The sequence below is a fragment of the Mirounga angustirostris genome, unplaced genomic scaffold (assembly GCF_029215605.1).
Source record: "Mirounga angustirostris isolate CCGP_5_RB_7025 unplaced genomic scaffold, mMirAng1.0.hap1 SCAF_4, whole genome shotgun sequence".
In the NCBI taxonomy this organism is placed as follows: Eukaryota; Metazoa; Chordata; class Mammalia; order Carnivora; family Phocidae; genus Mirounga; species Mirounga angustirostris.
In genome coordinates, this window is record NW_026991712.1 from 75,852,273 (window position 1) to 76,088,481 (window position 236,209).

Here is a 236,209-nt window from a genome sequence, read left to right on the forward strand (position 1 = left end):
GGAGAGGGAGAAGCAGGCTTCCCGCCGAGCAGGGAGCTCAATGTGGGGCTCGATCCCAGGACCCTGAGATCATGACCTGAGCCGAAGGCAGACGCTTAACGACTGAGCCACCCAGGCGCCCCTCTGGTACAGGTCTTATCATCATTCACCTGGACTATTGGATTATCCTCCTAGCTGGTATTTCTACTTCCCTTTTGCCTCATTTTCCCTTAATATTGAAGCTAGGATATTTCTTTAAAATGTAGGTCAGGCTATGTCACTCTGAAACCCCAAACTTTCTATTGGCTTCTTGTTTCAGAGTAAAATCCAAAGTCCTTACATTAGCCCTCAAGGCACAACATGAATGGTCCGATCCTACCGCGAAGATCTCTTCCTATACAGCTATTCTTGCAATACTGGTTTTGCATAGCACTTTTTACTACTTGGCATGCTATGTATTTACTTCTTTGTTTGTATGATGAAAGTGGTAACTTTTTCTCTTTTGTTCATTGCTATGTCAGTAGTGTCTAGAACACTGCTTGGCCCTTAACAATGTGCTCGATAAATATTTGTGGGACAAATGAATGCAAAATCAAGCTCAAATATTAATCATTCATAAAAAGGAATAGAATTCTGGTACATGCTACAACATGGATGAACCTTGAAAACATGTTAAGTGAAAGAAGCTGGACGCAAAAGGTCAAATATTATGTGATTCCACTTACATGAGGTACCTAAAATAGGCAAATTCATGCAGATAGAAAGTAGAATAGTGGTTACCAGGGGCTGGTGGGAGAAAAGAATGGAATTTACTATTTAATGGATGCAGAGTGTATGGGTTGATGGAAGAGTTCAGGAAATAGACAGTGGTGATGGTTCTACAACCTTATGAATGTATTTATTGTCACTGAATGATACACTTAAAAATGGTTAAAATGATAATTTATTTTGTGTTATTTATATTTTCCCACAGTTTAAAAAAACATTAAAAACTCTTCAAGGTGTGAGCTCAGAAGAGCCTGAGAATGTCCACCCAGTGGGGAAAAACAGCTGAGTAAATCACTCCTAATTCTGCCAGAATCTCTTGGGGTTCCCTCAGTTTGATTTTTGCTGCCACCAGCTAAAAGTGTTTGCAAGATAGACATTGTCAAATCCCATTCTATTCTAGAACGTAGTAGGACATACATTGTGGTATGTAGAAGTAGAAAGAGAAGAGCTGAAGCGGGATCCAAGAAAGGTCTTGTAGGTCACTCATTTCTTCATTCTTTCAACAAACATTTATTGCATGTCTCTTAAGTATCAGGCACTGCTCTAGATGCTCTGGATTCAAAGTGAGTGAGGAAGAAAATGATCTGCTTTTATGGTGTGGTGAAGGAGGAGGTAGTAAGACTCTATGTAGACTGAATAGGGCAAGTAAGTCATGGCAAGGATTTTGTATTTTATTTTGAAAGCAATCAGAAGTCACTGGAAGGTTTTAAGCAAGAAAGTGACATGATCTGATTTATATTTTTAAAAGACTACTTTGGTGCTTTGTATTGGAGTGAATTGGAAGGGGGCACGCATGGGAATAGTGAAAACAAGAGGCTTTGTAATGGTCCAAGTGAGAGAAGATGATGACTTGGACAGTAATGGGCATAAAATATAGAGAAATGGATAGACTGAGATATGTTTTAGAGAGAATTAATGGCACTTCAGGTGGATTGGATGTGCAGGCTGAGAAAAAGGGAATCAAAGATAATACCCAGGTGTTCTGAGATGAGCACTTGGGTGGCTTGCTGAAATGAAGAAGATGAAGAGGGAAATCAAGAATCCTGGTAAACACATTTCGCAGATGCCTATGAGTCATTCAAATGGAGCTCCTAAGTAGGCTGTTGTAAAAGAGCCTTGAACTTAAGGTAGAGGTCTGGGTGGGAGTCTAGGAGATGTACATTTAGGAGTTATTAGCATAAAATGGTATTTAAAGCTATTGGAATTGGGTAAGATTCCTAGAAAGAGATGAAAAGATAGAAATAGATTGAATCAATTTAAGGAGTTTGAACCACATCCAGATGGAAATGGGAACCACTGACAAAACTTAATCAGGGAATTAACAGGATCAGGTTTGTCCTTTAGAAAGATCTCTCTGTCCTCTGGTGTTACTTAAAGGCAGGCATGACTGGAAAGAGGGACCAGGGAATAGGCTGTTGCAATAATTTTTGGGGAGATGACTTGATCTAGAAAAGTATTAAATGGAATGGCAATAACTAAATGAACAGATCAAGAAATATTTTTGAAGAGTGTGAACAAAATGTGGGGATTGATTAGAGGTGTGAAATGAGGACAAGAGCAAGGTCAAGGGTTATGCCTCCCAAATTGCTAGTTCAAAACCGGGTGGATGATGGTACCCATTTTTAGTGAGATAGAGAACTTAGGAGAAGAAGAGTGGGCAAAGGTAAAGACAATTGCTGATTTTGAAGTGCCTGTTAGACACATAAATCTAGATGGTCAGTAGACTTTTGTAAATTCATGTGTGGACTGCAGGAGACGGAGCCTGAGTGGAGTCATCAATCCATAAGCTGTCTCAGAGCCCTTGACACTGCCCAGATTAGCCAGGGAGAATGAGTCCAGTGAGAAGAGAAAAGGACCAAGGATGAAAACTTAGAGAACTTCCAGTATTTCAGAGTCAGTAAAGGGAGAGGAATTTTTAAATGAGGCTGAAAGGGAGCAGCCAGAGAAGTAGAAGCAAATAAGGCAAAAGGGACATCATCTGTTATGTTCCAGACTCTGATTAGACGTTATGTCATTTATTTCTTTTTGCAATCCTGCAAGCAGATATTGACCTCTCCATTTTACAGAAGACTGTATTGAGACTCAAGTGAAATAATTTGGCCAAAGACACTTATCCAGAAAATAACAGAACAAGTCTGAAGGAATTTAAAAAAACTTGGGACTATAAAGTTTCTACCCTTGGATTTTTAGCAAAAGGAATGGATTGTGTGTGTGTGTGCGGGCAGGCCTGTGTACATATATTTGTATATACATAGACTATCTCTAAGGAGGATACAAAGAAGCTGGTAAGACTGAAGAGTGGTTGCCTTGGGTGGATCAGGGAGTAGAGATTGGCAACTGGCCAGATGGAGACTTACTATATTGTATACACTGTTATGCTCTGTATTACTGTAATAGAGTCTGTAATAAAGAGTTGGCTCCTTTATTTTTTTTTAATGCTTGACTGCTGACAGCTTTCGGTCCCCACTAGTCTCCTTTCCCTTCTGCCCCACATCCGGGCAAACTGATAGGACAGCCTAGATGCTTTCTCCTTTGGCACCTGCAGGAAGTTCAAGCCATGCAAGTCTTGGCTCTTGCAGAGGAGAACCCTCAATTCCAGCCCCACCATAAAATCCCAAACCACTCTCCTTCTTCTGTTCTCTCCAGCCATTTTTGGACCTGTTAGCAAGCATCTTGCCTTGCTCTCCTCAGAGGGCCTCATTATGGGAGTGATACACCTCTCTATGCTCTCTTGGTATTTGTGTGGCCTCATTGGTCTGGACAACTGAACCAAACTGGGGTGTGTGTGGGAAGGTCTATTCTGCCTTTGTAAGGGTGACCACAAGAATTGTATTAGGTCACAACTGTAAGGCTGGACTAATCTAATTTTGAATATTCCAATTCAAAAATAAAATAAACTAGAACATTTTTAAATGGTAAGAATAAAAAAAAGGTCCACGTACCAAAATCCTAAGATTTCAAGATCCGTATGGGCCTTCTCCTCCATATTTCTTATCTGCTAGCTCATTAAAAAGGCTGAAAACACAAGGCTAAACTAAAATGAACTAAAATCTGTTCTCTTTCTTCCATACTATTCTATATCTCCAGAGATTAGGAAGGGACTTATTATTACGTAAAATATCAGAAAATTGAAAAGGAAATTTCAAAATGAATTTTTGAAGCCTTATTGATGTTTTTCTGGAATCTCCAGCTCTATAAAAATTGCATTTGTCCAGACTACCATATTTTTAAAAATCATGGATTCTTACAATTAAAAAATATTTATGTATTTGTGTGTGTGTGTGTGTGTGTATATATATATATATATATATATATATATATATATATATATATATATATACATCTCCAAGCAAGCTATTCTTGGGTTATGGTAAGCAGTACTCTAACAAAATCCCCACTATATTTTGCATACTTATTTTTATCATATTTTTGACATTGTTTTACCCTGATGTGTAAACACAAAATGTTCTTGTACATGGATCTCACTACTCACCACTCCCTTCCTTACCACTATTTGGTGAGGAAGCTATGGACCAGTGAGCTCAGATAATTTTTGTTAGTCTGGCAAGGAGCAGAACCGGGCCACTGACCAGTGCTTCCTGACTGTGGTGCTTCTTGACCCACATCCAGGGGATGTGGTCATTATTTACTGATATCAGTAATGAGGATTGACAGTGACAGTAATCAAGGACAACGATATTGTTGATCCATATCTCTGAATGCCTCTGATGGCTGCTAAATGTAGTTAAGTGCATTAGACCACATTATTTCTCTTAGACCAAAATTCCAATTTCCCTTCCTTCTTACACACAGCAAGTAATGAGAATTCCATGACTAGCTTGCTTCCAAACTGCCACTGGAGATTGAATTTCTGACTTCAACTCTGTAGGCGCTGGGTCAGTTAATCACATGGCTGCTCATTCTCTACTTTCCTTGGTAATACAGTTACTTCTCTGAGGTCCTAAAAGGACAATACAGCTTTTATAATAGCCTGATTTACCTAAAACTAAAGAACAGTATTTTAAGCACTAACAGAGAAGCCCCTAACATTTTAGATAGTAAAGAATACACACCAAAGTGAAGGCTCTAGGAGAATCTACCTCACATGGTGTCAGACACCATGTTAAATCCATGGAGTGCAGAATATTATTATTCTAAATGAAATACAATATAGTGGAAACTCTGTATAATTTATAAAGTTCCTATTTAATTAATTATTTTTTTTCAAGAAAGCTTCTAGTCTTAGCACAGCCAAGCTTTGCACAGTGACTGACAGGGTCTAATATAATTGTAAATCATATATTTATTTTTCAGTTCATATGCAGCTTCTCTTAAGAAGATAGGGAACAGGTCAACAAGGGTTCATATCATAATGTTTCATCCTAAGGCTTTTCAAGGATTGATGATTGCTGAGAAATGAAAAACGCTGTCATCAAAATCCTAAGGGCCAGTGAAAGCAAACAGAAGCTTGAACAATGCAAGTGTGAGAAATGCAGGGGACAGGGCTGCTCACATAATCAGAAGCCTTCTTTTTCTTAAGTTGGCTGTCTATAAAAGTTTCTAGCACTGCTGTCATTTGAATCCCAACATTTTCCGGGGACTCTTGCTCCCCTGGGGTGCCTAGCGGGAAGAAGGGAGAAGGTTGGCAAAAGCACAGAGCAGTGGAAAAGCCGCAGATGGAGGAAGGGGTGGCAGAGTCAGGAGGTGGAGGCCCTACCAGCCACATTCCTTGTGACTTTGGGTAAGCGTGTACTCACCTGGGCTGCAGTTTCCTTTTCTGCACAGAGGGATTTAGTGAAGATGGTCTCTAGGGCTTCCAAAGAGCTGATTTCTGGGTTCATTGTGGGGCCCATTCTCTGATACATAATCACTTTCCATTGTCCTCTCTTGGGACTCCCTCCCCAACACATGGAAACGTGTGCGCGCGCACACACACACACACACACACACACACACGCTAACCCTGTACCTTAGAGCAGAGAAGCAGAGCAGAATCCAGAGGGAGTTGTGCGGCCCAGCATGCCTCCCCAGGCAAGCACTTATCAACAGCCCCACTGTGACTTCCCCAGCTCTTCCCCAGCTCGCTTAATTAAATTACAGCATCCTCCTAAACAATTTCCACCTTGGAGCTTGCACAGCGTGTCAGTCCACTCTAACCTGTTCCTCACCCTGCAGAAGGAGGGATCTTTCCAAAAGGCAAATGTGATCATGTTACCCACCTTCCTCTAACCATTCACTGGCTCTTCATTCCTCTATGGGCCCTAATATAGCATGTAGATCTTTTTGCGATTTGATCTGTATTCTTACTCACTTTTCTTTCTAACTATTACTTTGTACTTAAAGCTCTAATCATTGGGACGCCTGGGTGGCTCAGTCAGTTGAGCGTCTGCCTTCAGCTCAGGTCATGATCCCAGGGTCCTGGGGTCGAGTCCCACACTGGGCTCTTTGCTCAGCAAGGAGCCTGCTTCTCCCTCTGCCTGACTCTCTCTCTCTCTGACAAATAAATAAATAAAATCTTTAAAAAAAAAGCTCCAATCATATTAAGGTTCCTCAGTTCCTAAAATCCCCTTGTTCATGTTCATTCCTGGCTCTTTGTATAAATTCTCCTGCTGAATCATTATCCATTCCCAATCTGCTTCTCCTCTTCTCTCCTAGGGCAGTCTCTTACTTAGCCTTCAAGTCTCAGCTTAGGTGCCATTTCCTCCAGGAAGCTCTCCCAGGTTGGGTTAGCTGCCCGTATATTTTCTCTTGTCACAGCATTTCCTGCACTGAATTGTGATAGTTTGTGAGGATCAGGACTTTGCCCTTATACAGACCCGTGTCTCAGAAAACCTAAAGCAGTAACAGAGGCATAATGCGTGTTCAATCAATATTTGTTAAATGAATGAACTTATACATCACGTGATCTGGAGTTGATAATTGTTGAAGCTGGGTACTGTGTACATCGGGTTCTGTTATGCTATTATTTACTATGCTATTTTATCTGCTTTTATGTATATTTGACATTTGTTGTAATAAAAAGATTTTTTTAAAAGATTTTATTTATTTGACAGAGAGAGACACAGAGAGAGAGGGAACACAAGCAGGGGGAGTGTGAGAGGGAGAGGCAGGCTCCCCACAGAGCAGGGAGCCCGATGTGGGGCTCAATCCCAGGACCCTGGGATCATGAACTGAGCCGAAGGCAGATGCTGAATGACTGAGCCACCCGGGCGCCCCTAGAAAGATTTTTTTAAAAAGATCTTATTTATTTATTTGGGAGGGGGAGAGAGAGAGAGACAGAGAGAGCACAAGCGGGGAGAGGGACAGAGGAAGAAGCAGGCTCCCCGGGATCATGACCTGACCTGAAGGCAGACGCTCAACTGACTGAGCCACCCAGGCGCCCCATAATAAAAAGATTTTTTTAAAGACATGATTTTTAACTTCTAAACAGCATATCTCAAATCTTCTTAAATTGCAACAGACAAGAGAGACAGCAGGGTAGAACCTGCCACAATTCCATGCACAAGCCTCCTGGGCATGAGGTTTATCAAAATGGCTGTTCAGAGAAGGTGTGATGTGAAAGGGAACACAGGCAGGTCTTCCTAGAGGAGCCTGCCCTCCATTTGGCCCCATGGTCCCAGCCAGATCCACCAATTTCACACTGGTGGAGCTCAAAAATCAACAAGCAAGATGGCAAGAACAAGGGAAGACGTTGTTCCATCCAAAGTGGAAATTTGTGACAGGGCTCAGGAAGGCTGTATGAGCTTTGTAGCTTTTCCAGTTGTTCCTAATAAGCCAGGCTTTGTGTGAGTCTCACTCAGACTGCACAGGGCCCTGGCCCAAGGCTTTCTCTCTCTTCTGGCTTCGCTGCCAGGAGAACTTGTTAGCCCTCATTGGTTTCTTTGAGTTGGACTCCACTGAATTGGATTGTTTCTTTGCATTTTAAAAGGGGTATTTTTCTTGAGGAAGCTGGAATTTGGCACGGACTTGAAATTTCATATTTTGAGACCATTCAGGATCCATAACTATCATTAATGTCCTTCATGGCACTTGGGACATTTGGCTGAAGAAAGACTCTAACAACGGCCTTAGCTTGAAGAGGTAGAGAAAACTCAGTATTTCACCCAAGTGGTAGGAACAAAGTAGGAAAATAATACATTTCTATCTACTAATCAATTGGCAAATCAGTATTGACTGGGCTCTTGGCATGTGCCCGATACATGTAAGGTTCTACCTGTAGATGGGAATAATTAGATTAACTGTTGTGGGGGGCGGGAAACTGGGTACAAATCACGCAGGGGTTCCCCAGGATAGCGGCGCAGGACCAATGGGAAGCCTGCACCTATGGGTGCAGATTGTTTTTTAAAAGTCAAAGTATCTGATTAAAAAAAAACCTAATAAAATTACATGCGCGAGGTATGATTGTCTTGATTTTATAGATGATAAAACCAAGACAAAGAGAATTAAACCCGACTTAGACCTGAATTCAAAAACCAGTTCTTGCCAGTACAAAGACATTGCTTTTATGCCATCCTATTGCCTGGTTTGTACACCAAAAAGATTCACATAACTGAACTTCTTCAGCTGGGATAAAGGATGTCTTCAAGGAATCAGACTTCCATCAGTTACAACTGAGCCTCAAGTTTTACTAGTTTGAGATCCTGCAATGCTGTGATGTCCACCAGATGTCAGCATTTACCTGTTCTTTCACTCCCTTGGGTCTTGTTACAAAGTTAAAAAGTATTAGGACCGAAGAGCCCGTCTTGCTATTGGGTTCTTCAAAATGGTCTTTGCATCTGGGCATGAGGTGAAGGGCTGTGTGCCCTGAGGTGAGGGTGCTGCTGATCACTGAATCTTGACTCAGTGAGAAGGAATTTGAAAATGTCACGAGCTCTTTTTTCTCCTCTCCTTTGTGGTTTCCTCTATCTAAAAACCAGCTCATTTGTGATGGATGAGCCAAGCAAAGTTATAACCTGGCCTTTGGCCAAGACTGCACAGAAAAAGAGGAGGTTTTGAAAGTGCCAGCAGGACGCCCGGAATGCCACGGCTTCTCTGTAATCAGCAGCAGAAATCAGTGCCAGATGCGTCTGGGATTTGGACCAGGCTGGAGTGTGGCTTCTGAGAAGGGGCCAGAAATAGCCCCAAACACCAGGTCTCTCTTCTGCTCAGCTTCTACATGCCTCAGATTACACTACTGCAAGTTCATCCTTGTGGATCTAATATTACCATTCCCCGTAGATTTCGTGACTACGAACAATCTGAGAATTCATTCACATCTAAGTGCAAATGAATTTGAACTTTGTTTTTTTCTAATGGGAGAGACCAGGCCAGAACGAGACAGTGAGGTGCCTCAGGGATGCCTGGAAATGTGGGGGAAGGGTCTAAGGTGAGGGGTAGGGGAAGAGTGAGGGTGGCAAACTTCTGTGATCTCCCCGGGCTGGCCCAGGTTAATGGACATGGTGCCTGGGAGACCTTCTTCTGCTTTCTGTCCCTCATATCCTCCACATCTTCACCTTGCCCATCTCAAAGGTTGCAAAGAATGCACAGAAGACAATGATTGGTCCCCCAAAGCCTGGGACCCCTTAGGGGCCAACAAATGATGGAAGATGCCTGCCTTTCTTTTCCCAAATTGCCACTTTGGCAAAGGGAAAGCTTACTGACCTTAATGACACCAGCAAGTTGTTAAAAATAGTTAGTTTGCAGCTATTTTTAAAGAGAAGACAAACATGGAAAAAAAGAAGCGATAGTAGCTGGCTTTTATTTGCTAATCATATGCTTATTTTTCAATCTAGCAAACTTGTTCTGTAACAGAAGTGTCTCTATAATTAAGTACATGTCCTCCTTAGATGATGCTGATGGTAGTAAAGCTCTCTCCTCAAGCAAAAACTTCAAAAAATATACCCTTCAGAACATGTGACATTTTGGGCAAATGGTCACAGATGAAAGTCTTAAATTAATGGGGCTCAGTCAAACTTGCAGAAGCAGAGAGAGCAGATTTATTACAGAATGCAGAAATGTGCAAAATTGGTAATATCAAATGCTTTGATCATTTCTTTCTAGTAATGTTTTATTCATTCCATTTGGTCATTTCTGCTCAACTATTCTTACACAACCTCGGGCAACCACTAATGATAGTTCATAGGTAAAAATATTCATGTAGCAGTGTGTCTGGGTTACTGGATGACCCACACTGACTCGAGGGAGCACAGAGGATCACACGAAAACCTCACAGTCCCTCATGTCTGGTGAAGGCGGGGGTTTGTCTGGTGACTCTAGACTTCAGTTGCTGTGGGGCCTGCCCACAGATCTTTGCTAAATTGGGGATAAATGGAGGAGATGTGTGGATTTTATAAAGCCTGCAAGTGATAGATACAAAAATGCCAGATCTCAAACGTCTAAATTAGCACAGTCTCCTTCGAGTGTCAAGGTTACTTTGGGAGGCCATACGCTGGTTCAAAGTTGCAGTCACTCAAAACGTGCTGGTCAGCTCCTCTAAGATTGTCTCTCAGCCTATGGAAGGGCCAGAACAAACTCATCCAGGGGTAGATACCAGACCCATCCTGGGCCAGATTCTCTCTTGGGAATTGGAAATGAGAACATGGAGATGCAATGATGGGAATCTGCTTTTTGGTGCTGAGCTGTCTTTCTAGCACCTTCCAAAGACTCCTAGGCTCAGGTGCCTGAGCTGCCAGGCTCCTGCCTTCCTGCTGTTTCCTTTTATCTTCTGGTCATACACAGTTTGAACAGGCAGTTACCAAAATGTGTTGAGATTATGCTTATGATATTTTACTCTTATTTCAAAGAAAAGTCCTTAGAATGCTCTATCACTGGAAAATGAATCCTTAGAATTTTTAGTGCTGACAATTCAAAATTATGCAAGCACAATATATTCTTATGGAAAAACATACTTGGTTCCATCATTGATGTCAAATTTAATTACTTATGTAGTCTGCAATTTGGGTTTAATTCTTGACTATTTGAAATATATTCTAATAGACACTGCAGGGTTTAAACTAAATATTATCTGTCAGCGTATGTGCTTCATTTTAAAATTTAGTTTTTCAGTCATTTTATATGCAATAATTATGAAACCAGTCTATGGACATTTCTAAAATAAACTCCCACATGACACAAGCCTAATCTGAATTGCTTTTACCCACAGAATGGAAGTACATGTTTCATACAGAACCTATGACAACAAGTTTACTATAAGAGGTTCCCAGTAAAATTCATCTACATCTTTGCCTTCCAAGAAGGCAAAACTTTAATGTAAATTTCTAAGATATTTGCAGTGATTTTATGGTTTTGTGAAGGCTGGCTTGATTTCTTTTTTAAGTTTATTTATTTTTTTAGTAATCTCTACACCTAATGTGGGGCTCAAACTCACAACCCTGAGATCCAGAGTGGCATGCTCTTTTGACTGAGCCAGCCAGGAGCCCCAAGGCTGGCTTGATTTTGACAGGAAAGCCGAATAACATGGTTCTGTGAGATCTTTTGAGTGGGGAAATGAGACTTAGATATATTTTTTCCTAACCATTAATTTAAAATCTGAGCATTATAAGATTTATGAAAAAAAGCCCAAACCGTATAATGAGGCCAACCAGGACTTTTACAGTATGTTTTTAATACTTCCAGACAGGATCTTTTGCCATTTTTATTTTTATTTTATTTTTAACTTTTATTTATTTATTATTATTATCTTTTAGGATCTTTTGCCCTTTTTAAAGGTTTTTCTGAAAGGTCAAGATCAGTTGTGCTATCCAGTGAATGTGTGAAGTGCGTGTTAACAGCTCCCACTGTGGCCTAGATATATGGGAAGTTGCATTTATGTATTTATGTGTCTATTTATTGTTTAATTTCAAAAGGTAAATTCTAAGCTCCAGTCTTTGAGATTAAAAAAAAAATCTTTTCAAATAAAAAAAACCCCAGAGCAAATATACTCATGAACTCTCATATCCATCACTCAGTATCAACATATTGCCAATTCTGCTTCATCTCTTACTCCTCCTTACTCCCCACTTCCCCTGTTATTTTAAAGGAAGTTGAAGGTCATATGTCATTTCTTCTGAAAACATTTCCGCTTGCCTCTTTGGGACTTAAAAAAAAAAAAAAAGCATAACCACAGTCTCTTCTGACTTCCTTTTACCGGACATGAGGAGTAGGACCGTTGTTTCTTTTCTTCTCCCTTCCTCTCTTTGTATCTGCGAATTTAATTTGGAGTTGTAAGCCTCTTCCCTCATTCATTTCTCCTTTCTTTTTATAATATAACCAAACTTTTAAAGAATAATCACATTTTGCAGTTACTTTTTACGTCTAATATCTCCATCTGAGCGGCTGTTTCAATAATTACCATCAATCCTTCCCAACTGTGACTTCCATATTTTTCATGGTTCTGAAACATATTTTCACGTGACTTATACAGGAAGTATGGCTGTGTCATAATCTGTATATTTCCATATCTTAAAATGTCTTTCTCTTGAGTTAGGGCATGAATGATACTTGCTTATGAATAATTCTTGGGACGTAAAGTTTTTTTCTTCAAAGCTCTCTTGCTATAATTCAGTTGTCTTCAGTTGTTTAGTCAGAGAATTATAAGGTGAAGGTCCTTCTTGTTTCCTTATAGGCGATCTTATTTTTTTCCCCTCTGGATATATACTGGAATGTTGTCTTAATTTTGAAATTTGAACATTCTATGAGGATAGTTCTAGGGTTAGTTCTATTTTCATTAAATTTGTTTGTAAGACAGTATGTCTTCTTAGATTATTGTCTGAAATCTTTATTACATCAGGAATATAAAATTATGTTTAAAGAAAACTTGATTATTGCTGTTTCATCTACTGAGATCCCACTTTTATCTGTTCCCTTTATCTGTCCTTAAAGTGAATTTCCAAGATATGACCTCCCTATCTATTATGTCTTCATAATTTTAATTTCTTCATCTTTCTCCTCTGTGTTGTGACCGACTTTCTCAAATATATTTTCCTATTTTGATGATCTTAATTTTTGTGGTATCCAGTCGGCTGTTAAATCTCCCTCCCTTTTTAATTAATGACTGAATGTCTTATCTCCATTAAAACTTACTTTTCTTTTTTTGTGACGCCTCAGTAGCTTCAGAAATGCAACATCTGCTTGAATATTATAATGAATATAACACAGGTATATATTATTAAAATACTTTCTCTGTTTTCTACAGGAGTATGCCATGGTGATGCAGTCAACACCAGCCTACAGCCAAAGCCACCACTAGCAGCAGAAAACATGCTGGCTCAGGAGGCAGACTCTCCTGGCAATGATACAGACATGGGGCTGCAGTGACGCTTGGCTATGAATAATTCTTGGGACATAACGTTCTTTTTCTTCAAAGCTCTCTTGCTATAAATCAATTGTCTTCAGTTATTTAGTGCTTCAGAAAATTGTAAGGTAAGAAGAGAAGCACTATGTGGGTTTTCCACTGAAGTGGTAGCATTCTGCCCTTGCATAATTAGGACTCTCTGTGGCCACACCACAGTACCCGGGAAGTTAAGAAGTATAATGCTAAGCGAAATAAGTCAGTCAGAGAAAGTCAGAGAAAGAAAGATACCGTATGATTTCACTCATAGGTGGAACTTAAGAAAGAACAACAAAAAAATGAACAACAATAATAATATTAATAATAATAAAAAATAGCTATACTCCTTTTGCGTCATCTAGAACACCCTACAGCAGGTACTGGAGGATTGCCAATTAACATTTGCATGCTAACTGTGGAAGATATAATCACAATGAACTTCCAAATGAACCTTTTTCTGAAGAGGTTTTTGAGCATCTCAGGTGTTAAACTAATTACTACAGAATTCTTTTCAGAGGGCCTTCAAAAAAAAATAAGAACCAATTTTTTTTTAAAGATTTTATTTATTTATTTGAGAAAGAGAATGAGAGACAGAGAGCACGAGAGGGAAGCGGGTCAGAGGGAGAAGCAGACCCCCCACTGAGCAGGGAGCCCGATGCGGGACTCGATCCAGGGACTCGATCCAGGGACTCGATCCAGGGACTCCAGGATCATGACCTGAGCCGAAAGCAGTCGCTTAACCAACTGAGCCACCCAGGCGCCCCAATAAGAACAAATTTTATCCTTCTTATTGAACTTACTCTTTCACAGATAGAGGCAGGACAAACTAATTTTCTCTTCTGAATACATTAATGTTAAGGTATTGGATAGCAGAGGCATAATTCCTTTTTACTAAGATTTTTTTTCTTCTTTTCTGTATTCTTTTCATCCACAAGCGCCATTGTCTTTGTAGCTACCTTTTGGGTGGGGTCTTGACATTTATTTTTCTCCTTTTAGTGCATAACATCTCAAAATAAGTGCTTTGATCAGCTGCTCAAGAGATCACACGTCTGGAATGGTGGGCACTTAGAAGCCTGTGTTCTTAGAGGTGCATTGATGTTGGAATGATATGTAAAATAATGTTGTGGAGGGGCGCCTGCCTGGCTTAGTCCATAAAGCATGAGACTCTTAATCTCTGGGTTAAAAAAAATGATTCTGTGGAAACAACTTTCTTGCCTAAGCTCTGACCATGTTTATTACTGAAGAAGAATGCATTGACACATATACATATAAATCTATATCGGTAGTTAGATTTGACTCCTTGCCAGTGTGGCTTTAATGCTTTCTTTCTTTCTCATGTCTGTTACTTAGGAAGAGTGATTGGCCCAGGAGATACCCTGCCTCCCACTTGCACTCCTTGCCCTAAAAGAAAGGAAGCAAAACTCCTGATGGAGAAAAAAAATTCTGCTGGAGACAGGTGTGTGATTATGTGGGAGGGGGTATGAATTTATTTTGTAGTAAATTAGTGGCCCATGTTGGGGTACTTTGGGCTGAATGCACAGAGAAAACACTATTAAGAAGTCTGGCTTCAAGCCTATGAAATTATAGTCTACTTTCTAAATCACTATCAAAAGTTATTGAATTAGTAATAAAATCAGTGCTACCCCCCCCCCCAGGTTCAAATCACCACTTAGATGACTTCACACATGTGACCAACGGTATTTTCAAACTTGTTTTCTCATCTCTGAAACAGATCTAATGACAGCAGTGCTCCTGACCCAGTGAAATTGGCTAAGGATCCAAATGAAAGAACTAGGAGAACCACAACGATAAATGTAGGCAGTAGTGTGTTGGTATCATCAGTCTAACTACCCTTGTTTTCTTTTAACTTTTTATTTTGAGGTGATTAGAGACTCATAGTAAATTCCAAAAGAGAATGTGCAAAGTGGTCCCAGGCACTTTTGGCTCAGTTTTCCTAATGGAACCTGCATGACTCTTATACAGTGTCAGAGCCAGGAAACTGACATGGGTGCAATTCATAGAGCTTGTTTAGATTTCCTAAGTTTACAAGCACTCGTGTGTGCGTGTGCGTGTGTGTGTGTGTAGTTCTAAGGACTTTTATCACATCTGTAGGTTTGTGTAGCCACCACTGAAATCAAGATTAAGAACTGTCCCAGCACCACAAAGTTCCCCCATTCTACCCCTTTGCATTTACATCCACCACCTTCTCTGCATCTTGATCTTTGGCAACCACAAATCTGTTCTCGATCTCTATAATTTTATCTCAAGAATGTTATATAAATGGAATCACACAGTATTTGACTTTCTGGGATTATTATTTTTTCACTTGGCATCATTCCCCTGAGATTTATCCAAGGGACATGTGTCAATAGTTCATTCCTTTTGTATATCAACAATTGATTCTTTTTTGTTACTTCGTAGTATTCCATAGTATGGATGTACCACAGTCCTTCATTCATCCCTTGAAGGACTTTGGGTTGTTTCTGTTTTTGGTTGTTGTGAATGAAGCTGCTGTGGACATTGGTGTACAGATTTTGTGTGAATGTGGGTTTTCATTTCTATTTTTTTAAAGATTTTATTTATTTATTTGACAGAGAGAGAGAGACAGTGAGAGAGGGAACACAAGCAGGGGGAGTGTGAGAGGGAGAAGCTGGCTTCCCGCTGAGCAGGGAGCCCGATGGGATCATGACCTGAGCCGAAGTCACATGCTTAATGACTGAGCCACTCAGGAGCCCCATGAACGTGGGTTTTCATTCCTCTGGGATAAATGCCCAATGGTTAAATAGCTGGGCCATAGGATCCTTGCATGTTTGATTTTGTAAGACACTGCCAAATTGTTTTCCTGACAGGTTGTACCATTGTGCATTCTTACTAGGAACGTATGGGTGATCTAATTTCTCTATAGACTTGCCAGCACAAGGTTTTTGTCAAAATTTTTTTAAGTGGAGCCCAGTGCAGGGTTCAAACTCATGACCCTGAGATCAAGACCTGAGCTGGGATCAAGAGTTTGACACTTAACCGAATGAGTCACCCAGACACCCCTCACTGTTTTTCATTATAGCCATTCTGATAGGTGTGTAGTGATATTTTATTGTTTTTAGTTTGCGTTTTCCTAATGGCTTTGATGTTGATGATCTTTCATGTATTTATTTGCCATCTGTGTATGCTCTTTGATAGAAGGCTTGTTCATTTTCTTTGCCCATATTCTAGTTGGATTGTTTGTTATTTTATTCTTGAGTCTTGTGACTTCTTGATATATTCTAATACAAGGTCTTTGTCAGATACAGGGTTTGCAAATATTTTCTCAAACTCTGTAGTTTGTCTTTTTAGCCTCTTAATAGGGTTTTGGCAAAGCAAAAGTTTATTTTTGATATTCTGAGGTTCAAATTATTAATTTTTCCTTTATGGACTATACTTTTGGTGTCTAAGAACTCTGCTTAGCCTTGTCACAAAGATTTAAAATTTTTTTTCCTAAAAGTTTTATAGTTTTACTTACAGTTGTACATTTTATAAGTCCATGATGCATTTTGAGTAAATTTCTGTATAATGTGTGAAGCTCAGGTTGAGGATTTTTGAAGGTTTTTATAACTGGCCTCTGGACATGCTCTCCCTGTCCACTTTTCTATATTTCTAGACATTATTTCATGTCTACCTTAAATTTCATCTCTTTCACTCTTTCATTAGGCCATTTTTAGGTGTTTTACTCCATAGCAGTCATATACCACCCCTAACTTCTTACCACCTTCCTGATCAAAGAATGTAATTACATAGATATCCTCTACTATTGACATAAGTCATGCTGATAATATGATAATTTGATAATATGTTGATAGGTTTGTCTTTCCCAGTATATTGTAAGTCTGCAAAGAGGAAGGAGCATATCTTTCTCTTTCTCAAAACTTAGCCCAGATTTTGCAGATAGTAAGGATGCTGTGCTATTTGTAGAATTAAAACGAGTTGAGTTCTACCATCCTTACATATGTTCGCAGAGGGACATGTTCACCTATATGTGTATCTACATTCAGATGCGACATAAAAAGATTTTTTTGAGGGCGCCTGGGTGGCTCAGTTGGTTAAGCGACTGCCTTCGGCCCAGGTCATGGTCCCGGAGTCCTGGGATCAAGTCCCACATCGGGCTCCCGGCTCAGCAGGGAGCCTGCTTCTCCCTCTGACCCTATCCCCTCTCATGCTGTTTCTCTCTCTCTGTCAAATAAATAAATAAATATTTAAAAAAAAAAAAGATTTTTTTGAGGAGGCACAACTGAGTGGAGAGGCCAGTAGCAACCCAGCTGGATCACTCCTGACTGCTAGAACCTGACTGCACCGGCTGGAGCTTGTTTACTTGGGTGAATGAGGTCAGGATCGCAGGTAGGATTGCCCAGTGCTGGCTGTGCATTTGATTCCAGGATGCTGTGGGAAGACGTACTGCTGTTTCATAAATACCTTTCCAATGGATTTGCCCATGATTCTGCTTAAAGCATACCCCTCGATACAGTTAGAACTTTGAAATTACATGTGTGTGCACATAATATATATATGCACACATAAAACATACCTATGTTGTTGTTGCTGTCTGTTTCCCCAGAGTAGCCTCCAAATTCTACCTTTCAGAAATCTCTTTTGCATGGGTTCCCTACATTTAGGTTTAGATGCCTGTTAATTAAGGACTTCCGGCCTGTATATCCATTTCATTTTAGTTTCCCAAAGACCTAGTGCTCAGGTGATAATAGGAGCTGTGGAATAACCCTTATTATTTGTTCACATCTGTCTCAAAAGTGAAGGTCAGTACATTCCTACATTTTTCCTCTTCCTGTGCCAATTAGTTAAAATAAGATGTCTGACAATAAATCATGATTATTATCAGGATATGAGCCATGGCACAAGGATAGATCAGTCTTTTGGTGTTAAAGTATTTGGATAGGTTTGCTGCAATATGATTGCAACGTTTAATTCTGAGCTCTAATTATTGGTAGGAATTAACACAAGCCCATCCCCCTCCACTCCAAATAACCTTTTAAGAGATGATTCTATTCATAGTTAAGAGGATTTACAGACTTAAACTGCAAAGATACAACACTGAGCAGGGACACTGTCACTCTTCAGGGAAATAATGTTATCTACTGGTAGAAATTCATGCTTAGAAAATTCACCATAGGAAACTATGAATTTAGGAAAAATATCCCTTAGCTTCTTAATGTTCTTATGTTCCTGTATTATTTTATCAGTTTTTTTCTTGAGCAATTTTTGTAGAAAACAGTCTATAATTTTTCTTTCATTACTATATGGGATATAATTTTTATTTCAGAGAAAAATATCCAAGCCACAACAGCTACAAAACATCAAAGTCAGAAAAATCTATGGCTATGTTTCCTGCTTTTTAAAGCATTACCTCCTGAAACAAACAAACGATAAGTAAATAAGCATTTGCCTTGGCAAGGGGAAGCTGTTTAGATTGGAGAAAACTGGACAGATCTGGTAATTATTATCAAGGTTCTAATTTTTCTCTTGGGGTTGGCTTGAAAATATTTTGATAAATCCTCAATAAGATAAAGTTAACAATACTATGAAAGCTTGCTAAGGTTTTATATTCTTTCCAGACAAACCTTTTCTTTGTCAAGAAAGGATCATGGATTGTGGAGATCATCTTACCTTGACATCATGCACAGCCTTGCTGCTGCCTTCATTTTCCATGGTTTGATGAATGTTTGCTTTATATCCCTGAGCCCTGGGCAGGGGCAGAAATTGCTTCCACATAGATGGCCTGGAGAAATGTTTCTGGAGGCATTCTTGGTTGTCTTGAGAAGGACTGGGCATGTTTTTACAATAAAGTTCCAAATGAGTCCTGCAGCTTGATTTTAACAATACTAGCCCAGGATCCACTCTATTTCTCTTTGTTTGGCCGATGCTGGGCCATCTGTCAGTCAGCTGGGGACCTCCCTGGAAAGTTATGCTATCTGAAGCAAAAGGATTATTTGTTTTGTGGATCAGCAGCTTATCCACTAGTGTTCTATTCCAGGGAGAGCCTCCTGTTTTGAATGTTTAGGTATGTTATGACTGCCCCCTACAGGCAGCAATGAGCTCCTAATTCAAATTTAATCCTAAATCAAAATCGAAAGAAATGGTGTAAGTGATATTCCTTAGGATATAATGACGAAGGGAATAGATTGTTTTGCAAGATTCTGCATTAGTCGTGTGCGACAGGGACTAGTACTTTATAAGGTTACGCAATCCAGAGGCAGGTGGTCTGCTTAATCTATGTAGGTTTCTTAGAAGGTCATTTTAGCAGCAGTCAGGTTTGTGGCTAGAAATGTGTGCTGAACTCATACCCAAACTTAAACCCAAGGATTGTTACACCTAAATTGATATCATGTAGGATTAAATTGATTTTTCTTATGAAGTAATTAGTCATCTAATGATTAAACCAAGAGTTGGGTTCTAACATTGTGCTTCACATTTGTAAATGCCTTATAAATAAAGATTACTAAACAGAATGCAAAAAAGTAGAACATAATACCTTTCTCTCAAGGGATACCTAATGCTCAAGTAACCTTGCTGGGTCTGGTGGTGCACAGAGGTAAAAACGTCAGGCATGTATTACTGGGGATTATGAACTGGAGAAGTTTCCTTTTGTAAAATGACCCCAGGCCTCCACAATTGGTATACAAAACAGACACAATTCCTATCAACATCTCAGCTTCCTTTTTTCTTTTCTTTCAGCTTCTTTTTTTTTTTTTGCAGAAATTGATAGGTTGATTCTAAAATTCATATAAGATTGTAAGGGACCCAGAATATCCAAAACAGTCTCATAAAAGGAAGAACAAAGTTGGAAGATTCACATTTCTCAATTTTAAAACTTATTATAAAGCCACAGTAATTAATATTGTGGTATTGGCATAAGGATAGACATATAGATCAACAGGCTAGAATTGAGAGTCCATAAATAAATCCATACATTTATGGTCAGTTGATTTTTGACAAGGTGCCAGAATAATTCAACAGAGGAAAGAATTGTCTTTTCAACAAATGGTGCTGGAACAACTGGATAACTACAGGCAGAAAAATTAAGCTGAACTTCTACCTCACACCATGTAAAAAAATTAACTAAAAATGAATGATAGACTTATATGTAAGAGCTGAAACTATAAAAATGTTATAAGACAATGTAGGGGTAAATCTTTGTGACCTTGGATTAGGCAAAGCCTTCTTACATACAACACCAAAAGCACAAGGGACAATAGAAAAAACAGGTAAACTGGACTTCAGCAAAATGAAAAACTTTGATTTTCAAAAAACCTCATCAAGAAAGTGAAAAGATAACCCACAAAATAGGAGAAAATATTGTAAATCATATATACACAGTAAGAGAATTGTATCCAGAATACATAAAAAGTTCTTACAACTAACAAAACAAAGCAAAATTTAACTGAAAATGAGTGATGTGTCTAAATAGACATTTCTCCAAAGAAGATATACAAATAGCCAATAAGCCCATGAAAATGTGCTCAACATCATTAGCCATTAGGGGAAAGCAAGTCAAAATCACAGTGATTTTACACTCAATAGGTTGGCTTTAATCAAAAAGACAGACAATGAAAAATATTAGTGAGTATGTGGAGAAACTGGGACTCTCATTCATTGCCGGTGGAAATATAAAATGTTGCAACCACTTGGAAAACAGTTTGGCAGTTCCTCAAAATGTTCAACATAGTTACTGTAAGATCCAGCAATTTCCTCCTAGATATCTACTGAAGCAAGAGAAGTGAAATATGTGTTCACATCTAAAGGCTTGCACACAAATGTCCATAACTGGAACCAACCCACATGCCCATCAACTGGTAAACAAAGTGAAGTGTATTTGTACAATGGAATATTATTCAGCCATAAAAAGGAATGAAGTGCTGATACATACAACAACATGGATGAACCTTAAAAACATGCTGAGAGAAGCCAGTCACAAAAGACCACATACTGTGTGTTTCCATTTATAAGAAAATGTCCAGAATAGGCAAATCTTGAGATACAGAAAGTAGATTAGTGGTTGCCTAGGGCAGGAGGGTTTGAGAAGAGATGGGGAGCAACTACCAATGAATAAGAGATTTCTTTTTGGGGTGACGAAAATGTTATAAAACTGATTGCAGTGATGGTTTCAGAACCTGGTGAATATACTAAAAACCATTAAGTTGTGTATGTTAAGTGGGTGGATTGTATGGCATGTGAATTATATCTCAATAATGCTGTTGAACTTTCTATAAAAAAGAGGCGACTTCTTCAAGTGACCAAATGTTTTAGGGCGGGGCCATAAATAAATCCCTTGACAGTTAAAAATGTTCCTTGGGGTCAGCTGAGTGAAGATATGGTTGAACTATCATTGGTCTGAGGGTCCCAGGACCTGGTTCTGGACTCTGAGAATGAAAATGGAATAGGTGGTATTGGTATTCTCAAATTGGCCTGTGCAATCTTTGGAGCTGGAAGATTATTTTGTCCTCCTGCCCACTTTGTCTCTGTGCATTTTGTGAATGGGGAAACTTGCATGAGATATTAGGTGATATGTTCAAAGGCTGTATATAATAGTACAGTTGAGACCAGCCTCTGTGACTTCATATCCCAGGGTCAGAGCACACTGTTCTGAGCCACTCTACAAACCAAATCATTCGTGTTTCTTTTTTTATTTAATGATGTCGTTTAGGTCCACCAGCCTCTTGCTTTCATTTTTGCGCCCTCTCTTGTGGTGTCAAACCGTGGAGGAAACATTTCATTCAAACATTTGTTAAGTTCTCTCTAGCACTTTCCCCATGCTTGCAAAAATTCTCGTGTTTGGAAACTTCTTTCTAGTTAACAATCATTTCTAGATGAAAATTCTTTCATCATCTTAAATTTAATTTGTTGATAACTTTATCTAGATCTGCTAATAAAACATGGCACACTCAGTTCTTGAGAGATCCTAGTAAAAATTATTTTTTTTTGTATTTGAAGGGTGTATGTGCATAGTGGCACAGTAGCATTGATTGGCCTTCCCTGGCATCCTGTGTAAACCAAGTTTTCTAGAGATTACAGTACGAGGAATCTGCATGAAAAAAGAATTTTACAATCTGTCAAAGTTGAGTAAAGTACTTATTGGCAAACATGTGCTTGTTTTGCATTATATCAAGTAAAAGGACATCTCCTAAAGGGTCAGTGTAACAGGCAAGACTGAGGGACTTGTGTCTAGGAAGCATAAACAGCTCAGAGTGTGGTGGGAGGAGGGAGGTTAGTGGACTATTAATCTATAAAACCCTGACTTGTTTGCTACTTCTGAGAGTGGCAGAAAGCTGGTGGATTGACAGCCAATTGAGTAAGTGTTAATGGAGATGAACAGACAAACCCTAAGCCTGGAGGATCCCAGCCAACACTCTTCCCTCATGCAAATGAGGCTGATGGTATGCAGATCCAGGGAGGGAAATCCTTACAGGGGCCCATCTCCGACAGTCATGGAAGAGCAAGACAAGGGAGCTCTCCAAGACTGCCCAACTGGTCATGGCTCACATTGTAGATCACCACATTTGCTCTCCTGGTAGGATAGGCAGTCTTTGCTGTATGTCATGTCATGGATCCAAACAGTTACCTTGTTTTTCCTTCATCACTGTGTGTTGAAAGTGTTTGTGGTAGAAGCATCACTTAACCATAGATTGATAGCTTTGAGGACCCATGCATGGACCAGACTGAAAGGAATGCAAATCACCAAATGACCCTTGACTTTCAGCTGGATGCATTAACTAGAAAAGATTCTGGGTTATTTTCCTTTGGAATGAGTCAATACATTTTTTAAAAAGATTTTATTTGTTTATTTGAGAAAGAGAGCACTAGAGAGAGAGAGAGAATGGGAACACAAGCAGGGGGAGCAGCAGAGGCAGAGGGAGAAGCAGGCTCCCTGCTGAGCAGGGAGCCCGACGTGGGACTCGATCCCAGGATGCTGGGATCATGACCTGAGCCGAAGGCAGATGCTTAACTGATTGAGCCACCCAGGTGCCCTGAGTGAATACATTTTAAATGTCATTTAGAATATGTTCAGTGGGAACGTTTCTGCAAGTGTATATATGGAAAAAAGGGAATTGTGTATGCGTGCGTGTATATGTGTGTGAATGCTGGGCCGACAAGAGGCAGCATGGAGTGGACTTCTGTTTTTTGTTTTTTGTTTTTTTTCTTGTCCACCTTTTATGTCCTTATTTCTAATAATACAACTCCAGTTTTCTTTGGGAAAATACATCTATCCCATCCTCAATCCCTGCGATTTGCAAAGGGCTCACTCTGCATCTAGCTCCAGGTCTGTGAACAGCCTGGCCAGTTAGTGAATTCCATCCTTCTGCCCACACACAGTAACTGCTCAAGGTCAAGTGTGTGACTAGTTCAATTAGGGTCCGCCCTAGGACTTTTGCTAAAACTATCAGAAAAGCAGTACGGCTTGTTTTCCACTGGGGTTACTAACTAGTAGAATATAAGTCTGGTGCTGTTGGTGTATATCTTTGCCAATACTTGCACAGAACCGGCTGAAGAATGAAATCAGCTCACTGAGAACCAGAATAGAGAGGCAGGCAGAGAGAAAGACGGATTCCTGACATCATTTGAGCAATTCACTGTCCCTGAAGATCTAATCCTAGACCCTTCACTTACATGATTCAATAACTTCCTTAGAAGTAAAAAAAGTTATTTTGATAATATTATTACTATTTGCTTAAGTTAGCTTGATCTGTTTCCTTTTACCTGCAGAATAGATGAAGGGCTTATTGGAGTGCTCAATACAGAATAAACTCTTGCTACATGCTAGCTATTATTATTATTATTTTGGCTTCTGTGACTGTATTAGTTATTTATTGTTGCATAACAAGTGTTCCACAACTTAGCGGTTTAAGGTAATATTTATTGTCTGAAGGTAACAGGAGTTGGCTGCAGTTTTGCTACATCCTCTGGCTCAAGGTCTCTGCTGAGTCAAGGTGTCTGCTGGGGCTGCAGTCATCTCAAGGCTCCACTGGGGAAGGCTCCACTTCTAGGCTCACTCACAGGGCTGTTGCCAGGATTTAGTTCCTCCAATGCAGGTGGACTAAGAGCCCCAGTTCCTTGCTGGTTGCTGACTGGAGTTCGCCCTCAGTTTCTGCCACATCAGGCTCTGCATGTGTCAGTTTAACACCTGGTAGCTTGATTCCCCGGTGTGAAGAAGTGAGAACAACCCAAGAGAATGCAAGCAAGATGGAAGTCAGAGTCTTTCTTTTTTTTTTTAAAGATTTTATTTATTTATTTGACAGAGAGGGAACACAAGCGGGGGGAGTGGAAGAGGGAGAAGCAGGCTTCTGGCCGAGCAGGGAGCCCAATGTGGGACTTGACCCCAGGACCCTGGGATCATGACCTGAGCGGAAGGCAGATGCTTAACAACTGAGTCACCCAGGCGCTCCATGAAGTCACAGTCTTTTGTAACCTGATGTCAGAAGTGATATCCCCTTCCCTTTGCCATATTATTTTCCTTCGAAGAAAGTCAGTAAGTCTAGCCTGTACTCAAGGAGAGAGGATCGAAGAATGGGGGGGGGGGTATCGTTGGGAGGCGGGATTACTTGAGTCACTTTAGAAGCTATTTTTAAAATTTTTCCAGTTATGGGAGATTGGAATTATGGGGCCAATAGAGCAGTATAATAAAATTGACATACCTGGAAAATCCTGAAGCTCAGTTGTTGTAAGAATTTAGGTACTGGTATCACAAATAAGTGAAATCCTGTGTGATTGACATTAGATTTGCTTTGGTAATACCAATGCAGAGGCTTTTGGGATAGTTAGGTAGAGGACTTTGTAAAGGTGTCGTGGTGTCAACACTCAGAGTTACTGTTAGGCCAAAGTAGGTCAGCTCCTTGCAAATGCCTATTGTATGAAAGACAATGGAAAAACCAGTCTTCCATTAAACTAATAGTTTATTCACTGAGCTGAAAAAAAAAAATCATGAGGGCGTTCCTGCTTCTTCTCTCGTCCCTAATGCGGGATAGATCCCTGGTGATGTTTGGAGAAGACCAGGTGACCGGAGTACCAGCCTCTCTCCTCTCAGCGCCTTGTTCCTGATCTTTTTTCACACCTTTGTGCCTCTCCGAAAAGAGGAGTGCTCATGGAACCTGCTTCAACCTGCTGCGTCATGATGGGTCTGGGGTAGTGCAGGGAAGATGCTGCGCAGAGCAGACCTGCTCACCAGCTTTGCTCCGTGATGCAGAGAAACATGCTCTGCATCTTGCCAGGAAGTGAACAGCTTCATCTTAAAAATGACATTTTCAATTGGGTCAAGACTAGAAAGAAGGAAAGGGATTCATTCAGAATCTATGAATCATTCTTTCTCTTTTGCCTCGAATGCCCTATGCCTGTTTCTTAATGTGCCTGCCTTGCTTAGGACCGGCGCCAAGCGTCGTGACGTTCTAAGTCGGAGCTCCCGGACCTCTCTCTCTCCTCTCTGTGAGCGGCAGCATCAGCTTCCTCTTCTAGGTGCCTGGGGCAGTTTGAGATGTACCTTTGTTATTGCACTGATTGAAATCATCTGACTGTATCTGTGCTCCTCAACTTGACTCTGAGCAACTCCGAAGAACACACCCCCGCCCCCCAAAATTGGAGTGCCTGGCAAACTGGGGACACTAAGTAAATGTGTCTCCAAGAGAACAAGGGAGAGAGGAATTAAACATGCTTGCCCTTGTGTTTTGTCTGTTCACAGGAATTTTAGTCTCTGTTGTCAATGATGTTTAATCATATTTTGTTTTGGCGGTGGGATTAAGCGGCTTCATTTGTATTGTGTGTTAGTCAGCTTGGGCTCCCATAACAAAATACCATAGACTGTGTGGCTTAACCAACAGAAATTTATTTTCTCACCCTTCTGGAGGCTAGATGTCTGAGAACAGGGTGCCACCATGGTCGGGTTCTGAGGAGAGCCCTCTCTCTGGCTTGTAGACAGCCACCTTCTTGCTGTGTCCTCAGATGACTTTCCTTGGTGTCTGGTGTCTCTTCTTATGGAGACACTAATCCCATGATGAGGGCATCCCGATGACCTCATCTAACCCTAATTACCTCCTGAAGGCCCCATTTCCAAATACCATCACATTGAGGTTCACGACTTCAACACATAGATTTTGAGGGAAACACAAACTTTCAGTTCATAATGTTCAAAGATAAACTGAGGCACATTAACCTTTTCAAGAGTTTACTTGAGTTACTATTGCTTTCAACCAGGCAGCACCAAACTGAAAGTGCTTGACAGGAGCTTGGGGAAAGGCTTGTATAGAACAGATGTGGAAGCAGAGCAAGGAAATGATTTGATTGGCTACAGCTTAGGTGGTTGACTAATTTGGGGAAGTCGAGGTGGCTGTTTGTGATTGTTTGGTGTCATTGTGGTGCAAGTGCATTTACAGGAACTGACTCTGGGTTACACGGACTACCAAGGCATTAGAAGCAGCTCAGTCCAATGGCCTCCTAGGTTAATTACTTTAACAATTTCCCCCTTTGGCCATCTTCTTGTACATGGTGGATTGACCAAAAAATTGGTATTAGCACCACCCTCAGTTACTATCAGGGTTAAGTTGTTTCGCTGTACAACTCGTAGGTTATGATGTCAGTTTGTGAAACGTTTTTGCTATTCATCTCCTTGTTCATCTTGTTTCTCTTTTTCCCAGCTCAGGTGAGACCATCTGATGTACAAGCATGTATTTAAGACTTTATTTATTCACTTATTTATTTGACAGAGAGAGAGAGAGAGAGCACATAAGTAGGCAGAGTGGCAGGCAGAGGGAGAGGGAGAAGCAGGCTCCCTGCTGAGCAGAGAGCCCAATGTGGGACTCGATCCCAGAACAGTGGGATCATGACCTGAGCCGAAGGCGGACACTTAACCAACTGAGCCACCCAGGGCCCCTTGTATTTAAGACTCTTGAGAGATACTACCTTTAAGTAGATGTAACATAAAACATAATTATTGTTGAAAAGTCCATTTATAAACTTTTACTTACATCTATTCAGTGCACTTGTTCTTAACCATGATGTTGAGATTACTCCTGAAAATTTCACAAGATATTAAACAGCTATCCATCATCTCAAGTTATTTTTCTTGCTGAAATATTTTGTAACAGCCATAATACCAGCTTATTTGACTAATAAACCTAGGTAGAATTGAAGTTGTATGTATGCATTATATTTACTGTTGATAACTCTGAAGACATGAATGTTTTAATTAAACCAACCAAATTTAGACTAGCTTTTATGCAGCCATCAAAAGGAATGAGATCTTGCCATTTGCAATGACGTGGATGGAACTGGAGGGTATTATGTTGAGCGAAATAAGTCAATCAGAGAAAAACATGTATCATATGATCTCACTGATACGAGGAACTCTTAATCGCAGGAAACAAACTGAGGGTGGTGGGTATTGAGGAGGGCACATTCTGCATGGAGCACTGGGTTATGTACAAACAACGAATCATGGAACACTACATCTAAAACTAATGATGTAATGTATGGGGATTAACATAAGAATAAAAAAATTTCTATCTTCTCTCAGCTTTACAATGAAGAAAACCAGTGTTTTCAACTATTTGTAAAAATGACAGCTTAGTATATCCTTTGTTTATATGTGTTAACCAAAGATATTTTATTATAATCAAAATACTTGAAATTGAATTACTTGATTTTTATCAAGTTTAATTTTTGGTTAATTCATTGAAATATGAAAATTACTGTGGTGAGAGTTCTGTTTATTATTTTCTCTACTCTGACCAAAAATATATATACAGTATATGCTGCAGTTTGAATAATTCCTAGGTCTACCAATGACGTTCAACTCCTTTTTGTAAAATGGCATTAAGCATTCATTTTTGTGATATCTTGAAGTATGATATTTAAAAAGTATTTTGAAGACGAAGACATACATTTGGCCTTGAGCCCTGGACCCCTTTCCACCATCAGAGCTAACAGGATAATGAGGAGACGTGTGTTAGGGTGGGTGAATGCAAACCCTGTTTATCTGAGTGCCTCAGGAAAAAAATTCTGCATGAATAAAATGAAAACTTTCTTGATTTCTCCACTTGGTTTACTTTGAAACCTGTCCTGTGAATAAGTAAGTTTTTTTTTATTATGTTTAGTTAGCCACTGTATAGTACATCATTAGTTTTTGATGTAGTGTTCAATGATTCATTAGTTGCGTATAACACCCAGGGCTCATCACAACACATGCCCTCCTTAATACAGATCACCCTGTTACCCCATCCCCTCCCCCGCTCCCCTCTGAAACCCTCCGTTTGTTTCCCTGGGGTCCATAGTCTCTCATGGTTCATCTTCCCCTCTGATTCCCCCCCTTCAGATTTCCCTCTCTTCCCTGATGGTCCTTCATGCTATTGCTTATGTTCCACATATGAGTGAAACCATATGATAATTGTCTTTCTTGATAAGAAATAATAATTTCTTGATAATTGACTTACTTCACTTAGCATAATCCCCTCCAGTTCCATCAATGTGAATAAGTTAAGTTTAATTTGTAGTAGTGAGAAGTCATCTTCATAAAATTTTAGGGAGATAATAGTCCAGATAGCTCCTTGAAATATAAAAGAGAAGTTAAAAGATTGGTTATTGGAATTTAATCATACCAGACAAGTTAAATGAGTGGCTCTTTGATCATGTTAACTTCAACTTTTATTTATTTTTTTAAAGATTTTATTTATTTATTTTAGAGAGAGAGAGAGTGAGAAAGAGCATGAGAGGGGAGAGGGTCCGAGGGTGAAGCAGATTCCCCGTTGACCAGGGAGCCCAGTGCGGGACTTGATCCCGGGACTCCAGGATCATGACCTGAGTCGAAGGCAGTCGCTTAACCAACTGAGCCACCCAGGCGCTCAACATCAACTTTTTAAAAAGTTCTATAAAACTTGGGGCGCCTGGGTGGCTCAGTCAGTTAAGCATCCTGGGATCAAGCCCGGTATCCTGCTCCCTGCTCCGTGGGGAGCCTGCTTCTCTCCTCCTCCTCCCCCTGCTCTCTCTCTCTCTCAAATGAATGAAATCTTAAAAAAGAAAGTTCTATAAAACTGTAATCATCCTTAAGTCTGCCCTGAAACTTCTGTCACCAATGCCAGGAGTCACCTCCTAGTAACGGAATATTTTGGTCCCTTTTCTGTCCTCCTTCATGTGACCTGCCTATAGCATCTGACACAGTAAGCCAGTTCCTCTGCTTTGAAACTTTCTCTCCCCTTAATATTGTCAGTCTTCCGTAGATTTTTTTCCCCTACCTATCTGGAAACTTCTTTTCATTTCTTTTCTCTTCCTGATCCGTAAATCCTGTCCTCAGGATTCTGTCCTTAGCCTCCTTCACTTCCTACTCTTGGCTGACTGCATCCATTCTTGAGACTGGAACTTTGTCTTCCACACTGATGATACATACCTACATCGTAACTCCAGTCCAGACTCTATCCTGAACTCTAGAAAGATTGGTTTAACTGATCCCTTGTCATTTCCACCTGGGTATTCCGTATGAATTTCAAATTTAACATGTCCATGTGCCCGGCACCAACAGGTCTATTGTATCTAGACTTGCAGGATTGCCTTCAGAAAATAGAGATCCGTTTTGCTCAAATATATTTTGCTGTAGGCATTAAGAGGGAATAGGTGAATAGGTTATGTCCTGCTTTCAAACTGACTTACCAAAAGAAACTTTACCTGGATATCATATATGAAACTCTGGGCATAGTATAAAATACATTCCAATTTTATCCTAGTTCATCTTTATTCACATAGCAATCCATATCCCATAACTAAGTTATTAACAAAAGTGATAAGAAGGGAGGATTTTGATATTTGTTTTTTTCAGATGTATAGTTCAAATCCTTGTTTTTCTCAGAAATTCTTGACATCTTATGACTTATAATATTACATTGCTTAAATTCCAGAATTCCACATCCAATCTTTGTCCTTTAGGCACCCACCATGACATGAATTGCAAGAAGATTTCTTCCAATATCAGAGGCACTGAGATCTATATTTTATATCTCAATAGCGGAAACTAGTTCCCCTATAAGTGAGGAATAAAGATAATGATGACATGAGAAAACTGAGGATATTGGGAGACCAAAGGAGGGACATATATTTATTGGTATTTAGCTATTTAAAATTTTTATCTATCTATCTATCATCTATCTATCTATCTATCTATCTATCTATCTATCTATCTATCTATCTATCATTATCTATCTTCATCTATCTATCTAAATTCCAGTATAGCTAACATACAGTGTTATATTAGTTTCAGGTGTAAAATATAGTGATGCAACACTTCCATACATCACCCAGTGCTCATTAGACAAGTGCACTCCTTAATCCCCATCACGTATTTCACACACCCCCTGCCCACCTCCCCTCTGGCAACCATCAGTTTATCCTCTAGAGTTAAGAGCCTGCTTCTCGGTTTGTCTCTCTCTCACTCTTTTTTCTTTTCTACCTTTGCTCATTTGTTTTGTTTCTTAAATTCCACATATGAGGAAAATCATATGGTATTTATCTTTCTCTGACTTAACTTTGTTTAGCATTATACTTTCTGGCTCCACGAATGCTGTTGTAAATGGCAAGATTTCATTTTTTATGGCTGAATAATATTCCTCTGTGTGTGTGTGTGTGTGTGTGTATCTCACATCATCTTTATCCATTCATCTATGGATGGACACTTGGGTTCCTTCCATCTCTTGGGCATTGTAAATAATGCTGCTATAAACATTCAGGTGCATGTATCCCTTTGAATTCGTGTTTTTGTATTTTTGGGTAAATATCCAGTAGTATGATTGCTGGAGGGTAGTTCTATTTTTAACTTTTTGAGGAAACTCCATATTGTTTTCCACAGTGGCTGCACCAGTTTGCATTCCCACCAACAGTGTAAGAGGGTTCCCGTTTCTCCACATCCTCACCAACACCTGTTATCTCTTGTGTTGTTGATTTTAGCAATTCTGACAGATATGAAGTGATATCTCATTGTAGTTTTGATTTTCATTTCCCTGATGATGAGTGATGTTGAGCATCTTTTCATGTGTCTGTTGGCCATCTGAATGTCTTCTTTGGAGAAATATCTGTTCAACTTTTAATTGGATTATTTGTTTTTTGGGTGTTGAGTTTGAGGAGTTCTTTATAGATTTTGGATACTAACCCTTTATTGGATATGTCATTTGCAAATATCTTCTCCTGTTCCATGGGTTGCCTTTTAGTTTTGTTTATTTCCTTTGCTGTGCAGAAGGTTTTTATTTTGAGGTAGTCCCAATAGTTTATTTTTGCTTTTATTTCCCTTGCCTCGGGAGACATATCTAGAATATTGTTATTACAGCTGATGTCAAAGGAATTACTGTTTGTGTTCTCTTCTACGATTTTTATGGTTTAAGGTCTTTAATCTGTTTTGAGGTTATTTTTGTGTGCAGGGTAAGAAAGTGGTCTAGTTTCATTCTTTTGCTTGTTACTGTCCAGTTTTTCCAACACGATTTGGTGAAAAGATTGTCTTTTTTCCCATTGGATTGTCTTTCCTGCTTTGTTGAAGATTAATTGACCATATGATTGTGGGTTTATTTCTGGGTTTTCTATTTTGTTCCATGGATCTGTGTGTCTGTTTTTGTGCCAGTACCATATTGTTTCGATTACTACAGCTTTATAATATAACTTGAAGTCTGGAATTGTGATGCCTCTAGCTTTGCTTTACTTTTTCAAGACTTCTTTGGTTATTTGGGGTCTTTTGTGGTTCCATACAAATTTTAGGATTGTTCATTTTAGCTCTGTGAAAAATGCTGTTGGTATTTTAATACGGATTTCATTAAATGTGTAGATTGCTTTGGGAGTATGGACATTTTAACAATATTTGTTCTTCCAATTCATGAATGTTTCCTTGTGTCATCTTCAATTTCTTTTATCAGTGTTTTATAATTTTCAGAGTACAGGTCTTTCACCTCTTTGGTTGGGTTTATTTCTAGATATCTTATTATTTTTGGTACAATTGTAAATGGGATTGTTTTCTTAATTTCTCTTTCTGCTGCTTCATTATTAGCATATAGAAATGTAACAGATTTCTGTACATTGATTTTGAATCTTGCAACTTTAGGAACTTATCACTTCTAGCAGTTTTTTGGTGGAGTCTTTTGGGTGTTCTACATAGAGTATCATGTCATCTGTAAATAGTGAAAGTTTGACTTCTTCCTTACTGATTTGGATGCCTTTTATTTCTTTTTGTTGTCTGACTGCTATGGCCAGGACTTCCAGTACTATGTTGAATGAAAGTGGTGAGAGTGGACATCCTTGTCTTATTCCTGACCTTAGGGGAGAAAGTTCTCAGTTTTTCCCCATTGTGAGTATGATGTTTACTGTGAATTTTTCATATATGGCCTTTATTATTTTGAGATATGTTCTGTCTAGGCTTACTGTGTTGAGGGATTTTATTATGAATGGATGTTGTACTTTGTCAAATGCTTTTCAAAGGAGGGACATTTTAAGAAGAAAGAAACAATACATTTTGATGAAAGCTTAATTTATCATTTACCTCTTGGGCTGGAAATAAAGCAGGAAATATTTTGCTGATTTAAAAAAATAGCATTATCTCTGTTTCAGCTTTTGGGAATTTATTAGTACATGATTACTTTATGCTTCTCCTCTCTCTAGGAAAGCTTTTTCTCCTATATTTGCTTTCAAAAGAAAACACCCAGACTTTTGCTTCTGGCCAAGGCAGAATGACTGGATGAATTTACCCTTTCAATTAAAGCAACTAAAAAACTTGACTAAGTATATGAAAACAACAACAACAACAACAACCCAGTACTCAAGACATTGGATGTCAGCAATGAAGGGCACCAATCCCCAAAAGACAGGAAACAAATGAAGTGAGCCTTATGGATGCCCTGGCTTACTGCTTTGAGAAAGTTTTCAGGCTCCAGCTTGGGGACGAGGACCCAAGTATGGAATGGTGGTCTCCCTGAAGTGAGGAGAGGAAGCAGGGGGTTTGGAGAGGCCCTGGTAGGTAGAGTTCCTAGGGCAGAGTACTGGTGAGGAAGAGCTGCATAGAGTGAGACTTTGGGGAATCTTCACAGGGTCCCTCTTGATTTTTCAGCTGACTACTGATCGTTGTACTTGTGTAAGGAGACTAGTCACGGCTGGGGAAAGAACCACCCAAAGGATAGAAGAAACAATCCTTGTAGCTTATAAAAGGCTGGGCTTGGCACCTGTTCTCAAAGTGGGAACACTTAAAACTCACAAGGTGTTAGGTATTCAGAACTCAGAGGATTTTGCTTCAGTATTGGGGGAAATTAATCCTAGATGACACATTGCTTTAGTTCTGCCTAACAAAGCTTAAAAGCAAGACCCCAAGCGATTAAGTATGTTCTGAAACAAAGCCCAAGAATATTTATAGGAATAAAAAAATTATCCCTGCACCCAAGAAGGTAAAGTTCACAGTTCTGGCATTTAATAAAAAAATAACCAATACCTTGTGAATTATAAGTGTGTGTACTCTTTCTCTCTCTCTCTCCCTCCACCATGTGAGGACACAGTGAGAAGGTGGCTATCTACAAGCCAGGAGGAGACCTCATCACTAACTAAAATGGCCAGTACCTTGATCTTGGACTTCCAACCTCTAGAACTGAGAGAAATAAAGTCCTGTTGTTTAAGCCACTCAATCTGTGGCATTTTGTTATGGCAACCTGACCTGACAAATAAAGTTTTCTTTTTTTTCCCTTTTTTCTTATTTTTTAAAAGATTTTATTTATTTGACAGAAAGAGACACAGCGAGAGAGGGAACACAGCAGGGGGGAGTGGGGGAGGGAGAAGTAGGCCTCCCGCGGAGCAGGGAGCCTGACTCGGGTCTCAATCCCAAGGACTCCAGGATCATGACCTGAGCTGAAGGCAGACGCTTAATGATTGAGCCATCCAGGCACCCTCTATTTTTTTTCTATTATAATAAAATTTTGCACTGAAAATCCTTGTATAGTTATCTTTACACACTCTTGCTGAGAGTTGCCTAGCAGAGATTCCTGAAAGTTTGATTGCTTGGTTATGGTGTGTGCACATGTAACATTTGAGTAGATGCTTATGCTGTTCTTTCTGGCAGTGCCTCTTAGTGTTCAGATGTGCCACAATGATGTCACTCTGTAATGGTAAGGGCGTGTATTCCCACCACAGCCTAGAATATGCCTTCATATTTTGAATGACAGATTGATCAGATAGAGGTAATCATCATCCTGCTTTCTCCATAGGAGCACTACTGACATTTTTGGCCAGAAAATGCTTTGTGTGTGGTACTGTGATGGTATCCCTCCCCAACACTTATCATCCCCAGTCCCTATGCACCAAATGCCAGCAACACTCCATCGCTAGTCATTGCTGTAAGCCCAAAGTCCCACTCCTGAGGGGGTTACTTTTCCACTCCCCAAAACGCTGAAACACAGATCAAGTTTAAAATATTATAGTTAAAAGAAACAGTTTTGTGACCTATAACTTTGTTAACAATGAATTTTTTTTACTAGCTATTATTGTGGTTAGTATTTGCGATCTTTTTTTGGTTCTAATTCCACAATTTTCTTAGTTAAGCAAGTCCTACGTTAATTTAGGCTACAATTTCACATGTAAATGTACTCAATCCACAGCATCAAATTTATTAAAAGAAAATTTCAAATAAAAAGAACAACATAAAGAATATCCATGTACATTATTTAGATTTAAAAAGGTTAACATTTTGAGATGCCTGGGGGGTTCAGTTGGTAAGGTGTCTGCCTTCAGCTCAGGTCATGATCCCAGGGTCCTGGGATGGAGCCCAGCATTGGGCTCCTTGCTCAGTGGGGAGCCTGCTTTTCCCTCTGCCTGCCGCTCCCCCACTTGTGCTCTCTCTGACAAATAATTAAATAAAATCTTAAAAAAAAAAGGTTAACATTTTGCAGTATTAGGTCAAGTTTTTAAAAAATTTTACTTTAGAAATACAATGTAGATATCATGTAGGGCCCCTCTGTATGTTTCCTCAACCAGTTACACTAGTGTGGATCCTTCCCTCTATATTTGTGATAGGCAGAATAATGTTCCCCTAAAGATGTCTATGTTCTAACCTCTGGAACCTGTGTATATGTTAACTTACATGGCAAAAGGGAAACAAGGTTATGTATGTGGTTAAGGTTAAGGACCTTGAGATGGGGAGAGTTGCTTGCATTATCCAGGTGGACCCAATCTAATCACATGAGCTCATAAAATCAGAGAACCCTTCTGTGTCCAGAGAGACGGAAAGAAAGAAAGAAAAAGGGAAAGGGAAAGGGAAAGGGTGTGTACTCTCACTGTGATGTTGCTGACTTTGAAGATGGAGGAAGGGGGGACATGAGCCAAGGAATGCAGGCAGCTTCTAGAAACTGGAAAATATAGGGAAATGGATTGAGACCCATGTCAGGCTTCTGACCCAAAGAACTGTAAAAAAATTAATTTGTGTTGGTTTAAGCCAATAAATTTGTGGTAATTTGTTAAAACAGCAATAGGAGAAAAATTATATACTATGTGTTTACTCATAGTCTTTAAAACTTGACTGAAATGTAGCATTTTTAGTAGAAATGTGTTGGTTCTACTTATAAATCCCTTTCAGTGCTGATTAACAAAAATATGCTATTACATATACCTGACATATAGTTGTAATATGGAGTAGTATTACTCATTATTATCTTAAGACAAGGAGGATAGCTGAGGCCTGGACTGGGGCATTCTTGGGCTCAAGTCAGGGTTGCAAATTTGCATTTTCGGTAAACACGAAAACTTTTAAAAATGTAATGCAAATACTACATGAAACATAATTTGCTAAACCTGCAACCGAGGGCAAGCTAACTTTTGTAGTCTACGTTTCAGGATCAATTTCATACTTAAAATCCGAGGAAGAACGCCTATTTCATTGAGGTGTTAAATCCACGTGGAAGTCAATCTATTTAAAAACATGAAATCAAACATTTCAAAAGAATGACGGTTAAGAGAAACAAATTTTGGCCTGACTCGGCCTTGCGCTGGGGACGTCGGCTGCCCCCAAGCGGGGCTCTGGGTTTCGGGGTGGTGGTCCCCACGTGCCCATCCTGCTCCCCTCCTTCCCGACGGGCCAGCCTGGGCTTAATTTCTGCGTGCCTCCGGGGTCTCTGTCGGGGTCACCTGAACTCCAGCTCCCGGCTGTGCGCAAGGCCCTTCTAAGGGCAAGGGGGCTCCGCGAGCGGTTTTGGATCTTCCCGGCTTCCGGCTTCCGGGATGTCACGTGCCTCTGGTCACGTGACCGACACTGCTGGCCTCCTACTGCGGCCGCTCGGGCTTCCTTCTGCCTGTGCCGCCCTCAACGTCTCCTGCGTGCGGGAATCTCTGCACTTCCCGGGATCTGTGGCTCACTCCGCCTCTCAGGCCTCTGTACCGGGTAGGAGACGCCGACTCGACGCTGACTCGGCGCCCCAGCCGGTCTGCGGCCCCGACAGCCTGGACCGCTGCATCCTCCCTGCCGCCTTTGGGTGAGTTGTGGGGTCCCCAGGGTTCGCGAAGTAAGGCCGCACTCGCGTTGTTTTGTCCCCTACCCCAGCCCGAGGGAGGCGACCCCTGCGGCTTCCCCAGCTTCCCTGGTGCGTGCTCGTTTCTCCCCGCGCAGGCCCCTCCAGCCCTCCTCCCGCCCGGGTCTCCAGCTCTCTTTTCCTTCCAGGCCTCAAGTAGGTTTACGGAACTGGAGCTCCTCCCCAGCAGGAGCAGGGAAGGTGAGGGGTGGGCAGGGGAGAGGGGGACACTTTCCCCAGGATTGGGCCACGGCCCTGGCCTGCTGAAGATTCGAGTTGTTCAGGGATTTAGATGACGGTGAGGAGGCACCTTCACCTACCCCAGGAGAGGCCGCTGGGCCTGAGTCCGCTCGGTGTACCAGGGTTCCAGCCTGACCCGGACAGAGCCAGTTTTATCTCTGCCATACCTGTGTGTATTGCTTTTGCTTGTTTAGGCAGCAAACCCTCAGATGTAGAGATTAAGTTCCAAACTGACTAAGGTCATTGGGATTGCAGAACAGAACTTTGGGTATGGTTTTAGTTTCTTTGTGGCTCTGGCAGTGAACTTATATTTTGTGAACCAGAACCTATATATTTTGTATTGAGATAAAATCAGGCTTAAGCGTTTTACCGGTAAATTTAGAAGTGAGAATTTCATAAAAGCTCATTATTGTAGGTTCTTGTCATTACACTAGACTCCCGTTGTCGGTTGTACCTAAATTGTAATTGATATTTGTTCCGAAACTTTCTCCCAAAATTCATTATGAAAATACTGTGAACTTTGGTTGAAAAAAGAAAGCTCTTTCTTTGAAGAAATGCCATTCCCACTTTAGGATTTTTAATTTGAATGAGTCATTTTAAAAGGCCCTTGTAGGTTTTTTGTATATGTCACTTGAAAATGATGCTTAGTAAATGTAAGTAAAATAATTGGTCTTATCTTTACTCTACAAGTTATTTTTTTCTGTCAGAAGAAAGTTGGTCCCAGTTGTATACGTTTAAACTGTATGCCTATTTTATTAAAGCATGACTTCTGATGTCAGTATCTTAAAGAGTTACTTTAAAAATCTTGCTGCAAGATTAGTGCCAATAATTAAAAAGCTTTTCCTGGAAATGAAAAAACCTTTAGGGAACACTTTTATGGGGTGGTGTGTAATTGGGCAAGATCTGAAAAATAATATTAATATTTAATATCTAGAATATTCAATATTTGAATGTCTGGGGAGAGTAAGGAGATGATGATATTAATTATAACAGCAATGATAGTAGTAGTTGTTAAAAAAAATGATAACATCTGGTATTCTGGTTTCACCTTGCATCAGAATTGAAGATCTGTTGAAAAACATCCAAGATCATAAAATTTAGATGACCAAAATGGATATCCGAGGTGCTGTAGATGCTGCTGTTCCAACGAACATCATTGCTGCCAAGGCTGCAGAGGTTCGTGCAAACAAAGTGAACTGGCAGTCCTATCTTCAGTAAGTACCACTTTGCTGTGAATCATGGATAATCATGTGCTTTTGCATCAGACTTTTTCATGATCATGCTTCTATGAGAGAAATACTGGAAAAATACTAATAAATGTGGAAGAAAACAGTTCCTCCTTAGAATGCTTACCTGACATAGGAACTGCTGGAAACATCCTGAGGCTCTAGCAGGGGAGCAGAGCCGCTCAGAGCAGTTTTGATCTTTTCTGTCTGGAAAGTTGTACTTTTTGAATGAGTGGGAAATGTTCATGGGATCTGTAGCAAGGGAAGGGGATAATGGGCAAAGCCTTCCAAGACTGGCTCGTTGTGCCTTGGTGATCAGTGGGGGGACAGAGGTGTTGCAGAATGGCTCATACAACTAGTAAAAAGTGTAAATGTTTGAATTTCAGGATCTGGGTTTGAATTCCAGGTCTTCTGTCTACTTGAGTGGTAATTTTAAGTGAATCTGTTAACTTCTCTGAGGTTCATTGAAGTAAATGTGAAATGGGATAGATAATCTCAGAGTTGGTGCTCAAATAGTGTACTAAGTATTAACACAGTTGAATACAAGCATTAGTATGTTGAATACACTCTTAAATTTTGGTTCTTTCCCCTTCTTTCTTGTATGCATTAAGATTTAGCATGCTGGTGTTCTGTATTTATCTGTAAAATAAGGGTTTATTTATTTTTGACCGTATTTTATCATATTGACTTTACTTCATATCTGTTTATTTTGGTATATTTATGAGTGACTTATTAAGGAAAGTCAGTTGATATTTGCATATACATTTTGAAAAGCAAATCGAGGAATCTTTAGTTTTATATTTAGCAGTTTGCTTTGCTGTAAGAAGGTCATGCAGTGTACAAAAATGATGGATTTATTTCTGTTAATTTAGTCACTCATCAGACATTTATTGCCTGCCTTTCAAGTGTGAGGCATTTTTCTAGGCTTTGAGGCTTCGAAAGATAAACTTATGATTTGGTAGGAAGTCAAATATATAAACAGATCATTTAAATTTAGTATGCTAACGGAGATAGTAGAAAGGTGCACAGGGAATGATGGGTGGATAGAAAAATGACAGTTAATCCTGCCTCCTGGAGGTTTTCCTGGAGGGGATGTTCAAAGGTAGGGAATTAAAAACAGCATGTTGGGTGGGGAATAATACATGTTTTGGAGGCAGGCAGTGGGGAGGGCTGAGGCTGGGGAGGCAGCCAGGAGCCAGTTGTGAAGACTCCTCCAGGGAACACAGTTTTAAAATTGCTGTTGTAGGTATTGGGAACAACCAGTATTTGTAAGTGTGGGTTACATGTCAGATTGCCTTTTGGTTGGATTGTTCTACTGACAATGTAGAGGGTGGATTTGTGGAAACAAACCTAGAGCTAGGGTTGAGACTGTAGCAGTATTCAGATTGTTGGAATGGATAGAACTGGATAGATTTGAGAAAGTCTTAGTGATCGATTTAATGTATGAGGGTGAGAAAGAATCTAGGATGACTCTGGATTCCTTCTTTAAGGGACTGGATTGTTATGGGGCCATGGACTCAAGGGCAAGAGGAGGAGGGAATTTCTGATGTTTTCTCTGTTCATCTATGTCTCTGTATTTGTTTAAAGCCCCTGTGAAATTAGGATTTTGAGCTTTATTTCCTAATTTTAGTCCAGAGTGTGTTTAGACTAGAGGATAAGGAGTTTCAAGTTTATAAAGCTTGACTCTGTTTATAACCTAAATAGAATGATACTGTTATTGATCATAAGGCATTGGCCGACTGCAGAAGTTCCCTAGCATGGGCATTTGGAACATTTTTCATTCCATGGAGATTTTTAATTGCTTTCTCTTCTGTTCCTCCTTTTATAAGGCCTCTGTACTACTAAGCTGTAGTCTCATTCCTATTTCTGTCCTTTAATTTGCTGTCCATCTCATGCATTTCTTTATAAAACCTTTCTACTCTATATCTGGACACAAATGTTCACCAGATGTTAGTGTGTGCCTGCTGTTGAGCCAACTGTGTGGGGACACTGGTGGGTGTGAAATGTACTTGCCCTAAAAGAGCTTACAAATCTTTGGGGCCGGCCATGACACATGAATTCTCAGGGAATCTTGTATCACATCTTATTCTGATAAAAATAAAACCCTTGGAAAAGTCCTCCAATGTCAAAAGGCCAATATGCTCTATCCCTTACAAACTAACATGTTACAAAATAATACAGTGTTTTAAAAATGTATGTGTGTTTGATTAAACTTTTTCTTGGTAATTGAACTAGACAGTACATAAATGAATGGGCGTGGCTATATTTCAGTCAAGCTGGAATCTATTAAAACTCTACAAGAATCTTCCTCTCGAGTTTAAGGTCTAATGAGGAAACAGATCTTTAAATAAAAATTTCAATAATAAAATGTGGGAAGCATTAAAGTGGAGATATATGTGACGTTTTCTCAAATAACAAAAGCAGGGAACAAATAATTATTTGGGAGCATTGGGAATGCCTTCACAGAATACATGAGAGATACTCGTGGGAGTTGTCCAAGCAGAGGAGATGTGGGCTGTGGTGAAGGAAACTGCAGGGGTGGGGTTGGGGGAGCTGGGATGTGGAAGAAAATGCAGCGCTGGGGGAGCTTCAGGTAGTTGGGTGGGGCTCCCTCCGGGCTGCTGCAGGCCACTCTGTGGCACCTTCTTTCACTGGCTTTGGAGGCCCAAACCTAGCAGCCATTTAAAAAAAATTTTTTATTGTTATGTTAATCACCATACATTACATCATTAGTTTTTGATGTAGTGTTCCATGATTCATTGTTTGCATATAACACCCAGTGCTCCACGCAGAACGTGCCCTCTTTAATACCCATCACCAGGCTAACCCATCCTCCCACCCCCCTCCCCTCTAGAACCCTCAGTTTGTTTTTCAGAGTCCATCATCTCAGTTTGTCTCCTCCTCCGATTCCCCCCCCCCGTCATTCTTCCCCTCCTGCTATCTTCTTTTTTTTTTTCTTAACATATATTGCATTATTTGTTTCAGAGGTACAGATCTGTGGTTCAACAGTCTTGCACAATTCATAGCACTCACCATAGCACATACCCTCCCAAGTGTCTATCACCCAGCCACCCCTACCCTCCCACCCGCCCCCCACTCCATCAACCCTCAGTTTGTTTCCTGAGATTAAGAATTCCTCATATCAGTGAGGTCATATGATACATGTCTTTCTCTGATTGACTTATTTCGCTCAGCATAACACCCTTCAGTTCCATCCACGTCGCTGCAAATGGCAAGATCTCATTCCTTTTGATGGCTGCATAATATGCCATTGTCACATCTTTATCCATTCATCTGTCGATGGACATCTTGGCTCTTTCCACAGTTTGGCTGTTGTGGACATTGCTGCTATAAACATTGGGGTGCACGTACCCCTTCGGATCCCTACATTTGTATCTTTGGGGTAAATACCCAGTAGTGCAATTGCTGGGTCGTAGGGTAGCTCTATTTTCAACTTTTTGAGGAACCTCCTTACTGTTTTCCAGAGTGGTTGCACCAGCTTGCATTCCCACCAACAGTGTAGGAGGGTTCCCCTTTCTCCGCATCCCTGCCAACATCTGTCGTTTCCTGACTTTGTTAATTTTAGCCATTCTGATTGGTGTGAGGTGGTATCTCATTGAGGTTTTGATTTGGATTTCCCTGATGCCGAGTGATGTTGAGCACTTTTTCATGTGTCTGTTGGCCATCTGGATGTCTTCTTTGGAAAAATGTCTGTTCATGTCTTCTGCACCTTCTTGATTGGATCATTTGTTCTTCGGGCGTTGAGTTTGATAAGTTCTTTATAGATTTTGGATACTAGCCCTTTATCTGATATGTCATTTGCAAATATCTTCTCCCATTCTGTCGGTTGTCTTTTGGTTTTGTTGACTGTTTCCTTTGCTTTGCAAAAGCTTCTTATCTTGATGAAGTCCCAATAGTTCATTTTTGCCCTTGCTTCCCTTGCCTTTGGTGATGTTTCTAGGAAGAAGTTGCTGCGGCTGAGGTCAAAGAGGTTGCTGCCTGTGTTCTCCTTTAGGATTTTGATGGACTCCTGTCTCACATTGAGGTCTTTCAACCATTTGGAGTCTATTTTTGTGTGTGGTGTAAGGAAATGGTCCAGTTTCATTCTTCTGCATGTGGCTGTCCAATTTTCCCAACACCATTTGTTGAAGAGACTGTCTTTTTTCCACCGGACATTCTTTCCTGCTTTGTCAAAGATTAGTTGACCACAGAGTTGAGGGTCCATTTCTGGGCTCTCTATTCTGTTCCATTGATCCATGTGTCTGTTTTTGTGCCAGTACCATACTGTCTTGATGATGACAGCTTTGTAATAGAGCTGGAAGTCCAGAATTGTGATGCCGCCAGCTTTGCTTTTCTTTTTCAACATTCCTCTGGCTATGCGGGATCTTTTCTGGTTCCATACAAATTTTAGGATGATTTGTTCCATTTCTTTGAAAAAAGTGGATGGTATTTTGATGGGGATTGCATTGAATGTGTAGATTGCTCAAGGTAGCATGGACATCTTCACAATATTTGTTCTTCCAGTCCATGAGCATGGAACGTTTTTCCATTTCTTTGTGTCTTCCTCAATTTCTTTCATGAGTAGTTTATAGTTTTCTGAGAACAGATTCTTTACCTCTTTGGTTAGATTTATTCCTAGGTATCTTATGGTTTTGGGTGCAATTGTAAAGGGGATCGACTCCTTAATTTCTCTTTCTTCTGTCTTGTTGGTGTATAGGGATGCCACTGATTTCTGTGCATTGATTTTATATCCTGCCACTTTACTGAATTCCTGTATGAGTCCTAGCAGTTTTGGGGTGGGGTCTTTTGGGTTTTCCATATAAAATATCATATCATCTGCAAAGAGTGAGAGTTTGACTTCTTCTTTGCCAATTTGGATGCCTTTGATTTCTTTTTGTTGTCTGATTGCTGTGGCTAGGACTTCTAATACTATGTTGAATAGCAATGGTGATAGTGGACATCCCTGCCGCATTCCTGACCTTAGGGGGAAAGCTCTCAATTTTTCCCAATTGAGAATGATATTCGCTGTGGGTTTTTCATAGATGGCTTTTATGATATTGAGGTATGTATCCTCTATCCCTGTACTCTAAAGAGTTTTGATCAAAAAGGGTTCTGTACTTTGTCAAATGCTTTTTCTGCATCTGTTGAGAGGATCATATGATTCTTGTTCTTTCTTTTGTTAATGTATCACGTTGATCGATTTGCAGATGTTGAACCAACCTTGCAGCCCAGGGATAAATCCCACTTGGTCGTGGTGAATAATCCTTTTAATGTACTGTTGGATCCTATTGGCTAGTATTTTAGTGACAATTTTTGCATCCATATTCATCAAGGATATTGGTTTGTAATTCTCCTTTTTGATGGGGTCTTTGTGTGGTTTTGGGATCAAGGTAATGGTGGCCTCATAAAACGAGTTTGAAAGTTTTCCTTCCATTTCTATTTTTTGGAACAGTTTCAGAAGAATAGGTATTAATTCTTCTTGAAATGTTTGGTAGAATTCCCCTGGGAAGCCATCTGGCCCTGGGGTTTTTGTTTTTTGGGAGATTTTTGATGACTGCTTCAATTTCCTTAGTGGTTATAGGTCTCTTCAGGTTTTCTATTTCTTCCTGGTTCAGTTTTCGTAGTTGATACATCTCTAGGAATGCATCCATTTCTTCCAGGTTCTTCTCTAATTTGCTGGCTCATAATAGCTTCACATTTTCACTTATGTGGGGAATTGAAAAAACAAAAACAAAACAGAAACACATTCACAGATACAGAGAACAAGTGGTGATTATGAGAAGGGAGGGCTGTGTGGGGAAGGGCAAAAGAGGTGAAGGGGATTAAGAGCAACAGAAAGTTGCTCATAATATGTTCTTATAATTGTTTGTATTTCTTTGGTGTTGTGATCTTGCCTCTTTCATTCATGATTTTGTTGATTTGGGTCATTTCTCTTTTCTTTTTGATAAGTCTGGCCAGGGGTTTATCAATCTTGTTAATTCTTTCAAAGAACCAGCTCCTAGTTTCGTTGATCTGTTCTACTGTTCTTTTAGTTTGTATTTCATTGATTTCTGCTCTGATCTTTATTATTTCTCTTCTCCTGCTGGGTTTAGGCTTTATTTGCTGTTTTTTCTCTAGTTCCTTTCCTAGTAGCCATTGTGACACTTCTCTTCCCTTACTAACCATATCCAGACAAACTCTTTTAGCCCTGCATCAGAACCCATCTCACATCTGACCTCTTGTACTCTAGCTCCACTGTCACTGCCCTCTGTAAGCGCTCATTATCTCCCACATGCTCTCTTCTTAACAGCCCCTTGCCTGCTGTCCCGGCTTTCACTATCCCCCGTAGGAGCAACTCTCGTTTTTTTTTTTTTTAATTAAAAAATTGATTTAATTGACTACACTGTTATGTTAGTTTCTCAGGTGTACAACATAGTGATTGGATATTTTTATACATTATGGAATGATCTTCTTGGTGGATCTAGCTACCATCTGTCACCACACAAAATTAGTACGATATGATTGACTGTATTCCCTATGCTGTACTTTTCATCCCCATGACTTATTTATTTTGTAACTGGAGGTTTGTACCTCTTAATCCCCTTCACCTCTTTTGCCCTTCCCCACACAGCCCTCCCTTCTCATAATCACCACTTGTTCTCTGTATCTGTGAATGTGTTTCTGTTTTTTCAATTCCCCACATAAGTGAAAATGTGAAGTATTTTGTCTCTCTGTCTGACTTATTTCCCTTAGCATATTACTCTGTAGGTCCATCCATGTTGTCCCAAATGGCAAGATGTTATCCTTTTTTATGGCTGCATGATATTCCATTGTGTATATACCACATTTTCCTTATCCATTTGTCTGTTGGTGGACACTTAAGTTGCTTCCATATCTTGGCTATTGTAAATCATGCAGCAGTAAACATTGGGGTGCACATATCTTTTTGAATTAGTGTTTGTTTTCCTGAGATAAATATCCAGAAGTGGAATTGAAGAGCAATTCTTTACAGTGCTGTGACAGTCATTTTGAAAATACAGATCAGATTATGCCATCCTGCTCACAAACATCCAGCAACTCTGCTTTTCTTGCTCTTTCAAGCTACTGCTGCACCAATGTCCTTGGACTTACACTTCCGTCTGGAAGTTCCTCCCTAGATCACTTGGCTCATTAACTCACTTCATGCAGGTGTCTGCACAGGTGGCTTCGAAAGGCCTTCACTGTGGGGCACCTGGGTGGCTCAGTTGGTTAAGCCTCTCTTGGTTTTGGCTCAGGTCATGACCTCAGGGTCTTGAGATCAAGCCCTGCATTGGGCTCCCTGCTCAGCGGGGAGACTGCTTCCCCTCCGCCCCTCCCCCTGCCCATGCACCCTCTGTCTCTAAAATAAAGAAATAAATCTTAATTAAAAAAAAAAAAAGAAGAAAAAGGCCGTCATTGTAATCCACCTAGAATATATGCTTTCCTCTGTTGGCACCTTCTAGCTCCTTACCCAGCTTCAGTTTTTTTCAAGCATTTAGTGTCCTGGCATTATGATGTGCATGTGTGTGTTTAGACAATTATTTATTTTTGTGTTTGTATGTTGTTTTCCCCACTGCATTGCAAGCTCAAAGAGGGATGTTTAACTCACTGCTGTGTCACCTGTTCTTAAAGGTGCCTGACACACAAGCTGACAGTTAATCTTGGCTGACAAGATCGTGAATGGGTAGAGTGGATGTTGGGTAGTGGTGGAGACAGTGTTTGGGAAAGGAGTAATGTACTTGGTAAGTCATGTACTGTTTCATGTTACTTTCATGGCAACACTATGATCTATTTTTCTATCCTTATTTTAAAGAAGAGTAAATAGCTGTGCAGATAGATTAAGTAACACGTAGAGGCTGATAAATAGGTTTTAATTAGTCAGTTGATTAAAAAGATTTTTTCTGAATGCCTCTACCTAGGTGTTAGGTAGAACTGCCATTCAAATTCACAGTCTGACTGATGTAAAAGGAGTAATGCGGCCAGATGTGTGCTTGAGAAAGCTGGTTGGTAGTAGGTAAGAGGGATGTGGAAGAGGGGTGGATCGGAAGCAGGGAAACCCTTTGATGGATTGTTACCTTAGGCCTGAGCTACTCCAGAGGCAGGGAAGTCAGGAGGAGACTGATGCTAGTGGAAGGATTGTTAGGACTGGTGCCCGAGTGTTTGTAGATCATTAGAAAAGAGACCAGAGTCCCTAACTTGCTAAGTTATGGAACTGTCAAAGGAACGTTCAGAGACAAAAGAATTTAAGCAAGAAAAGAAAAAGGTTACTTACAACAAATGCAAGAAAGTCAGACTTCAGGACTGACTTAACAAATAAAAACCAGTTATTTAAATGGGAAAGAAAGCTGTAAAATGCAAAAGTTACAGGTTTAACCTTCATTGTACACTTTAGTCATGGTAGAAAAACCAGCTTTTTCACATGATTATTCTATCTACAAAGGTTATGATATGCTTTTATATATCAGCATAGCAAAATTTGGAACTGAAATTGTTTTAGCTAGAAGTTCAGGTTTATGAAAAAGACTGTATTTATTTTGGGGCCAGAGCTGGACAGGATGACCTTGTTGGTCTATCCCAGGGTACAGAGTGCATTTTTTCCCAAGAAAACAGGGCAAAGTGTCTTTTTTTTTTTTTTTTTTGCTTTCATTATTCCATTAGCCAGGCTGCGGTGGAGTGTGTATAGGGATATATGTTAGTGATCTCAGTTCTGCCCCTGGTGGGTCTGGAGTGCCTGTGTGCTTGCTCTGTAGGAGGAGAGGTCCCCATGTGTGAGTGGGGACTGCAAGAGGGCAGCCTGGGTTGGAGCTCAGACTGTGAGCTACCTATGCAGAGACTAGTGGGGAGCACTCAGGGAGGATTCAGGGAGTGCAAATGGAGAGAGCCTTCCACAGAACCTGAGGCACAGGGTAGGAGATAAGGAGTCTGTGAAGAGCACTAATGAGTGGCCTGAGGAGGACAAGAGGAATCTGGAAGTTTAGGAAGAGAGTGTCAAGAAATGGTCATGTTGTCACTTGCCTTAGAGTTCTAGAAAGATAAGGACTCGAAATTCCCCTTTGGGTTGGTAAGGAAAGGATTGTTGAAAAAATCCAATGCATGAGAATAGTTAAAAAAAAAAAAAAGCCATGTTAAAAAAAAAAGGAGCATATGTGAAAACAAAGTTACAGTGCTTAAAACTGTAGAACTGATATAAGAATGACCCCAGTAGATTACAAAATCCAGAAGCATGTTAACAGGATGTAAAATAGTTTAGTATGTAGTAATAGTATATAGAAAACTCAGAAGGGATAAAGTAAAACACTGAGATGTTGAATACCTGAAAGTCAAGATCTTTGGAGGAAGGTGGGGTTGTGGGAGGAGTGTCAGGAAGTATGGACGTCTTGGGGAGGGCACAGCTCTGAGGACCTCACTTTCCCAGACTCTCCTGTGTGCTCAGGAACCTTTTCTCTTCAGGACTTTGCCTGACTCCAGGCTGGGCTCTTTACCTTCCATGTCCTGTGTTCCCCACTCCATCCCTGGTCTCTCCTGGGAGCACTGCCTACGTAGATCGCCCATACACCAATCTCCATGTCAAGGCCTGCCTCCAGGAACCCAATCCAACACAGATCTGGAAAAGGACTACATTTCTGTAACTATGCATATGGGGAAACCTGCTTCAAATTCATTGTTTCCACGGTTGGGCTTTTGTGGAATGCTAGTCTCTCAACATACTTGGGGGTAAGGGGTGGGGAAGGGCAGTTTTTAAAACTACTGAGTTAAAAAAAATATATTGATGCTATTTGAATGACAAAGCATATTATAAGACATTTTTGATTTAATTTAATTTTTTAAAAAGATTTATTTATTTATTTGACAGAGAGATAGCGAGAGCAGGAACCCAAGCAGGGGGAGAGGGAGAAGCAGGCTTCCTTTGAGCAGGGAGCCTGATGCGGGGCTCGATCCCAGGACCCTGGGATCATGACCTGAGCCGAAGGCAAACTCCTAACGACTGAGCCACCCAGGCGCCCCAAGACATTTTTAATTTTAAACTTGTATTTACTTCATGCTTATATCCATCGAGTGCTTTTTCTTGTATTTTTTTCACAAATGCTCAGTGGAGTAGGGCAGGTAGTATTGTAATTGCCATTTTACTGGTGTCACAAACATTGCTCAGAGGGGTAGGGACTTACCAAAGTTTCACATCTGGAGTTGGAACTCTTCCTCAGATTGATGCAAATTCTATACTTTCCCCACTATTCTGATAATCTGAAAAGATTGGTGTATGTCCCGAAGTGTCCAGTGTCACAGAGACTAGCAAGGCTGTTTTGCTGACAGGTCTTTTTATAAGGAAGCGTCAGACAGGGTTTGAATTGTTGATGAGTGGAGCCAAGTCAGTTGTGAGGTCAAGCTGGGTTGGAAAGGAAGGTGATGATGGTTCAGTTGTGATGATGCTGAATTTGTGAAAATGGTAAGGGGTGGAAGATAGTCGGAGATGGTTTGGCAGAGAGAGAAGACTAGACTCTCTTGGTTTGAATCTCACTGAAGGAAAGAATTTGGGAGAGAAAAGTAAGGTAACAAGGATTGAGCTCGGAGAGAAGCCTTGAGGAGCAAAGAACCATGGAGGAAGGGACCCCTGAAAGAAGTAAGAGGAAAACAGGATAGTGTGGGATGATTGGTGGGAGGACAGGGGTCAGGATGGAAAGGTTATTTTTTCAGACAGGAGGAGGATCACATTTTTCTGAGTCTGGAGAGAATATGAGAATACGCTGGAGGTAATGATTGTAGAAGTTCATATGAATTGGCTTTGGTCTTGATGGAGTAGAAAACCAAGTGAATTGTTTGGCTGGGAGGGGGATACGGTGAGACTTTGGACAGTGCTAAGAGGTGTCAGTTAATGAGTGCTTCCTCTGGGCTAGGCACTGCCCTAGCCACCTTATATGAATTATTTAATGTCATCGTGAAGTCAGCTCCTAATGGCAATGTGGATATTATTCCCATCTTGCAGATAAATTAACTCAGGTCCAGAGAGGTTGCATGATTAGTACATGGTGGAGCTAAGCTTGCACTCAGGTCTGTCTGATGCCAGGGTCTGTGTGCCCACCCTAGTGGTTAACTACTGGGGAGAGAGGAGAAAGATGGGGAATTCCTGTAGCCGTGGCTCACAGTGGTGCTTCAACTCTTATTGAAAAAACCCAACTTCCTCTTACTTTCTAGGGGGCAGATGATTTCTGCTGAAGATTGTGAATTCATTCAAAGGTTTGAAATGAAAAGAAGTCCTGAAGAGAAGCAAGAGATGCTCCAAACTGAAGGCAGTCAGGTGATGGCTATAAACATTATGTCACCAACACCTCCTTGTGTCATTAAAAATTCTAGAAAAAATTTTTAATGACTGTGATATTCCATTGTAGGTATGCATCATAATTTAGCTAAAAATCCTTTTTTATTAGAAGACATTTGAAGGATTTCCAGTTCTCTTTGTTCATTTTGGAAAAATGTTATGTTGGGTATGTTTATTCCTCTATCCTTTTCTGCATTTCTGAAAATCTTCCTAGAATAGATTGCTAGAAGGGAAATTAAGTTTCAAAGTATATGTTGTTTTTAAAGTTGCTTAACTTTTTTTTTTTTTTTTTTTTAGAAATTTTTCCCACTTTGTATTTTCACTAGAATATGATGCAATCCTACTGTCCATCAGATTTTCTGGTGTGGGGTCCTGATGGCCTGAAAGAGCCTGTATGCAACTCACTCTGATTCTCACAGCAATCCTGGGAAATCTGTGAGGAAACATACTATTGGCTCCAGTTTTTACTGAATTCCAGAGATTATCACACAGTTGATACCTTGTAGGATGGAGACAGGTCATGGCCTTCTGATTCTAATTCCTAGTCCCTTTGTTGCTGTAGTGTTCTTCCCAGCAAATGCAAAAACAAAACAAAACAAAGCCAAAAAACCAAAAAAACCAAAATAAAACCCTAAATCAAAATCAATGATAATTTTTGGTTGTCTATGTAACTTAATCTTTCTGTTATCGTGGGCAGTCAAGAGTTATAGTTACTAGGTCTATTTAAAAGTAGTAAACACTTTGAAATTTATCACTAAAAATGATCAAAAATTGAATGCAAATCATAGTACATTCCTCCCATACTTCATCACGGTATTTGTAAAAGGTATACATTTTTTGTAATTGAGATCTGTTGGCAATAGCATTTGTATTAGAATTTGTGCAAGAGAAATAATATTTTACTGAAATTCCATTAAATAAATGTTGTTTGTAGTTGAAAAGTTAACATTACTTTCATTCTTTTCTAGTGTGCTAAAACGTTTATAAATTTGATGACTCATATCTCCAAAGAACAGACAGTTCAGTATATACTAACTATGGTGGATGATATGCTGCAGGTAGGTATACTCTTTACTTAATACATTTGCTGATGTCATTGTTTTGTATTCTGCACAGTAACAGTATTTTTGTATGGTTTCACTTATACCATGGGTTCTTTTAGAGTTGTAATTGCTAATAGTGTTAAAGATGGGAATGCCCACACACAGGCTTCTTTTGTTTTTCAGAATGTCTAGTAATCAATCTGTATTTTTTTTTCCATAATACCTCAAGAGTTCTGTGTCGAATACTGGGGATGTTGGGGGAATCACTTGAGGCTTTCTGGATACTCTTTGTACTTACAGGCAATGTGGCTTTTTCTCTTTCAGTCATTCAACAGATTTCAATGCCCCTGCTATGTTCCAGGCCAGTGCCAAGCACTGGGGCTTCAGAGTTGAATGTAGGCAAGGTGCTTGCTCTCAAAAGTCTTGTCTCTTTGGAGAACATTTTGCTTATCATCTGAGACTTTTCCAGTTGCATAAAGTTTCTATTTACTGTTTTACTGTCCCTGAACACAGAGGGGCTTCCCTTACTCACAGTTTTTATTTTACACCAGAGTATAATCTCTGTTTAAATTGTTGGTGTACAGAGCGGTTCTCTTTGAGACAGGGCACCTGGTGCTAATCCAGTACCCGACTGCATGTCTCAGGACTTGAAGAACAGTGTCAGTCTGGTTGCTTATGTGGAGTATTGTTCTGTTAGTTTACAAGGAAAAACATTTATTGATGGCCTACTATGTGCCAGTTATTGTACTGATTGTTATTGAAGGTACAGAGGTTAAGTAAGAAGTATGGTGCGGTCTACCTAGGGGCCCTCATGTCATTTATAGGAATGTAGTGATTTTATAATATGAATAAGGATCAGTATCCAGCCTGGGCTGATACAGGCCTGTCTGAGAATGACCGTGGTATCTCTCAGCATTTTTTTCTTTAGTAAAGTTAAGAAAAATGGGGAATGTTGTGGTCTGCCATGGTTATCCTGATTACTGTATAGGATTGCACCTAGAATGAGCAGGCTTGAATTGGCATGCAGACTTTGGTTTTATTTATATGTATGTACATACACACAACACACACATGCATGCACACACAATTATCCTCATTTTTTTTTTTTTTAAGATTTTATTTATTTGAGAGACAGATAGTGAGAGAGAGCAGGAGCGGGGAGGAGAGGGAGAAGCAGGCTCCCCTCTGAGCAAGGAGCCTGATGAGGGACTTGATCCCAGGGTGGGATCATGACCTGAGCCGAAGGCAGATGCTTAACTGACTGAGCCACCCAGGCGCCCCACAAATACCCTCACTTTTTATACGTATATCTGTAAGTTAGAAACCACGAGTTCACACTATCTCGTTTCATTTCAGCTCAACACCAGAGTTCATTCTACTCTCCCTTTTCCATATCTGTAACTCTTCTGTGATAGTGAGATCGTGAGTTCCTCTTATCCTTTGTATATTTACTTGTCTGCTCCACCCTATAGCACAAGGAAAGGAGTTTCAGAATGGCTGACCCATACATCTGTGAAAAATGAGCCCTTTACCTAGAGTTCAGGATTTGTTTGCGGTACTTTTTCTTTAAGCTGAGAGTATGTAGTCAGTGTATTGTGTTCAAGTTTCTTACAGAGTGGTTATATTATTTTTCTTGAAATACAGTTGTATTCATTTGTGATTTTTTTGGTATTCTATTTTTTTCTCATTCTTATAGATTTTATTTTATTATTTTTGATTATGTAAAACACGAACATGCTTCCAGAAGTCAAAACTATACAGAAAGATATACTCAGAGAAATGTCACCAAACCCTCACCCCCATTCCTTGCATTCCCACCTAACTCTTGTTAGGTAACCAGTATCACCGATTTCTGGTTTATCCTTCCTGGTTTTTTTTCCTGCATAAATAGGGAGATACGTAGTAAGAAAATATATATATTTTCTTATTTCCTTCTCTTTCTTATAAAAAACATGTACTAAATATAATCTCTTATATTTTGCTCATCTCACCTAACAAAATATGCCAGAAATCATTCCATATCCATTCGGAGAGAACTCCCATATTCTTTTTGATAGCAACAAAGTACTTTTTTTTTTTTTTAGATTCTATTTTTAAGTAATCTCTACACCCAACGTGGGGCTCGAACTTCCTGCCCTAAGGTCAGGAATTGCACACTCCACTGACTGAGCCAGCCAGGCTCCTCACAACAAAGTACTCTTTTAGTGGATGTATTATAGTTTACTTAACCAGTCTCTGATGTGATGGACATTGAGGTTGGCTCATATACATATTTATTTTGGTTTAATAAAGTTTTCTTTTTCTTTTCTTTTTTTTTTTTAAGATTTTATTTATTTATTTGACAGAGAGAGACACAGTGAGAGAGGGAACACAAGCAGGGGGAGAGGGAAAGGGAGAAGCACGCTTCTTGCGGAGCAGGGAGCCCGATGTGGGGCTCGTTCCCAGGACCCTGGGATCATGACCTGAGCCGAAGGCAGGCACTTAATGACTCAGCCACCCAGGCGCCCCTAAAGTTTTATTTTTCAAAATGTTCATTGGGTTGGGCCTGATCATGCATCTTCACCAGCAGCTGGAACATCTCCACCTTTGGTGCTTCTAATGTAAATTACTTGAGCTCTCTTTTGAAACCAGTTCATAAGTCCTTTATATAAGGAGCTCCTGAAGGACTTCCCTGGCCAGGGAACCACGAATTTCAGTCTCAGGCAACAATTGGGGTTATAACCTTTATAGTTGGGAACATCTTTACAGAGTTCATCATATGTGGCTTTGTCAGACAAGACAAGCATATTGAGCATGTGCTAAACTTTGCCTTTGGACCACTTTTTCTTTCTGGCTTTGCCTTCACATTTGCTCACTGGGTCTTTGCCTTTCTTGGCCGATTCTGGCATCTTTTCTTCTTCTCATTGTCCTTGGGTGGTTCTGATATTTTGTAATTAGAAATAACGAAGCCAAGAATAACCTTGTGCAAACGTATTTTCATATGGCCGGGAGTGTACTTCATGGTAAATGCCTAGAAATAGGATTGCTGGGTAAAGGAGAACTACATACATAGTTTTGTTAAGATACTGCCATATAATCCCATTTTGCAGTCCCACCAGCATATGAGAATGCCTGTCTCTGCAGCCTTGCCAACAGAGGGCATGATCAGACTTTCACATTTTTGCCAGTCAGGATGGATCTAAAGTTGAACATGTTCAAATATAGTTTTATTTCTTCTCCTTGTTGACCTATTTTTTATGCAGGATCTGTGGAGGGATTCAGATTTAGGTAGCTGACATTATCCTCAGCTATTGATTAAATACATTTTAACAATTGATTTTATTGGTAAAATTTTAGTTACACTGAGAAATTTGCACATACCCTTACCATATGATTTCTTGTTTAAAAAATACCGTAATTACTCAGTCATTTCATTCTTTTTTTTTTTTTTAAGATTTTATTTATTTATTTGAGACAGAATGAGAGAGAGAGAGAGCTCATGAGAGGGGGGAGGGCCAGAGGGAGAAGCAGGCTCCCCGCTGAGCAGGGAGCCCGATGCGGGACTCGATCCTGGGACTCCAGGATCATAACCTGAGCCGAAGGCAGTCGCTTAACCGACTGAGCCACCCAGGCGCCCCCAGTCATTTCATTCTTAACACTTCTGGATAGAATAGTTTTGGACATAATTGCTTGTTTTTTCTCACCTGTTCAGGTTTGGGTACATAGTTTTGAAGATTGAGATTTTTTTGGTGCTCAGATATCAACAGCAATAGTTAAATGCCTTTGAGAAGAAGGGCTTTTTATCCTTACTCTCTTAAAGGTTTGTAACTTGAGTACCTGAACAGTGATGGGTGGAAGATAAGTTTTTTTTTTTGTTTGTTTCTTTGTTTTATTCAAGTTAACATATAGTGTAGCATTGGTTTCAGGAGTAGGACTTAGTAACTCATTATATAACATATATGCTCATACATAAAACATCCAGTGCTCATCCCAACAAGTGCCCTCCTTAATGCCCATCACCCATCTAGCCCATCTCCCTATCCACCTCCCCGCCAGCAACCCTCAGTTTGTTCTCTATAGTTAAGAGTCTCTTATGGTTTGTCTCCTTCTCTCTTTTTATCTTACTTTTCCTTCCCTTTCCCCAAGTTCATCTGTTTTGTTTCTTAAATTCCACATATGAGTGAAGTCATGTGATATTTGTCTTTCTCTGACGTATTTCACTTAGCATAATACAATCTAATTCCATCCACACTGTTGCAAATGGCAAGATTTCATTCTTTTCGATGGCTGAGTAATAGTCCGTTACATGTATTTATCACATCTTCTTTATCCATTCATCAGTTGATAGACAGTTGGGCTCTCTCCATAATTTGGCTATTGTTACTAACGCTGCTATAAATATTGGGGTGCATGTGCCCTTTCGAGTCAGCATTTTTGTATCCTGTGGATAAAAACCTGGTAGTGCAATTGCTGGGTTATAAGGTAGTTCTATTTTTAACTTTTTGAGCAAACTTCATACTGTTTTCCAGAGTGGCTGCACCAGTTTGTATCCCCACCAACAGTGCAAAAGGGTTCCCCTTTCTCCACATCCTCACCAACATCTGTTGTTACCTGAGTTGTTAATTTTAGCGGTTCTGACAGATGTGAGATGGTATCTCATTGTGGTTTTGATTCGTGTTTCCCTGATGATGAGTGATGTTGAGCACTTTTTTTTTTTAATGTGTCTGTTAGCCATTTGTATGTCTTCTTTGGAGAAATGCCTGGTTCATGTCGTCTGTCCATTTCTTAATTGGATTATTTGTTTTCTTGGGTGTTGATTTTGATGAGTTTTATAGATGCTGGATACTGGCCCTTTAACTGATATGTCATTTGCAAATATCTTTTCCCATTCTGTAGGTTGTCTTTTAGTTTTGTTGACTGTTTCCTTTGCTGTGCAGAAGTTTTTTATCTTGACGAGGTCCCAATAGTTCATTTTTGCTTTTGCTTCCTTTGCCTTTGGAGACGTGTCTAGTAAGAAGTTGCTGCAGCCAAGGTCAAAGAGGTTTCTGCCTGTTTTCTTCTCTAGGATGTTGATGGTTTCCTGTCTCACATTTAGGTCTTTCATCCATTTTGAATTTATTTTTGTGTATGGTGTAAGAAAGTGGTCCAGATTCATTCTTCTGCAGGTCACTGTCCAGTTTTCCTAACACCATTTATTGAAGAGACTGTCTTTTTTCCATTGGATATTCTTTCCTCTTTTTCAAGATTAGTTGACCATATAGTTGTGGGTCCATTTCTGGGCTCTCTGTTCTGTTCCATTGATCTATGTGTCTGTTTTTGTGCCAGTGCCATACTGTCTTGATGGTTACAGCTTTGTAATACAGCTTGAAGTCTGGGATTGTGATGTCTCCTGCTTTGCTTTTATTTTTCAACATTACTTTGGCTATTTGGGGTCTTCTGTGGTTCCACACAAATTTTAGGGTTATTCTAGTTCTGTGAAAAATGGTGGTGTTATTTTGATCAGGATTGCATTGAATTGGTAGATTGTTTGGGTAGTATGGACATTTTAATGGTATTTGTTCTTCTAATCCATAAGCATGGAATGTTTTTCCATTTCTTTGTATCTTCTTCAGTTTCTTTCATAAGTATCCTATAGTTTTCAGCATACAGATCTTTAACCTCTTTGGTTAGGTTTATTTCTAGGTATATTATGGTTTTTGGTGCAATTGTAAATGGGATTGATTCCTTGATTTCTCTTTCTTCTGCTTCATTATTGGTGTATAGAAATGTAACAGATTTCTGTATGTTGATTTTATATCCTGCAACTTTGCTGAAATCATGCATCAGTTCTATCAGTTTTTTGGTGGAGTCTTTTTGGTTGTCTGTGAAGAGTGACACTGATTTGGATGCCTTTTATTTCTTTTTGTTGTCTGATTGCTGTGGCTAGGACTTCAGTACTATGTTGAACAACAGTGATGAGAGTGGACATCCCTGTCGTGTTCCTGACCTTAGGGGAAAACTCTCAGATTTTCCCCATTGAGGATGATATTCACTGTGGGTCTTTTGTATATGGCCTTTATGATGTTGAGGTATGCTCCTTCTATCTCTACTTTCTTGAGGGTTTGTTTTTAAGAAAGGATGTTGTAGTTTGTCAGATGCTTTTTCTGTATCTATTGAGGGTGTCATATGGTTCTTATCCTTTCTTTTATTAATGTGGTGTATCACGTTGATTGATTTGCAAATACTGAACCACCCTGCAGCCTAGGAATAAATCCCACTTGATCCTTGTGAGTAATTCTTTCAATGTACTGTTGGAGTCAATTAACTAGTCTCTTGTTGAGAATTTTTGCATCCATGTTCATCAGGGATATTGGTCTGTAATTCTCTTTCTTAGTGGGGTCTTTGGTTTTGGAATCAAGGTAATGATGGCCTCATAGAAGGAGTTTGGAAGTTTTCCTTCCGTTTCTATTTTTTGGAATAGCTTAAGAAGAATAGGTATTAATTCTTCTTTAATTGTTTGATAGAATTTCCTTGGGAAGCCGTACGGTCCTGGACTCTTGTTGTTTGGGAGAATTTTGATTACCGATTCAATTTCTTTGTTGGGTATGGGTCTGTTCAAGTTTTCTATTTCTTCCTGTTTCAGTTTTGGTAGTTTATATGTTTCTAGGAATTTATCCATTTTTTTCCAGATTGCCTAATTTGTTGGCATATAATTGCTCATAAGATTCTCTTATAATTGTTTGCATTTCTGTTCTGTTGGTTGTGATCTCTCCTCTCTCATTTGTGATTTTATTTATTTGGGTCCTTTCTCTTTTCTTTTGGGTAAGTCTGGCTTAGGGGTTTATCAATATTGTTAATTTTTTCAAAGAACCAGCTCCTGGTTTCATTGATCTGTTCTACTGTTTTTTTGATTTCTATATCATTGATTTCTGCTTTCATCTTAATTATTTCCCTTCATCTGCTGGTTTTAGGCTTTATTTCCTGTTCTTTTTCCAGCTCCTTTAGGTGTAAGGTTAGGTTGTATATTTGAGACTTTTCTTGCTTCTTGAGGAAGGCCTATATTGCTATATACTTTCCTCTTAGGACTGCCTTTGCTGCGTCCCAAAGGTTTTGGACTGTTGTGTTTTCATTTTCATTTGCTTCCATGTGTTTTTTTTTTTTTTTTTTTTAATTTCTTCTTTAATTTTCTGGCTAACCCATTCATTCTTTAGTAGGTTATTCTTTAACCTCCATGTATTTGTACTCTTTCTAAATTTTTTCTTGTGGTTGACTTCAAGTTTCACAGTGTTGTGGTCTGAAAATATGCATGGGATGATCTCAGTCTTTTTTTTTGATCTCATTCTTTTTGTACTTGTTGAGGCCTGATATGAGACCCAGTATGTAATCTGTCCTGGAGAATGTTCCATGTGCACTCAAGAGGTATGTATTCTGCTGCTTTAGAATGAAATGCCCTGAATATATCTGTTAAGTCTATCTGGTCCAGTGTGTCATTGAAAGCCATTGATTCCTTGTTGATTTTCTGCTTAGATGATCTGTCCATTGCTGTGAGTGGTGTTAAAGTCCCCTACTATTATTACATTGTTATCAATGAGTTTATGTTTGTTATTAATTGATTTATATACTTGGCTGCTCCCAAGTTGGGGGCAGAAATATTTACAGTTGTTAGATCTTGATGGATAGAACCCTTTATTATGATATAGTGCTCTTCTTCATCTCTTGGTATAGTCTTTGATTTAAAATCTAGTTTGTTACAAGTATGGCTAGCCCAGCTTTCTCTTGATGTCCATTAGCATGATAGATTGTTCTTCACCCTCTCACTTTCACCTAGAGGTGTCTTTGGGTCTAAAATGAGTCTCTTGTAAGCAGCATTTCGATGGGTCTTTTTTTTTTATCCATTCTGATACCCTGTGTGTCTTTTTTTTTTTTTTTTTAAGGATTTTATTTATTTATTTGTGAGAGAGAGAATGAGAGAGAGCACATGAGAGGGGTTAGGGTCAGAGGGAGAAGCAGACTCCCTGCCGAGCAGGGAGCCCGATGCAGGACTCGATCCAGGGACTCCAGGATCTTGACCTGAGCCGAAGGCAGTTGCTTAACCAACTGAGCCACCGAGGCGCCCCACTGTGTGTCTTTTGATTGGAGCATTGAGTCAGTTTACATTCAGAGTAGCTATTGATAGATATGAATTTAGTGCCACCTGTAAAGTTGCTATTCCTGTGGATTGTCTCTGTTCCTTTCTAGTCTTTGTTGCTTTTGGTCTCTCTTGCTCACTCAAAGGGCCCCCTTTAATATTTCTTGCAGAGCCGGTTTAGTGTTCATGAACTCCTTAGTTTTTGCTTGTCTTGGAAACTCTTTATCTCTCCTATTCTGAATGACGACCTTGCTGGATAAAATATTCTTGGCTGCATACTTTTCCCATTTAGTACATTGAATATATCATGCCACTGCTTTCTGGCCTGCCAGATTTCTGTAGATAGGTCTCTGCTAACCTTGTGTGTCTAACCTTGTAGGTTAAGGACCTTTTGTCCCTAACTGCTTTCAGAATTCTCTCTTTATCTTTGTATTTTGCAAGTTTCACTATGATATGTCTTGGTGTTGACCTGTTTTTGTTGATTTTGAGGGGAGTTCTCTGTGCCTCTTGGACTTGCATGCCTGTTTCCTTCCCCAGATTAGGGAAGTTCTCAGCCATAATTTGTTCAAATAAACCTTTGTCCCTTTTTCCTGCTCTTCTTCTGGGACTCCTGTGATACAGATATTATTGTGCTTTGAGGAATCTCTGAGTTTCCTAAGTCTGTATTTGTGATCTAATAGTTTTCTTTCCCTCTTCTTTTCAGTTTCATTATTTTCTGTAATTTTATCTTCTGTATTACCTGTTCGATCCTCTGCTTCTTCCATCCTCATTGTGATTACATCCAGTTGGTTTTGCATCTCAGTTCTAGCATTTTTTATTTCTGCCTACTTGTTTTTAGGTCTTTTATCTCTGCAGCCAGGGTTTCTCTGGTGTTTTCTGTGCTTCTTTCAAACCCTCTTAGTATCCTTATGACTGTTGTTCTAAATTCTTGTTCGGGTATATTGCTTATATCTGTTTTGAGCAAATCCCTGGCTGTTATTTCTTCTTGATCTTTCTTCTAGGGAGAATTCCTCCATCTTGTCATTATGTCTAGGTTTCTGTCTTTTGCATATTATGAAAGCTTGTTATGTTTCCTGCTCCTGAGAATAATACTATATTAAAAAGGGGTCATACACTGCCTAGGGCCTGGCACTTCAGGAGGTGATTCTGGTATATTCTGTGTGTACTCTGCTGTTGTGTTTTGGCAGCTCTGTACCACAGGTTGGTACTCTGTAGAGTTCCTCCTTGCTTGGGGAGTGTTTGGACCTTTAACTGTGTGTGCTTTGATTTGTTTGTTAAGATAAGCCTGATTAAAAAAAAAAAGGGATCCTGATCCAAGAAAAGAGAAAAGGAAAAGGAACAAAAAAACAGACAATAAAAACTATAAGCCTGATTCCAAAGAATAAGAACGAAAGAAGGAAAAAAGAAAAGAAAAAGAAAAAAAAAGAAGCCTGATCCAAAAAATGAGAAGGAAAGAAACCAACAAATGAAAAAAAACTAAACCTGATATCAAAGAAAAAAGAAAAAAAAGAAGTAAAATAAGTAAAAATTAATAATAATAAAAAAGAAAGCCTCATCCTATTTCCACCAGAACTGAAGCTGATGCTTTGGAGCACTCTGATTGGTAGACTTGGCACACACGGAGGCCTGTGTTGGTCTTCTGAGGGAGAGGCCTGCTGGGCCGGCTCATAGTCAGACTTGCCCTTGTAAGGATGCCTTTGGTGGGCGCAGGGAGGTGGGGTTTGGTGTAGGGGACTCAAGCCTCCACTGGAGGCACTGTGTTTCTCTCTGAAGTCCTATGGTGCTGGTGGGCGGTGTGTGCCTGTGTGTGTTTGTGTGTGTGTTTGTGTGTATATATGTGTACACGTGGAAGATGGTGCTACCCTGCCCTCTTGTCCCCCAAAAGGGGTACTCGCAGCTACCATTGTTCAGGAAGTCCTCACAGTATAGTGAACAATCTCCCCTCTTGTGTCCCAGGCTTTCATCAGACCCCTGCCTTCCTGGCATCACAGTTCTCCTGTGTTTTATCTCTGGCAAGGGGCTGGGATTCAAAACTCCAAATCTTAAAGGGCTGGGTAGGGCTCGGACCCTCTGCCTTCCCCCCGGTGGAGAGCCTCCTGGTGCCTTGTTCCGTTCTGTCCCAGAAAAGCAGTTACATGGCTTATGCAAGATGGCTGGAGTCTGTTGTGCACCAGGAAAAGCTGCAGACCAGGTTATCTGTCCTCTGTGTACACGTCTGTCCCTGGCTATTGAACGACTGCTGAGTGGTGCCCGGTGGGCCTTTTCTTCTTGGAGAGGCAATGCATTCCCCTTTCCAAGTGTACTCCAGGAAGGGGAGTGTTCTCTCCTGGTGCAACCCAGGGGATCCCCACACTGAAGCATCTTGTGTGAACCCTGCACAGTGCTCTCTCCCCTGCTCTCTCCTTCTCCCTGACTTGCCTCCACTAAAAGGGCTCCCTCCCCTTCAGGGCACCGTGGCTTTTCTTTCCCCCATTCATGTCTCTGAACTTCGCATCTGTCACGTTCTGTCCCTTCAGTTGTGCAGATTGTTTTCTTAATCCTCAGATCAAAATGATTTGGTTGACCCAGCTGTGTTTGAGCTATGAGGCTAGCTCAGGGTCCCCCTGTTACTCCACCATCTTAATTCCTCCTCTGGAAGATACGTTTTTAAGCAGGAATTGAAACCACAAAGGACTAGTCAAGGAAGATGAATTTTTTTTTTTTTTAAGATTTTATTTAGTTATTTGAGAATGAGAGAGTGAGCAAGAGAGAGCGGGGGAAGGGGCAGAGGGAGAGGGAGAGAGAGAATCTCAAGCAGACACCCTGCTGAGCGGGGAGCCCCATGTGGGGCTGGATCTCATGACCCTGAAATCATGACCTGAGCCAAAATAAAGAGTCAGAGACTTAACTGACTGAGCCACTCAGGCACTCCAAGGAAGATGAATTTTAAACTTATGTAAAATGTGAAAATATTTTCTGTTCTTTCTGTATTTAGTGTACTTTGTTCCGAAATAAAGAGTCAGAGACTTAACTGACTGAGCCACCCAGGCACCCCAAGGAAGATGAATTTTAAACTTACATAAAATGTAAAAATATTTTCTGTTCTTTCTGTATTTAGTGTACTTTGTTCATTTATGTGCAATGATAATTACAGTTTTAACTTGGGAAATAACCCACCAATGGAGTAAATGATGACTTATCCAAATTTTGAGTCCTTTGATAAAATCATCATAACTTGCAGTTGTTATTCTGAACTATAATGATTCATTACTTAAGGAGATGTTAGTCTCTTCCTCAAATAGGTAACTGTTAGCAAAGACCAAGATTAAAAACAATATATTTAAAAAGAATTAAATGTTGATCTGAAAATTATTGTTTATGTTTTTTTTGTGTTTTACCAAGTACTGCTACTTAGAATTATACTCATTTAATTAATCAGAAAGTGTATTTTGAGCCAGTGAAATGCAGGTAAAATTTAGGTGAGAGGTAGAGTATGCATGTTTTGAGCTAAGAATTGTTCCTCAAATCCTGTGTCTTTCTGCTACTGTTATATGCTGTTTTTTGCTATCTTTTTCTGCCCTGATTTTTCTGTCACAATATTCTAGGAGTAACCTGATTTTGTGTGGAAAAAACATTGGGAAGGGCAGGTCAGAGGTGCAGGCTCAGATGAAATGTAACAGATTGCTACTCCCTGCAGGGTTGGGATCTGCTAGCTTGGCTCATAAAGCTAATCATAATAATTAAAGGTGATTTTATTTTACATTTTAAAATATTTATTTATTTATTTATTTGAGAGAGAGCATGCTCCTGTGCATGTGTGTGTGCTGGGGGAGGGGAGAGGGGCAAAGGGAGAGGGAGAGAGAATCTCAAGCAGACTCCCCACTGAGTGTGGAGCCCAATGCAGGGCTCAGTCTCACAACCCTGAGATCATGACCTGAGCCGAAATCAAGAGTCGGGTGTTTAACCGCTTTACTGACTGAGCCACCTAGGCACCTCCCAAAAGTGATTTTATTTTTAAAGTATCTATGCCTGCCCCCCTTACCACCCCTGACCCATAATAACAACTGGAGGAAGAAAACACACTGACTGATGGGACACAGAATAAAGGTTGAGAAGCAGTACACAGTAGTAAAAAGCAGTGATATAATTTCTTTTCTTTTTTAGGAAAATCACCAGCGGGTTAGCATTTTCTTTGACTATGCTAAACGCAGCAAGAACACTGCCTGGTCCTACTTTCTACCAATGTTGAATCGCCAGGATCTCTTTACTGTTCATATGGTAAATTTTGAATTGATCAAATTTCTGATTTGGGGAAGAAACACACTTGGGCTATTTATGATTTGGTAACCTTCCAGTTCCCAGAGGAGCAAAGGCTGTGATGTTAAAATTTCCAATTTTCCTTATTAATGGTTAGTAATGTGGGGATATTGGGAAGACAAAGGAGATGGAGTTGCTTTGATACAGTTAAAGTTTTGTAGAGTATTTGTTGAGTTCATTAGCATAAAAGCCTTTGCTAGATTGCATTCCAAAAGAGCTTTAGATTGTCTGTGACAGGATTAACCACATTTTACTACAGAAATTAAATTTTATTTAGAAGTAGCTGTGGTGCTTAATTTTTATTTTATTTTAGTAATCACTTGTTTTTTAATGTCTTAAACACACTCCTGTTTTAAACTTACCCTGAAAGGCTATCTTTGGAAGCCTTAACACTGAATAGTCTTTTATGGAGTATAGAGAAGGTATGAGATGAGAGTTGAGAGAATAAATCTTTGTACAAGCCTTTTCTATTCCCAGCATGGAGTGGGCTGCAGTGGGGAGCTCCTGAGACTATTCATTTCAGTAGATGTCTTTCAACTTTTCAAATCAAGAACTACTGTTAGTAGTTTTTTTTTTTTTTTTTTTTGAGCATGTCTTCTTTCTTTCTCTCCATATATATCTATATTCATTTATGTATGAGTTTATTCATATATTGTACATATTATAAAATCTTAAGAGAAATCAAGGAGGACTCATGAAATAAACTATATTTTATTTTATTTTTTTTTTAAGATTTTTTATTTATTTATTTGACAGAGAGAGACACACTGAGAGAGGGAACACAAGCAGAGGGAGTGGGAGAGGGAGAAGCAGGCTTCCCGCTGAGCAGGGAGCCTGATGTGGGGCTCAATCCCAGGACCCTGGGATCACGACCTGAGCCGAAGGCAGATGCCCAATGACTGAGCCACCCAGGCGCCCCTGAAATAAACTATATTTTAAAGAATACTTTTTAAAAAACCAATAATACGGGCGCCTGGGTGGCTCAGTCGGTTAAGCGACTGCCTTCAGCTTGGGTCATGATCCCGGGGTCCTGGGATCGAGTCCCGCATCGGGCTCCCTGCTCTGCGGGGAGCCTGCTTCTCCCTCTCCCACTCCCCCTGCTTGTGTTCCCTCTCTCGCTGTGTCTCTCTCTGTCAAATAAATAAATAAAATCTTTAAAAAAAAAAAAAAACAATAATACATTTTCTTCTTTTTAAATTGTAGAGACTTGTTTTTATTGTCTGGATACATGGCTTAAATGACTTCCTAATTTTGATGGTGACTTTCTTTCAGAAAGTACTGGAAGAATATTAAATTGGGTTTGTGTGTGGAGAAGTTAGTGTTTTATACTGCCTGTATTTTTGTGTGTGTGTGTGTATGTATTTCCCAGGTTTATTGAGGTATAATTGACACATTGTAAGGTATTTAAAATGTACATGATGATTTGTTATATGTATTCTTATACTGCCTATTTAATAAAGAATTCATGGTTTTATAGCTTAAAGAAACCTGAGAAATCTTTAGATGAGGAGAAACGGTTTATAGCGAGGAGAGATGGCTATTTAATATGCAGGATGTATTTTATACTAAGATAGAGATTTTTTTTAACATTTTTAAATAAGATTTTATTTATTTATTTGACAGAGAGAGACACAGTGCGAAAGGGAACACAAGCAGGGGGAGTGGGAGAGGGAGAAGCAGGCCTCCTGCTGAGCAGGGAGCCCGATGTGGGGCTCGATTCCAGGACTCTGGGATCATGACCTGAGCCGAAGGCAGACGCCTAACAACTGAGCCACCCAGGCGCCCCACTAAGATAGGGATTTTTAAGCGTGAGGACTCACGGGGATTTGGAATGAATGAAGGCCACAGCTGGCAATTTGTTGTAGACATTGCTCTGAACTCTGGCAAGCAATTTGATGGAAGTCTGCAGATTTTTGAATATCAGCATCTACAAATTCATTAAAAATACTTATTATTGTCTCCAAAAAAAAGATTCTTTTGATTTTTGCTGGCCTTATAATGAATCCCAATCTTACTTTTGGAACTCAGAATAATATAAGGAATGTCATGAAATTCTTAAAATATAACTAATTTTGTTTCACCTGAAAGGAGCTTTTTTTTTTTTTTTTAAAGATTTTATTTATTTATTTGAGACAGAGAGAATGAGAGAGAGAGAGCACATGAGAGGGGGGAGGGTCAGAGGCAGAAGCAGGCTCCCTGCCGAGCAGGGAGCCCGATGCGGGACTCGATCCTGGGATTCCAGGATCATGCATGACCTGAGCCGAAGGCAGTGGCTTAACCAACTGAGCCACCCAGGCGCCCCTGAAAGGAGCTTTTTTTTTTTTTTAAAGATTTTATTTATTTATTCATGAGAGACAGAGAGAGAGAGAGAGACAGAGGCAGAGGGAGAAGCAGGCTCCCCGCGGAGCAGGGAGCCCGATGCGGGACTCGATCCCAGGACCCTGGGATCATGACCTGAGCCGAAGGCAGACGCTTAACCGACTGAGCCACCCAGGCGTCCCTGAAAGGAGCTTTTTAAAAATACATTTTGACTATATTGCAAGATGTATTTTAAAAAATGAAATAATACAAACTTATTTTGGAGGAGTTGAGGATTGAAAAAAATCACAGCAAAGTGGTTGTGAGTCCTGCTTTTTAAGGTATATGATGTGATTTTAGAATCAACATAATATTCAAATACGTTTTTTTTTTCAGGCAGCAAGAATTATTGCGAAGTTAGCAGCTTGGGGGAAAGAACTAATGGAAGGCAGTGACTTAAATTACTATTTCAATTGGATAAAAACTCAGCTGAGTTCACAGGTAAAAGACACTTTTTTTTTTAGTATCTTTGAAAGGAATGTGACACCCATATTAACCTATTAGTGAAATTACAAAAAAAGTTACATTAAAATAATGCCACTTTGAGCTTGATAAGGAAGTCAAACTACTCTTAGGTATGGTAGTATGCTTTACTTTTTCTTTCTTTGACTAGCTTCAACTCAAACCTTTCTGTCTTTGCCACTTGGGATTTTCCATTCATGCTTTTTAGTGGGCAGGGAGTCTCTTCCTTCTGGGTGGCTACCAAGATCACACAGGTGGGAGAACTGAGAGGAGTTGCACAATTCCAGACAGCATACTCATGTAAGGCTTGTAAGAAGGGAAAAGGAACGGTATAGCAGGAGACAGAGTGCAGGCAAGCTTCAGGCTGAGAGACTTCAACTGCAGCTCCCATGCCTTGGGGACCTTGATTCTCCAAGATTTGTGCAGGAAGTTTTGGGTTTGGGGAGAGCTCTTCGTAAGTTTCTAGCAGGATCGTTTATGTCCTTCTGGTCACAGAACGAGGCCAAGCTGTCTGACTCATTACACCAATAAACAAACTGGCTCTGGGTGCTACCAGGGGAGTTTTAAACTACAGACAGCACATTACAGATCATTGGTCAATCCAGTTATTCTGGTCTTGCTCAAGAGTCCATACAAGGCTTCCGGGTGCCCCCGGGTAGGCCTGGAGCTGCTGGGCCCAGCTGCAAGGTAACCATTGCACAATGGCACCTTCCCAGGATTTACTGTGTCACTGTGGGATAGAACATTTGGGCCTAGGGTTAGTGAAGGCAGCTTAATGGTCATCTTGGTTGCTTTCAGACCTCTCTAGCTCTACTTCATGAAGGAAATAGCTTGCTGGTTAAATGATGGGGAAAATGACAGGTTTTCTGTTTTTGTCTTCATGGTTCTCTAGAACAGGCAAAAGATAGGACACTTACGGTGGCTCAGTGGTTCTTTCCTTTCGACTTCCAGTGACTAACATTAGTGGTAAGGGGGAGACTGGGAATGATCCTTAGGAAAGGAGTGAAATGAAGGTGGGTGGGGAAGGAGTAGTCTGGGGAAGAAAGGGTAGAAGAGAATGAGACTTTGGTGTGGGGATGGCTTACATGAGGAATGGGACCAGTAAAATAATATTGGTAGTTAGTGTGTTGTCAGTGTTAGATTACAAATAAATGTCTATTTGAAATAAATTTTTAGAAAGTTGTAATTCAGATTTCAGTGACATTTTAATAGATTTTAATTTGAGGCATAAGAGAGACACCATGACATTTACTTGGGTTTACTTTTTGTCTTACCATTGCTTGCCTTTTTGGGGAAGTCTCATTGTCTTTTATATTTGGATAGGGATATTTTGGAGTGTATTGAACATAATTAAGTGTTTTTTATATCAGTAGCATAAATTTTTATATATCTGTTTGGCTTAGTTTTTTTTTTTTTTTTAAGATTTATTTATTTTAGAGAAAGAGAAAGAGAGAACTTGCGAGCAGGGGAAGCGGCAGAGGGAGAGGGAGAAGGAGAGGAGAAGCAGACTCTCTTTTGAGCGTGGAGCCCAACACGGGGTTCGATCCCACAACCTGAGCTGAAACCAAGAGTTGGACGCGTAACTGACTGAGACACCCAGGCGCCCCTGGCTTAGTTTTTAAAAGTATTTTTACTAGAGCCACAAATTTGCAGATTTTACAGAAATTGTGAGGTATTTAAAAAACATAATATTTAGAACATGAAAAATAGGTGTATGAAGATGAGATTTTAAATTTCTAGGTGTGTATCATTTAGGATCAGAATGCTTAACCTTCCCCTCACCCCTCCTTTTCTTTTTTCTTTTTTGAAATTAGTTCTTCCTTTGAACAAACTTCAGTTTGCTTTAGCATTAGCTTTATGGTAATGGTAGTGAGACTCTATCGTAACTAGATTCATAAAATGAAAATTGGTAGGATAGAATATATACTGTAGTTTGCCACTAACATTTTGGGTTGTTTTCTCACAAGAATAACATTTGTATTGTGCCTTGCAGATGATTTGTTACTTTTGAAATGATTAACTGTGGTTATAACTGTGTCCAAGAATTGGGGGAAATATCTTTATCATCACTAGTGGAAGCAAAATATTCAGTGTCTAGAACAATTTTCATTAGAACTGAGCTCCTTGGTATTAGATAAATGCTTTAAAAGACCTTTTCTTTATCTTTCTGGTGTGTTCTTTTTATCACAAAGTCTTTGGCTTTCTGTAGTTATGATACGGTGTTTCTGCTTTGTAAGTCCTGCTACAAAGTGACTCTTCAGGGTGCCCAGGCCCCTTCTGGCTTTGCTCCTCAGAGTCTGGTCTCTGCTTCTGCTAGGTTCTGAACTGCACTGTCTCTCTTGCTGTGGGCAGACACTTCTTGCAAAGCTTTCTCTCAGGATCAAATTATAGACTTCTTGTTTAAAGAATGAAACATAGGATTATTTGGGATTTTCTTTGCTACTTTGCTTAAATGTCATGTGATGGTGCTGTATCTGGAAGTTCTCTTTCTCTATTGTTAGTGTTTTCTCCCTCATAAAAGGACCACAACTTCATAATTTTAATAGAAATAAACTTTCAGAAGTCCAAATTAGTTGCAAGTCTGGATATTTTGTTGACTTTATATAAGTGACATTTAGGAGCTTTTTCCTTTTTGGTAGTTTAAGCACTGTATATGGGTTGCGGGGGGCCTCATGCCTGGCACTTAGTAGATAATAAAAAAAATTAGTTTGAATAAAACGAAATAAAAATTTCCTTTCAGAAATTCATTACTACTTTTCTCTTGCACATTCAACCTTTGACTTTCTACCTTAACTTTTTTTAGTCATTTCTATGTCATTTAGACATTATATAACATGTGAAATTCTGATTGTCATTATAACTTGCTAGCATTGCTGTCAATAATCTAATTTTAAGTTCTGTGTAGAATCTTCCCATTACTAGGCACCTATTTTGAAAGCTTTGCCACAGAATATAATGTAGATAGTTCAGCTTAAGATAGTCATCTTACTTGAAAAACAATTCAGTAAGTAAATTCTGAGACTTGGAGATTTGCACCAGCATCATTTATGAAATTTAGCTGGAGCTTAGTATTGAGTTTATTATTGTTCCATTTTTAATTAAGTTATCTGAAAAAGTGTAATATTTAGAATATTTTGTGTCATCCCCATGCTTTTTATTAGTTGATGATACTCCATTAAGTAGGATTAGGAAAAAAATTTATAAAATTGGCTTAGCTCCCTTTCATTAGCTGATAAATTAGGATAAAAATTAAAAACAAAACTAAGTAATAAGTTATTTATTTTGTAATAGAAACTGCGTGGTAGCGGTGTCGCTGTTGAAACAGGAACAGTCTCTTCAAGTGATGTAAGTATATTCCTTCTTAATTCACTGGCCTCCTAACACCATGAATATAATTTATTTTGAGTCATTTAAAATTTTAAAGATGTTTACTAGTTCCCCAAATGTAAATCCATATTAATCTTCAGTTAGGTTAAATAGCATTGTAAAAACTATATATTTATGTATATATAAATATTTATGGTCTATTGGTAGATAGGAGACTTGCTCTTCCCTGTTGCTCTTCTTTTCAGGTCCTTTATCTTAGACCTGAGAATCAAGGCAAGAGTCTGAATTCAGATGTACAGCTGGAGTGAATAATCACGAAGTTACTCTCTTTCAGGCTTCAGTTATATGATAACCTATGCAAGACCTGTTTAACAGATACGTGAATAGTGTGTCAAGGAGTTGAAAACAGTTCAGGTACCTGATGGCATTAAAACTCATTACTTGCATTGTGTTGCTCAAGGCTTTACGTGGGGCTGTATGCTGGCCAGAACCTCCACCTGCCCGTTTTTTTTTTGGCCATACTCTCCCCACATTTTTTAGAGCCAGAAGGGTAAAGGTTAAAATTAATCACGTCTCCCCAAGTTCCCTTCTTGGTTGGACTTATCTTCCCCATTTGGGAACAGTTTATCTTTGTTATATTCTGAATACTTCAAGAACTGGCAGTAAGTTTGGACAAGAAAGGGTTGGCGTGCTCGCTTCGGCAGCACATATACTAAAATTGGACAAGTAAGGGTTGGCATGATTAGAGCCAATTGAGAATAAGATAGGGAAAAAGAAAGTTAGAAATGTAGGTGAGGTGCATCTATCTTCATTAGTGGGAAATATCTCTGGGAAACTGGAAGGCATCTTCAGAGGGCAGTGTCTACCACCTGCCGGTAGTAGACCTAAATGAAGCTGTGTAGGAGTCATGTAATATCCGTATTAATTACCAGTACTTCCATAATCAGCTTGGAATATATCTGTTTGTGTGCTCTGAGACTGTAGATGGCAGCAGCACCCATTTTCACAGCCAAGAGCAAGGCTTCTTTTGGGGCAGGGGTTGAAGGATTTGACAAATAGTGTGTTAGGTCAGAATATGGCTATTAACCTTCCGAAGAGGAACCAGAACAAGGTGCAGAACTAGAAGAGCGATCTTGGGGTCAGAGTGGGGTAAGGCGGTGATAGGTTGGAAGTCTAGATATTCAGTCATAAGCACGTGTTTAAGTTGAGAATCTTTATTTTTGTGACTTGAATTTTTACGGGTTTGAAATTTTGAAAAATTATTTAATTCATGTATTAGACTTATTGATAAATTTTTAAAAAGGTATTTTCAGAATTATATATCTTATAAACTTATTTGAGTGATTGTTAATGTGTTTGTAAGTTAATAAAGCTTACATAATGAGTTGCAAGCTCTGGTGACATGACGTTCTTATCTTGTTCTTTTCTGTTCAGTGTATTGGAAAAACAAAACTAACTAATTGAATTGGCAGTACATTAGTCAGAGTGGTTTACTTGGTAGACTCCTACACATACCTCCCAAACAGAATTAGCATCAGAGGTAATTGTGAGTAAGGAAAAGATGGCCTTTGATTTTTGACCTTCCCTCTCATACCCTTCAAACTTAAACATACTTGCTGTCTCTTCCTGAAGGTTCTTACTTTTTCTACTGGCTATCAACTTGGAATGCAGACTTTAATAAGTTGAGCATAAGGTGGTAGCTTCTCTGATATGATTTAAGAGGGGAATCTGAATTGGTAACTAATACTTATTGAGCTCTTACTATGTGCCCAGCACTTCTTTCTTCAGTTTACATTTACATCTCCTTGAATATTCACACTCCCTCTTTGACTTAGGTCTTACTTACTGTAAGCCACATTGTATAGATGTGAGCAGTGAGGCTGCACAGAATTGCAACACCAGTTTGCCTAAAGTCATTCAGGTAATGAGTGGCAAAAACCCCAAAGAAAGGAATTGCTTGCCAAGAGAATTCCTTTTGAGGCAACAGAAATGCAGTTGGGTCTTTTTTTTTTTTTTTAAAGATTTTATTTATTTGACAGAGAGAGACACAGTGAGAGAGGGAACACAAGCAGGGGGAGTGAGAGAGAGAGAAGCAGGCTTCCCACTGAGCAGGGAGCCCGATGCGGGGCTCGATCCCAGGACTCCGGGATCATGACCTGAGCCGAAGGCAGACGCTTAACGACTGAGCCACCCAGGTGTCCCTGCAGTTGGGTCTTTAGGCATTCCCCAAGTCGCAGAGCCTGCTCAGCCTTGTACAGATATTGGTATTACATCTTAAAGTCCCTTTAGGTTTTCCCAGAGCATGGAAAAGCAGTTTGGGAAATTGCATTACACAATATTGCCACTTGATGTCAGTAGAAAACACACAAGTTTTATACCACAAAATGTGAATTAAGAATGATTCAACAGTCTTTAAAATGGTCACAGAAGCATCATTGTAAGTTATGAGTGGATCATTACAAACATTTTTATTTAAATGTCCTTACATAAGTAGACTTTCCTTAACATGCATTCTGTTGTCTTTGCCTGAAGATGAAAATAATACATGACACCAAATCTAATGCACTTACCATAAACTGTTCAGTTCTTTACTGGGTCTCGAATGTGAGTACTCAAGTCTTCTGTTCTGAGGAAGCTGCACAGCTGTGGACATTGATTAGTGCTGATGCCCTGATAAAAAGATGAATACTGTGATCTCTCACAGGCTTTGCAGGATTTAGAAAGAATCTGGGAATTTCTTGTTTGTTTGTTTTCTTTTTCTTCTGTCCAGCTTCACTTATACTTGTATAGGAGGGAGCAAGGTGACTCCCCATCTGACTATGTCTTGATCTCTGGCTATTTTGTTGCTGATCCAGTTTGGCATTAGTTACTGCAAGATAAACATTGTTTCATTGATAGTAAGTAACTTGATGAAGTTGCTGGGTTCTCCTTATTATTTCATCTTGTCTTTTAATGTTCTGGAGCAGTTCTGTCCATCAGAACTTCCCATGATGTTGGAACTGTCCATTATGGTAGCCCCTTGTGGCTATTAAGGACTTGGAAAGGTGGTAAATGCAAGTGAGGAAATAAATTTTCAATTTTATTTAGTTTTTAAAATTTTTAAGTTTTTTAAAATCAAAATATATGTCACACACCATAAAATCCATCCATTTGCAGTTCAGTAGGTTTTAGTATATTTACAGAGTTGTACAGCCATTACCACATCTAGTTTTATAACATTTTTAACACCTCAGAAAGAAAACCCTGTACACATTAACAGTCCTTCCTCATTCCTACTCCCCACTCCCAACCTCTGGCAACCATTTATCTACTGTCTCTCTTTCTGTCTCTTCTGGCCATTTCATAAAAATAAAGCACATAGCATGTGGCTAGTTGTCTATAACTGGCTTCTTTCACTTAGCATAATGTTTTTAAGATTCATGCATGTTTTAGCACATAGTAACAGCATTTTAGAATGAGAGAAATGAAACTTTTCTTAAATTGTTTTCTGTGGCAGTTCTAATATCCTTGTTAATATGAAGATAGTTTTACTGTTTTGGCTTTGTTTTTAATTTAATGCTGTGCTGATGTGGCACTTTTCAGTCTTCCAGAAGAGGTAGAAAAAAAAAGAAGAGGTAGAGTATTTTAATGATTTAATTCTTTTCCACTTGGTTGTTAAGTGCACCCAAAAGTGCTGCCCAAGTAGCAGAAATAAGTGGCTGTGTCAGGAATTCATACAGTTCAGGCCTGTTATTTAACTGTAGTCTTCTCTGGCTGGTGAACTGTGAAGTCTGTGAGGACTCAAAGGAATTCACAATCAGTTATGTGACTGTGTAAGTTTCAAGAGTATTGTTATTTACTTAAAGCAATTCTTGGAGGATTTTCATTATTTAATTGCCTTTTATCTTCTTGCCACAAAATTAATACATTTTAAACATTGGGGATCATTAAAATACATGCACGGAATGAACATTAAGGAGGGAAGATAAGAATCTGTGAGTTTTGTTTTTCTGATCAGATTTTTGGAAGGACTGTCTGGAAGTATATTCTGGCAATACAAAAGAAAGTAAAGTGATAAGGTATTTCAGTATAAGATTTTCTTTTACAAATCATTGTCAAAGCATAGCACTGATAATAATAATAATAAGTAATCTAATATGGTACATTAGATGTGTTCTTGGAAGTTGTATATAAAGCAATAATTTATAAAGTAAATAATATTTTCTCAAGTTCACAATTTTTCTATATAGTAAAGAATCTCATTACATGACTGAGCCAATTAGGTTGAAAGCAATGCTTTAAGAAGAGTTAGAAATTTGTAAATTAATAATGAAATTACGGGTTTTTTTGGTAAAAGTCTAAGACTAAATTATCTTAATTTAGGCATTAATTTAATCTTGGTATTTTATGAGTATTGACTAGACGATCTCTTTGAGTAAGCCAAACTTCAAGAGAATTCTTGAGCTTATATATATTTTAGTTCCTGCATATGAGGTAATACACCTTATGGTTGTTTTGTGCTTTGTAGAACTGATTTGAGTTCAGATTTGAGGAGGTTTTTTCCCTTTAATTTGTTAGGGCTGGTATTTCCCTTTATTGATGATAGAACAGTTGAAGATTTTAATTGATTTGCCAAAGATAATTTGGCAAAACTCCTGATAGGCAGAGCCTCTCCTCTTTTCCCTTCCTTCCTTTGTCTTTTTTCTTTTTCTTTTCTTTATTGTTTTTTAAATTTTTTTAATTTAGTTTAATTTTTTATGTTCATTAGCCACTGTATAGTGTTTTTTTTTTTCTTTTTTTATTATGTCTTAACCCACACAAAGTAAAATGCACAGATTTTAAATGTTCAGCTAAATAAATTTATATATCCTGTGTCCTCCTGCTCAATACCTTCCTTTGGCTAAACTCTCAGCAAGTTTATTGTTTTCATGGTATCTGTTACTAGTGATTAGTTTTGCCTACTCTTGAGCTCCATTGTAGTGGAATCATATATATGAACTCTTACGTGTCTGAATTCTCTTGCCAGTATTGTGCCAGTGAGATTCATTCATGTTGCATTTAACAGAAATTCATTCTTTTTATTGCCATGTAGTAATCCATTGAACGAATATTTTCTATTATCTTATTAATGGATATTTTGGGTTACTTCTAGTTTTTGGCTATTGTGAATAAGCTTGCTATGAGCATTCTTGTACCTGGCTTTTGTAGATGTGATCACTGTAATCACTTACGTCTGGAGCACTTAATTCTAGAATGGAGTTGCTGCGTTGTAAGGTATATGTAAATTTAGTAGATACTGCAAATCAGTGTTCTAAATCAATTTATGTGTCCCTCAACAAAATGTGAGAATTCCAGTTGTTTCAGTCCTTACTGACACTTAAATTTGTCTTGTGTTATTTTTTATGTCTTGTGTTATTTTTTAAAGCGAATGTCTGTTATAGAATTAAAAATGACATACATATATGCATACACTCACTTTTTAGTTCTACAAGAAAAGATTCATATAATTGTCATGAAACAAATACTTTGGGGTCTATTCAAATCAGCAGTCCTCCATTTCATGTAAAACTGGCTTCTGGAATCTATTTTTTTAGTCACTTATGTGTTTGAAAAGTTTGACTTGGTGCTTCACCAATTCCACTGTACTGTGCGTTTTTACTGTCTGGGGGAGCGGTGCTTTTTACTGCAATGCAGACATGTTATTTCAAGTGCGCACGATTCCAAAATTTTAGTGAATATTATTTTTGCTCTTTCTCATTTAGTTTGTACTTAAACCCCAGCATTATGAGGAGAATATTGAAAATATGTCTATAAATGTTTTTATAACAGTTTTACTTTGGTACAGTATCACTAGTTTTTATCTTTATCTTTTGCCTGCTTGTTTTCTAATCCCTTAGTTCTTGAATTACTTTGTAATTCTGCAGAATATAGATTTCTGAGATCATATTTGCCACGAAGGTAAATTTTACCAGTTGCTATTTTCCCTATGGTCTGATTATTCCACCATAACATAACGAGAGTTTGCATTTCAGCAACACTGGAAAATTTCTTTTAAATGTGTTGAGAAGTAAAAATAGTTTAGCAGTGAGGTTTGCTGCAGTGAGAGGGCATGTTGTGGCCAATTCTCAGCCCAGGATGTCTGGTGCAGCACAGACAACTGTAGTTCAACCACGAAGAGAGTGGATTCCTAGGGCCAATCCAAGATTAACTCACTATTTTAATTTCAACAAATTATATCTCCTTTTTAAGACTCATCTGAAAAATTGGGTATCATAATATTTCCCTTTTATTTTTAATTTTAATTTTTTAAAAGTGCTTTGAAAAATATGTGTTAGTAAATTATTTTTATAAAACATTTTTAATTTCTTTTTTGACAGTTTTTTGATTAGTTGTGAAGGTTAGAAGATAACATTTTGATTCCTGAAAAAACAAAACCTTTACCTTAAGGAAGAACTCTGGTTGGATGACATTTAAACAAATAGTATTTAGGAAACAATGCATTGAGTATCTAAAATATCTTTATTGTATGTATGTATTTTGTTGTTGTTATTAAGTCAGTCCAAATACAGGTGATTTTTTGTTAATGGAGAAGTGAATTGCTTAAGCAATTTATTTATTTATTTATTTATTTATTTATTTATAAAAAAGATTTTATTTATTTCACAGAGAGAGAGGGAGAGCACGAGTACGGGGGTGGGGAGTTGGGAGGAGCAGAGAGAGAGGGAGAAGCAGACTCCCTGCTGAGCAGGGAACCTGATGCAGGGCTCTACCCCAGGATCTCAGGATCATGACCTGAGCCGAAGGCAGATGCTCAACCGACTGAGCCACCCAGGGACCCCTACTTTAGTAATTTAAATGAAAATTATCATCTGGCGTAAGTGAGCTCTTTTAACATAAATATTTTCTAGTAAAATAGGATGATATAAGTAAGGTACAGCCAGAATTGACTAGCAATTTATATTAGTTTTCAAATTGAGATTAATTAAAAGAAAATACTAGACAATCAGATAAGATCCATACTACCAAACAGATTTAATTTTGGCTCCTAAAAGAAATAGGATAATGGTGCTATGTTGTATATATTTCTGCAGTATGGATTGTTATTAGGATAAAGATTTTGGCCAAACTTTTAATTATGGAACCGTATCTGTTAGAGCCCCATTCATTTGGAATTTGTGTAAGATAAGAAGTTTGTCTTTATTTTGTTTGTTCATTCAATCAAGAAATATGTATTGAGTACTAACCAGGTACAGTTCATGGTGGTGAAAGCGTAGCACTGAACGGGATGGGCAGGACTCCTGCCTACATAGGGCTTCGTCTAAGGGAGGACAGCATTAGACAAGTAATTACACGCTGTGATTATTTTAGTACCCTTCTGGCAATGCTTGTAAGAGAGAAGCACAGGTTCTTTTAGAGTGTGCAGTGAGGGGTCTCATCTGGGGTCAGTTTGCTTAGGCTTCCTGAGGAAGCGGAGGGATGAGGACTGTGCCTGCATTGGAGGGAAGTGTGTGGAGAACCTGGGCGGACAAGGGAGAGACAGTGGTGCTGTAGGGGTGCAGGCGTAGGGAGAATGGGGAGGTAAGGCAGGCCGGCCCAGGAGGGTTTTAGGACTTTTCCTCGGCAGGGGGAAGCCATTGAAGAATATTAAGATAGGGAGTCCCATGGCATAGGGCAGCCCCGGGAAGGAGGGCCGCATTTGTCAGTGCATGGCGCCGGATCTGCCATCCTGCAGCGTTAACGCTGTTCCCCTTGATTGCTGTATGGCTTACTTTTTTCCTTTCCTGGCATTCTGTCACTTGTCTCCTCAGCAGTGAGTCCCTCTCCAGGGAGCCTACTTAAACGAGCACCCATGTCTCCCTCTCTGCATTTCCTATTTCCCTTTCTTAATGGCATTTTTGTTGTATTGAACTTGTAACTCCAGTATGCTCTGTAATTTAGCTGTTTTTGTGTGCTTTTCCTCTTTCTCCATTAGACTGTAAGCTCCCTGATGGAAGGGATTGAGGTCTGTTTGTTCATGGTTGTGTGTCCAGTGCAAGAACAGCGTCTTACACATAGCAGTCACTCAGTAAACATTTGTTGAATGAATATTGAATACAGACTTGTAGAACCTTTCTGGGACCAGTTGAGAACTTAAAATGATGGAGGCCTTATGTCCCTTACTAGTTTCTGACAGTCCAGGCAGTCTGGAGTTGTAGTTGTCAAACAGTGTACTAGAACTGGAGGGGCAAATGGGCTTCTTCATCTTTGGTTGGATTCTAGCTACAGATATATTTGAAAATAAAGTGAAGTCCCTTCTGCATACCAGATAATATAAGCAACCCAATAAATGTTGAATGGAGTATAAGATTTCTTAAATGGAAAAAGAAAATTGCAAATGAAAGTTACAGTATAATCTTATTTGTATTTTTTTAAAAAAGATATACATATAACGTATAGAATCTGCAGTTTCCACAGATCTACTAATAGCGATTGTATCTTAGCAGTGGTACTGAGGGGTGATAAGGAGGTTTTATTTTATGCCATTCTATATTGATTGGCTATTTTTTAAAAAGATTTTTATTTTTACTTATTTTAAAATATTTATTTATTAGAGAGAGAAAGCGGGAGGAGGGGCAGAGGGAGAGGGAGAGAAAATCTCAAGCAGACTCCCTGCTGAGCGCGGAGCCTGACATGGGGCTTGATCTCACAACCCTGAGATCATGACCTGAGCCGAAAGCAAGAGTCAGATGCTTAACTGACTGTGCCACCCAGGTGCCCGTTGATTGGATATTTTATCATAAATACGTACAAAGAATTTCATGTAAAATTAAGGTCAATAAACGTCATGTATACAAATATTAATGAGGTTCCATACTACTTGTCAAGTCTAGGACCCAGAAGTTGGATCATATAGGCAATGTCCTTCAGAGTTCTGAGCATAGGAGTCAGGGAGAGGTCAGCTGGAAAAGGTGAGGCTCCGGTATACAGCTTCAAGGGAAGGCACAGAGATGTTCTTCCTTATTTTATTCTTTCTTGTGACATTTCTGTTTGAAAGGAGCAATGTTTGATTACCTCAAATACTACTTCATCAGTTTGTCAGTTTTTGATATTGTCATGTAAGATAGACTATTTCTCTGTCAGTCTCTTGTTCAGTTTGTCTTAGAAATCTTGTGAGATTTCAGGATTTTCTATTAGCAATTACAGCTATTTCAAGAATAATTTCCTATTTCAAGAATAGGACATTCTAGCAAAAAGAGAAATATTTACAGCAGGAAAAGATCAAGATTGTGTTTACATTGAACAGTGTGGAGGATAGTAGTACATTTTTATATTATTCTCATGGAAGTGGAAATGAGCTTAAGGGAAAGGATAAGGGGGCTTCTATATTTTGTCTTTTTTTTTTTAAATAGTATCTTATTAGGCAGAAAACAAAAATCACTTCACTTGGACAAAATATATCTTAAAACTTTAGGTTTTACTTTTTTCCTCATAAAGCCAAATGGCATGATAAAAAAAATCCAAGTGGAGCAAATAAATAAATAAAATCTTAAAAAAAAAAAATCCAAGTGGAATGAATATTTATTCATTTAGCAAACAAACATTTTTAAAGTCCTGGGTTGTTGTTTTTTTTTTTTTTTCTTTTTTCAGGGACTATGCGCAAATAGTCCTGAGCATCTGACTCTTGCTTTCGGCTCAGGTCATGATCTCAGGGTTGTGAGATCAAGCCCCATGTCAGGCTCCGCGCTCAGCAGGGAGTCTGCTTGAGATTTTCTCTCCCTCTCCCTCTGCCCCTCCTCCCGCTTTCTCTCTCTAATAAATAAATATTTTAAAATAAGTAAAAATAACATACTTTTCTTTTTTCAGGGACTATGCTCAAATGCTGAGATTAAGAAAGACTCCTCTTTTGCTCTCTGGTCGAATGGGGATGACTGAGACACAAACACACACACACACACACACACACAAAGGGATTTACAAATAGAGATTTATATGTGGCACATGGAAATGATTAATTCCATCTGGGGAAATCAGAATACAGTAGTAGTTGCAGCAGCAAACATTTCTTGACTATTGTATGACAGGTACCTTTAAAACTCTTTCATACATTAACTGATGAAATTATACCGACATTCCATGGGATTTGTCCTGTTATCCCCATTTTATAGATAGGAAGCTCATTCAAGGTCACATAGTTTGTAAGTGCCTGAGTGTGGCAGGCTGGTTCCAGAACCTTTGTTCCTAATGGTTATATACTATGTACTACTATACTACTACCATACTATATACAGCTGCCTTTCTTTCATGGTGGAGGAGTTAACAATTGATCTAACAATTTACCTAACAATTGATCTAGGTTAACCTGGCAGCAGGTGAGTCAATTCAGATGGCAAAGAGAATCAGGGGAGAGCTGTTCAGTTAGTAGTTGGAGGTACAGGTCTGGTTCTCAGGTGAAAGTAACTGTTGGAACTGGCATTTTAAAGTCAGTGGTGATCCTAGAATTTGCCATACTAATGGCGTGATAAGATACAAAAGAGGTAAAAGTTTGGTGATAATTCCTTCAAGAAACCTTCATGTATTGGGAGGAAGAAAGATGCAGAGATTGGTACAGGGCTTAGGGTCAGCTTTAAGGTGGGAAAGGATTGAATATATATAGAGGCTGTGGAGAGGAAGCCTATCAAACAGAGACTGCGGATGTAGAGAGGGGTCTGGTAGACGGTACATCATGCGGGAGGAATGGGATGTAGACTTTGCTGGAGCTGAGGGTTGTGGACGGGAATAAGTCTGCTGGTCTCCTAGGTGAGAGAGAGGCAAGAATGGCTACAAGCGTAGATCAATTTTGGGTGGGGGGGTGAGATGTTTGCAGCTGGCCAATCTCTGACTAGTGGTATGTATATTTTCTCATACTGCTGAGAGTGAGGGAAGAGAGTAGGACAGGAGGGTAGTGGTGAGTGTGGGTGACTGGGGAATGGCAGAGAGGACAGACCAGAGTTGCTTGATGGCTTTGCAGGATTGTATGATTTTCTCCAGCAGTACTGAATTACCTTTCTCTGGGAGTAGAGATGGTGACTTGTTGGCTTGATTGAAGACTGTGTATTTAGAAAAAAAATTGTTGAATAATTTCACATATGAGAGTAATAGGACACATGTGAGTGAAAGATAATAAAGTGATATAATTTACTTTGTTTAATTGAAGGCAGTAATTCAATCATTTGCCAGTGTTGCTGTCACTATATACTTTGAAAGTGATTTCTGGAATGGTGTTTGGACTGCTTCATTATGTATTGTATAATAGGTGCAAGTGCAATTTTAGAACCAGGATCTTTAATAAGCACATTTATAATGTGAATCCAGAAGCTCTATGACCGTGAAGAATCCATATTTGGAATGTATCCAGTATTTCAACATAGTATAGTAAAATGGACACAGAAAAGAAAGGCTTCCAGTGAACCAAGACATTTTTGCGTTGAGAGGAAATTGATGATAAATGGAAGAGGAGAGAGTGCCCTAGGTTGCATTTTTATTCATTATATGTAGAAATCTTGCTTAAGCTTTCTCTCTAAACAAGAAAAATGAAATTCATCTTTCACAAAGGATTACTACCTGCTGACTTAATTGGAAAAAATAACATACTTTTTTTTTCCATTATGGAAGATTGTTTTAGAGCTGAAAATTCACTTTTTTCTTTTTTCCTTTGGTCATTTCTGCTAATGTTTTGAGTTTCCAGGCAAATTTTATTACTGGATACATAGCGCTTTTGGGAAACTATGTTTACTACTTTCTAGGTAAAATCTAAGATAACCTTTTCTTGATAACTTTTGATAATTCCACCAAATGTACTTATATCATTGTGTTTTTGTAGTTGAAAGCCTAGAATTTCCTTGAAGTGTTAGGTTTTAACGAACTTTGAGTTAAAACACAGAGCCTAGTAGCATCGTATATATTAGGTGTTGTGAATTTTTATAACATTCTTGATTCTCTCTCTCTCTCTTTCTTTCTTTCCTTCTTTTTATTTTATTTTATTTTATTTTATTAGCATGTTCTTTAAGGCTAGAGTCTGAAAATCCCTCTTGTCTCTCTGTTCTTATAGATCTTAGGCTCATGGTAAATATTTAGAGAAGAGCCCAGGTTAGGTGTTGCTATTAGCTTTGCTAAAATGGAGGTGCCTGCATTATTCCTGGGGATATTATTCCTGTTTATTTCAGGTTCCAGATTTAACCACAGTTTCCCTAGAACGGTACTATTGAACTGATAGTTGTTAAAAATTATAGAGCAAAGGTCTTTTTCAAATGTTTAGACTTCTTGTACACTATATATATATATATATATTTATGTACACATTTCTAAATTCCCATTTATTGAATTTCTACAAAATGGCTAGCTGTATGCTAAATGAATTACTTTACTTAATCCTAACAGTACCCCTTTGGGATGCTTGGAGGCGTCATCCATCTTAAGGACAAAGAAATTGAGTATTGGAAAGGTTCAGTGACTCACCTCAGACCATTTAAATATAGGCTCGTCTCAAAGCATACAGTTTTATCTTTTTAATTTTATTGTCATTCTTTGATATTTCTGCAGTTATGAAGAGCAGTATTATCTCTGTAGTGCCTGTCTTCAGGACTAAATGAAACATTGCAAGATAACATTTATCAAGCCATTATCAAAGATATAGTTACTTTGTTCCTTGATTTCCCTGTGTGTTAAGTAGTCTTCAACTATGTAGGTTTAATTTGGCAGAGAAAATCAACTGCATTTCTAAAAGGTAGAGAGAAAAATAAAAATGGAGATTGATTTTGAAAAAATAGTAGGGACTTTTGGATGTTCTGATGATAAGAAACTCAGTAAAAAAATCCAGACTTTTTGTATGTGCATGATCTCATGTCTTTAAATGCTTTACAGTTTTAAAACCTTGTACTTCTTCTTGCATAGAGTTCTCAGTATGTGCAGTGTGTTGCTGGGTGTCTGCAGCTGATGCTTCGGGTCAATGAGTACCGCTTTGCCTGGGTAGAAGCAGATGGGGTAAACTGGTGAGTGCCCTTTTGCTTTTAATGTAGAATAACATTTGAAAGCATCTCTCCTTGACATTTTCAAAGAAATTAATACCTTTAATCATCTAAAAGAAATTTTTTTTTTCATGTCTAGATTATGCTAACCTTCATGGAAATCAGTAACTACTAAATGGAATGTTTCTCCTCTCCCTCACTTGGCCTGTGCTACTTAAGAGGTTAAGAACTCCGAAAAGCCTAATACTTGATAGAACAAATTTTAGGTATTCAGAATAGAAGAACAATTATAAAAGTATCTTGTGGTAAATGTAGACAAAAATCAACAGGAAAAGATCTTTTTTTTTTATTATGTTACGTTAATCACCATATATTACATCATTAGTTTTTGATGTAGTGTTCCATGATTCATTGTTTGCGTATAATACCCAGTGCTGCTCCATGCAGAACATGCCCTCTTTAATACCCATCACCAGGCTAACCCATCCCCCAACCCCCGTCCCCTCTAGAACCCTCAGTTTGTTTCTCTGAGTCCATAGTCTCATGGTTCGTCTCCCCCTCCGATTCCCCCCCTTCATTTTTCCCTTCCTGCTATCTTCTTTTTTTTTTTTAACCTATAATGCATTACTTGTTTCAGAGGTACAGGTCTGTGATTCATCAGTCTTACACAATTCACAGCGCTCACCATAGCACATACCGTCCCCAATGTCTATCACTCAGCCACCCCATCCCTCCCACCCCTGCACCACTCCAGCAACCCTCAGTTTGTTTCCTGAGATTAAGAATTCCTCATATCAGTGAGGTCATATGATACATGTCTTTCTCTGATTGACTTATTTTGCTCAGCATAATACCCTCCAGTTCCATCCACGTTGTTGCAAATGGCAAGATTTCATTCCTTTTGATGGCTGCATAATATTCCATTGTATATATATACCACATCTTCTTTATCCATTCATCTGTTGATGGACATCTTGGCTCTTTCCACAGTTTGGCTATTGTGGACATTGCTGCTATAAACATCGGGGTGCAGGTGCCCCTTCAGATCACTACATTTGTATCTTTGGGGTAAATACCCAGTAGTGCAATTGCTGGGTCATAGGGTAGCTCTATTTTCAACTTTTTCAGGAACCTCCATACAGTTTTCCAGAGTGGCTGCACCAGCTTGCATTCCCACCAACAGTGTAGGAGGGTTCCCCTTTCTCCGCATCCCCGCCAACATCTGTTGTTTCCTGACTTGTTAATTTTCGCCATTCTGCATGGTGTGAGGTGGTATCTCAATGAGGTTTTGATTTGGATTTCCCTGATGCCGAGGGATGTTGAGCACTTTTTCATGTGTCTGTTGGCCATTTGGATGTCTTCTTTGGAAAAATGTCTGTTCATGTCTTCTGCCCATTTCTTGATTGGATCATTTTTTCTTTGGGTGTTGAGTTTGATAAGTTCTTTATAGATTTTGGATACTAGCCCTTTATCTGATACGTCATTTGCAAATATCTTCTCCCATTCTGTCAGTTGTCTTTTGGTTTTGTTGACTGTTTCTTTTGCTGTGCAAAAGCTTCTTATCTTGATGAAGTCCCAGTAGTTCATTTTTGCCCTTGCTTCCCTTGCCTTTGGTGATGTTTCTAGGAAGAAGTTGCTGTGGCTGAGGTCAAAGAGGTTGCTGCCTGTGTTCTCCTTTAGGATTTTGATGGACTCCTGTCTCACATTTAGATCTTCCAACCATTTTGAGTCTATTTTTGTGTGTAGTGTAAGGAAATGGTCCAGTTTCATTCTTCTGCATGTGGCTGTCCAATTTTCCCAACACCGTTTGTTGAAGAGTCTTTTATCCACTGGACATTCTTTCCTGCTTTGTCGAAGATTAGTTGACCATAGAATTGAGGGTCCATTTCTGGGCTATTTTGTTCCATTGATCTATGTTTCTGTTATTGTGCCAGTACCATACTGTCTTCATGATTAATTACAGTTTTGTAATAGAGCTTGAAGTCCAGAATTGTGATGCCACCAGCTTTGCTTTTCTTTTTCAACATTCCTCTGGCTATGCGGGGTCTTTTCTGGTTCCATACAAATTTTAGGATTATTTGTTCCATTTCTTTGAAAAAAGTGGATGGTATTTTGATGGGGATTGCATTGAATGTGTAGATTGCTCTAGGTAGCATAGACATTTTCACAATATTTGTTCTTCCAATCCATGAGCATGGAACGTTTTTCCATTTCTTTGTGTCTTCCTTAGTTTCTTTCATGAGTATTTTATAGTTTTCTGAGTACAGATCCTTTGTCTCTTTGGTTAGATTTATTCCTAGGTATCTTATGGTTTTGGGTGCAGTTGTAAATGGGATCGACTCCTTAATTTCTCTTTCTTCTGTCTTGTTGTTGGTGTATAGGAATGCCACTGATTTCTGTGCATTGATTTTATATCCTGCCACTTTACTGAATTCCTGTATGAGTCTTAGCAGTTTTGGGGTGGAGTCTTTTGGGTTTTCCACATAAAGTATCATATCATCTGCAAAGAGTGAGAGTTTGACTTCTTCTTTGCCGATTTGGATGCCTTTGATTTCTTTTTGTTGTCTGATTGCTGTGGCTAGGACTTCTAATACTATGTTAATAGCAGTGGTGGTAGTGGACATCCCTGCCGCGTTCCTGACCTTAGGGGAAAAGCTCTCAGTTTTCCCCAATTGAGAATGATATTTGCTGTAGGTTTTTCCTAGATGGCTTTTATGATATTGAGGTATGTACCCTCTATCCCTCTACTCTGAAGAGTTTTGATCAAGAAAGGATGCTGTACTTTGTCAAATTTTTTTTCTGCATCGATTGAGAGGGTCATATGGTTCTTGTTCTTTCTTTTATTAATGTATTGTATCACATTGATTGATTTGCAGATGTTGAACCAAAAAGCCAACTTATTTATTCATAATGAGAGATATCACTGCTCTTAAACCAAATACTCTTTTTGTTTAGTGAAGACATTGTTTATCTGTTGGAGAACCTATACAGAAACTAGCAAGAAGAGTCGATTGAAGACTCCTGATGCAATGTCATTGGACTCTGCTGGACTGATGTCTCCATCTCCAGTGTAGGGATACACCTGCCAGAGGGATCTCCTCAGCCAGTATTTGCATGCAACTGCCTCAGCTGGGTTGCTTCTGCAAATGGCTCTTCTTAGGACTTGCATAGAATTGTAATGAAATACTCAATTACTGTTGACTCAGTAAATTAGTAGTCTTATATGTTTTATGCAAAATTTCGATCTTTTTATACTTATTTAACCTTCAGTATGTCAGGAAAAATAGCCATGACAGTTTGCCACATGGACCTTTTGGAAAACATACATTTGGCCCTTTTATGTATAATTAATAGAATTATGAATAAAGAAATAGTGAAAAACAACCATTAGAAATCCTAATAAGAATTTTTTCATGGTTAGAGCGCCTGGGTGGCTCAGCTGGTTAAGCGTCTGACTCTTGATTTCGGCTCAGGTCATTATTTCAGGGTCGTGAGATTGAGCCCTGTGTCAGGCTCCGTGTTCAGCAGGGAGTCTGCTTGAGATTCTCTCCCACTCCCTCTGCCTCTCCCCCGCTCGCGTGCTCCCTCTCTCCCAAAGAAAAAAAAATTTTTTTTCATGGTAAATCTTTCTGTAGTAAGTGAATTTTGATGCACAAACTTCATGAAAGATGAAAGAAAACCATCACATGTCCTTTTGGCAAAATGGAATGGTCTGGGTTCTTGTTACAAAATACTGTGTTTAAGGCTTTCGTGTTGAACAACTAAATAAGTGAAAAGACTGTATTTCCTTTTTTTTGTCCTTAGAGATATATTTTCACTTACTGATTCTTGAGTTTGACAAAATGCAATTATGATAGTCATCTGAAGACCCACAGTTTGAGATTTCACTTACATGACCAATTTCATCATCATTGTTAGAGAACAGAATGCTGTCTCTGCTTTCAGCTTCTGATTCATCTCATAATTATGAAATGCCTTCCTCAAGTAATTGCCATTATGGATGGAAAATAAAAAGTTCTGAATTCTTTGAATTTCAGTGTTCACACAGTGTCAGGAGACTCAGCAGAAGGACTCAAGGGACTCAGCATGTAGTCATTCTCATGGCTGGGATTTATTTCAGAGACACAATAGATCTGGAGGAATCCATGTTAGGCTTCCTATGTTCTATCCCTCCTGTGGGGGTCACACAGCATACTTTTTCCCCAGCAGCAAAAATGTGGCAACATTTGTGTGATTTTTCTGCTCAGGCATCCCCCTAGAGACTCTGCACCCATGGTTTTTATTGGAAATTTGTCAGGTAGGCACCCTTTGCCTAGCATGCAGGAAAATTCCAGACTCCAGAAGGACAGCACATGTTCAGTATAAACAGAAGCATATTGTTTGAGCATACAATATAGGAAGAGTGAGCCACCTTTATCATTTACGGAAAGTTTTGTATCAGTGTAGGGAACTGTTTACCACTCAGGTACCCAGAAGCCAGCCAAAGGTCACTTTGTAGGCAGACTTTTCTATGAATAGCGGTTTCAGGATTGACTATGATGTTAATTTTTTATTGCACAGAAATCTAAAGGTAGACTACAGAGATGGTGTTTCCAGCCTTTTTACCTTCGCTTCAGCAGCACATATTCTACAAATGGAACAATACAGAGAAAAATAGCATGGCCCCTGAGCAAAGATGACATGCAAGTTTGTAAAAATGATGCAATATTTTGGGCAATACAATAAGAAAGGATAATTATTTATTTCATTATTATATCGTCTTCCTAGGCAATTTCATCATTCTCCAGTTTTCTTATAATTTTAGTCTTTCATTTTTTTAACATAGTTGGGAATAATGAATGTATAATGATGAAATAATATCTCAGATAATAAAATGGTATAATTCTTCAAATTATGGGTAATATAAAATCACTGAAATTCCATAATATATCTTAGGTTTATGAGCAGATCCAATAGACCTGTATAGTACTTGCAAAATAAATTGAATTTCATTCTATTACACACACAAAAAAATTTCCTTTTTGTTCTTTGGAAGATCTGGAAAAGAGAATAAAAGTCATGAATCAGCAATTTCTACAAATAGAATTGCTCAAAAAATAAACTCAAATACTAAAATTTGGTCCAGTGGACCCTAAGGTATACTGAAGTTAACCAAATGCGGCTCTTCTAGTTACTGGCACTTAGTATTTTGGAGGACAGGAAGCAGTATTAACTGTTCAATTTAGCAACAAGAGCAGGGACAAATATAGTTTAGAATACTCCGTGTTTGGGCGCCTGGGTGGCTCAGTCAGTTAAGCGACTGCCTTCGGCTCAGGTCATGATCCTGGAGTCCCGGGATCGAGTCTCACATCGGGCTCCCTGCTCTGCGGGGAGCCTGCTTCCCCCTCTCCCCCTCCTCCTGCTTGTGTTCCCTCTCTCGCTGTGTCTCTCTCTGTCAAATAAATAAATAAAATCTTAAAAAAAAAAAAAAATAGAATACTCCGTGTTCAACCTATATGTTTCGATATACTAATGACTGCTAATTAGATTAACAGTAATAAAAAAATAGAGACCTTTAGATTGAGAGCAGGTATAAATAAAGGTATAGTATGTTAACTTGTTGATAGTATCACAATCAAAAAACTCATTTAATCTTTTCATTTTTGAAGAAACAAAACGTGTACATTTCTTTTGTTTAGGATTGAAAATATCCTTTGTTTCTTTCTTTTTGGTATTCCTCAACTCACAAGCAGGAATTATGTGAGGAGGAAGAAACTCAAGTATAGCCTTTTTGAAGGGAATAAAACTGCTATTTTAAAAACTTGAGAACATTTTTAGCTATATAATTTTTTTTTTGTTAAAAAGTCTGTTATGTGGGGGCACCTAGGTGGCTCAGTCGGATGAGCGTCTGACTCTTGATTTCAGCCTAGGTCGTGATCTCAGGGTCCTGGGATCGAGCGGGGAGTCTGCTTGAGATCCTCTCTCTTCTTCTCCCTCTTCCCCTCCCCTCCCACTTGTGCTTTCTCTCTCTCTCTTTCTTTCTAAATAATAAAATCTTAAGAAAAGGCCTTTTATGTGAATGATACAATACTATTTCTAAATGTTTATATCCTATGTAAGACCAAAAATATACTTCACATTGTCTTGCATATTGACTTCACTAGAAAGTCTGATAGCATTGATTCATTAAATACTGAAGCAAAGGAAGCTTTTCTGGGATAATTGCCTCCACAGATTCAATTGGCATTGAAGTCTTTTGAAGGTATGAAGTAGTATATAATGAAAGTAGTATGTAAATGAAAGGTAAGATTTATCTTAAGCATCAAAACATTACATTATTGGGTGACATTGTGTGATGAGGTGCAAGGTGCTCATGGGTTTGAAGAGCAGCAGTTAGCTAGAAGTGTGTCAATCAGCCAGTAAATCAGCTGTTTTGTCTCCCTGTGCCCTTCATTGGCTTGATTTTTTTTAAAACCTTAATTAAAAACAAAATAGAACACTAAATAATTATTTTGGCTCATGAACCTTAGCCTTCTAATTTTGGATTTGACCATTTGTATTTTTTGAGCTCTCTGCATAATGTTGTACTATATATTATAGGGAATACATGAAGCGTATGGTCCTTTTCCTTTAAAAAAATTATAATCTAGTTGGAAAGTATTAAATAGCTAACAAAGGTAGCACTCAGGATTCTATAGCATCATTTAGTAACTTTTTCAATGATTAAAAATAACACTAAACTCATCAGTTTGAGAAGGACACTTAAATGGGGCTCGATACTGACTCATTCTTCAGGTCTCAGCTCAAGGGTCACTTCCTTTGAGAATCCTTCCCTCCCACTGCGCTGCATTCTGAGTTCCTTGAGAACATGGGCAGTGTCTGTTTTTGCCCACCATTTGCCCCCCGCAATCCCCCGGGCCTTGCAGTGTACCTGCCATATAGATCTTCAATAAATATTTGTTAAATTGCTGTATTTAGGTTTATCTTGGGCCTTTGTGTCCTTTGTAACCCCTTAGCATGTTTTCATGCTCCACTCTCTTCAGAGTTAGGGTTCCTGCCTCTAGGGGAAACCCTTCCTTTTTCTGTTAAATAGGAACTTTATTAGAGTTTTTCTTGTAGTTAATATTTGGATATAGAAGACTTCGTTATTTTTTCAACAGAATCATATATATTGTAGACAGATTTTGAACGCTCTGAGATTTCTCTGCAGTGTTCATCATTGTTGACTGCTACTTCCTTTGAAATCTTTCTATCTTGGTTTCGGCAATAGCATATTGGTCCAGCGCTCTGTATAACCCCTCTGGACATTTACAGATTTGTTAACAGAGATCATTTAATATAAAGAACTGTTAACTGGATTTCTGAAAACAAAACTCCCAAGTGTCAAGAGAGGTAGCAGGTGGAGACGCTTCCCCTGAAGTTGGGGAGCAAAGGTAAGAGATTGGAATTACGAACGTTTACATGCTTCAAGGAATGTGTATTCAACTGAGATTTAATCCAGGGCTTGTGTTCCTGAGCTCAGAGGAAGGGCCTCGTAGGTCAAGGACCCAGATAGCTGGTGCTGCTCTCTCCGAACGTGTGCAGGGAGGCTGCTCGGCCAGCACGTTGCAGACTGAATTCAGCCGCTGCCACGGCAAAGCCCAGTCGCTGCTGTGGAGGTGAAGGAAGGTTGCTGGAGTGATACTCATGGGGCAGGAAGCCGACAGGACAAAGCCTCTTCTTCCTTCATCTTGGCAGTCAGCCTTTGGCTGCTCCTGTTGGCAGAGCTGGCTGGCAGAGCAGAACTGTGGCTTAAAGTCTCAGCCACGGCGTCACAAAGCAGAGTGTAGAAGGCTTACCTTAATAAGTGGAGCAATCAGAGAGCAAAAGGAAACCAGGTACTAGGGTATTAATAGCATAGAATGACTTGATTTTACAGTTTTTGAAACACTGACAAAAGCAAGTCTTAAATAACAACCCCAAGTAGAAAAGAGGTAAGGGAGAAATCAAGCATGAGAAAATGAAGGGCAGTTCAGCAAATTTATAACTGTATACAAATCACAAAAATGGAGAAATGGCACAAATATAAGCCTTCCACTAAATTAGTAGTTGTAGATTATAAAATTGGATTTAAAAATCTTATTTATTTTTATTAATAGACTTTTTATTATTTTTAAAAATTGTTTTTTTTTTTTAAAGATTTTATTTATTTGACAGAGACCGCGAAAGAGAGAACACAAGCCAGGGGGAGCGGGAGAGGGAGAAGCAGGCTTCCCACTGAGCAGGGAGCCCGATGCGGGGCTCGATCCCAGGAGCCTGGGATCATGAGCTGAGCCGAAGGCAGACGTTTAATGACTGAGCCACCCAGGTGCCCCTAAAAATTAGTTTTATTGACATATAATGTATTACTTGTTTCAGGGTTACAGGTCTGTGATTCATCAGTCTTACACAATACACAGCGCTCACCATGGCACATACCCTCCCCGATGTCCATCACCCAGTTACCCCATCCCCCCACCCCCCTCCCCTGCAGCAACCTTCAGTTTGTTTTCTAAGATTAAGAGTCTCTTATGGTTTGTATCCCTCTCTGGTTTCATGTTGTTTCATTTTTTCCTTTCTTCCCCTATGATCCTCTGCCTTGTTTCTTAAATTCCACATCTCGGTAAGATCGTATAGTAATTGTCTTTCTCTGATTGACTTATTTTGCGTAGCATAATACCCTCTAGTTCCATCCATGTTGTTGCAAATGGCAAGATTTCAGTTTTTGATGGCTGTATAATATTCTATTGTGTGTGTGTGTGTGTGTGTGTGTGTATATATATATATACACACACCACATCTTCTTTATCCATTCATCTGTTGTTGGACATGTGGGCTCTTTTCATAATTTAGCTATTGTGGACATTGCTGCTATAAACATTGGGGTGCAGGTGCCCCTTTGGATCACTACATTTGTATCTTTGGGGTTAATACCCAGTAGTGCAATTGCTGGGTTGTAGGGTAGCTCTATTAATAGACTTTTTAAAGAGCAGTTTTATGTTTACAGAAAAATCAGAAGTCAGAATTCCCATATATACTTGTCCCATAGTTTTCCCGTATTAACGTCTTACATTAGTATGGTACCTTTCTTTCACTGGATGAACCAATATTGATATATTCTTATTAACTAAGGTCCATATTTACATTACGGTTCACTCTTTGTGTTGTGTTTTGAGTTACCCATAATGCCTCTGGTCATTTTTTATCTTCTTTTTTGTTTGAATGTAGGCATTCCCCAGGGATATTTCCTTAGTCTTCTTAGTTGACGTAACCTCTTTCATTTCCATATGGCTTTCCCAGTTTCCATATCAGTAAAGTGGGAGGTTCACCTAGAAGCTTCTGAGGTTTTAACCCCCAAAGTTAAAGATTGGCTGTGTCCAATTCAGACTCATGATGGGTTTTTTCCAAATTCATCCCCTTCTCTCTGTGTGAGGTTCCTAAATATCTTTAAAGGTATAAATGATCCTCTTGGTTATCCAGACTCAAAAATCTTGATATACCTTCTGACTTCATCAAGCTGTACATCTATTTGTGTTACCAAGTCCTTTTGATTTTAGCTTCTTTATGTCTGTCTTACCATTTCTTCTGCCGTATTGCAAGTCTGTGTTTCCTTTCTCATTGCTTTTCGGCAGCAGGTGCTGCTGAATGCTGAAGTCCTGTGACTTTTGGAGAGAGACTTAAGTAAGGCTGTGCTGGAAATGGCCCTCTATAAGTAGGGGCCTACCTTGTTATTTCTGGCAGAAAAGAAACTGAGGACATAATTCAGAGAGACTTGTTCCATTAGTGCAAAAAGAGAATAAGTAATTATTTTTTCTTATTGCACTGTTTAGTAAATGTTTTCTTAATGTGTGTTCCTTTTCAGCATCATGGGAGTTTTGAGTAACAAGTGTGGCTTTCAACTCCAGTATCAAATGATTTTTTCAATATGGCTCCTGGCATTCAGTCCTCAAATGTGTGAACACCTGCGACGCTATAATATCATTCCTGTCCTGTCCGATATCCTTCAAGAATCTGTCAAAGAGAAAGTGACAAGAATCATTCTTGCAGCATTCCGTGTAAGTGTTTTGTGGTGTTTTTTTAATGGTGTATGTGCGTGCATGCGCGCGCGTGTGTGTGTGAGGCATTTTCCCTGTGAAGTATATTTGGGAGCTTTTAGCAGGTGGGAAAAAATTGCTTGTTCTCCATGTAGATATGAAACTACTGAGCTTTGGTGAACATAGAGTAAAATCTCACTAATTTGTATTGTGGCATGGGGGAGTGGGTTTGGGGAAAAACCATTTAAGTGGGTAAAATATATGAGTTATAGACTTACAGGAGATGTAATTGTATGATGTTCATGTAGAGGAAATCCCTTTTTGTTGCATTGTGTTCCAAGACACTTTTAGGGAAGTTTTTCTCTTAAGGGGCCCTTGTTTTAGTATAGAGTTGTATTTCAGATTCTGGATCTGCTGATGAGCAGTGTATTTCTGGGGCAACTCCAAAGATCTATAATCATTGTTTAGTAAAGTTGTCCTATTAGGATATTAGAATTTGGGTGATATTTAAGTCAGCTTCCTCCCTTGAACAGATGAGGGAGTTGAGGACAAGAGTTAGAATCAGAATCCTAGGTCTTCTGGCTGCCAGGCAGCTGTAACACAGCTGTACCAGGCAGCTGGTAGAAATAAAGTATTGTTAATCGGTTGCCCAGACCCAGTGTATTTGCTGTAGCAGTTGTGTGTTGATCATTTTGTTGGTTACCTTAGGATTTAATTGGGCTTCTGAGGGATGACTTGGCTGACCTAGTGTCTTTTTTTTTTTTTTTTGTCTTTTCACTTTTTTAAAAAAAAATTTTATGATGTTATGTTAATCACCGTTAGTTTTTGATGTAGTGTTCCATGATTCATTGTTTGCGTATAACACCCATTGCTCCATTCAGTACATGCTCTCTTTTAATACCTATCACCAGGCTAACCCATTCCCTCAAGCCCCTCCCCTCTAGAACTCTCAGTTTGTTTCTCAGAGTCCATAGTCTCTCATGGTTCATCTCCCCCTCTGGTTTCCACCCCCTTCATTTTTCCCTTCCTGCTATCTTCTTCTTTTTTTCTTTAACATATAATGTATTATTTGTTTCAGAGGTACAGGTCTGTGATTCAACATCTTACACAATTCACAGCTCTCACCATAGCACATACTCTCCCAATGTCTATCACCCAGCCACCCCATCCTTCCCACCCCCCACCACTCCAGCAACCCTCAGTTTGTTTTCTGAGATTAAGAATTCCTCATATCAAAACCTCAGTGAGATACCACCTCACACCAGTCAGAATGGCTAAAATTAACAAGTCAGGAAATGACAGATATTGGCGAGGATGCAGAGAAAGGGGAACCCTCCTACACTGTTGGTGGGAATGCAAGCTGGTGCAGCCACTCTGGAAAACTGTATGGAGGTTCCTCAAAAAGTTGAAAATAGAGCTACCCTATGACCCAGCAATTGCACTACTGGGTATTTACCCCAAAGATACAAATGTAGTGATCCGAAGGGGCACCTGCACCCCAGTGTTTATAGCAGCAGTGCCCACAATAGCCAGCCCACAATAGCCAAACTATGGAAAGAGCCAAGGTATCCATCGACAGATGAATGGGTAAAGGAGATGTGGTATATATATACAATGGAATATTATGCAGCCATCAAAAGGAATGAAATCTTGCCATTTGCAATGACGTGGATGGAACTGACCTAGGGTCTTTTAAGGATGCTACCCAAGAGTAATAATAGTGGGCAGTTCAGAGAGTGCTTATTCTGTGCTATGCATTGTTCTAAGGCTTTCCATTTGTTAATTCATTTAATGCTTACCACTGCCCTATAACATGGTAATTATTGTTGTTATTGTTAGTGTATTGGTATCATTAGTATTAGTATTGGTCTTCTCATTTTATGAATGGGGATACTGAGACAGAGAAGGCATATTGCTGGTAGACATACAAATCCACGTTATTGGCTTCACAGTCTGTTTTTAACTATTATTTACTCTTATGCTTTCTTTAAATAAACAACGGCAAATCAAAACTAAAAAGTAGTATAGATGTATTGCAGAAATTTAAATAGCATAGACCTCGCATTTGCCAAACATAGTCACTAACATCTTTCAGATTTTTCTAAGCGCATAGAGATAAATATATAAATAGGTATGTAATCTTGTTTTGTATTTAAAAATAAAATGACATCATGTTATAAATACTGTTCCATAACTTTATTCTTAACAATCTATAATGAATATGTGTTCATTTTCATATATGTGGGTCTTCAGTAGTTTTTTAAATGTCTGTATTCTACTGTGTTGATGTGAAGTGGTTTCTTTAACCAGTGTCCTATTGATGGGCATGTGGGATGTTTCCAGTTTTTTCTAAATGTCTGCCCACTTTGATGAATATTTCTGTTGGGATATAGTTCTATAGGTGGAATTGCTGAATCAAGTAATAAACTTTTACAGTTTTGATAGGTAACATCAAATCACCTTTCATAAATGTGCAAGTTTACATTTCCATCAGCTACATGTTGAAAGTACATGCTTTCCTTTCCTTCCACTTGCATTTCTTTAATTGTTGCAAAAGATGAGATGAAAAGTGAAATCATTATTTTAAATTTTTATTCTTTTAATAATGGATGAAGCTGAGCATTGTTTAATATCTTTATCAGCTATTTCTATTTTACCTATAAATTGCTTACTCATAGCATTTGTCACCTTTAAAATTTTAAAATTTGGTGTGTAGGAACTCTTTTCTAGATGTTTGTAGTTAATAGTATTAATAACTAATGTTTATTGAGGGCTTATTCAGTGTCAGGCACTGTTCTAATTGCTTTAAATGTGTTACTCATTTAATCTCCCAAGAACTCCATGTAATGGGCATTAGGCCACAAGAGGTTAAGTGATTTGCCAAAATAGTTAGGAAGTGGCAGAGCAGGAATTCAGTCTCAGGCATTATGACTCACGCTCTTAACCATCATGCTAACCTGTCTTTGATGCTGAGAATAATAACTGTTGTAATTTATTGAATGATTTTCATGCATTGCCTTATTTAATTTTCATGATCATCCAATAGGTTCTACCATTATTTTTATTTTATAGATGAGGAAACCAAGACTTGTAGATTGATTCCTCAGTCATCTTCTTTGTTTCTTTTCTTGGTGCATTTTCTCAGGAATCTTAAGAGTGGCATTAAAAAGGAGGGAAACCATGAAAAGAACCATAGGTCCTGTGAGAAAGGAATTCAGATTCCTTACTTGAAAATACATTCTTTTTCATTTAGAAATTGTTCTGTGGTCCTTGAGAAGTTTACTCTTAAGAAACAGGTAAATGTGGTACCTCCTATGCCTCACCATATTGGCTCTGCCATTAGGTTTTCTAGCAAACTGTCTATGTGAATTGTCAAGGTAAATTTCGGTTTAGTCCAGATAAGGTAATAATCAGAGTAGATTGTATTAATGAGACTCTACCCTGAAGTATTTTAGGAGCTAAGTTGAATGTACTTTTTTTTCTACTTGAATGTTTTATTATCCATATTCTTTTTTTTGTTTTTTAAGATTTTTTATTTATTTATTTGAGAGAGAGACAGCAAGAGAGGGAACACAAGCAGGGGGAGTGGGAGAGGGAGAAGCAGGCTTCCCACCGAGCAGGGAGCCTGATGCGGGGCTTGATCCCAGGACCCTGAGATCATGACCTGAGCTGAAGGCAGTCGCTTAACTAACTGAGCCACCCATGCTCCCCTCATTATCCATATTCTTATTTATTTAGTAAAGATGAACAATTCTAGAATTAGGATCTCCCAACAGTCTCCTTTCAGTGCTAGAGCTCGTTTAATTCACAAAAACCAAGTTTTGAGTCCCTTTTATATTCCAGCCATTATGCTAATCAGTAGGGAACACAAATGCCTGACATACAGCTTGACACTGAAAGTTTTATAGTTTAGTGAAGACAGAATATGTAAGTAAATAATGTCACTTCAATGGAGCATTAAGTAATGTACAAGAGGAAAAATAATATAAAAGAGGTGGAGGGTAAGAATGGGGGGTTAAGGAGAAGCTGCGGAGACAAGGCTCCAAGAGATTTGGAAGGATGCCTAGGAGTGTTTAATACAAAGGTGGAGAGAGGTTGATAAATGTTAACAAATAAAGATGCTGACTTCTGGAATTGTCAGTAATTTGTTCTTGTAGATTGATTATTGCCCCTGCTCAAGGGAGTAAATGGAGCACATAAGTCTGGTGCTTGAAGGTACAATCCTGATTTGTGGCCATTTGCTTTCTGAAGGAACAGACGTGCTCTGTAAAACGGAGCTTTGCTTTGCTGATCTGTATTACCCTTCTGGGCATTGAACTGGTGCGCCAACACAAATCCTTCAGCCATCCTGTCACTGAGTCACCCTAAGGTGTATTCATACTCTGGGGCATTACGCACTGAAGCCCAGTGCATCTGAACAAGACTCTGTCAGATCTGTTCGTGCTACTTTATTGTATGCTGTGCCTACTGTGATGGACATGAGGCAGAGCTGATTGCATTTTTAAACTCTATTCATTATGATTGAATATGGATTATATCATTTATTTATTTATTTATTTATTTATTTATTATTTTTTAATTTTATTATGTTATGTTAGTCACCATACAGTACATCATTAGTTTTTGATGTGGTGATCCATGATCCATTATTTTCGTATAACACCCAGTGCTCCATGCAGTACGTGCCCTCCTTAATACCCATCACCGGGCTAACCCATCCCCCCACCGTCCTCCCCTCTAAAACCCGGTTTGTTTCTCAAGAGTCCATAGTCTCTCATGGTTCATCTCTCCCTCCGATTTCCCCCCCTTCCATTTTTCCCTTCCTTCTCCTAGTGTCCTCCATGCAATTCCTTATGTTCCACAAATAAGTGAAACCATGTGATAATTGACTTTCTCTGCTTGACTTATTTCACTTTGCATAATCTTCTCTAGTCCCATTGGTGTTGATGTAAAAGTTGGGTATTCATCCTTTCTGATGGCTGAGTAATATTCCATTGTGTATGGACCAAATATTCTTTATCCACTCATCTGTTGAAGGGCATCTTGGCTCTTTCCACAGTTTGGCTATTGCGGACATTGCTGCTATGAACATTGGGGTACATATGGCCTTTCTTTTCACTACATCTGTGTCTTTGGGGTAAATACCCAGGAGTGCAATTGCTGGGTCATAAGGTAGCTCTATTTTTCATTTTTTGAGGCACCTCCACACTGTTTTCCAAAGTGGTTGTACCAACTTGCATTCCTACCAACAGTGTAAGAGAGTTCCCCTTTCTCCACAATCTCTCCAACATTTGTTGTTTCTTTCCCTGTCTATTTTTGCCATTCTAACTGGTGTAAGGTGGTATTTCAATGTGGTTTTGATTTGAATTTCCCTGATGGCTAATGATGATGAGCATTTTTTCATGTGTCTGTTGGCCATTTGTATGTCTTCTTCAGAGAAGTGTCTGTTCATGTCTTCTGCCCACTTTTTGACTTGATTATTTGTTGTTTGGGTATGAAGAACTTCTCAAACTCAACACCCAAACAACGGATTATATCTTTTCAACTTAGTGTATTTATTTTCTGAAGGCTTAAAGCTCCTATTTGATTTGTCTTTGTTTTGAGTTTCTCCCTTGTTTCTCTTCCTTTCTGTCCTATGGTAGTTACAGGAGCCTTTATTTTATTAAAACTTCCTGTTCCAAATTAAGCACCTGTCATTAAGAAAATGGAAAAAAATTTGATCTTTTTCCTGTTTATGAGAATAATATGGTCTTATGGTTAAAAAAAAGATACTGTAGAAGAATATTAAGAAAAAGTATGAAAATTAAATATAGTCTCACTCCTAGATATGGAAGCCTATTGATACTTTAATACCTGTAATTTATGATCTTTGTTCTCTTTCTACATTGGGTATCAACTCTGGATGAATTGTAGTGGGCACTGAAAACCTGAATGGTTAAGAGGGAGTCTGTATTATCATTTCTTCACAATTTGGGCAGATCATGCTTGGTGTCAATTTCTACAAAGAATGTGCACTGAGGTTGGTGGTAGTGTGTGTGCCCAGCATGCACAGTGAAGGTCATTTTCATTGGGTTCTTGGGCTGGCTTCTGTGCCTTTGGCAAGTTGGCTTAGCCTCTCTATGCTTCAGGTTTGTTTATGTGTCTGGTGAGAGTAATATCAACTATCTTAAGTCTCTCATTGGGCTTTATGCTCATATGATATTGCCCTTTGAAAAAATAAATGTGGGCTAAATGAATACTTGGCACATAGTAGGCCCTCAATAAGTATACATATCTGTGACTGAGTAGAAAGAGTAGGGTAGTGGTATTGAATTTACTGATATTTTTATTGGTTTCTTTATTGACTGAGTTAAATTCCTTTTTAAATTTTTGGCTGCTTTGGTTGGTTCCCATATTTTAAAGTATGATAATAAAATTCTATGATAGAATATCTGTTTGCAGATACTTCTGCATTGAGAATGAACTTACCCGAGAGTGTCCTACTCTAGTTTTCATGAGTATCTTAAGGTTACTGATATGTTAGAATTTTATTAAAATAATCCTCTTAACAAAACTTAATGTGGAAAGCAAGGCTACAAGGAGAGAGTCCCTATTTTCTGTTAGTGCATGGACTTTTGTCTAAATTGGAAAGTGTTCCTAACTTGTCATGAAAACTCTCTTTAGAAAATGAGATATATTTGGTAATTGCTAAATTGCTTGGAAAGTTGGTTACCCTCAGCTCAATGTCTTTGCAGTTAGATTATCCTAGAAAGATGACTTGGATCATTATTATTTTTTTTCTTTGTATGACTTTCAACAGTTGTCTAAGTAATTAACTTGCAAGTTAATAGTATTTTTCAGTTTATATCTACTTATCCTTTTTTGTGTGTTATATTTTTTAAGTTAAAATGTTTATTGTTCTAAATGTTGATGATTGTAAACATTTACCAGAAGTTATTTCTTCCAATAATTTGATAATAAGGTAACTTGTTTTTTTAAGGTAAGGTATAGGTGTGGGAGAGAGAGCTGCTGTAACAGGGTCTTATTTTAGCCCTTCTGTTGTTTGAAAGAACAGATCGCTACACTTTTAACTTTTTTCCTTCAGTTTTCATAAATTTACACTTTTTAAAAAAGATTTTATTTATTTTAGAGAGAGAGAGAGAGAGCATGAGCGGAGGGAGGGGCAGAGGGAGAGGGAGAAGCAGACTCCCCACTGAGCAGGGAGCCCGATGTCAGGCTTGATTCCAGGACCCTGAGAATGTGATCTGAGCCAAAGGCAGATGCTTAACCCACTGAGCCACCCGGGTGCCCCAGTAAACTTACATTTTCTAATAAGTATTATTTAGATAATATAGTAAGTTCTGTGAGTTTCTAGTAAGAAATCAGTTACTAGTAATTTATAGTAATGGGCTGAGATTTAATCTAAAGCTTAGTATAAGCTGCCTTAAATATAATATATATGGTCACTTTTGGTATCTGAGCTTCCCACAAACCCTGCTTAGTATTTTGCTCCTGCCTAGTTCCTCTTCCCTCTCATTGGTTTTCATTTTAGATCATTATTATTGTAAAATAAAAGGGTCATTGGAAGCAGGTATCTCTAATATTGCTATATCATAGAAGAGAGGTGTTAGTTGATATTAATTGAATCCTACCTTTGAGATCCTCCCTCTGTCTCCTTATCCCTTTCCTTCTCCCATCTACTCTCCCTGTCTCTTTCATGGATTATCTGTTCATCTGTCAGATGTTTGCTAAAGACCAATTATGTAACAGCCAATGTGTTAGTTACTGAGCAAATGGAAGAATGAATAAGAAAAGATACTTTTTCTCAGGATTTTGTATTGTGTTTAAATGCTTGTCTCTAGGGGCCCCTGGGTGGCTCAGGTGGTTAAGTGGCTGCCTTCAGCTCAGGTCATGATCCCCAGGTTTTGGGATTGAGCATTGGGTTTCCCTGCTCAGCGAGAACACTGCTTCTCCCTCTGCCCCTCCCCACTGCTCATGCATGCGTGCTCTCTCTCTCATATAAATAAAATCTCCCCCCAAAAATGCTTGTCTTCATGCAGTGACTTCATGAAGTCACCATGAAGAAGGTTTACAATATAAAAAGCTCATAAAGTCCCAAAGTACTATGGAGCCAGACTGAGGTTCTTAAGGTTTTTTTCTTTTTGTTTTTCTTTTTTTTTTTTTTGACCTGATTTGGAAGTTCTCTAGTTGATTATTTACTTTTTATGGAAATTTGAGAAGTACAGTAGTATAGCTCTTTTCTGATTTTCCTTTCAGTATGGTATATTAGAAAGAGTGTAGGCTTTGGAGTGGATAAGATGTAGGTGTGAATTCGGCGTTAGATTGTTGGGAGAGTGGCCTGAACTCTTAGAGTGAATTTCTCCATCTGTGAAAGGTGGTTAGTAATACTTAAATCACTTCAAGATTAGGTAAGGATTCAGTGAGATAGCAGGAGCCTGGCAATAGTAAATATGCAATCTGTGCCTTTTCTCTCCAGAAAAGCAGAGAATGATAGCAGTTTGCCTCTTTAAATCCCGTATATCTGTAAATTGCATTCTTGCTTGGTGTTGAACATAGGCAAAGATCCAATGCTGACCTGTTTTGATTTAGAAGAGGTGGCATGAATATTTTACTAATATTTAACAAGATTTAAAAGCCTTATTTAAACTTTATTTATAGTTTCAATTTTGTACCCACAGCACATAGAACTAATTATTAGGCTTATTTCTGGGCATCTGTTATCTAATTTGGATTTCAGATTATGTAAATAGACTCAATCTCTTGGCAGGAATATTAGTTTTTTAGACCCTGCTGTGCTAAATTTGGGACAGTACAATCATTAGGGGAATATTCTAAGGGCTGAAAATCAGAAGAATGTCTTTAGACATCCACAACTTTAATGTACACAACTGAGTTAAAATTAAGTCATTAGTAATGACATAGTAATTTGACTTAGACCATCAATAGGTGAAAAAATGATGTGTCCTTTTTTTTCTTTATCCTTCTCAAATTCCTATAACTGTTAAAGAAGATTCACTGATGAGGTTGTTTAAGGATGGTCTAGTCATATATTTTTTCCTACATCTTGAAACTCAGGAAGGAAATTTTTGTGCTGAAGACTTTAGGAAGCTTGCTGAGCTGCTGTGAGCTGAAAAAATTGCTAATTTTTTTTTTTTCCATTTGGCTTGGTGAATTTTATTTTTGAAAATGTCAATCTCACTTATTCATAGCAGGTGCTGGACTCCAGATCTCTGCAGATGTTATTCTATTGGTTAAATTGATTTGTCAGTCTTTAGTTCCTAAAATAAATTAGCATGTTTTGAGCCTGTGACTGAGAAAGACGTTGAAGATCATATTTGTTGTCTAGAGTTTTACATCTGTTGTGAGTTTTATTTCTCTTTTTGGCTCTGCTTAGTCAAGAGCCTACGTAATATGTCAGATAATAAGCTAAATTATATTTTTACAACTCAGTGTTTTCAAAAGAAATACCACCAAATTGGACTTGGATTTTTATTGGCTGTATTAGTCATGATGTTTAATTTACACCCCCACACAGGAACACATAGACACAGACCTGCACATACCCACATCTTCCTGTGCAGGCGGTTTGTAGTCACCCTTTCAGAGAGGTCCACCCTCGTTTGAATGTGTAGGTGCTGTTTTGCCTACTGCTTTGGCATGGAAGTATTGCTATCAAGAAATTTTATTCCCAAGTCTATACCTTATTCCTTGTTTCAGAGATTTATCTGTCTTGCTTATTAAGTACCAGGTTTGAGTGAGACCATTTTTAATCTTGGGGTAAGTGTTTATACAGTGATAACTTCAAGTGTGGTGTGCATGTCAGTGCAGTGCTGTGAACTGTTGGTTAGCAGCCTGCAACGGTAAGTATAGAAAGTAAGAATAAGCAGTTAGAAGCTTACAGTAACTTGACAGAATAGTTGCATACCTGTCAAATTTAATAATATAAAATTTGAGCTTATATTTGCATGTGTTTTAAAATGCATTTTTCTAGAAATTCATTGTATTTTATAAAAGTATTTGTTCATGACTGATTGGAAGTTAAAAAACAAACACAACTGGTCTTCACCACAGATGGTTTGAGAAGCCCTGTTTTAACGTATAATTTCACAAGGCTAGCAGTTCTGGTGAAGGAAAGAGCTGAATTGTCATGTGATTCCTCTGTGCTTTTAGGGAAGTCAAGATTTCTGCACCGTTACTTGGACAAAGACAAAAATGATATTTAGACTTTTGATTTTGTTGAGGTGAAGATGCCATTGAGTTTTAGGGCCTTTAAAGAGTACACTGCTGCTGGATTATCTAGGTTTGTTTTTGGCAAATTCAGTTTCTTAAGTACTTTTCATAATCCATTCAATCCTTTTCATTCTTTATAATGAAATGGAAAGATGAAATTGAAACGTGTTTTGAAGGGAAAATTATAAGGCTCATTGACTGATTTGATATAGGGTTGAAGAAAAGGGGAGAATCAAGTATGACTAAGTTCTAGAGTACTATTATTTTGGAGAATTAAGAGGTGAGGTGGTTTTAGAAGAATATAATAGTGGTGTTCTATGTTAGTTATTACATTGATTGTGTTGAGGTTAGAGTTGAAATCACTAGTTATGATAATACCTCAAATATGAAGTTTAATTCTCTCGTCAGCAAATATATAGTGAAAATAACAAAGGATCATATGAGCAAAAGAGTTTTGATATGTTTCTAAAGTTAGAAGAGAGAGTAGTAAGAAAAATAACTTGAAAAAGTAATAGTAAATTTAGTAAAATAATAGGTAAAGACTTAAAAGAAAGGAAGAAGGGAAGAGTATCAGAAAGGGAGAGGGTATCGGAATTTAGGGCTCCCCACAGCATAAGGTCTTTAATTGAATTGCGTTATGGTCAGGGAACATATTCTAAGTGTCAATTCTTGGAAATTTGAGACTTGTTTTATGGCTAATCATATGGTCTGTCATGGTGAATGTACCATGTGTGCTTTAAAAGAATGTGTAAAAAAAAATAAAAAAATGTGTGTTTTGCGGATGTATAGTGTTCTATAAAATATCAATTAAATCAGGGTGGTTGATAATGCTTTTTAGATCCTCAGTGATACTGATTTTTTGTTTAGTAAGGTTCTATCAATTGCTGAGAGCGGGGGTTGTTAAAATCTCTGGCTGTTATTTATGGATTTGTCTGTTTCTCCTTTGAGTTCTGCCAATTTTTGCTTTATGTATTTTGAAGCTCTGTTATTAATGCATTCGTATATGTTACATTTCCCTGGTGAACTGACCTTTGAATCTTTGTGAGATGTCTGTTATTATTGGTGGTGTTTTTTGCCTTGATACCTACTTAATTTGAAATTAATATAGACATGCCAGCTTTCTTTTCTTTTCTTCTTTTTTTTGGACATGCCAGCTTTCTTAAGCTTATGGTTTTCAACCTATCTATGTCTTATGTCTTATATTTAAAGTTTGTCTCTTTTAGACAACATATATTTGAGTCTTGAATTTTTATCCTAATAATCTCTGCCTTTTAACTGGAGTGTTCAGTCTATTGGCATTTAAGGTAATTATTGGTATAGTTGAATTTAGGTCAAGCATTTTATTTTTTGTTTTCTGTTCATCTTATTTTTTGTTCTTCCATTCTTGCCTTCTCTTGAGTTAATTGAATCCTTTTTAGAATTTCATTTTAATTTTTCTGTAGACCTTTTAACTGTTCTTTGTGGTGCTTTATTTCTCAGAGCTAGTTCTGGTGTCACAATATATACATCCTTAACTTTTCCCATTAAAGTGAGTATTTTACTCTTTAATGTAAAATGTAAGAGCTTGTAATCACACAGGTCTCTTCTCTCTTTTTTAACTCTGTAGCTGTCATGTAAATATATGTACATATGTAAAAAAACCCTATAATACAGTGTTTTAACTTTTCCTTTTAACAGTCTTATTTGTATTATGAAAGTGAAGAGGGAAAAATTGTCTTTTATATTTATTCGACTGTTTACCATATCTGCAGTTCTTTCTTTCCTGAAGATTGATCTTTCCTTTTGGTGGTGTCATTTTCTGCCACCTGCAAAATTTCCTTTAGCTCAGGGCTCATCAGTCCGTAATAGCTCATGAGGCAGATCTGGCCCACCACTGGTTTTTATAAGTAAAGCTTTGTTGGAACACAGCTGTGCTTATTTGTTTTTGTTTTTTATTTTGTATGCCTGCTTTTGCACTGTAATGGCAGAATTGAATAGCTGTGATAGAGACCTCAACACCTAAAATATTTACTGTTTGGCTCTTAGAAAGTTTGCCCACCCATGCTTTAGCATGTCTTCTACCACAGGTCCGCTGGTGACCAGTTATCTTAATTTTATTATCTAAAAATGGTTTGTTTACCTTTATTTTTTTTTAAATTGAGATATAATTGACATATAACATTTTATTAGTTTCAGGTGTGCAACATAATGATTTGATATTTGTATATATTGTGAAATGATCACCACAATAAGTCTCATTAATAATTAACATCCATCACCACATATAGTTTCAGTTTTCTTTCTTGTGATGAGAACTTTTAAGATCTACTTTCTTATCACCTTTCAGGAATACATGTGGTATTATTAACTATAGTCATCATCATGCTGTATATTATATCCCCAGACTTATCTACTTTATTTTATCTTTTTACAGATTTTATTTATTTATTTGACAGAGAGAGAGAGAGAGAGCACACGCAGAAGCGGGGGAGTGGCAGGCAGAGGGAGAGGAAGAAGTAGGCTCTCCGCCAAGCAGAGAGTCCGACGTGGGGTAGATGCCCAACTGACTAAGCCACCCAGGCGCTCCAGGACTTACTTATTTTATTTTTATTTTTTTTTATTCTTACGTTAATCCCCATACATTACATCATTAGTTTTAGATGAAGTGTTCCATGATTCATTGTTTGTGCATAACACCCAGTGCTCCATGCAGAATGTGCCCTCCTCAATACCCACCACCAGGCTAACCCATCCTCCCACCCCCCTCCCCTCTAGAACCCTCAGTTTGTTTTTCAGAGTCCATCGTCTCTCATGATTCCTCAACCCCTCCGATTTCCCCCGCTTCATTCTTCCCCTCCTGCTACCTTCTTCTTCTTTTTTTTTTCTTAACATATATTGCATTATTTGTTTCAGAGGTACAGACCTGAGATTGAACAGTCTTGCACAATTCACAGCGCTTACCAGAGCACATACCCTCCCCAGCGTCTATCACCCAGTCACCCCATCTCTCCCACCCCACCCCCCACTCCAGCAACCCTCAGTTTGTTTCCTGCAATTAAGAATTCCTCATATCAGTGAGATCATATGATACATGTCTTTCTCTGTTTGACTTATTTCACTCAACATAATACCCTCCAGTTCCATCCACGTCGTTGCAAATGGCAAGATTTCATTCCTTTTGATGGCTGCATAATATTCCATTGTATATATATACCACGTCTTCTTTATCCATTCATCTGTCAGTGGACATCTTGGCTCTTTCCACAGTTTGGCTATTGTGGACATTGCTGCTATAAACATCGGGGTGCACGTACCCCTTCGGATCCCTACTTTTGTATCTTTGGGGTAAGTACCCAGTAGTGCAATTGCTGGATCATATGGTAGCTCTATTTTCAACTTTTTGAGGAACCTCCATACAGTTTTCCAGAGTGGCTGCACCAGCTTGCATTCCCACCAACAGTGTAGGAGGGTTCCCCTTTCCCCGCATCCCCGCCAACATCTGTCGTTTCCTGACTTGTTAATTTTAGCCATTCTGACTGGTGTGAGGTGGTATCTCATTGAGGTTTTGATTTGGATTTCCCTGATGCTGAGGGATATTGAGCACTTTTTCATGTGTCTGTTGGCCATTTGGATATCTTCTTTGGAAAAATGTCTGTTCATGTCTTCTGCCCATTTCTTGATTGGATTCTTTGTTCTTTGGGTGTTGAGTTTGAGGAGTTCTTTATAGATTTTGGATACTAGCCCTTTATCTGATACGTCATTTGCAAATATCTTCTCCCCCTCTGTCGGTTGTCTTTTGGTTTTGTTGACTGTTTCCTTTGCTTTGCAAAAGCTTTTTATCTTGATGAAGTCCCAATAGTTCATTTTTGCCCTTGCTTCCCTTGCCTTTGGCGATGTTTCTAGGAAGAAGTTGCTGTGGCTGAGGTGAAAGAGGTTGCTGCCTGTGTTCTCCTTTAGGATTTTGATGGACTCCTGTCTCACATTGAGGTCTTTCAACCATTTGGAGTCTGTTTTTGTGTGTGGTGTAAGGAAATGGTCCAGTTTCATTCTTCTGCATGTGGCTATCCAATATTCCCAACACCATTTGTTGAAGAGACTGTCTTTGTTCCACTGTACATTCTTTCCTGCTTTGTCAAAGATGAGTTGACCATAGAGTTGAGGGTCCATTTCTGGGCTCTCTATTCTGTTCCATTGATACCATGTGTCTGTTTTTGTGCCAGTACCATGCTGTCTTGATGATGACAGCTTTGTAATAGAGCTGGAAGTCCGGAATTGTGATGCCGCCGGCTTTGCTTTTCTTTTTCAACATTCCTCTGGCTATGCGGGGTCTTTTCTGGTTCCATACAAATTTTAGGATTATTTGTTCCATTTCTTTGAAAAAAGTGGATGGTATTTTGATGGGGATTGCATTGAATGGGTAGATTGCTCTAGGTAGCATTGACATCTTCACAATATTTGTTCTTCCAATCCATGAGCATGGAATGTTTTTCCATTTCTTTGTGTCTTCCTCAATTTCTTTTGTGAGTATTTTATAGTTTTCTGAGTACAGATCCTTTGTCTCTTTGGTTAGATTTATTCCTAGGTATCTTATGGTTTTGGGTGCAATTGTAAATGGGATCGACTCCTTAATTTCTTTTTCTTCTGTCTTGTTGTTGGTGTATAGGAATGCCACTGGTTTCTGTGCATTGATTTTATATCCTGCCAGTTTACTGAATTCCTGTATGAGTTCTAGCAGTTTTGGGGTGGAGTCTTTTGGGTTTTCCACATAAAGTATCATATCATCTGCAAAGAGTGAGAGTTTGACTTCTTCTTTGCCGATTTGGATGCCTTTGATTTCTTTTTGTTGTCTGATTGCTGTGGCTAGGACTTCCAATACTATGTTGAATAGCAGTGGTGATAGTGGATATCCCTGCCACGTTCCTGACCTTAGGGGGAAAGCTCTCAGTTTTCCCCAATTGAGAATGATATTCGCTGTAGGTTTTTCCTAGATGGCTTTTATGATATTGAGGTATGTACCCTCTATCCCTCTACTCTGAAGAGTTTTGATCAAGAAAGGATGCTGTACTTTGTCAAAAGCTTTTTCTGCATCTATTGAGAGGATCATATGATTCTTGTTCTTTCTTTTGTTAATGTATTGTATCACATTGATTGATTTGCTGATGTTGAACCAACCTTGCAGCCCAGGGATAAATCCCACTTGGTCGTGGTGAATAATCCTTTTATTGTACTGTTGGATCCTATTGGCTAGTATTTTGGTGAGAATTTTTGCATCCATGTTCATCAGGGATATTGGTCTATAATTCTCCTTTTTGATGGGGTCTTTGTCTGGTTTTGGGATCAAGGTAATGCTGGCCTCATAAAATGAGTTTGGAAGTTTTCCTTCCATTTCTATTTTTTGGAAGAGTTTCAGAAGAATAGGTATTAATTCTTCTTGAAATGTTTGGTAGAATTCCCCTGGGAAGCCATCTGGCCCTGGGCTTTTGTTTTTTGGGAGATTTTGGATGACTGCTTCAATTTCCTTAGTGGTTATAGGTCTGTTCAGGTTTTCTATTTCATCCTGGTTCAGTTTTGGTAGTGATACATCTCTAGGAATGCACCCATTTCTTCCAGATTATCTAATTTGCTGGCATAGAGTTGGTCATAATATGTTCTTATAATTGTTTGTATTTCTTTGGTGTTGGTTGTGATCTCTCCTCTTTCATTCATGATTTTGTTGATTTGGGTCATTTCTCTTCTCTTTTTGATAAGTCTGGCCAGGGGTTTATCAATCTTGTTAATTCTTTCAAAGAACCAGCTCCTAGTTTTGTTGATCTGTTCTAATGTTCTTTTAGTTTCTATTTCATTGATTTCTGCTCTGATCTTTATTATTTCTCTTCTCCTGCTGGGTTTAGGCTTTATTTGCTGTTCTTTCTCCAGCTCCTTGAGGTGTAGGGTTAGGTTGTGTACTTGAGACCTTCCTTGTTTCTTGAGAAAGGCTTGTATTGCTATATACTTTCCTCTTAGGACTGCCTTTGCTGCATCCCAAAGATTTTGAATAGTTGTGTTTTCATTTTCATTTGTTTCCATGTATTTTTTTAATTCTTCTTTAATTTCCTGGTTGACCCATTCATTCTTCAGTAGGATGCTCTTTAGCCTCCATGTATTTGAGTTCTTTCCGACTTTCCTCTTGTGATTGAGTTCTAGTTTCAAAGCACTGTGGTCTGAAAATAGGCAGGGAATGATCCCAATCTTTTGGTACCGGTTGAGACCTGATTTACGACCTAGGATGTGATCTATTCTGGAGAATGTTCCATGGGCACTAGAGAAGAATGTGTATTCCGTTGCTTTGGGATGGAATGTTCTGAATATGTCTGTGAAGTCCATTTGGTACAGTGTGTCATTTAAAGTCTTTATTTCCTTGTTGATCTTTTGCTTAGACGATCTGTCCATTTCAGTGAGGGGGGTGTTAAAGTCCCCCACTATTATTGTATTGTTGTCGATGTGTTTCTTTGCTTTTGTTATTAATTGCCTTATATAATTGGCTGCTCCCATGTTAGGGGCATAGATATTTACAATTGTTAGATCTTCTTGTTGGATAGACCCTTTAAGTAGGATATAATGTCCTTGCTCATCTCTTAATTACAGTCTTTGGTTTAATATCTAATTTGTCTGCTATAAGGATTGCCACCCCAGCTTTCTTTTGGTGTCCATTAGCATGGTAAATGGTTTTCCACCCCCTCACTTTCAATCTGGGGGTGTCTTTGGTTCTAAAATGAGTCTCCTGCAGACAACATATCGATGGGTCTTGTTTTTTAATCCAGTCTGATAGCCTGTGTCTTTTGATTGAGGCATTTAGCCCATTTACATTCAGGGTAACTATTGAAAGGTAGGAATTTAGTGCCATTGTATTGCCTGTAAGGTGACTGTTACCGTATATTGTCTGTGTTCCTTTCTGATCTATGTTGCTTTTAGGCTCTCTCTTTGCTTAGAGGACCCCTTTCAAGATTTCCTGTAGAGCCGGTTTTGTGTTTGCAAATTCCTTTAGTTTTTGTTTGTCCTGGAAGCTTTTTATCTCTCCTTCAATTTTCAGTGACAGCCTAGCTGGATAGAGTATTCTTGGCTGCATATTTTTCTCATTTAGTGCTCTGAATATATCCTGCCAGTCCTTTCTGGCCTGCCAGGTCTCTGTGGATAGGTCTTTGCCAATCTAATGTTTCTACCATTGTAGGTTACATATCTCTTCTCCCGAGCTGCTTTCAGGATTTTCTCTTTGTCTATGAGACTTGTAAGTTTTACTATTAGATGTCAGGGTGTTGACCTATTTTTATTGATTTTGAGAGGGGTTCTCTGTGCTTCCTGGATTTTCATGCCTGTTTCCTTCCCCAAATTAGGGAAGTTCTCTGCTATAATTTGCTCCATTATACCTTCTGCCCCTCTCTCTCTTTCTTCTTCTTCTGGGATCCCAATTATTCTAATGTTGTTTCGTCTTATGGTATCGCTTATCTCTCGAATTCTGCCCTCGTGATCCAGTAGTTGTTTATCTCAGACTTACTTATTTTATAACTGGAAATTAGTACCTTTTAATCCTCTTCATTTAGTTTGCTTCCCCTCCCCCCCCACTGCATCTGGCAGATACCCAACTGACTAAGCCACCCAGGTGCCCCAGGACGTACTTACTTTATAACTGGAAATTTGTACCTTTTAATCCCCTTCACTTAGTTTGCTTCCCCTCCCCCTCCTCCCCCCCACTGCATCTGGCAACCGCCAATCTGTTTTCTATGTCTTTGAGTTTGGGGTTTCTAAATTTTAGTTTTTTTTAAGCTTCCACATATAAGGGAGATCATACAGTGTTTGTCTTTCTCTGACATTTCACTTAGCATAATGCCGTGAAAGTCTATCCATTTTGTCACAAATGGCAGTATTTTCTTTTTTTTTTAATGGCTGGATAATATTTCATTGTGTATAAATACTCATATACCCCATTTTCTTTATCCAGTCATCCTTCGATGGGCAGTTAGATTATTCCCATACCTTGGCTATTGTGAATAATGTTATAATAAACATGGGAATGCAGATAATCTCTTTATACTCTGTTTTCATTTTCTTTGGGTAAATGTCTAGAAGTGGAATGGCTGGAGCATATGGTAGCTCTATTTTTAAAGATTTGAGGAATCTTCATAGTGTTTTCCAGAGTGGCTGTACCAGTTTGCATTCTCAACAATGCACAAGTGTGCACTTTTCTCCATAACCTTGACAACACCTCTTATCTTTTGTTTTTTGATAATAGCCATCCTAACATATGTGGGGTGATATTGTAGTTTTGATTTGTATTTCTTAGATGACTAGTGATATTCTTATTTACCTGTTGGTCATTTGTATGTCTTCTTTGAAAAAATGTTCAGATACTCTGCCCATTTTTAAATCATTTTGTTGTTGCTATTATTGAGTTGTATGAATTCTTCATATATTAACCCCTTGTCAGATACATGCTTTGTAAATATTTTCTCCTATCCCATAGGATACCTTTTCATTTTGTTTATTGTTTTTTTTTTTCCTGTGCAGAAGCTTTTAAATGTAGTGGATCTAGGAGACTATGTAGAAGCTTTTTAGTTTGATGTTGCCCCACTTGTTAATTTTTGCTCCAGTTGCCTGTGCTTCAGTGTCATATATAAAAGATCGTGGCCAAGACCAAGGTCAGGGAGCTTTTTCCCTGTTTTCTTTTAGGAATTTGACAGCTTCAAATCTTATGGTTAAGTCTTTAATCCATTTGAGTTAATTTTTGTGTGTAGTGTAAGATAGGGCTCCAATTTCATTTTTCTGCATGTGGTTATCCTGTTTTCCTAACACTGTTGAAAAGACTATCCTTTCTACATTGAGTATCCTTGGCTCCCTTGTCAAATATTAGTTGACTGTATATGTGGGGTTTTTTACTTGGGTTCTCTATTCTGTTCACTTAGTCTGTGTGTCTATTTTATGCCACTGCCATACTGTTTTGATTAATAGAGCTTTGTAGTTTAGTTAAATCAGGAAGTGTCATGCCTCCAGCTTTGTTGTTCTTTCTCAAGACTGCTTTGGCTATTCAGGGTCTTTTGTGGTGCCGCACAAATTTTAGGATTGTTTTTTCTACTCCTGTGAAAAATGCCATTGGAATTTTAGTGTAGGGATTGATCTCACTGATTTCCATATGGTAAGTTAAATCTCTTTCTGTGGTTATTTAGTATAATCATTAGAAATATAATTTGCTTACAAAAATAAATTTAAAAATTTCATATTTTGGTATAGTTGACTTGGAATTGTTATTATAGGATTTTTTTGGTGCGGTTGAGGGTAGGCATTTGACAGGTCTTTACCATCTTGGTGAAAGTAGCTTTCTTGAGAGTTTGTTTTTGTCCCTAAGCCTGAGTATGGTCTTTGCTTAGAAATACTGGTCAATTCAATGAAGAGTTTATTTGTATAAATACAGTTGTACAATGTAGGGGTAAGAGTGCTGACCCCCTATGCTGTTGAAAAATCCATGTATAACTTTGGACTCGCCCAAAACTTAGCTATGAATAGCCTCCTGTTTACTGGAAGCCTACGGATAAAATAAATGGCGGAGTAATACATATTTTTATGTTATATATATTATATATTCTTACAGTAAAGTAAGTTAGAAAGAAGAAAATGTTAAGAAAATCATAAGGAAGAGAAAATACATTTCCAGTACTATACTGTAATTATTGAAAACATCCTCATATAAGTGGACCTGCACAGGACAAACCCGTGTTGTTTAGGGTCAAGTGTATTTAGGATTCCTTTGCTCTTTTCATTAAGTACTCTTATAAATAGAAAAATCACAGAAGAAAACTAGGGTATTTTCCAGGATGTCACAAAACTTTTCTGATAATTGTTCAAGCAAGAGAGTTTTTTTTTTATTACTGCCCTTTGTGCCTTTTAGGTTGATTGGAAGGGAGAAAAGGATGACTGACTCAGAGCCTCTAGTAGAGATACTTTAAGAAACACTCTTGGTATCCTAAGTACTCTCGGTGGCTAATGAATGAACGGAGAGTTCACTGGGAACTCTCAGGAGCTCAGGAGCAGGGCTGTGAGAAAGGTTTTGATGGATTTAGTTGTAAACATGTTCAGTGTTTTGAGGCTTGTCTGGGTAATTTAAAACGTTTGGTGAAGCCAGGAAGTAAGCAAGGAATCAGAAGTACGCTTCTGTTACGGGACAGGTGTGCAGGAAAGAAGTAAGGGTCTGCGATATAGTCATTGTGTAAAGGGGATAGTTAACTTGAGAACAGAGGAGGAGGAAAGAGGGTGCAAGAGAAAGTTCAGGGGTCTGAGAATATCACATATAAGAAATTACACAGTTTCTTCTTGTCTTTTTCTAACTCAGAACTTTTTAGAAAAATCGACTGAAAGAGAAACTCGCCAGGAATATGCTCTGGCTATGATTCAATGCAAAGTTCTGAAACAGTTGGAGAACTTGGAACAGCAGAAGTACGATGATGAAGATATCAGTGAAGATATAAAATTTCTTCTGGAAAAACTTGGTGAGAGTGTCCAAGATCTTAGGTATGTAATTTTTTAAAATTCTCACAGGCTGGATGATATATTGGGCCTTGTTTGACTTTCCTAGTCTTTTAAGAAAGTCTAAATTTGTTACTAACCATAAACTCAAAAGATTTCACTAAAACATTATGTCTTCTGTTAAGAATTAGGGGATATGGGGAAAAAAAACCCACGACAGAACTGGCTCATCATTATGGCAACAGTTGGTTATAGCTGTGTGTTATCTCTTCTCTTTTGGGGAGATTCCCACCATTCTCTTACCCGAAATCTGACTGGTTGTACTCCCACAGGATGTTGGTGTCATCCTAGAACCCCTTAAGAATCTCTCTCTAATTTAGAATCTTTTTAAGCAGTACTGGTTGTTAATTTGTGGAGGAGGTTTGGCCATAGATGGAAAGAGTATTTTTATCCTGCTTTTGTGAAGTTCCTATTGGTATAATTTATTTTTTATTTTTTAGAGAGAGACAAGGCACACAATGGGGGTGTGTGTGTGTCGGGGGGTGGGTGGGTGGGAGGGGCAGATGGAGAGGGAGAGAAAGAACCTCAAGCAGGCTCCGTGCTCAGTGCAAGCCCAGTGTGGTGCTTGATCTCATGACCCTGAGATCGTGACCTGAGCGGAAATCAAGAGTTGGACGCCTAACCAACTGAGCCACCCAGGTGCTCCTATTTATTTTTTATATTAAAAATGATGCAAATGATGTACAATGCAGTAAGAAAAAAAAGAAACCTTACATAGTTCAGAAGGGACTTCATGCCTCTTCCATATAGTTGTCCCCAACCTCATTTCCTGTGTTTGCTTCCAAAAAAACCTAGCGCTGCTCCTCCAGCATGTGTGTGTGCATGCACCCACACATCAACACACACACAAATGGGGTTCTATGTATTCTCTGGACCTTGTTCTATTTCATAATATATTGGTGGTCTTTCCCATAAACCCATGTATTCTTAGATTTTAAACTATTGATACATCTTTAGAGGAGAATTACTATCTAGAAGTAGGTCTTTCTGTGTAGGTAGTTTGGGTTTGGGAGCCAGGCTGAGCCCAGTTTGAGTTGTTTGGCTACTTTCTCCACATGTGGCCGTGACAAGCTTCTTGATTTTTTAAAGTCTCAGTTTTCCTTTTAATAAAATAGCAATAAAAATTCTAGCCTTGTAGGATTTGTTGTGAGTTTTCAAGTGTCCAGCAAATGCCTTCAGTGTAGTATGTGTTTCAGAAATGTAAATTTACCAGATTATTCAATGCAGCTCATAATCCCAAGGCCCAAATGCTTTTATGGAGAGAGATGTATCACTCACATCAGTGGTTTGTAATGGAGTTTTGTGGAGGGAGGCAAATGATTTTTGTCTTTCTATAATTTTAAATATGAATAGTTGATTGTAATAAAGTAGTCCGGCCAGCAGTAGACTTGCAGTTTTTCTGTTTTATAAGTTCATTTTAAAAAAATTATTATCAGTTTTCCTGTAATAATGATTTAAGATCTCTTTTAAAAATAAATAAGATTAGTGATACTTAGCTTTCTAAATTATTTAATCCATGTTAGGCGATTATTATTACTTACTGATTTTTCATGTTGAATTTGGTAATTTGAAAAATACTGCTATTTACATTAAAGCTAATAGGGTGATGGGAGCAGGTGAAAGAGCTTTGTCTCTGTTTTTGCTGTTATAGGTTTAGGATATTAATGTTAAATGATATTTAGCTTACTTCTTACACAGACTGGCCTTCCATTAAAGTAAATTACTACTTTATTCAGCAGGACACTCTGTTCAACTTAACCAGCAAAATCCTGGTTATTCTGAATTACTAATCAGTATTGAAATGGCTAATTCTTTTTTAAGTTTTCACTTGAAAGGATGTCCAAGCATGTCCTGTCACTGTATTTGTCCATTGGATAACAACATTAAACATTTTTTATATTATGAAACTTTGAATAATTGTTACTTGATACATTGTGAATGATTTTTGAATTAAATTGCATTGCTGTTTGCTAAATGCACAGAGGTGTTTTTGTTTTTAATTAGTCTGTAATGTGTTAATTTAGTGAATTACCTCTGCAGTATATGTAATCACATTATGCAATATTATATCCATATGTGTATTTTTATTTGCCTAATGTATAGTGGTTTATAATATGGCATTTAATGCTATTTTATTTTTTATTTAGGTAACATACTTTTATATAAATTTACATTAATATATCTAGCGGGCTGGCAAATACAGTATTTTAAGTGGCATGGTGGAAACTTCTAGATTATCAGGTATTTTGCTGGTATACATTTATTTACTAGGATAAAGATTTGAAAGCAAGTACTCCTTTTAATATCTCATGGTGAGCATTCAAATTGACAGGAGTATTGGACATTAGGACCTTGAATAAATTTCACATGATTTATTAAAAAAAAAAGATTATTTAAGCTGTTTAAACTTTGTTTAGTGGTAGTTTGTTAATGTACAAAGGTTTGTCAGTCTTTGCAGTTAAATTACCAGTGAAGATTTTGTTTTTTATTCTACTGAGGTATAATTGACAAGGTAAAAATGTTTTATATTGCTTAATTTTTGAGTAACTCTTAAATTCTCCTAAACTTTGAACTCTTTAAAAATTTTTATAGCTCATTTGATGAATACAGTTCAGAACTTAAATCTGGAAGATTGGAGTGGAGTCCTGTGCACAAATCTGAGAAATTTTGGAGAGAAAATGCTGTGAGGTTAAATGAGAAGAATTATGAGCTCTTAAAGTAAGTTTTAAATTCTAGTTTACATTACTAATACCTGTTCCACATCCTTGCCAACATGTTTTTGTTACTCTTTAAAAAATTTTAGCCATTTCATGATTTTAATTTGTACTTTCTTGCTTCCTTATGTGGTTGGATACCTTGTCATATTCTTATTGGTTATTTGGATATCTGTTTTTCCAGAATCGCCTGTTCAAGCATTTAAAAAAATTTGTTAGGGGCAGCTGGGTGGCTCAGTGGGTTAAGTGTCTGCCTTGGGCTCAGGGCATGATCCAAGCATCCTGGGATCTAGCTGCATCCGCATCTGGCTCCCTGCTGAGTGGGGAGCCTGCTTCTCCCTCTCCCATTTGTTCTTTCTCTCTCTCTCTCTCAAACAAATAAAGTCTTAAATTTTTTTTTAAAAAAGATTTATTTATTTCTTTGAAAGAGAGAGTGAGAGAGAGAGTGCTCCTACGGGGGGGGGGGGGCTGAGAAGAGCAGAGGGGGAGGGAGAGTGAGGGGAAAGAATCTTAAGCCCACTCCACACTGAGCTTGGAGCCTGATGCAGGGCTCAATCTCAACACCCTGAGATCATGACCTGAGTCAAAACCAAGAGTCAGACACTTAACCAACCGACTGAGCCAGCCAGGCACCCCTAAGGCCTTTCAAAATAAGCATTCTCTCCCCTGGAATGAAAGAAAAACTTGAAAAAAAAAAAAAGAAAAAAATTCTTTTACTGTCATTTTAACAAGGTATCAGAAGGAGGAGAAGAGGTATATATACACCTGTACAGTGAGCAGTTTTAAGCAGACCTATCTCTGTTGTTTATACTTACTTTCCATGTATTACCAAAAAGGATACATTATGTTTATTTAAACATTTGGCAAACCAAAGTGAGTGGTTGATAGATGTTGGCTGGACTGATGGAGAATATATAGGGGGAAAAGTGGATTATCTTTTCAGCATTGTTGTGCTACTTTGAGTTTTTAACAACAACAAAATGAGCTTGAATAATGCCTTTTAAATCTAGTTTTTGGAAAACTTGAATATAACAGGGGAGCTTTTTTTTTTTTTAACAAATTATTACTAAAGCATTACATGTATTTTTATTATGATACACTTAAAGAGCCTTTTGAAGTGCATGTTCTGTTTTCTGTCATTAGGTTTTAAATTTTATGGTTCCTTCAAATTGTTCTTTACCTTCTTATGAGCTTTTGTGATTTTTTTAAATAACCAGAAGCAATGACATGTAGCACTTCAGTTTTAGAGAAATTTGTAGTCATTGTTTGTTCTTAGTTTCCATTCTTTTTTTAAGATTTTGTTTATTTATTTTACAGAAAGAAAGAGTGAGTGCATGTATGTGAGCAAGGTGCGGGGAGGAGCACAAGAAGAGGGACAAGCAGACTCCATGTTGAGTGTGGAGCCTGATGTGGGGCTCGATCTCATGACCGTCGTATCATGACCTGAGCTGAAATCAGGCACCCCCTTAGTTTCCATTCTTATAAGTTACCTGTATGGGGATGATTGGCAAGAAGGGGCATGCTAGTACTGCCCTTCAAACTAGCTGATAAAATAGATAGAGAAGAAATCTTTATTCTGTTATTAAAAAAACAGTGAATACTAGCCTTCTTTTTATCTGAGGAGAACTGTACTTACATCAGACTCTGACCTGTTTTTCCAGGTAATTCCAAACTTAGCAAGTATACAATGTAAGTTCATTTTTCCTTTATCAACTTTAGTCTGATAGTATACAGAAAGTACTTTGCAATCTTGTATGTTATAATTTTGAAATAAGTATGTATTTTTTTTTTCTCATTTAACTTTTGTTTTAATGGGTCTCAAAATTCTGTGACAGATTTTTGGTCAAGTTGTTTCCATTAAAAAGTACTGATTTTAAAAACTAATAACTTAAAACTGACACACACACACACACACACACACACACACACACACACCCAAATGGTCCACAAAACATTCTCCTTCCTTCTGAAGGTTTTATGATGTATTGTTATAATTAACCAGTCTTTTACTATTAAACTTAAGTGGCCAGTTGACACAAACAGTTCTGAGTAGTTTGAATAAGGAAATATTCTGAAATATAAGAAACCCCATGCAGATGATAATTCAGAGAAAAGCAAAAGCTGAGGGAGCAAACAAGTTTTTAAAACAGAGGAGGAACATTGTGAAAGAGAACAAGAGCAAAGTAGTGGAGTGATCAGTCAGAATAATAATATAAATTCTATTTTGGATTTGAATAGACACTTTCCAAGATTATATTTCTAGCAAATGTCAGAGTCAGATTTCACATTTGGTCTAACTCCAAAGCTGTGATGTGTTGCTGTCTTGATCTCATTGGAGTGTCTGGCGGAATCTCAGCTTGTGGTTAATGTGGTGATAGAGATTTGGCTTTTGATTGATGAATCTATTGTTGACTTAACAACTATATTCAAAGATGAGTTGGAGGGAGCTCTTCTTTGCTTACCACAGAATCTCTTGTTTTGAACCTATTCTTTTGAAAATTTTCATTGATGACTTGAATATAGAAATGGAAAGCATGCTCAATTTACAGATAATAATACAAAAATATTTTCATTGTTGATGAACATATTCAGTGGGCTAAATGGCCCTAAGGGATAGCCATTAAAATCATTTCTGTATTTTCTAGATTTGATTAGAAACTCTCTGTAATTCCTTCACCATTTTTTTGAGTCTAAGCCTATATTTTTCAGATGTTAATGGAGATCTTGTTAAAATGCATATTCTAGCTCAGGTCCAGGGTTGGGTCTGTGATTCAGCATTTCTAAGCTGATACCAATGCTGCAGGTTTGCAGAGCATATTTTGAGTATCAAGGGTCTCAGCCATATGGAGAATGGCTCAGGTCATTGAATGTGGTTTAAAGCAGGCATTGGCAAACTTTTTCTGTAAAGACCCAGAAAGTAAACAGTGGAGGCTTTGTGAGCCATTCGGTCTCTGTCACAGTTACTGAACTTGGTACTATAGTGCTAAGGCAACTGTAGACAGTGTGTAAACTAATGAGTGTGATTGTGTTCCAATAAAACTTTATGTACAAAAACAGGAAGTTGCTGGGTTTGGACTTCAGCTGTAATTTGCTGGCTTCTGGTTTCAGGTATTCAGAACAAATATTCTGTTATGCTTTTAAGGAAACTTATGTCAATATTTTCTTATTTCCTAAAATGATATCGTAATAAAATTTCAAAATAATAAAAATAACATCAAAGTACTTTAATCTTTTGAAATTATTAAAATGTTTCAGTTGAATTAAACATAATTTTAGAATACTTTGCAAGTTGGCTTTTTAAAAAGAGCAAGTTTGAAATAAAAAAAAAAATGTATGGGAGATTGAATATATGTCTTGCTTTTTCTTTGTGGATTTTCATGTGCTTGAGTTGAATGAATTGCCATCATGGTGCAGTTGTGCTTAGCGTGGACTAGAGTCAACAGGTATTGATTCAAATCTGTTTCAACATTTGTTGTGTCTGTAGGCAGATGATGTAACTTCTCTGGGTCTCATTTCCTCATTTATGGGTTCTTGTTGTGAGGTATGTATTTACACCAAGTTTGGAACCTTTATGTGTATACTAAATCCTCATCTTTTCAATTATTTGCAAGTGCAGGTATCTCAGTTAGTCTGGAAGATAAAAGGCATGTAATTACTTCCTAATGAAATAAATTCCCTGATTAACAGTTAGGTTTTTTATCAGTGTTTCCTGTTGTTTATATAGAGTTAGATATTTGACATGCTGAGATGATGATAGAAAAAGGTAGGCAGAGAAATGTTGAGCCACACTCTTAGGAGATGTTACCAAATAAATGGGCTACAGAAACTAAAGTACACAAGCTTCATAGACTTGCACAGATTTTGAACAAAGTAGAGTTTTATTTATTTTTAGTATTTTAAGTATTTAAGTATTTGTTTTAATGCAAATGATATGAGCAAAGATCATTGTGATTCAAGTTGTTTTCCAGTATAGATCTTAAGAAATAAGATTTGTATTTTGTAATTGAATAGTTTGTATGCAAATAGATAATTAAATGGTTTCAAAAATTTTTTTATGTTAAATATTTTAAATTTAAATTTTAAACTTTAAATTTGCAATTCTGTAGTTTGGCTGTTGTGGACATTGGGGTACAGGTGCCCCTTTGGATCAATACATTTGTATCTTTGGGGTAAATACCTAGTAGTGCAATTGCTGGGTCATAGGGTAGCTCTATTTTTAACTTCTTGAGGAACCTCCATACTGTTTTCCAGAGTGGCTGTGCCAGCTCGCATTCCCAGTTCCCTCCACATCCTCGACAACGCTTGTTTCCTGACTTGTCAATTTTAGCCATTCTGACTGAGTGAGGTGGTATCTCATTGTGGTTTTGATTTGTATTTCCCTGATGCCAAGTGATATCCATCCACAGATGAATGGATAAAGAAGATGTCATGTATGTATACACACACACACACACACACACAATGGAATATTACTCAGCCATCAGAAAGGATGAATACTTAACCATTTACATCGATGTGGATGGAGCTGGAGGGTATTATGCTGAACAAAATAAGTCAATGAGAGAAAGAATGGTTTCTTTCACTCATATGGTTTCACTCACACATGGAATATAAGAAACATCACAGAGGATCATAGGGGAAGGGAGGGAAAACTGAATGGGAAGTCATCAGAGAGGGAGACAAACCATGAGAGACTCTTAACTATAGGAAACAAACTGAGGGTTGCTGGAGGGGAGGGGAGATGGGGTAATTGGGTGATGGGCATTAAGGAGGGCATGTGATGTGATGAGCACTGGGTGTTATGTGCAACTGATGAATTATTGAACACTACATGCGAAACTAATGATGTACTTTATGTTGGCTAATTGAATTTAAATAAACAAATAAATAAAATTAGCAATTCTAAGGGATAGTAACCTCTTGAGCATCTTAGTAAAATTAAGTAACTTTAAAAAAAATATGTGTGCTGAATTTTTGAATTCTAAGTTATATCGAATAGCCTGGGCCAAGCATTCAAGTACTCTTGAAGGCATACAGAAGTAAAGTGAAAAGGTTTCTTCACTGCTGTTCTCTCTCAAAGTCTTCCTGAGTGGTAACCAGAGTTAGGTGATATACTCTCCAGTGTTCTTTCATTCCTAGACATACCCGTACCTACATCTATATAGAGTTATTTATACATGTCCCATCTAAATATGTTAGTCTGTGACTTGTCTTTTTCACTTACTATGGCTTGGGGTCTGTTAAAATGACTTAGTTTTATTATTTTTTAAAATCTGAATTCTATTTTTTTTTTTTTTGTATTGGGCCACTTTGTTTCACTGGGCCTCTGGTGTTACCTGTCTGTAAAATAGGAAGAACCAATAATCCTAGTTGTAGGGGTTCGATAAAATGGTGAATGTGATACTGCTTTGTACACGATGTAGTTGGTGTTATAGAGGACAAAGCAGGTGCCACCAGCATGGAAGAAGAAATGGAGGGAAAAGCCTAACTCTTGCACGTGGCCTCCACCCTCTAACCTTTTCTCTTAGTCATTTTTTAAGCTAATGTACATAGATATTTTTGTGGAAATCTGAAGATATTTCTGTAGGTTAGATTCTTAGAAGTAGAATTGCTGGATCAAAGGGTCTGTGCATTTTAAATTCCATTAGGAGCTGTCACATTGTTTTTCCCAATTGGCGACATCACCATTTTATACTTAAATTGTGTATTCATTTTTTCCAGCAAGTGTTTATTGAGCATCGGTTGTATGGTCAGTACTGTTCTAGGTGTTGCAGACACAATGGCAAATAAAATTAAGTTCTTATTGTCATTAAGCTTACATTGTATTTGGGAGAGACAGACTAAACAGTCAAGAAACTACATAATACTGTGGCTGGTGGTGATGAGTCATGTGAAGAAAAATGAATCAGGAAATGGGCATAGAAAATGATGAGGGGGGAGGGTATTATCTTGGGATCAGAGGCTCTTAAGCAAGAGGTGATATTTGAGCTGAGAACTGAAAAGATATTCTCTCAGTATTCTACTGGTTCAATTAGATAATTCTGTAAGGTTTTCATATATCTGTGTCTAAGTGAGTGGCTATTGCTGGCATATTAGAAAGCAGTTTTTTTTTAGTATGTTAGTCTTCTGCCTGGCCATTAAAATAATTACTCATTCTGATTGGTTATCCCAGTTATGTTCTGTTTGTGGAATGAGTTGAGTTTTCTTTCTGTTTCTGTGCTCTTGAGCAGTTTAAATAAGACAGGAATGATCTGTTCCTTGAGTGATCTCCCCTCACACTCATGCTGAAGGCACTCTCTCCCAGGGGATTGGATTCTAGGTATTGCAGTCTCCCCTTTTCCTTCACTCCTGAGGACACATGCGTCACTGGGTGAGATGAGCCCTCTCCCTGGAGGTCCTTGAGGAGGCAGAAATCTGTGGTCAAGGCTCCAGCTCCCAGCTGAGGGGAGCCTTCTCTGTGTCTGGTTGGCTCCTGTTCTCAGAAGCACCATCCAACTCCTGCAGTAGTTTCACTTGGCCTGTGTGGTTGCCGTGGAGAAAGGACAGCAGGGAGGCAGGATTGTGAATTTGGGCACCCATCTTCTCAGAAACAGATCTATAAAGAACTTCTCAAACTCAACACCCAAAAAACAAATAATCAAGTCAAAAAATGGGCAGAAGACATGAACAGACACTTCTTCAAAGAAGACATACAAATGGCTAACAGACATATGAAAAAATGTTCATCATCATTACCCATCAGGGAAATCCAAATCGAAACCACACTGAGATACCACCTTACACCAGTTAGAATGGCCAAAATTGACAAGGCAAGAAGCAACAAATGTTGGATAGGTTGTGGAGAAAGGGGAATCCTTTTACACTGTTGGTGGGAATGTACGTTGGTACAGCCACTTTGGAAAAGTGTGGAGGTTCCTCAAAAAATTAAAAATAGAGCTACCCCATGACCCAGCAATTGCACTACTAGGTATTTACCCCAAAGACACAGATGTAGTGAAAAGAAAGGCCATATGCACCCCAATGTTCATAGCTGCAATGTCCGCAATAGCCAAACTGTGGAAAGAGCCAAGATGCCCTTCGACAGATGAATGGATAAAGAAGATTTGGTCCATATATACAATGGAATATTACTCAGCCATCAGAAAGGATGAATACCCAACTTTTACATCAACATGGATGGAACTGGAGGAGATTATGCGAAGTGAAATAAGTTAAGCAGAAAAAGTCAATTATCATATGGTTTCACTTATTTGCAGAACATAAGGAATAGCATGGAGGACATTAGGAGAAGGAAGGGAAAAATGAAGGGGGGGGGAGTCAGAGGGAGAGATGAACCATGAGAGACTATGGACTCTGAGAAACAAACAGGGTTTTAGAGGGGAGGGGGGTGGGGGGATGGGTTAGCCGGTGATGGATATTAAGGAGGGCACATACTGCATGGAGCACTGGGTGTTATACGGACACAATGAATCGTGGATCACTACATCAAAAACTAATGATGTATGGTGACTAACATAACATAATAAAATAAAAAAAAAAGAAAAGAAACATTCACTTGCTGTTTTGCATTGTTTTACTTGTGAAGTTCAGGTTCAAGTTCTTCCTGAGACTTGGAGTGGCGGGGGGGAGAGGGGGTGGGGAATGTGTGTGCTCAGGGCTCATGGTCCATATTGATCACAGCTTAAAGTAACTTCTTTTTAATACTGACAAAAGGCTTACAAATGATTAATCTTCAAAATATAATTCGCAAGGATTCATTGGTAATTGTATATTAAAATAACATTAACTCCCACCCTAGCTGTCTTTTTTGAGAGAGCAGGAAAGGGAGTTACTGATATTTTGGGAATTGTTTGTGGTATACATTATGAATCTGAAAACAACCTGGTATATATATGTAAAGATTTGAAAACCGCTAAGTCATATGTAATATATTATGTGTAATAGTAATATCTATAGAAAATATATTTGTAACTGTCTATTTTCAGGAGATACCTGCAAATATGCTGTGCTCTGTTGTGCCCTGTAGAACAACTAGAAATCAGTCTCTCTTTGGATTAAATTTATTTCAGAATTTTGACAAAACTTCTGGAGGTGTCGGATGATCCACAAGTCTTAGCTGTTGCTGCTCATGATGTTGGAGAATATGTGCGGCATTATCCACGAGGCAAACGGTAAGGGAAAAGTAGTTTAGCAGAGGAACTAATGGAGTAAGTGAAATCAAGATGCCCATAATATAGGGAATTATAATAAACCTAATTAAAAATGGGCAGTATAAAAGTATCAGTATAATACTATGGTGTAGTGGCCAGCAGAGACCACATTAGAAATTTCACGTTCAGGATTTTCTTTGGTTTGTATGATTTTAATTCAGTAGCCATTTTGTGAGTGCTGGTTATTTTTTGACTACTAGTAGTTACAGAGATGATGAAACATTATTATTATTATTTTTAATTTTTTAAAAAGATTTTATTGAGAGAGAGAGAGAGAGAGAGAGAGAAATCGAGTACAAGCTGGTGGGGGGCAGAGGGAGAGGGAGAAGCAGGCTCCCTGCTTGAGACGATGATCCCTGGAGACCATAACGTGAGCCGAAGGCAGACGCCCAACTGACAGAGCCACCCAGGCGCCCCGTTGTTATTATTTTTTAAAGATTTACTTATTAATTTCAGAGAGAGAGAGAGCAAGTGGACATGTGCGCATGGGGGGAGAAGGGGCAGAGAGAGAGGGATCTTAGATTCACAGTATTAAAGAAAATATAATACCTGTAAAGTAAAGTTATACTAGATGTATAGTAATAGAATTATGTATTTCAGAGTATTGAAAAGAGAGGAATTCCTTGTGGGATGAGACAGATAAGACTTTACAGACATGGTGATGCTAGCCACATAGTTTAAAATCATTTAAATACATTAACAATGAAAAGTTAGGCTTTTTTTGGGAAAAATAAGAAATCAGGGTACCAATATTGTATCAAGAGAGAAAACATTAAATGGTATAAGAGGGCTGTTTTTTGTTATTTGGAAAAGCAGAAATGCATAGTGCCTTGGTGTGAATTGTTGCTATTTCACTTGCTAGTTGGTTTTCTAATCTATAAAATTGGGACAGTAGTCATATTTCTTTCTCATGAGGCTGATGTGAGGATTAAATTAACCTAGTACAATGATCAGAGTAGTGCCAGGAGGTACATAGCAAGTACTCAATAAGTATTAGCTACTTTTATTATTACTAATGTGGATATTTTATATTCATCAAAGTATAAGGAAGACATGACAGTATTTATCTTACTTATCATAAAATAGTGTCAAGTAAGCCCAGAACATCTTAGAATGTGAGCAAAAATTGGCAGAGCCACAGAAGTAATTGGAAACTTTAACATTCCACAATTACTTCATAACTTCCTCTTCTTCTTATAGGGTATAAATATTTAAACATTATAAAACATCATGTCAGTGACTGGATGGAGATGCATCTCTTCAAGCAGTTTATCTTTTCTCTCCAAGTGTCTATGGACTATATTATTTTTGATCTTCACCTTGTTTGTTCTAGATCTGATTTATTTATAGCAACTCAGACTGCTTTTTATTGGTGGACCTTGGTAAACTTCACTTCCAAAATTATGACAGTTTCATCTGAGCAGAATTTGCCAGGGCTGTGGCATATCGCATGGATTACATACTGAGTTGTCAGGGTTGACACTGCTATATGGAGTAGGCTTGGGGTGGGTAAGGGGCAGCCTACCTTTGGTCTCAGAGATGAGAAGAGGTTGTCATTCATGTCCCTTTGGAGAGTTTCTCTTGCACTTCTTTTGGGTGAGAATAATGAGCATGAACATCTCTGAACTCCATATGATGGGTAAATGTGGAAAATGCATCTCTTCTGGAAGGTAAATGAGAGAACATTAGGCAAATGCCATATGGGAAACTACTCAGTTTCCCATATTGGTACCTACTTCAGGAAAAACAGAAAATCCTTGAGTGTAGCTCCTGAATCACTCAGTGTTTGAACTGCAGGATGTTTTCATTCTGACCCAGCAAACCTTCGTTACTGGTCTCACATAGAACTTTATTCTGGGTGCACTTCAGAAGCAGATGGCACAGATACAGCAGGTACATAACATAAGTCTGTGTGTTCAAGCTCTCTATTGCATTTTTTAGTTCTGTCATTGTATTCTTCAGCTCCAAGATTTCTGTTTGGTTCTATTTATTTATCTTTCTTGTCATTTTGTTCATGTGTTGTTTTTCTAATTTAGTTCAGTTGTCTCTCTGTGTTCTCTTTCATTTCCTTAAGTTTCTGTAAAGGATCAATTTTGATCCTTTGTTAGGGAAATTTTAGATATATGTTTTTTTGGGATTGGTTCCTGGAGCTTTATTAATTTTCCTTTGGTAGTATTATATTTACCTGATTCTTTGGGGTCTGTGTAACCTTGCATCGACGTCTGTGCCTTTGAAGAAGTAAATACCTTTTCCAGTCTTTAAGGCCATTTTCAGCAGATAATGACCTCTTCTCTGTCGCCTGGGCTAATGGATGACATTACCTCTGGAATTACATTCATGCCAGGTTGGAGTGGGTTATGCACAGTTACGAGTCTGCAGTGGTGTCCATAGTTGGCAGGTTTGTTACTGCGGTCTTAGGTAGGCATGTTTCCTGTCTGGTCTTCAGATGGCCGGGACTGCCTCCAGTACCTTGTTCAGCAGGGTGATGCTGGGACAAGGGTCTGTATCAGGCTCCACAGTTGTGTCCTTAGCTGTCCCCTTACCAGGTGTATGGGTGGGTGTAGCTCCTACCAGGTCCCAGGGAGGACTGCTGCTTGGTCACTGATGGATCCCTGGGTGGGCAGGATAGGCCCTGGGCCATGGCGGAGAGGAGCTGGAACCAAGTTCCAGGGCTGTTTCAGGTATCCCGGCCACAACTGAAGTCTGCATATTTGGAGGCACAGATGGGTATTTGTGCCACAGGTCCCTGGGTGGGTAGAACTGCTCCCTGACTTTGGCTGGAGGAACTGAAGCCGAGTATAGGATCATTTCAAGATCTCCTGAGGCACAGATGTGAATGTCCCCCACCAAATCCCTATGTTGGAGGACTGCTTGTGACTACAGCTTGGGAGGGAATTGAACCAAATATAGGACCCTTTCAGGATCTCTGGGGTGCAGATGGGAGTGTCTCCCACTGGTTTTCTGGGTCAGCAGTACTGCTCATGGACTGGCTGGGAAGGGATGGAGCTGAGTATAGGGCCATTTCTAGCATCTCTGGGAGTATTGTCAGAGCGTCTCCTGCTGGGTCCCTGAAGCTGGTTGGCCTGCTGGCAGGCCTTCTGTGATGGAGCTAGAGCCACACATAGGACCCTTCAGAATGTATAAGGGTGCAACCAGAAGTCTCCTGCTGGGTCTCTCTGCCAGCAAGAATGTGTGAGGACTGGCCAGAATGAGCTGGAGACCAGTTACAGGGCCCTTTCAGAATCTGCAGTTTGACAGCATTTGTCAGGCTTACCTCCTGGGTAAGGGTGGGACTCCCAGACCTCAGCAGAGAGAGGCTGGAGCCTGTTCAAGGGCTATTTCAGGGTCCACACAACTGGGACCGAGGTCTGTGTGCCTATTAGCTGATGGATGGGTAGGTGTGACTCCTCCAAGGTCCCTTGGCTTATTTTGTTGGTGGTAGAACCAAAACCAATGGGATGGTAGCAGAATTCTCAGCGTTCTAGAGCTGTGTCCGGGTCTGTAGCCAGGACCACAGTCAGTGAATCAGCTGCCTGGGTGTGATTCTGCCATCTCAAAATGTCTTTCCTCAGTTGGAGAGTGCACCAGGGTTTCACAGTCCCCTACCTGGATCTCAGAGTTCCCAGGAAGGCACTTTTCCATGGATGGATACTAAATTATTGCTGTTGAAGAGGGGAGATACGTGTGAAGGATGTCTTATTCCGCCATCTTGCAAGCATCACTCCCATAGCCCATCTCTGCAAGTTTTATAGCATTGCTCTTGCCCTTCTTGTCAACTGACCCTTCTAGACCAAAGGTCTGGATACATTTAGTCAATGACTATAAAATAGGTGAAGTTATAGCTGCTGGACTGGGACATACTGATTTTGTAGCAGTGGAAGGGTTACAACTTTAGCACCTACAAAGACAAAAATAGAGACACAAGAGAGGGAGAATATTAATGATCTTTGTTTTTCAATGAATTGTCCCTATAGCTTTCCTCATGAAGGAAAACACGGAGATCTCTCAACTGTTGGACACTTAATGTTTAATTGACTGCTGTCGTCTACCTCCAGAGAGTGCTGCCACAATTTGATGGCCATTCCCTTTAACCTATTGAAAAATCTATTGGAAACAGAAGGGATAACAATAGCTTTTGCACCTCCCAAGCAAAATACCTGTCAATAGGTTTTATGTCTGCCCCACCCTCCATCCTGGAGCTCTCTTAGCCATTCCATGGGGCAGCAAATATCACCTATCTGGTACTATAGACAAATAGGTCATTCTTTCCTAAAACCAGGACTAGACTCAGGGATTTGACCTGAACTGAAACCGCTTAAGGTTCACCATCCATCTGGGAAGCCACAGTGAGGGCACCGTCAACTGGTGTGCCCTACCCCCTGCCCCCCCACCACCACTGATGAAGATTTCATTTGGGTGGCCCAACAGTTGTGAACACTTTCTTTCCAGAGGCCACGAGCATCCTTGGTATTGTACTTCCTGTATGAAGGCCAGGCACGAACTTACTTCCCTCCCCAAACCATAGTAACTTACACATTAGGAGTAGTCGTAAGAAGCCTGTTGAGTGTTTAAGGAAACACTACCAGTAGACCATATTGTCCTCAGGTGAACGTGGAGATCTCTATGAAAGGAACTACCTTTGCTGATTTAGTGGCGTTCCCAAAAAGAAGTGATCAGTGATACTACCTTAACCCTGGAAGACATTCAAGTTAACCTCAACTCACTGGCCAGCATTTGTTATAGATGACAGAATTGCCCTAGACTTCCTTCTTGGGGCAAGGAAGAATCTCCGCATTCTTTATGTATCCATCTGTACTTGGATTAATGCCAAGTGTAAAGGTCACTACACTATGGCATTTTTTCAGCTGGTTAGATCCAGGACCTTGGGGCACATGGATAAGATCATGGTGCTTTATTGCTATGGATTTGATTCCAGCCTGCATCAGCCAGATTAATCACAGTGACCAGTGGAGTGATATATTCATAGATAAACTTGCCAGAAAGCAAAATAATGTAGAAATGAAGGTTTTATTTGTGGGGAGATATCTCTCAGCTTTCTGTCCTTCTTGCACATTGAATGTCCTTTTCAAATAGATGTCTTCCTGGGAGCAAAGGGCAGGATGCTTATTGTCCATTAGGAGAGATTTGGGTTCCTTAAGTTCCGGGTTCCTCTTTTTCACATTGTGTGTGCAGGGCTCATTGAACTCTCTTCATGTTTTCCTCTGGAAATTGTGGCTTGGGGAACCAGCACAAAGTTCTAATATTCTTGCTATTGCAATTACCTTGACAAACTATCATTTGTCTTTGGCCCAGGAGTCTCAGTGTCTTCTACAGGCATCCATGAAACTATGGCAGCTTTGGGCACCTGGGTGGCTCAGTTGGTTAAGCGACTGCCTTCGGCTCAGGTCATGATCCCAGAGTCCTGGGATCGAGTCCCACATCAGGCTCCCGGCTCAGCGGGGAGCCTGCTTCTCCCTCTGACCCTATCCCCTCTCATGCTGTTTCTCTCTCTCTCAAATAAAAAATAAATAAAATCTTAAAAAAAAAAAAACTATGGCAGCTTTATTTGCTAGCTTGCAAGTGGGATAAAAGCTAAGACCTTTTGTAGTTCTTGACACTTTGATATTAAGAACTAACATTAATACCATTTAAAAATAGCCTATTTTATTATGAAAAATTGAAGCTCTTTAGATAAGACAAAGACAGACTTTGCTTTTATATAAATATAGCTAATAACCAAGGTTCCTAGCCCATCTAAGATGTGTTTGACATGAAAAACAGATAGATGATAGGTGAGTCCTTCATAGTTACATAATGGCTTATTTATAGTACTTTTGGAAAGGGAAAAAGCAAATCTAGACAAAATGTCCTCATTCTAGAATCATAAAAGTGGTGAAAAGCTTAAGAACTTACCTTCCTACTGTACTGACTTGTTACCAACATCAAGAACCAGCTAGTGCTTCAAACACCATATCTCCTGCTAATCAGAAGCCTGTTACGCCTTCACATCATCCAGTTCTGCCACATCCCTTCTTTTCTCCCTTCCCAACTGTCTCCCACAGTTAAGGATTATCTTGGAAACCATGCTTAACTTCTCCAGACTACACATCGCTGGTATCATACACTGCATCAATCCTCAGTGTTAAAATACTTCCTAAAACTGTTATTCATTCGTTCGTTCGTTCGTTCATTCATTCATTCATTCATTCATTCATTCATTCTGCCTGCCTGCCTGCCTGAAACTCTGGCGAAGCTACTGTTTTTCTTTGTCCTTCCAGTGGCTTACGCGGATCCATGGACCAGTATATTCATTCTTTTTTGAAGCCACTCACCAGTATTATCTCAGAGTAACTTAATTTCTGTACAGTCTTCTGCTCCTTCTTTGAAATATATTTTCAAATTATTTTCTCCTTATCACATAGCCCTTTGAAGACTCTCATTCTCTCTGTGAAGTCATTCCCACATTTTCCTACACAGGAGTGTTTGAAACTTAATAGATTGTTGGTGGGTTTGCAGACCCACAATTTGAAATAAATATTAATAAAATTAATTAATACTCAAATTTAATTACAGTTTAAAGTACTGATAACTCTTTCATGTCAGTTATCGGAATTATTTTGTTTGTGATCTTTTAGCAAGGTATCAAGAACAGAATGCTTGAGTCATGCATAAGTCAAGTTCTCTATTCACTGTCTTTTTAAATTTTTTATTGCTACTAAATTTTAAAAAATGTTAACTCACTACAATAAGTTGGCAGGAATGGCAACAGCAGTTTAAAACCTCTTGTAGATAGTTCTGGATATTCAGATCAATTTGGACTTGAAGGATTTCTCCCTGAAACCTGCTTTAACAGTTCATCATATACTAAGTTGACTAGCCCATTCCATGTAAAAGCAGGGAAATTGAATGTTGCTACTTGTGAGACAGAGGCAAAACAATTCCCAGTCTACTTTGTGGTTGCATTTGGCCATATAAAAGTATTTCTTTAAATTCAGTTGTAGCTTTTGGATGTGGTTTTTTTTTTTTTAATATTTAATTTTATTTTTTTTAAATTTTATTACGTTAATCACCATACATTACATCATTAGTTTTTGATGTAGTGTTCCATGATTATTTATTTATTTGAGAGAGAGAGAGAGAGAGAATGCGAGTGGGGGAAGAGCAGAGGGAGAGGGACAAGCAGACTCTGAGCTGAGCGCAGAGCCCGATGTGGGGCTTGATCTCACGATCCTGAGCTGAAATCAAAAGTCAGACGCTTAACTGTCCGAGCCACCCTGGTGCCCCAATGTCGATGTTTTTGTTGATATTTTGTAACCTACTCAAGATGATGACTACATTGCTACGTTGCTTAGAATAATGGAAAGGATCTTTACTGCTATTATCACTGAAAATGCTGTCTTATGCATCACATACTGAGGAAACCAATAATTATCCTTTCCTACTACTCGAGGAAAAATAATGCCAGCAAAGAAATTGAGTAAGTTCCTTCCCCCTGCCAAAAGAATGGCATGTTTCTACTGTCTGGAAAGGCAGTCTTATGCTCCCCCATGTTTTCCTTCACTCAGTTCTTATAACTTGATCAAATTCACACTTGCATTTCTTTAACACTAACAAGATTAGTAGGCAGGCACATTGTTGTTCCAGTTGAGTTAGTAAAATCTTTTTATCCATGTAGCACTAACTCTCCCGGCTGCACATAACTAGTCCTCTGTCAGTACCAAATCCAACAACTTCTTGTCAACATTATGCCCTCCAGAGATACCAGGAGTATCTCCTCCATATGTGCACAGTACCTGTGCTAATAGCTAATGGGCACCACAGTCATCAGTACAGAATTATACAGTGGTTAAGTGCACAGACTGAACTTGCCTGCTTAGGTTCATCTCCCAGCCCTGCCACCTGGTAACTGTGCGACCTTGGCATATAGCCTCTCCGTGCCTCAGTTTCCTCCTCTGTAAATGTGAGGACTAAGTGAATTCATATGTAATACACTTAGCACTCAACACATAGTAATTACTGTTTAGGTATTTGATAAGCCAGTTAAATGAGTAATTTTGTCCATTTGTTAAGTGTCTGCTATCCTGCATGATAGCAATTTAAGTTGATCCTTGAACAACACTGGTTTGAACTGTGTCGGTCCTCTTATATGTGGATTTTTTATAATACAGGACTGTAAATGTATTTTGTCTTATGATTTTCTTAATAACATTTCCTTTTTTTTGCTTACTTTATTGTAAGAATATAGTATATGATGTAACATACAAAATATGTGCTAATTGACTATGTTACTGGTAAGACTTCTGGTCAATAGTAGGCTATTAGTAGTTAAGTTATGGGGGAGTCCGAAGTTATATGTGGATTTTAACTGTGTGGGGGATTGGTGCCCCTCACCTCCTCCACCCTCATGTTGTTCAAGGCTCAACTGTACTCTTCTCCACTGTATGTTTTTGATATCATGTGTTTTAAACATAATTAGGAAGTTTGGCGTTCTCTAAAAACATAGTGTTCTTGTGGTGGACTTTTTTCTTTTTACAGGTTTCTTGGGAATGATTTGTACTCCTCATCACACAGTAGGAGTGTCAGAATGTTGTCTCCTTTTGAATTTTGTGCCTTTCTCCATCTGAAACAGTAAAATTGATCAGTTGACAAAGTTTCATATCAGAAATGTTTTGGAGACTCCAGGTGAATGTATTGCTGGTCCAGTGATAAATCCTTAGGTAGCAATACTGTATTTCCTATCATTCTCTTTCATCACACTCAGATTTGTCTTGGCATGCGGATTTACATATGATATTCAAAATGAAGTCCTGTTCACTGTTGTTTTACATATTTGTTGTTATTTTCATGACTCCTTTTGTAGTTGAAAGAAACCCTTTTTGATTCAGTAACTTGTTTTTGTAAATTCAGGTGGAGAGCATAACAGAATGGTAACTTCCCCCTAAACTGCAAGTTTAATAATTGTCCTCAATAAATGCAAATAAGATGAAAGTAAGCTATCCAAATGAATTTTATCCTGTCAACTGTACTTGCCAGTTCAGTTCTTGTGAAGGACCCACAGCCTTTAGGACTGTGATATGATTCCAGGAAACAAATACCACTCATTAATCTTATTTTTCACATGTGTATGATGGGATGTGAATAAAACTGTTCCATTGCTTTGTCCTCGGAAAGCACAAGACCACTTGTGGCCCTGCAGAACACCCAGAAATCACACTTTGGTGACTAGTGCCTGAGAGTTGTCCCGAAGAGAGTGTGCCCCCTTTGCACTCACTGCTGCAGATGGTATAGTGAAGATCATTCCAAGCAGCAGAACATTGCAGCAGCAACCTCAGAACCACATCAAACCCTTCTAGGGCTTGTGCAGGTGCACAACCCTCTCTGCCTGGAATACCATAGTGAATGTTTATCTTTTTGTTTCTTTTAAGGAGTACAACATCTAAACAGTCTTCCTATATTCAGGGAATTCCCACGGCATGTGCTCCCTTTCAGTGTAGAGGATAAAAATGCCAGCAGCGTGCTTTCCTAAATTCCTCTGCTTCCAGCCACATGCTTATGGCCTCGCTCAGCAAATCAGATCTCTCTGCCCCAGACTTCCCGCAGGAATGAGGGTGGAGAGAAGTGGGTATGGCAGGCATTCCCTTCAGGCAGCAGCTGTAGCTGGGCTCCCGTGAGGAGGGGAAGCGGTAGTACCTGGTGTCTGGGCACGAGCAGAGGGAACTTCAGGTTCTGTGCCTCGCCCAAGTAGCATGCTTGCTGGACTGCTCATTTGGTCGCTTGCTTGTGATTCAGTCGTTCAATCTGGACAGCCTTCACGCTTGGCTCCCCGGCCTTTCAGGAAATTCTTACCCTTTTTTAAATAGGTAGTCAAGTTTCTATCTCTTCAAGTAAAAATACTGACTGATACAAAAATTCTTCTCTTTTTAATCTGGCAAACCAGTATATTGCCATTAAAACAAAACACAGTATCTGTCCAATTTTCTGTACTTCTAGTGTTTGGTGTGTGTGTGTATATATATATGTATATACACACACATATATATACATACATGTATACACACATAGCCCTTTTCAGCTTGTACATATGATAACCTCGTTATGTCCCTTCTTCCCCCCAAAACTGGACTATGAGCTCTCAAAAAGAGGAACTGTATCTAACTAGGCATATCGTTTACCACAGTAGGGCATAATAAATGTTGAGAGAAAGAACTATCAAAAGAATTCCTGCTGCTTCTCTTAAAATGAACACTTTTATATGAGGTAAATATCTGTTTCCTTTTGTACAAAGCCTAGCATAGCACATACAAATAAAAATTAATAACTTGTTTTGATAGTGGCATTAACTCTCTTTTTTTTTTTAAGATTTTATTTATTTATTTGACAGAGAGATAGAGCCAGAGAGCACAAGTGGAGGGAATGGCAGAGGCAGAGGGAGAAGCAGGCTCTGCACCGAGCAGGGAGCCCAATGTGGGGCTCGATCCCAGGACCCCGGGATTATGACCTGAGCTGAAGGCAGACGCTTAACTGACTGAGCTATCCAGGCGCCCCTGGCATTAACTTTTTATCAATCAAACCGAATTCATTTATCTTTTCTAAGTTAGAGTTATCATGAAAAATAACATGCTTACTATAGAAAACTTGAAAAATACAGAAAAGAATAATAAAAAACAAGACTGTAGTTTTGAGGTAAAAGTAATGGTTTATTTATTTTCAGGTTTTTTTCCTCTATACATACATTTTTTTCCTTCCAAAATATTGATCATATAATATCTCCTATCTTATCTCCTGTTTTTATTCATTTTTCATGGGAATTTCCCATCTACAAATTTTAAAAAATAGACATTAATGCTGCCTATAGATAAATGTATTCCATTGTGCTCAAATCTTATTAGTGGCCATTTGGTATGTTTCCAGTTTTTCATTATTATAAAAAACAGAGTGAACGTCTTTGCAAACATTTCTGATTATTTTCTTTTTTCCTGGTCCCTTAAATATATTCAATGAGAGAAAGTATGTAAGTACTTCTGAGATTTTAAAAACATTATTAAATAGAGAGGACTTCAGGCTCCAAGCATCAGTATGTGAGAATAGCATCTTCACCACCTTCTCAGCAGCAATGGGTGTTACCATTTCTTTTTAAACTGTCACAGGGGAAACTGGTATCTGGTGCTTTTAATTTGTACTTTGATAACTTACATGACTTATTGGGAATTTAGCTGCTACATTTGAGACAGACATTTTTAAAGTTTGCTGCTTATATCATTCATAAAATTTTTATCATGTAAGTTTCAGTTACCATATGGTGAAATTCATTAATTCACTAGGCATTAATGTTTTTTTTTTTTTTTTTTAAAGATTTTATTTATTTATTTGAGACAGAGAGAATGAGATACAGAGGGTATGAGAGGGAGGAGGGTCAGAGGGAGAAGCAGACTCCCTGCCGAGCAGGGAGCCCGATGCGGGACTCGATCCCGGGACTCCAGGATCATGACCTGAGCCGAAGGCAGTCGCTTAACCAACTGAGCCACCCAGGCGCCCTAGGCATTAATGTTTTATTTGATATCTGCTGTGTGCTGGGCACCATTCTGAGTATTGTCTCATGGAACTTCCATTCCAGCGAAAACCTTTGTGTTTTCTTCCACTACTTTTATGCTTTGAAAGAACTTTCCCATTTAGAAGCCTGGTAAATATTCTCCTGAATTAGTTTTGTTTTTAAAAATGTTAATGACCTTCTTTTTTTTTTTAAAGATTTTATTTATTTATTTGACAGAGAGAGACACAGCGAGAGAGGGAACACAAGCGGTGGGGGGGGGGAGTGGGAGAGGGAGAGGCAGGCTTCCAGCAGAGCTGGGAGCCCGACGCAGGGCTCGATCCCAGGACCCTGAGATCATGACCTGAGCCGAAGGCAGACGCTTAACAGTCTACTGAGCCACCCAGGCGCCCCATGTTCATTGTTTCATAGATACGCAAGTATCTACTTGCATGTAAATGGAATCATTTATGCATCCTAACCATTTTTAGCAATATGTTGTGGAATCATAATATGTTATAGTGTGATATAATTTCATTAGCCATGAATAGAATGCTAAACAGTAGAATCCTTATCAAGATATTTTATGTAACTATATTCTATACTGTAGAGCTACATTAAGAAGGATAAAGACCTTTAGAACAAACAAAAATAGTGCTGTGCCTTTTAGGGTATTTAAAATTCACTCTAAAATTACATTTCTCTGTTTCACCAGCTGCTACATTCCTTAAAAGTTCTTGCCAGTAATGAGCTTGTTAATCATGTATTATAATACTGCAGGTCTCTAAAACCTAACATGCTATCGACTCAGCTTGTTTTGGTATACAGTTAGCAAGTTTTTCCCTGTTAGACAATAGCTTATGAACAAAGTACTCGGATCTAGTTCTAAATTAAATCATCCAAATACCCTGTCTTTTTAATGATGTCTTGTGTTAATGATGTTTTGTATTAATATACTAACTGGGAAGATTCTTTTCTCACTGTTTTTTCAAGCATCAGTGATTTTGGACATCTGTATAATCTGAAAGTAATTGGTGTTTCAATTAAATTTAGAAGACAGGAAATGTCTGTTCATTTTAGAGCATTGAGTTTCAGTGGAGTGGAGATTGTCCATCCCTCTATGAGATCTGTTGGAATCTCTGGAGTTTGAAAATGAAGGCTTAATGAATAAATATAATAATGTAAATTATTAAAAGCAAAATTCTTTAAAATTTACATGCTGCTGGTATGAGAAGATAGTATAAGGGTCAAGAGTTTAAAATGTCAAAAGCACCACTGTATAGAGGGGTAGGCAACACATTTGTTGTGAGGATTACATGAGGTAAAAAATATGAAGTGTTTAGCATTGTGCCTGGCATGTATAAAATGCTGTTATTGTTGTTGTTATAAATGATATGTGATCTCTGATTTTTAAATCCATCATATTTTATACATATGATGGTGGCTTTCTGAGATTATATTTATTCATGTACAGTTAATCCTCATTTTTTATGGATTCTGTATTTGTGAATTTACCTGTTTGTTAAAATTTATAATCCCCAAATTAATATTAACACTTTGGAGATCATTTGTTGACACATGCAGGGCAGAGGAAAGTTTGAGTTGCTGGATACACAACTAAAGTCAAACAAGGCGATGCTCTGCCTTCTTGTCTTAGTTCTTGTACTATAAACTGGTGCCCTTTTTGAGATTTGTTTAGTGCCATGTTTTTTGCATTTTTGTGCTTTTTCTTGGTGATTTCGCTGTGTAAAATGGCCCCTCAGCATAGTGCTGAAGTGCTGTCTGGTGTTTCTGAGCACAAGAAGGCTAGGATGTACCTTATGGAGGCAGTGCATGTGTTAGATAAAAGCCTCATTCGGTCATGAGTTATAGTGCTGTTGGCTGTGAGTTCATTGTTGATAAATCAACAACAGACATTAAGTTGTCTTTGAACAGAAACATGTAAAACAGGGCTGTCTATCCTCGGGTTGATGGGAATGTCACGACTAGAGGCTTGCAGGAATATAATCCTGTATTTCCCCTAGGAGTCTCAGTATTCACTAAATCAGTGTTCCTGGTGACTTTATAGAACACAGCTACCATAAATAATGAGAATCGGCTGTATTTTCCGTGTGTTGGAGGATCCAGATGGGGCCCAATAAATAATTCCCTTCCTACTTGCCTGAATTCCAGACTATTGAGAAACTTGACAAAGGCGGTAACAGTTGGAGGCCAAAATAGAATCTTCCCTGAGAAATTCAATAATAGACAGATGGCCTTCCTATTACTGAACCTGTTAGCCCCAGGTGGCACTGAACCAGTGTGGAAGAGGAAAGAGAGAGTGGATGTGTGTGTGTCATGGATTCCTGCTTGCAGACGCGCCACGCATAGAAGTCCCCTCTCAGGGGAATAGGCACGGGCAGGGGGAGACAGGGGCATTACCTTAACCAGCAGGAGTAGGAAGCCAGCTGTGCCAAACCCCCTAAAGTAACTCATACATACTAATACCAGATTGGTTGGTTGAATAAGAGGTTGTGGTGAAATAAGAATGTCTTTAGATTTGCCACCCCCCCCCAACCCATTTAAAACTTATTCAGGGATGATAATCTTTTCATGCCTTTGGATGAAAACCTAGGTGGGTTACGTTACTTTTCCCCTCACAGCCCTATGGTCATTTTAAATCAGACATTTGGTAGCCCTTCATGCTACTTATTCAAAAGTAGGACTTCTCTCTTCTTTCTGTGATGCTGTCAGTAGGTGCAGGGCCATAGTCCTTTCTCTTCCTGGCTCCTTTTCCCTGAGCTTACCTACTGTTACCTTAAGTCTTCCTGAGGCTGGTGAATGGAGAAGGAGGAGGTGACAGGGAGAAGCAGGAATTTTCTTACTTACTGTTATTGATGGCTGCTTTATGTTCTCCCACCTTGGTAGATGTCTGAAGCTGATAATTTCTCTTGGGAGTACCTTTTTGGGTTCATTAGAAGGACCTCTTCTGGGCCATTCACTGCAGCTCCCCTAGGCTGGGGTGAGCCATTGTGGTGTTTCATCTGGCTCATGGTGCCACTCAAACTTCTGTGCACCCCTAGGTTCTGGGAATGTCCGCTGATCCTGACACAGCTCCCTCTACTTTACCGCTCTGGATTACCGTGACCTCTCAGGCTTGGGCCACCGTTAGGCACCAGGCTGCTGTCCTCCCAACTGCAGGAAATGCATGCCTGTCTGTGTGTGTGGTTTCCTTGACATGCCATCACCACCTTTTTCTTTTCTGTAGGGCAGGGACCTACCGTGTGGTCCATCACATTCTACAGAGTACACACGAATCATCCTTCCCCTCCCTGGATCCTTTAATATTTGACATAGAATTCCCCAAGGGGATTAAAAGTTGTTAGAGTTCTTTATAAATTCTGTATATGATGTTCTCTCACAGATCCACTTTAGTGTCTGATATCTATTGATTTGGCATCTCAGTGATACTGACACAGAAGGAGATTTCCATATTATTGTCATCATTCCGTATGTACATGTATACCTATGAGTTTCAGCAGCTCCACAAAATTAACATGATTATGAAGATGTTAGGTAAACTGATATCTAGTTAAATCACCCGCTTAGGCAGATCGATATTTTCTAGTGTGGCAATGGATGATTCTAAGCACATGTGAGAAGGCGGCACATTATACCTGAATGTTACTCCTGATTTGTATATTTTTCTTTTAAAATTTCTATTCTCCATCATTAATCCCGATTGCCATCCTAGACTACTTAAAACTCTTGAAAGAGTTGATAATGCAAAGTGCAAAGGTGAACAACTGGCAGATAGTGAGTGTTGTGTAAATGTTTGCAATTCTAATTATTTGGGATTCTAGTAATAGTATGCTATAGCAGTTGAGGGAGGGTTATCATTAGGCAGTTTTGCTACAATAAAGGCCTATCTTTTTTGAAGGCTTACTTGTCCTTTAATGATGTCATTTTGACAAAAACTGGATGATAATAGATATTGCTATTAATGTGGTGTATATTAAGAAAATATAATAATCTAGTTAATAGATATTTGATGAGGACTTTCTGTCTTGAGCCCTGGGAACATAGGGTAAGCAACACCATGCATAGTTTGGCCTTCATGGATCTTCTTGTATAATGAGGAAGACAAACTTAATAGTTTAGAAAGTCATTCAGGTGTAAAATTATAACTCAGATGAGTACAAGGAAGGAAAGAGACAGAGTGCCATGAAAAGGGCATATTTGAGGAATTACTATGGGCAGAGAGAAGACTTCTCTGAGGAAGTGACAATTGAGGCAAGATCTGAAAGATGAATAGAAGTTATCTGCTATATAAAGTGGGATGTTATATGAAGTGGGAAAGCCTCTGGGAGAGAAAATGGCATGTGCCAAGAGCCTGTGGCTGAAGGACCTGAAAGAAGGCCGGGGGAGTCAGAGTGCAGAGAGCACAGGTATATGACTGTGGCTCAGGTCAGACTGGGAAGGACCCAGTCAGCCATTGTTTTAAGCAGGGAAATTGATAATTCAGATTTTTGGAAAGTTCGCTTTGAGGAGAATGGATTGAAGGGGAGCGGCCCCTTGTGTCCTCATTACCACCATCACTAGCACCAATGTCATCATTATAGCAGCAGACATGGGCTTGCTGTATTGTAGGGACTTGGGTTTTATGGCCTTTGGTCTTCACGGCAATGCCATAAAGAAGGTGTCCTTGTTCCCCTCATTTGCCAGGAAGGAATTTACTAGGTTAAATGACTTAATGTAACCTATCCGATAAAGAGCAGAGCTGGTGTTAGAATAATGCCTGGCACATGACAGGCACTCAACTGATGTTTGGTTATAATTATACTGTACTTTTCCCCCTCAATCCAATACATTTTTTTTTTTTAAAGATGCTTTAAAAATTAAGTATCATCAAAAACTAATGATGTATTTGTATGGTGACTAACATAACATAATAAAATAAAATTAAATTAAACAAATAAAAAAATAAAGTGTAAAAAGGTATACAGATAAAAGCCTCTCTCTCGCTCTTGACCCCCATCCACCCATCCTCGAGACCGTCTGCAACCGCCACAGGCCCTACTGCATTATCGCTGATCGTGTGGCGGGAGTGGTGGTGCTCACCAGACAGTGTGGCCTGGAGACTCCACACTGTTGGGCTGGAGTTAAGAGCCTCCACAGCTCTAGCCACAGCCACACCCTTGCAAGGGAACAGAGAACCTCTTTCTATTCATGAAGCAAATCAGTATTTTTGCTTTGCTTTCGCATCTATAACAACTGGATTTTTCAGGGCGTTAGGGGACACAGTGATAGAAAGAAGTGTCAGTTGTCAGTCATCTTGGTGCTCTTGACAGTAGGAATTTTCTCCTCTGTTTCACTGACCAGGAGGTCATGTGGCATATTGCATCATTATGACGAAGGGCAGGTATCTTATAAATCGTCTTTTTCAGGATGTTAACATGACTTCTACTAGGTGTTTTTAACCGTGTTCCCTGCTGTCTGCATCTGAGCCTCGCTCACAGCACGGCAACTGGTGGATTTAATACCGATCTGACATTGTTACAGACATTAGGTGGTGTTTAGTATATTGCTTTTAAGCAAGCCAGAAATACTGGTAATAAAGTTTTAATACTCAACAACTTAGAAAACTGTACTCTAGAGTACTACAACAGTCTGTGAGGTATCCAGGTAGATGATACTTGCCTGGATTAGGAAATGAGAATAGCAGCTGGATTCCCCAGTAGGAATTCAAAAGAGAAAATACTTGAATATGTTAAATCTATGATTCAGGAAAAATGATACAAAAAAAGACATGTGTTGGTTTACTCACCTATATTGTAACTTTTCTCTTTAAAACCCCTTGGCACTTTGGTATATGGGCTCTCTGCTGACTAACAGCGTGAGTTAGCAAGGAATTGCAGCATCTTCACAAAGTGGCTTCTGTTCCACAGGGTCATTGAACAGCTTGGTGGGAAGCAGCTGGTCATGAACCACATGCACCACGAGGACCAGCAGGTTCGCTACAACGCTCTTCTGGCTGTGCAGAAACTCATGGTGCACAACTGGTATGTGCTGGCTTTTTCTTTCCTCTCCCACACTGATCTGCAAGCTCTCACTTGCCCCTTCCAAAAGTTCTCTGATAAATGCACTGATGAATGATAGTTTTTTAAATCACCAATTTTGATGAAATATCTAGAAATATATTGTAGTAATCGAGAGCAGTGATACCAACTGCATTGATGTTCTCAAAAAATGTATATTCAAAGTACTCATATCAAAAACAATTCCAGAAGTAACTAAAAGGACATTTGTGGCTTAAGGGAATCGTCTTTTTTGGAGTTGAATGGAATCCAGTCGGATTATTGATCAGAGGCTTTACAATTTTGCATGGTTTAACTATTCAGCATATTGTTAACCTGAACAGTTTTTTACCGGTTCATGTGAAAACACTAAAAACTGATTGATCAACTAAGATTCAGCTCTCACATTTCATTCATTATAGCCTTTTGCCTTTGAAGTAACGGAGGTCATGTTTTTCTCTCATTTGTTTTTATTTTTTGAATAAAAATAATTTGACTTTTTGTACGCACTTAAAACAAGATAAATTGAAGAGTGACTGTTTAGATGTAACGGTGAGCCTTTTGTGTCCGTGATGGAACAAACCAGAATTCCCTTTGCTGTGGCTGTTTTTCACTGTGGGTTGGTTGTTGAGTGCTTCCAGTGCTCTACTGAACAGTTCACATACCTCTCTGTTCTTCACCATTTGGAAGGATGCTTTGGGGTTGGGCTGTTTTGTTAAGGCGCAGTGAACAAATACACACATAACTTGTAACTGACAATAACGCCACCAGTACTTCCAAAGGAAAGAAATAATGGTGCCTTGGAAGGCGTGCGTTTGAAAGATGCAGGCAGTATGGTATAGGGAACTATCCAGGAGTGCTGCTTTGGCATCATATATGAAATATTATGATGTTGCCACTTAAACACTTTTGTTCATAAATACTGACATTTATGCATTCTTTCAGTAACCACCTTTTGAGCACTTTGTACCCTGTGTGAAATGCTGGGCTGTAGATCTGATGGAAGTAGGTGCAGCTTCACATAGGATGAGTAGAGAAGGCCTCTCTGAGTAGGCCAAAACAGCTGACACTAATGATAAGGAGCTAGCCATACAACCCAGGTATTAGGGGTAAGCATTTCAGGTAAAGGGCATGAGAGGGGAAGGGCCATGAAGCTCGGCTTCTTGAAAAGCAATGTCTGGGGACATATTTGGTTGTCCAGAGACCGTGGGGGGTGCTGGTGCTCCTGGTACAAGTGGGTAGAGGCCAGGGATGCTGCTAAACATCGTGCAATGCATGGACAGCCCCCCACCACAAAGAAGTGTCCTGCCCAATATGTCGATAGTGCCTGGCTTGAGAGACTCTAATTTGAGGGTGGTATGAGGGCCAGCGTGGAACAAGATGCGCAAGGAGAGATTGTCAGGGAACCGATGATGTAGGGTCTTGAGGGCTACCATTTGACTCTTCCTTTTACAAAATGAGTTGAAAGCCATTGAAAAATTTTAAAATGGGAGAGTAAGAAGATTTGATACATGTTTTAAAAAGATCTCTGAGGCTGCTCTCTGGTGAATGGATTGTACACGGGTAAGTGTGAAAGCAAAGGACCATTTTAGTAGGTTCTCATTGTGGTTGAGAGAAGAGATGGCTAGTGGCTTGGATTAGAACACTGAAAGTTGAGATAAGTAGTAGATGAACTTGGATAGATTTCAGAGCTAGTGCTAGCCATACTTCATGGACTGAAAGTGTTTTTACATGTTTTCGTATACTCAGTGCAAGAAGAAAGGGATCAAAGCAGAGGGCACTCAGAAATGGTTTTTATCTCTTTGCAGGAGAAAAAAGCTTTTCAAGGCTGTCAGTAAAAACAGAATACTTGACTCGATTTCTCTCCCTGTTTCATTTTACCATGGGCCACATTTTCAACACAAATGAATTATTTAGTAATTTTGTATCTCTTGGTTTGTTTATGCCTCTTTCTTGAAATTAGTTTAAAGAATATTGGCATTTAGTAGAGTTTGAGGCTGTTGCAGCCAGCAAACTTCTATTTGCCTTCTGTGAAACACAATTTTATTTTCCCTTTTTGTTGCAATTAAGGTTGCTGAAGTATAAATCCTGTTCTGTTAATAAGAAAAATTCATTTTAATAGTTCTTTCTCATGAAGGATTTATTGTTGGGTTTAGCTTTTTTTAAAATGTGTATTTCTGATGTGGAAGAAAAGATGGGTATGAGATAAGATGTTAACCTTTTTTCTTTGCTAGTGGAGAAAGTTTTTTGGTTGAGAATTTTTCTTGTCTAAATGATCATGCATTGAAGATGACACATTTGCAATTGGAATATTTTCCTTGAATTTAGGAACTTGATTTAGTTTCTTGGTACATTTTTCAGTGTATGATTACAGAAGAGAAAGTAAATGTCTTTATAGCCAGAAACTGGTTTCTTTGCTCTCTATCACTGACTAGCTGATGAGAGAATATCCTTTTTCCACCTTTCTAATTATGTGCTAGGCTCTTTTAACTTTGTTTTAATTATGATAAATCTCTGTTGATGGAGAAGCTTAATGTCAGTAGTTTCCTATGCTTTCTTTTTAAAAATATTTTCATATGAAGAAAAATTCTGTTGTGACATGTTTGTTTTGACATATACATTTCCATGTCTCTTTGTGCCAGAGAATGAAAATTGCTCAAGTAAAGCAATTTATTTAAATGTCAGATTAACATGAGATCGAATAGAATGCAATTCGGAAAGTAAATCTTCTGCAAAGTATATCCCCAAATGGAAAAAGGATTTTGAATCCATGTCTTTATGCAGGTATCTAATTCGTCTTCATCAAATCATGCTGGTGGAGACTGCCTTTCTACTTGCCTAAAGTAGACGCTTTCCCCCCGCCCCTGAAAATATGGCACTGGTGTCCTAAAGATGTTTATTGATTGAATCTTACAAAATTCTCTTGGAATTGTTTATTTTCACACCCAATACAAACATGAAAACAGAGTTGATTTTGTTTCCTTTTAGCATTTTGTTTGTTTTAATTAAAATGAGTTTTCATAAATGATTTATGTTAGTACTATGTGGTGAAATAAATCAGTTGAACATAATTGAAATATAATCATGGATAAAAGTAGAATGAAAGTCTGCCTGAATGGCAGTAGCAGCTTTTCATGACATTTTTGCATGTTTATCTGTACTCACTGTTTTGCTCGTAGGCCACACTTTCAGATTTCCTGCACACTCTGGATTTTCTTTCACTTTTCTACCCTACGTGATTTTTAGATTTTTTTGATGTTGCATTCCTCCTAAAGCTTCTGTTTATGAGACTAAATAATAATTTTGGATATGGTAAAGTAATATTTATTTTTTACTGCAGGGAATTTTTTTGTTTTAAATATAAGTTTAAAATTACATTTTAAGTATAAATTGGATACTTATGAAATTATAGAACTGAGCTGTCTACGTATTTTGATTTTGATTCTTTAAGGAGCTAAATATTAAATTTTTGGTAATGTAGAGATGGATTTGAGTTTATGTAACAGGGAGTATAGAGTTGTATATCATGTGAAAATACTTAATTCTTTTTCACAATTTTATGGTTGATTTCAAAATTATCATGAATTGCCGGTCTTAGCATAGCTAGTGTTTCTCCCCTTCTCGGCATCATGTTTACATGGAATGGTGGGATACAAAAAATCTTCACTGATGGTGGGGAGTGGATAGGGGCTGAAATCGAGTTGCAAGGGAGGGAGGGGATGGTCGGCACACACCCATGTTTCCTCAGTTCAGGAAGTCTTGAGCAGGTCAGTCCTACTTACAGCCCTCCTTCTAAATGCTCTTCCCACACCCGCTGTGCATTCGTGCTGTGCCCCTTGTTCTTTGATTAGTGCTGGATTTTTATATTAATAAATTTGCCAAAATATATAAACATTGACAACCTACTCTAGAGAACTTTTATATATACCCTCAGTTTATACTTTATAATTCAACATCATAAAATGTCATCATTTTTCTCCTACAGAATGATTTTAAATGTAATCAGCCTCTAATTCAGAAGCAACAGTATGTGCATATGGACAGCTCAGGACTTCAGGAAAGAAACACTGAATTTTGTAGGTAGAGGATCTTGTGTAGAATTTTCTGTTTGTTTCTAGATTATCTTTCAGTCTTTTTTTTAAAGCAGAATAATAAGCTATAAGAGTGTTGTTCTCTCCAGTTATTTTATGTGTAGGTAAATAATATAACAGAGAACTCACCAAGCCAAGTAGATGAGCGATACTACTTTGTTCTCTGATGTTTATGTCTGCTTAGAATATTAGTTATTCTGTAAGTACATAGCTGTAAATACAGTGATTAAAAGTTACTTATGAACTGAACTGAAGGAAAAAAAAACAACGTGCATTAATAATCATGTTACTAAATATTCCATGTGATTTTTAATAAGCATATAACATTTCCAGATTTAACATTTTCCAGAATTAATTTAGAAAATTGTGGCCACCCTTTGGGTGCCTGGAATTTTCCACATTATTCATACAACATTTTTAGTGGAAGAATCTTTGAAAATGTCTTTAGTATCATGTTTATGTATTTTTCAAAAACAAATTAACTCGATTAAAAAATATATCAAAACCAATTGCAAGTAAAGAATTCTTGGTAGACTGTTGCCTCACCATCAAGTTGGTGGCTAAAGTTGCTCCTACTTTGCTAGTTAGAGATGTTTTGAGGCTGTACTAATTTGTCTGGACACTATGTACCACTTAATTACAATTCATTTGGAGATGCCAGCATAACATAAATCTTAAATTGTTGCAAAGTACCAGCCTAAATAAACATTTGGAAGAGGTAGATAATGAGCATTTAGGCAGTAAAGAATATAAAACCACTGATGGATAATGGAGTTTCTGTATTTTATAATTAAGTATAAAACCAAATGCAGATTTCACACATAAGTGCATGTGACTAGGTTATCTGTGGATTAAATTCATGTTGTGGTTTTGTTTGATTAGGATTGGCTTTTTAGACACACAGACACCTGATGGGGGTTTTGAAGGATCAGTTAAGCATGGACAAAAGAAAAGCCTTGTCTAGTAAGGGGAGTCAGAGAAAAATGAACTAATTTGCTTTGCTTTTAATTGCTTTTTCTCCTTTCTCTTTCAGTGGGTGGGACAGTTACATTTGTGGTCACATGAATATTTCATTTCATGGGCTGTGTGTGTGTGTGTGTGTGTGTGAAATAATCAAATAAAGCTCAATAGAATAGAGTATGCTAAAAATTAATTAGATAAAGATTAAGCAAACTTTATATTTATTCATCTTAGAGATTTAATTAAATTTTTGAATTATTTTCTTAGTTTCGATTTAAATATATCATCCAGATGTTGCCTCTTGATGGGGAACAAAATCTCATGGGTAACAAATGGATTGATAAGTTTTCATCACCACTGAAATTTTGAGGTATAGATGAAAAAAATGGTGATAAGCCTGTCATCTTATCAAAGACAGCTTTTGATGTAAATATCCTTTAATTACATTTTTATTAAATTTACTTTTTAAAAGAATTATGCAGTGATGCATTAGGTACCTACTATATATCTAACCCTCACCGTGAATTAAATAATGTTCCTCACCAGTCCTCACTTGTTATTTTTAAAAATGAATCCAGTAAAAAGCTACCAAAGAGTTAGTATAGGGGCCAGAGGTGTTTAAAAGATCAGGTTTCTTACACATACACAGTATCAGAGTTCTAGAACATTTCCCTGTAATTCTCTGTACCTTCATAAGCTTCTTGCCCCACTTTCCTTAACGGCAGGTATTTGCAGATGCCTGAACAAAAATAGTGTCTTGGATGACAGTTTCCCCTGCCTTGCTAAAGAGCCCAGAAATATCTTATGAGAAAACATTTTAGCATTTGGTTAAACACTGTGCTGTTCTATTTGTATCCAGTTACTTTCCCAATTGAGGGAGTGTTTACTGTTATCTCTGTAATTAATACTCTTGTCTCCAATTTAGGCATGGACAGGCATACTTACTAGATGATTGAATATGTGCTAAAATAGATAGGAAGAAGAAAATAAGGGCATAGCACACAGGTTCAGTGCAGTGTCATGAGGGCTGTGGCAGAAGTATGAGTAGGTGTCATAGGAGCTTGGGAACTATGCCTCATCCTTCCTGGGCCTTCAAAAGGGAAGTTTTCCTGAGGAGGCGATGCACGGGCTGAGTCTTAAGGATCAAGAAGGAGTTAGTTGGTGAAGATGAGGGTAGAGTGTCCTCCCTAGGACTTCTGGACTTCTAGAGTCCTCCCTAGGACTTCTGGGCAGAGTCACTGTGTCAGCATGCTGCATGTGGGAAGCCCCAGAGATGTCACCAGAACGAAATCGGGAGCCTGGGAGTGGCTGAACTGTCGCTAAAGGGTCACCTTTGATGTCATGTGCCGTGCCTTAGTATTTCAGGAAGATTTAACAACCACACTGATCTGAAGACCAATTTTATTTCTTCTATGATATATTTTTTTTTATTATGTCAGGGACTTATCTTTCTCCTGTAATGTGAACTGTACTTGTTGGCAAGTCCAGAGCTGATACAGCTGCTCAGCGAGCGAGCGAGCGAGGTCATAGAAGAGCCAGGATTGTTCAGCTTCCTGCTCCCCTATCCCTTGGATGTAGTTTTCACCCTCCTGGTTGCAAAGGAGAAGGGAAAGATGAAAAAAAAGTTAAACGTTTTAATTAGAATTTAAACTAATGAAAGTTTGCAGGAACAGTACAATGGACCGGTGCTTGTTTCCTCTGGATTCGCCACTTGTTGACATTGTGCTGCATCTGTGTGTTCTCTTTCTTTCTCTGTCTCTGTCTCCCTGTCTCTCTGAAGTATTTGAGACTTAAGTGGCAGCCATTATGACCTTTAGCCCTAAATGCTTCACACATAAGTCCTGGGACCTGGGTTTCTTATATCACCATAGCACAATGATGTGCTCCTGTAATCTATAGCTCATATTCACATTTCCTTGTCTATTGTTTGTACTGTTGTTTGTAGCAAATACGTTTTGTCCAGTCCAGGAGCATACATTGCATTTAGTTATCCTGTCTCTTTAGTCTCATTTAAATAGAACAGTTCTTTGGTGTTTGTCTTTTTTAGCATCGATATTTTTAAAGACTACAGGCCAGTTGTTTTATAGAATGTCCCTCAATTTCAGTTTGCCTGATGTTTCTTCCTGACTACCTTTAGGGTATGCATTTTTGGCAGGAACACCACAGAGGTGATATTATGTTCTTCTTAGTGTTTTTATCAGGAAGCCCTTGAGTCAGTTTACCCTATTATTGGTACTGTTAACTTCCACCTGCTTAAAGGGGTATAAGGTTTCTCTACTGTAATGAGCTTCTTTCCCCTTTGTAATTAGTAAGTAATCTTTGGGGAAGTACTTGCAGACTGTAAATACTGGTTGTGTTTCCCAACAAACTTTCACTCATTTTTTAGCATCCAATGGTGCTTCTTGCAAGAGTCAGTTATTACTGTCATAATTGCAAAATGCCTTTTGGGATTTTATTTTTTATAGGTGTAATGTAATGCCTTTGGAGTCAGCAGTCTGTATTCATCAGTGTGTAGGACACTGAACCTGGAGAAGAGATAATATAACAATCAGTGAAGGATCTTGTACGGGTTGTGCTGGGACACTGGAGGAGCTGGAGAGAATGACCAGGCACTTGACATTCCAGAACTTAGCTCTCCTGAGCCAGGAATTATTTTGTCTTCTATCTAGTGCTTCTTTCCTTCTAGCACCTGAGTACTTGAGAAGTTTCCCTTCAGGTAGTGATCTTGAGAGAAATGTGACTCGATATCGGCTTCCTTTCTTAGTTATTATTTTCTGAAAATGACATTATATCTCTGATCTCTTCAGGAGTGTTTTTATGATAGACTTTATAAAGCTATTCAAAAAACATTTCCTAACCATGCCTTTCATCAGACATTAGTAGTAGAGGTTTTATTTGGCACACCAACGTGATGTGTTGTTTTAATGTATTAAAACATTTACACAGTTTTAAGAAAGTTTAATCCTAAGGTATTTAGATGACAGCAGACATCTCTTTTCTTCAGACATATTAGACCTATAAATGAATGAGATGTCTTATTTGGTAAGGTGGTTATATGTTGATGGTTAGTGTGTTAGTAATGTTTTGAGATGTAATGTTTCGAGCATAATTTTGAGACTGCTTTTTCATTTGTCTGATTTTGTTTTGCCTACATAAGAGAATTGTGTGTGTAGATGTATTACATATACCTATTTTGTAAGATATTTTTTGTATATTCTGCATGTTCAGAATCAAGTGTATCCAGTTTATGTTTTGACATCCTACAGCAATTTTGCTATTTTTCTTGTTATTTTAAGTAAGAATATGTGTTCTAATTTGTTAACTTACATTTCTGATAAAATTGAAGGGTGGTAAACATTTATTCTTAGATGACAATAAAAAATCTTTGCGGTGTTTTTGTAGATTGCCAATAGAAGCCACATGTTTAAATAGAAGCTGCACAAGAAATAATATAAATGATAAAATTATAGAAACAAATTAGCCACTGGAAGGTTCTGCAAGAGTAAAACAGGAATGTGATTGGTTCTAGTATACTAGTGAAAGAGTACCTTTGGAAACTACAATCTGAACTTCTGTGTATGTGTGCTTTACTTCACCAGGAATGGTTTGTTTGCAAGAAACAAAAACCTATGCAAGTTAGCTTAAATATAAGAAACTCTATTAGATGGATGTCAGAGTAGCTCACAGAATCCAACAGTAGGTGAAGTCACACAGTTTCACTGAAACTGGGAACCAGAAGCCCATGGGAAGCAAGGCAGCAACTTTTTCCACCTCCCTTTCCTTCTGGCCACATGGGTTCTAGCATCTGTAGCCCATCTGCTTTGTTATTTTCTGTAAGCTGGCTTTTCTGCCCAAGGTCCTGTCAGGCTTTCTCCACGGTTGCAGGCTAACCCTCAGTATCTTCATGATTGTCTACTTGAGCTTTCTACAGTGCACTGACTCAGTTTGGGTATGCCCTTCCCGATTCCCTGCTTCCTGGGGCCTGTTCCTTGGTCATTTGTCTCCTGTACCTGATGAAGCGGGGGGAATAGGATTTGAATGGCAGTGAGGAGCTGATTTTTTTGGGTCCACGAATTTGATGTGCCTGTATTATATCCAAGGAGAAATCCATAGGTTTGGAGTTCCAGAGCAAGATGTGAGCTAGAGTTTATAGAGCTAAAGCAGTCATTAGAGGATGGAAGTCATGGCAGTAGATGAGATTACCCCAAAACATGTGTAGAGCGGGCCTCTTCCTCCAGGAGGTGTTTGGATTAACTCCCTGAAATTGTATGCAAAAGCCTGTGTATAAATATTTTCTGTGGTCAGGGTCCATGCTTTTCCTCAGATTTGCAAAGGGGTCTGGCATCAAAAGGAGCCTAAGAACCACTGCTAGAGACTGAGACAAAAGTATTAAGGGGTCGACAGAAGAGGAATAGATTTTACACAAGGAGGGTGGGGGTGGGTGAAAGACTGACTGATGCTAATGAGAAATGGCTACAAAATTAGGAGAAAACCAGGAACATATGCTGCTAGGGAAGCAGAAGAAAGAGTATAATATTTCAAGCAGGATTGAGTTCAGTGGTAGGCAGTGTAAAACACTGCCAAGGGGACCAGGAAAAGGGGGAATGAACATGCACCTTGGATATGGCAGCAAGAACACCATTGGTGCCCTGGGCCAGAGCGCTTGGTGGCCATGAGCAGGCAGATTGCCTGAGAGATGGTGAAGAAGTAAAGCAAGTCACTGTGGTCATTCCTTCTAGAAGCTTCATTAGGAGATGGAGGAGGAAGGACAGTGCTTTGTGGGGGGCCTGAGGTAGACAATGGATGTTTGCTGTCATCACCTGTTTGTTTTAGTATAAGAAATGTTTAAATGTAATCAGGGGGAGTTAGAGTGGGAGAAACTGATAAAGGGAAGGCCCTGAAGAGGCAGAATGGGGTTGTTACTTGGAAAGGTAATTCAGTGGGGATTGTCTACTATTAACTGTGTAGACAAACCTCCCTGCCAGTACCTCTTCTCTTGGTGAGATTAAAACTCTTGTCTGAACCAATTTAGCAAATAAATATTTACTGAAATGAATTGGTAAATTGGGGAGGGTAGGTGTCAAATTTGTGCCAAGTACATGTTTTCCTCATAGCTAAAGATTTAACTTTTTATGTTCCAGACTTTTTATTTGAAGGTGGGGTTAGGTAGTGATTAGGAAGCAACACAGTTCTTTAAAAGCATTCAGAGTATTTCCCACTCTTACCAGTTATTGGGTGTGCTATATAGATAATGGAGGTGGAGTGGAACAGTCCTATTCCAAACTGTGAGAGAGAAGAGACTTAACATTCTTGAGGCAGTAGCCAGGGACATACATGGTCTTTTTTAGTCTTCACACATCTCTGCAAGATGGACATTCCTGTTCTCAGTTTTACAGATATGAAGTCCAGTGCATAAGGATGGTTTAAGTGATTGCCCAGGTTCTCTCATTTATGGAGTTAGATTTGCACATGCATCCGTATAATTCCAGCTTCCAAGTTTGTTATCACTGTCGTGCTACTGAATAAAGCATACTTGGGGGCCTAATGAGTGTACACTTTCCCATTACACCTACACAGTAAGACACTTCTTAACAAGACACTTAACAGGGCTTTGCTTTGGTGTTCAGGTGACATTGCTGTACCACTAGCCCACCTTCTGTCTCCTCTCTCCCTGTTTTCATTGTCAGTGGCAGTGACAATCAACATTGTCAGTATCGATCATCCTCTCCCCCCGCCCCAACCGCGCTCCAAGTCCTTGCTCTGTATCCACTGCCGCAACCAGGTCTGTTCACTGACTGATTTAATTACAGCAATTTCTTCATTCCTTTTGTTCCTTCCACACCCTGGCTTTTGTGCAGAAAGGCTGGCAGTGTGTAGATCTTGCCCAGAAATCAGACCCTCCTTTCCTACACACAGGAACTCATGGATCGGCCCCAGTAGGTTGATTGCCTGGCCTTCCTTCTTTTTGCTTCATTTGATCACTATCTGCGGCTCCTGGCTCTTTGTTGATGAAGAGATGGCTTGTCATGCTCATTTCCTGACTTGGTTTGGGTTTAGGGTGATGATTCTGTTGCCACTTCAAGGGAAAGTGACTTACCTCCTAGGTTGAAGAAAGTGACTTCTAAGGAAGACTTAACTCTGCCTGACTCCTAAGCCCCAAGTCAAGCATCTTCCCAGATCTTTGTAGGAGTAGACCGAATATGGGTTATAAATATTTTAATAAGGTAAATATAGCTCTTATCACAGCCTTCAAATTTTAGAGCTTAAATTAATACTGTTTGCTTCTTTTTGGGTATCTTGGCTTTTTAAGTCATATGGGTTTTCTCTTTTGGTTAATCATTTTGCTTCTTATGCCCATTTAATGGTAAAGTCAAGAAAATTACATAACTTAAATAGAGTAGTTAAAAAACCTATATTAGGGGTGCCTGGGTGGCTCAGTCGTTAAGCGTCCGCCTTCCGCTCAGGTCATGATCCCAGGGTCCTGGGATTGAGCCCCGCATTGGGCTCCCTCCTTGGCGGGAAGCCTGCTTCTCCCTCTCCCACTCCCCCTGCTTGTGTTCCCTCTTTCGCTGTGTCTCTCTGTCAAATAAATAAATAAAATCATAAAAAAACCCCCCAAAACCTGTATTAAACCTATATTTTAAATATCCATTAAAAGTTTTTTTTTTTTTTTTTTTTTTTTACAAATAGTTATTTTTAACCTGGCCATTTCAAGACCTGCTTTTTCTTCCCCCAAGTAACTGTATGTGTTTTATTATTTATCAGCATACGTCTTCCTTCCTTCCTTCCTTCCTAGAGAGTGTGCACATAAGCAGGGGGAGAGGGGCAGAGGGAGAGTGAGAGAATCCCAAGGAAGCTTCATGTCTAGCGTGGAGCCCGACACGGGGCTCGATCTCATGACCCTGAGATCATGACCTTAGCCGAAATCAAGAGTCAGATGCCCAACCAGCTGAGCTGCCTAGGCGCCCCTATTAGCATACATTTTTGAAGCACCTTTTTATCATTTATAGTCTCTTTGAAGTAATGTTTCTCATTCTTGTTATTTTTTTAATGCTTGAGGATTTCAAGAATACAGAAATTATTTGTTGGGTAATAGCAGAACATGTTAGTTGTTTGGGCCTTTGTTCCCTAAATAATATTCTGAAGTTCCTCTAGGTATCGTGGTAGAATAGTATCTATTTACTATTTGGTAGCCATGATTTACTTTAACCTTGTTGATTTGTTAGCTCTGTAGAAATAAAAAAATTTAAGTACCTTGGATTTAAAATATTAAATATATTAAATATATATTTACTTTTAAAAATTGGGACTGTAAGAATAGACATTTTATATTGTGACAAATAGAGACCAGTTAGTGTCCTGAAATAAATTTTTAAGTTGAAGCTTGAGAACAAAAAAATGGAGCTCCCAATTTGGAGAAAATTGCTAGGAGAAATTATTTTACCTTAATATCATGTTAAGTTAGGGTAAGTATAATAAATTATAGGCATATAGGTTGATTATTAAATATAAAAGCAAATGTAGGGATGCCTGGGAGGCTCAGTCAAAGCATCTGACTCTTGATTTCAACTCAGGTCATGATCTCAGGGTCATTAGATCGAGCCCCGAGTTAGGCTCTGCACTCAGCGGGGGGTCTGCTTGAGATTCTCTCTCTCTCTCTCTCTCCTTCTCCCTCCGCCCCTTCCCACTGCGCCCCTCCCTCTCAGATCTTTAAAATCAACTAATAAATAAAAGCAAATGTATAGGTTTGTCCGTAGAACAGAATAATTACTACCAAAAGTATTCTCATTTGTGGCATAGCACTAGAAAATAGTTTGCTATTAGAGTAGCTGCTGTTTTTTTACTTGAATGATTTTTGGCACAGTCTTAAATATAAGTTGTGGTCTAAAATGTTTAAAACAAAGAATTTTGATTTCCTGTACATTTTACTAATGAAAAGTTTCACTTTGTGTTTTCTCCACTAAATGATTTCTTATCAGTGGTTAATGCTCTTCAGACCAAGTTGTTCATAATGTCATGTTTTTAGAAACATCATTAATATTCAACTTGAAACCTAGAGCTCTTCCCAAAGAATAATATAAAAGCAAGTCATCACATTCTGGCATTTTTTTCCAGCTATTTTTGCTTGATTTCTGCTCTCCTGTCTCTTTGCTTAACTAGTCTTGAATAATGTGCTAGTTTCTCAGTTGGGATAGATGATAGTATTATATGGTCATAATTTGCCGACTATTTTCTGTGATGCTTAAGATTCTCTATCTTGTTTGTTGTTGTACCTTATTTTGTTAGTTCTGGCTTGACATCTCAGTCAGGCTTTGTGCTCATCTCTGCATGGGTGAGAATTAGAACAGGCAACACATAAATGATGAGCTAACAGGTGGAAATGGTGTCAAAGACTGCCACATATTGAAGCAGAACCCTGAGGAAAATGTCAGAATTCAGTATTTGGAAAAAATCTGAGTTCTGCCATCTGTCTGGATTTATTTAAGTTTGCAGGCAAACTGTTATCTTAGCATATTTTACATGCCAGGTTAATTGACCTAGTCACATACACTTGTGTTAAAGCCAATGTGTGTCTAGTATAGATACTCATATTTTAATTCGAGAGGAGAAATAATGGGAAGGATAAGTTAAGCTAATGATATAACAGAGAGCCCAAAATAACAGTAGTTGAAACACGACAGATGTTTGTTCTAAACTGTCTCTCATGAAATGATGGGGCTAGGCACTCCAGAACTGTTAGTGCAGAGGGATCTGGGCTTCTTCCAGCCCAGCATGCTGCCATTCCTGGGGTATGGCCCTCATCTTCATGGCTGTGGGTGATGGTGGATGGGCCTGGCAACTGGGAGACTCCTAGAATTTGCCCCCCAACACTTCTCCTTATACCTGTTGGCCAGTACTCAGTCATGTGGCTGCAAAGGAACTGGAAAATGCAGGCTTCACTAAAGTAACATGTCCTACAAGTTCATTGGTTCTATTTTTAAGAAGGAGAGAAAAAGGATACTGGAGAACAAGAAGTTTAACTCCCAGAAGTTAAATCTGCTTATATAATCTTATGTATTAAAATGATAAATATGTGCTTTGATTTTGATTATTAGGTTTTGGGACCCATATGACCTCCCTCCATTGGCATAGATAATTGAGGAAGCTGTGATTATGTTTGGGGTTCATGTTCTTTTAAAATCCCTTCTTCCTTTTAAGAGTTTTAGAAAAATTATTTGTAATGCCTTGAAAGTTAATATTTGGTAATCCTTACAGTAATAGGCATTGCCAAAACTTATGATTTGATGTTTGAAATGTTTATGAAATTAAAGGGTGGTTCAACATTCGCAAATCAATCAATGTGATAGAACACATTAATAAGAGGAGGGAGAAGAACCATATGGTCCTCTCAACTGATGCAGAAAAAGCATTTGACAAAATACAACATCCTTTCCTGATTAAAACTCTCCAGAGTATAGGGATAGAGGGAACATTCCTCAAGCTCATAAAATCCATCCATGAAAAACCCACAGCGAATATCCTCCTCAATGGGGAAAAGCTGAGAGCCTTTCCCTTAAGATCAGGAACACGTCAAGGGTGCCCACTCTCACCACTGTTGTTCAACATAGTACTAGAAGTCCTAGCAACAGCAATCAGACAACAAAAAGAAATAAAAGGTATTCAAATTGGCAAAGAAGAAGTCAAACTCTCTCTTTTCGCAGACGACATGATACTTTATGTGGAAAACCCAAAAGACTCCACCCCCAAATTACTAGAACTCATACAGCAATTCAGTAATGTGGCAGGATACAAAATCAATGCACAGAAATCTGTTGCTTTCTTATATACTAACCACGCAACTGTAGAAAGAGAAATTAGAGAAACGATTCCATTTACAATAGCACCAAAAACCATAAGATACCTCAGAATAAACCTAACCAAAGAGGTAAAGGATCCATACTCTAGGAACTACAGACCACTCATGAAAGAAATTGAAGAAGACACAAAAAGATGGAAAAATATTCCATGCTCATGGATCGGAAGAATAAACATTGTTAAAATGTCTATGCTACCCAGAGCAATCTATACCTTCAGTGCCATCCCGATCAAAATTCCAATGACATTTTTCAAAGTGCTGGAACAAACAATCCTAAAATTTGTATGGAATCAGAAAAGACCCCAAATCGCCAAGGAAATGTTGAAAAAGAAAAAGCTGGGGGCATCACGTTGCCCGATTTCAAGCTATATTACAAAGCTAGGATCACCAAGACAGCATGGTACTGGCACAAAAACAGACATACAGACCAATGGAACAGAATAGAGAACCCAGATATGGACCCTCAACTCTATGGTCAAATAATCTTTGACAAAGCAGGAAAAAACATGCAATGGAAAAAAGACAGTCTCTTCAATAAATGGTGCTGGGAAAATTGGACAGCCACATGCAGAAGAATGAAACTCGACCATTCTCTAACACCACTCACAAAGATAAACTCAAAGTGGATGAAAGACCTCAATGTGAGACAGGAATCCATCGAAATCCTAGAGGAGAACATAGGCAGTAGCCTCTTTGACATCAGCCACAGCAACTTCTTTCAAGATACATCTCCAAAAGCTAGTGAAACAAAAGCAAAAATGAACTTTTGGGACTTCATCAAGATAAAAAGCTTCTGCACAGCAAAGGAAACAGTGAGCAAAACAAAGAGGCAACCCACAGAATGGGAGAAGATATTTGCAAATGACACTAGATAAAGGGCTGGTATCCAAGATCTATAAAGAACTTCTCAAACTCAACACCCAAAAAACAAATAAGTCAAAAAGTGGGCAGAAGAGATGAACAGACACTTCTCTGAAGAAGACATACAAATGGCTAACAGACATATGAAAAAATGTCATCATCATTACCCGTCAGGGAAATCCAAATCGAAACCATACTGAGATACCACCTTACACCAGTTAGAATGGCAAAAATGGACAGGGAGAGAAACAACAAATGTTGGAGAGGTTGTGGAGAAAGGGGAACCCTCTTACACTGTTGGTGGGAATGCAAGTTGGTACAGCCACTTTGGAAAACAGTGTGGAGGTTCCTCAAAAATTTAAAAATAGAGCTACCCTATGACCCAGCAATTGCACTACTGGGTATTTACCCCAAAGACACAGATGTAGTGAAAAGAAGGGCCATATGCACCCCAATGTTCATAGCGGCAACATCTGCAATAGCCAAGCTGTGGAAAGAGCCGAGATGCCCTTCAACAGATGAATGGATAAAGAAGATTTGGTCCATATATACAATGGAATATTACTCAGCCATCAGAAAAGATGAATACCCAACTTTTCCATCAACATGGATGGGACTGGAGGAGATTATGCTAAGCGAAATAAGTCAAGCAGAGAAAGTCAAGTATCATATGGTTTCACTTATTTGTGGAACATAAGGAATAACATAGAGGACATTAGGAGAAGGAAGGGAAAAATGGGGGGGGGGAATTGGAGGGAGAGATGAACCATGAGAGATTATGGACCTGAGAAACAAATGGGGTTCTAGAGGGGAGGGGGGATTGGTTACCCCGGTGATGGGTATTAAGGAGGGCACGTATTGCATGGAGCACTGGGTGTTATACGAAACAATGGATCGTGGATCACTACATCAAAAACTAATGATGTATGGTGACTAACATAATATAATAAAATTAAAATCTACAAAAAAAAAGAGAAATGTTTATGAAATTAAAACCACTTAAGTAGTTATACTACTGCTACTGATTTATTAGCTGAAAAAATAGCTAGTTCTAGATTTTATTTAAATGAAATTCATTTTACTTTAATTCGAAAGCTAGTTTTTGACAGAGAAGGTTGATGATGATAATTGGTAGCTCCATTAATCTTGTACTTAAAAAATTTATATTGGACTTCTGAATTTGAAGAAGCCTAACTTTACTGGTTATTTTTCAGGGGAAAGTTAGACTGTTCATTGAACAGTAATATAATGCCACTCCTGTGGGGAGTGTGACAAGCACATGCTTCATTGTGGGGAAAGGCTGTGTGGCCATGTGGAGAGTGGGCCTAGTCCAGGCCTGGGAGGGTCCTGGGCAGAAGGGATATAGAAGCTCTTGGTAGATTAGGAGGTGGTAGCTAGTGAAGGGGGAGGGGGAGGGAGAGCAGGGTGTGTGTGGGGGGGATTCCAGGGAGAGAGTTATGTATGTACATACATTGAGGTCAGAGAGATGCTGACCCATTTGGGGGAATTTCCACTGGTTCCAGACAGCTGGAGTCTCGTTATGAAGCTGAAAATACAGTTGGAGATACAGTAGTGGCCAGATCATGAAAAACCATCTTTGCTGTGCTAGGTTTGAACTCTTCTCTGAAGATTGTGGAAAACTACAGAGGTTAGTAAAAATAATCACAGTGTCATTTTAGAAAGACCGTTTTAGAGACAGTGTGGGGCTGGTGGAATTGGAGGAGTAAGGCTGGAGGGAAAAACACCAGTAAGGAGACTACAGTTTCAAGCCAGGCAGTGGATAATGAGGATGTTCATTTAGTAAGGCAGGTCAGGCGTTGGAGAGAATAGACTCTATAAAACCTGGAGATAAGTTGGATGTGGGGGAAAAAGTGGGAGTTGACCAGTGACTCTCAAGGTTTATAGTTGATATTCTTAATTATGAAACAGAATCAGACAAGCAACAAAAAACCTCTTTATCTCCATGCATGTTCTATTCCAAATTTGCATAATCTACTTTATTCTCTAAATAGTTCTGAGATTCATTTCAGGTGATTATAAATTCATATTGGAGGAACAACTGGCCCACATGTTTTGGTTTATTTTAGTTTTTGCATATATTGCGGGGAAATGCTTCTCTAAAGAATAATTCTGTAGGCTTAGAGGCTCTTTTAAGCTTAATTATAAAGCTAATTTAATACACTATCCACTACGTATCATTAAAACGTTGAACTTGCCTCCTAAAATATTGTTTCTTTACTGTGGATTTAGTTGAGCCTTCTTAAGTTATAAGCAGACTCTTAATTTAAAATAATTTCAAATTTTGTTTGAGCATTCTGCTAGTAATGAACTGGTTTAGATTATGAAGTATTTGGTAGATTTAATTGCTGGCATCTTTGTCTCAGCTGGTGTTTTAGAACATTTTCTTGTTAGGAGAAAAAGGCATTCTTTTTCAGGTTCTAACTTCCCTGTAGGATTCGTCAGCTGTTTTCACTCAACAGTTACTGACCTCTTAGAGTATGCCAGGCATTGACCTAATACTCAAAGAAGATAAATTGACACTCTCTCTACTGTCATGTACTTAAAAGTCTTAACATTCTAAATATAATTCAAGAAAAAAAATCTATAATAAGTCTAAAAATGGACTTTGCTTACATACTATTTTGATAGCTAATATAAAATAAACTTTCTTCTTAAAAGTCCTTGTAACAACACAGACATTTCTCCCATATTGCATGGTGCATAACTAGATTTGTATGTACTAGGGTCATTTAGGGTGTATAGTCTGCATTGCACAGATTACTTTTGGTTATAACCACGTGCTAATTAGGAACCAGCATTTAAAAGGAAAAGGAAGGACTTCTGGTTTCTGGTTCTGCATGTAGGGAGCTTGGCAGTTGCCACTCCATCCTAACAAGTAAAAAGCTGAACAGACTGAAAAATCAACAACTCTTCTTGGATACATAAGAGAGGGGAAGACGTAGGGCTAGCAGCAGCTGTCAAGATTGGAGAGACAGATGGGTAACATACAGAGAGTTTAGGCATACTGGAGCAGACCTATAAGCAGAAACCAGTGAGGGAACCAGTACCTGGGTTGAAAAGCCTGAACTGTGCTGAATTTCAGGAGGCTCACTGTGGGCAGGTCTGAGAGTTAAAAACTCCAGGGGGACCCAATCATAGTGGGTCCTTACCATACAGTGAGATTATCTCCAGAAGTTAGACCAAGTTCCCACAGTAAATATCTGAGAAAAATCCCCTCAGCCTTCTGGCAGGAGCAGGGGAAAGGGAACCATCTTGAAATATGCCAGAGTACCCCATTTTTCTTAACAAAGCCTATTCTAAGGGGAAACTGGCTAACTAGAGCCTTACCTGCTGGGATATTATCAGAGTCTGTCTGGCCTGGGGAAGGGAAATAACCAGCTTTTGCTCACTCTAGCCATCCTGTCCCACCCAAGTGGAGAGGAACCCCCCCCGAGAAACCCTTGTGAAATTCACAGTCCAGAGGCCATGGCTCACTGAAAGACCAAGACCTAATCACAGGATGATAGAATGCTTCCCCTCCCTCCATCTCACCACCACATTACTGAAGGTTTATTTATAGCAGTTCTTTTTACCTAGTACATCATGTTCAACTATCAAGAAAATATTACAAGGCATACCAAAAGGCAAGAAGCACAATTTGGAGAGACAAATAAGTATCAGAACCAGCTATGGTGGTGATGTTGGAATTATCAGACGGGGGATTTTAAACAACTATGATTACTATGCTAAGAACTCTAATGGATAAAGTAAACACCATGCAAGAACAGGTGAACAATGTAAGCAGGGAGATAGAAGTCCTAAGAAAGAACCACAAAGAAATGCTGTAGTTAAAAAACACTGTAATAGAAGTGAAGAATGCCTTTCATGGGCTTATTAATGTACCGGACATAGCTGAGGAGAGAATCTCTGAGCTAGAAGAAATATCAGTAGAAACCTCCAAAACCCAAAAGCAAAGAAAACAAAGACTGAAAGAACCAGAATAACCAAGGGCTGTGTGACATCTACAAAGGTATAAAATACATGTAATGGGAATGCCAGAAGGGGAAGAAAGAGAGAAAGGAACAGAAGAAATACTTGAAACAGTAATGACTGAGAAGCTCCCCCAAATTAATCGCAGACACCAAACCATGGATCCAGGAAGCTCAGAGAACACTAGGCAGAATAAATGCCAAAAGCCTACACTGAGGCATATAATTGTCAAAGTACAGAAAATCAAAGTCAAAGAAAATAATCCTGAAAGAAGCCAGAGCAAAACAAAACAACAAAAAACCCCCCAAACCAACACCTTACCTATAGAGGAACAAAAGTAATCACATCCGACTTCTCAGAAACCATGCAAGCAAGAAGAGAGTCGAGTGTAATATTTGAAGTGTTGAGAGAAAAACCCCACCACCTTAGAATTCTGTATTCTGGGGGCGCCTGGGTGGCTCAGTAGGTTAAGCGGCTGCCTTCGGCCCAGGTCATGATCCCAGGGTCCTGGAATCGAGTCCTACATCAGCCTCCCTGCTCAGTGGAAAGTCTGCTTCTCCCTCTCCGTCTGCCTGCCTCTCTGCTTACTTGTGCTCTCTCTCTATCTCTGTCAAATAAATAAATAAAATCTAAAAAATAAAATAGGGGGAAAAGTTTAAAAAAAAAAAGAATTCTGTATTCTGCAAAATTATCCTTCAGAAGTAAAGGAGAAATAAAGATTTTCTCAGACAGACAAAAATTGACGGTATTTCTTGCTAGTAGATCTTCCCTGCAAGGAATATGGAAAGAAGTTTTTTAGAGAGAAGGAAAATATTAGAGGTCAGAAACTCAGATCTACATAGAGAAAGGAAGAACATCAAAGAAGGAATAACTAAAGGTAAAATAAAAACTTTTCTTCTTAATTGATGTAACAGCAGTTTGTTCAGAATACTAATAGTAACGCTGTATTTGATTATGCTTGTGTGTGTATGCTTATGTACCCTTATACATAAGTGAAATAGATGACAGCAATGTTCTCACACTACCCATGAAGTGGTATAGTGTTATTTGAAAGTAGACATGGAAGAATTGTAAATGTATGTTTCCTAACTCTAGGGTAGCCATTAAAAAAATAAAAAAAGAAATATAACTGATATGCTAAGAAAGGAAAGTGGAACCATACAAAATGTTCAGTTAAAGCCACAAAAGGCAAAAAAAAAAAAAAAAAAAAAAAAAGTGGAAGACAAAACTAGGAGCAAAAAACCAAGGCCAACAAATAGAAAACATTAATGAATATGGTAGATACTAATCCAGCTATCTCAGTGGAGATACTTTGAATGAGCACTTTGAATGTCAGTGGTCTAACTGTACAAATTGAAAGAGATCGTCAGAGTGGATCAAAAAATATGACACAACTATGTATTGTCTATAAGAAATCCACTTTAAATATAAAGGCATATAGATTTTTTTTTTATTTTTTTTTATTTTTTTTTTAAATTTTTTTTTTTTTTAAGATTTTATTTATTTATTCATGAGAGACAGAGACAGAGAGAGAGGCAGAGGGAGAAGCAGGCTCCCAAGGAGCAGGGAGCCCGATGCGGGGCTCGATCCCAGGACCCTGGGATCATGACCCGAGCCGAAGGCAGACGCTTAACCATCTGAGCCACCCAGGCGCCCCTTTTTAAATTTTTTTTTTTTTTTTAAGATTTTATTTATTTATTCATGAGAGACAGAGAGAGAGAGAGAGGCAGAGGGAGAAGCAGGCTCCCAAGGAGCAGGGAGCCCGATGCGGGGCTCGATCCCAGGACCCTGGGATAAAGGCATATAGATTAAAAGTAAATAGATGGAGAAAAATATACAATGCTAACAGTAATCAAAGGAAAATAGGAGCAGGGATATTGGTTGCAGACAAAGCAGACTTCAAATTAAGGGAAGTTTATCAGGGATGAAGGGCTTTGATAAAGGGGTCAGTTCTCCAAGAAGATATTGTAATTGTTAACATGTATACACCTAACAACAGCATCAAACTATGCGAGACAAAAACTGATAGAGCTATAAGGAAAAATAGATGAGTTTTACATTTATAGTTGGAGACTTCAACATCCCTCTCTCAGAAAGTGGACAGATCCAGCAGGCAGAAAATAAGTAAGGAAATAGTTAAACTCAACAACACTGTCAGTCAACTGGATATAATGGATATCTGTAGACTACTTCAACCACCACCAACAGAATACACATTTCTCTCAAGTTCATGGAACATTCATCAAGACCACATTCTGGGACATAAAACCCACCTTAACAAATTGAAAAGACTAGAAATCATTCAGTGTTTGTTTTCAGACTACAGTGGAGTTAAACTAGAAATCAGTAAAAGAAAGATAACTGGAAAATCCCCAAATATGTGGGGATTAAACAACATACTTCTACAATACTGCATGGTCAAAGAAGAAATCACAAGAGAAATTAAAAAAATATTTTCAACTAAATGAAAATGAAAATTGTGGGATATAGTGAAAGCAGAGCTTAGAGGGAAATTTATAGCATTGAATGCATATATTAGGAAAGAAGAAAAGTTTCCAACTTAGGAATTGAGAAAAAGAAAAGAAAATTAAATCCAGAATAAGTAGAAGAAAAGAAATAATAAGAATAAATCAAAGAAATTATAAACAGAAAATAGAAAAAACCCAATGAAACTAAAAGCTGGTTCTTTGAAAAAAGCAATAATACTGGTAAGTCTCTAGCTAGGCTATCTAAGGAAAAAAAGAGAAAGCACAAATTAATATCAGAGACAAAAGAGGGACATCACAACAAATCTCATGGAAATTAAAAGGATAATAAATGAATACTGTGAATAAATCTATGCACACAAATTTGATAACCTAGATGAAATTTCAAATTCCTTGAAAGACACAATCTGCCAAAACTCACAGAAGAAGAAACAGATGATCTGAATAGGCCTTTATTAAAGAAATTGAATCAACAATTAATAATCTTTAAAAACATGAAAGCACCAGGCCCAGATGGGTTCACTGTTGAATTCTACCAAACATTTAAGGAAGAAATTAGACCAGTTCTCCACAGTCTCTTTCAGAGGATAGAAGTAGAGCAAATGCTTCGTAACTCATTTTGTGAGGCCAGCATTACCCAAATATCAAAACCAAAGACAAAGACATTATAAGAAAACTATAGACCAATATCTTTCATGAACACAGATGCAAAAAATCCTCAACAAAAATTTAATCCAACAATTTGTGTAAAAAGAATTCTGTACCACAACCAAGTGAGATTTATCCCAGATATATAAGGTTGGTTCAACATTCAAAAATCAATTAATGTAATCCATCACATCAACAAACTAAAAAAGAAAAATCACATTATCTTACCAATAGATGCAGAAAAAACATTCACCAAAATCCACTACCTGTTCATGATAAAAACTCTCAGTAGACTAGGAATAGAGATGAACTTTCTCAACTTAATAAAGAATATCTATTTTAAAAAAAAAACCTGTAGGGGCGCCTGGGTGGCTCAGATGGTTAAGCCTCTGCCTTTGGCTCAGGTCATGATCTCCAGGTCCTGGGATTGAGCCCCATGTCGGGCTCCCAGCTCAGTGGGGAGTCTGCTTCTCCCTCTCCCTCTGCTTCTCCCCCTGCTTATGCTCTTTCTCTCTCAAATGAATAAATAACCCTAGAGCTAACATCTTAATATTGAGAGAGCTTTCCGACTAAGATCAGGTACAAAGAAGGCTATCCCCTCTCACATGTGACTCTTTTTGACATCAAACGAAGTTCTTGCTTAATGCAATTAGGCAAGAAAAGGAAATGAAAGGTATACAGATTGGGAAGGGAGACGTAAAACTGTCTGTGTTTGTAGATGACATGATTATCTATGTAGGAAATCCTAAAGATTTGACAGAAAAACTTTTCTGGAACTAATAAGTGTTTACAACAAGATTGCAGGGTACAAGGTTAATACACAGAAGTAAATCGCTTTGCTATATACAAGCAATGAAAAAGTGGAATTTGAAATTTAAAACAAAGCCATTTACCCCCCAAAATGAAATACTTCGGTACAAATCTAACAAAATATGTGTAAGATCTATATGAAGAAAACTAATAAACTCTGTGAATGAAATCCAAGAACTAAATAAATGGAGAGAGATCCCATGTTCATGAATAGGAAGATGCAGTATTATCAAGATGCTAATTCTTCTCAACTATCTATAGATTCGGTGCAGTTCCAATTAAAATCCCAGCAAGTTATTTTGTGGATATCAACAAAGTGATAGCAAAGTTTATGTGCAGAGCAAAACATCCAAATAGCCAACACAGTATTGAAGGAGAAGGACAAAGTTAAAAGGATTGACATTACTTGACTTCAAGACTTACAAACCTACAGTGCTCAAGACAGTGTGGTATTGGTGAAAGAACAGACAAGTAGGGCAATGGAACAGAATAGAGAACCTACAAATAGACCCCCACCAATATAGTTAACTGATCTTTGACAAAGAAGCAAAGCAATACAGTAGAGCAAAAATAGTCTCTTCAACATATGGTACTGGAACAACTGGACGTTCACATGCAAAAATGAATCTGGCATAGACCTTACACCTTTCACAAAAATTAACTCAAAATGGATTATAGACCTAAATATAGAATGCAAAACTATAAAACTCCTAGAACATGATATGGGAGAAAGCCTAGATGACCTTGGGTATGGTGGTGCCTTTTTAGATACAACGTTAAAGGCATGCATGACCTGTGAAAGAAATAATTGAGAAGTTGGGCCTCATGAAAATTAAAAACTTCTGCTTTGTGAAAAATAGTGTCACGAGAATTAGAAGACAAGCCATATACTGGGAGAAAATATTTGCAAAAGACACCTTTGATAAAGGACTGTTATCTGTAATATCTAAAGAACTCCTAAAACTCAGTGATAAGAAAACAACCTCATTAAGAAATGAGCCAAGGACCTTAACAGACACCTCACTAAAGAAGATACACTGGGGCGCCTGGGTGGCTCAGTTGGTTAAGCGACTTCCTTCGACTCAGGTCATGATCCTGGAGTTCCGGGATCGAGTCCCGCATCAGGCTCCCTGCTCAGCGGGGAGTCTGCTTCTCCCTCTGACCCTCCTCCCTCTCATGCTCTCTGTCTCTCATCCTCTGTCTCTCAAATAAATAAATAAAATCTTAAAAAAAAAAAAAAGAAGATACACTGATGGTAAATAAATATATGAAAAGATGCTGCATGTCATATGTCATCAGGGAAAGGCAAATTAAAACAAAAATGAGATACCACTGCATACCTATTAGATTAGCCAAAATTCTATTATTCATAATTGCCAAAATTTGGACACTACCCAGCTGTCCTTTAGTAGGTGAGTTCATAAACAAACTTTGGTATATCCAGACAGTGGAATATTATTCAGCACGAAAAAGAAATGAGCTATCAGGCCATGAAAAGGCATGAGGGAACCTGAAATGCATATTACTGAGTAGAAGAAGCCAATCTGAAAAGGCTACATGTTATATGAATCAACCATATGACATCTAAAAAAGGCAAAACTATGGAGACTATAAAAGATCAATTGTGTGGGGAAGGAGGAAGGGATGAATAGCTGGAGTACAGAGGGTTTTGGGGCAGTAAAAATACTGTTTGATATTATGATATATGTCATTATACATTCATCCAAGGGCATAAAATGGACAGCACCAGGAATGGACCCTATGGTAAACTGTGGACTTTGGATGATTATAGTGTGTCAATGCAGGTTCATGCTTGGTAAATAAATGTGCCACCGTGGTGTGGGATGTTGGTAGTGGGGGAGGCTGTGCGTGCGTTGGGGCTGGGTGTATATGGGACATCTCTGTCCCTTCCTCTCAATTTTGTTGTGAACCTAAAACTGCTCTATTAAAACAGGTCTTTAAAAAAAAGATAAAAGGAAAAGGAGTGTCAGCTGGCAGCTCTGATGTTTGAGTGGCTCAGTGCATTGCATAGCATGGCCATATGTTGCAAAATGATAAAGTATGAAAGACATTGCTGATTTAATGATAAAGTTGGTGGTAATAGGTAAAGAGGGACTATTCTTGAAAATAAGCTAGAGCTAAAACTGGATATTTAGATTTTATCGCTAGTTTAAAATGATTTGATTATTGGAATTCCTGTGTGAAAAATTACTTTGTTATTGCAAACTTTGCCTAAATTGCTTTTATAATAGACTCTAATGCAGTTGATTTTAAAATATACATCTTTGTTTCTTAGGACCAGAATTCACATAAATAGATTCTACTTTTAGAATCACTGATCTCTTTAGAGATACTGCAAATCTATTAATTTTTGAATTTAGATGCTGTTAGGAAATGAAATGGCTGGTGGTTATGAAAATGTATTTGAGAAATAGATTTGAGGACTCACATTGTGATGTTCTTAAGCTCTGCTCTCACACCTACCCAATAATATGTCCTCAGCCAGTGGGAGGTAGAATTAGTGTACCATGAGGCAGTATTATATAGTGATTAAGACTCTGAGTTTAAATCAGACAGACTTGAGTACAAATATCCTCCTACCACTAACTAGTTATCCAAACATTACAGCATATCATTTTCATTGCTGAACTCCAGTTCTTTATCTATAAAAACGGGGCTCATCGTAGCTTTTATGAATATTATGGTGGAGAGTAAATAAGAAAATGTACATCAAGCCATTAGCGCAGTGCTAAATAAATAGTAGGCACTAGGAAATGGTACACATTGTGGTGGTCACTATTCCTAGGTTAAGATTTTTTAAAGTATTGTGGAAACAGTTTAACTCTATGTCCTTACATTTGGAATTTAATTATGTCTCTAACTATGTAAATCAGATGAAGATGGGAGAGGGCACTGTGATTTTTACATAATAGTTCAGTAGTTATGTAGGAAAATCAATTCATAAAAACAAAATTTGCTTTGTGTATGATGCGGAAAATCATGATAAAAGCTGGAGGAATAACTTATAACTATAGTGAACTAGCATTAAAAAAATACCAGGCCTGTACAGAATATTTAAATTTTATTTACTCTTTACCTAATACAAATCTGTGTTGTAGCCAATATAAAGTTCATATTTAAAAAAATTGTTTTCATACATTCCGAGAAGGATATTTTGTTTTTGATTTATATTATACCCATTTGTTTTCCGACAGGATAGGCAAAGGTTAAGAGAAATACAATTATGACTCAGTTGTAGTTTTAATAATTATTCTAATAAATTCAACAGAAAGATGTGGGATATAAAATTGTAGTTCCTTCATAATTTTAGTTATGAAAATTTACATATCAAAAGGAGACTAAAGGAAATAATATAAAAATGGTAGTAACCATGGAATTTCTACTGAGCTTTTTGGCAACCAAGGGAAAAAGGGAAATAAGGGAGATTGTAGTTTTCACAGATTAATATGTTCATCAGGAGAAAATTCTCTTTCTTCCTGGCACTGAATTATATAGGTGAAGTCACCATGTGTTTAAATTATATATAGGTGAAGTGTGTTGAATGATACCATGGTGTCTTCAACTGTGGGTTTTTTTTGTTTTTCAACTACAGTTTTAAAGAAAGAATAAAAATGTTTGACTACTTAAACAGCCCTAAGTATAGTGAAGGTTTGACACTTAATTGTAATATGGTGAAAGCCTTTCTCTTCTAACAGTTAATATATGCCAGGTAAAGACTTCCTGGCGCTCTAGGTGCTAACAGCTTGGAACCTAGGTACCTAATGTCATCTTCAGACTGCCTCTTTCAAGCCCTGTGTAGCTTTCTCAGGAACTGGAAAGCAGTTTTTCAGTGTTATGGTTGGTGCCAAAGTATAGCTTTCATGGTCATTGACAAGAGAATAAAATAAGTATTCCTTTTTTTTTTTAATTTAATCTAATTTTATTATGTTATGTTAGTCACCATATAGTACATCATTAGTTTTTGATGTAGTGTTCCATGATTCATTGTTTGCGCATAACACCCAGTGCTCCATTCAGTACTTGCCCTCTTTAATACCCATCACCAGGCTAACTCATCCCCCGACCCCCTCCCCTCTAAAACCCTCAGTTTGTTTCTCAGAGTCCATAGTCTCTCATGGTTCATCTCTCCCTCCGATTTCCCCCCCTTCATTTTTCCCTTCCGTCTTCCAATGTCCTCCATGCTATTCCTTATGTTCCACAAATAAGTGAAACCATATGATAATTGACTTTCTCTGCCTGACTTATTTCACTTTGCATAATCTCCTCCAGTCCCATCCATGTTGATGTAAAAGTTGGGTATTTATCTTTTCTGATGGCTGAGTAATATTCCATTGTATTTATGGATCACATCTTCTTTATCCATTAGTCTGTTGAAGGGCATCTCGGCTCTTTCCACAGTTTGGCTATTGCAGATGTTGCCACTATGAACATTGGGGTGCATATGGCCCTTCTTTTCACTACATCTGTGTCTTTGGGGTAAATACCCAATAGTGCAATTGCTGGGTCATAGTGAAGCTCTATTTTTAATTTTTTGAGGAACCTCCACACTGTTTTCCAAAGTGGCTGTAACCAACTTGCATTCCCACCACATGAAAAGATGTTCATCATCATTAGCCATCAGGGAAATTTAAATCTTTTTTTTTTTTAAAAGATTTTATTTATTTATTTTAGAGACAGCCTGCATTTGATCAAGTGGGTGGGGGGAGGCACAGAGGGAGAGGGAGAGAGAGCCTGAAGCAGACACCCTGCTGAGCATGGAGCCCCACACTGGCTCAATCTCACAACCCCGAGATTATGACCTGAGCTGAAATCACGAGTTGGACACTTAACTGACTTGAGCTACCCAGGCACCCCTCTTTTTTTTTTTTTTTTTTTAAGATTTATTTATTTTAGAAGAACGCGTGTGCGTGTGCACCCATGGGAGGAAGGGCAGAGGGAGAGAGTCTCAAGCAGACTCCCCAATGAGCATGGAGCCTCACCCAGGACTCAACCCCACCATCCTGAGATTATGACCTGAGCTGAAACCAAGGGTCAGATGCTTAACTGACTGAGCCACCCAGGTGCCCCTTAAAATAGGTATTTCTTAATCAGATGTCAATGCTTTCTCAGCATGCAACATGGTCGCTTTTGTGAGCTATTTTGTACTTGGATTTTTTAAAAGGGGAGTAGGTCTTTGGACTTTCTTTTTTCAGTTTCAGAGATTTAGAATCCCAAATGATTTAAATTGTGGATGAAGTTAAAGAGAAAATATACTTCTCAAATTTTGCTTCGTAGTAGAAGTAAAGATTTAATGTCAAACTCCTGCGGATTGCTGGTACAAATTGGGCACTTTCTCAGCAAATTATAAGTTGAATTTTATTCTTGTATTGATCTTCAGGGACAGAGAACAAGACCGACTCAATACTTAGATTAATTCACTTAAAATAACTCTTCTTGAGTCCTTTGTTATGGATACATTATAATCCCTTGAAGTAAAATCCATAATTATTTTACCTTTTGCCTGACAGTAATGTTACCTTAACCTGAAGAAATTATTCAGACCCTCTTACTATTTTCTAATGTATAATATTAGGAACAGTGGCTGCTTTTCACACCTTTTAGGGGCCAGGCAGCTTCACAGTATTAAAGAGAATAAGATCTGAGCCCTGTCCAGGCCATTTGCTCACTTTGTCCTTGAGCATGTTATTGGAAGTTTTCTGAGGCTCCATTCGATCCGCTGTAAATGGAGATAACGCTCACCTCACATGGATGCTGTAAACATAGGTAATGTGTGGGCATACCTACAAGTATGTTTCCGCGATGGCTGTAATAATGTGTGGAATGTGGCAACCGTCCTGTGTTCCCAGCCCCAGGCACTTGGTGCCAGGACTTCCCTATGGCTGGGGGTCACAGGGAATTCACAGGCAGGCTTGCGTGAATCTTGGGAATATGTTAATTGACTACATGTTGCCATTTGACATGAGGGAACCAGACTGTATGTAACATTTTATAAGCCAAGTTCAAAGGAGTAGATGTTTGCCAAAGCTTTTTGTAAGGCTAGGTCCTTTTTCTACAGTTAGTATCTTTTTCAGTTGGGCCTCAGGTCAGCTCTCTCTGATATTTTAACAACTCATATGCCATTGCAAACATAGTAATTTCAGGAAAGCCTGAAGAGGAGACTTGATTCTTCTTTCCATGTGTCCCATTTGGGCTCTTCTCCTATTAGACTTTTGGCACTTGTAGAATATTTTAAAAAGTCCCTGCTATGAAAAGGAAAGAGCCTACAAGACCTACAGGTTAGGCTCACAAAGTTCCATCTGGGGCTCTTGATGTACACATCCTCAGTTGAACCCCTTATGTGTGCTCTTGTCCTTTGTCTGAATCTTAAATTGCATAAACTTTACTTAGCAGACACAAAGGAAGCCCTGTGTTTTCTGCATTCCAGGCACTAAGGTTGTGAAGAAGAAGCGGATGCCTCAGGGCCACTTTGTATGTGGGAAAAGATGAGAATATAGTAGGGTGTGCCATCCGTAGTAAAGACCTTTGAGCAGGAAAAACAAAGGAGCGGAAAACCAGTGGGCAGGAAGCCATGGTTGGACATGTTTTTAAATTTTCTGCCAGGACAACTCATCTTTGCTCTGTTTTAATATTCCTTCTACTTTGGCCCTTACTTCAACGATGTCTTTTTTTGTGAAGAAATCAGTTATCTTTTTCATCTCCAAGTATTCACTCTCATCCTCTAAATATCAGTTAAACCTGGTATGGGAAGTGAACCACCCTTCATGTCTCTGTAAGGGGTGGAGCAGATGGGAGCCTTTGTGTGTGACCAGATCCAACCAGACCCTTTTCCATCCTTGGCAGTTCAGAGCACTGAGCTCTGGAAGGCTTTGCTCTGTTCTCTTGTGATTTGTCTTGAAAACTTATGTTTAGAACATGATCCTTCCCATTGGTCCTTTATTGAAAGGGATCACAGCTTTTTATAATTGAAGGGTGGCATGGTGTCTTTAGGTACACTTTTTAAATGTTTTTTAAAAAATCACTCTCAGAGGGGAGGAAAAATAATTTCCCTTCTACCCTTCTGAGTTCTTAGCTGAGACCCTGTAATAAATGACAGATTAACATGAAAAAAAGTGTTGATTAACATGTATACCTCATACACATGGGAGATACCCAGGAAAAAATGGGTAACTTAAAGATGTAGCTGTAGAATTTAGGATTATATTCCATCTTAACAGGGAAAAAGGAGTGGGGGTGTAGGCCTCTTACAGAGAATAAGTGATTTTTAGGAATGATGGATGGGCCCATAGAAGAATAGTTGAGAGATAATGAGATTGTGACACGGTCTGTCTAGTCGGACTGGGTGTGGTGTGGACTTCAAGACTTCTTTTGTGATAAGAGTCCGTCCTCCCTGGTTGATGAAACTCCCAGGGAGGGGACTTAGATAATTGAGTTCCTTTTGGAGGACCTGTCTTTTTTTAGGTAGATAAGGGAAGTTCAGAGAAAGCCTCTCCTTGCACTTGACTATTTTCAGGTGTCTACAGCTCAAAATAGTACACTTTTGAAAGTGGCATATTTTGGGGTGGCATATTCTGCTGATCCTTTACACTAAACAATCTGACTTTTAAAATTAGAATATTTGAAGGCCCTCTTGGAATGAAGCATGTCTAATTTCAGGCTTAATTTCTTAGACATATATAGGAAAAAATATATATATATATAAAAAATCTGGAAATTTTATAGTAAGTGTTATACTCTACCCCTCATCTCTCCCTCCCCCCACCACAACAACAGCACAACACAACACATCAAACTTATGCAGTCACACATACTCATACTCCCTAGTTGCCGGCCTCCCCAGAGTGGTGGCATTTATAGTGACCATAAACTCTTCTTTTTTTCCTAATAAAATTTATAGATGGTTTCCCTTTTTTGCCCTTGCATGAGTTAGACAGAACTACTTCCTTACTGTTGGTTGAAAATAAGATCCCCATCCATTGTCCAGATTACATTAGGGTAGCTCCTAGTTGACACAGAAATATATTACGTGTTTTAATATGACACCCATAATTAATAAGTCAGTGATAAGAACTTTCGTGTAAGGGTAAAAAAAGCACATAAATCATTTTCATGCTATAGGAGGTTTCAGTCAGTCCCATAGTATTTTCAGTCCTAGTTTATCTTCTTGAGACTTCTGGGGGTCTCTGACCCCTCACTTACACTAGTCCACAGAACTCCCTCTGGTTCCTGTTCCAAATGCTTCTTCCTTTTCTCAGTCTTCCTTCATATCTTTGATAGCTTTGGACTAAGTCCATGTTAGTGGAGGTAGAGCAACACAGTAAAATCCTTGGACCACCTCTCTCCCCTTTCTCTGGACCTCTGCGGGGAAAGGTAGGGTCACATTACTGGTCGATGCTTGTGGCCCACAGGTCATTTCCTGGAGGTACTTAGGGAGAGGTTGGATGTCACCTGATGAGAGGAGATGACACTGGGCCTGTGTGTGCCCGCTGCTCGTCCCCGGCAGGTGCCCTCATCCCACAGCCTCTGGAACCCTCATGTCCATGAGGGCGTGCAGCCAGAATGTAAATCCAAGTCTCTATCCAAAACTCATGCTCTTTCCTTTTCACAGCAGGGACTTTTAAAAATATTCTTTACAAAATCTCTTCTTTTGTTCAAAAACAAAAGTTTGGGCAAGTCATTCACAGGAAAATAGGAAAGAGATGATTTTTTCCCCTTGGAATTAACAGTGAAACCTGTATGTAATTTAGAGCTAAGTATACACATATTCTGGGTGGGTGTTCATTTCCTAAAGGAGAATGTGATCTAAAAGGTTTGGAGACCACTGCTCTAAGCCCCAGTTGCCCCACCTGTACAACGAGAATACTACTTCTCTGCTCTTGGAGTTGTTTGTGGATTCAGTATGACCATCTTTGTGAAGGTTTTAGACTGTGTTGGTGCAGAGAAAGTGCTCAGTAACAAGAAGCTTCGTTACATGTTGTGAATCTTGATGGTATTTTCAGTGATTTATTTTCATCCTGAGGTAGAGATATTTAATATTCACTAGTATCAGGAAATGTGTTTTTCATGTATCAGTCCACTTACTTGGAATCCTACTTCAGTTGGTTTTGAACCTCTTAGATTGGGAAAGTGTCACTGCAGTAAACAAAACTTGTACCCAGACAGGGAGGTAGACACTGCCTTGTAATGAGAATCACCTATTTGTGTGTGTAATGACTTACGTATATGGTAAAGAGAGTGCTTAAAATTCATACAGTACAGGTACTTTTCAAATCTGGAAAAGATTAGTTTTATGGAGCTATTTTACTAATTTTTAGATGTTAAAGTAAGTATAGATGACATGGTATATCGTGCTTTGATTTTGAAAGAGAATCTTTGTTGTTTAAATTCTAATATACCTTGTTATTTTATTCCTGCTGTTTTAGGGAATACCTTGGTAAACAGCTCCAATCTGAGCAGCCCCAGACCGCTGCTGCCCGAAGCTGAACGTGCCCTCCAGCCTCAGAATCTCCACTCTTCATGTTTTACCTGGGACAGAGTACCTGGAGTATGAATCTCAGTAGTTAGGGTCAGGAGCAAATAATTGTCCATTTTACTTAAAGTTTTCTTCTGTTGTGTCGCTTTTCCCTATGCTGATTTTCGTTGAACGTGTTTGCCCACTAAGCTGTATAAAAGTAGGTGTTTTCTGTTGCTAAGGAAATGATTAACTGTTAAATACACCGCTTGTAATTTCTATATTTATTGTTCTCTGGAAATGAGTATAGTTATTAAAGGATTCTCACTTCAAAAGGTTTTGCTCTTGTTCCTCACTCGAACTTTAACAAAAATCATCTATTTTCCTAGCCTAATTGAGAGAATTATTGCAAAGTAGTGAATGGTAAGTAAATGTTTTCAAATTCTACGTATCTGTATACATCCATCTACCCATCCATCCACCCATCCGTTCATGCACATGTACACATTGTAGCGATCCTCTGCTAATATTTAAAGAACTTTAACATTTTAAAGAAATTTTTAATGTAATGCTGTCGTCCAAAAGATTTGCCTGTGGAGCTCAGTAAAGAATTTTAGCTTTAGATTATTTTATTTCATTGATTTCCTTTACTTTCCTTCTTGGATTTTAGGAGCTCAAGTCTGTTTTCTTTTAATACTTTTTGGTTTCAATATTGCCAGTAGGTATTTATTTCTGTCCCCTTTCCTCTTTACTCTGGAACTACAGGCCTCGGCAGGCCATGCGTGGCATGCACAGCCCCCCTCCCCCCGCCCCCAAATCTGAGCCTTTTGTCTTTATTTATTTATTTGTTTATTCTTTTGTGTTTATTCTTTTTTATTATTATGTTCAGTTAGCCAACGTATAGTACATCATTAGTTTTTGATGTGTAGTGTTCAACGATTGAATATTGTTTTATTTTCAGCATAGAGATCCTATGGGAAAAGTTATTTGAGATAATGGATGTTTTTCTTTGTTAGTGACTTCATGTTACTGAATGGTTTCTTTTAAAGACTTGACTTCATATTTGCCAAGAAAATAGGAAATCTGGGGGTGCCTGGATGGCTCTGTCAGTTGAGCGGCTGCCTTCGGCTCAGGTCATGATCCCAGGGTACTGGGATCGAGCCCTGCATCGGGCTCCCTGCTCAGCGGAGAGCCTGCTTCTCCTTCTCCCTCTGTCTGCCGCTCTGCCTACCTGTGCTCTCTATCGCTGTTAAATAAATAAAAATCTTAAAAAAAAAAAAAATAGGAAGTCTGATCAAACCAGTTTTCTTTCTTTCTTTCTCTTTCTTTCTTTCTTTCTTTCTTTCTTTCTTTCTTTCTTTCTTTCTTTCTTTTTCTTTCTTTCTTTCTCTCTTTCTTTTTCTTTCTTTCCTTCTTTCTTTTTCTTCTTTCTTTCTCTCTCTCTTCTTTCCTTCCTTCCTTTCTTTCTCTCTCTCCCTCCCTCCCTCCCTCTCTTTCTTTCTTTTAACATTTTATTCATTTATGTGAGAGAGAGAGAGAACATGAGCAGGAGGAGAGGGGCAGAGGGAGAAGAAGAAGAAGCAGACTCCCTGTTGAGCAGGGAGCCCGATGCAGGGCTCAATCCCAGGACCATGAGATCATGACCTGAGCCGAAGGCAGACGCTTAACCAATTGAGTCACTCAGGTGTCCCAAGCCAATTTTTTCTTGACTAAAAGTTTTCTAAATTGCTTAGATCTAGATATTTTTACTTCTCAAAACAGAAAAACAAGAGACAGAACTTTTCTCTGTGGTAATTACAGATTCTGCATTAGCAGAGGATCAGTTTTCATGTTAATGTAATGCTCTGTAAGGTTATTAGGTTGTCTAAGATACTCAATTTCAAGTTGAGAGTGCAGTTTTCTGAATTTCATAAGAGCACAGTGTTCGATGTCATTCTGATTTTAGTTTCATTTTGCATAAATTCTAAAGTAAATTTGAATGACATTCTGATGGAAATTATTAATGCTTTAATTCCTGAGAAATGCTTTTGGACATGGGAAGTAGTACTCCCATGTCCTCATATTTTAATTATTATCCTGTATATTAAAATTATCTCTAGGTACCTTTTTCTCCTTCAAATCTTTCCATTCAGCTTATAGAACTTATTTCTAAGAATTACAAAAACAATTTTTTTCTTTGCTTAATGCTTTTTTTTTTTTTTTAAAGATTTTATTTATTTACTTGAGAGAGAGAGAATGAGAGAGAACACATGAGAGGGGATAGGGTCAGAGGACGAAGCAGACTCCCCGCCGAGCAGGGAGCCCAATGCGGGACTCGATCCCGGGACTTCAGGATCATGACCTGAGCTGAAGGCAGTTGCTTAACCAACTGAGCCACCCAGGCGCCCTACTTAATGCTTTTAACATTCAATGACTAAATCCGCCTAAAATTTTAATACCACTTGATGTTCAACTAAACTGCAATCACCTGACAGAGTAGACTTATACATTTGACAAACAGATAGTAGTTAAAGCTTATAAATCTAATCAGGCATACGTTTAGTAGAGACAATTTTGTTAAGCATTTTAAAAACATCTTTAAAAGCCTAAACAAAGAGCACAATGATTACAAAATTTGTTAATCCATCTAAATAAACAGAATTTATACAGTGTCATCAACTACAGGATTAAATAATTTCATCAGTTTCGCTGTACTTATTTATATGTATTTTTTTAAATTTTATTTTATTATGTTATGTTAATCACCATACATTACATCATTAGTTTTTGATGTAGTGTTCCATGATTCATTGTTTGCATATAGCACCCAGTGCTCCATTCAGTACGTGCCCTCTTTAATACCCATCACCAGGCTAACCCCTCCCCCCAACCCTCTCCCCACTAGAACCCTCAGTTTGTTTCTCAGAGTTCATAGTCTCTCAGGTTCATCTCACCCTCCGATTCCCGCCCCCTTCATTTATCCCTTCCTACTTTTTTTTTTTAACATATAATGTATTATTTGTTTCAGAGGTACAGGTCTGTGATTCAACAGTCTTACACAATTCACAGTGCTCACCATAGCACATACTCTCCCCACTGTCTTATCACCCAGCCACCTCATCCCTCCCACCCCCCACCACTCCAGCAACCCAGTTTGTTTCCTGACATTAGGAATTCCTCATATCAGTGAGATCATACGATACATGTCTCTGATTGACTTATTTCACTTCGCATAATACCCTCCAGTTCTATCCACGTCGTTGCAAATGGCAAGATCTCATTCCTTTTGATGGCTGCATAATATTCCATTGTATATATATACCACATCTTCTTTATCCATTCATCTGTCGATGGACATCTTGGCTCTTTCCACAGTTTGGCTATTGTGGACATCGCTGCTATAAACATCGGGGTGCACGTACCCTTTCAGATCCCTACTTTTGTATCTTTGGGGTAAATACCCAGTAGTGCAATTGCTGGATTATATGGTAGCTCTATTTTCAACTTTTTGAGGAACCTCCATACTGTTTTCCAGAGTGGTTGCACCAGCTTGCATTCCCACCAACACTGTAGGAGGGTTCCCCTTTCTCCGCATCCTTGCCAACATCTGTTGTTTCCTGACTTGTTAATTTTAGCCATTCTGCATGGTGTGAGGTGGTATCTCATTGAGGTTTTGATTTGGATTTCCCTGATGCCGAGTGATGTTGAGCACTTTTTCATGTGTCTATTGGCCATTTGGATGTTTTCTTTGGAAAAATGTCTGTTCATGTCTTCTGCCCATTTCCTGATTGGATTCTTTGTTCTTTGGGTGTTGAGTTTGATAAGTTCTTTATAGATTTTGGATACTAGTCCTTTATCTGATATGTCATTTGCAAATATCTTCTGCCATTCTGTCGGTTGTCTTTTGGTTTTCTTGATGGTTTCCTTTGTGTGCAAAAGGTTTTTATCTTGATGAAGTCCCAATAGTTCATTTTTGCCCTTGCTTCCTTTGCCTTTGGTGATGTTTCTAGGAAGAAGTTGCTGCGGCTGGGATCGAAGATGTTGCTGCCTGTGTCCTCCTTTAGGATTTTGATGGATTCCTATCTCACATTTAGGTCTTTCAACCATTTTGAGTCTATTTTTGTGTGTGGTGTAAGGAAATGGTCCAGTTTCATTCTTCTGCATGTGGCTATCCAATTTTCCCAACACCATTTGTTGAAGAGACTGTCTTTTTTTCCATTGGATATTTTTCCTGCTTTGTCGAAGATTAGTTGACCATAGAATTGAGGGTCCATTTCTGGGCTCTCTATTCTGTTCCACTGATCTATGTGTCTGTGTTTGTGCCAGTACCATACTGTCTTGATGATGACAGCTTTGTAATAGAGCTGGAAGTCCGGAATTGTGATGCCACCGCTTTGCTCTTCTTTTTCAACATTACTCTGGCTATGCGGGGTCTTTTCTGGTTCCATAAAAATTTTAGGATTATTTGTTCCATTTCTTTGAAAAAAGTGGATGGTATTTTGGTAGGGATTGCATTAAATGTGTAGACTGCTCTAGGTAGCATTGACATTTTCGCAATATTTATTCTTCCAATCTATTGGTGAGCATGGGTTGTTTTTCCATTTCTTTGTGTCTTCTTCAGTTTCTTTCATGAGTATTTTATACTTTTGTGAGTACAGATTCTTTGCCTCTTTGGTTAGATTTATTCCTAGGTATCTTATGGTTTTGGGTGCAATTGTAAATGGGATTGACTCCTTAATTTCTCTTCTGTCTTGTTGTTGGTGTATAGAAATGCCACTGATTTCTTTGCATTGATTTTATATAATGCCACTTTACTGAATTCCTTTGTGAGTTCTAGCAGTTTTAGGGTGGAGTCTTTTGGGTTTTCCACATAAAGTATATCATCTGCAAAAAGTGAGAGTTTGACTTCCTCTTTGCCGATTCAGATGCCATTTATTTCTTTTTGTTGTCTGATTGCTGTGGCTAGGACTTCTAGTACTATGTTGAATAACAGTGGTGATAGTGGACATCCCTACCATATTCCTGACCTTAAGGGGAAAACTCTGTTTTTCCCCATTGAGAATGATATTCTCTGTGGGTTTTTCATAGATGGCTTTTATGGTATTGAGCTATGTACCCTCTATCCCTATACTCTGAAGAGTTTTGATCAAGAAAGTATGCTGTACTTTGTCAAATGCTTTTTCTGCATCTATTGAGAGGATCATATGGTTCTTGTTATTTCTTTTATTAATGTATTGTATCACATTGATTTGCGGATGTTGAACCAACCTTGCAGCCTAGGAATAAATCCCACTTGGTTGTGGTGAATAATCCTTTTAATGTATGTTGGATCCTCTTGGCTAGTATTTTGGTGAGAATTTTTGCATCCATTTTCATCAAGGATATTGGTCTGTAATTCTCCTTTTTGATGGGGTCTTTGTGTGGTTTTGGGATCAAGGTAATTGTGGCCTCATAAAACGAGTTTGGAAGTTTTCCTTCCATTTCTATTTTTTGGAACAGTTTGAGAAGAATAGGTATTAATTCTTCTTGAAATGTTTGGTAGAATTCCCCTGGGAAGCCATCTGGCCCTGGGCTCTTGTTTGTTGGGAGATTTTTGATGACTGCTTGAATTTCCTTAGTGGTTATAGGTCTGTTCAGGTTTTCTATTTCTTCCTGGTTCAGTTTTGGTAGTTGATACATCTCTAGGAATGCATCCATTTCTTCCAGGTTATCTAATTTGCTGGCATAGAGTTGCTCATAATATGTTCTTATAATTGTTTGTATTTCTTTGGTTTTGGTTGTGATCTCTCCTCTTTCGTTCATGATTTTGTTGATTTGGGTCATTTTTCTTTTTGGTAAGTCTGGCTAGGGGTTTATCAATTTTGTTAATTCTTTCAACAAACTAGCTCCTAGTTTTGTTGATCTGTTCTACTGTTCTTTTGGTTTCTATTTCATTGATTTCTGCTCTGATCTTTATTATTTCTCTTCTCCTGCTGGGTTTAGGCTTTATTTGCTGTTCTTCCTCCAGCTCCTTTAGGTGTAGGGTTATGTTGTGTATTTGACACCTTTCTTGTTTCTTGAGAAAGGCTTGTATTGCTCTGTACTTTCCTCTTAGGACCGCCTTTGCTGCATCCCTAAGATTTTGAACTGTTGTGTTTTCATTTTCATTTGTTTCCATGCACTTTTTAAGTTCTTCTTTAATTTCCTGGTTGACCCATTCATTCTTTAGTAGGATGCTCTTTAGCCTCCATGTATTTTAGTTCTTTCCAACTTTCCTCTTATGATTGAATTCTAGTTTCAAAGCGTCAATGCAGGGAATGAAAGCAATCTTTTGGTACCGGTTGAGACCTCATTTGTGGCCTAGGATGTGATCTATTCTGGAGAATGTTCCATGGGCACTAGAGAGGAATGTGTATTCTGTTGCTTTGGAATGGAATGTTCTGAATTTATCTGTGAAGTCCATTTGGTCCAGTGTGTCATTTAAAGTCTTTATTTCTTTGCTGATCTTTTGCTTAGGTGATCTGTCCATTTCAGTGAGGGGGGTAATGTCCCCACTACTATTGTATTGTTGTCGATGTGTTTCTTTGCTTTTGTTATTAATTGGCTTATATAATTGGCTGCTCCCATGTTAGGGGCATAGATATTTACAATTGTTAGATCTTCTTGTTGGAAAGACCCTTTTAAGTAGGATATAATGTCCTTCCTCATCTCTTATTGTAGTCTTTGGTTTAGAATCTACTTTGTCTGGTATAAGGATTGCCACCCCAGCTTTCTTTTGGTGTCCATTAACATGGTAAATGGTTTTCCACCCCCTCACTTTCAATCTGGGCGTGTCATTGGGTCTAAAATGAGTCTCTTGCAGACAGCATATCGATGGGTCTTGTTTTTTTATCCAATCTGATAGCCTGTGTCTTTTGATTGGGGCATTTAGCCCATTTACATTCAGGGTAACTATTGAAAGATAGGAATTTAGTGCCATTGTATTGCCTGTAAGGTGACTGTTACCGTATATTGTCTGTGTTCCTTTCTGGTCTATGTTGCTTTTAGGGTGTCTCTTTGCTTAGAGGACCTCTTTCAAGATTTCCTGTAGGGCTGGTTTTGTGTTTGCAAATTCCTTTAGTTTTTGTTTGTCCTGGAAGCTTTTTATCTCTCCTTCAATTTTCAATGACAGCCTAGCTGGATAGAGTATTCTTGGCTGCATATTTTTCTCATTTAGTGCTCTGAATATATCCTGCCAGTCCTTTCTGGCCTGCCAGGTCTCTGTGGATAGGTCTTTGCCAATCTAATGTTTCTACCCTTGTAGGTTACATATCTCTTCTCCCGAGCTGCTTTCAGGATTTTCTCTTTGTCTATGAGACTCGTCAGTTTTACTATTAGATGTCGGGGTGTTGATCTATTTTTATTGATTTTGAGAGGGGTTCTCTGTGCTTCCTGGATTTTGATGCCTGTTTCCTTCCCCAAATTAGGGAAGTTCTCTGCTATAATTTGCTCCAGTATACGTTCTGCCCCTCTCTCTCTCTCTTCTTCTGGGATCCCAATTATGCTAATACTGTTTTGTCTTATCACTTATCTCTTGAATTCTGCCCTCGTGATCCAGTAGTTGTTTATCTTTCTTTTTCTCAGCTTATTTATTTTCCATCATTTGGTCTTCTCTATCACTAATTCTCTCTTCTGCCTCATTTATCCTAGCAGTTAGAGCCTCTATTTTTTATTGTACCTCATTAATAGCCTTTTTGATTTCAACTTGGTTAGATTTTAGTTCTTTTAGTTCTCCAGATAAGGTTTCTCTAGTATCTTCCATGCTTTTTTCAAGCCCAGCTAGTATCTTTATAATCGTCATTCTGAACTCTAGTTCCAGCTTCTTACTAATGTCCCTATTGATTAGGTCCCTGGCAGTCGGTCCTGCCACTGTTTTTTTTGAGTGAGTGTTTCCACCTTGTCATTTTGTCCAGAGTAGAATAGATGAATGAGAGAATAAAATGCTAACAGGGTAACAGTGACCCCAGAAAAATATACACTAAAGAAATTAGAAGAGACCTAAAACTGGGGGAAAAGAAAGGGAAAGAAAGAAAAAAGATTAAAAATATATGATCAAATATGATCAGGCTGGTGAATAGATCAGTGCCACACACATTTTGGGCATATTTTGGTCTGTTAGAAGAAACTGCCTCCCAAAATTTTAAAGAAAGAAAAACTTATATATATACAAAAATAAGGGTAAAATATGATGAAGGGATGGAATATGATTGTAAAGATGAAAATTATGAAAGATTTTATAAAAGGAATTGATAAGTTGTTAAAACAAGAAAGAAGAGAAATTAAAAAAAAAAGAATTTGATCAGGCGGGAGACTAGTACAAAGCCATACACGAGAGATTTAGGGTGTATTTTGGTCTGTTAGAAGCAACTGTATTTCAAAATTTTAAAGAGAGAACAACTTATATATATATCAAAAATAAGGTTAACTACTATGGACAGATAGAATATGACTCTAAAAATGAAAAATGAAAAAGGTTTTTAAAAAAGGAATTGATAAGATGTTGGTTGAAAATGGGAAAAAAAATTAAAAAGAAGAAAAGAAAAAAATTAAAAAAAATTAACTTTCAAAGACTAGAGAATCATGGGAAAAAGGCCATGAATTCTATGTGCAGTATTCCCCTAGCGCTGGAGTTCTACCATTCTCATTGATCAGTAAACTTGGTCTTGGCTGGCTGTTCTTGCTGATCTTCTGGGTGTGGGGCCTGTTGCAGTGATTCCTAAATGTCTTTGCCGGAGGCGGAATTGCCCGCCCTTGCTGGTGCCGTGCTAAGTAATCTGCTCGGGTTTGCTCTCATGAGCTTGTGTTCCCTGCAAGCTTTCCGTAGGGCTTTGGACAGTGAGAGTGAAATGGCGGCCTTCCAATCTCTGGTCTGGAGGGGCCGAGAGTTCGGGTCCCCACTCCTCAGTGAGCCCCCAGAGAAAAGCAGTCAGTCACTCCCTTCTCCCCGTTGTCTGGCCACACTCTGTGCTCACCCAGTCTATGACCAAGCATTTCTATCTCTGGCACCGACCCGGTGGGGAGTCTCCAAACCCAGCAGATCCCTGTGGTCCGCTCCCGTGCTGCTCCTCCCAGGGGAGGAAGAGGAGTCTCCCCGGATCTGCTGCTTGTTGGGTCCCTGCTGGAGGAACAGGGGCCTGACTGTGCCGCGGATCACAGTTTATGGCAAACCCGAGCTGAGAGCCCGCGCCTTGGCTCCGTCTTTGCAGCCGGCGTCCCCACTCAGATACCTGGGAGCTCTGCCACACTCAGGCACCCTCGGTCTTTCTGTGACTCCAAGGGCCCTGAGACCGCACTGTCCCAGTGAGGGTTCCTCCCCCCGCTTAGCCACTGGAGTGACGTCCCTCAGCAGAGCCGACTTCTAAAAGTTCTGATTTTGTGCTCTGCTGCTCTATCACTTGCTGGCAGCGGCTGATGGAGGCCCCCTCCCCCACCGTCTATCTCCCGAATATCGCCTCGGATTCACTTCGCACGTCCTACTTTCCAGAAAGTGGTCGCTTTTCTGTTCAGAGAGTTGCTGCTATTCTTTTCTTTGATCTCCTGTTGAGTTCGTGTGTGTTCTGAATGGTTTGATCCCTATCCAGCTGAATTCCCGGGACCAGATGAAATTTAGGTCTCCTATGCCTCTGCCATCTTGCTCCTCCCCTATTTCTATGTCTTTTTAAGAATCCTTTTGTGTTTCATTGGCTATCTGTCTGTTCTCAATTTGTGAAAAATAATTTCACTAAAAGTTGAAATATATTAGAAAAAGTTGGTATAAGATTCAGGTATTATTGGATTTCTTGTTGAGGGCACAGTAGATTTTATAAAGTTTGAGAGAAAACTCAAGTAAACCAATTTTTAAAGTATCATGCATTAATCATTTATAATAAAATTAACCTGAGTAGGTATGCACAGTAATTTTACAAAAAAAACCCCCAAAACCTGAATTTCAGATCTTGAGAGATATATACACAATCACATTAAAAGGAGAATGAAATAATATCTTGTTCCTCTGGAAAACTCCTCTTGTGGGGATCTTGTTGACCCTTATATTTTAAAATTTCAGCAAGACCTTCCCATTGACAGGTGAAGCCTGGTCCCTCACATTGCACCAGGCCAGTCACAAGTATCAGATTGATAGAATATATCCAATTAAAAAAAGACTCCTTTACTTCCTATTTAGCAAGGTAGAGTAATTGAGGTTAATTTCCATATAATTAAAATTTAAATAATTTTGTAACCTCTAGCTGTCAAATCTTGGAAAGCTCAGAGCCAAGTTTTGATGCTTTTGATTTATTTGATAATTACTTAAAAGGTTCTCTGTTCTCATTCTTTGCCTTTGAAAATAGAGAATATTTGAGACTAGATTTTGAAACCACTCAATGTTAGTAGGTGTCAAAGTTATTTCCAAATCTGAACCTTATGATGAAATCACTTTTAAGTTTGAAATTTCTCTCTTGTTTTGCTGTACAAAATGTTCTGTTCTGATTAAGAGATGTGGCTCCTTTAACGTTCCAAACAAGGTCCCAGTGGAAAAGTCAGAAAGACGAATGAGCTACAAATAATGTTACTTCATTTATGCAAAGCTGACCCCGAGTTCACATTCTCTTTCAGTTTTTAGCTTCTACTGATTCTAAATAGTTTACCTTCCAGTATCCATCTATGTCATTGTCTTTTTTCCCTCCTAAACGAAGAAAGAAAGTATCAGGGAACTTGGTTGAAAGAACCAATGTACAAAGATTACTGAATAACAGGTAGAAAGAAAATATTTGTAAGAATAGCACAGAGGTTGAAGGGGGTGGAAATGGAATTACACTCTTGTAAGGTTCTTACATTATGCATGAGATGGTGTAACATGAATATAGACTATGATGAATTTAAAGGATGCATATATAATTCCCCAGAACAGCCACTGAAACAATAAGCTAAGAGGAGGCTAAGGAGCCATTAGTGAAGATAAAATGAAATACTCAAAATACATGACTAACCCAAAAGATGGCAGAAGAAGAACAAGGAGGGGGCACAGAGAGTAAATAGCAAGAAAACGGATTTAACCCAACAAGAACTACATTCACGGAAGGGGTATGGGACTCCCGCCCTTCTGTGTACATCCGGAACTTTAACTTTTCAGTGCTACCACATCCAGGAAGCCCATTGCATCCGGTTCCAAGATTTGGGAAGAGGGTGTGTTCTGGAGAGTTGAGTGGCTGGTTGATATCACCTCCTCTCATCTGCCCCTTTGTGGGCTATTAGTGGAGGAGAAAAGCAGACATTGAAGTTAGTTACCATTTGTCCAGCTTCCGAAATTTTCATGATTGCATTGGCTGGGATCTCTTTGGTTGTCTCTGCCTTTGTGGGTTTATTCCTTTTGATTTATTTTTGTTCGTTTGTTTATTCCTTTTTTAATCCTTTGTAGCCTTTTGCATGGGGTTGGGAAAAAAGCAAAGATAAATGTTTGTGTTTATTTATTTTTTAAAGATTTCATTTATTTATTTGAGAGAGAGAGTGAGAGAGAGCACAAGGTAGGGGGGCAGCGGCAGGCAGAGGGAGAGAGAGAAGCAGTCTCCCCGCTGAGCAGGGCGCTGATGCTGGGCTTGATCCTACGACTCTGTGATCATGACCTGAGCGGAAGACACTTACCCCTGACTGAGCCACCCAGGCACCCAAATGTGTGTGTTTAGAACATTCACTATATTTAACCTAAAGTCCCCAAAGTGGTATTTTTAATCAAAGTTGACATGTAAAGTTCATTTGAGAATGGACTGGGATTAAATTTGGGAGTAAGAGGACAGATATGCCAGAGTATAGACTCAGAGCTAGAAGGATTTTAGAGTCTGTTCTAACAATGCTTACCATCTGAAGTGAGAATTCAAATTTGTATTAGTGTAAAGGATTGAAAACAGATTGTAATCATTACATGGGATTATTTTAGCTGGCATCATAGACAGATGGATATCCTGCCTCTTCTTGATTAATACCAGCAACAGGCAACCTGCTTTATTGCAAAGAGCTCTAGTTAGAATGTTTTCTCCCTCTGAGCCAGTATCAGTTTGTAGTAATTTTCAGCATTTGAGCCAAATATTTGGAATAACAGAACAAGTCTGATCCTTCAGGTTCAACTTTCTTTTAAAAATGTTCATTCTAAAATAATAACTCTTTGTCATTTGAAGTGTTTCTGTTTGAATGCTAAACATCCTGGATCACATTTTGACCTAGAAAGTTGAAGCAGACAGGTGTCACGTGGCCCTCCCCCTGGGCAGCCTAGACATCAGGAGTAACTGTCTGGAGAAACGATTGCAGAAGTGAAGTCTTGCGTTGGTTGGTTGGTTGTCCCAAAACCACTTTAAAGGAAGGCATTTGCAAGTGTTAGAGGTGGCCCTCTAGAGAGAGCAGCTGTGCTGTGCCCTTGGTCACCACAAAAGGAGTGGTCTTGATAGGGGCTTTGTGCAGGGATGTTGCCTTGGTGGTTCCCTGGGACCCTGTGCACCAGCACAGTTGACTGAACCCATAGGCAGCAAATAGGGAGATGGTCCAGATGTGGGGCCCAGGAGGACAGTCACTGCTCACCCAGACCTCTCTTTTGAGCCGATGGCATGTAGGATGGATAGAAGTAACAGGCAGTGAGATGACACAGATGGAAGAGTTACCTAGTGAGAGGAAGAGAGGAGAGGAGCGGACAGGTGAGTTGGGTGATAGCTGGGTGGGAGCATCAGGGAGACAGAGAGGTGGCCATTTGTCAGCCCAGCAGAAAACCGGTGGCCCTGGGGATCTGGGGCGCTGCTGTCGCCAGGCCCTTCCTGTGCGCTGGTGGGGCTTCTGCCTCCCTTGCTTCCCAGAGTGTACTTACCTGTTCTCATTGGCTGGTTAACCTGAGCATTCCTTCTGAAGGAGCTGGAAGCACACACTGCAGGATGCCCTCAGAGTGTGTTGTGTGGGACTTAATCCACATTAGCTGGACGAGAGGTTGGTTCAGTCAGGTTTGCATGATGGTGTGAGCTTGCCTGGACAAACAGGTTTTTGTCACTTGCAAGTGCAAGGGTCAGGATGATTTTGAAGGAAAGAGAACTTGGCAGGGCCATGGTAGAAAGTTCACAACTCCTCCTAGCCATCAAGGGGGGTTTATTCCCGTGTCAACCCATCTTTCTGTCTACATGTCCGTCCGTCTACCTATTCACCCATCCTTCACTTGAATCATCTTAGTGAGGTTTTGTTTCCACTGAGACCTAAGTGCTTCCAGGACTTGGCGGTAATTATGAAGATGGACATGTTGGTCTCCATTCTCCGCAGGAATGGAGAAGGTAGAAGTTTCTGCAGATGCTGAAACTCCTGTATACAGAGCTCTATCCCAGTGAGTGTTCAGTCTGCTCGCCTCCTCAAATACACTGTTGCAATGACTTCCAGCTCCATCCCCCGAGGAACAGTCTCCCACCCGACCCAGCAAAGGACCTCGGGCCTCCGAGTGGGCACCCTACATTCATATTCCGTCCCAGAGGTGGCCCGGCTCCGATGGTGACCCCTGCCAGGGACCGTGGAGTTGGAATGCACGCAGAGATAGCCAAATAGTCTCAGCAGCATAACAGGCTCAGGCGCTGATTTACTTTGACATAATACTATTCATTATTTTGATGTAATTTCACACATACAGAAAAGTAGCAAGAATAGTACAAAGAGCTCCCTTATGTCTCAGCTCCAGTTCATGCTGGCTTGATTATTGATATTTTAAAATACACTGTAATGTCTGGTACTGGCAGGTGAGTGATGCTCTCCTCCCCTCAGACACTTTGTAGGTTTTTCTTTTCCCTCCCAGTGTATTTCTCTAGGTGAGATTTAAATCACTTCTTCAGGTTTCAAAGGAGTCCACTGAGATTTTTATGTGATTTATTTTTAATTTACATATTAATTTGGGAAGGCTCTTAGAGCACTAACTTTTCCATCCAAAAAAAATAGACTCTCCATTTAGTCAGTGTGTCTAAAGTTATTGTAGCTTCAACATACAGAGCCTACAAATTCTATTTCCACCTATTTTTTTATGTAGTTTTTGTGAAAAGTGTTTTTCTCCCGTTATCTTTTCTAAGCACTATTGCTAGTATTTAGGGACATTATTTATAAATGTATATCATTATCCTGTGTTTAGTCGCTTCACTGTATTGTTATGAACTTTAACAATCTTTCAGTCCTATAGTTTTTCTGGGTATAATCACATGTAATGACAATTTTATCCTTTTCAGTAGCTGTGCAGACCCTTCCTGTTCCACGTCTGTAATGGGGAGATCAAGGTTAAAAATAAGCTCTGCTTCATACTCTCAATTAAATACTATCAAACTTCTTTAGACTTCAGTTTTGTTACCTGTAAAATAGAAAAATGGTAGTATCTGCTTGATGGAGTTGCAAGGGTTAAAGGAGTGAGTGCGTGAGCCTATATATACTAAGCACTTAAAAATGCTCCTTTTTAGTTACTGTGTTGGTCTGAACTTACAGGACAGTACTACATAATAGGGTATTCTTGGCGGGTCTTAATTTTTAAGGTGATGTGTTTCTATCTCATGCAACATTGATTTGTTGGCCTGAGAGGATTGGCATGTTCAGAAGAGACGTGTTGTTGGCCTGCTTCAGGATTTCCCCAATCAGCGGTAGATGTTGAATTTTGTCCATGCCCTCATGTCAGCTCTTGGAATCATCCCATGGAAGTTTGTATTTGACCTATGGATGTGATCTCCTAAGGTCACACTCAAATCAATCTATGGATTTCTCCAAGCTAAAATGTCTTTATAGTTCAGGAATAAATAAAGTCCTTTTGGTCATGGCAAATTATTCTTTAATATACAAGTAAATGCTGTTCATATTTTCAAATCCTTCATCTGTTATTTAGTTTATTAGCAATTCCTCTTGGCTTTGGCCACCTGAGCATTTCATAACTATAACTTTATGTCTTCATGCTAGTGTTTGATGAAAGTGCTGGCCAGGCCATGATCAGGTTGAAAGCCTGGAAATGGATTGAAGGAACCCCAAATTCCGATCGGAACCTCAGCTCTACAGTTGATTGATTACTTCATGTTGCACACTCTAGTAACTGAAAGGCCATAGTGAGCAGACTTGGAACTTTGGTTTGTTTGAACAACTTTGGCCTGTGAAGTGTTCAGTGTTGAGTAATGAAGGTTAATCATACAGAGACCTTACATAGATGTATCCTTTAAGATGCTTCTGGCTGCAAGGAAAAGAAAACTTGTCTCATCCTAGCTTAAAATCGGTGACCATGTCCCATGTGAGAAGCCCAGGGAGATCCCATTCCCTGGCTCTCTCAGTTCTAGCCTCCACTGTGTATCTGCTTGCCCTGAGCAGGACTCCCCAGGCATCACACCAGACTCGCTCTCCACACATCTTTCTTTTTCTAGAAGTCCCTAGCAGGGGGACTCTCACTTCTCATGGCCAAAAGCAGTGCACAGCCAAGGGCTGGGCAGTGGGGTCAACTGGCATGACCTTGCTTGCTTTACAACCAGTGTCTTCTCCTGAAGAGGAAGGAGGATTCTGAACACAATGGGGCTTCCCCTGGCAAAGGAGAGTTGGGGGAATGGGTGTGGAGTGAGCTAGCACTGTTGTCTACTGTGCCATGAATGGTAAAGCAGGACTGCTGATTGTGAGAGGTCAGGGAGAGGGATCCCCACAGAGCCCTCAGAGAATAGCAAGGAATCAGGGCCCTTGTTGGGGTTCTGCTCAAAGGCCTGGAATTTTAGTTTATACCATTGCTGGTGTAAGGAACAACCCATCGGCCTGGTGCCTTGGGCTTTCCCACAGCTACTTTCCATTACGAGTTTCTCTATCAGGAAGAGTTACATGGAACCAGTGCTTGAATAAGCCAAGTGCCCTGAGAAGTTAGAGCCTTGAATGGAAGTTGATCCAGCCATAGAGAAAGCTTATGCTAAAAGTGACTGTAGGCCACAGCCAGGCTGGCCTGGGGATACTGAGTCTCCTCCTCACCAGAGTCAGAACATGATGCCACAGCCCTAGAAGCATGGGCCCTGCTGTTCTTGGCCAAATGCATCTTCCCACAGTAGGCAGCTCCGGAGAAGGATGGTCCATGAGTCTGGTCTTTGAGGGGTGGCTGTGCATTCCCAAGCCTAGAGGCTTTGCATTGTAAACAGTAGTCTGAACTTTTGGTCTTTGACATACTGCATATCCACTGAGGGAAACCTATCCCTGGCTTTTGGGGAAGAACTCAGAGGTACATTTCAAGCTAAGGGAACTTAATCCATGAACATTAAGATGTTTCACTGGATTTGGCTCTTAACATCTGTAGCTGCAAAAAACACATAATGTCCTTGGGGGGTACAACCTTGATGGGTTTCCTCTAAATGGATCCCTCCTCCTTACTGTCCTGGATACTCTTTTCAGATGTTTGCCTTGTGCCACTGTGAGCAGACATCCCCAGGGCCACAGCATGATGCCCGGGGTCTAGACAGGTGTGTGAGCTTGGTCTCCTTCCACAGGGACTCTAGGTTTTCGTATAAGACTATTTGAATAAAAAAATAGTCCTTCAAAAATCACTCCCTTAGAATATAAATGTTAGAGCCATATTCATGTATAAAAATCCCACTTTACAAAATGCCATTTTAATAAAAATTGTTCTGAGAGGAAGGTGTCTGAGTGACTCTACATGTTCAAATTATCCAGTTACCATAAAGTTTTTATTGGTGCATTTAAATTTGGAGAGAAATTTGTAAGAAATAAGTCTCCTAAACTCCTGCTTTTCTTATTTTTTTCCGACTCAGTTGCTGCTAAATATAAATGACTACTGAGGAATGAATATGTATGATATGCTAAGCATGATGCTGAGGCTGGACAGGAAAAACCACACAAGGAGGCTGGGAACTCTCTTTCCAATACTGATGAACGTAAAATAGGTTGTGTTTAGCCTCCCAAAATACCAGGCATGTCCAGACATTTTTCCTAAAAATATTGCTTCATTTCCCAATGATGAGATGTAGGAGGAAAGCCATATAAGATGACTTTCATGAGTATCATTTGGCACCTAGATGGGCTCCCTTGCCACAAGCACCCTGCTTAGAGCTCAGGAGAGGTGTTGAAACTGGCTCCCATGGCAGAGCTGGGTGCTGCCAAGCCCACAAGGTCTGGGGGAGCCTAGGGCTGCCCTGATATGTGCTGATGGCCTGGGAATAGAGTGGGCATGGGCTCATCCACAGCTGATGACCACTGGGGCCATTTCTCCATCCTGTACTTTGACTTTTGAAGCTGAGTCCATAGTCAGCAGTGGCTTTCTGAAGTGGGGCTCCAGTTTCAGAAACCGTCCCCCACCCCACTGTGCCAAAGACCACGTGGCATATAAAGAAATTCAGAAAGCAAATGAACGACCAAACAAAACGCTAGAGAACAAAGTGGTGGTTGCCAGAGGGAGGTAGAGTATGGGGGGACAGGTGAAATCGGTGAAGGGGAGTAAGAGGGACAAACTCCCATTATAAAGTAAATAAGTCATGGGGTTGTAAAGTATAGCATGGGGAATACAGTCAGTAATATTGTAATAACTTTGTGTGGTGACAGATCGGTGACTACACTTATTGTGGTGAGCACTGAGTAATGTGTAGAATCTTTGAATTGCTATGTTGTACACCTGAAACTAATATTTCAATAAAAAATAATAAATGTTTTAAAAAGAGAAAAAAGAAAAAAATTAAGAAAACAGCCATTTCTTGTAAGAAAACTATAACCGCTTTCCCCTCCATCCCCTCACTCCCCCTCCCCTCACCCCACCCTCAGGAGGCAGGGAAGAGAAAAGGGCAATGAATTACCCTAGCATAGAGTAAGTCTCAACCAAACTCAGCTCTTCAGAGTTGGGGGCACCCATTCAGCTGGAGGTGTTAGGCTGATTTCAGAAATGAAATCTTGTTTTTCCCCTCTATGTGTATAATAAGATTATTGCTCTCCTCCATTAAATACTATATACATGAGTCTCACAGTTGGTTTTGTTTTGTGTTGATACTTGGGTGGACTGTGGGGGCCACTGAACTTCATGCTGCATGCTGTACCTTCTGTGTCCCTTAACCACACACACACACACACACACACACACACACACACACACGTCTGGTGCATGCTGACTCCTCTCTCTGGAACACTCCTTGAATTTTGCAGGATTGAAGGATTTGCATACCAAAATGTAAGCTTCTGAGATTTTTGTTTGTGTAAGTCACATTAGTGCCCTCATGGGTCAGGGCTCCTCCTTGCCACATATCATGGTCTGAGGACAGTGAAGAAAGAGGCCGTCTGTTCGAGCTGCCCACAGCCCAGGATACTCCTCCATGGCATTATTTTGGAGAGTCATTTTGACTCTCCATTTTGACAGTCATTTTGGAGAGACTTGGTAAAAGAAACAAAGGAGAAAAAATGAACAAAAGAAATGAAATTTCACACCAAGAAGATTTGGGGGAGAGACTTTCCAAAAAGGTCTGCATCACAGAGAAGCTGGGAGGGAGTCATCCCTTGTCCCACGTTCTGGCCTTTGACCAATTTAATGCAGGAGAAGAATTACCTACAAGAATGGGTTTCATAGCTGATGGAAATGCCTCTGTATGTATTTGCTATAGCATGTACTCCACAGATGGTAGCACTTCAAGTATTCAAGAACTGGCAAATCTAAGTTGCCATATGTAAAATATGTGTATATATTATATAATCTAAAATTTGTCCCTACCTCCCCCCCTTTTTCAAAAAGATTTACTTATTTATTTTTAGAGAGAGAGAGGGTGGGCACACAGAGGGAGGAGCAGAGGGGGAGAATCTCCAGCAGATTCCCTGCTGAGTGTGGAGCTCATGTGGGGTGGTTGGGGGGGCTCGATCTCACAACCCTGAGATCACAACCTGAGCTGGAACCAAGAGTCGGATGTTCAACCGACTGAGCCACCCAGGCACCTCTTACCTCCCTTTCTTTAAAACATATATCTTACCAGTTAAGGTTTGTGTCACAGTCTTTTAGTAACTTGTGCTCAGACCTTGGCAGGTGGTTGATGTTGTGGTTGTTTGTGTCTGTGTGCACTCGTGTGTGTGTCCTGACTACACCCCAACTCCTCCAGGCAGGACTGCGTTCACTCTTAGAACCTGCCTCTCTTGATGACTGACCCCCTGGGTGTTCTGTCCTCTCCTGTTGACTAAATCCATCTGTAATTGTGATGCATTGGTATTTTTCTAGTAAACACTTTTATGACATTTTATTGGGCAAGGACTCAGGGTAGGAGAAACAGGAATCGATGCAGGTGTAAAGCAGGAGGTGGGGTTGTAGGATCTGGAAGTAGAATCAGATGAAGCAAGAAGTAGGAAAGGCAGCCTGGTGTATTTCTGCTGCAGAGACCATGAGAGCAGTGGTGTGCATGAGGGGACCTGCAGATGACAGAGGCAGTTGGTGGGACCCAATGTTGAAAGCCTACTGTCAAGGCTTTAAATGCCCCACTAAACTCTTGGGCTTTGTTCTATGGACAAGAGGCATAAACAGCTTGTGAAACAGTGAATGATCTTCTAAGAGTGTTTTAGAGAGAGTTGTCTGATATTGGTAAGAGCAAAGTGATTGCAAGCTTTCATTTACTTTCATTGTTATGTAAAATGCATGATGCTTTTTATCCTCTGCAGAAAGAGGAGGGAGCCATGACCTCATGTATGTACCATCTGCAAGCCTCCACCATGTTCCTACCCTCTTACCTTCAGCCCCAGGCTCAGGTGCAGCCATGGATTTTCTTCCACTTAACTTGGAGCTATTATGCAGCCCTCACTGATGGGACATCTCCCTTTCCTCCTCTATGTCCTCCCATTCTTCAGGCTGCATTCCTACCTGTTTCAGTTGTCATTGATCACAACCGTGCACTCATTTTTCTCCTTCCCTCTCTATCAACCATCCCCGGCATCGTTGCTCTCCTCCAAGTTTCTTCTTTCAAGCATTTCCCCCAAACGTGGACAAACACCCACAAAAGCATGCACAGAGTAGCTCCTTGGGGCTCCATTGACATTTGAGATGGAAGCGACTTGCCAGGATATGGGGTAAAATGGTTGGAACCTGCAGAAGTGTTTCCAATGTAAGGGAGAGCAAACCTGCACCTCTGTAGGGGCTACATCTATGCTGGAACCTACCCAGGAAGACCTGTCAGGGTAGAATTGTTGGGATATTTCCACAGGATTAGGGTAGTGGAGGGTATGACTCTTGACTAGGGCTGCGGGTGCTGCTGGAAACACATGAGATTGTGTAGAATCAGCTGGAGGAGGGTTGGGAGCCATGGAAAAATCAGTGGTGTGAGGGTGGGTCGGGTGTGTGTGCACAGGGAAATGGAACACATTTCAAATGCAGCCCTGTTGCAGGGACTGTGGTCTAGAATTGCAGTTTTTCAGGTAGCATCTTATTGTTAAAGAGACAGTGAGGAGGCGCCTGAGGAGTCTAGGTGTGATATATACAGACGGACAGGTGAAGAAACACTGAAGGTAGTCCAAGTGTGACATGCAGATAGCTGGACCAGAGTCTAGGGCATTGTCAAAAAGCTTATGCCCAACTCCATTTCAAAGCTGTTAGGTGCTCTGGAAGCAACAAGAGTATCCATTGTTTTCCAGAAGAACTGGTGGTGTGGAAAAGCCATGGATTAAAGAAAATAAAAGGTTATTGACCAGGGCTTTTAAAAAACCTGGGTCATTCTCTTATGAGACCTTTAGAGACCTCCCCCTGTGTTTCAGTCTCAACTTTCTGGACGCTACCACTGTTGGTAGTTACTGGAAGTGCCTCATTGACTGTGAACATTGAGGAAGTCCCCTACCTCCACACTTTCTTTGTTCATCCATTTTTCTGGATCTCACATTTTTGACTTTTTTGTATCTTAGGGCCTGCCTACCATGCTGGGTCTCAACCCTGGTGGACACATGGGCATCCTCCTCAACAGGGAATCGATGAGTCTTACCTGTTGGGATGTTGTGAACCTTTATATTATGAGAAATTAACTACCCACAATGAAAAATAAGCAATCTGTCTCTCTGAAAATGATTGAACTTTGTGAAAGTATATAAGTATCTATTTCTGGAATCCCAGCAAGAGGTCTGGAAAAAGATTCTAAAATGTCAGAAATCAATTATTAGAGTTTAGGAATATCAGTCAGTGCTACCTAAATTAGAAAGACTGACCAATCCAGGGCCTTTAACATGAAGATCTCACCTTCTTTTCCTTTTAGAGGTAAACACTATTCTTCGATTCTGGGCACAGGGAAGACTGCCTCTCTCAGCCCCCTCCCAGTTTGAAGAGAGTTCAGGGAAATGGGCTGAGAGGAAGTGAGGCATGTCACTTCCCAGGCTGAGGCTGTACAAAGCCCACACTGGATTCTCTAGTCTTGCTTCCCTTATCTTCGCAACCAAGAAAGCCAGCCCTTAGAAATAAGAGATAAAAATGGGGGCCTGGAAGAGGACACAAGGGGACAGGAGGACACAGGACACAAGGTGGCCTTTAGGAAGATTGCCATATTTATGAACAGAGGCGGTCCCTTAGGGCCAATGAGAGGGTTCCTCAGCTGGTTCCCTTTCCTAAAGCCAAGTTAGATGAAGCTCCAAAATGTGTGCATGCTGGAAGAAGGGAATATTTTTATTTCCCATTTGGATATTTCCTGAACTGTTGCACTAACTGATTTGCCCTTTTGCTACAGGACCTGAGAAAAGGGCTTGATGAGAGATGGGGTGATAGTTTGGCTCAGTAGGAAGAGGAGCAAGGATCTCCCTTAGAGTAAGGGAGTTGAAGTCATGGAGGCAGGTGAGATAGAGATTGCAGGTTTGCTGGTGATCACCTCAGTGTTGGAAAAGTAGGTAGATCCAAAAGTAGGTAGAGCATTTTTGCAAGGTGCCACTAGGCAGCGACAGCTGAAGGGCACATCATATCTTGCTAGGGACCACTTTATGCATAGGGAAGCTGCTGCTAAGGATTCAGTTTTCATGGGTCTTATTGGAGACCCATCCTCATCAATTCTACAGAAAACGAACTAATTTCAGACAATTATAATCAATAAAAACACAGCAACTCTCTCTTCCTCACCATGTTCTTGCTTATATAATAGATTAGCTGTTATAACTAATACAGCACACTCAACATGAGCAGAACTACATAAGGAAATATCATTTTTCAATCTCTTCCTTCTCTTTCCAGCAACAGAGGGGCAAGCAGTTGAAAGGGGTTAGTGTATGCAGGGATGCAGCAGAAACTGCATTCCTGCTCCTCCAGCAACAGGAGCTGTGCATTCAGCAGGACAGTGCTGGGTCATTTTAATGGACTATGAGATTGACATGTTGGCCAGGTTGTTTTAATAGTTAAAAGTGACTAAAAACTAGAGAATCATACTGAAACCCCAATAAAGGAACTAATTGGAGAGAAAGGGGGAACTTGACGGTACCAATTAATGTAAGAACAGTTTCTGGAAAAGTATCGTCTATATATGTATTTCAATGGGATTCCTCAATCAAACCAATTACTTGTTTTATCTATCATCTATCTATCTATCTATCATCTATCTATCTATCTATCTATCTATCTATCTATCTATCTATCTATCATCTATCATCTATCTATTAATGTTCTCCACAGTAGATTGTAAGCATCCTGAGATTAAATAACAAGTCTGTTTTATTCACTAAAGTATATCTAAATCTCAACCAGTACTGGTACTAGGTGAAACCTGATACATATTTGCTACATAAATGCTATGAAATTCTTCTCTGGATCTTTCCTCTCCCTACTATTGATTACTACAAATTATGAAAATGGGTAAATAGTTTTGCTAACTTTACTGGAAACAACAAAAATAGAAACTAAAATGTATTGAACTTGCAGGTGCTAGGCACTGTGATAGGTGCTTTATGTGAACTGGCCCATCTGTATCCCACAAGAATGCTGAGGCAGGTGTGAGTCTTACCTTACAGATGAGAGAAGTAGAGCTAAGAGAGGCAATGGTGTAGCAAGTCACAAGAACAAAGTTAGGATTTAAACTCAAGTCCCTATGCTCTTAACCCCCTCTTTATATCTGGAGTATTCATCAATCACTTTCTCATTCTTATTGTTTTTATTTTAATGAGACTCATTACATTTTCTCTGGAAAACATTATGTTTATAGAATTTTGGATTATTTTAGATGAAATAAAAAATCAAATATACTCCCTTTCCTCTTAAAAGTAGAGTAGGAGGGGCGCCTGGGTGGCTCAGATGGTTAAGCGTTTGCCTTTGGCTCAGGTCATGATTCCAGGGTCCTGGGATGGGGCTCTGCATTGGGCTCCCTGCTCAGTGGGGGGCCTGCTTCTCCCTCTCCCTCTGTTGCTCCCCCTGCTTGTGCTCTCTTGCTCTCTCTGTCAAATAAATAAATAAAATCTTAAAAAAAAAAAAAGTAGAGTAGGAGTTCTGCTGCCTTTGAAATGTTGACTTCTATGGGAATTGACTTTTGTATTAATTACATATTGCTGCACAACAATATTACCACAAACTCAGCAGGTTGAAAAAACACCTTTATTACATCTCAGTTTCTGTGGGTCAGGCATCTGGGTACAGCTTAGCTGGGCCTTCTGCTTTAGAGTTTTACAAAGTTGCAATTGGGTGTTGACCAGACCAGTTGTCTCATCTGAAGTTTGACTGGGGAAGTATCCACTTTCAAACTCACATCATTTTTGGAAAAGTCCAGTCCCTTGCATACTGCTGACTTGAGTGCCTCAATTTCTTGCTGGCTTTTGGCCAGAGGCTATCCTCAGTTCCTTGACATGTGGTCCTCTCCAACTGGTAGCTCACAATATAGCAACTTGTTTTGGCAAAGTCATCAAGGTTTCTTTGGGAGATGAGCATTACGATCTTATGTAACACAGTCACATACATGTAATCACATACAGCCTGTCACCTTTGCTACATTCTATTGGTTAGAAGGAAGCCACAGGTGCTATTTACACTCAAGGGCATGAACACCAGGATGTGGAAGTCATGGAGGCCACCTGAGAGTCCTGCTGCTACACTCTCCCACCATAGACAACTAGAAAATCAGACATAATATAGGAACCAGCTCTTTCAGATATTGGACAACAGCCAGCACAGGAGTGTGATCCCTGGGACAAAGAAACGAGGTACACCCTGTGGTTGTCTTGGCTGAGTACCTGGAGGTAGTTACCAGGACACAGTGGATAGACAAGTCATTCTACTCAACTGAAGAGAAAGATGAGCATTCATAGGGATCAAAGCTGCTAGGATTTGTGGGCAAAATACCAAAAAGGAGGGACTTACACAGAGCAAACTCTGAGGATCTAAAGAGGAATCCCTTCAAGTCTTAGGCTGAATACTGGTTTGAGCAGGCACAGGGTACCTCTCCATAGGGCTGAAAAGCAGTCAGCCAAATGACTCCCAGAGCTCGCACAGGGCTGGGAAGAGTCTGTGTTACCTCTTGCAGGAGGGAGAGAGCTTACCATACATGGAAAATAGACGGAGTCCTCAGCAGGTTCACACCTTAGTTGACTGAACTAAGCTAGTTGACTAAACTTGGCTCAAGGCTAAAGGCTGCTCCAGATTGCCCTAACAAGGTTTAAAAGCAAGCTTTAAAATTTCCTAGGTAACCTGTGTGCCTACTTCCTTTGAAAGAATGCAGAGAAATTCAGTAAACGGCAACATAAAAGTCATAACGTCTGGCGTCTAATTAAAAAAACTCACAAAACATGCAAAGACAAAAAAAAAATATGACCCACAACTAGGGAAAAATCCGTTTAATGAAAACAAACCCAGAAATGATAAAATGAGAGTATTACTGGATGAGGATGTTAAAGCAGCTATTATAATATGCTGTAATGCTCAGAATGTAGATGAAAACATGGATGTGATGGGGAGAGAAGTCAAAGATATTAAGAAAGACCCAGATGGAACTTCTGGAGATTAAAAAAAAAATAATATTAGAAAGGGAATACACACTTGATTGGATTAACAGCACACTAGACACTTCAGAAGAAAATAACAGGGATCCTGAGTACACAGCAATAGAAACTATGCAAAGTGAACCACACAGAGAGAAAAAACTGAAAAAAGTCTCAGGACTTTGTGGGATAATATCAAGTGCTCTAACATATGGGCAATTAAAATATGAGGAGAAGGACTACCAAATAAGAAACAATGGCTACACATTTTCCATACTTGATAAAAACCATAAAACCATAGATCCAAGAAACTCAATGAACCTCAACAAAAAAACATAAAAAACTACGAATAGCCCTACATCTATGAAAGAAATTGAATTTATAGATGAAAACATTCCAATAGAGAACAGAAAACTCTCCATCCAAGTGGCTTCACTGGTGAAATATACCAAAATTTAAGGGCAAAAAAATATCAAGGTATACCAATTCCTCCCAACTCATTTTCAGAGGCCAGAATTATCATGACACCACAACCAGAAATAGTATTACGAGGAAAAAAGAAAAGGAAAGACAACTATAGCCCAATGTCCTTCATATACATGGATGTAAAAATTTTAACAAAATTTTAGCAAAATGAATCCAATAATATATAAAAAGGATAACAAATGGGGTTTATTGCAGAAATTCAAAGTGGATTTAACATTCAAAAATCAATCAGTGGAATTCACCAAATTTACAGACTAAAAGACTAAAAGAGGATGAATGAAAAACATATTTTCATTATATGTGAAAAACATAATTTCAATATATGCAAAGAAAGAATTTGACAAAATCCAATGCCTAATCACATAAAAATTCCTGGCAAACTAGGCAAAGATGGGAACTTCCTCAGTTTGGTAAGAGATAATTATTAAAAACTTTCCATGGACACTATACTAAATGACAAAAATGGAATGCTTTTCCCCTAAGATTAGGAAGAAAACATTGATGTCTGTTCTATTCAATATTGTAAGAGTCCCAGTCCACACACTATGGCAAGAAAAAAGAAAGTATATAGGTTGGAAAACACAATGTAAAATTTTAGTTATTCACAGATGACATCATCATCACCATGTAGAAAATCTGAAGAAATGTATAAAAACCCCTAGAATTAATTGAGACTAGTAAGATCACAGAATACAAGGTCAATATAAAAATGCATTTCTTTATGCTAGCAACCAACAACTGAAAAATGAAATTTAAAATAGTTTAAAAATACTTTACTTTAAAAGCTCAACAAAGGGGTACCTGGGTGGCTCAGTTGTTAAGCCTTTGCCTTTGGCTCAGGTCATAATCCCAGGGTCCTGGGATTGGGCCCGCGTCGGGCTCCCTGCTCGTTGGGAAACCTGCTTCTCCCTCTCCCACTCCCCCTGCTTGTGTTCCCCCTCTTACTGTCTCTCTCTGTCAAATAAATAAATAAAATCTTAAAAAAAAAAAACCTCAACAAAATATGTGTAAGACTGTACACAAAACCAAAGAACACTGCAAAGACAAATGAAAGAAGACAAAATTAATGAAAAGATATATCATGATCATGGATAGGGAGATTCAGATGTCAATTCTCCCCAATTAATCCATAAATTCAATATGATCACAATAGAAACGCTATCGAGCTTTGTTGTAGAAATTGACAAGCTGTTATCTATCTATCTATCTATCTATCTATCTATCTATCTATCTATCTATCTATCATCTATCTATCTGGGGGGGTGAGGAAGGGCAGAGGGAGAGGGAGAGAGAGAATCTTAAGCAGGTCCCATGTCCCATGTGGGGCTCGATTCCATGACCCTGAGATCATGACCTGAGCCAAAATGAAGAGTTGGACACTTAAATAAATGACTGAGCCTCCATGGTGCCCCGACAAGCTGATTTTAAAATGAGCACTGGGTGTTATACACAACTAATGAATCATTGAACCCTACCTCAAAAACTAATGATGTATTATGTGTTGGCTAATTGAATTTAAATTTAAAAAATGTACATGCAAGGGGCCTAGAAGAACTGAAACCATTTTGAAAGAATGAACCAAGTTGGAGGACTTAACAGTACTTGGTTTAAAGACAATAACCAAATCAGTGTTGTACTGGCATGAAAATCACCGGACAAACCGGGAGGACAGAACAGAGTCCAGAAATAGGGCTTGGCTGAGTACGCCTGGGAGAATTAATAAAGGGCAATGTAACTAAAATGGAGCTGGGAGGGCAGAGCGGGGAGGCCAGCAGGGGGAGCCGTATCACCCAATGTCGATGATAGGTCGCGGTGTCAGTTCCAGACTCCAACATAATCATCAACAGGAAAGAATCACCAATTACAGGTCCCAACAGGAAAAGATGTATGCTGCATCTCCTACCCCAGCAACTCAGCCAATGAGAAACCGTCATCACCCTGAACTCTTGCTTTTCTCTAAGGGATTTTCTTTCAGAATAACCCTCCCCAACTTCCTCCTTCTCCATAAAACATTCCTCTCCTTTGTTTGTTGGACTTGTCTATGGTTTTGCTGTAGCTTCTGTGACCTGAATTGCAATTCTCTGCTATTCCTGAATAAACTAATTTTTGCTGGTAAAATAACGGCCTGTTTTATTTCGAAGGTTAACGAAACTAAACAAATGATGCCTACTTTGGGAGATTAAAATAAAAGCAAGACACAATGAAAATATCAGATGTGGTAGAGTGTGGTTTGTGTGGATCGTGATGTGAGTTTGTGTTCTAAGGTCCTTGCTTTACTTGGGAGGAGGGGAGAGATACTGCTTAACTTTTCAGTTTTATAAGTTAAGTATTCCTGGTGAAATATTTATGTAACTTTTTTTAAAGATTTTATTTATTTATTTGAAAGAGAGAGCACAAGCAGGGAGGAGGGGCAGAGGGAGAGGGATAAGCAAGCTCCCCATTGGGCAGGGAGCCTGATGTGGGGCTTGATCCCAGGACCCTGGGATCATGACCTGAGCCGAAGGCAGACACTTAATGACTGAGCCACCCAGCACCCCTAGGGTAACTCTTAAGAAAAAAGCCAAGCCATGAATGTAGAGGTGAGAGGGAAGTAAGTTGAAAACCCACCTCTGCCACGCATAAGTGCTGTGACTTAGTGTCTGCATGTGTGTTGATGCCTATTTCATAGGTTGTTGAAAGTGTTCAGTGAGACCCACTAAGGGGGAGGGTTCTGCTCAGAACCTGGCTCATGCTCAGCGCCCAGTAAATGCTGATCCTCTGGCCAGTTTCCTGGTAGTAGCTGTGGCTTTCTTTGCACAAGCCCAAGGCTGCTTTCTGAGTCACCAAGGTCCTTCCAGGATTCCTTGGTAGATGAAAGCAGAGTGCTGATTCTCCCAGCCCTGCCAAATTTACTGTCTCGTGTGTGTGTGTGTGTGTGTGTGTGCGCACACGTGCACTCCTGTCACTCCAGGCATGATTGTTGCATCTGGCAGGCACCAAAATGCACTCATTCCCCATAGAGCACACAGTAGAACCATTGATAGGTTCCAGTCCCAGCACCTAACAGTGTCTCCTAAACATAGTTGTGGCTTGATAAATACTGCTGGTTATGCTTATCTGTCAATCAGTCCTCTCTAAGGGTTTTAGAGGATTTCAAAATAAGAAAAAAAAAAAATGAAGTGCACAAAGCAGTTGGATTTCTATTTAAATTGGTTTTAAAAAGGAAAATTTGACTTAGTCTTTAAATAGAGGCAGTGAAAGGTGCCTTGAGTTGCTTAGTAACCTCACACCGTTCTATTTATACAGCACATGGCCCGGGATCTGTGGTTCTGTGCCGTTCCTTTAGGATGCAGAGAAGTCCCGGGGAGTCTGAGTTTACAAAGTGAAGAGTCTGACTAATGCGAAAGGTTGTTAAAAGTCTACATACAATTAAAATATTTTTCTTTTTGTTTGGAAATAATTTCATGTTTACAAGATTTTGCAGAAACAAAACTCATACAAAGAACTTTATACATAGATTCACCTTTAGCTAATATTTTATTCCATTTGCTTTATCATTATTTGCTTGTGATTTTTCTCTTTCTGTCTCTCTTCACAAACATATACACCCATACGCATATATTTTTCAGAACCATTTGATGGTAAGTTACATACATGTCTCATTGGCCATAATATTGGCCATAAATATTAAAATGTGTATTTCCTAAAAGGGATTTTTTTTTCTTATAAAACCACAGTACAATATCAACTAAGTAAGTGTACATTTACTTTTCTATGATTTACTGTCCACATTTTTGGTTGACTTAATGTCCTTTATTGCAATTTCTCCCCTTCAGTACTGGATCTAGATTGGGGTCAGGAATTGCCTTTCGTTGGCATGTTAATGTGTAATTTAAAAAAACAAACTATGGAGGGAACCAGATGACTTTTTTTTTTTTAATTTAAAAATTAAATCCATGATTATCCAAGATTTGGGGCATAGAATTCTGTCTAAAATTTGCTATCTTGGCATAAAAAGGGATTAGAATATAAGAAAACAAGTTTGTAGGTAATGGAGAAACAGTGACAGAATTATTCCCTCTGGTGATTATAACAGTTATTCCTAAAGGGCTTGATGAACTTTAAAAATAGGGTCTTAGGGGTGCCTGGGTGGCTCAGTCATTAAACGTCTGCCTTCGGCTCAGGTCATGATCTCGGGGTCCTGGGATTGAGCCCCACATCAGGCTCCCTGCTCAGCAGGAAGCTTGCTCCTCCCTCTCCCGCTCCCCTTGCTTGTGTTCCCTCTCTTGCTGTCTCTCTCTCTCTGTCAAATAAATAAATAAAATCTTAAAAAAAAAAAAAAGGTCTTAGACACTATCCTCTGAAACTCAGATTTAATAGATTTGGTCTCAGGCCCAGGAAACTGGGTTTCTGTTTTTTGTTTGTTTGTTTGTTTTTGTTGTTGTAGTTGTTATTTAGACTTGCTGGGTGATTGCAACCTTCCAGCAGGTTCTGAAACACAAGGTGAGATATGCATGTCCACAGAGGGCAAGCCTGACTCTCGCTATGGGGTGTGAAGACTACTGTTGAAAGCCCCAAAAACACAGATGTAGTGAAAAGAAGGGCCATATGCACCCCAGTGTTCATAGCAGCAATGTCCGCAATAGCCAAACTGTGGAAAGAGCCGAGATGCCCTTCAACAGATGAGTGGATAAAGAAGATGTGGTCCATATATACAATGGAATATTACTCAGCCATCAGAAAGGATGAATGCCCAACTTTTACATCAACATGGATGGGACTGAGGAGATTATGCGAAGTGAAATAAGTCAAGCAGAGAAAGTCAATTATCATATGGTTTCACTTATTTGTGGAACATAAGGAATAACATGGAGGACATTAGGAGAAGGAAGGGAAAAATGAAGGGGGGGAATCAGAGAGAGAGATGAACGATGAGAGACTATGGACTCTGAGAAACAAACAGGGTTCTAGAGGGGAGGGAGGTGGGGGGATGGGTTAGCCAGTGATGGGTATTAAGGAGGGCATGTACTGCATGGAGCACTGGGTGTTATATGAAAACAATGGATCATGGATCACCACATCAAAAACTAATTATGTATTGTATGGTGACTAACATAACATAATAAAATAAAATAAAAGAAAGAAAGCCAATCACTGGCTCTGAACAAATTTGATTCCACTCTTGAAAGTCCCCTAGAGGGAGTCATTGGGGCCAGCTCTGCACCAGCACAGACATACTGTAGCCCGGTTGGCGACATAATCTTTGAGGAAGTAATGCCATCAACGCTAGCTGCTCATAGTTAGTCTGAGCTTCAGAGGAGATGAAAGAAGCAAAATGCCCAGATTGAACAGACACTCAATATGTGCTAGGTGACTTGGATTTTGAATACAGGACACTTAAAAGAAATACTGTGCATACAGCATCTTGGATGGTGGCACATGGCCTCAGAATTTGTCAACTTCTCGACATCACTCATGTCAACATCTTAGCACTTAATGAAACTGCATATGAAAGGCAGGGCTCAGAAACAAAATATGTTAAATTAGGAAAAAAATTAGACTAAACTCATGATTATTTGATTCTAAGGTATATATGAAAATGCAAAGGCCCTAGAGCAGCCAAAATAATTTTGAAAAGGAAGACAAATGGGGAGACTGATAGTCCCTGAACTAAAGACTTACTGGAGAACAACCACGTCAGGGTGGTCCGGGCATAAGAATAAACTTAGAAATCAATGGGATTAGAAATCTCGTCTTAGAATTAGTACAGAAATAGACCCCAATTGCTTTGTCAAAGCGCAAAGGCAATCCAGGGGAGAAGGGATAGACTTTTCAACAAATGTTACCAAGGCAATTGAATATCCATATGCAAAAAAGTGAACTTCCATCTATACCTTGTACCATATAAAAAGATGGACTCAAACCAGATCATATACCTAAATAATAAAACCTAAAACCAACAAATTTCTAAGAGAATGTTTAAAATCTGGTTTGCTTTTCTCTGACAGCCGACACTGTGGGTTCTTTATTTGCGTCCCTTGCTGCTTCTCACAGTCTTTCTGAGGGAGCTAGACTCAGAGCTTATGTCCCTGAATTGGTTCCTAGAAGGTGGTAAATAAGAGAAAAAGAAGGACCCCTGACATCCAGAATCTTGGCACAGGAAGGAGAAATGGCTGAGAAGCACACTGAAATATATGGCCTCTGGATGTGGTCTTGGCCCCAAATAGGGTCATAAGCAATATTTTTTTCATCCTTTAATGCAGAGCATTGCAAAAGAAATTTGTTAATGTCATCATTAAATATTGAGGTCAATTCATCATTCCAAAATTCTGTGCTAATTTAACAATCTAATTTGCTAAAAATGACTTTTTCCCCATTTCTGGAAATACTGTTTTATCTTTCCCTTTTCAGCATATTTAAGCTTTAATATAAAAAAGCCTCTCTTAAACTCACGGTTCTGTCTCTCACATAGCTATTTTATCTTATTCCAACTGTAAGAGGAAATCTCATTTCTCCCTTGATATGGAACACAATGAACACATTTACAGAGGTTGTATTGAATGGTGTTTTATTTTTCAGCAGAGTGGACTAAAGTAAGTAGTAACTCAATGGCCACTGGCATTTCATGCCTATAGAATCCCAGCTTGACATTATTTGTTGACCCTACAATCGCAGTTAATATTGTTTGTCACCAGATATTTTTACTCTCACTGTTATATATAAATATCTATTTATTTTGTTACATTTTTCATAGAAACAGTGGACAGAAGCCCCTCCAAGAGGGGATCTATTAGGCCAATGAGCTTCTTTCCTTGTGGGGTGGGCTCACCCAGGAGCCCCGGGCAGTCCGTATCTGTTGAGTTGAGGCATGAAGACCAATATCAAGGGGGTGAATCTAGGTTTGTTAAGCTCAGGATATCTTTACTGAGCAACTGCCCTATGTGTGTCCCATTATAGACAATGGGTACACTGTCTTTAAGTAGCTTACAATTAGTTCAGTGAGACGAGAACTAGCATTAGGTGAAGCTTACCCATTTTGCTAAGCTCTAGAGGAGAGTGAAGCGGGGCTACAGCTCCACATTCCTCTTGTTCTTGATGTGTCCTTGTTTTGTAAGAGAGCTCTTGTGGTGGAACCCATATGGCCCAGATACCTCACTCACTCTGTCCAGGAGAGGAGTGATTTAGCTAATGGTGAATTTGGGAGGAGAAACTTGGGCCTGTGGATCTCAGATCCTTCCTCCCCATTTAAGCTAACTGTTGGAAAGTCTGCCTCTGTTGGTGCCCCTCACTGCCATGAATGGTGGGTGAGTCTGCCAAGATTTGGGGTTTGGTATTGTGAAACTTGCTTGCTGTACCCTCCAACAGCAGCTGTTGGTAATAAAGATGCTACTTGGCCTTATTTTCAGTGGGTTCAGAATCAGGTAAGGGAAAAAGGGGTCTCATTCATAAGAGTCCTCAAAGATAATAGAATGGGAGCACAGAGATGAGGGCCCCTAACCTAGCCTGGGGGCCCAGGGAAGACCTTTCAAAGAAAGTGGCCCCCCGGAACCGAATGTCGAAGGATGAGGCCTGGGGTCAAGAAGCAGCACTGTTTGTGTGAGGAACTAACAATGCGAGATTTCTAGAGAGTGAGGTAGAACAGGGAGGTATGTGAGATGAGGTCAGAGAGGCAAACACAGGGAGTGGGATTTGTTTTCCAGTGCAACTATTGCTTCCATTTGAGACTCATAGTCCCCCAAATCCCAATGGCTTCAATAACCGGATAGATATTGACAGTTGACAGAGATGAACATTTCCACTGTGAGTCAACAGCCCACGTGGCTGTCAACTATTGTGCCTTCTGAGTTACATTCATGCTGCAGAGCCCACACAATGAGAAAAGTGAGGAAGCCAGCCTCTGGGATACTGGCATAGCAATATCGGGAGCATTGTGTTCAGCTCATGAGAAAAGTAGAGAACATCTAGTGATGTGTGAACAGCACCTAAAAGTAGGTCATAGGAAAAGCCATCAAAGAAACTGGGGTAAGTTGGACCCATGCTGTTTTGTCGAGTGATAGATTTTTGGCTCTTTATAAAGAAGGAATTTTTCTATTAGAGTTATGTAGAATAAAATGTTGCTGAGAGGTAGAAATTCTAAAATTAGCTGTAATACAATGAGTCCTACTTTGCGGAAGGCATTGTGCTAAGTGCTTTAAATGCTTCAGTCATCTCATCTAAAGCTTAGAATAGCCCTATTGTGAGGATATGATTGTTACCTTCCTTTGAGAGATGAGGAAATGGCACTGAGAGCAGTTAAGTGACTTACCCAGGCTAATGGGATTTGAACTCAACTTTAACAACTACTTGGTTGAGACCAGGAAAATCAGGGATAACCACATCTCCAACATGTTCTAAAGTCAAAACAAGCCTCAGATTTTAAAAGATGAACAACTTGAAAATACTATCATGCAGTGAAACCCTATTTAAAACAAGTGGAATCCCAGTATTTATTACAGGCAAAAGTGGATTTGCTCTGTGTTAAAGTGGAGATATATTGGTACACCTTCTTCCCGGGGCCACCCAAGCTGGCTGAACCTCCTTCAATGTCAAAATTTCTTGGGACTCAATGAAGCAGAGTCTGAAAAGCTTTGGAATGAGATAATTATGAATGATCCTGTGGTCAGGGGATGAGAAGTGGTACGGTGGGGCTCAGGTGTGAGAAAGGTGGAAGGCAGCTGCCTTGGTCAGAACCCAATGGCCCATGCAGGGGAAGGTGGCTGTTTTAAATTAAACTTTTAATTTTTAGGCAACTGAATTCATATACAATTGTAAGAAATAATATAGAGAGACCCTGTGTCCTTTTTGCTCAGTTCTCCCCATGGCCAGTATCTTCCAAATTCAGCATACAATATCAAAACCAGGAGACTGACATTGATCAAGAACATTTCCGTCACAAGAGCGTCTCCTATGTTGCCTTTTAATAGCCACATCCATTTCTATCCACTCCCTCCTTAACTGCTGGCAATCACGAATCTCTCCTCCATTCCTATTATTTTGCATTTCAAGAATGTTGTATAAATGGAATCATATAGTATGTAATCTATTGAGCTTGGCTCTTTCCACTCAGCACAGTCTCCATACATCCAGTCAGTCAATCCCCAAACACAGCAACTCTAGATTTTATACTTATTTCCTTGTTCCTTCTTAGCCCAAACAAGGTTGACTCTGTGGCCCCAGCCAATCGAAACTTTCTATTTTCTTCTTTCTTGTTCTTTCATCTGTTTTTTTGAAAGACTTATTTATTTATTTTTAAAAGAGAGAGAGAGCGTGAGCATGCAAGTGGGGGGAGGGGCAGAAGGAGAGGGAGAGAGAATCTAAGGCAGATTCTGTGCTGAGCGCTGAGCCCACCATGGGGTTCGATCTCACGACCCCTGAGATCATGACCTGAGTCAAAACCAAGAGTTGGACCCTTAACTGACTGAGCCACCCAGGCATCCCCCTTGTAATTTAATCTTTATCCTATAAAAGCTCTCTGCCTTCTGCCCCATTTTGCAGTTCGTTACCCAAAAGTAGATTGCTCACTTCATAAAGTGTTGCAGTTTTTTGTATCACCTAACTTGTCTTCTTTGACAATTCTTTAAAGAATCATTTGATACAAAATAGTTTTTAATTTTAGTGAAGTCCAATTTATCTATTTTGTCATTTGTTGCTTGCACTTTTTGTATTATATCTAAAAACCCATTGCCAAATCCAAGGTTGTGAGGATTTACTTTGATGCTTTCTCCTAAGAGTGTGATGGTTTTAACTCTTATATTTAGATCTTTGGTCCATTTTGAGTTAATTTTTTATATGATGTGACATAAAGTCCCACTTTATTCTTTGGTGTGTGGATATCCAGTTATCTCAGCAACATTTGTGGAAGAGACTATTCTTTCCACACTGAATGCTCTTTGCACTCTTGTTGAAAATTAATTGATCATAGATGTATGGTTTTATTTTTGGACTCTCAATTCTATTCCATTGATCTATATGTTTATTCACATGTCAGTTCCACACTGTTGTGATTTTTTAAATTTAATTTAATTTTATTATGTTATGTTAGTCACCATACAATACATCATTAGTTTTTGATGTAGTGATCCATGATTCATTATTTTCGTATAACACCCAGTGCTCCAGCAGTACGTGCCCCATTACTGGTATATAATAAGTTTTGAAAATGGGAAGTATGAGAACTCCAATGTTGTTCTTTTCTCATGATTCTTTTGGTTATTTGGGTTCCTTATAATCTTATATGAATTTTACTATCAGCTTTTCCATTTCTACAAAAAAGGTCACGGGATTTTAATGAGGATTGCATTGGATCTGCCCATCTGCTTTGGCAAATATTGCCATTTTAACAATATTGATTTTTCCAACTCATGATAATGGGCTGTCTTTCCATTTATTTAGATTTTCTTTAATTTATTTCAACAATGTATTATAGTTTTCAGTGTATAAGTCTTGCATCTGTTTACATTTATTCCTAGCTATTTTCTTCTTTTTTGATGACACTGTAAATGCAATGACTTTCTTAATTTTCTTTTTGGATTGTTCACTGTACAGTGTAGAAATACAACTTATTTTCATGTGTTGATCTTGTAGTCTGTAACTTTGTTAAATTCATTTATTAGCTTTAATCATTATTTTGTGTGGATTCTAAAGGATTATTTTATTTTATTATTTATTATTTTATGTTAATCACCATGTTACATCATTAGTTTTTGATGTAGTGTTCCATGATTCATTGTTTGTGTATAACACCCAGTGCTCCATTCAGTACATGACCTCTTTAATACCCATCACTAGCTAACCCATCCCCCCAGCCCCCTCCCTTCTAGAACCCTCAGTTTGTTTCTCAGAGTCCATAGTCTCTCATGGTTCGTCTCAACCTCCGATTTCCCCCGCTTCATTTTTCCCTTCCTACTTTTTTTTTTTTAACATATAATGTATTATTTGTTTCAGAGGTACAAATCTGTGATTCAACAGTCTTACACAATTCACAGTGCTCCCCATAGCATATACCCTCCCCAATGTCTATCACCCAGCCACCCCATCCCTCCCACCCCCCACCACTCCAGCAAACCTCAGTTTGCTTCCTGAGATTAAGAATTCCTCATATCAGTGAGATCATATGATACATGTCTTTCTCTGATTGATTTATTTCGCTCAGCATATTACTCTCCAGTTCCATCCACGTCATTGCAAATGACAAGATTTCATTCCTTTTGATGGCTGCATAATATTCCACTGTATATATATACCACATCTTCTTTATCCATTCATCTGTCCATGGACATCTTGGCTCTTTCCATTATTTGGCTATTGTGGACATTGCTGCTATAAACATCGGGGTGCAGGTGCCCCTTTGGATCACTACCTTTGTATCTTTGGGGTAAATACCCAGTAGTGCAATTGCTGGGTCATAGGGTAGCTCTATTCTCAAATTTTTCAGGAACCTCCATACTGTTTTCCAGAGTGGCTGCACCAGCTTGCATTCCCACCAACAGTGTAGGAGGGTTCCCCTTTCTCCACATCCTCACCAACATCTGTCATTTCCTGACTTGTTAATTTTAGCCATTCTGACTGGTGTGAAGTGGTATCTCATTGAGATTTTGATTTGGATTTCCCTGATGCCGAGTGATGTTAAACACTTTTTCATGTGTGTGTTGGCCATTTGGATGTCTTCTTTGGAAAAATGTCTGTTCATGTCTTCTGCCCATTTCCTGATTGGATCATTTGTTCTTTGGGTGTTGAGTTTAATAAGTTCTTTATAGAATTTGGAGACTAGCCCTTTATCTGATATGTCATTTGCAAATATCTTCTCCCATTCTGTCAGTTGTCTTTTGGTTTTCTTGACTGTTTCTTTTGCTGTGCAAAAGCTTCTTATCTTGATGAAGTCCCAATAGTTCATTTTTGCCCTTGCTTCCCTTGCCTTTGGTGATGTTTCTAGGAAGAAGTTGTTGCAGCTGAGGTCGAAGAGGTTGCTGCCTGTGTTCTCCTTTAGGATTTTGTTGGACTCCTGTCTCACATTTAGGTCTTCAACCATTTTGAGTCTATTTTTGTGTGTGGTGTAAGGAAATGGTCCAGTTTCATTTTTCTGCATGTGGCTGTCCAATTTTCCCAACACCATTTGTTGAAGAGACTGTCTTTTTTCCATTGGACATTCTTTCCTGCTTTGTCAAAGATGAATTGACCATAGAGTTGAGGTCCATTTCTGGGCTATTCTGTTCCATTGATCTATGAGTCTGTTTTTGTGCCAATACCGTACTGTCTTGATGATTACAACTTTGTAATAGAGCTGGAAGTCCGGAATTGGAATGCCGCCAGGTTCGCTTTTCTTTTTCAACCTTCCTCTGGCTATTCGGAGTCTTTTCTAGTTCCATAAAAATTTTAGGATTATTTGTTCCATTTCTTTGAAAAAAGTGGATGGTATTTTGATAGGGATTGCATTAAATGTGTAGACTGCTCTAGGAGGCATTGATATCTTCACAATATTTGTTCTTCCAATCCATGAACATGGAACGTTTTCCATTTCTTTGTGTTTCCTTAGTTTCTTTCATGAGTATTTTATAGTTTTCTGAGTACAGATTCTTTGCCTCTTTGGTTAGATTTATTCTTAGGTATCTTATGGTTTTGGGTGCAATTGTAAATGGGATCGACTCCTTAATTTCTCTTTCTTCTGTCTTGTTGTTGGTGTATAGGAATGTCACTGATTTCTGTGCATTCATTTTATATCCTGCTACTTTACTAAATTCCTGTATGAGTTCTAGCAGTTTTAGGGTGGAGTCTTTTGGGTTTTCCACATAAAGTATCACATCATCTACAAAGAGTGAGAGTTTGACTTCTTCTTTGCCAATTCGGATGCCTTTTATTTCTTTTTGTTGTCTGACTGCTGTGGCTAGGACTTCCAATACTGTGTTGAATAGCAGTGGTGATAGTGGACATCCCTGCTGTGTTCCTGGCCTTAAGGGGAAAGCTCTCAGTTTTTCCCCGTTGAGAATGATATTCGCTGTGGGTTTTTCATAGATGGCTTTTATGATATTGAGGTATGTACCCTCTATCCCTATACTCTGAAGAGTTTTGATCAAGAAAGGATGTGTATTTGTCAAATTCTTTTTCTGCATCTATTGAGAGGATCATATGGTTCTTATTCTTTCTTTTATTAATGTATTGTATCACACTGATTGATTTGTGGATGTTGAACCAACCTTGCAGCCCATGAATAAATCCCACTTGGTCATGGTGAATAATCCTTTTAATGTACTGTTGGATCCTATTGGCTAGTATTTTGGTGAGAATTTTTGCATTCATGTTCATCAAGGATATTGGTCTGTAATTCTCCTTTTTGGTGGGGTCTTTGTGTGGCTTTGGGATCAAGGTAATTGTGGCCTCATAAAACGAGTTTGGAAGTTTTCCTTCCATTTCTATTTTTTGGAACAGTTTGAGAAGAATAGGTATTAATTCTTCTTGAAATGTTTGGTAGAATTCCCCTGGGAAGCCATCTGGCCCTGGGCTCTTGTTTGTTGGGAGATTTTTGATGACTGCTTGAATTTCCTTAGTGGTTATAGGTCTGTTCAGGTTTTCTAGCTCTTCCTGGTTCAGTTTTGGTAGTTTATATATCTCTAGGAATGCATCCATTTCTTCCAGATTATCTACTTTGCTGGCATATAGTTGCTCATAATATGTTCTTATGATTGTTTGTATTTCTTTGGTGTTGGTTGTGATCTCTCCTCTTTCATTCACGATTTTATTTATTTGGGTCCTTTCTCTTTTCTTTTGGATAAGTCTGGCCAGGGGTTTATCAATCTTATTAATTCTTTCAAAGAACCAGCTCCTAGTTTTGTTGATCTGTTCTACTGTTCTTTTGGTTTCTATTTCATTGATTTCTGGTCTGATCTTTATTATTTCTCTTCTCCTGCTGGGTTTAGGCTTTATTTGCTGTTCTTTCTCCAGCTCCTTTAGGTGTAGGGTCACGTTGTATATTTGAGACCTTTCTTGTTTCTTGAGAAAGGCTTGTATTGCTATATGCTTTCCTCTTAGGATTGCCATTGCTGCATCCCAAAGAGTTTGAACAGTTGTGTTTTCATTTTCATTGGTTTCCATGAATTTTTTAAATTGTTCTTTAATTTCCTGGTTGACCCATTCATTCTTTAGTAGGATGCTCTTTAGCCTCCATGTATTTGAGTTTATTCCAACTTTCCTCTTGTGATGGAGTTCTGGTTTCAAAGCATTGTGGTCCGAAAATATGCAGGGAATGAAAGCAATCTTTTGGTACTGGTTGTGACCTGATTTGTGACCTAGGATGTGATCTATTCTGGAGAATGTTCCCCAGGCACTAGAGAAGAATGTGTATTCTGTTGCTTTGGAATGGAATGTTCTGAATATATCTGTGAAGACCATTTGGTCCAGTGTGTCATTTAAAGTCTTTATTTCCTTGTTGATCTTTTTCTTCGATGATCTGTCCATTTCAGTGAGGAGGGTGTTAAAGTCCCCCACTATTATTGTATTATTGTCAATGTGTTTCTTTGCTTTTGTTATTAATTGGCTTATATAATTGGCTGCTCCCATGTTAGGGGCATAGATATTTACAGTTGTTATATCTTATTGGATAGACCCTTTAAGTATGATATAGTGTCCTTCCTCATCTCTTATAGCAGTCTTTGGTTTAAAAACTAATTTGTCTGATGTAAGGATTGCCACCCCAGCTTTCTTTTGGTGTCCATTAGCATGGTAAATGGTTTTCCACCTCCTCACTTTCAATCTGGAGGTGTCTTTGGGTCTAAAATGAGTCTCTTGCAGACAGCATATCAATGGGTCTTGTTTTATAATCCAATCTGGTAGCCTGTGTCTTTTGATTGGGGCATTTAGCCCATTTACATTCAGGGTAACTATTGAAAGATAGGAATTTAGTGCCATTGTATTGCCTATGAGGTGACTGTTCTGTATATTGTCTGTGTTCCTTTCTGGTCTGTTACTTTTAGGCTCTCTCTTTGCTTAGAGGACCCCTCTCAAGATTTCTTGTAGGGCTGGTTTTGTGTTTGCAAATTCCTTTAGTTTTTGTTTGTCCTAGAAGCTTTTTATCTCTCCTTCAATTTTCAATGACAGCTTAGCTGGATAGAGTATTCTTGGCTGCATATTTTTCTCATTTAGTGCTCTGAATATATCCTGCCAGTCCTTTCTGGCCTGCCAGGTCTCTGTGGATAGGTCTGTTGCCAATCTAATGTTTCTAACATCGTAGGTTACAGATCTCTTCTCCCGAGCTGCTTTCAGGATTTTCTCTTTGTCTCTGAGGCTTTTAAGGTTTACTATTAGATGTCAGGGTGTTGACCTATTTTTATTGATTTTGAGAGGGGTTCTCTGTGCCTCCTGGATTTTGATGCCTGTTTCCTTCCCCAAATTAGGGAAGTTCTCTGCTATAATTTGCTCCAATATACCTTCTGCCCCTCTCTCTCTTTCTTCTTCTTCTGGGATCCCAATTATTCCAATGTTTTTTCACTTCATGGTATCACTTATCTCTTGAAATCTGCCCTCGTGATCCAGTAGTTGTTTATCTTTCTTTTTCTCAGCTTCTTTATTTTCCATCATTTGGTCTTCTCTATCACTAATTCTCTCTTCTGCCTCATTTATCCTAGCAGTTAGAGCCGCCGTTTTTTATTGCACCTCATTAATAGCCTTTTCCATTTCAACTTGGTTAGATTTTAGTTCTTTTATTTCTCCAGAAAGGGTTTCTCTAATATCTTCCATGCTTTTTTCAAGCCCAGCTAGTATCTTTAAAATCATCTTTCTAAACTCTAGTTCTGACGTCTTACTAATGTCCATATTGTTTAGGTTCCTGGCAGTCGGTACTGCCGCTTGTTCTTTTTTTTTGAGGTGATTTTTTTCCATCTTGTCATTTTGTCCAGAGGACAATAGATGAATGAGAAAACAAAATGCTAACAGGGTAACAATGACCCCAGAAAAATATACACTAAACAAATCAGAAGAGACGTGAAACCAGGGGAAAAGAAAGGGAAAGAAAGAAAAAAGAAAAAGATAAAAAAAAAAGAATATGATCAAATATGGTCAGGCTGGTGCATAGGTCAGGCTGGTGCATAGATCACACACTAGATTTTGGGCATATTTTGGTCTGTTAGAGGAAAGTGCTCCCAAAATTTTAAAGAAAGGAAAACTTATATATATATACAAAAATAAGGGTAAATACGATGAAGGGATGGAATATGACTATAAAGATGAAAATTATAAAAGATTTTTTAAAAGGAATTGATAAGAAGTTGGTTGTAAAAAGAAAGAAGAGGAGTCAAAAAAAGAAAAAAGGGAGAGAATGTGATCAGGCGGGAGACTAGAACAAAGCCATACACTAGAGATTTAGGGTATATTTTGGTCTGTTAGAAGCAACTGTATCCCAAAGTTTTAAAGAGAGAGAAACTTATATATATATACCAAAACTAAGGTTAAGTACTATGAAGGGATAGAATTGACTCTAAAAATGAAAATAAAAAAGATTTTTAAAAAAGGGATTGATAAGATATTGGTTGAAAATGGGAAAAAGAAAAATTAAAAAAAAAATAGAAAAAGAAAAAAAAGAAAATTAAAAAAATTAACTTTGAAAGACTAAAGAATCATAGGAAAAACAGTCATGGATTCTATGTGCTGTATTCCCCTAGTGCTGGAGTTCTGCCATTCTCATTGATCAGTAGGCTTGGTCTTGGTGGGCTTTTCTTGCTGATCTTCTGGGGGAGGGGCCTGTTGCTGTGGTTCTCAAATGTCTTTGCAGGTGGCCAAATTGCCCCACCCTTGCTGGGGGCTGGGCTAAGTAATCTGTTCGTGTTTGCTCTCAGGGAGCCTTTGTTCCCTGCAAGCTTTCCTTACAGTTTTGGAGGACGACTGTGAAAGTGGCAGCCTCCTAATTTCTGCTCCAGAGGAGCCAAGAACTCAGACCCCACTCATCAGTGAGCCCCCAGAGAAAAGCAGTCAATCACTCCCATCTCCAGCCGCACTCTGTGCTCACCTGGCCTGTGACTGAGCATTTCTATCTCTGGCACACAACCCCGTGTGGAGTCTCCAAACCCAGCAGAGTCCTGTGGTGCAATCTCATGCTGCTTATCCCCAGGAGGAAGGGGAGTCTCCCTGGATCTGCTGCTTGTTGGGTCCCTGCTTCCAGAAAGTGGTCGCTTTTCTGTTCAGAGAGTTGCTGCTATTCTTTTCTTCAATCTCCTCTTGAGTTCGTAGGTGTTCCGAAAGTTTGATCCCCATCTAGCTGAATTCCTGGGACCAGACGAAATTTAGGTCTCTTACTCCTCCGCCATCTTGCTCCTCCCCCTAAAGGATTTTTTATATATAGGATCATGTCATCTGGGAATAGAGACGGTTTTACTTCTTTCTTCCCAGTCTGAATACCTTTTTTTTTTTTTCCTTGCCTCATTGCTCTGGGTAGAACTTCTACTACAATTTTGAATAGAAATGGTGAAAGGGAACATCCTTGTTTTGTCCCTGATTTTAAGAAGAAAGCTTTCAGGGTTTACCATTGAGTGTGATGTTAACTATGGGTTTGTCTTAAATGATCTTATCATGATAAAGAAATTACTTTTGATTCTTAGTTTTCTGAGTGCTTTTTTTTAGGAAAGGCTAATCAAATGTCTTTTCTGTATCAATTGAAAAATATCATGTGTTTTTTTCTCCTTCATTCCATTAATGTGGTGTATTACATTTATTGATTTTCATGTGTTGAACTACCCTTGCATTCTGGGGATAAATCTCACTTAGTCATATTCCTTTTAATATAATGATCCTTTTAATATGGTGTATGTATGATCCTTTTAATATAGTGCTGGACTTAGTTTGCTAGTGTTTTGTTGTGGATAATTACATCATATTCAAAAGGGGTATTGGTCTTCAGTTTTCTTTTCTTGTGGTATCTTTGTCTTTGTTATAAAGGTAGTACTGGCCTCATAGAGTAGGTTAAGACATGTTCCTTCCTATTCTATTTTTTTTTAGAAGAGTTTGAGGATTAGTGAGAATTCTCCTTTAAAGGTTTTGCAGAATTTATAAGTGAAGCCATATAGTCCTATGCTTTGTTGGGAAGTTTTTGACAACCTCTTTACTTGTTATAGGTTTGTTGAGAGTTTTTATTTCTTCTTGTGTCAGTTTTGGTAATTTATGTATTTCTAGGATTTTGTTCCTTTCATCTAGGTTATCCCATTTGTTGGTGTACCATTATTCATAGTATTCTTTATTAATCCTTTTTATATCTGTAATGCTGGTAGCAATGCCTTTAATTTATGATTTTAGTACTTCTCTTTTTTCTTAGTCATTTTAGCTAAAGGTTTGTCAATTTTGTTGGTCCTCTCAAGGAACCAACTTTTGGTTTCATCAATACTCTATTTCACTTATTACTACTCTAATCTTCACTATTTTCTTCTTTTTTCTGGCTCTGCCTTTAGTTTGCTCTGTTTTTCTAGTTGCCTTAAGGTGTGAAGTTAGGTTATGGTCTCAGATCTTTCTTCTTTTTAATGTATATGTTTACAGCTATAATTTTCCCTCTGAGCAGCTGCATCCCATAAATTTAGTGTTTATGTTGTGTTTTTATTTTTATTAATCTCTAGGTGTTTTCTAATTTCCTTTGTGATTTCTTTGACCCATTGATTACTCAAGAGTGTGTTGTTAAATTTCTACATATTTGTGAAATTTCCAGCTTTCCTACAGTTATTGATTTCTAGGTTTATTCTATTGTGGTTGGAGCACATACTTTGTATGATTGCAATTTTTAAAAACTTACTGAGACTTGTTTTGTGGACTAACATATGGTTTATCCTGGAGAATGTTCCATGTGCACTGGAAAAGAACGTTTATTCTGCTGTTGTTGGGTGGACTGCTTTATAACTGTCTGTTATGTCTCATTGGTTTATCGTGTTGTTCAAGTACTCAATATCCTTATTGACCTTCTATTTTGATGTTCTCTACATTTTTGACAGTGGGGTATTAAAGTCTTCAACTATTATTTTGAACTATGTATTTCTCCCATGAATTCTGTCAATATTTGCTTCATGTATTTTGGGGCTATACTATTTGATGTGTATATATTTATAATTATCAGTATATAATGTTGTCGTTTTTTCATGTTTTCTATTAAAAGTCTATTTAGTCTGATATAAATACGGCTACCTCAGCTCTCTTTTGGTTTCTGTTTGCATGGTAAAAAATAGTACTGGGGCACCTGGGTGGCTCAGTTAAGTGTCTGAGTTCAGCTCAGGTCATGATCTTGGGGTCCTGGGAACAAACCCGGCATTGGGCTCTGTGCTCAGCAGGGAGTCTGATTCTCCCTCCCCTCCAGCCCCTCCCCCTGTTTATGTTCTCTTTTTCTGTCTCTCAAATAAATAAACAAAAAATCTCCAAAAAATAGTACTGTTTGCATGGAAAATTTTCTCCCCATCTTTTAACTTTCAACCTGTTTGCTTCTTTGGATCTAAGGTGAATCTCTTGTAGATGGCATATATCTGAATCATGGTTTTCATCCATTCTGCCAGTGTCTTTCTTCTAACTGCAGAGTCTAAATCATTTATACTTAAAGGAATTATTGATAAGGCAGGACTTAATTCTGACATTTTGTGATTTGTTTTCTGTATGTCTTATATCTTTTACATTCCTCAATTTCTTCATATAGCTTTTTGTGTTTGATTAATTTTTTTATAATATATCATTTTGATTCCCTCATTTCCTTTTTTGTATATTTTAAGTTCGTTTTTCAGTGGTTACTCTGGGGATTACAATTAATATCTTAAATTTATAGCAATGTAGTTTGTGTTGATACCAACTTACCTTCAATAGTAAAAAAAAAAAAAAAAAAAAACCTGCTCCTCTACAGCTTCATTCACCTCCCCTTTATGTTGTTATCACAAATTCTATCTTTATACATTGTATGCTAATTAACATACAATTTATAATTATTCTTTTATGAATTTGTTTTTAAATCATATAGGAAACAAAAAAAGAAACAATGAGCCTCACATTTTGAAAATAACATGTAACTGGTCCTAAAATCAAGTGTTCAAGATGCAGTCTTGGCTGATGTTGGGGTTGTTTTCTGCATAGTACTTGTCTGAATGCATCGACAGAGAGAATAAATGAACAGACTTCATGAACAGGGATACCTTACTCAGCAACTGTCCAGGGGAGAGTGGCTTCACCAGTTGACAAGATACTAGACCAACTTTTCAGTCTGCTGACAGGGATACTGCACACTCTAATTTCAGGGACTGCTTGCTGCTAGGTTTTCCTTACTCCCTCCTAGTCCTATGCCAGGAGGAAGAGAAATTCTGCTGTAGGTCATGGAAAAACTATTGAGTTATACTATAGTGTAAAGAAGAAAGTGTGCTAGTCAGTAGCATGGATGTCTGAGTCCTGGAGACTCAGCTTTCTAAATTGGTGAATTGGCATTTTGCTTATGTGCTACTCTCTGTTGAGCCAAGCATCTAAAAGCTGATTGGCTTTCAGTGTTTTGGTAAAATCATGGTCTGAAAAGTTGAAGAGTGGATCTTGGAACATCAGTACCCAAGAGAGGTGTACTTATGAGAGTCCCATCTGCCTTAATAAGTAAAGCTTGAAGCTGAGACATGTGTGATAAATTTTCACATTATATCCAGAACCCTTATTTGCCAAACATATTAAAATTCTTTTGACATTCCAAGTGAAAACTAACCCAAGCATTGAGCTCTAAAAGACATGTCATGCATATCCAAGCCTCAGAGGTATATTTAATAAGCATATGATTAATGTCTAGTGCAGATTTACTCAATTTAAGTTTTATTTTGAGGTGAAAACATGACACTGAGATGGAAATAAATCAAATGATTAAGAACAGAGTTTCTGTTATCACCACATAATCCAACAATAAATCAGTGGAATAGAATATTTATTTTAAAAAAATGTAAGATTTTTGAGGTGTAATGCATTAATTCAACTCAAACAACCATTATTAAAAAACTACTATGTGCAAGGCTGGTCTGAGCAGTTATTGCACATGTGTGTGTGTGTGTGTGTGGTGGGCAAATAAGAGAATGTGTGAGAGATGCCACTTTCTGTCTTCAAAGAGTTTATGATACAGGAAGAGAGATGAGTCATGCTTTATCTAAGGCAAATGTAATGAATACTACAAGAAAAATTTTAAATGTTTCATGTGGGTGCCAGGAATGATGTATTGCTTTGGTTTGGAGAAACTAGGAAAATCATTACAGAGAAAATGATGAGATTTGAGGTCTGTAGCATTTCCATGAGACTTTTTCTAAGACCTCAGCTTGTTGTCACCTGGCTTCCTACTGCACTCCTCCCAACATAACTGCTGTCAGTTACTTGCTGCTAAATGGAACAGGTACTTGTCTTGTTGCTAAATGGAGCAGGTACTTGTCTATCCTTATCTAAACAGAATTCATAGCACTTGTCATTCTTACCTACTCTTCTTTCTTTGAAGATGATCTATTTTCAGCTTTCACTCTGATCCCAGCAGGAGGAGACCTTGCCCACCCACTTGGGAGCAAGAGCTAACATCATCACCCTGCACAACCACTCCTGGGGTCATCTAGCAAAGATGTAATTATTAAAAAATGGTGCCTTGAAAAAATACATCACTTAGAAATGGGCATTCCAGAGAAGAGCAGGTCAGACTGTCTGGGCGGGGCACCATGGAACCCACAGAAGAGAATCCAGACCAGGCCAGCACAGCAACAGATGAAAGGTCATCATCAGTTTGTGGTAAGGAGGAAGCAAACCATGGTCTCAGCATCCACTTCCATCTGTACACAGGACCCTTCACATAGGCCACACCTTGGAAGTCATGACTGTTCTTTTTTCTCACTGCCCTTTTCAACTATGTCATGAAACACAGGAATAATCTGAGATGTTGGTGTTGGTGAAGCTCTTCTCATCAAAGTTCCATAAACCTGTGTAGGGGTTTCTTACATATATTTCCATGAAGAGTGAAGATGACATAAGAAACAGTACTTTGGTCAATATTGGGATGCTCTGAATTCAGATATATTGCAGAGTAAGGCAGAAAAATCAGCTGATTTGGAAATTAGTCAGTTTGTAGTGTAGACTGATGCTCAGATATCAGTACTGTATATGGAATAAAGGTCTGAAAAAAGGAAAAGTAATAGATACTTTGTATGAAATTCATTCACTCGTTCATTAACACAGTTATTAAATGTCAGCTAAATGTCAGATTTTGATAGACCATCAAATCACAATCTGAGGAGTGAATGCCATTGTTTTGGTCTTGTTCACAGTGTGGAGAGAAGCACAGTATGAGGTACATCTCTGAATTAGGAGGTAGGCTATGTTTCATGTGCTCTGGAGAGGGTATGAATTGTCCTGCAGATACCATGCATTTTGAATGAAAGGCTCTTGCTGCATCATTAAAAGTACCTTGGGCAAGTCATTTGACATTCCTGGGACTCACCTTTCTCTTATGCAATGAGAATCTTTGATTTAGATTTAGGTTGCTAAAAGTTTAGCTCTGTGAGGATGGGACAGGGAGCAGGGTGAAGGTTTGCACCAATTAGGCCACTTGAGGGCACAAATTCTGCATTTTTATTTTTTATTTTTTTAATTTTTTTATTTTTTAAAGATTTTATTTATTTATTTGACAGAGACACAGCGAGAGAGGGAACACAAGCAGGGGGGTAGTGGGAGAGGGAGAAGCAGGCCTCCCACTGAGCAGGGAGCCCGATGCGGGGCTTGATCCTAGGACTCTGAGACCATGACCTGAGCCGAAGGCAGACGCTTAACGACTGAGCCACCCAGGCTCCCCACAAATTCTGCATTTTTAAAAGAACTTGAACTTGCCTCAGTTCTGTTTTGAGACCTACTGATGGCAGAAAGTTGAATTCGGGTCAAATCAGTTAATTGATGCTTTTCTGGGTCAGTTCAGTGTTTCCTCTTCTCTTTATCCGGGAGTTGCTGTTGCTTGGATGTCTATCTGTGCTGCCATGTGCTGAAATGAGCCTGCAGCCCTCCTGTCTCTGCCCAGCATTTCACACCGTCACTCTGCATCCCCTTTGTCCTGATAAGAAGACCACGTCGGCAGCTGCCCTTGCTAAGTCCCTGTAATGGAATCTCATTTTGTGCTCATTTTTTTCTTCATTGCTTGACACACAGCACGCTTCAAAAATTATTTGTTGAGTAAATGAACTTTCCCTCTGGGAGGTCAGAGCGGGGTTTGTGAGAAGCTTGGGTGCTTTCCCGTCACTCTGGGGCTGTAGCTGGGAGGATAGGGGCCTCCCTGGCCTCAGCTGTTCTGTTCCCCTCTGATACTTCTTTCCCACCTCATGGAGCCTTTATGTCTGTCTCTTCATCTGCGCTGCTTACATCTGTTGTTTATGTACACATCTATTGGAGGCAATTCATCCCATTTAGTAAAGATGGAGAATGTGTGGATCTAAGTGAGGGATTCTCAGTGTTTTGTGGTTACATAGACCCCTTTAAGAATATTGTGAATTTCAGGATCCTTTTCCCAGAAAAGTGCAAAGAAAATGCACACTCACAATCTTACCCACTCTTTTGGGGGTTTTTATGGACTTTTGAAACTGAGCATTTTCATATCCTTGTTGGTAGCCGCTGGGCTTGATAATGCATCAGGCAGAAATTTCATTACCCAAATCTCCCGAACACAAAAGACTCTTTAAAATAGAATGTACTAAAAATGGCAGTACATTAGATTCATAGAGCATTAGAACAGAAAGTAATAGGATAGACTTCTAGATGCCTTCATTTCGATGATAAAGAAACCAAGGCCCAAAGTAGTAGATGTCTGCCCCTGGGCATCAGCGAGGTGCAGGTGAAGGATGCTGTGTTCCAGCTCCTGTCATGAGCCCTATGTGCTAATGGTGCTGTTTAGGCATCACAGCAGTTTCCAGGCAGGGACGCGCCGTCTCCCGCCAGACAAGACGGGGCTTGCCTGCCTCAAACTAGGTCACTTGGATTGGTTACTTTCTTAAGTTATTGGTTACTCTCTCTTATGAGAGAAATAAGACCAGAACTAACTAACTAACTAACTAACTAACTAACTAACTAACTAACTAAACTATTTCCTTTCCTCCCACCTTCCTCCCTCCCTCTCTTCCTTCTTTTCTTTTCTTCTCTTTCCTTCTCTTTTCTTTTTCTACTCTTTCTCTTTTTCTTCCTTGCTTTTTTTGTTTTCTTGATTTCTTTCTCTCATTCTGTTTCCATCTCTCTCTTTCTTGCTTTCCTTTTCTCTTTCTTTCTTTCCTTTGTCCACTTCTCCATAAGTGGAATGTACTTCTTGTTTGGGTCATGTCTCACCATTGTAGGTCAGATCATCTGGGAGTAGTCACTGAGAGAGAATTTGGGGTGAAAGGTATTTATTATGGAGCCACAGCTATGAAAGGAAGGGAGGGGGGCCACTGGGGCAGTGGACGAAGGTGGGCCGTGATGTAGGGCCCTCACAGCCCTGCCTTCCCACCAGGGCAGCTGGAGTAAGCAGAGCCCCAAATGCCTGGGCCCTTACACCTCTGCGTTACCCTGTGGGTCCTGGGGAGGACTGTGACACTGGCTCTCTGCGGCTGGGCCAGGCCCTGAGAGAGAGAATCTGATGCCATCTGCTCGCCCCACTCCCTGAAGCTGGGCTGCATGCTGTCCCTGGAGGAAAACCAGGTAGTTCATCTGGGTCTGCCACCGACCACCCTGGGCCAGTCATATTAAACATATGAAGAATTTATTTGAACAAAAAATCTATTGGAATCAGGCAACACCAAACCAAAAGCGGTTAGGAAGGCTCCACCAGCAGTTGCTGGGGGAAGACTTTTAAAGAGAAGGAGCAAAGCAAAGAAAGGAAATTATTGGCTGGCTACAGCGGAAAGCCTAGCTGGCTGCTGGTGATTTGTTGTCCTTAGGCTTTGATTTTGTAACCTTGAGGGAGGCGTTTATGGGCCTAGATTGTGGTTTGCTTCCCATAGGTTGCTAAAGCACCTCAATATAATAACCTCCTTGTTTAACCAATGTAACAGGTTTTAGTGATGACTTTAACTAAGGCCGAGTAACAGTATCACACAGTCTCCTCTTTCTATGCTTCTACAGTCCTCCCAATTTTACCTATAGTGCATATTTTGGATCAGTGGCTTCTCTTGATCTCCATGCCCACTCCTTTGCCCTGCTTGGCTCCCTCTCCACTTTACTTTTGAGTGGGTGGGTCTGGGCATGTCACTCCTGGCTTAGCTCTCCTAGGTCCCTGCTCCACTAGAGTCCAGTACCAAAGCTGACCTGGCTGGAGACTGACCTCCTGTCCCAAACCGCCCCCCAGAGCTTCCTTCCAGGTGTGTCCCACTGCTCCTGTTGACAACTGCTCATTATCCTGGTCTCAGTATTAGGTTCCTAAGAGCCAACTGATTTCCTCAAAGATGCCTGCCTGGTCCCCAGTTTAATTAGTGCATTCCCCTCTATTTTCATACTAATCTCAGGGACCTGATGACATGTTTTTGTTTGGGGCATTTTGTTTTTGTTTGGGGCATTTTGCTTGCTTCTCCACATGGCTGGGAGCTCACAGGATGTCCGACTCACTGCCCCACACCCAGCCCCACACACAGCACTTGGTAAACAGTAGATACTCAATTTGTGTGTGAATGATGTATAGGAGAAGTGGAATAATGAACCATAAAAAAGCCTATCAAGGAAGAGATGATCATGTTGTTCAGCAGCATTTATCTCTGACAGGTTGGATTATGGATGATTTTAATTTCCTATTTAAACATTGATGTTCTATCCAATTTTTCTGTAACGAGAATTAATTACTTTTGTATTCAGAGAAAATCCTTAAAAAAAGGAAAGCCACATCACTGAGGTGTCAGTAGAGAGGGGAGGGATTCCAGGGCCCACCCAGATCCTTGCAGAAGCTCAGGGAGATCATGGCGGGGGTGGTCCCTGAAGAGGGGGCTTCAGGGTGCCGTGAGGTGTGGAAGGGGCAGGCTGTGCTGGGCTGCTGCTGTGGCCCCAAAAGCTCCTGGGCTCGAGCAGAGTAGGCGGTGCTCACCTACACAATGGCAGGCAGAGAGGTTGAGCCATGGAAAAGAAGGTACACTTTGGGATTAAAATTGGCCTCTTTAAACACTAATGATGTAATGTATGGTGACTAATATAACATAATAAAATAAATAAAAATCGGCCTCTTTTTTTTTTGAAGATTTTATTTATTTATTTGAGAGAGAGAGAGCACACGCATGAGAGAGAGCACACACGCATGAGCGAGCATGCACACAAGCAGGGGTATGGAGAGGGAGAGAATCTCAAGCAGAATCCGCACCCAGTGTGGACCCTGATGCGGGGCTCGATCTCACAACCCTGAGATCATGACCTTAGCTGAAATCAACAGTACAGCTGCTTAACTGACTGAGCCATCCAGCTGCCCCTTTGGCCTCTTTTTTAAGTAGTCAAGAGGTAGGGAATGAGTTGCTTTCTTCCTTCTACAGGCAGGTGGTCCAGGAGGTGTGAGCTGGGTTAGTAGGATGCCTCCTATAAAGGATGCTAATTTGCATGGTGGTTCCTGGGGCAAAACACTTTCTCCAGCTGAGTTTTCCATATATAAGATGGTGTGAATAAGGCCTATTTGATGGCACTGCTATGAAGACAAATCGTGAATTTGAGTTAAGGGCTTATAAGAGGTTCTGATGTGGTTGGTGCTCAATTCCTTACTCCAGTAACCAGCAACAAGTTCGTGGGCTCCTTACAAGAGAGAGGCTTTCAGTATTGCACGGTGTTCTGCCACTATCATGAACAATTCCGTTTAGAATCAGATTTGGGAGCCATTATTCTGAAGCACTCACTGGTCTATAATTGTCTATTCTACACTTTCTCATGACCTAAATTTTCAAGCTGAGTGGTTGTTGTCCTGTTACCTGCCAATATCCGCTTTTTCAATATCACTCAGCGATTACGTTGCTTCACTCGTTAATTTAGGTGAATAAAACACAGATGGATTCTTTAACAAATTTCCATGAATGAAAATGGGTTTCTGGAGTTGAGTATCATGGCCTTGTTTGGGCCACTGATTTGTGGGTGGACATCATGAAACGTCATTCCCATTCGCAGGCTTGTTTTTTTCTAGATCCTTGACCCACAGCGAGGTCTCTGCTCTTGCGTTCAGGGAAGGAGATGGCGTGAAAATGGCACTTGGTGCTCTCGCTTGCTTGCTTGTATGTGCACATCTGGGCAAACTGAAAGCAGAGTGGAAAGCAGCACTTTCTTACACTTTCAGAGGTGCACTGAAGATTGACGTTATCTGAATCGGCCAGTCAGTCTTCATGATAGAGGAAGACACAGCACAGAAGGGAAAGTGGGGCAAACAGACAGACGAGTGTGGGGTGGCTGGATTGTGTCCTTGCCTCCTTCCGATGTTTACCTGAAAGGCCCCAGGACAGACGTAAAATGGAGGGAAGACAGGGTCTTTATGCTGGCAAATAATACAGATAAATTAAGGTGAGTCAGTAAGTACACATTATATTCTAGTAGTAATTTCTAGCATAAACATAAAATAGAGCTCATCATAACCAGACTTGGCACCTGGAGCATCTTCAGGAGCATCACGGCTGTCTCATCTGCTCCCTTAAATGTGCTTTGGGGACCCCAGGCCAGCAGTGGGGAGGGGTGGAGGTATTCTGCAGGTGCCACTGTCATGAAGAGGTTAGGTAAAGCTGGGAAAGATGGGGCACCGGGGACAGATCACAAAAGCCAGGCAATGCAGCCTAAATGGATCTTCAAAGAACCAGGGAAAAATGTATAGAGAATTCAGCTTTTGAAGCCCAGAGACTGAGAATCAAGAAGGAGACACAGGGTATCTGGGATCAGGCATCGCCCGTGGGGCTTGCTATGGGCTCCCAGCAGGGGTGGGTGAGTGGGATGCCTGTGTTCAAAAGGCCAGGGTGGAGGTCCTTCCCAGGTGGACCAGCAGCTGGAAGGCAAAAAGTCTGCATGCTCATGATTAGGGTCTTTGTGTCCAGTCGAGTGAGGCTCATCAGATATTCTCCACTTGCTTGGCGCAGGGAGTTCCTCACTGTTTACCATCTGGGGACAGTCAGAAGCATTTGTGGGCATCAGCCAGGCATCCTAACACCCAGGGACTTGTGCTCTGCAGATGGCTGGTGTTGGACTTCGCACCAGGGAATGGCTTGGACACCCCCACCATTGCCCTCACCGCGCATCATCACACTTTCTTCCTGTCCTTGGCCAAAGTGCTGTGGTAAGAGCCTGTGCTGTGGAGCTGGTCAGCCTGGGCACCAGTCTTGGCTCTGCCGCTCCCTAGCTCTGTGACCTAGGGCAAACGACTTAACTGTCTGTGCTGCAGACTCTGAAATAATAAGAGTACCCATCTCACAGTTCTGTTATTAGGAATAAATGCAATAAGATTTATATGACCTTCAAATAGAGCTTGTAGAAGTGTTAAATAAATCCCATCCCTTAGTGCTTGAAAGCCCTGCCAGTTTTTGGATTCCTTGAAGTGTGAGCAAACACACAACATCAGTAACAGCTGAGGCTTCCAGCATGCATGATGTATGAGAAGGTCCCCAGCTGAAAATCTGAGGAGTTTAACCAGGAGATAAAGTTTTGTTTCTTTTTTCCATATAGAATTTCCATCAGCCATTTTATTACGTTCCCTGCTTTCAAGCCTGACTGCCTCTAGCCCACCTGAGATCGGTAATTTGTCTCCATGATCTCGGGGAATGATCTTTCCTGTGATAATTTATTCTAATCACACTGGCTTGTTTGGATTCTCTGCTGCTAAGCAACACTTACTGAACTTTCTTGTTGTCCTTTTTTGTTCTTCTGACTTTCCAGCTCAATACAAGGAGCTCCTTTGCAACCAGACAGGGCACAGTTCACAAAGGCACATGATAACAGAGCATGAGACAGTGGGGAGGCGGGTAAAATGGGCCCAGCCCTGCACTCCGGGAATCCCTGAGCTTCTGAGGGTCCAGGTGGGAGCCAGCTGAGTGAGGATTGGGAAAGCAGGTTGTTTCCATGGAGAGGAGGCTTGGCAGGTGCTCCGATGTGCCGGCCCAGCCCGGGACTTACTGCACTGTCACCTTGACAATGCTGAGGACCACCTTAGCCTCTCACCCCATCTCTGCACATCTCCTCTCCTGTCCCAGGCCTTAGTGTGAGTAGGAGAGAGGGGGAGGGTGGCACCTCATTGATGTTGCTCCTGGCCTAGAAGTCTCTGGAATGTGCTTGGTAGAATGTGAGGTAAAGGTCATTTGATGAGTTTATAGAAAAGCTTTTCAGGCCAGGAACTAACTGTTGTGGCCTCAACTCAAACAAATGCTACAGGCAATAAGTTTTTTGGTTCTGTCCAAACTGAGTGAGCCACCGGCGGGCAGGGGGGTGGAGGGGGGCTCTGCTCACTGCACAGGACTCCAGCCTGCAGGTGAGCGAAGCCGGGCTTGCCCTGGTAACATACCCCCTTCCAGAACACTGATGGGACCACTTTCTCTGTGGAAAGAGGCAGCTTTTAGGTCATAATTGTTCTACTGTTTATTTTCTCTAAACCACAGAGGAGGCCAATAACAGGAGCCACCAAAGGGTGCTTACTCCAAATGTTCCTGGTGACGGGTCAGATGGTTTTGCGTCCGTTCCCCAGGGCTACCCTTGTTCCTGGAGCATCACCTGACCTATCTCACTTGTCTGTACAACCAGAGGCCTGAAAAGGCCCTGTCTGGGCAGCTGAGCAGAAGGCACTAGAGTTTTCTGCCTTCCTAATAATGTAGCTAAAGCTCTGGGAACAAACATAACCCCTTTGCCTGCATGGGGTCTGATCTCTCTCTGTTTTTGAACCATAATGTTTTTGTTTATCAAAATTGGGTATCTACAAACATATATTTACACATATTTTAAAAACAAATAATATAATAATAAGAAGAACACCTGGGCTCCTCCCCCTGTACCCATTAACTTAAGGAAAAGTTCGTTACCAGGCCCTTCAAGGAGCCCTGGGCCTCTCTGTAACCCCTCCTCCTCCATAGTGTTCGAGGTAACCACCACCTTGAATTTTGTGTTTAGCAGTTCTTGCTTTTCTTTGTGGTTTACTCCAGAAGTTTCCCTAATCAGTATATTCAGTTTTGCCTGCTTTTACATTTTATATAAATGGAATCCCATTATTATTTTCCAAAGATTGATCCACATTGATGATTTTAACTGAGTTACTTCTTTCTTAACCTCTACTACATAATGATCCACTGGACCCACTGGACAAGTATACCGTAATGTACTTATCTTTTCTCTGGTTGATGGTTATTGCGTTTGGCTCCATTTTCTTGCTTCTACACCCACTGCAGTCATGAATACGCTTCTGGAACTCCTGTGCACAGGGTGACAATTTCTCCAGGGTGGCAGCTCTTCAACATTTTGTTCTAGGACCATTTTATGCTCTTGAAAGGACTTCTGTTTATGTAGGTTGCATCTACTGGTATTTACCATACCAAAAATGAGCAGTGAATTACTTAGAAATATTAAGTCATTTAAAATAACTATCGTACATCTGTTACATGTTAACATGAATAACATTTTAATGAAAATAACTTTTTTTTTAAAGATTTTATTTATTTTTGACAGAGAGAGTGTACAAGCAGGGGGAGCGGCAGGCAGAGAGAGAGAGGGAGAAGCAGGCTTCCCTCGGGGAAGGGAGCCTGATGTGGGGCTCGATCCCAGGACCCTGGGATCATGACCTGAGCCGAAGGCAGACGCTTAACCATCTGAGCCACCCAGGCACCCCTGAAAATAACTTTTTAAAAAAGATTTCATTTATTTACTTGAGAGAGAGAGAGAGCACATGGAGGGGGGAGGGATGGGGGAGAGGGATGAGCAGACTCCTTGCTGAGCAGGGAGCCCGATGCGGGACTCGATCCCAGGACCCTGGGATCATGATCTGAGCTGAAGGCAGATGCTTAACCAACTAAGCCACCCAGGCACTCCCCAAATAACTATTTTTCAAAACAAAAAAATAGTGAGAGGAGTGGCATTGTTTTACATTTTTACAAATCTCTTGCATATCTGTCTGAATAGAGGGAAGCTGGATTCTCCTATCAACTTCTGCATTCTGTCAGTTGCAATTTGTTGTTTTGGTTGAAGTATATGGAGAAAATCCAGATTCCCATGGAAAAGGGAAAAACATCTTAAAAAACTTTTTTTGAGAATTGTGGATATTTTTTGATATGACACCAAAACTAGATAAGAGGTCTTTTTAAAAAGAACCCTTTTATATTCTACTACAACAAAGTACATTGTATTTTGAGTGGCTCTTACACCCAAACATTATTTCCATCCATCGGTCATTTGGAAAATATTAATCACTTAGGTATGCAGATCTTCCAAATGTTGACACATTTCATTAACAATACCAAAAAAATTATATTAATTTATATCACGCCTAATCTCACTAGAAAAGTCTTTAAATATTGGGGAGCTGTAGGGCTCATGGTAGCAGAAGCAAAATTTCTACAGTTCTAATTTTTGCTTGAAAGGTCCAGTTGGATTATTTGTAATAAATATTGTCAGTTACTTTTCTTTTTAAGTGACCGGCTCACTGGGTGACTTTTGAAAAGATGCCAACATGCTTTCAAGTGAAATCAGTGCTGCATGAGAAAAAAGCTAGCTCAGTTTTGAAAGGAATTTTCCTTAATGAAAGCATTGCATGCAGTGTAAGTGCGTTATGCTTCCCAGTTAGTCACACAGACTATTAAAAAGACATGCACTGAAGGGCTGGGATTTAGTAAAATAAATAACTTCTACCCCTTCACCAATGAGGTGAAATGCTTATGTGAAACTGGCTTTTTATTTGTTAGCTGAAAGCACTTGGCCATGATGAACACAACTACTACTAGTGTGGTTCATGCCTTTGCCTTGATTTGTGCTAAGCACCTGCCGTTACCTCACCATCGCTCCAGTGCAAATGTCAATGCAGTGAGAAAGGCAAATTTGTCTTAAAATTACTATGAAAATAATTTTGATCTGGAGGACCACTTGAACGTGTCTTTAGGGACCCCAGCATCTGCCAGAGCACATACTGAGAACCATGGCTCAAGGGCACAAACTTGGAATTGGAATTGGTGGACTGTACAGCATGTTTATGTTCAACGTCAAAAGTATAGCCAAATTGTTTTCCAGAATGGATGTGGCAATGTATACGACGTCCACCAGCAATGTATGGATCCTGGTTTGCTCAAGTCCTCTCTTAAGGACTTAGCATAAGTCCTTATTTCTCTTCTTAACTTTGTGCCATTCTAGTGAGTATACTGAGGATTGATTTACCCTTTAGTGATAAAATTTTAAAACTTTATTGAAATATATTAAAGAAGACTTCAAGTAATGGAGATAACATGTTAATTGCCCACTTGTGTTCTTATATAGGAATACACTTATTAAAGTGCCAGAAGTTTATACAACTTCCATTATTTAATCTTTCCAACAATTTTATTTAGTGGTTACGACCTTTACTTTTATTTCATACCCAAGAACTGAAGCTTAGTAAAGAAACTTGCTCAAGATCTTGTGGTGTGAAATAATAAGAAATATATATAATGTCTCTGCCCCTGGTTCCTGCTAATATTTAGTCTTGGACCTCAGTTTCTGACAGAGAACTCCTAAAACCTCTTTAATCTCCTGAGTGATGGAAGTGATAGGAGCATCTTCCATAGAGTTCCTAAATCTGTTGGAATTTCTTGGATGATAGAAGCATCCTTTGTTCTAATGAGGTAACTCTTGGTGGGCTCCTTATGGGGGCTGGCCACCAAAAAGACCAAGCCATGATTAGAAGCTTTGAACTTTCAGCCCCAGCCCCCCTCCTGTAGGGAGGAGAGACGAGCTAGAGAATGAGTTAATAACCATTTACACATGCGTGATGGAGCCTCTATAAAAATCCCTATAGTGCAGGTTTCAGAGAACTTCTGGGTTGGTGGACACATCCATATGCTGGGAGGGTGGGGCGCCCCAACTCCATGGGGACAGAAGCTCCTGTGCTCAGAACCCTTCTGGACTGAGCCCTCCCTATCTCTTCATCTGGTTGTTCATTTGTGCCCTTTAGTGTATCCTTTATTACATAATGTCCCAGTGAATGTAAGTAAGCCTTTCCCTGAATTCTGTGAATTATTCTAGCAACTTATTAAAACTGAAAGAGGAGGTCTTGGGAACCTCTGATTTGCAGCCAAATTGGACTGAATTGTGGTTAACCTGGCGACTCATCACCCGTGACTAGCATCTGAAGTTGGGGGGCAGTCTTGTGGGGCCGAACCCTTAGCCTGTGGGATCTGATGCTAAATCTGGGTAGATAGTGTCAGAATTGAATCGAATTGTAGGACGCCCAGCTGATGTCAGCAAATAGGTTGGTGTGGGAAAAAACCCCATACATTTGGTGTCACAAGTGTTGAGTGAGTAGAAAAACAGTTTTTCCTTTCACAAAGCTTGCTGGGAAAGTGAGTTCATACTGTATACCATCCCCATGCACTCAGTCACTATGGCATATAGATGCTGGTAGGTGGGGGTTTAGGAAGAAGGGAAAAGGGGAGAAGAAGCTACAAAATTTGTTTTTTATAGGGGTGTCTGGGTGGCTCAGTCATCTGCTTTTCGCTCAGGTCCTGATCCCAGGGTCCTGGGATCGAGTCCCCATGGGGTTCTGTGCTCAGAGGGGGAGTCTGCTTCTCCCTCTGCTGCTCCCACTCTCTTTCTGTCAAATAAATAAAATCTTTTTAAAAAATTTTGTTTTTTACATAAGGCTGTCACTAATTTCTAATTGAATGATGGCTAGAATTTATTTGTATATGGGCTTCCAAATTTTTATAGATCTTTCTGGCTTTTTTAATGCTCACAGTATTTTATTAGCTGTACTTCATGAAAATGGTGTGTTGCACACCTTCCTGTATTGGCCGAGGAAGCGTTGTTTGTGATATGTGGAAAATCACTCAAATGCCCTTCCAGGCAAGCTGGTCCAGAGGCCACAGAACAGAAGGGCTCATAGACCAAATTAAAATGTCTCAGTCAGATGGTTTATTCAATCAATTTAAATTGCAGTGAGAAGCAAGGGAAAAGAGAAGGGCAAGTTAGCACATTTAGGATAGGGCACACTCGGAATACTGGAGCACTCGATGCTTATCACCTGGGGCCATGATAGGCGGCCAACAGGCCGCCAAATGAAGACCTCATGATTATTAAGTGCTCACGTGTATTTAGTATATCCTGCTAGCTGGGGGTTTTGGTAGTGCCTCTTGTATATTTATTATATTATGAATATTTAATACCCAACTGCCTCACAGATATTAGATATATCTTGGAACTTCTGTCTATCTAGGTTTAACACACAAGATCTGTTTACTAACTACTTATCTTGTGTAACACACGTTGTGATTTCTGTTTATGTTCAATGAACTTGTTGCTTACTAGCTTATCAATTTAAACCATCTTAAAAGTTGTACCTCTTTGACCAACTATAAATTTCTTCATCTGGTGGAACTGAATATTCTCAAAGCAAATGTACATTACAGTTTGCAAAATTACAATTTCAGGAATCATTATTTCTGTTCATTTTAAACAAAAGCAACACATCTGTATAATTAATGTACTTAACCAGTTGCATCTAAGAATTGAGCACTAGTGGAGTCTATGTTATTTTACGGATTGCTTTAGTCATCTGGGCTGCACTGTCTAAAAAGGGTAGCCACTGGCCACATGTGGCTACTGAGCACGGCAGCTGTGGCTGGTCCAAATTGAGATGTGCCATAAGTATAAAATATGCACCAAATTCAAAGGCTTAGTTTGTAAGAAAGAGCATAAAATATCTTATTAATAATTTGTATATGGATTACACACTGAAATGATATTTTTATTATATTGAAATAATTTCAGCTCTTTTATTTTTCCTTTTTAATGTGGGTTCTAGAATATTTAAAATTAATTTAAAATTTAAAATCTAAAAAACAGCACCCCATTTAATTGCTTAGCCAAAGGCTGACGCTTAACAAACTGAGCCACCCAGGCGCCCCCAAAAAACTTTAGCTGTTTATTTTTCCAGTCTTTTTTAGCTTACTGAGATGTTCAAATGAAGTTGCTTGCTCAAGGATGGCCATTCTCATGTAAAAAATCAGTTACAGAGATCTGGTTCAAGATGGCGGTATAGGAAGATCCTGAACTCACCTCCTTCCATGGACACATTGAATCTACAGATACACATAAAACAATTTCCTCTGAGAAAAAATCCTCAAACTAGCTGAGTGACTCCCACACATCCAGCACATGAAAAAAAAATCCATATCCACACTTATCATGAGGACCATTAATAAGGTATAGAATTGTTGAATCACTATGTTGTACACCTGAAACTAATGTTATTAGTTAGTGTACAATATTGAAGCAGGTAGGGGAGGCTAACAGACAATCTTACCATAAACCACACCCCTAGCACAGCGACTCACAGTTGGGAGAAAACTCAAAACCTGAGCTTCTCCCTGAGGAGACTAGGATTTGAACCCCTCATGGGCACCCTAACTTATAAGACCTGCACCTGAGAGACAAGCTCCTAGAACATCAGGCCTAAAAGCCTACGGGGCCTGTGCCCGCAAGACCCACAGGGCCATAGAGAGCTGAGAAATGCCTTTCAGAGGGCTCGTGCGCAGGCGCTCACCTGCTCCAGCGCCCAGCCCAGAAACAGCTGATTGAGAGGTGCCCAGACTTTATGTGCAGGAGGCTCATTTACTTATCTTAAAATTAAGTTCTCATCATGGGAAAAGAATTTATAAGAACATACGGTGACCAATGTTAACTAGACTTACTGTGGTGATTATTTTGCAATATATACAAATACCAAATCATTGTGTTGTATGCCGGAAACTAATATAATGTTATATACCAGTTATACATCAATAAAATAAAACACAATGTGTGAGAAAAAAATCAGCTATGTGTTTTCAGATTACGAGCTAGTGAGGCCTCTTTTTGAGGTTAAAGGCTCTGTGTTCTCAATTTCACATTCATCTAAGTTTTTTTGCCTTCCCTCTAACTTGACCAGTGTGCGCTTGCTCGATATAGAGAAAATGTGTTTCCTCCAGTGAAGTTTGTTTGTACGAATGGTTTACATAATTCTCCTTTTAGTGTACCTTCCTCATGCTCTGACAATGAGGGAAAGCACTGTGCCTTCAACCGCAGCTAAAAAGATGGTCAGTTATAGTTCATGTGCCTGTATATTCGGCATCCAGTGAGGCTAATTCAGGCTTCCCTTGATTTGTGTTCAAATTTCTTTTCTCCCCCCCTTTGCCTGGGACCTATCTTGAGGAAGGCAAAAAGAGAATTTAAAGCCTTCCAAGTGTTGAGTAAATTTGGGAACCATATAACCAAGAGCGGAAGAGGCTGCTTGTAAGATTCTTGCCGATATAATCTGGTATTAGGATTTCATTTTTGTCTGCCTCTCAGAAGGCACAGCAAACATTGCCAGCTAAATCTATGAATCTGTTCCCAGCTTGGAAAGG

General features: G+C 39.2%; 1 protein-coding gene, 1 long non-coding RNA gene, 1 other non-coding gene and 1 pseudogene across 7 annotated transcripts; 3 read left to right on the forward strand and 1 right to left on the reverse strand.

The window, feature by feature from the left end:
- Positions 1–36,227: 36,227 nt before the first annotated feature.
- ATP6V1H (ATPase H+ transporting V1 subunit H) lies at positions 36,228–174,691 on the forward strand. Of its 5 annotated transcripts, XM_064588333.1 has the most exons (14): positions 36,228–36,540; positions 37,875–38,030; positions 49,230–49,332; positions 50,322–50,411; positions 62,626–62,739; positions 65,473–65,577; positions 68,890–68,943; positions 81,814–81,911; positions 91,747–91,939; positions 112,485–112,663; positions 115,271–115,396; positions 123,462–123,563; positions 141,057–141,170; positions 174,328–174,691. In XM_064588333.1, the coding sequence occupies exons 2-14, from the start codon at positions 37,918–37,920 to the stop codon at positions 174,386–174,388; spliced, it is 1,452 nt and encodes a 483-aa protein (XP_064444403.1). In that variant the 5' UTR covers positions 36,228–36,540; positions 37,875–37,917; the 3' UTR covers positions 174,389–174,691. The 5 variants fall into 5 exon arrangements, with proteins under 5 accessions (XP_064444403.1, XP_045752513.1, XP_064444405.1 ...); XM_045896557.3 differs by lacking the exon at positions 141,057–141,170; XM_064588334.1 differs by lacking the exon at positions 68,890–68,943 and having other exon boundaries at positions 36,310–36,540.
- LOC123858503 (small ribosomal subunit protein eS25-like) lies at positions 52,946–53,397 on the reverse strand (annotated as a pseudogene).
- On the forward strand, positions 86,495–86,598 carry LOC123860650 (U6 spliceosomal RNA). The gene has a single exon (XR_006794774.1). It is a non-coding gene; the product is annotated as a U6 spliceosomal RNA (small nuclear RNA).
- On the forward strand, positions 158,387–173,547 carry LOC135364114 (uncharacterized). The gene is made up of 2 exons (XR_010410708.1): positions 158,387–162,376; positions 162,743–173,547. It is a non-coding gene; the product is annotated as an uncharacterized LOC135364114 (long non-coding RNA).
- Positions 174,692–236,209: the final 61,518 nt, after the last annotated feature.

Excerpts from the sequence above, each read along its gene's own strand:
- ATP6V1H (XM_064588333.1), top strand. The coding sequence starts at position 37,918 with ATGACCAAAATGGATATCCGAGGTGCTGTAGATGCTGCTGTTCCAACG. Across the intron at positions 115,397-123,461 it reads AAGAATTATGAGCTCTTAAA|AATTTTGACAAAACTTCTGG; the intron begins GTAAGTTTTAAA and ends AATTTATTTCAG. Across the intron at positions 123,564-141,056 it reads CATTATCCACGAGGCAAACG|GGTCATTGAACAGCTTGGTG; the intron begins GTAAGGGAAAAG and ends TCTGTTCCACAG.